The following is a 274,533-nucleotide window of genomic DNA, read 5'->3' as shown; positions in this document are numbered from 1 at the left end:
AAAATAATAGTGAAAAGTAGATAATGTTCTAGCAATTCTGATGCTGAAAATGGGTTATTGACACAAGGCTTGTGTCATATCATTGGTATCTCATCAAAATTGCACACTCTTCCACGCTTTACAGAGTTTGGAGATAAAGTGAAGCAGTGTTAACCAGAATGTGAGGGCTGCGAGGGCAGCGACCAGGTCTATCTTAGTTTCTTCCAGAATTAAAAGAGTACCAGCCATAAGTAGGCACTCAGATAATATTCGCTAAATTCATAAATAAATAAAAAGATTGTGTATGGTCTACCTGTCAAAATAGATGTAAAAAATTTGACGGCTGAAATGCAGGGGAAAATAGGCCTCCATGGCCTCACTGACAGGTTTATGAACTTGTTGTCTGACTGCCCATGCCCTATAGAAGTGGAGGAGTTCTGTTTGTTGGATTGTTTTTTGCTTAAAAAAAAATAATAAAAGTTTGCTTTAAATTCATAGATGCAGAAAGTAAACTAGCGGTTTCCAGGGGCTGGAAGGAACTAGGGGAAAAGAGGAAGGGGGAATTACTGTTCAATAGGTCCAGAGTTTCTGTTTGGGATGTGAAAAAGCTCTGGATATGGATAATGGAAATAGTTGCACAGCATTGTGAATAATTCCACTGAATAGTACACTTAAAAATAATTAAGATGGTGCATTTTATGTTCTGTATATTTTACCACAATTTAAAAGTTTGCTTCAAACTGTGCCTCAAATCTGCCTACCCAGTGTTCTCATGCTGAAAGTTTTCTGCACAAGAGTCACTTGTCAAGTCATTTCTGAAGATAACACCTTGTCATTTCTTGATTGTGGAAATGGATCAAAGATGCTTCATTAAATGCTTATAGCGCCTTTACCAAAATCTGAAATGAGTGAAAACTAATGGCTACATTTATATCCTGAGTTCTAAAGATAAATTGGAGACTCCTTGAAACTTAGAATTGTAATGCCTTCATGTTTTATAAAATTATGTCTTGTTATTCTTAATGACAATTTAGAAAAAAAAATGGTTTTTAAAATTTAACAGATAGTCCAGACCATGGATGTAAATTGGAAAGAGAATTAAAAAAAAAAAAAAAAAAACCCAACACATATTACTAGTACCCTAAAGTAGGCTTAGTATCTTTTTTTGGAGGTAGGTTCTCTTACTGTTGGTTCGTGGTCTTATTAACGAATAAAGTGGTTTGTGTAAGAGTGTTAAAGTCTGGCTGAGTAACTTTAAATTATGACTTGAAAATTTAAATCCATCTTTGACGTTTGTGTTTTGGCAATTGTATTAACAGCATATCCCTTGGAGCCTAGACGTTTCGTCGTACACTTTTTCTGCCACTTGCTCTAGTGTACAATCATGCTTCTTCCTAGCTAATGTGCCCTCTGCTTCTAGGTCTCGGAGACACACAGTCCATCCATATTGGCATAAATGGGGAAACAGAGACAGAATTACTGAAGCACCTAAATGTTCTACTGAAACCAAAAGAACTAGATTGCTCACTGGTCTTGTTACATAACCTCTGTTTGGCATCAAATTAGAATCTGCTATTGTTAGGAATGTAACCGTAGAAAGGCTGCTATATACTTAATTCCCATTTTATTTGCTTCTCTGGGGGTTGTCTTAGTGTTTTCATTTGAAATGTTTTTACAGATGTAGGCTCTTCAGATATGAAGTTGCTGAAGTGGAGACTGAGAAGTTTAGCTTTCAAATTGAAGGGGGGTGGAAATCTGTTTAGGAAGATTAATTTTTAGATTAATAATTTACTGACTGATACATTAATGTACAATAATCCCTAGAGGCTTTTAAAGATGTTATTATATTCTTAAGGTTTCTAAGAATGTTAAACCTGTCATTCGTAATAGGAGAGAACTAAAATAGAGTCCATTTATAATTTCTTCTTGGAAACATTTCACTCACACATTCGTAGACAAATTTCTTTTCTTTTCCAAATAACTTATTTAATAGTTGGACGGCATAGCTCTTTTCTTGATTAACATGTTAACTAGTCAAAAACAGGAAGATGCACTGGATGAATGCAGAATTTTCCCCAATAGTTTAGATTAAAATTTGGCTAAAGCAAATAAAACTTTACTATAAAATCTTGCTTTGACATAATTGTAAATTTTAGTGAATGTCAACCCAATAGTGAGAGTCTGTGTCTAGTAGATTGCAGTATATTGCACAATTCTTCAGCAAGTTCTCATATTAGTGAATAGATTGAGCAGGATTAAAGATATTCAAGCACTAGTTTCATTTCTGTGACTAATTTGCAAAGAAGGATTTAGTTACTAAAATTTCTGTTTTCTTGAAATTTGGAATCTCAAGACTATTATCGCATTACTTGAATTCAGTTCATATTGTGAGCAAAATGTGATGCCCTGCAGATGGTAAGTCAAATCAAGAATCTGAGGTGTTAATATTAGCATACATCTTTAGTCATTCTGTTTAGATCAGAGAAGATAGTATAGCAGTGTGCTTGGTGTATTCATTTAATTGTTGCCTTGAGGAAGGAGATTTCAATTCCTGATTTAGCTTCATTGTTGGCAGATGAGATTAATGGTCTTCTCTTGGTTTCTGGCAGAAGCTATTTAGGTAACTGAAATTTGTAAAATTCGCACAAAGAAAATAAAAGTATCAAATAGGAAATAGATGTGTAAATAGTTTTCAGAAGTAATTTAGCCCACAGACTTTTTTTCTTTTTGCCAATAAAAAATGTATTTGCAAGTTCACATTTAGCCTACCATCTTTTCCTCTATTATCAATCCTCATTTTTTATCTCTTCCATCTCCCTATCAATGTATAAGTATTTGCCAGGAACAATGACACCCCAAATTTGTCTTAAAAAGATTATTCAGAAAACTCAGAGTGAGAGAGAGAGGCTGAGAGAGGGGCAGACAGACATAAAGAAAGAAAAAGAGACGGAGAAGAGAGGCAGAGCTTAGCGCCCAATTTTCATTTGGTCTATGTTTTCTTTTTCCTTCTAAGGTCTATAAAATTGTTATATGGTTCCACTGCTTCTACTATTATTTTTTGCCTCATATTGTCACTTGAACCTCAGTGTCATTGTCACATCTATCTGAGCATGTCTATGATCCCAGCAGTGCAAATATGAAGAGATGCAATTGTCAACCTAGTATGTTTTGGCATGACTCCAGAATTTAAAATTTCCTCTATATGTGCAGTAGGCATTTTAACGCTACCCTCAGTGCATATACACACTTAGTATAATTCCCAATGGTGTGCCCTTCTACTAGATAAAAGAGAATAATCTGCCTATTTTACTGTGATCAAATACATTGAGGAATTCATTCAACCAAAATGTATATATTTAGCAACTATACGGAAGCTATTTATTTAGCCTAAAATTTTACATAGTTATGTATAAAGTATTACTATTGTTCTTCCCATTATGATATCTTGGAAAGAGATTTACACATTTCTTTGTTATTAAGAAATTATGAAAGTGTCAGAGGGCCTCCAATGCCTTCATGTAATCAATAGCAAAGAAAGAATAAGAAATAAAATAGATTTCTTCTTCTTTATCTACACTCACTGCTCTACCTTTCTAATGACAGCTTCAGTTGCTATGATGCGCAGTATACAAAAGTTTCTAATCACAGCATTATTACTAAAAGCTCTAATTATACATGTTAATTATTTTATGTCAAGAGACACTTTCTCAGATTCAGTAAGAGGAGATACTAAATTTTAAACTACAAGTATTACCAAATCTATTTGAACCAGAGAAGCAATTTGTTATAAATTACATTAGATTAGCTGCTAGTCATAAGGGAACTTCAGAGGTAAGCCTATTGAGGAGACTAGAACACCCCAATCTATTTCTAGGTCTGTGCTCCAAGAAAGTTGGCTAGCAAAGGATGAGGGAGTGAGTATATGCAAACTCAGTTGGACTCTAAGGTACCCTTAAAATCCACAGGGTCCAATGCACTCTATGGAACATAACATTTTTGACATTTGGGGTACAAGTGATACTGTGGTCTGAATGCTTGTGTCCCTCAAAGTTCATTTGTTGAAACCTAATTACCAATGTGATGATATTAGGAGGTGGGGCCTTTGGGAGGTGATTAGATCATAAAGGTGGGGTCCCCATGAATGGGATTTGTGACCTTATAAAAGAGGACCCAGAAAGCTGCCTTCATTCTTCTACCATGTGAGGACATGGCTATCAGGGACCATCTATGCACCAGACAGTGGACCTTCACCAGATACCGGGTCTGTCAGCACCTTGATCTTGGATTTCTTAGCCTCTAGAACTATAAGAAATAAATTTCTGTTATTTATAAGCTACTCGGCCTTTTGCATTTTGTTATAACAGGCCAAACGGACTAAGACAAGTGATATTAATGGTCAGTAAGAAAAAGCATTTGACAAATGGATACCAAATGGATATTGGTATCCATTCCTGATAAACAAACAAACAAACAAACAAACTCCCCAGTAAATGTAGAGGAACTTCCTCAATCTGATAAAGGACATCTATGAACAACCTACAGCTAATTCCCACTTAATGGTGAAAGAGAGATGCTTTCCTTCAAAGATCAGGAACAGAAACAAGAACATCTGCTCTATTCAATAGTGTATTGGAAGTTCATAACTATTAAAATAAAGAAGAAAAAAGAAACTAAAGGCATCTAGATTGCAAAGATAGGAGTCAAAACTATCCTTGTTCACAGATGACATGATTGACTATCTCAAAAAATCCAATGGAATCTACAAAGTTTCTAGAACTAATAAGTAGATTTAGCAAGGTTGCAGAATACAAGGTCAATATGAATAATAACCAAAAATCAGTCGTATTTCTCTATATTAGTCTCACACAGTAACAATACCATAAAAATATGCAGTATTTAGGAATAAATATAACAAAAATGTGAAAGACCTATGCACTGAAAACTATAAAACATTATTGAGAGAAATTAAAGAAGACTGAAGTAACTAGAGAGACATGCCATATTTATATGTCAGAACAATCAGTGTTGTTAAGGGTGTCATTTTGTAATCCCTAACAAAATCCCAGCATACTTTTTTGTAAAAATTGAGAAACTGATTCTAAAATTTCTATTGAAACACAAAACACCTAGAATATCTTTATAAGTCTTGAAATCAGGTAGTGTTACTCTTCCCATTTTGTTTTTCTTTCAGAAAGAAGAAGTGGCAAGGCTAATACTACCTGATTTCAAGATTTATAAAGCTACAGTAATCAAGACTACACATACACAGACAGCTGATTTTCAACAAAAGTGCAAAGGCAATTCAGTGGAGAAAGGATGGTCATTTTGACAAATACTTCTGGAAAAATTGGATGTCCATAAGTAAAAAACAAAACTTTGATCCCAACTACACTCTGTATACACAAGTTAATTCAAAATAGTTCATAGGTATAAATGTAAAAGCTAAAGTTATAAAACCTCTAGAAGAAAGCCTTTGTGGCTTTAAGTTAGACAAAGATTTCTTTCATGTGACACCATAAGCACAATCCATAAAGGAACAAACTGATAAATAGAACTTCATCAAAATTAAGAACTCTGCACTTCAAAGACACTGATTAGAGAATGAAAAAACCAGGCATGCTTAGAAGAAAATATTTGCAAATCATATATCTGATACAGGATTTATATCCAGAATACATAAAGAATTTTTGAGCGTCAATAAGAAAACAGCTCAATTTTTAAAAAGATAAATCATTTACATAAATGCTTCACTACAAAACGTATACGGATACCCAGTCAGTACAGGAAAAGAAGCTCAACATCCTTACTGATTAGGAAAATGCAAGTTAAAACCACAACGAGACACTGCTACACAGCTATTAAAATGGCTAAAATTAAATGGACTACATAGACTGACCATGGACTCCTAAGTATTTACTCAGGAAATAAAGCATACATCCACACAAAGAATTGTACATGAATGTTCATAAAAGCTTTGTAGCTAAAAAAGAAATCAAATGTTCTTCAACAGATGAATGGGTGAACTATGACATATCCATACAATTAAATACTACTCTTCAGTAAAAATGAGTTACTGATAACATGCAACAACATAGAGGAATTTCAGGATAATTACACAGAATGAAAGAAGCCCAACAAAAAGTACATTATGTATGCTTCCATTTATAGAAAGTTCTAGAAAGTGAAAATTAATCTATAGTGACAGAAAGCAGATCAGTGGTTGTTTCCCATTGGGATGCTGGGTAAGGAAATGAACAGGATGGAGGAATTATAAAGTGGCATGAGGAAACTTTAGGGGTAATGGATAGGTTTATTATTTTGATTCAGGTGATAGTTTTACAGGTTTATGCATGTCAAAATTTTCAAAATGCATACTTTAAATATGTGCCACTTACTATTTTGTGGCACGTATTTATCTTATGGCAATTAAACCTAAATAAAGATGTTGAATTTTTAAAAAATACCAGTACTAAAATAACAGCTGCCAACCCACCCTTGGTTGTCTTTTTGTTTGTATGTATGTATGTATGTATGTATGTATGTATGTATGTATGTATGCATGTATTTTTTTGAGACAGTCTCACTCTGTTGCCCAGGCTGGAGTGCAGCGGTGTGATCTCGGCTCACTGCAAGCTCCACCTCCCAGGTTCACGCCATTCTCCTGCCTCTGGAGTAGCTGGGACTACAGGCGCCTGCCACCACGCCCAGCATGTACTTTTCCACATAAGTAGATTTTCCAGATAACTGAGGCTTAGTATTTACTCCATTGGAAACTGCTTATTTTAACCATTTTAAAAGTAAACCTTTAAAAAATGTATCACAGCCTCCTTTGAATGTTGAATCAAAGACTACAGAAACTGAGTTACCTTTTCTATATATCACAGACTATCATGACGGGCAGCTGCAGCAGAGGGGAAAAAGTATTATATTTGGAGTTATTTGACATTATGTTCAGGTTTATAGCTTGCTTCCTTTCACAGGGAATTTGAGGCGCTTTGCGAAATTATATTTAATTCAAAAGGAAAAGAACAAATTATTGAAGGAAAGAGAAAATACAGATTAGCAAGTACTAAAGCTAGGGAAAATATTAGTGAACTGGAATATTGTCATAATCAATGCTCTTATTGTAAGTGACAGAAATCCATTTTGAAATCGCTAAGCACCAAATAGAAAATAATTGCCATGTAAAAACGATGGCAGTAATGAAGAGTGGTGGAAATGGTATTGAGATTAATACCATGAGGACCCTCTCTGTATGCTCTTGCTTCTGATTCTCTGTGTTTGCAGGCTTCTTTCCTTCACTGCATTAAGGGAGTGAGAAAAAAATAAGAACATAGAAGACCTAAATATTATTATTATTATTATTATTATTATTATTATTATTTTGAGACAGAGTCTTGCTCTGTCACCCAGGCTGGAGTTCAATGGCACAATCTCAGCTCACTGCAACCTCCGCCTCCTGAGTTCAAATGATTCTCCTGCCTCAGCCTCCCAAGTAGCTGGGATTATGGGCACCCGCCACCATGCCTGGCTAATTTTTGTATTCTTTAGTTGAGATGTGGTTTCACCATGTTGGTCAGGCTGGTCTCGAACTCCTGACCTCAGGTGATCCACCAGTCTCAGCCTCCCAAAGTGCTGGGATTACAGGTGTGAGCCACCACACCCGGCACTAAATATTATTAAAAGGCATAATTTGCAGATATGCATTCTATAATCAGAGAACAGAAAATCAACCTTTACAAGATTACTTGAAATATTCAGAAAAAATGAGCATATATTAGTCCATCGAAAATATTAAATTCTAAAAATATTGAGTAGGGGGTGGCTGGTAAGATGGCCAAATAGAGACAGCTCCGTCTGCAGTTCCCAGTGAGATCAATGCAGAAGGCGGGTGATTTCTGCATTTCCAACTGAGGTACCTGGCTCATCTCATTGGGACTGATTAGACAGTGTCTACAGCCCACAGAGGTTGAGCAGAAGCAGGGTGGGGTGTTGCCTCACCTACGAAGTGCAAGAGGTTGGGGAACTCCCTCCTCTAGCCAAAGGAAGCCATGAGGGACTGTGCTGTGAGGAACAGTGCATTCCAGCCCAGATACTATGCTTTTTCCATGGTCTTCACAACCCTCAGACCAGCAGATTCTCTGTGGTGCCTATGCCACCAGGGCCCTGGGTTTCAAGCACAAAACCGGGCGGCCATTTGGGCAGACACCGCGCTAGCTGCTGGAGTTCCTTTTCATACCCCAGTGGTGTCTGGAATGCCAGCAAGACAGAACTGTTCACTCCCCTGGAAAGGAGGCTAAAGCCAGGGAGCCAAGTGGTCTAGCTCAGTGGATCCCACCCCCACAGAGACCAGCAAGATAAGATCCACTGGTTTGAAATTCTCACTGCCAGCACAGCAGTCTAAAGTTGACCTGAGATGCTCCAGCTTGGTGGGGGGAGAGGTGTCCGCCATTTCTGGGGCTTGAGTAGGTGGTTTTCCCCACACGTTATAAATAAAGCCACCAGGAAGTTTGAACTGGGCAGAGCCCATCACAGCCTGGCAAAGCCGCTGTAGCCAGACTGCCTCTCTAGATTCCTCCTCTCTGGGCAAGGCATCTCTGAAAGAAAGGTAGCAGCCCCACTCAGGTCTTATAGATCAAACTCTCATCTCCCTGGGACAGAGCACCTAGGGGAAGGGGCGGCTGTGGGTGCAGCTTCAGCAGACTTAAATGTTCCTGCCTGACAGCTCTGAAGAGAGCAGCAGAGCTGCCAGCACAGTTCTTGGGCTCTTCTAAGGGACAGACTGCCTCCTCAAGTGGGTCCCTGACCCCCGTGAATCCTGACTGGGAGACACCTCCCAGCAGGGGTTGACAAACACCTCATACAGGAGAGCTCTGGCTGGCATCTGGCAGGTGCCCCTCTGGGACAAAGCTTCCAGAGGAAGGAACAGGCAGCAATCTTTGCTGTTCTGCAGCCTCCACTGGTGATACCCAGGCAAACGGGGTCTGGAGTGGACCTCCAGCAAACTCCAGCAGACCTGCAGCAGAGGGGCCTGACTGGTAGAAGGAAAACTAACAAACAGGAATAGCATCAACATCAACAAAAAGGACATTCACGACAAAACCCAATCCAAAGGTCACCACATCAAAGACTTTGGTATTTGATAAATCTTTGGAGATAAATCCATGAAGATGGGGAGAAACCAGCACAAAAATGCTAAAAATTCCCAAAACCAGAAAGTCTCTTCTCCAAAAGATCATAACTCCTCTCCAGCAAGGGAATAAAACTGGATGGAGAATGAGTTTGATGAAGTGACAGAGTAGGCTTCAGAAGGTGGGTAATAACAAACTCCTTCAAGCTAAAGAAGCATGTTCTAACCAAAAGCAAGAAAGCTAAGAAATTTGAAATAAGGTTAGATGAATTGCTAACTAGGATAACCAGTTTAGAGAAGAATATAAATGACATGATAGAGCTGAAAAACACAGCACGAGGACATCATGAAGCATACACAAGCATCAATAGCCAAATCGATCAAGCAGAAGAAAGGATATCAGAGATTGAGGATCATCTTAATGAAATAAAGCAGGAAGAGAAGGTTAGAAAAAACAGAATGAAAAGGAATGAACCAAAGCCTCCAAGAAATATGTGACTGTGTGAAAAGACCAAACCTATGTTTGATTGGTGTACCTGAAAGTGATGGGGAAAATGGAACAAAGGTGGAAAACACTCTTCAGGATATTATCCAGGAGAACTTTCCCAACCTAGCAAGACAGGCCAACATTCAAATTCAGGAAATACAGAGAACAACACAAAGATACTCCTCGAGAAGAGCAACCCCAAGACACATAAACATCAGATTCACCAAGGTTGAAATGAAGGAAAAAATGTTAAGGGTAGCCAGAGAGAAAAGTCAGGTTATCTACAAAGGGAAGCCTATTAGACTAACAGCAGATCTCTCTGCAGAAACCCTGCAAGCCAGAAGAGAGTGGGGGCCAATATTCAACATTCTTAAGGGAAGAATTTACCCAGAATTTCATATCCAGCCAAACTAAGCTTCACAGGCAAAGGAGAAACAAAATCCTTTACAGACAAGCAAACGCTGAGAGATTTTGTCACCACCAGGCCTGCCTTACAAGAGCTCCTGAAGGAAGCACTAAACATGGAAAGGAACAACTGGTACCAACAACTGCAAAAACATACCAAATTGTAAAGACCATTGACACTATGAAGAAACTGAATCAACTAACAGGCAAAATAACCAGCTAGCATCATGATGACATGATCAAATAATAATATTAACCTTAAATGTACCTGCACTAAATGCCCCCAATTAAAAGAAACAGACTAGCAAATTGGATAAATAGTCAAGTCCCATGGGTGTGCTGTACTCAGGAGACCCATCTCACATGCAAAGACACACATAGGCTCAAAATAAAGGGATGGAGGAAAAGTTACCAAGCAAATGGAAAGAAAAAAAAGGGGGGGATGTTGAAATTCTAGTCTTTGATAAAACAGACTTTAAACCAACAAAGATCAAAAGAGACAAAAAGGGGCATTACAGAATGGTAAAAGGGATCAATGCAACAAGAAGAGCTAACTATCCTAAATATATATGCACCTATTACAGGAGAACCCAGATTCATAAAGCAAGTTCTTAGATACCTACAAAGAGACTTAGACTCCCACACAATAATAATGGGAGACTTTAACACCCCAATATTTCTGTCAATATTAGAAAATTAACAAGGATATACAGGACTTGAACTCAGCTCTGGGCCAAGCAGACCTGATAGACATCTACAGAACTCTCCACCCCATATCAACAGAATATACATTCTTCTCAACACCACATTGCACTTATTCTAAAATTGGCCACATAACTGGAAGTAAAACACTCCTCAGCAAATGCAAAAGAAGAGAAATCATAACAAACAGTGTCTCAGACCACAGTGCAATCAAATTAGAACTCAGTATTAAGAAACTCACTAAAAACTGCACAACTACATGGAAACTGAGCGATCGGCTCCTGAATGACTGCTGGGTAAATAACAAAATGAAGACAGAAATAAAGATGTTCTTTGAAACCAATGAGAACAAAGACACAATATACCAGAATCTCTGGGACACATTTAAAGCAGTGCAGAGGAGGAAATTTATAGCACTAAATATCCACAAGAGAAAGCAGGAAAGATCTAAAGTTGACACCCTAACATCACAATTAAAAGAACTAGACAAGCAAGAGCAAGCAAATTCAAAAGCTAGCAGAAGACAAGAAATAACTAAGATCAGAGCAGAACTGAAGGAGATAGACAAACGAAAAACCATTCAAGAAATCAATAAATACAGGAGCTGGGGTTTTTTTTTTTTAAGATTAACAAAATAGAACCCTAGCCAGACTAATAAAGAAAAGAGAGATGAATCAAATACATGCAAAAAAAATGATAAAGGGAATATCACCACTCATCCCACAGAAATACAAACTACCATCACAGAATGTTATAAACACCTCTATACAAATAAACTAGAAAATCTAGAAGAAATGGATAAATTCCTGGACACATACACCCTCTCAAGACTAAACCAGGAAGAAGCCAAATCTCTGAATAGACCAATAACAAGTTCTGAATTGAGGCAGTAATTAATAGCCTACCAACCAAAAAAGTCCAGGACCAGACAGATTCACAGCCGAATTCTACCAGAGGTACAAAGAAGAGCTGGTACCATTTCTTCTGAAACTATCCCAAACAATATAAAACGAGAGAATCCTCCCTAACTCATTTTACGAGGCCAACATCATCCTGATACCAAAACCTGGCAGAGACATAACAAAAAAAGAAAATTTCAGGCTAATATTCCTGGTGAATATAAATGGAAAAATCCTCAATAAAATACTAGCAAACTGAATCCAGCAGCACATCAAAAAGTTTATCCTGCATGATCAAGTCAGCTTCATCCCTGGGATGCAAGGCTGGTTCCACATACACAAATCAATAAAAGTAATCCATCACATAAACAGAACCAATGACAAAAACCACATGATTATCTCAACAGATGCAGAAAAACCTTTCAACAAAATTCAACACCCCATTCATGCTAAAAACTCTCAATAAGCTAGATATTGATGGAACATATCTCAAAATAATAAGAGCTATTTATGACAAACCCACAACCGATGTCATACTGAATGGGCAAAAACTGGAAGCATTCCCTTTGAAAACCAGCACAACATAAGGATGCCCTCTCTCACCACTCCTATTCAGCATAGTATTGGAAGCTTTGGCCAGGGCAATCAGGCAAGAGAAAGAAATAAAGGGTATTCAATTAGAAAAAGAAGAAGTCAAATTGTCTCTGTTTGCAGATGACATGATTGTATATTTAGAAAACCCAATTGTCTCAGTCCTAAATCTTCTTACATTGATAAGCAACTTCAGCAAAGTCTCAGGATATAAAATCAACGGCAAAAATCACAAACATTCCTATATACCAATAACAGACAAACAGAGAGCCAAATCGTGAGTGAACTCACACTTACAATTGCTAGAAAGTGAATAAAATACCTAAGAATACAACTTACAAGGTGAAGGACCTCTTCAAGGAGAACTACAAACCACTGCTCAAGGAAATAAGAGAGGACACTAACAAATGGAAAAAACTCCATGCTCATGGATAGAAAGAATCAATATCGTGAAAATGGGTATACTGCCCAAAGTAATTTATAGATTCAATGCTATCCCCATCAAGCTACCATTGACTTTCTCCACAGAATTGGAAAAAACTACTTTAAATTTCATATTAAACCAAAAAACAGCCTGCATAGCCTAGACACTCCTAAGGAAAAAAAAAAAAAAAAAAAAAGTAAAGTAAAGCTGGAGGCATCATGCTACCTGACTTCAAACTATACCACAAGGCTACACTAACCAAAACAGCATGGTATTGGTACCAAAACAGATATACAGACCAATGGAACAGAACAGAGGCCTCAGAAATAGCACCACACATCTACAACCATCTGATCTTTGACAAACCTGACAAAAAAAAAAGCAATGGGAAAAGGATTCTCTATTTAATAAGTGGTGTTGGGAAACCTGGCTAGCCATTTGCAGAAAGCTGAAACTGGATTCGTTCCTTATACCTTATACAAAAATTAACTCAAGATGGATTAAAGACTTAAACATAAGACCTAAAACCATAAAAACCCTAGAAGAAAACCTAGGCAATACCATTCAGGACATTGGCATAGGCAAAGACTTCATGACTAAAACACCAAAAGCAATGGCAACAAAAGCCAAAATTGACAAATGAGACCTAATTAAACTAAAGAGCTTCTGCACAGCAAAATAAACAATCATCAGAGTAAACTGGCAACCTACAGAATGGGAGAAAATTTTTGCAATCTATCCATCTGACAGGGGCTAATATCCAGAATCTACAAGGAACTTAAACAAATTTACAAGAAAAAAACAAACAACCCCATCAAAAAGTGGCCAAAAGATATGAACAGACACTTCTCAAAAGAAGACATTTATGCAGCCAACAATCTTATGAAAAAAAAGCTCATCATCATGGTCATTAGAGAAATGCAAATCAAAACCACAATGAGATATCATCTCATGTCAGTTAGAATAGCGATTATTAAAATGTCAGGAAAGAACAGATGCTGGGGAGGATGTGGAGAAATAGGAATGCTTTTACACCACTGGTGGGAATGTAAATTAGTTCAATCATTTTGGAAGACAGTGTGGCAATTCCTCTAGGATCTAGAACTAGAAATACCATTTGACCCAGCAATCTTATTACTGGGTATATACCCAAAGGATTATAAATACTTCTACTATAAAGACACATGCACACATATGTTTATTGCAGCACTGTTCACAATAGCAAATACTTGGAGCCAACCCAAATGCCCATCAATGATAGACCGGATTAAGAAAATGTGGCACATATACACCATGGAATACTATGCAGCCATAAAGAAGGATGAGTTCATGTCCTTCACAGGGACATGGATGAAGCTGGAAACCATCATTTTCAGCAAACTAACACAAGAACTGAAAACCAAACACTGCATGTTCTCACTCATACGTGGGAGCTGATCAATGAGAATACATGGACACAGGGAGAGGAACATCACATACTTGGGCCTGTCAGGGGGTGGGGGGCTAGAGGAGGGATAGCATTAGGAGAAATACCTAATGTAGATGACGAGTTGATGGGTATAGCAATCCACCATGGCATGTGTATACCTATGTAACAAACCTGCATGTTCTGCATATGTACCCCAGAACTTAAAGTATATTAAAAACAGAAGAAGAAAAATAATAATTCAACAAAGCCTCTAAGAAATTTGGGATTATGTTAATCAGCCAAACCTAAGAATAATTGGTGTTCCTGAGGAAGAAGGGAAATCTAAAAGTTCAGAAAACTTATTTGCCAGAATAACCGAGGAAAACTTCCCTGGCATTGCTAGAAATCTAGATATCCAAATACAAGAAGCTCCAAGAACTCCTGTGAAATTCATTTCAAAAATATCATCACCTAGGCCGTAGTCATCAGGTTATCTAAAATAAAGGTGAAGGAAAGAACCTTTAAAAAGCTGTGAGACAAAAGAATCAGGTATCTATAAAGGATAACCTATCAGATTAACAGCAGATTTGTCAGCAGAAACCTTATCAGCCAGGAAGGATTGGGGTCCTATCTATAGCCTTTTTAAACAAAATAATTGTTAATCAAGAATTTTGTATCCAGCAAAACTAAGCTTTATAAATGAAGGAGAGATAGTCTTTTTATGACAAAAAGAAATGTTCAAACAATTTGTCAAAACCAAGCCTGCACTACAAGAAATGCTAAAAAGAGTTCTAAATCTTGAAACAAAACCTTAAAATACACCAAAACAAAACATCATTAAAGCATAAATCTCACAGGGCCTAAGAAACAATAACACAATGAACAAAAACAAGGTATTTAGGCACCAACTAGCATGATGAATAGAACAGCATCTCATATCTCAATACTAACATTGAATATAAATGGCCTAAATGCTCCACTTAAAAAGATACAGAAAGGCAGAATGGATAAAAATCCATCAACCAAGTATCTTCTGTCTCCAAGAGACTCACCTAACACATAAGGACTCGCATAAATTTAAGGTAAAGGAGTGGAAAGAAATATTCCATGCAAATGGAAACCAAAAGTGAGCAGGGGTAGCTATTCTTATCTCAGAAAAAAAAAAAAAAAAAAAAACAGACTCTAAAGCAACAATAGAAAAAAAAAAGAAAGAAAGACAAAGAGGAACATTTTATAATTAGAAAAGGATTAGTCCAACAGGATATTACAATCCTAAATATATATGCACTTAACACCCAAATTCATAAAACAATTACTACTAGACCTAAGAAATGAGATAGACAGCAACACAATAATAGTGGAGGATTTCAATTTTCCACTGACAGCACTAGACAGGTCATCAAGGAAGGAAGTCAACAGAGAAACAATGGACTTAATTTGTTCTATACCCTAAAACAAATGGACTGAACAGATATTTACAGAACATTCTACCAACCGCTGCAGAATATACATTCCATTCATCAGCACATGGAACATTCTCCAAGATAGACCACATGATAGGCCACAAAACAAGTCTTGATAAATTTGAGAAAAATCAAAATTATATCAAATATCCTCTTAGACCACAGTGAAATAAAACTGGAGATTAACTCCAAAAGGATCCCTCAAAACTATACAAATACATGAAAATTAAATAATCTGCCCTTAAATGATCTTTAGGTAAACAGTGGAATCCAGATGAAAATTTAAAAATTCTTTGAACTGAATGATAACAGTGACACAACTTATCAAAGCCTCTGGGATACAGCAAAAGCGGTGTCAAGAGGAAGGTTCATAGCATTAAATGCCTACATCAAAAAGTCTGAAAGAGCACAAATTTACAATCTAAGGTCACACCACAATGAACTAGAGAAACAGGAACAAACCAAACCCAAACCCAGCAGAATAATAATAAAAAAATAACAAAGACCATAGGAGAACTAAATGAAATTGAAACAAAAAAATGGAAAAGATAAATGACACAAAAAGCTGGTTCTTCAAAAAGACAAATAAAATTGATAGACCACTGGTAAAATTAACCAAGAAGAGAGAAGATGCAAATAAGCTCAATTAGAAATAAAACAGGAGATATTGTAACTGATACTACAGAAATACAAAAGATCAGTCAAGGCTACTATCAACACTTTTACACATACAAACAGAAAAGCGAGAGGAGAAGAATACATTCCTGGAAATATACAACCCTTCTCAATTAAATCAGGAAGAAATAGGAAACCTGAACAGACCAAAAACAAGTAATGAGATTGAAACATTAATTTTTAAAAATTGCCAACAAAAAAAGTCCAGGACCAGATGGATTCACAGCTTAATTCTACCAGGCATTTGAAGAAGAATTGGTACCAATCTCACTGAAACTATTTCAAAGGATAGAGCAAGAGAGAATCCTCCCTACATCATTTTATGGAGTCAGTATCACTCTAATATCAAAAACCAGGAAAGGACATAACAAAAAAAGAAAACTTCAGAGCAATATCCACGATAAACACTGATGCAAAAATCCTCAACAAAATACTAGCTAACCAAATCCAACAGCATATCTCAAAAAGATAATACAACATGACCAAGTGAATTTCATTCCAGGGATGGTTTAACATACACAAATCAATAAATGTGATACATTACATAAACAGAATTAAAAACAAAAATCATACAATCATCTCAATAGATGCAGAATAAGCATTTGACAAAATCCAGCATCGCTTTATCATTAAAACACTCAGCAAAATTGGCATAGAAGGGACATACCTCAAAATAAAAAAGGCTATCTATGACAAACCCACAGCCAACATTATACTGAACAGGGAAAAGTTGAAAACATTCCCCCCTGAGAACTAGAACAAGAAAAGCTGCCCACTTTTACCACTTCTATTTAACATAGTACTGAAAGTCCTAGCCAGAGCAATCAGACAAGAGACAGAAATAAAGGACATCCAAATAGGTAAACAGGAAGTCAAACTGTTGCTGTTCACCAATGATATGATGGTATACTGAGAAAATCCTAAAGATTTATTCAAAAAGCTCCTAGATCTGATAAATGAATTTAATTTTATTAAGATACAAAATCAATGTACACAAATCAGCAGCACTGCTATACACCACCACCAACCAACCTGAGAATCAAATCAAGAACTCAATCCCTTTTAAAATAGCTGCAAAAAATAAAATAAAATGCTTAGGAATATACCTAACCAAGGAGGTGAAAGAGCTCTACAAGGAAAACAATACAGACCACTGCTGAAAGAAATCACTGATGACACAAACAAATGGAAACATATCCCATGCTCATATGGATGGGTAGAATCAATATTGTGAAAATGACCATACTGCCAAAAGCAATCAACAGATTCAATGCAATTCCCATAAAAATACCATCATCATTTTTCACAGAACTAGCAAAAACGATTCTAAAATTCATATGGGACCAAAAAAGAGCCTGCATAGCCAAAGCAATACTATGCAAAAAGAACAAATTTGGAGACGTCACATTGCCCAAATCCAAACTATACTACAAGGCTATACTTACCAGAACAGCATGGTACTGGTATAAAAATATGCATGTAGACCAATGGAACAGAATAGAGAGCCCAGAAATAAAGAAATAAATACTTACAGCCAACTGATCTTTGACAAAGCAAACAAAAACAAAAACATAGGGAAGAACATCCTATTAAAAAATGGTGCCGGGATAATTGGCAAGCCACATATAGAAGAATGAAACTGGATCTTCATCTCTCATCTTATACAAAAATCAACCTCATATGGATCTAAGGCTTAAGTCTAAGGCCTGAAACCATAAAAACTCTAGAAGATAAAATTGGAAAAACTCTTCTAGAAATTGGCTTAGGCAAAGACTTCATGACCAAGAACCCAAAAGCAAATGCAACAAAAACAAAAGTAAATAGATGAGACCTAATTAAACTAAAAAGCTTATGCACAGCAAAAGAAAGAATCAGCACATTAAATAGACAACCCACCGAGTGAGAGAAAATATTCACAAACTATGCATCTGACAAAGGAATCTACAAGGAACTCAAACCAGCAAGAAAAAAACAAACAATCCCATCCAAAAGTGGGCTAAGGACATGAATAGACAATTCTCAAAAGAAGATATACAAATAGTCAATAAACATATGAAAAAATGCTCGACACCACTAATTATCAGGGAAATGCAAATTAAAACCACAATGAGATACCACCTTACTTCTGCAAGAATGGCCATAATTTCATAATCAAAGAATAATAGATGTTGGTGTGGATATGGTGAAAAGTGAACACTTTTACACTGCTGGTGGGAATGTAAACTAGTACAATCACTATCGAAAATAGTGTGGGGATTCCTTAAAGAACTAAAAGCAGAACTACCATTTGATCCAGCAATCCCACTACTGGGTATCTACCCAGAAGAAAAGAAGTCATAACATAAGAAAGACTTGCACACGCATTTTTATAACAGTACAATTTGCAATGCAAAAATATAAAACCAGCCTAGATGCCCATCAACCAATGAGTGGATAAAGAAAATGTAGTATATATACACCATGTAACACTACTCAGCCATATAAAGGAATGAAATAATGGCATTTCCAGCAACCTGGATGGAGTTGGAGATCATTATTCTAAGTGAAGTAACTCAGGAATGGACAATCAAATATCATATGTTCTCACTTATAAGTGGGAGCTAAGCTATGAAGACACAAAAGCATAAAAATGATATGATGGACTTTGGGGACTCAGAGGGAAGGGCAGTAGGGGGGTGAAGGATAAAAGACTACAGATTGGGTACAATGTAAATAGTTTGGTTGGTGGGTGCACCAAAATCTCAGACATTACCACTAGAGAACTTATCTATGTAACTAAAAACCACCTGTTCCCCAAAAACTATTGAAATAAAATTTTAAAAAGAGAAAAAAGTAGATTGTTATAACTTTAGGATATATATGTAATCCCTATGGTACAAAAAATACCTGTAGAAGATAAATAAAAAAACAGATGACTTGAACAACGTTATACCACTTGGAACTAACGCACATATAAAGAACACTCCACTCGACAATAGCAATAAACATATTTTTCTTAAGCGCACATGGAACCTTCTCCAGGATAGACCACACGTTAGGCCACAAACTAAATATTCATAATTTTTAGAAGGTTGAAGTCATACAAAGTACTTTTTCCAATAACAATGAAATGAAATTAGAAATCAATAGCAGACTGAAAAATGAAAAATCCACAAGCGTGTAAAAATTAAACAATGAATATGTCAAAGAAGAAATCAAAAGAGAAATTCCAAAATGCCTTGACACAAATGAAAATGAAAACACAATATACCAAAATTATGGGATACAGTGAAAGCAGTGCTAAAAGAAAAATACGTAGTTATAAGTGCTCAAATAAAAACAGAATAATCTCAAATTGACAACATAACTTTACCCCTTAACTAGAAAACAGAACACTCTAAATCCAAGTCTAGCATAAGAAAGGACATAGAAATTAGAACATAGACAAAATAAAGAATAGAAAAACAACAGAGAAAAATAAGTGAAATTAAGTGTTGATTTTTTGAAAAGATTAACAAAATTGTCAAATATTTAGCTAGGTGACTAAGCAAAAGAAACAAGACTTAAATAACTAAAATCAGAAATTAAAGAGAAGACATTACTATGGATTTTACAGAAATAGAAAGCACTGTAAAAGAATATTATAGACAATTGTAAACCAACAAATTGGATGACCTAGATGAAATGGACAAATTCCTAGAAACACACGACCTACCAAGACAATCATAAAAGAATAGAAAATATTTTTAAAAATCTATAACTAGTAAAAAGATTAGATTAGTAGTGAAAAATATCCCAACAAAGAAAAGCCCAGGACCAGATGGCTTCACTGGTGAACTCTTAAGACGTATTTAAAGAATTAAAACCAATCCTCCTCAAGCTCTTCCAAAATATTAAAGAAGAGGGAAAACTTTCATTTGAGGTAGTTTTCATTCTATTGGAAAACTTCCATTCTTTGAGGCAACATTAACCTAATCTCAAAGTCATGAAAAAACAGTACAAGAAACAAAAACTACAAACCAATATCCTTGATGAATACTGATATGAGAATCTTCAACAAAATACTAGCAAACAGAACTTAATAGTACATTGAAAGAATTATACACTCTGACCAAGTGAAATTAATTCTTGGAAAACAAAGATGGTTCAACATACAGAACAAACAAAAATATTAGTTTAATACATCAGATTAATGAAGAAAATCTTCATACTATCTCAATTGATTAGGAAAAACATTTGACAAAATTGAACACCCTTTCATGATTACAACACTTACAGTAGAAAAACTTCAGTAGTTTTTCTCTATTCCTAGTTTGAGTGCTTTAATCATAAAATGCCCAATCTTACCACTCCTATTCAACATAGTACTGGAAGTCCTAGCCAGTGCAATTGGGCAAGAAAAATAAATAAAAGGCATTTATATTAGAAAAGAAGAAGTTAAATTATCTCTGTTCACAGATGATGTAATCTTATAAACAGAAAACCCTAAAGTTTCCAGAAAAAGCAATAAATTAATTTAGCAGGACCAGATGGTTTCACTGAATTCTACCAAATATTTTAAAAAGAATTTTAAAAAAGCCTCCTCAAGCTCTTCCAAAATATTGAAGAGGAGGGAAAACTTCAACTAATAAATGAATTCAGCAAACTTTTGGAATACAAAGTTGACAAGAAAAAAATCAGTTGTGTTTCTATAAAACTAACAATGAATGATCCAAAGGGAAATGAAGAAAACAATTCTATTTACAATAACATCAAGAAAGTACTTAGGAATTAACTTAACCAAGGAGGTTAACTTAATCTCCTTGGTTAAGTTTATTCCTAAGGACTTGTACACCGAAACTACAAAATGATGTTGAAAGAAATTAAAGAAGAAATCAATAAATGGAAAGACATCTCATGTTAATGGATTGAAAGATGTAATATTGTTAAGAGGTCAATACCACCAAAGCATTCTACAAATTCAGTGCAATCCCTATCAAAATCCCAATAACATTTTTTTCCAGAAATAGAAAATCCCATCCTAAAATTCATAGGGAATTTTAAGGAACTCTGTCTTAGTCCCTTTGTGCTGTTATAACAAAATGTTTAAGATGGAATAATTTATAAAGAGTAGAAACTTATTTCTTAGAGTTATGGAGGCTGGGAAGTCCAAGGTCAAGGCAATGGCAGGTTTGGTGTCTAGTGAGGGTTGCTGTTTGCCTCCAAGATGGCACCTTGCTGCTGCATCCTTCAGCAGAGGGGATGAACACTACGTCTTCATATGGTGGAAGGGAAGGATGGGCAACAGAGTACTTCCTTCAACCTTAAGCGTTTCTATAAGGGTACTGATCCCATTCATGAGGGCAGAGCCCCCATGACTTAGTCATGACTTAGTCACCTCCCAAAGGCTACATCTCTCAATACTGTTGCATTAGGGATTCAGTATCAATGTGAACTTTGGAGAGGACACCACCATTCAAACATCAGCAGACTCTGAATAACAAATACAGTCCTGAAAAAAAGAAATGAAGTTGGAGTTTGCACATTTCCTGATTTCAAAACTTTCTACAAAGCTATATAATCAAAATAGTGTGGTATTGGCATAAAGACAGACATATAGACCAACAGTCTAGAATTGAGAGCCCAGAAATAAACCCACACATATATGGTTAGGTGATTTTTATAAAGGTGCCAAGACCACTCAATGGGGAAAGTAGTCTTTTCGACAAATGGTGTTGGAAAAACTGGATATACACATGCATAAGAAAAAAGTTTGACCTTTACCTTAAATCATATATAAAAATTAAATAAAGCTGCATCAAAAACCTAAATTAAAACCTAAAATTAGAAAACTCTTGGAAGACAACATATGAGGAGATCCTTATGACATTGGGTTTGGCAGTAATTTCTTGGATATGACATCAAAACTGCAGTTCACAAAAGAAAAAAATAAATTGGACTATATCAAAATTTAAAACTTCTCTGCCAAGGACATAATCAAGAGTGCAAAGCCAACCCATGAAATGGGAGAAAACATTTGCAAATCATATATCTAATAAGGGGTAAATATCTAGAATATATAAAGAACTCCTACAACTAAAACATGACAACAAAACAACTTGATTTAATAATGGCAAAGGACTTGAATAGGCATCTCTCCAAAGATATGCAAATGGCTAATAGGCCAACACACATGATTAGAAGACTGAGACTTTCAGCCTCACCCTCCCATCCTCTTAAGCTGATCATCAGTGGTCAGCAATTTAATCAATCATGCCTACATAATAAAACTTCTGTAAAAACCCAAAGGGATTAGATTTGGAGAATTTCAAGACAGCTGAACATGTGCCAGCTCCTGGAGAGTGAGGCATCTGGAGAGGGCATGGAAGCTCCATGCCCCTTCTCCCATACATCACACTATGTATCTCTTCCATCTGAGTATTCATCTGTATTCCTTATAATATCCTTTATAATAATGAGTAAATGTAAGTAAAGTGTTGCCCTGGGTTCTGTGAGCCACCCTATCTGATTAATGCAATCCAAAGAGGGGTCGTGAGAACTCTGATTTATACCTGGTTGGTCAGAAGGATAGGTGAGAGCCTAGTACATATGACTGATGTCTAAAGTAGGGGATGTTATTCTCCAGGTAGAATTAAATAAGGAGCCACCTAACTGATATTTGCTGCACAATTGCTTGGTTGGTGTGTAGTTAAAAACAACAACAAGGGGATCTGGCAAGATGGCTGAATAAGAACAGCTCCAGTCTGCAGCTCCCAGTGAGATCAATGCAGAAGGCAGGTGATTTCTGCATTTCCAACTGAGGTACCCAGTTCATCTCATTGAGACTAGTTAGGCAGTGGGTGCAGCCCATAGAGGATGAGCAGAAGCAGGGTGGGGTGTCACCTCACCTGGGAAGTGCAAGGAACTGGGGGACCTCACTGCCCTAGCCAACGGAAGCCAATGAAGGACTGCTACCTGGCCTGGATACTACACTTTTCCCACAATTTTTGCATTCCGCAGACCAGGAGATTCCCTCGGGTGCCTACACCACCAGGGCCCTGGGTTTCAAGCACAAAAGTGGGCAGCTGTTTGGGCAGACACCGAACTAGCTGCAGGAGTTTTTTTTTCATACCCTAGTGGTACCTGGAACCCTAGGGAGACAGAACCATTCACTCCCCTGGAAAAAGGGCTGAAGCCAGGGAGCCAAGTGGTCTCACTCAGCAGGTCCCACTCCTATGGAGCCCAGCAAGCTAAGAACCACTGGCTTGAAATTCTAACTGCCAGCACAGCAGCCTGAAGTTGACCTGGGAAGATGGAGCCTGGCTGGTGGAGGGGTGTCTGCCATTACTGAGGCTTGAGTAGGCGGTTTTCCTATGACAGTGCTAAGGAGGCTGCGAGGTTTGGACTGGGTGGAATTCACAATAGCGTGGCAAAGCAGCTGTGGCCAGGCTGCTGCTCTAGATTTCTCCTCACTGGGCAGGGCATCTCTGAAAGAAAGGGAGCAGCCCCAGTCAGGGACTTGGAGATAAAACTCCCATCTCCCTGGGACAGAGTGCCTGGGGGAAGGGGCGACTGTGGACACAGCTTCAGTGAACTTCTACTTTTTTGCCAGGTGGCTCTGAAAAGAGTCACTGATCCTAACAAGGAGGATTCTCCCAGCACAGTACTTAAGCTCTGCTAAGGGATAAATTGCCTCCTCAGGTGGGTCCCTGACCCCCATGCCTCCTGACTGGGAGAGACCTCCCAACAGGGGTCAACAGACACCTTATATAGGAGAGCTCCAGCTGGCATCAGGCTGGTGCCCCTCTGGGATGAAGCTTCCAGAGGAAGGAGCAGGCAGCAATCTTGCTATTCTCCAGCATTCACTGGTGACACGCAGGTGAACTGAGTCTGGAGTGGACCTCCAGCAAACTGCAGTGGACCTTCAGTAGAGGTACCTAACTGTTGGAAGAAAAACTAACAAACAGAAAGCAGCAACATCAACATCAACAAAAAGGACCCCCACACAAACACTCCATCCAAAGGTCATCAGCCTCAAAGATCAAAGGTAGATAAATCCACGAAGATGAGGAAAAACCAGTGGAAAAACGCTGGAAATTCCAAAAACCGAATGCCTCTTCTCCTCCAAATTATCACAACTCCTCTCCAGCAAGGGCACTAAACCGGACGGAGAATGAGATTGATGAATTGACAGAAGTAGGCTTCAGACGGGGTAATAACAAACTCCTCTGAGCTAAAGTAGCATGTCCTAACTCAAGTAAAGTAGCATGTCCTAACTAAATTCTCAAGGAAGCTAAAAACCTTGATAAAAGGTTACAGGAACTGCTAACCAGAATAATCAGTGTAGACAGGAAAATAAATGACCTGATGGAGCTGAAAAACACAGTGTGAGAACTTCATGAGGCATACACAAGTATCAATAGCTGAATCCATCAAGTGAAAGAAAGTATATCAGAGACTGAAGATCAACTTACTGAAATAAGGCATGAAGACAAGATTAGAGAAAAAAGAATGAAAAGGAATGAACAAAGCCTCCAAGACATATGGGAAGCAAAGCCTCCAAGTGAAAAGATCAAACCTATGATTGATTGGTATACCTGAAAGTGATGGGGAGAATGGAAACAACTTGGAAAACACACCTCAGGATATTATCCAGGAGAACTTCCCAAACTTAGCAAGACAGGCCAATATTTAAATTCAGGAAATACAGAGAACACCACTAAGATACTCCTCAACAAGAGCAACCCCAAGACGCATAATCATCAGATTCTCCAAGGTTGAAACAAAGGAAAAAAATGTTAAGGGCAACCAGAAAGAAAGGTCAGGTTACCTAAAAAGGGAAGCCCATCAGACTAACAGCAGATCTCTCTGCAGAAATCCTACAAGCCAGAAGAGTGTGGTAGCCAATGTTTAACATTCTTAAAGAAAAGAATTTTCAGTGCAGAATTTCTTATCCAGCCAAACTAAGCTTCATAAGCAAAGGAGAAATAAAATCCTTTACAGACAAGCAAATGCTGAGGGATTTTGTCACCACCAGGTCTACCTGACAAGAGCTCCTGGAGGAAGCACTAAATATGGAAAGGAAAAATTGGTACCAGCCACTGCAGAAACACACCAAATTATAAAGACCAATGACACTGTGAAGAAACTGCATCAACTGACAGGCAAAGTAACCACCTAGCATCATGACGACAGAATAAAATTCACACAAAACAATATTAACCTTAAATGCACATGGGTTAAATGCCCCAATTAAAAGACACAGACTGGCAAATTGGATAAAGAGTCAAGACCCATGGATATGCTGCATTTAGGAGACCCATTTCATATGTGAAGATGCACAAAGGATCAAAATTAAGGGATGAAGGAAAATTTACCAAGCAAATGGAAAGCAAAAAAAAGCAGGAGTTGCAATCCTAGTCGCTGATAAAAACAGATTTTAAACCAACAAATATCAAAAAAGACAATAAAGGGCATTATGTAATAGTAAAGGGATCAAAGCAACGAGAAGAGGTAACTATCCTAAATATATATACATCCACTACAGGAGCACCCAGATTCTTAAAACAAGTTCTTAGAGACCTACAAAGAGATTTAGACTCTCACACAATAATAGTGGGAGACTTTAACACCCCACTGTCAATATTAGACAGATCAATGAGATAGAAAATTAACAAGGATATTCAGGGCTTGAACTCAGCTCTGGACCAAGCAGAGTTAATAGACATCTACAGAACTCTCCACCCCAAATCAACAGAATATACATCCTTCTCAACACCACAAAGCATGTATTCTAAATTTGACCACATAATTGGAAGTAATTATGTATTCTAAAATTGACCACATAATTGGAAGTAAAACATTCCTAGCAAAATGCAAAAGAACAGAAATAATAACAAACTGTCTCTCAGACCACAGTGTAATCAAATTAGAACTCAAGATTAAGAAACTCACTCAAAACCACATAACTACATGGAAATTGAACAACCTGCTCCTGAATGACTACTGGGTAAATAATGAAATTAAGGCAGAAATAAAGAAGTTCTTTGAAATCAATGAAAACAAAGAGAGAATGTACCAGAATCTCTGAGACATAGCTAAAGCAGTGTTAAGAGGGAAATTTATAGCCCTAAATGCCCACATCAGAAAGCTGGAAAGATCTGAAATTGACACTCAAGTATCACAATTAAAAGAACTAGAGAAGTAAGAGCAAACAATTTCAAAAGGTAGCAGAAGACAAGAAATAACTAAGAGCAGAGCAGAACTGAAAAAGATAGAGACAAAAAAAAAAACATTCAAAAAATCAATAAATCCAGGAACTGGCTTTTTGAAAAGATGAACAAAATAGACCACCAGCTAGACTAATAAAGATGAAAAGAGAGAAGAATCAAATAGAGACAATAAAAAATGATAAAGGGGATATCACCACTCATCCCACAGAAACAAAAACTACCATCAGAGAATGTTATAAACACCTCTACACAAATAAACTAGAAAATCTAGAAGAAATAGATAAATTTCTGAACACATACACACCCCAAGACTAAACCGGGAAGAAGTCAAATCCCTGAATAGACCTATAACAAGCTCTGAAATTGAGGCAGTAATTAATACCCTACCAACCAAGAAAAGCCCAAGCCCAGACAGTGCGCATCCCTGGGATGCAAGGCTGGTTCCACATACACAAATCAATAAAAGTAATCCATCACATAAACAGAACCAATGACAAAAACCACATGATTATCTCAATAGATGCAGAAAAACCTTTCAACAAAATTCAACACCCCATTCATGCTAAAAACTCTCAATAATCTAGATATTGATGGAACATATCTCAAAATAATAAGAGCTATTTATGACAAACCCACAGCCAATATCATACTGCATGGGCAAAAGCTGGAAGCATTCCCTTTGAAAACCAGCACAAGACAAGGATGCCCTTTCTCACCACTCCTATTCAACATATTATTGGATGTTCTGTCCAGGGAAATCAGGCAAGAGAGAGAAATAAAGGGTATTCAAATAGGAAGAGAGGAAGTCAAATTGTCTCTGTTTGCAGATGACATGATTATATATTTGGAAAACCCCATCGTCTCAGCCCCAAAACTCCTTAAGATGATAAGCAACTTCAGCAAAGTCTCAGGATACAAAATCTGTGTGCAAAAATCACCAGCATTCATATACACCAATAACAGACAGACAGACAGCCAAATCATGAGTGAACTCCCATTCACAATTGCTAGAAAGAAAATAAAATACCTAGGAATACAACTTACAAGGGACTTGAAGGACCTCTTCAAGGAGAACTACAAACCACTGCTCAAGGAAATAAATGAGGACACAAACAAATAGAATAACATTCCACGCTCATGAACAGGAAGAATCAATATTATGAAAATGGCCATACTGCCCTAAGTAATTTATAGATTCAATGCTATTTCCATCAAGCTACCAGTGACTTTCTTTGCAGAATTAGAAAAAAACTATTTTAAATTTCATATTAAATCAAAAAAGAGCCCATATAGCCAAGACGATTCTAAGCAAAAAAGAAAAAACAAAGCTGGAGGCATCATGCTACCTGACTTCAAACTATACTACAGGCTACAGTAACCAAAACAGCATAGTACTGGTACCAAAACAGATATATACACCAATGGAACAGAATAGAGCTCTCAGAAATACCACCACACATCTACAATCATCTGATCTTTGACAAACCTGACAAAATAAGTCATGGGGAAAGGATTCCCTATTTAATAAATGGTGCTGGGAAAACTGGCTAGCCATATGTAGAAAACTGAAACTAGACCCATTCCTTACACCTTATACAAAAATTAATTCAAGTTGGACTAAAGACTTAAATGTAAGACCTAAAACCATAAAAACCCTAGAAGAAAACCTAGGCAATACCATTCAGGACAGAGGCATGGGCAAAGACTTCATGACTAAAACACCAAAAGCAATGGCAACAAAAGCCAAAATTGACAAATGGGATCTAATTAAACTAAAGAGCTTCTGCACCACAAAATAAACTATCATCAGAGTGAACAGGCAACCTACAGAATGGGAGAAAATTTGTGTAATCTATCCATCTGACAAAGGGCTGATATCCAGAATCTACAAGGAACTTAAACAAATTTACAAGAAAAAACAAACAACCTCATCAAAAAGTGGGGAAAGGATATAAACAACAGATACTTCTCAAAAGAAGACATTTATGCGGCCAAAAAACATGTGAAAAAAAGCTCACCATCACTAGTCTTAGAGATAGGTAAATCAAAACCACAATGAGATACCATTTTATGCCAGTTAGAATGGTGATTATTAAAAAGTCAGGAAACAACAGATGCTGGTGAGGCTGTGGAGAAATAGGAATATTTTTACACTGTTAGTGGGAGTGTAAATTATTTCAACCATTGTGGAAGATAGTGTGGCAATTCCTCAAGGATCTAGAACCAGAAATACCATTTGACCCAGCAATCCCATTACTGGGTATATACCCAAAGGATTATAAATCATTCTACCGTAAAGACACATATACACATATGTTTATTGCAGCACTGTTAACAATAGCAAAGACTTGGAACCAACCCAAATGCCCATTAACGATAGACTGGATAAAGAAAATGTGTTAAATATACACCATGGAATACCACACAGCCATAAAAAATGAGTTAATATCCTTTGCAGGGACATGGATGAAGCTGAAAACCATCATTCTCAGCAAACTAACACAGGAGCAGAAAAGCAACCACCACATGTTCTCATTCATAAATGGGAGGTGAACAATTAGAACACATGGATACAGGGAGGGGAACATCACACACCAGGGCCTGTCAGGGTTGGGTGCAAGGGGAGGGAGAGCATTAGGACAAATACCTAACGCATGTGGGGCTTAAAACCTAGATGATGGGTCGATAGGTGCAACAAATCACCATGACACATGTATACCTATGTAACAAACCTGCACATTCTGCACATGTATTCCAGAACTTAAAAAAAATAACTAAAAGACCTATTATATGAGAAAGTGATTTGCATACTGCAATGTGTTACATGCATTAGCAATTATTTTAAAAAATAACAACAAAACCAGACAAAACCAACCCACACATCTGTGTCAGAATGTTGTACTGAGCAACTGAGGAGTAGGAAAAACCCTGTTTTTTTTTCTATCTTTTTAATATTCAAGAGAATTGAAAGCAGTAACTCAAAGAGATATTTGTACACTCATGTTCATAGCAGCATTAATCACAATAGCCAAAAGGTAGAAGCAACTCAAGTGTCCATTGACGTATGAATGGATAAACAAAATGCAGTGTGTATATACAACGGAATAGTACTTAGTCTAAAAACAGAGGGAGGGGTTTGGGCCAAGATGGCCACCTAGAAGCAGCTACAGTGCATGGTTCTCGTGGAGAGGAACAAAAGGGGGTGGAAATACAGAATTTTCAACTGAAACATCCAGTTATTTGACCCATGGAGACAAATCAAGGAAACAACTTGACCCACGGAGAATGAAGAAATGCAAGGCAAAATGATGGCCTACCTGGGAGCAAGATGGAACCAAGGGAATCTCCCCCGCTCAGAGAAGCAGTGAGTGAATGTGTGACCCTGGGAAACCATGCTTCTCCTTTGGACCTTTGCAACCCTTGGGTCAGGAGATCCCCTTGTGAATTCACTGTACTAGGGCCTTCAGTCTGACATACATTTCTGCATGGAGTCTCAGCAGAGCAGCCACTCAGTCATGCACGTTGGCCCCGGAGCTTTACCTACTCCACCTCTGGGTTTCCCAGCAAAAGTGACTGCAACTCCAGCAAGGCAGGAGGTTGGACCTCCATACACGCCCCAAGGAAGGGGTCTGAATCCAGGGTACCGAGCAGCAACACTTGGCGGACCCCACTTCCACAGTGCCTCACAGGATAAGACCTACTGGCTTGGAATTCCAGCCAACCACTGGCAACAATACTGACCCAGCACAGCACAGCTGCACTACCAAAATGTGGCCAGATTGTTTCTTTAAGTGGGTCCCCAATCCATTCTTCCTCACTGGGTGTGACCTCCCAATCAGGGCCTCCAGTCACCCCTGATGATGGTGTCTCACTGACAGAGATTTTAATTCTTCCTGGGATGTAGTTCCCAGAGGGAGGGACGGACCACCATTTTTGCTGTTTGGGCGACTTAGACAATGCAGTCTGTCGGCTTTGGGGAGCCTTTGCTGACCGGGGCAGAAGCAATACTCCAGTGCAGCACGGCTGCTCTATGAAAATGTGGCCAGACTGCTTCTTTAAGCAGGTCCCTAATCCCATTTCTCCTCACTGGGTGAAACCTCTTAACTGGGGCCTCCACGCACCCCTACTGGTGTCCTCCAGCTGAAAGAAATTTGAATTACCCTCAGGACGGAATTCCCAGTTGGAGGGGTGGATCACCATCTTAGCTGTTTGGGCAACAGCCATTCCAGCTTGTGGGCTTTTGAGAGTTCAAACTGACCCCAGGTGGACGGGATCCCCCAGCACAGCACAACTGCTCTACCAAAACACGGCCAGAGCACTTCTTTAAGTAAGTCCCTGATTCATTCCTCGTCACTGGGCCCTCCAGCCACCCCTGCCAGTGTTCTCTGGCCAACAGAGATTTGAAAACTTCCTGGGACAGAGCTTTGAGAGGGAGGGGTGGGCTGCCATCTTTGCTGTTTGGGCAACTTAGCTGTTCCAGCCTCCAGACTTTGGAGAGCCCAAGCCAAGTGGGGGCGGAAGCAGTATCCCAGCACAGCACAACTACTCTATGAAAGCATGGCCAGACTGTGACTTTAAGCAGGTCTCTGATCCCATTCCTCTTGACTGGCTGAGAGCTCCCAACTGGGGTCTCTAGCCACCTCCTTACAGATGTGTTCATGTTGGCAATAGGTCCATACCTCCCTGAGACGGAGCTCACGGAGGAAGGGGCAGGCTGCCATCTGCTGTTTTGCAGCCTTCACTGGTGATACCTCCAGGTACTGGAAAATCTGAGGTAACCAGGGATTGGAGCAGGCCCCCAGCAAACCACAGCAGCCCTATGGAAAAGTGGCCAGACAGTTAAAAGAAAATGAAAATCTCACCCAAAGGTCAGCAACCTCAAATATTGATGGTAGATAGGTCCACAAAGATGAGAAAGATTCAGCGCAAGAATGCTGAAAACTCAAAAACCCAGTGTGCCCTCTTTCCTCTAATGACCACATCACCTCTCCAGCAAGGGTTTAGAACTGGGCTGAGGCTGAGATGGCTAAAATGACAGAAGTATAATTCAGAATATGGATAAAAACGAACTTCACTGAGTTAAAGGAACATGTTGTAACCTAATGCAAGGAAGCTAAAAACCATGATAAAACATTTCAGGAGCTCACAGACAAAATAGGCAGTATAAAGAAGAATGTAACTGAACTTACAGAACTGAAAAACACAATAAAAGAATTTCATTATACAGTTACAAGTATAAATAGCAGAATAAACCAGGCAGAATAAAGAATCTCAGAGCTTGAAAACTGTCTTTCTGAAATAAGACAGGCAGGCAAGGCAGGGTGGCTCACACCTGTAATCCCAGCACTTTGGGAGGCCAAGGTGGGTGGATCACTTGAGGTCAGGAGTTCGAGACCAGCCTGGCCAACATGATGAAACCCCATCTCTACTAAGAACATAAAAATTAGTTGGGCAAGGTGGTGCATGCCCGTAATGACAGCTACTTGGAAAGCTGAGTCAAGAGAATTGCTTGAACCCAGAAGGTGGAGGTTGCAGTGAGTTGAGATCATGCCACTGCACTCCAGCCTGGGCAACAGAGTGAGACTCTGTTGCAAAAAAAAAAAAAAAAAAAAAAGAAGACAGAAAAAAGAATAAAAAAGAATGAACAAAATCTCCAAGAAGAACTATGAGAATATGTAAAGAGACTGAATCTATGACTGATTGGTGACCTGAAAGAGATGGGAAGAATGAAACCAATTTGGAAAACATATTTCAGGGTATCATCCATGAGAACTTCCTGAACCTAGCTAGACAAGCCAACATTCAAATTCAGCAAATGCAGAGAACCCCAGTAAGCTACTCCATGAGAGGATCCCCAAGACACATAATCATCAGATTCTCCAAGGTCGAAATAGAAGAAATAATGTTAAAGGCAGATAGAGAAAAAGGCCAGATCACCTACAAAGGGAAGCTCATCAGACTAACAGCACACCTCTCAGTGGAAACCTTACAAGCCAGAAGAGATTGGTTCCCAAAATTTAACATTCTTTAAAAAAAGACATTCCAACCCAGAATTTTATATCTGGCAAAACTAAGCTTTGTAAATGAAAGAGAAATAAGAACTCTTTCAGACAAGAAAATGCTGAGGAAATTTATTACTACCAGACCTGCCTTGGACACACTTTTACCTGTGTAACAAACCTATATATGTACTCATAAACTTAAAATAATTTTTTTTTTAAAAAGGAAGGGAATTCTGACACATGCTACAACATAGATGAAGCTCCAGGTCATTACGCTAAGTGAAATAAACCAATCATAGAAAGGCAAATACTGAATGATTCCACTTATATGAGGTACCTAGAATAGTCAAATTCATAGAGACAGAAAACAGGATGATGGTTGCCAGGGGCTGTGAAGGGAGAAATGGGGAGTTAGTGTTTATTAGTACAGAGTTTGCAAGTTTAAAAAATGTTTGTGGATGGATAATGGTGACAGTAGCACAACAATATGAATACTTAAGGCTGCTGAATTATACTTAAAAATGGTAAATGTTATGTTACGTGTATTTTACCAGAATTTAAAAATTTTGCACAGATCTGTACATAAACACACACTCCAGAGTACATGTAAAGCTGTGAAATCTAAAGTTTGGAAGATTATATCAATGTCAGTTTCCTGGTGGTGATATTATACTATGGTTATGTAGAATGTTATTATTAGGTGAGATTGGGTGAAGGGTATTCAGAATTTCTCTGTATTCTTTCTTACAGTTGTGTATATAAATATACAGCTATCTCAAAATAGAAAGTAAGTAGGAAAAAAAAGATGAAGAACACACATAAATTTCTATCTTTGTAAGAGGGATAGAGGATTCCAGGAGAGGTGAGTTTCTGTACTTCAGTTTCCTCACTTTTAAAATGAGGCTAATATCACCGTTCTCTGGAAATGTAAGAGAATACTTATTATGAGGACATGCATACAGAAGTAAAAACATTACAGGGGCATTATGTATGCTACTTACTCTAAAAAGGTGCACACGTAAAAATTCTATATATCTGTACATGGAAAAAGGGAATGATAAAGCAAATATGACACAATGTTAACATTCTTGGTAATCCTAATTATTTTCAAATTTTCTACAAATTTGGAATTATTTCAACATGAAAAGTAAAAAAAAGCTGAAAACCAGATAGAAATCTTATGTCAAAATTAATAAAATTATATTTCTTTAAGGATACAAAATATAAATATTAAATTATGCTAAAAATCTTATATTACCAAACTTAAACAATACTCGGAGGAAAAGCCATAATATCGATTGGTATTACCAAAAAAGACATTAGGTAAACATTTTAAAAAGTTAGTACACTCAGATAATATAAGAGCAGAACTAGGGGCCTGGGTGTGGTGGCTCACGCCTGTAATCCCAGCACTTTAGAAGGCCAAGGCAGGAGGATCACCTGAGGTCAGGAGATCGAGACCAGCCTACCCAATGTGGCGAAACCACATCTCTACCAAAAATACAAAAATTATTTGGGTGTGTCGACCGGCACCTGTAGTCCCAGCTACTCAGGAGGCTGCAGCAGAAGAATTGCTTGAACCCAGGAGGCAGAGGTTGCAGTGAGCTGAGATTGCACTACTGCACTCCAGCCTGGGAGACAGAGTGAGACTCCATCTCAAAATAAATAAATAAATAAAATAAAAAATTTAAAAAGCAGAACTAGAGAGTGGAATAAATATGAAAGCACAAAGACATAAAATAACAAATTAGAAAATAAAAGTTATAGAACTAATAAATCTAAGAACTGCTTCTCTAACATTCATAAACTAATGCCTAAATTAAAAAAAGTAAAAACACAGAAAATAAATTATAATAAAGGGGAAAACAGATTCATAGCAAGTATTAAAATCTATTTTGGTCTATTCAATGAAAGTAAATTTTAAAACTTTGATGAAAGGTTTAAGAGACCAATCTTAATGATAGAAATTAAGCAAGTTGTCAAGTATCTAAACTCTAGAAATTGGTCTAAACCCAAGTGGTTTCAGAGGGGATTTCTACCAAACCTTAGGAAATAGATTATTTAAATGTTACTTAAACTATCCTAAAATACAAAAATATAAGAAAACCTTCCCAAAAAACTTTTTGTGAAATAAGCATAATATTTACACCAAAGCTCGGCAAAGTCATGAGAGAAAGAATATGGGCCTGTGAGCGTGCTCTAGAGCGCTAGAGCTTTAGCTCACTTGTTTGCGTATCAATTCAAAATTCTTAAATGTTCCAACTACTAGCTAACAGAATCCAGCAGCACATCCAAATTAGAATGTACCATGACCAAAATTATACTAGGTATGCAAGGATGTTTCACCACTAGAAAACCGGTACTTCACCATATTAATAAATCTAAGGAAAAAATAATTTTACAATCATATAATCATGTTTAGATGCCAGAAAATCGTTAATAAAATTCAACATCCATTATTGGTTTTTGAAAGTGTGTCCAGAGTTGGTTCCTTTAGGTGGGTTCTTGGTCTCACTGACTTCGAGAATGAAGCCGCAGACCTTCACAGTGAGTGCTATAGCTCTTAAAGGCGACACAAACACAAAGAGTAAGCAGCAGCAAGGTTTATCGTGAAGAGCTAAAAAACTAACACTTTAAAGCAGGGAACGGGACTCTACCAGATTGCTGCTGCTGGCTGGGGTGGCCAGCTTTTATTCCCTTATTTGTCCCCGCCCATGTCCTGCTGATTGGTTCATTTTACAGAGCACTGATTGGTCCATTTTACAGAGTGCTGATTGGTGTGTTTTTACAGAGTGCTGATTGGTGCATTTACAATCCTTTAGCTAGACACAGAGCACTGGTTGGTACCTTTACAATCCACTAGCTAGACAGAAAAGTTCTCCAAGTCCCCTGGAAGTCCAGCTGGCTTCACCTCTCAAAAGTATTAGTAAAATAAGAACAGATGGTATGGTAGGCTGAGATGGCTTACCCAAGATGTCCACTTCCTAACTCCTGGACCCTGTGAATATGTTGATTTACATAGCAAAAGAGATTTTGAAGGTGTAATTCAGGATCTTGAGGTAGAGAGATAATCCTATTATAGATTATTTTGATGGGCCTATTGGTGTAACCATGAGTTTCTTTGTAAGACACAGGCAGAGGGAGAGGGTGACAGCACTGAGGAGGAGAGGTAATATGAGGAAGGAAGCAGAGATCAAAGTGCTGCTGCTGTGAACTAAGAAACCCAGAAATTGCAGCAGCCTCCAGATGCTGGAAGAGGCAAGGAATGAACGATTTTTCCCTGGAGACTTCAGAAGGAACCAGCCCTGCTGAAACCTTTAGTCCTTTCAGGTTCATTTGCACTTCTGTCCTCCTGTAATTTCTTTTTTTTTTTTTTTTTTTTGAGACTCCAGCCTGTTGCCCAGGCTGGAGTGCAGTGGCACGATCTCAGCTCACTGCAAGCTCTGCCTCCCAGGTTCACGCCATTCTCCTGCCTTAGCCTCCCGAGTAGCTGGGACTACAGGCGAGTAGCTGGAACTACAGGCGACTGCCACCACGCCTTGCTAATTTTTTGTATTTTTAGTAGAGACAGGGTTTCACCATGTTAGCCAGGATGGTCTCGATCTCCTGACCTCGTGATCTGCCCACCTCGGCCTCCCAAAGTGCTGGGATTATAGGCGTGAGTCACCGTGCCTGGCCTTTTTTTTTTTTTTTTTTTTTTTTTGAGGCAAAGTCTTGCTCTGTCGCCCAGGCTGGAGTGCAGTGGCACGATCTCAGCTCACTGAAACCTCTGCCTCCCGATTTTAAGTGATTCTCTTGCCTCAACCTCTCATGTTCCACTACGCCGGGCTAATTTTTGTATTTTTAGTAAAGGCGGGGTTTCACCCTGTTGGCCAGGCTGGTCTCAAACTCCTGACCTCAGGTGATCAGTCTGCCTTGGCCTCCCAAAATGCTGGGATTACAGGCGTGAGCCACCCAGCCCAGCCCTCCTATAGTATTATCTATGTGTTTCATTTCAATATAGTAAAAGGAGAGTTATAAATATCTGTTATATAAAGGAGGCTTTGTGTCTAATGGAGCTGAGAACCACTGCTTTAAAAAGCTCACCTGTGTGCCTGAGACAAAAACTAAAATCTTTGCTGTCTTGAAATAGGAAATAATGTAAATGTCCATCACAAGTAAACCATGTTTTATACAATGCATGATGAATATCATACAGCAATTAAAATGAAAGAATTAGAGCAGTAATTCGTGTGGCCTCTGAGCAAACAGCAACACTTGGGAAAATAAAATTCTTGAGCCTCAATCCAGATCTACTGAAATCAGGAACTCTGGTGGTGAGGCCCAGTAATACGTGGTTTAACAAGGCCTCCAGGTGATTTGAATTTAAACTTTGAGACCCACTGAACTAGAGCTAGATCTCCCTCTAAGAGTAAATCTTAGAAATATACTAATGATGGCCACTAATGTAAAATAAAAGACAATACAATGTATACAATATGATACTGTATATTACGGTTTCATAATAGAATGTACAACAAGATTCCATAGCAAGAGGCTATATTAGGGTCCTCCTTAGTAACATAACCAGTGGAATCTGTAGCTACATATATAGAGAGATGTATTTTAAGGAACTGACTTACATAATAGCGGGGACTGGCAAGTCCAAAATCTGCAGGGCAAGCTGGCAATCTGGATCCCTAGGGATGGGTTCATGTTGCGGCTTGCGTCTGAAGGCAGCGTGGAGGCAGAATTCCCTCTTCTGCAGAGGACCTCAGTCTTTTTCTTTTAAAGCCTTCAACTGATTGGATGAGGCTCGCCCATATTTTAGAGGGTAATCTGCCTTAGTCAAAGTCTACTGATTTAAATGTTAATGTCACCTAGAAAATACCTTCACAATGACATGTAGGCTGGTGTTTGACCAAATATCTGGCTACCATGGCCTAGCCAAGCTGACACAAAATTAACCATTGCAAAGAGCAAATTTGTTTTTTCTTATTGCTCTCAAATTGAAGACTTGGCCCCAGCTGAATATAGAGATGTTTAATTACCTCCTAAATAGAGGGCTTGCTATTGAAAGTGTGGTCTTTGGAACCACAGTATCAGCATCACTGGGAGCTTGTTAAAAATGCAGAATTTAAAAATATATGACACATAAGAACAAGGATGAATCTTGAGAACATTTTACTACATAAAATAAGGCAGTCACAAAAGGGCAAATACTGTATGATTCCATCAATATAAGGTACCTAGAGCAGTCAGATTCATAGAGATAGAAAGCAGATTCTGGTTGCCAGGGGCGGAGGGTAGGGGGCAATGGGGAGTTAGTGTTTAACGGGTACAGAGTTTCAGTTTTGCAAGATCAAAGAGTTCTGGAAATCGATGGTGGTGATGGTTGCAAAACAATGTGAATGTACATAATACTACTGAACTTGAACTGTGCACTGAAAATGATTATGATGGTAAATTTTGTTATGTGTATTTTACAATTAAATGTTTTTTAAACTATGGAATTTCAGACCCCACCTAGACTTCCTGAATCTGAGTTTAACAAGATCTCCAGGCGTTTTGTATGCATATTAAAATTGGAGAAGCACTGGACTGGAAAGCCATCCTGCATAGGATCTGCTCTCACCTGCACAGGGTTACTCCTCTACACACACACAGTAATACTCTACACCTGGTTGCAGACTCATACCCAGGGATTACTAAGAATGAGCAGATATATCCCTATAACACCTAACTCAGGCATTCTATACAAGAAGATTGGGAAAGTGAGGAGGAAGAAATTGTTACAGCTCTGAGCGATCAACCTAGGGGAGAGTACTGGGGCTTTTCTCTCCTTCTCTCTCCTCTCCTGACTGGGGATCCAATTGTGAAGGGTTTCAAGGGAATTACTCATAGAATTTGATGGTTCCTGAAGAAGGAGAGACTGTCATTTCATTCCCCTATTGAATATCTGCTAAGGCATTGGACTTATGAGTGCAGCTTCCTGAGCAGGGAGGAGGGAATTGGTAAGAGATGGCAGGGTAAGGACATCAGAGGAGCAATCTGCATCACTACCAGATGTGTGAGGAGCTGGTGGGGCCAGGAAGGCTGTGGAAGGTAGTTGGGCCTGAGCCAACTTGCTGCAACCCACAAAGAGGACCATAAATGAGAGGCTACAGGGTATACCCACACCCACAACCCAGGGATTAGAATTGAAGGTTGGAAGAGGTCAAGTGAAATGGATGTTTCACATCAGAGAATGGATCAGAGAGAGGCTCCACAGGTTCTTCAGCCTCCACCCCCACCAAAGCCTCACATATATGACCCAGGAGACAGCTGCCTTGGAACCTGCCACTGAGAGCACATTAGAGAAACCACAACCCCAAAAGAGAAGACCACAATGGCAGCCAGACAGTAAGACTGTCTCCTCTCTCCCACCTCCTCAGGTGGGAAGAAGGAGGTGGGGGTTCCTGTCTACCTGACCCAGCCACACCCTAAGGTCTTCTGGGAGGGTAAGGGCTGGAGTGAAAGCAGAAAGTGCTGCCACAGACTGAATGTGTCTGTCCCCCACACCAATTCATATATTGAAATCTAATCCTTGAGAACTGCAAGTAAAATTATAAGTCCCCCTTACCAACCAAACTGACCCCCTTTTGGCCAACAACTTTGGGATCCCAGTGAAACCTTAACCAGCCAGGATGTCAGACATGCCTCATTACACCCCTCCCATTTGCAGTGTAGACACAACAACTGACCAGCATTAATGTTAAAAGGAGATCATAACACTGACAGAATGAACTCTTTGTAGCAATAAGATACCAAGTTATAAATAGGACTTAAGGCCATGCCAGGCAAGGGTTAAGTCGCACATCCCTACACTTAAAGAATAAATGTTCTAACTACCGCAAGGTTTTTCTTTTTCTCTAGCAGCTAAACAAGCACTGGCCTAAATGAGCAATGTTAAAACAAGCACAGCTCATCCACTGCCAGGTGACAACTGATCCCATGTTCTACAAGCCATAACTATTGCTTTGATTGGAAAAGGGGCTGATTTCAGTAACTTTTTTCTGTTAAGAGACCACTGACCTTGATCTGGTTCTGGCCAGTTTTACAGAGGTTGCACACTTGAGTACCTTTGTGTCTCTCCTTCACCTTTTGACATATATGGCCTGAACTGCAATGCATTTAAATGTTAAGTCTTCACCCCAGAGTGAACACCGGATGCATGTAACACGCATGTTTGCTTATCACAACTCCCTTTGATGAATATCCATAGCTCCTCCTATGTCCTGACGAATGTGCATACTTGGCCAACCTATTCAGCATAAATTCCTGTCTTACCCCTCCCTCCCTCCCTTGAAGTGCCTGCCTTTGGGGATCTGCTGGAGGCTACACTTCCCATCCTGAGGATGGCCAGCCTGCAGGCTGTAATCTTTTACAAGAAATAATGTCTCCTTTCCAAATGTATAGATCTTATGATTTTGAAATTGACACCCCCAATGTGATGGTAGTAGGAGGTGGGGTGTTTGAGAGGTGATTGAGTCGTGAGAGTAAAACCCTCATGAATGACATTAGTACTGTTATAAAGAAACTCCAGAGAGCTCTCTCGTCCCTTCTACCATGTGAGGAAGGTGCCTTCTATGAACCAGAAAGTGAGTCCTCACCAGCTGGTGTCTTGATCTCAGACTTCCCAGCCCCAAGAACTGTGAGAAATAAATTTGTTTATAAGCCACTCACTGAATGGCATTTTGTTATAGCAGCCTGAATGAACTAAGCTAGGTGCCTTCTCCCCACTCAGAATACCCCAACTCATATGCCCTGTCTAAGCTAGGAGCAGGTCGGAGGTTCATGACCCAGTGAGTAATTGAGTGATTTAAAAAATAACTTATTTTGTTTTTTTCAATGAGTAATATAATAACAACGTGGTTCAATAGTCAAAAGTAACTAATGATTGCAGGGTAAAGAGTCTACCTCCATCATCTGTGTCCCAGTCAAATAGGGGCTCACCAAAGGAAAACCAGCATGTTTAGATCCTTGTGCAGCCTTTTAAAGATATTCTGATCATGCCACTGCACTCCAGCCTGGGCGACAGAGCAAGACTCTGTCTCAAAAAAAAAAAAAAAAAAGATATTTCGGGCATGTACAGGCAACAATCACTATTAACCATTTTTAGTTTTTCATTTAAGAGTATAGGAAACAACCACAATATAATACTACTTCCCACCTGGCAGAATGGATAAAATAAGAAAGATTGACTCTGCCAAACATTGACTTGAATGTGGTAATGGAAATTCCCATATATTACTGGTCAAGAGTGTAAAATGTCCTTATAGAACGAGTTTGGAAGTATTCTCTCCTCTTCAGTTTTCTGAAACAGTTTGAGAAAAATTAGCACTAGTTCTTTAAATGTTTGGTAGAATTTAGCAGAAATTCTACCAAATGTTTAAAGTAAATCGATCAGATCCTGGGCTTTTCTTTGATGGGAGAGTCTTTATCACTGCTTCAATCTCATTACTTGTTATTGTTCTCTTCAAGTTTTCTATTTCTTCATGATTCAATTTTGGTAAATTGTATGTGTCCAGAAACCCATCAATTTCTTCTAGATTTTCCAATTTGTTGGCATATAGTTACTCATAATGGTCTCCTGTGATCCTTTATATTTCTGTGGTATCAATTGTAATGTCTCCTTTTCATTTCTGGTTTTATTTATTTCAGTCCTCTCCCTTTTTCTTAGTTTAGCTAAATGTTTGTCAATTTTATCTTTTAAAAAACACAACTATTTGGTTAATTTTTGTATTTTAAAACATCTCTTTCATTTATTTATCTTCTGATCTTTATTAGTTCTTTCCTTCTACTAATTTTGGGCTTTGTGTGTTCTTGTTTTTCTAGTTCCATGAGGTATGAAGTTATGTTATTTATTTAAGATCTTTCTACTTTTTTGATGTAGGCATTTATTGAGATAAACTGCTCTTTTAGAGCTATTTTTGCTGTGTCCCATAGGTTTGGTATGTTGTGTTTTCATTTTCATTTGTCTCAAGAATTTTTAAATTTCCTTTTTAAGTTTTTCATTAACCTATTTGTTGTTCAGAAGCATGATGTTTAATTTCCACATATTTGTATAGTTGCTAATGTTTTTTCTGTTATAAATTTCTAGTTTTATTCCATTGTGGTCAGAAAAGACACTTGATATTATTTCCACTTTTAAAAGGTTGTTAAAACTTATTTAGACCTCACACATGGTCTGTCCTAGAGAATATTCCAAGTGTTGTTGAGAAGAATGTATATTCTGCAGCTGTCGGATGGAATGCTCTGTAAATAAGGTCTAGATTGCAGTTTAACTCCGATGTTTCTCTGTTGATTTTCTGTCTGGATGTTCTGTCTATTGCTAAAAGTGGGGCGCTGAAGTCCCTTACTATTATTTATCGTACTATAGTCTACCTATCCTTTTAGGTCTATTCATATTTGTTTTATATATTTTGGTGCTCCAATGTTGGGTGCATATACATATACACACACCCTCCACCCTCCGATAGGCCCCCGTATGTATTGTTGCCCTCCATGTGTCCACGCATTCTCATCATTTAGCTCCCACTTACAAGTGAGAACATGTAATATTTGGTTCTCTGTTCCTGCATTAGTTTGCTAAGGATAATAGCCCCCAGCTCCATCCATGTCCCTGCAAAGGACATGATTTCATTCTTTTCTATGGCCATGTAGTATTTCATGGTGTATATGTACTACATTTTCTTTATCCAGTCTATCGCTGATGGGCATCTGGGTTGATTCCACGTCTTTGCTATTGTGAATAGTGCTGTAGTGAACATATACGTGCATGTGTCTTTATAATAGAAAGATTTATATTCCTTTGGGTATATACCCAGTAAAGGGATTGCTGGGTTGAGTGGCATTTCTGTCTTTAGGTCTTTGAGGAATCACCACACCATTTTCCACAATGGTTGAACTAATTTACACTCCTACCAGCATACTACTGCATTTTTTCTATGTGTCATCTGGTTGTTTTGAGGATTTTTTTTCTTCTTTTCTTCAGTTACTCTTCCTTTGTGTTCATGTGGTTTTCTTTAGTAGTATGTTTTGGTGTCATACTATTTATTTTTAGTGTATGTATTATAGGTATTTGGTTTGTGGTTACTGTGAGACTTACAAAAAATATTTCATAACAAATTGTTTTAAATTGATAACAACTTAACTTTGAGCACAAAGAAATAAAAAGCCTCTACACTTTAACACCATTCCCCACCCCCACATTTTGAATTTCTGATTGCTTTATTTACATATTTTTACATTGTCTATTTCTTAACCAATTGTTACAGTTATTATTGTATTTAATAGTTTTGTTCTTTAGTCTTCACACTAAAAATAGAAGTGGTTTACATGCCACAACTACAGTGTTATTCTGAATTTGTCTATATACTTTTATGAGTGATTTTTTTATACGTTCAGATGTTTCCTTGCTGCACATTAGTATTCTTTTCTTTCAGAATTCCCTTTAGTATTTCTTGTAAGACAGATCTGGTATTGACGAACTCCCTCAGCTTTTGTTCATCTGGGAAAGTCTGTATCACTCCTTCGTGTTTAAAGGATATCTTTCTGGGGTACAGTATCCTAGGCTGTCAGGTTTTTTTTTTTCTTTTAGCACTTTGAATATATCATCCCACTCTCTCCTGCCCTGCAAGGATTCTGCTGAGAAATCTGTGGAAAGCTGTACTGGGGCTTTGTTGAATGTGATACATTTCTTTTGTCATGATGCTTTCAGTGTTCTTTGTCTTTGATATTTAAAAAACAGTTTGGTTTAGGGACAGGCTTTTACTATGCTGCTCAGGCTGAACTCAAACTTCTGGGCTCGGGGGATGTTTTCCCTTCAGCCTTCTAAGTAGCTGGGACTACAGGCATTCACCACCATGCCTGGCTCATTGTCTTTGATTTTTGATAATTTGATTATTATGTGCCTTGGGTAATTCCTCTTAGGACTGAATTTGATCAGTGATCTCTGAGCTTACTGCACCTATGTCTTATCCTCTTTCTACAGATTTGGGGAATTTTTAGCTGTTATTTTCTTGAATATGCTTTCTATGCATTTTTCTCTCTCATCCCCTTTGAGAATTTCTATTATGCAAATGTTAGTTCACTTGATATTGTCCTCTAATTTTTTTCCCCCTTTAACTGGGAAATTTCATATCCTCTGCCTTTGAGTTCACTGATTCTTTCTCCTGTTTGGTCAAGCCTGCTGCTGAGGTTTTCCAATGAGTTTTTCAGTTCCATTATTATATTCTTTATTTCTAGAATTTCTATTTGGTTTTTAAAAATTGTTTCTATTTCTTTGTCAAATCTCTCATTTTGTTCCTATATTGTTTTCCAAATCTCATTTAATATTCTACCTGTATTTTCTTATGATCCCTGAAATTCCTTGAAAGGATTATTCTGAATTCATTGTCAGACATTTCATAGGTTTTCAAATTTTCTGGTTCAATTACTGGAGCTTTGCTGGTTTCTTTTGGTGATGTCATATTTGCCTGAGTTTTCACTTTCCTTGTGTCTTTACATTGGTACCTGCACATTTGAAGAGATGGCCACCTCTTCCAGCTTCTGCCCAAGTGTTATTTGGTGCAGTTAGACCTTCACTACTTTGTGTTGAAATTTAATCTACAGGCTGCTGTTTCTTCCCATTTTGGGGAGGATTTATAGTGAGTACCAAAACTAAAACAAGGCACTGGAACTCACTGCCCTGCCATTGTTTCCTGGTCTGAGGAAGACTTCTACTGAGTATCAAAACTTAACCTCAGCACCAAAACTTAAACACAGAACTGCATAGTTTCCAAGTCTGGAGAAGACTTAAGCACCAGAACTTAATTCTGTCCTTTTAGTTTTTCTGAGTCATGGGAAAGCTCCACATTAACACCTAGGATGTGTGGAAAATTTGTCCAGGGATTTGATCATGCACCCTACAGTGCTATGGTGCCGGCCAGTCTCCTCAGTGTGGTGTCCCCACTGATGGGAATGCAGAGAAGCTGCCAAGATTCCTGTGCCCGTCACTGCAATGGGCACCTCCATTCTTTATGTATAATTCATTCCAGTAATTTTATATCGTCTCAATTAAACAAGACATATTAAACAAGACATATTAAACAAGAAAAGTTCAAATTATATAATTCATTCACTAAAATATGGATTAGATAAAAGAGCACCTATAGTAGTTCATATTCAATACATGAATAAAGTATCAGCTGGCTGAGATCATTACAGTAATAATTTAGAATACATCATGTTAGTTGCTAAAAAGAGATGGTCAGATAATGTTGGTAACAATAACAAGTCATGAGAGTCTGAGATTTGGATTATACAAATTCCCAAAGGGAAATTCCCCAACCCTGCACTGTGGAACATTAGGGGAAGCATTGATGGCAGAATTAGAAGACGTGGTTTTTAAGTCTCAGCTCTGCTACTTTACCTCTTAGTACCTCCTCTGCTTTCTCATCTATCCAAATGGCAGTGACTCAGACCATGCCTCCTTCAAAGGGTTATGGTTTAAGCATCAACTATGTTGGATCAATGTGCTTTATAAACTACAAATCATTATGAAATATAGTTGTTACTAGTCAGGTATGACTTAAACTATAAGATGTATCCAACCAGGACTTTCCCCCTATTCTTGTTTTCACTAGAGCACTGTATAAATTTTGCTGAGAAAAAGCTGAAAAGTCCTCTTCACAGTAGTAAAGTTTTCTTCCACTCTGCTAAGCCTTTATTTCCTTGCCTGTAAAAGAGAGATAGTAATAGTATTTCCCTTCTAGAGTATTGTGAGAATTAAATAAAATATCACATTTGAGGTGCTTGGCAAAATGCCTTTCATGTGGTAAGTACCCATGAAATGACATGTCTTGTTATTATTATGTTGTTCCTATTATTATGAGCAATGAGCAAGCACTCATTAATATATTATGTAAGTGCTAATTGGAACACCAGTGTTCCACAGTTTGTGAATCTAGTTTGTACAATTCCAAAGAAGCTGCTAAAACAATTAAATGGAAGTCCATTAAACTGAGGTGGCTGTAAGACTCTAACATCCTGTATTCCTATGTAAGCAAACCAAAACTTAGATTCATTTCCTGTAAGTGGCTAATTTAAAAGAAAATAAAACTTAAGCTCAGCCAATCACAGGCAGCCAACAGGGCATTAGTTGTATTGTTTTGAATGACTCACTGGAATAGTCCAAATAAGGCCATTGTGCAAACATTAAACAATCAAATAATTGCTTTGCTTCTGCATTCACCCTATAAAAACTTTCCTTTCAGCCACCTCTGGAACAACTCAAACTGCTTGTGGTTTGGTGCTGCCTGATTCATGAATCACTGTTGCCCAAATAAACTCTTTGAAATTTTAATGTGCCTTAGTTTATCTTTTAACAGAGCTATGAAACAGTGTTTTGAAGTTAAGGGTTATATTTAAATAGCTTTTTCTGGAATTATGCATTTAGATATTTTCCTAAAATGTCTCATTAAAATTTTTAAATTATATGTACTTATTTCTTTTCCTTGAAACAATTCATTTCTTATGTCATCTATCAGTTTTCTGATGGATCGGGCATAGTTTCTTATGCCGAAGTAGGGAATGTTAATAGAAGTACCACTTTCGCTGTTACAAATGGTTTCAAGGAGTAGTCAGATCATTCCTGAGTGACAGAATAACAAAATAAAGAAAAGAAAGGCCTATTGAAGTTTCACCAAGCCACAACTATTCCAAAACAAATAAAGCTGGTTCGCTAAATGTCATACCATAGGCCAAAATAAATCCCACCAGGGTAAAGAGTTAAACAAAACAAAACAATAAAAAACAACCTCAGGGTGCTAAAGGTCTTTTGAAACATAGAGACAAGGGAATAATCCCTTAAGGAAAGGATTGATAGATTTAATTTCTTTAAGTCAAAAAATAACATAAATAAAACTAAAATGAAAACAGCAAACTAGGAAAAATATTTGTAACATATATGACAGATTTATGTTTTTATTATATAAGGAAATAAACATTGTGTGCAATGATGTATGTGAAAGGATTTTATAATAGTGATAAAAGAGACAATTCAGTTTATAAAATAGGGATAGTTTATAGAATGGCCAAAAATTATACATTTATTACAAATTAGGTTGTAAAATAATACTTTAAAAAAATACTTAAAAAATATATATAATCTTACAAATAAAATACTTAAAATACTTAGACAATGTTCACATATAATTAAATGAAAATTGTTATAACACAGTATGTTTAATATGATATGAATTTTAAGAGTATATTTTGACAAAACTGCCAAAATATGATTCTAAGAGATATGATGAGCATATTAAATGTTCTTTTGTTTTTGTTTTCCAAAATTTTGACAATGAATATATATTCTAACCAAACCCCTAATATATGTTATTTTAAAAACATACCATAAACATATTAAGAATAAACAATGAGTAGGAAAAATGTTCCAACATACTTAACAAAAAATTAACATTTTCTTACCTTGATGCTGCCTCTTATTTTCTGAGCTAAATCTTAGTTTTATTCTGTTAATTACATAACTTGAACAGAGTTTCCACAGATCTTATTTTTAAGAATGTATATCACAGAAAAATAAATATAAATGTCCAACCTTATGGTTAAATAAAATTATGCTAATTCATAAGATAGAATGTTGTGCAACTATTAAATATGCATGTTTAAAAGAATAATGCTATGATCAAAGCAAATTGCATAGCAGTCTATTCAAAATAATCCCAATTATGTCTTTGTTCAAATGTCACTTTTTCAATAAAGCTTCTCCTGATTACTGCATTTAAAATTTGAACCCTCTCCCTTCTGTCCCCAAATCTCTGACCTCCTTCCTTAATCTGCACTATTTTCCATGTACTTCATACCTTCTACCATACTAAATTTTACGATGATTGTTTGTTTGTTTCTTCATAGAATGTTGGTAGGCACCTAATGAAAATTTGTTGAATGAATGAATGAATTTTAGTAGAGCCATAGAAAAAATTAGAAAGAAATACAAGAAATATCAGACAAATATCAATTGTAGCTGTTTTTGGTTAGTGTGATTATGGGTAGTGATTATTTTCTTCTTTATTCTTCCCTAGCTGTACAAATTTTCTGCAACAAACATGAATCACTTTTATAATGAGGAAAACGTGTTTGTGTGCATGTGTGTATGTATGTATATGTTTAAAGAATGTTAAACTATGTGTCAAGGTAGATCTTTACCCCTGAATCATTCTAGGTATTCTGTGTTTTCAGAAACCTCCTGGGGAAAGGATTTTACAATCTTTCTCATCATTCTGCATGAGGGTTTAACATCTGGGAGAGTCAAATATTTATTTCTGTCTCACTTAGTTCTGCTTGCCATTGGCAAGGTTAAATGCTGCCTGTGGGTCTACTGTCAGGCACTAAGGCAAGCACTGAAGACATGAAAAAGGGGGCAGGAGAGAGACACATTATTTTACAGTGATGGAGTAATGACAATGAAAAGGTAAGTAGGAGGGAAAGAGAAGAGTTATAAACATTTGTTTATCCTCTTTTATGTGCTAGCATCCTATGCTGGGTGCTGCAGTGTGCATAAAGGAGATTGTAACACAGTTCCTGTCCTCAAGAGTTTATAATGTAGTAGGGGAGCTTACAGTCTAATATTTACTCCTTGTCTCCACCCATAACCGTAGCAGGTGTTTATGGACTTACAGGGATCCTGCTCATTAGTAGCTGTGTTAAGTGGACCCTGATGGGAATGAATGCTAGACAACTGAGTATAATAAAACTGCTTTGATACTGTAAAAAAAAAAAAAGGTTTGACTAGTTTAAATTATCCTTTATCCCCCTTATGCATTATCTGCAGCTTTACTTTGCTGGATCTTGTCTTTCTGCTCAATTTTGATCCTTGACTAGCTCTTCATTAGGACAATCAAGACACACACTTAAAAGTTTTCAAAATAACTTTAAGACTGGCCTAGGTGAAACATAAATAGGTCTGTCTGGAATAGGAAAGATAATCATGTTAAAATTACAGAGGCAAGCATAAATGATCTAAAGTTTTGTTGTTTGAGGTATTTGGTCTTAGGGTCTTTCTTTCTCTCCAAGAAATGGAGAATTGTTTGCAAGGCTGGTGTAAATCCTTCCTACTCTTTACCTTCTGGGAGATGAAAAAGACTCAGCTGATCATTGTCATAGGATGTTCTTGATAAGCAACCTTTGATAGTTTTCTTCGAAAGAACCCAAATTTATATTACTTTCTACCTTGAGTCATTTGCTTCTAACACTATTTATTTTTGCAGAAACATTTTCTAGTTCTTTGCACCATCCTGAAATTGTGGGGCCCTATCCTAACACCAGTGTTTCAGTTGAGGTTTGAACTCTGTCAGTTCTCATGGGGTAGTTATGTCTTGGCTCCGATTTTGAATTCTTCAATTTTTACATCTAGATAAAATATATTTCCTTAGGCACCAGGGTTGCCACAGTTACTGCTGATTTATATGCACCTTTGAGTCACTTGAGCCTTTCTGTCCTGGGACTGCTGAGCCTCTGTGGTTTGGTAGAATGGCCATGGGAACTGAAATTTAGAGACCTGGGTTTGGGTTCCAGCCTTACCCCTTCCTGTCACTGTGGCTTTAGTAAAATTTAATTTACGTCTCTAAGCCTACACTGGGTGTTGTTTGTAAGCATCAACTAGGGGAGCAAATGTGAAAATGCTTTCTAAACTGGAATCAGAAATAAAATCACTGTTCTGTTTCAGTTTTTTGGGGGATGAGCTTCTTGACTCTCCTCTTGCTCCTTCCCATCAAAAGGCTCTCCTTTGCTTTTCCAGGCTACCCTGAGAGGGGTTAATAACCCCAGCACTTTGGGAGACTGAGGCAGGCGGATTACCTGAGGTCAGGAGTTTGAGATTAGCCTGGCCAACATGGTGAAACCCCATCTCTACTAAAAATCTGAAAATTAGCCAAGCATGGTGGTGGGCCCCTGTAATCCTAGTTACTTGGGAGTCTGAGGCAGGAGAATCACTCGAACCTGAGAGGCGGAGGTTGCAGTGAGCTGAGATTGCACCACTGCACTGCAGCCTGGGCGACAGAGTGAGACTGTCTCAAAATAAATAAAATGAAATAAAATAAAATACTCCTCCAGCCCCTTTTCATCTAGTTCATGCCTCCTGTTAAGATGCCATCTTAATAGTCCCTGTCTCAGGAAGCTAGACCTCTTACCATGGTAGTTTCCCCTTCAAATATGCTTAGTAGTACCACGGCCCTCTCCTCCTTAGCTCTTGGAATATGTCTAAGTTTCCAATGATCTATGAGATTTGATTATTGAAATTCATTGTGGCTCAGGAGACAGACCGCCTGGATTCCACTCCTGGCTGACACTCACCAGGTATGTAACTTTGGGCACTGTAATGCATGCCTCTATGCCTCAGTCTTTACACCTGTAAGATATAGATGATTACAGTGCCTACCCCATAGAACTATTGTGAGAATGTGATGAGTCAGGGCATATAAACCATGTAAACTGTGCCAGGCATGTAGTGAGTACTCAGTGGCGGTCACCTGCCGCTGTGTGAAGGCGACTCCTCTGCTGCATTCGCCACCTGTGTGGAAGCTCCATAAGGGACCATGCTTTGTCTTTGAAGAGCAAGGCCTGACTTAGAATAAGTGCTTAATAAAGATTTGTTAACGTAATAATGAATTTATGGATTTAGATTCTAAATTTAAATCTAAGCCAGTACTCTTAAAATGCTGGGATCATGATTTCATTATCCCCGTTACATTAAATCAAGTTAAAAAGCAGAAGAATTAAAGCCAAATCTTTAGAAAAATAATTCCCCTGATGTTGCATCTAAATCACTGGTAACTATTTGTAGATACCATGAACTTCCATTCATGGTACAGCCTAGTCAATTTGGTGTCTAAAATAATAATTAAAATATTTGCCAGAGTACAAAGAACTCTGCTAGACATTTTGGATGAGACAACAAATGACTCTCTCTCCGTTCAAGATGTGGGCTGTGAAGTTAGAACATAGTCTCAAAATAAGTCTCCTTGTGTTAAGTACCAAAAGAGGAGTAGACAAGCCCTCTCTGCTGGTGGTAGATGGTGGAGAACTTTGTCATGGGTCAAGGAACATGGGGAAATTCATAATTACTCAGGTATGCTTCTCCCCCCTCCACCACGTCCAACATTTTGTTAATATATAAATAACTCTGAATGTATTTTTTCTTACCCTTCTGTCCTGTATTTGCTATTTTTCCTTCTAAAGGTTTGTTCTGTAGTTTTATTGATAGAGGCAACTCAAATCATTTTCACAGTCTTAAAAATTTTCTTAGTCTTAACAAAATATCTTAACAATTGTAAATATAAAGAAGAGCTCTCATTGAAACAGTAAATGTTTTAATTAGTTCACATAAAATATATTCTTTTGGAAAAGAAATTAATATCTCCAAGAGATGTTTATACTCCCATGTTTATTACAGCATTATTCACAATAGCTAAGATATGAAATCAACCTAAGTGTCCATAAATAATATTACTATTATTCAGCTTTAAAAAGAAGGAAATCTTGCCGGGCATGGTGGCTCACGCCTGTAATCCCAGCACTTTGGGAGGCCGAGGCGGGCGGATCACGGGGTCAGGAAATGGAGACCATCCTGGCTAACATGGTGAAACCCCATCTCCACTAAAAAATACAAAAAATTAGCAGGGCCTGGTGGCGGGCACCTGTAGTCCCAGCTGCTCAGGAGGCTGAGGCAAGAGAATGGCGTGAACCTGGGAGGCGGATCTTGCAGTGAGCCTAGATCCCGCCACTGCACTCCAGCCTGGGCGATAGGGCAAGACTCTGCCTCAAAAAAAAAAAAAAAAAAAGGAAAAAAAAAAGAAGGATATCTTGTCATTTGTGACAACATGGATGAACCTGGAGAACATTATGTTAAGTGAAATAAGTCAGGCACAGAAAGATAAATACTGCATGATTTCATTTCACTGAAGTGGAATTTTAAAATACTGCATGATTTCATTTGCTTAAGTGAAATCTTAAGTCAAACTTGTAGGAGCAGGGAGTAGAATGGTGGTGGCCAGGGGCTAGAGGAAATGGCAAGGTATTGGATAAAGGGTACATTTCAGTTATTCAGGATGAATAAGTTCTGGAGCCATGACATGGTGACTATAGTTAATAATACCGGATTGTATACTTAAAATTTGCTAAGAGAACAGATCTTAGAAGAAATATTCTCACCACACACACAAACAAAAGGTAACTGGGAGGCTATAGGTATGTTAATTAGCTTATTGTGATAATCATTCCACAATGTACATATATATCATAACATCACATTGTATACCTTAAATATATACAATTTTATTTGTCAACTATACCTTAATAAAGGTAGAAAAAATAAAATATATCCCTTTTGTTTTAAAGTAATTTGGTCTCTGTATTAGTGAGTTACGATCAAGCCATTGCACTCCAGCCTGGGCAGTAGAGTGAGACCCTGTCTCTCACACACACATGCAGTCATCATGCTGCCTACCCAATGGCCTTCAGCCCTCTGTCTTCCTAGTTAGTAGAGCTCATCTCCCTAGAGAGGCCCCAAATGCCAAATAGTTTGATTCCCAGCCTGCCTTACAACACAGGCACAGGATTCAGGGGGGTGTGAGTAGAAGTCTGCTGAGTGGCTTCTGGGAAAGGCTTTTCTCTCTAATTACAAAATGATAATTAATAAACATTATTTTTTCTACCTTGACATTGGTACTGAAGAAAGTGAAGCCTAGAGCCATAGCAGCCTTCTTGGGACTCAAACATTAAAAACCAAATACTGAACATACTATAAAAGAAAGGAGGAAAGAATCTGGGCTTCTGATGACATCTGTAACTGCTACGCTCACCTTCTTGGTGTATGAGAAAATAAATGTGCTTGCTACTATCTACCCTTAATTGACTATTCTGTTACAAGCAGTCAAAACTATATGATGTATGAGGGTCACTTGGCTGTCATACTGCAAGACCAAATAGTATCAACTAAGCAACTTATTTTCAAAATGGGCCTATGTGAACCAGTGAAACATTTAGAACAGGGTAATGGATTGGCCCATGGGAGTTAGGAATTCTGGTTTCTATCATTTCAGCTGTGGCATCAACTAGTTAAGTGATTGGTACTAGATAAGTCATATAACCTCTCTGGTGTGCAGTTTCTTTACCTGTAAAATGAGAGATTTGGATTGAGAAAGCACTTAGGTCCCTCCCTTTCATCTCTAACATTCTCAGATGCTATGTTTAAAGTAGCATCTCAGATAGGGTTCTCGAAGAAACCAACTGAATCTGACATAAGCTTGAAGGAGGTTTATTAGGGAGTGCTCTTGGGATCAGCATCTGTGGAAGAGGTGGAGAAGGTACAAGATTGGCCAGAGGGAGAATATTAGCTGCAATGAAGTCTCAATGGAGGCCTCAGCCATGGGATTGCGGAGACTGGGATACGGGAGCAGGGAGGCTGGACCTTTGTTACTCTCACATCCATCAGTGGAGGAGGCTGCCCCAGGAGGAGGGGTGGGGTGGTTCTCTCTCCAGCAAGACAATCCACATGAGGGGTGGATGGCAGAGGGCTTTCTGCAGGGAGCACTCCCAGCAGCTGCAGAACGTGCTTCATTCCTGAATGGGGATCTGAGTAGTGCACCCACCATGAGTAGGAACCAAAGTTTACCTGTGTTAACAACACAAGGTTGACATCTTTCATTCCATTTTAATTGCTGAGTTTTTTTTCAGTATGGAAAATTTCAAGCCTCCACCAAAGTGGAGAGAAGAGTATAATGAACACTCATCTATTTCTCTCCCATCCTCAATAAAGATCCACATTCTACCATTCTAGTTTCACATATTCCCCACCTCTATATTTTTCCCCTCTGCTGGAATATTTTTAAGCCAACTCAAAATATTCTAATAATCACTTAGGGTTGATGAAATTCAACAGGCCATAGATTGTTTAGGGTGTCCACATGTGTCTCCAGTCGTAAAGGTGTCATTGATTAGAATATTTTAAATCATAACAGATTGCTTTTCCCCCATCCTCTATGAGTTTATTTCAAGGACTTCTCATGAAGCCCTGAAGGGACACTTTCAAGCCTCGGAGTTTTCACCTTCCCTTTCTTTCACCCAGCAGTAGGAAACTACAAAGTGTGGCACTGGGTTTTAAACTGGGAGCAGTATGTCTCATTATGAGCCAAGCCAATTAGGGGCTCCTAGTCAGTAGTATGTTTCACCACAGTATTTAGATGAGCAATGGCAAGCTGCAAAGCATTACTTGGTAAATGATGATTTTTAGGTTCCCAAGGTCAGTAGATCCAGGTTTTAAAATAGTGTTTGTTTTTGCCATGCCCTCACTTTTCAAAAATTCTTCCACATAATGGCCCTGTTCAATCATTTCTATTTCCAAACATTCATGTCCACTGACACTTCTAATAAAATGGAGGGTCTCAGCCCTATTGCCATAAAAGGGATCCCAGACAAAAAGGGATCACTAACAAAGTGAAATGTTTAATTCCTTTCAAAAATCAACTGGGAGGTGTAGAAAGATAGACATTGAAGGAAAGTTCAGATTGAATGCATCTCCCAAGCCATGTGCTCTCAGGAGTTCCTCTGAGCTATCTGCTACTTACTTGCCACTTACATTGTTTTCTAGAGGACGCATCTTTAATTCAGTTTTGTTTTCTTCCTTATGGGAAGCCTGGCTACACAGACAGACAAAAAAGTTTTAATTCTTAAGTGATTGTTCAGAAGCATGAAAGCCAGAGGCAGTCTAGTTCATGTGTATTAATACTATGGAAGGACAGATGAGGACTAAAGACTGCAGTGCCTATCCTAAAAAAGCATATAGTTCAATTGTGAGGAAAAGCCAGGCAAGCATGGAAATCCAATAAGAACAGTTACTTGAAAGCACAAAAATAAATTGAGTGTAACTTATACATAGATACAACCACCTTCGTGCAGTCTAAGAAATTTAGATGTTTCTCATGCTGCTTGAAAAGTTGGTCAAATAATGAATTCAAGGTTTAAAATTCAAAGGATACAGAATATACTTGGGAACTGAAATACCAACCTTACATGGTGCTTCCATGATGCTCATGAAAGAGGTTTTTATTTGGAAGTATATGTTTCAAGGTCACAAAGTGGAATATAATTTTAATAACTCTTCTAAGGCTCAGTATCACTGGGACTAGGCAAACACTACTGAAATTATTTTGCTTCTAAGAAATAAAGACTTGGGGCCGGGTGCGGTGGCTCACGCCTGTAATCCCAGTACTTTGGGAGGCCGAGGCAGGCAGATCATGAGGTCAGGAGATTGAGACAATCCTGGCTAACATGGTGAAACCCCGTCTCTACTAAAAATACAAAAAATTAGCCGGGCGTGGTGGCGGGTGCCTGTAGTCCCGGCTACTCGGGAGGCTGAGGCAGGCGAATGGCGTGAACCCAGGAGGCGGAGCTTGCAGTGAGCTGAGATCGCGCCACTGCACTCCAGCCTGGGCGACAGAGCGAGACTCTGTCTCAAAAAAAAAAAAAAAAAGAAAGAAATAAACACTTGGAATATGAGATAGAATAGTACTAAGAGAAGCAGACAAAATCCAACAAATATAAAATAAAATTGTATATCACAATCAAGTGTTTCCTAGACTACATTAGAAAATCAGTTATAGAAAGTTACCACAGTAATAAACACATATGATTATCTCAATAATGAAAAACTGTTGACAAAATTGAATGTACATTTGTAATAAAATATCTTATCAAGGAAGGCACAGAGCTATACTTACTGAACCTGATAACGTATATCCACAGGAAACATCATAATTAATGGTATTGTTGAGAGCCTTCCTTTTAAAGTCAGAAATGAGACAAGATTGCCTATTATTAATTCTATTCAACCTTGTATTAGTGGTCTTCTCCAATGCAGTTACAGCAAAAATAAATAATAAGTAAAATGTGTAAGAATTGGATAATAACAAAACTATCTTATTCCCAAATAAAATCATTGTGTAGAAGAAAATCTACAGAAAAGATTTACAAGTTGCTGGATATAAAAATCAATGTACAAAAATCAATTACATTTCTATACTCCCAGCACTGAATAGTTAAGAAAATTTTAAATAGATCCCATTAATATATCATTAAAAACATGAAGATTCTATGAATAAATTTTTAAAAATATGTGTAAAACTTCTATGAATAAAATGACAAGGCTTTATTGAAATACAACAGAGAAGGCTTAATCACACCACATACCATGTTCATGGATTGGAAATTTCAATATTTTTAAGGACAGTGTTCCCCAAATTGGTATTTAGATTCAATATGATTTCATTAAAAATACCAGTTTTTTTTTTTTCTGTGAAATGGACAAGCTGATTCTAATATTTATATGGACCAAGAGGAATTTAGTTTAACAGATATCACCACTTATAATCAATAATAATTGATTCAATATCTTATCAGTTTAGGGATGGTCAAATTGATCAAAGGAACAGAATAGAGAATGCAGGAAAAAATATGTATATAATATATTAGTCTGCTTGTGATGCCATAACAAAATATTATAGACTGGGGGGCTTACATAACATTTACTTCTCACAGTTCAAGAAACTGGAAATCCAAAATCAAGATGTGACTAAGTTGGTTTCTGGTAAGGGCCTCTTCCTGGCTTGCAGATGAGTGCCTTCTCATTGTATCCTCACATGGCAGAGAGACAGCAATCTCTCTCTTCCTCTTCTTATAAAGCCCTATCCTTATAACCTCATATAATTCTAATTGCCCCCTAAATGTCCTATCTTGAAACACCACCATACTGGGACTTAAGGCCTCAACACATGAATTTTTGGAAGACACCATTCAGCCTATAGCATATGGATAATTAGTTTATGACAGTAGCTTTTCAATAAATGACGCTGGGATAACTGGATACCCACAGGATAAAAACCAAAAATTGGGTCTATACCTTATGCCACATATGACATCCATTCTAGTGGTTAAATGTGCAAGGTAAATTTATAAAACTCTTAGAAGACAATATAGACTGTCTTTATAACCTAGAATTAGAGAAGTTCTTAAGACACACAAAACCCACAAACCATATAGACAAAGATTAGTAAATTAAACTGACTTAAAACTAAGAACCGCAGTTCATCAAACTTCACCATAAAGATAGTGAAAGGAAAAGCCACAAATCAAGAGATAGTATTTGCAATATACATAACTAACAAACGGAAATAGGCAATGGAAAACAGACCCTTCATAGAAGAGGAAACCCAGATAGCCAACACACACACAGAAAGTTGTGCAACCTCTTTAGTTAACTGGAGAAATACAAGCTAAAATCCATAATGATTTGTTTTGTTACCACTAAATAGGCAAAAAAATCTGGCAATATTAAATATTGGTGAAAGAATGCACAATTTCTATATGTATATTGCTAGTGAGAGAGTGAATCTGCAGATCCCGTAAAGAAAACAATTTGGCATTATCAGTGAAGATGCCCGTACCCATGGCCCAGCAATTCCACTTCCAGCAAGACCTAGAGAAATCCTAGGGTATACATTTGGAGAATTCTTTATAAATATGTTAACAACAGCACTATCTGAATAGAAGATAATGGGAAGTAACCCAAATGTCTATCAGCAATAGAACACATGGATGCAGGAGTGAACATGAATGAACTATAGCCACATGTAGCAAAATGAATGACCCTTAAGAACATAACGTCACTTGGAAAAAAATTAGCCACAAAGAATATATCTAATATATATGTATATAAAGTTCTAAAACATGCAGAAATTTAAAGTCATATAATTTTTCAGATAGAAGCATGATAAAATTACATATTAAGGTAGTAAGGGATGGCTACTGGAAAATTCAGGATGGGAAAGGAGATGGGGATCAAGAAGGAATTCAAGGATATTAAAACGAAGTGGTTATATTCTTTCCTTATGCTATCTATTCATTGCATCATTATTATTTATACCTCACATATATTTTAAATATTCTTTTGTATCAACTTAATAATCGATAAGTTTTTAAAAAGAGAAATACTGACCTGCAGCAATCTTTACATTGATTACATCTAATTTGTGGTTTTTAAGAGAATACTTTTCTATAGATATCATTTCCTGACAATATTGGAATAGAAGCGAAAAATAAATCCTCGTTATCCCAATAAACACGACAGAAAATCTTCAAAGACGAACTTCAGGCAGAGGGAGAGAGACAGAATAAAATCACCACCCGCCTACACGAAGCCAAAAGTCTCCCTTGAAAAAAGAGTCTTCGAGACGCACATCCCCCAGCCGACATCGCTTTCAATTCCAGTGATAAGGCTGTAAATTCCCTTCCCGGGCCTGGAGTTTAGTGTAAACACTCCAAGAGCCTGCAGGACCACAGAGAGAGAGAAATGGCTTGGCTCTGGCTGTTTTTCCTCTTGGGGGAATGCTCACTATCAACTGTTGAATCACAAAACCCAAACTCCCGGCATCTACCAAGGGTGGTGCGTCCCTGGCGTGGGGGAAGAGGGAGAGGGAGTCGGGGTAGAGGGAGTGGGGGGAGGGGCGTAAGGGGGGAAGGGGAAGGGGAAGGGAAAGGGGTGGGTGGAGGGCAGGAGGGGCTGACAGCGCTGGGGCCCCGGGCAGTGGGTTCCTGAGCCTCAGGCCCTGGGATCCCGCTGCAGCGGCTAGGTTCTAGCTCCACAGAACTGCCCACAACACACCCCACGCCGAGACCTTTCCAGCTTGCAGACTGCACATCATTTTAGGAGCTGGAACTGACCACGCGCACCTTTCTGCTCCGGGTCTAACTGGCCTCGGGGAATGGAAACATGGATAACAGTTCGGAACTGCCACTTGGGGAATGAAGCAAAAAAAAAAAAAAAAAAAAAACGCGCCGCGCACAAGGTTAATAGATCCTTATTTCCATGTTCATGTGGGAGATTAAAGCACATCTTGCAATTAATTTGGTTGCCCTGTGATCCATTACCGAGAATGCACACAGAGCAAGGCCAACTATGTGCAGCTCCGGGAGAGCGTGCGTCTCCGCCGGCAGAGCCTGCCTGAAACGTCTGCTCAGATAGCAGTTGCCAACAACAGCTCAGCCTGTCGGCTGCAGCACTTAAAGCTGATGGATATATATTATTTTTGTATGGAAAAAAAATCCATTCTACTGTTAATGACTCCTGGAGTATTAGCTCAACTATTTTATGTTAAAATAAAGGATGATTTAGAGAAGTTTCCCATGGCCCCTCAGTAACTTATGTCAGTATATTTTTAAAAATCAACTTTATTGAAGTACAATTTACATACAATAAAATGCAGTCATTTTAAGTGTACGGGTTGATGAGTTTGGTTTGTGCAACTAAGTACGATTAAGATGTAGAACATTTCCAACAGCCAGAAGTTCCTGTGCTTCTTTTCTGTCCATCGTCCTCATCCCCTGCACTCCCGGCCCCAGACAATCACTGATCTGCTTTCTGTCACTATACATAACGTTTTGCTGTTTCTAGAATTTCAAATAAATGGAGTCAGCTAATATATTTTAAATTCAGGGTCTCCCCCATTCTGAGAAACTTCAATTTTCTGAGGTGTTTTCTCTTGATTCTCATTGCTCAAAAGTGCAAGACTTCATTTTATTTCCCCTTACCCAATCTAAATTTAAACTTAAGAACCAGAAAAGTTGAAGATTTCTAAATTGAAGGGAAAATACATGCAACTCACACAGAACTTTAAAAAAAATGCTTTTATTTTACCTGTTTCATGTGAATTAACTGGACATGAGTTTCCCAACCTCATGGCTGACTGCAAGTGTCAGCTTCTGCGGGAATATGACAAAATCCATTTACGATAGCCACAAATAGAATAACAAAGAAAACTCTGAGAAGCCAGCCAATTATAAAATAGTAAAATAAATAAATAAATAAAATAAAAAATAAAAATAAAAATAAAGCTGTCTCAGAATTACCTATGGAAATTTCTTCTGTGTCCAGTCACTGACTGGGGCCACGGAGTAAGGTGGTAACTCTCTTCACATTTCTGAAAAGCCTCTGAGAGGTCAGGGAGCTTTGGGTGATGTAATGATATTCCACTGATTAACACCTGTGCCCAGTTCCAATAGAGCAGAAAGCTCTTCACGGTGAGCAACCCCGAGGTTCCCACTGTTCACAATCTTCCTAGGCACAAGGCTTCTTAGGAACTCAAGAATAGACTTGTCCCGAGGCACAATTTTAACTTATTCCCTACATCTTCTAGGCCATCACCTTTAGAGAGTTTTCAAGAGGCTGCAAGTCACAGGATTACAGAACTTCCATCTACCACGGCGGAAAATGAGAATACAGACTGTTTTCCTGCCTTCTGTTTTTGTTACTCAACATATCTATTTTAATGGCAATTAAACTCTGGTACCCTCCCTTATCTCTGTTGGCTAATGTATTTAATTCCACCACTCCCATAGGGAATAATCCCAAATCTACAGCCTGTACTATATTAAAGACTCATGAATGCTTAATCAGAGCAAACAGAGGATTTGGTTTGTATAAACTGCAAAAGCTTGTGTCTTTTATGTCCAAAGAGCAGGACTGAAAGAAGAAAATGACAATAAATCATTTCAAGAAACAGCCTAACGTAAATGTTGTATGTTTATTTAAAACTTCATACAATCATTTGTCTAGAGCTACAGCCCAGTTTCAGAAAGTGACTTGCCATAATGAGATTCAGAGGAAAGCAGTATTCAAGAGCCAAAAAGACATATTACCTCCTTCCCAAACTGGCTTATGGAGAAAATAATAAGCTCTTAAATAGAAAGAACCACAGCATCCAAGAGAGTAATGCAACACTAACACAAACCTTTGATAATTTTAAAATAATTCTTAGTTAAGGGATTGGGATACACAAAATTAACATAGTTTTAAAGAGAGTGGAAGGAGGCGACTTCTTTTTTGTCTGAGTTGAAGTGAAAAAAATCCAAGTTGATATCATCCTTAAGTTTGCTTCCAATAAAAAGAAACAAGAAGAATAGTGGCATGAGTCAGAGGTGGGGTGGGGATTTGGTTGTTTGTTAGGTATTTATTAAGTAAGAGGACGTGTTGTGCAGGGATTTAGAGCTTGAGCAGGCTCTGGCTTCAGGGTGCCTCGGTTTGAATCTTGACTTTACCACTTCTCAGCTGAATAGCTTGGGCACAACCTTTCTTTTTCTCAGTCTCTTCATCTTTCACATTGGATGATGATAAAAACACCAGCCTCAGAGAATTGTTGTAAAGATTAAACATATATGGAGTGCTTTAATAGTGCCTGGCACCTAGTGAGTAAGTGTTGGGTTTTTGGAGAGATCTTCCATGTGTTTTAAATATAGCACGAGGGAAACTTTGGCAGTGGTTTCACTAGAAAGTGGAGATGGGTAGAGGTTGACAAAAAGTTACTTGCTCTGTGACCCAAAGACTAGATTTTTTGGAAAGAGTGAGCAAAATTATTCTCAAATTATTTTTGAGGTAAAGCGCAAATATAATTCTGTTCCTACATTGCCTCAAAACCAAGATATGTAAAGCCAGCGTCAATCCTTGTTTCATAGGTTTGCACTGTCTTTTAAAGTATGCATTGTTCTCTCTTTTATTGAGAACAGCATGGAATCAGCTGGCCATTATGTGCTTTCTCAATGCACTATGGGCTTTCATAACTGGGTACACAGGATCACATAAATCCTGACTTCTCTAAGAGACAGTGCTGCCAACAAGTGCAACAAGACTGACAAGTGCAAAGTCTGGCCCACAGCAATATCCTAAAATCTGGATTAATCTGTTTGTAATATCCTGCTGGCAGCTGATGTGGTGGTAGATTTTCTATTTTTTCTCATTGATTTGTTTGATTGGGAAGAAGGGAGGGGGAGCCCTGATGAACTTTCAACTCTATAATAACCAAATAGAGAAGGTGGTAGGTAGTGGGGAGTTAATTTTATTATGTAGATGCTGATGTATAGCAATGCTTTCTGTCCTCAAGCTTCAAAGAGATACAAAAAATTTCTAAGGAATCAACCATAGAAATAGAAGACAGTTTATTTGTAGTTATATGAACTGATCCTGGGGAAGAAAACGGATATGAAGAATATATAATGCAACCTTACAAAAAAAAAAACTTAAAATTTTGCAGTTTGTAAGGGTGTTAATAAAAATTTCAACATAACCATAAGGAAAAGTGCTACGTTTCGTCAGTTTTACTGCCATCAAACACAGCTCTTCTAAATCAGAAAAAGTGAAGCTATTGTAATGCTAGGCTGCTGGCACTTATAGCTATGGATTTTCTTTTAATTTCCCCAAGAAAAGTCATAGCATATATGTGTGTGATTGTGCGTTGCTTGTCCAGATAAATAAGGACTATCCTGGTTTAAAAAAATCAATTATGTAATTCAGTTGAGATTAGTGTGCTATGAATGATGAAACCGATTTAATCCAGCATTTTCAAATCCCGTTTTTGAGACACACTGAAAGAGTAAGATAATGTACTTGGGGTCTTGATTTTTCCCTTCCCATTTAGTCTGCTTGAACATAAAAGTGAGAGTTTCTTATAAAATCCAATCAATATTTATATTTGTATGAAAAGCATTGAAGAAGCAAAGTTGTCAAGCCTCTACCTTTGTGACATTTATAATCCAGATGGGGAGATAAGATATAAACATATGGAACATTTTATGACAAAAGACAATATAACTAGCTTTTCAAAAAAAACTTTCAAAGAGATTTCACTGTCTGTATATGATTAATTCTTCACAAAATTCCCTGTAGGAATTATATTGCTGGAGAATTTCAGAGGAGAAATTTACTTCCACTGGAGAGAACTGGTGGGAGAGAGAAGGTAGAAGGCTTGAGGGAGGAATGGGGATGCCAGAAAAGGGGGAGGTAAGAGCCTGGGGCATGCTCAGGAGCCTGCATTAATCCACCTAAGAAATACTGAGCTTTTACTACATGCCAGGGCACTGTGCTCATGTATGAGTTGCAGGGGATACAAACAGGTTTAGTCCTTGCCTTCCTAGAACTTACAAAAATTTTTAAAAATATTTTTGTTATTGGACCCATTTGAACTTCTACTTTACATGTGCCAAATAGAAGGATATCTGCTGCTATTTACAATAGCAAAGAGTTGGAACCAACCCAAATGTCCATCAATGATAGACTGGATAAAGAAAATGTAGCACATATATACCATGGAATACTACACAGCCATAAAAAAGAATGAGTTCATGTCCTTTGCAGGGACATGGATGACACTGGAAACCATCATTCTCAGCAAACTAACACAAGAACAGAGAACCAAACACTGCATGTTCTCACTCTTAAGTGGGAGTTGAACAGTGACAACACATGAACACAGGGAGGGGAACATCACACACCAGGGCCTGTCGGGGGGTTGGGGGCAAGGGGAGGGATAGCATTAGGAGAAATACCTAATGTAGATGATGGGTTGCTGGGTGCAGCAAACCACCACGGGACATGTATACCTATGTAACAAAACTGCACGTTCTGCACATGTACCCCAGAACATAAATTATAATAATAATTAAAAAAAAGAAGTACACCTGCTGGTTCACTTGCCTTCTCCCTCCTTTATAATCCCTGTCCTCACTCAGGAATGCAGGTCCTTATGGACTCCCTAATCATCTCCCTATTTTAAAAAAATGTTTTTTGAACACTTGGATATGTTCACATAGAAGCCTGAAGAGACTGAAGGGCTGTCTCTTTCAGAAAATGTATTTTAAAGGGACATAGTTCATGGTGTAACTCCAGGTGCCAGCAAGATGGCCCAGGAGGCAATTTTAGTGTTGGGAGAAGGGGGACAGTTCTGAGAACCTTGACACCCCAATCCCCATATAAAATCACCTCTCCAGGCTAAAATACCTAGAATACTGATTTATCAAAGAGCTAATGTTTACTGAAAATAGCTTGAGTTTTTTCAACATGTCAACTAAGTTGTCCATCTTAAAGTATTTCTCAAAAGTCACTTAAGTAAAAAAAAATATATATATATAATGATTTTAACAATAAAGTAAGAAACAAACTCTTTGGAGCAGATTTACTCTGGGCATATACCTTGTTTACCTTTTCTTTGTTTTCTTATTTGTGTTTCTTTGAACATTTTGAAGTACTATCCTTTTATTTGGGGAAATTTTTCACATGAAAAAGATCAGTGGAAAATAACTTTAAATATTTTCCAAAAACAAGGGCAGTGCTGGAGTTATCTTTGCTAGAGACTCAGAGGAGGAGGGCCAGGAAGGTAATAGAATCTCAACGTGCAGCATAGCGTGGTGAGCCACGCAGGGCCTGTGGTTCGATTGCCCTAGATTGTATTTAGGTCTCACCACTGAATAACTTGAATCACTTTGGGTAAGTTCTTTAACTTCTCTCGGCCTCAGCTTTCTCGTTTGAAAAATGTGGATAATTCATCTCATTAGATTGGTATAAGAATTTGATGAACAAATTTATATCAAATTCTGAGCATAAATGAAGGGCTTTATAATTATTAGCTAGGATTCATTTATCTACGATGTGCCAGTTAGTGTTTTAGGTATTGGGGATATTGCTGTGATCAAAAGTTTTTTCTCTCATGAAGATTGTGTTCTACAGGGAGTTCACAGACAATAAATGCATAAATATATAATATATAATATGTAAAATGTCAGGGGTGATAAGTGCTATGAAGAAAACTAAAGCAGAAGAAGGGGACAGAGAATGGCTGTTGGGAAGAGGAATTACGGCAGATAGGAAGCTAGAGTAGGTCTTTCTGACATTTAGGCAGGGACCTGACTGAGGGGATGGAAGGAGCCATATGCACATCTGGAAGAAAACAAAGAGAGGCTGAAGTCACTGTTACAAGATTTTGCTTTCTTTTTGCCAGATCCGCTTTTGAGCTGTTCTGTGGCTTTTGGCATGTCTGTGGACACTTTTACATGTTTCCTTGGAATTACTGGGAGTGCTGAAGAGACAGAATCTGGGAGGAGCTTTCAGGAATGAGCCCCAAAGTAACACCACAGCGCTACAGCCTGTGCTAGGAGGAGGAAGCAACCATGGGAACTAGGAGGCTTCCGCTAGTTGCTGGCTCCAGAACCATCCATGTCTGTAGAAATCTGCACCAGCAAAATGACTGTGCTGTTTCACATGCCTTGCTAACGTTGGGATACACCTCTCCATGACAGTAATCTTCCCCAGACCCTGAACCAGGAAACCCCTTGGCCATTTGGAATCTCAGTTAGCCTGAGTAAAAACAGGTGCTAGTAATAGCTTCCAAGAAAATTCGTTACCTAGCTGAATCCCAAATATGTTAAAACTAGTGTCAGTATCCAGCTTTGGGCCAAATATAAGCAATTTTTAAGCAACAGGGTAAAGTTTCTCTTAGCCAGAGCATGATTCAATCCAGCTACCATTTATTATGTTTTTCTTATGCACCACTATGACTGTTGTAGAAGCTGGGGCTTAGGGGGACTTCACTAAGAGACCTTCCAAACACTCAGCGTGGTTAGTGGAAAGTACCTGATGCTTCGGGCAGGGATATCTGAGTATCAGGAAAAAGGTATAATTATTTTATACATGCTGCTCCTGCCTATTAGTGTCTATGACCTAGTTGACACCCTGCAAGCTGTCCAGATTAATAGTTCCTCCTTCTGGGAAGAAATGAACCGGGAGATGGGAAGGGAAAAGGCGCGCAAGGTGTTGCAGAGTAGAGGAAGAGGGCTCTCTGTCCTGCTGCAACCGCAGTGTGGCAAGCCCTGGTTATAAGGCACGTATTGCATATGTCACAGCCCTCATGGAGTTATCCAAGTCCCTCAAAAGCCAAACTTGTGCAAGATGAGAGATGAGTCATTGTCACATTGTGTGCCAGGGCCTACAAGTGCGCCATAGCTTCCCACCTGCTGTTTTATCTTTACTCACAATGGTGTTCCCTGACTCCCCACCTGACAGGTGAGTTTCAAGGCTGCTCAGAATGTTTCCTCTTTCTGGGCCCCTACCCTGAACTCCCCAAGTCAGGGGGCCCCCCTGAACCACCTGCTTTCCCAGTTGGTCTTCTGAGGACTTAGGTCACATTTCTCTTAGAATGATCTTTCTGATCATTCCTGTAATTACTACTAATTGCTCCTGTAATTACTAGTCCACATGCCTGCCTTCCCAACTGGATTTGGATGTCCCAGAAGGGGGTGCCTATTCTAGAGTGAGGAGTCTCTGGTGTCAGGTGACTCACTTTATAATTTTCAGTCTTCACTTCAGTCTCTGAGGTAGGCCTTATAGCTACTAGCTTGTAGTGATAAGATTCACCCCCAAGTCCACTCGGCTCCACCAGGAGCCTTATGTCATGACACTATGCTTATAGTGTCATAACACTTAGGATATTCTGTATTAATTCTTTAACCCAAAGGAATGAATGAGGAATTTGATCAGCTAGTAGGGCAAAAAATTGCAGGAAGGTTTCCAAGTCCCACCGTCAAGATGTTCGCATAGTTGGGAAGGGGATAGGATGGGCTGAGGTATTAGAATAAAGGGCCACCCAAGGAGCTCAGGACCTCTAGGGTGACCTGGGGCTGTGGTACTTAAACACAGAGTGATTCTGGAAGCATCTCCTTCAGTGACTACATGTCTTTGTCACCCTGATGGAAGAGGTTTGGGCCCAGATAAATTAAATCTGTGCTATTTTGAAATCCACCTGTCGTAATTTCCCCTTTGCTTGACATGATTTGTGCTTACTGGTAGGTCCTTTCTATAGAGATTACCTCTGCTGTTAAGCTTTCCCACAGGTTGGAAGTTTGAGGCTGTGGCTTAATAAAAGCACACAGTGACATTTTCAGATTTGTAAACATAGTTTTTCTTGACCACTTTATCAAGTGTCACAATTAGGGCTTTGAATTTTCTTTAATGGTTTTTACACACAGTGTAATGGAAAAAAAAAACCACACAATAAGAGGTCCCGCTGGCAGGTGTTTTAACAACCCTAAAATTATAAAGCCAAGAGTTCATTCTCATATCTTTAAAAATGACCAGGTCCTTGTGGGCCCCTATTAATGTTTTCTCAATTCTATTAATAGACTTCCTTTGCTAGTGCCTTGCAATGTATAACACATGGCATGTTTTATGGAAACACTACCAGACTCTGTTTTGGAAGTTTCTTTTTCTTTCTTTCAGGCTTGACATTACATGTTTGATCAGAAGTAATCATAATTTATACTTTTTTTTTTGGTACAAGCTACTTGTTTTAGTTTCTCAAAGTGGGGAATGTCGCTCCAGAGAAAGGTCTATTTGAGAGTTAAAATCCTTTGAAACACAGAACACATTTGATTCTTGAAAATGGTTCCAAAGTCTGGTTTCCCTCTTCAGAGTGGTCAAATGCAAGCTGAAAAGTGTTTCAAATGAAAATCCCTCTGCTATCTGACATCTCCCTTGCTTGATAAACACAGGCAAGAACTGAAAACTACTGGCTCAGCACTGTAGTGTTGCTGACAACCATTCAGTCCATGCCAATTTCCAAGGCATTAGTTAATTCAATTAGTTAATTTTTTTAAAAAGTAATTACATAGCTAAAATACATATACATAGATAAAATTTCCAATGGTGAGAGAGGGTCTACAAGGAAAACACAAATTATTCTCTATACCAGACGTTGGTTCTCCAATTTTCCTAGTTTCTTAAGAATTCTTAAAATATTCCATGCATACAATAAACATTTTATTATACACAGACAGCCTACTCTATATGCAGTCTCTACACACTATTACTTGACAATGGCATATTAGCACACGTAACTTTACAGAAATATTTTTAAAGGATTTTAGAATTCGATGACACTTAATGAGTCCCCTTCTGATGGGCATAGAGATCATTTCCAGTCTTCTGCTATTATAAACAGTGATTCAATAAAGCGTCAATTTACAGCGAGGGCAGACCTTTGGTAGCATGGGGGTGGAAGCCCTAATATAGCAGAGAAGCAGCTGCTTTTAACAGCTCATGGCAAGAGAAAGCCCTCAAAGGGTCAAGTATGGTTTCCTGGGCACACTTTTGTTTGAAGGCTGTGTAGCTGCCACACTAACATGATTTTAAAACAATACAATACAATAATTTGACCCCTTTTGACCTCAAAGGTATATGGCAGTGATTCCTGAAGTCAGGACATACCATTTTGGAACAGATTTTTAGTGAAAATGGTGACCTTTGCATATTCTTTATTTCTTTCATCTTGTTTTCTTTAGTCTATTTGAGTATTTGATATGCAAAATCAGATTGTCTCTACTAATTACCCAGGACAATTTTCCTGTGTTGTTTAGTTCACTTTAAAGGGAAAATAAATTGTTGGCTATTTCAGCATTTTAAAATTCAAACCTCAGTGAAATATTCTTGCCTAAAATATTGAATCTGAATCTAAACAAGCCCTCTAAATCTAATAACCAAATTACAGAAAATATGAGACAGAGAGAGAGAGAGACAGAGAGACAGAGAGAGAGAAATTAACCTATATCATGAAGAAACAATCAGCCACGTCAGAACATAAGGTGTTCTATGGGACAAACAATCAAGTTTTTCTATAAATACAAACCACAAAAAAGGGGCAGGAACTGAGCTTTGTTCTAGAATAAGAGAGGCTTAAAGAAGTAATAACCAAAAACAAATTGGGTTTGGATTCAAACTATCTGTAAATGAATCACACCATCTGTGAGACAATTGGGGAAATTTGAATAAGGCTTGGGTGACATTAGGAAATTATTTTTAGTTTTGTTAGGCAAGAAAATGACTTGATGAATATGTTTTTAAAAAGTCCTTAAACAGACATGCATACTTCAATATTTATCAGTGAAATGATATGACACCTGGGATTTGTTTTAGAATATTCCAGAAGAGAACTGGAGACAATACATGAAACATAATTAGCAAATTCTTGATAGTTGCTGAAGTTAAGTGATAGGTAAATGGGATTCACTATATAATTCTTTGATTTGGGGGTACCGTGTTGGTTTTCTAGAAATTTCATAACAAAGTCCCATAGACTGGGTTTCCTCTGGGCATGTCTGTGTCCTAATCTCCCCCTTTAAATATGGCTAATACTAATCATATTGGATTAGCGCCTACCCCAGTGGCCTCATTTAACCCTAATTACCTCCTTAAACCAAATCTCCAAATACAGTCACATTCTGAGGTTCTAGGGGTTAGGACTTCAACATGTGAATTTTGGGAGGTTATGATTAAGCCCATAACAGGTACCAATGAACTTTTCATAACAAACAAGTTTTATAAGTAAAAGCAATGTTAATTTGTGTAGGAGACAGTTTATCATGGGCAGCTTGTTTGCTAATACACACAACAATGTCAGGTGATCAGAGATCTCATGATCTCTTCTTCCCTGCTCTCCTCCCAGACAGAATAAAAAAGCCACTGATCACAACTGAAATAAGCTGATTTATTTGGTTCAGTTATTTGATAAGCACACAGACCTCAAACCCTAAAAACTCACTGTGGGAGGATTATGAATTTCATGATGTGAAAAGATCACTCCAACCTTGGAAAGCACTTATATCTAAGAGGAGGGCAGCTAAGCTGTCCCCATTGAGACTGGGTATGTAGGGGTATGGGGCCGACTGGTTAAAGCAGATTGGGTATACCTGTTTAGCACCTGTTTTTCTTAAGTAAACTTTAATAGACTCCTTTAACCACACCACTCACTCTCCTTTTTCCTCCCAGTGTTTTTTCCCCTCCCCATCTTACAAAGTAAACCAAGGACTCTGGATAAATTTTATAATGAGAATGATGTCAGACCTCTGGGTGTCAGTCTTTCAGAAACACAGAAAGGCAGTTTTCTTGGTATTCTCACAATTTGCTGGTGAATTTTCTTTTCGAGAAATTATTCTGACACTGTTTCAAGAACCATAATCCAGTAGTCCCATTTTGAAAATACATTCTTACCCAAAATATGGGGGAAAATTACATGTACACAGTTGTTCATCACAGTAGTATTTATATTACCTGAAAATTGGAAGCAACAGATACATGTTTAATGTTAAAATAGTTTAACTATAGCACATCTAATTGCTAGAAAATTCTATGACCCTTAAGGGAGAATCCTATTAAGAAAAGTCCATGAAATATTTATTTAAATAAATATTTTAAATTCTGGAAAAGAGGGAAAGGATAAACAAAGTCACAATACAGACAAATCTGTACAAAATTTTTGTGACACACAAAGAATTAACTTTCTTAATTTACAGCAAACTCTTACAAATCAACAATAACAGTAAAACACCGGTAACTCAATAAAGAAAGAAACAATGAGGATGAGCAATTTACAGAAAATGAAATATAAACAGCCAATCATATGAAACAATGTCAAATGCACTCAACTAAAAATTGAAGAAATCCCTATTGCAATTACAATGAGATATTCTGTCTCACCCACCTGGTGGCAAAAATCTGATGATCGAGGAAATGGTTTGAAGAAAGAGGAATTTTTGGTAGAAGCCTAAATGGGTGTGACCCTTTATGGAGCAGAGTTTGACAATATCTATCAATTTTTAAATGCACATTCCCTTTCTCTTAGAGGTTCCACTGCTAGTAATTCCAGAGAAACCTCTTTATGGTGCATAATGATATGTGTGTGTGCATTATTACCACAGCATTTTTATGTAAATAGCAATCATTGGGGTATGGTTGGACAAATTATGCCATGTCTACATAGTGGAATGCTATGCAGCTGTTAATGGAAATGAGATAGCTTTGTGTTTACTGGCATAAATTCTGTGGGGCAGTAAGTATATATATATATATATATAGTTATAACACATAAATATATATATATAAAACACATAAACATATATATATATATATGTGTGTGTGTTCATCTGTCCCTGCAAATGCTCAGCAGTATGTGAAAAGATGCACGCTGGGCTGCAGGCATTGGCTGTCTGGGAAATGAAATGTGGTGGAGGAGAGTCAGATGGAGATAACCTTTTCCTTTCTATAATTTTATGCCCTGATAGATTCAGGCAAGTATGTAGCACTTTTATAATACAAAAACTCAAAGTGACAGTTAAAAAGAATTTTTAGAGGATCATGGGAAATACTCAGAATGCTAAGTGATAAACAGGAGACAAAACTGAATTTGCAATGTATTAATAGTAAAAATTCACATGACAATTAAAAGGAATAGAACACTCCCAAATTATAATAGCTTATGATCCGGTAGTTGAATTATTGGGAAAGTTTTTTTCTCTATTACCTAAATTTTTGGCAACCTGTTTTCATGACTTTTACTATTTCAAAATAATTGAAACAAAATAAAGCATACACAGTTTCTCGATTGACTTTAATTTCAAAAACTCACATGTGCACCTAGCAATGGGTCAGTGAAGAGCATATCAGAATGAGAGGAAGCCCACAGGTAACCAAGAAACCAAACTCTGCATCCAGAACCATCCTGAAATCAAGAAAAGGTTCTCAGAGGATTCTTGCATCCAGGCCATCCAGACTCACTGAGTGGTCTCAATTGAACATCCAAAGAAACCAGCATTTTTATCTTGAGAATTCTGAAAATTATCTAACTTTTCCTTGTCTCAAATCCATGGTGTCCTCGGCAATTTCTCAGGTTAGCCCCATAAACCATAGCCCCACTTATTTCCCATAGTCCTATTGTAATTCTCTCTTGCCCTTAAATCAGTTCCTACCTTTCTCAGTATCCCACAAATCTCTTTCCATGTGCCATCTACAACTGTCCCATTTTGACCTCCAACACTCTGTCTTCAAAATCTTCTCTCGCTTCTTTGCCAGACATATTCATCAGGGTTCTCACAAGGAGGCTACTTATTTTCTCAGGTCCCACTCATCAGAACTTGGAGACAGGCCTACTTGTTTCTCTCCTGACGCTGCCACTTCCAAACCACCAAAACTCCCATATATATTTGTCTTCCAACCCAGTCTTCTCTTCTGAGCTCCAGATCCACATATCCTACAGCTCCCTTAACAGATCTGCTACTGGCAGATCTCATAGGCACCTAAATGGAAGAAATGCCTATTGCGTTTAAAAAACATGCACAAAATATCTTAAATGTGATCCTTCATCTTCTTTCCGCAAACCTACTTCTCCCTCTCTAGTGCTTTCCATCGTGGTAAATGGATCTGTTCATGCCAGAAAGCTGGGCTTCCTTGACACTTCCTTCTCTCTCACTTCTATATCTAACCATCATCAAATCTTACGGACTCCTAGATATTTCATAAGTCCAACCACTTTGCGCATCTTTACTCCATTATCCTGGTCCAAGCCCCGTCATGTCTCAAGGAGACTATTGTAATTGTCTCTACTTGGTCTTCCCGTGTTTTCTCAGTCCTCTTTCTCATCTGGTCTCCACACAGTGGTTCTACATGTGTAACATGGAGATACAATCACATCCTCCTTGAGCCCCTTCAAATGCATGCCTTTGCTCACAGAATGAGACCCAAGCTCCTTAGCTGGCTCTGTAAGGCATTCCATAATCTGCCTCTACTCTAGCGTCCTCATATCCCAAATATTTAATGAAGAAACCCAGACTAATATGGGACCTGGCCTAGGAGAATAAATAAGTAAACAAAATAACTATGATCATGACAAGTGCTACGAACAGGCTCTGAGCTAGAGACTATCAGGGTGAGAAGAGCTGACCTCTTTGAGATGGGGTGATTAGAAAAGGCCTTGGGAAGAGACAACAGTTAAGTTCATCCCAGAAGTATGAGGAGGTATCAGGCATTGTGAGGACAGAGGGAAGTGTTTCAGCACCTGCAAATTCAGAAAGCTAAAATAGGTGACAGTATAGAGAAAAAGATAGAAGCCCATTGTGGATGGAGAAAAGTGAGGTGGGAATTTAGGCAAGGTCTCCTAGCCATGATCAGGGAAGAGTTGGGATTTTATTCTAAGGACAATGGAAAACCACATCTCCTTCACTGATCATACTCTGTCCCACTGGGGCTCTTTCATTTCTTTAAATGGTTCAATATCTTTCCTGACCCACAGCCATCCAAACATAGTGTTCTGTCTGGAACCCCATTTTTTCTTCTGTCATCCATTTGGTGCCAACACATCTTTTGGGTCTCAGCTGAAATGCCACTTTGTCCCAAAGCCCATCCCTGGCCTCCCAGTTGAGGTCAGGCCCTATCACATACTCTCATATGTCCCTCTGTTTTTCCTTCGTGGCTCTTCTCACAACAGAAACGACTTGATATAACATGTCTGTTTGCCAGCCACTCTATCCCTAGGACTGGGCACAGCCCAGATTCTTTAAAAGCATTCTTAAATAAATGAACAAATGCCTAAGTTAATGAAAATTGGGCAAGCTTAGAGTGTGTTTGACGGAGGCTGACAATGACAATCGAAACTTTTAAAGTTGGAAGTGATCTGGAATCCCTTTAAGCTAAGCCACTCATTTATTGATAAATGATGGATCCAGAAAGGAGAAGTCATCTGTCCAAGGTCACTGAGCTGCTCACTGGCAGATCCTGCTTCTGGATCCAGAGACAGACCCTCCCATTTTTCTCATAGAACTCTGTGGCACTTGAAAAAGGTCCTCGGGGAAGTAAATTCTTTGAGACAAACTGTTTCTGGCTGCTAATAACTGACTAGGAAAGAAAAAATAACGTAGGCAGCATTAGTATTTTCCTGATGGATTTAGTTACAGAGATTAAAGTGTCAGCTTGGTAAAGTTCCAGCATGTCTCGGGTTTGACACTAGTTTTAGAGTGAAGGTAAAGACGTCCAGAGCAGGCTTTTTGACATGTTGGGGAGCAGCGTCCCAGGGGTCTCTCCCTCAGAACCTAGGCTCAGTTTGTACGGTGGGTCTGGTTGGCTCTGGGAGGCCCACAGCTAGAAAGAATAACAGGGGTGTGCCGTCCAGGCCTGAGACCTGTTGGCACTGAAGTGTGGGAAAAGTTCTCACAAGGCCTGCCCACGGTCAGCCCTGTCCAGACCGAGGTTATTAATCTTTCATGTCCCCAAACACTCAAGTCACAGCATTTTGAAAGGGAAAAATAAAGTGGGATGTCATGGGGGCAGTGTGGTAGAGTAGAAAGAACAGCAGAAGGTGACTTGGGAGCCTGGACTTAAGTTCCTTGAAAGAAATCAAGAGTATTGGACCAGGTGATGTACAAGCTGTCTACTGGCTTTATGATTGGGCTTGAAGCTTTTAAATCCTGTCCAAATCCAATATATCTAAACACGTTTTCAGGAAGTGGGAATAGGGCTTAGGATCATGGAGTCAGACTGCCTAGAGTCCAGTGTTGGCTTTACCATATATTAGCTGTATGCTTTTGACCTCTTAGTGCCTCAATTTCCTCTTCTGTAAAATGGGCTTCATAGGGTTGTTTTGAAAATTACAAGAGAACTCTATTAAGGTGGTTAACATATACTAAGTGTTTGATGAATGTTATCTATAACTAGTATTATCTTCTGACACAGGAAAAGCATGCCCAGAAAAGACGAGGGACTACAGCAAGCCCAACCAAGGCTTACGGTCACTTACACGGAAGAAAGATAGTTCCTCAGCTGTCATCTGTATCCAAATCGTGTAAAAAAAAAATGGTATTCAGGACATAACAAATAGATAAGCACAGTCCAAAACTGTTCATACAGCCTGATCTCATTTTTGAAAAATTCAATATGAAACCCAATTCTGTGTATATAGGTAAGGAGGCACAAAAAAGAATGTTAGCAGCAATTACCTCTGGGAGGAGATGATGGGGCAATCTGTGGCCTATATTTTCTTTTTTATTTCTTATTTGCTTATTTATGCTTTCTAAATTTGCTCAGCAAACACTTTGTGAAAACAAGGATTTTTTTTAATGCTAACATCAGAGGAATTGGAGAAAATAAATCAAATTTTTGTCAATAGCTTTATTATACTTATAGATTACTCATCATCTGGGACCCTGAATCATTCTCATTTTGTAACTTTTCATTTGGAAGTTATTCCTACAACTGCTTCTGGGCTTTTAGTTGCAAAACAAAACAATGCAAAAATTGAAGGAGTCAAGTGTCAGTGGGAAACTGAAACATGTGGAGAGGGAACACGACAATAATTATTCGTTAAATGGCCAGGCGCGGTGGCTCACGCCTGTAATCCCAGCACTTTAGGAGGCCGAGGCGGGCAGATCACAAGGTCAGGAGATCGAGACCATCCTGGCTAACACAGTGAAAACCCAACTCTACTGAAAAAAAAAAAAAAAAGAAAGAAAAGAAAAAAATTATCTGGGCATGGTGGCAGGTGCTTGTAGTCCCAGCTACTCGGGAGGCTGAGGCAGGAGAATCGCTTGAACCCGGGAGGCAGAGGTTGCAGTGAGCGGAGATTGCACCACTGCACTCTAGCCTGGGTGACAGAGTGAGACTTTGTCTCAAAAACAAAATAATTATCATTTGTTAGATGAATGCAAGAATTAGCGAGATTCACTCAAAATCTCCATGGCATGGAAACTGATTGCACATGGGGTAATATCCATGCTCCTTAATATGAATCACAGTGTGACTCCAATCTTGCAGATACACACACACCCTGAGTTTCTTCAGGCCTGTAGGTACACACAGAGTTACATTAAAGGTAATAATTCAAATTCCACTGGCATTTGTCCCTACCTGCTTAACACAAATCCCCTGAAAGCAATGAAGTCAATGGATAATGAGAAAGTAGAGACTAAATAAAAAGAGAATTATAGTCTGCTATCTTTAAAATGATTTTCTCAGTTGTTTTCTAACACATCAAATTTTAAAAATGTATTTCAAAATGTACTCTTTGGAAGGACGATTACATATTTGTTTCTTTGAAATATGAGGGTTGCATGAATTTGGACGTGCATGTATTTCCTTTCCTATAGTTTGTGTACTTCAGGCAGTCTCTTCCTGGAAAAGGATGGATGGTCTTAAATGTGTTCTATCTCCCACGGCCCTAAGGCGATGCTGGGCAAATGATATCCCAGAATAATCACTTTTTTTTTTTTTTTTCTTGAGGCAGGGTCTTCCTCTCTCACTCAGTCTGGAGTGCAGTGGTGTGATCATGGCTCACTGCAGCCTCAGCCTCCTGGGTTCAATCAATCCTCCTACCTTGGCCTCCCTAGTAGCTGGGACCACAGGCAGACGCCACTATTCCCAGTTAAAACCACATTTTAAAGCTGGCAAAAAAAAAAAAAAAAAGCTTCATGCTTCAAAATCTCTCCTGCCCTTTGACCTAGTGAGGTTACCTGGAATCTCCAAAAGCCAGATGGTCCCTTCATGGCAAGGCTGGGCTCTTTGTGCTCATACTGGCCGTTTTCTTTTTTTCTGCACTAAATACTTATTACAATTAATACTGAATTGAAATAGGAGCCCAAAGCAGTAGCTGGGAATGTCCCAAATCATTTCTCTCACGAAACCTCAATTCTTCTTCCTCCCAGTAATCCAAGGAGTAGAGTGGATCAGATTGAACTTAAAGGTATAATGAGTAAAAAAAGAAAAATTCAAAAGCACTTCTGCCTTTCAACACCTCATCCCTTCTGAAATATTTTAAATAGTGTTTTGGGGAAAAGCAAAGTTGAAGATGGCTAAATAAAGTGTTGAATTAAATTATTCTTTTCCTAGTCATCTGAAGTATTTTATTAGATTACTGCATATCTAGAAAGACCTAGAAACCTACAGGGCCCTTTGTTCTGTGAGGGCCTCCCCTTTGCATTCCTTCTGACCCACCAGTGCCCACTCCCCACCACTTATCCCTAACAGAGGCCTGTCTTAGTGCATTAATGAAATCACTAATGTCCAGCAATAGACACCCTAATACCACTGTTCCTAGAATGACATATATATTACGCTCTGCCTCCGTATCTTTCATGAGGGAGTTTTTATGTGTCACTAAAAAATACTGTATAACACTCTTTATTAGCCCCATGATACCCCAGCCCATCAATACTTGTCCAGGCCTGATGAGATCATGCTATGCTTCTTAATCAGAGTGAAAGACAGCAAGAAATAACTTTATTAAAAAATCAATTAAAAACCAGTTGCCCAGGTGAACAAAACACATCTTTGGGGCATGAGAAGAGTAGTAATAAGGAAATGAAGTGGCAGGAGGCACTGCTGAGAAAAAGGCCTAGTGATTACTGGTCATCTTGGTGTATGTCACTTTTCTTTTTGTTTTGTTTACATAAAACCCTTTCATTCAAACACAAAAAACAGTCACTATTCTCAGGTGCTCTGAATGAGGTTTTTAGGAACAGCAATGGGTTTTTGCAGAACCATCTATAGACTCACCTGGTCCACAACACACCCAGCCACAGGCAAGAAGTCAAACTGATAGCAAGGTAGTGCAGACCTTGGATTTCTGCTTCAGAAATGATGCAGCAATGATGGCTTAGTATACGTGCTGCTGAAGCAAGCACAGAAATGATGGCTTAAAGTGCAGACTTCAGGGTCTATTCCTAGAGAATCTTTTTTAGTCATGTTGAGAAGAACACAGACATCTGAATTTTAAGTAAACATTCCAGGTGAGTTGCATGCAAAAATAAAGGCTGAGCACCACTCTTGTAAGAGGCATGACCCATAAGCCTGCAGTCTTCTTAGTGCAGAAAGTTCACCAGATGGCCACCAGATGGTTAGGTCTCCCAATGTATCCACCCATGTAACCACGCACCCCAACCAAGATATGGAACATTTTCCTCCCTAGAAAGTTCCCACAAACCCCATTACAGTTCTGCCTCATCCCCCGCCCAGACAACCAATGATCTGACTTTCATCTCCCTAGGTTAGTTTTGCCTGTTGCAGAACTTTGTGCAAGTAGAACCATACTCTGTTGTGTCTTGCTTCTTCTGCACAGTCATATCTATGAGATGTCATGATATAATGAATGGATAGCACTTAGCACAGTGTAAGGCCATTGTGCATGAATGCCAGCTGCTATCATCATAATTATTAATATCATTGTATCCTCTGAAGATTTATTATGGTTTTCTTTACTATTCAAAAATAATGGGAGTAATTATGGTGGCTGCACAGCCTGGGAAAATACTTTTATTATGGGTTGTTAGGCTTCTTGCTAAAAGGTCAAACTTCTTTAGGAACACCCTGAGACAGCAGACGTAAGTTGGCCAGGTAGCTTGGTTGCAATACAGCTACCACATAGTGATCACCAGAGCTCTGAGACACTACTCATAGCAGTTTTATCATGGGTTCCTAGAGAGCCAAGCCACAATTGTTACATAAATATTCCTGCTTAAGAAATACTGGCTCATGGAGCTCATGAGTAATGAAACCAGATTCCTTCAGAGGTAGGAAGAGGCCTTTAAGGAGAGAACAGCCCTACCTATACCTCGGCTTCTAGAAAGCTGACAGTGGAGTTGTATGTGTTCCTTTTAATTGTTTTCCATCTATAATTATGACACTTAGAATATAATTATTTAGAAAAACAGGAAGAATGTGACAGGACACAACTATTACTCTTGTGTTCATTTCTGGTTCAACTGGGGTTCTATGGGAATGTAGATAGCAGAGAAACTAGATTAGGCTTACTCATTTTATTATTTATGTATTTGTTTGTGTCAAGAAGGCTTTCAACCCAGAGCAGATTAGAAACTCTTTCCAGGAAAATTAAATCTGGGCTTAAAAAAATATATGGCACTAAGCTCTATTTAGCAAGGTGAATTCCCCTGGTAGAAAGCCCAGTATTAGACATTATGCCCTGCTTGGAAAAAATAACATTCATATTAAATAGTTTGCATTTGTTGGGGGAAGAGGGATAGCATAAAACTAACAAAAAAGCAGAAATAAGTAAGGGCAACATTTTGCTGGCATGCTAATGGTAACACAACAAACTAGCTCATGGAGATGGCATATTTTATCCCATGGCAGCCAATGTATTAGACAGTGATGGACCATAAGGGAGAGAAAGTGAGGAGTCTGAAACTCTCTCATGACACTTGGAACAAGCACTCTGTGGCCCTAGCAGTCCTGTTCACTGGTGGCTGCATTGGAAAAATCCCTTTGGTCTGCTTTTATTACATGATTTTGTGGGCATTCCTATTCAGTAATCTTTTTGATAAATATTTATTCAGTGCCATTTTTTTTTTGCCAGGTACTGTGCAAACTTCAAACTTCTTTTGGCTCTAACTGAAAAGCAAAAAAGAATATCATTTTAATATGGACTCTTATTTCCATGTAGCATTCCAATGTCCAATATAAACATGCTAATTCCATGGAAACTTTGTCTTGGGTGTATTTTTAGATTTGTAGAACTATTATTTCTTTCAAACAGATAAAACTGTAGAGTTTGATTTGTGTCTCGTTCCTTCATGGCCTCATCACATTGTGTTCTGCATATTTTACTCTGTCATCTCCCTTGGGATTTGATCTGCTTGAAGGCAGTGACGAGGTCTTATTCTAATCTCCCCACTTAGCACAGGGCCTGGAATGCAGGAATTACTCAAAAACTTATTGACTGGATGAATGAACAAGAACAGAGAAGCTTTTCTAATTTGCCTCATAAAAATACTTGCAGAAATAAACACGTAGTAGTAGGTGGTTAAGAATCACCTGGATTTTAAATGTGTATCCTCCAGAAATTAGAAATCCTAATTAGGTCTGGGGAGGGTCTCAGGAATGCCAGTGTTTAACAAGCTCCCAAGTAGTTCTTATCATCAGGCACATTTGAGAAACTCTGCTCTAAAGTAAAATATTATTGACAGAAGATACTTTGGAAAATCAAGAATGATACTTCACCTGGAGCCATATTTGTATGGACAATAAGCATTCGTACCTAAAGCACACATAAAGATTAAGCTAATGCCAGTATTCAAGTAGAAGCTCTGTTTTAGGGCCAGCCTTCCTCTCCATAGTAGCATATCACTAAGTGATTTTGACTCTGACTCAGTGCACAGAGGCCTGAAGCCCCACCTTCTCAGGGTGCTGGACTATAGTAATCCCATTTCTACTACTTCCATTTCCTTGTTTCAATTTCTGATGTAAATGAGGGCCATTCTGAGGTTGTCTGAGAGGTAAATTTACGCCCATTGATTTTCACAAATCCTGTGGGTCCAGTGAAATCCTCTTAAATGAGTATGAGATACAGGAACAAAACTGAGAAATTGAATAGGAAATGCCATAGTTCAGAGTGAAAGGCGAATGTTCATCTGTTCTGCTGAAAAACATAGGCCCAGTGTGATCTGGCATAAGCCCAGGCTGATGTTGGTAAACACATATTTTAAGGAAAAGCCTCAGATATGCCCCAATTATTGTACAGATGTCCAGGTTAGAGCACGACAAATGGGGCAGTGACTCTAATTGGCTCCTTGGACAAATTCAAATTTTGAATAAGCCAGGGAAAGGGTGAGATCGTGGCATCATATAGCGGTAACTTCTTGCAAAAGTATTACTTAACTGACATCCTAAAACAATATGGCTTCTCCTAGAATCAGTCACCAAAGGCCACTTGCATGGTTAAAAAGCCACAGTGATATGCAATGATACCTCTGCCAGTGAATGGTTGGCAACTTGAGTTAGTCATCTTTCCCCCACCCCAGCCCCCAATGCAATAGGCTTTCATGCAAAATTGCCCATTTGCATTTCAGTGTAATTGAACACATTGAGTATAGCTACTCTGTTAGCATTTCCTCTGCTAGGTGCTAGAAGTATAAAACAAAATGAGCCATGATGTGTGACCATGCAGGGTTTATAATTTGATAGAATAGTTGCCTAAAATAAACATCATAAGGATAGAATGTGTTAAATCCCCAATTGTGACATAGACCAGTGCTTCTCAAACTTTAATGTGCATATGAATCTGGGGATCTTGTTATAATGCAGATTCTGATTCAGCCGGTGTAAGATAGAGCCCAAGGTTCTGCATTTCTATTATAACAAGCTGTCAGGCAATACGACGCTGATCTGAGGATCACACTTTAAGTAATAAGGCATTCAACATTCAAGTGGGAGTATCAGGAAGGTAGCCAGAAATATGCATGTGGAATTCAGCAGAAAGGTGAAGACACAATCTGGGGAGTTACAGATATCAAGATGACACTTAAAGTCATTAGATTGGCTGAAGTGACCAAGAGAGTGAGTGTGGAGAAAGAAGATGAAGGAGTGGAACATTGATGCTGCATTTTAAGCAAGCAAATTTGGCTGCGTCCAAAGGTTCTTTTTGACAGTAGTGAAAAACAGGAGAGCAAGTCTGGAGTTCAGTTGTAAAGAGACTCAAATGCCACTTTAAGAAGTTTGGACTTGAAGGAACAATTCTTGTTCTTGACAGTCTTGGGGGAAACTAACTCATGGCAAGATGACATCAGCCTCATGTAGTAACACCACCCGGTCCTTACACAAACAGAGTCGTATAAAACAACTTAGGCTAATATGCTACTCTGGGGCTCTGATAATTCCACAAAACATTTAAACGAGCAATTTTGAGTGACTTTCTCCATGTGGCAAACAAGTTATTCCTGTAACTGAGGGCAGACTATAAATATGACAAATCTCTCTTTGGTAATTGCTTTATTTCGGATTAAGACTAGCAATTTTCTTGTCAGAGACAGGCATGCAGTAAAGGGAGTGGGGAAATTTGGACAGCTCAGGCAGTTTTTGCAACTTCAAAAGCCATCTGCAGTTATTTTCTTTTAATGTGGCAGATTTGGCATTAGCATCAACTTTCTTTTCTCTTGTGGTCTTTTTTGTTTTGTTTTTTTTTTTTGGTTTGATACTCGGTAGAGCTCAAAACTTTATTAACTCTGTTAAGCACAGACTCGTTGTGTCTTGTTATTCCTCTCTAAACTGGACTCTATTCCAAGAGTTCTTGGTGGAAGTGGTTGAGAAACTTGGGAAAACCTGGATGCTGGTAAGGGGCACTCAGGTTTTAATAACCTTATTCACCTTAGTCATTAAACCAAATGTGCAAATCCCCAGAAGTGCACTGAGCTCTGTGTAACCAGCTAGTCACCATGTGTTTAGGTGTCTTTTAGATCTTAACATGTGTGTGTTAATCCAGCCTTCCCACAGACACCTACTGCAGACATCCATACCCAGTGATGACGTGATCAACATGACTAACTCACTTCATTTACTGAAAAGAGCAGTCATCATTTTCCCAGAATTCTTGGCCTACTCTATTCTTTTTCAAAGCCATTTTTGGAGGTAGTAGAATGTACCAAGAGAAGAGAAGACAGGAGGTTTCCCTTTACCTACAACATTCTACATTATTTACATATAAAAATATGATGCAAAATGATACAATATTAATATTTGTTAGTCCTGGGCAGTGACTAGTCTCCTGTTTGTTATATTCATCTTCCCTCCTTTTTAATATTGTGACTTTTTTTTTTTTTTCAAAATAATAGCAATGAAAGCTCTGCTGATAACTCAGGGTAAACAGACCTGGAGGCACAGAGCAGTTTCCCTTTGACTTGTCTTTCTTGCCTCCACTTGCCTTCAATCAGAAATCATGTCAAGAGATGAAACAAGTACTCATTAACTTTTGCACCTTAATTTAAAACTACTTTTGGATATGATTTTTAACACTTTTTTAAAATTAATTTCCATGCAATAAAATTCACTCTTTTTGATGTTCAGTTCAATGCATTTTGGTGAATGCAGTCTGTAGCCACCACGATCAAGTTACAAGATGGCTCCATCACCTTTTGTACTCAACTCCCTCTCTCACCTTGACTATTGGCAACCACTGAACTGTCTCTGCTCATATAGTTTGCTTTTCCCAGAATTAAAAAAAAATGTACAGTCAATTCCTCTACTTTTTATTTTCAGGTGACTTCAATTTCCTGTATTCTAATTATGAGAGGATTCGGTAAGCACACTATCACTCTAAATTTTCCAAACCCATCATTGAGAGTAAAAGTCATTTGGCTTCTTATCATAAAGCACACACTTGATCATTCAGGCCCAAAATATCAAATCCGTATCTTCTGATATTTGCATTTAATTCACTTATCTTTTGTGTAAGTGGATTTCACATGGATCTCCCATAGAGAGCTAATTGCAGCTCGCATTTAGCCATTAGATTCTCACATGTAATTTCTGTCAACATCCCTGGGAAGGGTGCAGAATGAACTAAAGGCAAAATTTATTTCACCCTCAAAGGTTAACCAGCACTTCCTTTCCAGTTTCCATTTTGTGTCAGAGCCCCCAGTAAGCTGATCTGACACAAAGGTGACAGCATTTCTTTTATTCCTTTGTTCCATTTAATTATTTTTAAAAGAGACATAAAAAAGTTTTAAGATTGCTTTCAGCACCTCCTTTTCAAATGCTATGTTCCAAGTTTAAGCCCGAACTTAAGTGTAATGAGATTGTTATCAACACCTGACAGAAAAAAAAGCATCATGAATGAATATATTCAACCTCCCTCTTGACAAGACCACTTATATCTTCTCTTATGAAAGCGCAATATAGATCGTTTCTGTCTGCTTTTTATGCATATCGTTTTCATAACCTGCCTAGGTGTCTAAACCATTCTAGGGATTTCTGAGAAAACTGACTTCATTCTACAAATGCTGTGGAGGGAAAAAAATAGAAATGAGGAGTGGAAAGAATCACTCCACCTTTGTGCTCCCTTAGAAGTAACTTTGAGTTTTTGCCAGAAGCAATTAGAAGACACATTTCTGTTTGGGAAATACATATGCTCTATCAATGGAAGTCAGGAAGCAAGCATGATTATTTTCTTTAGTAATTTAGAAAAGACAGTTTTACATCATGCTTTAGGAATTAAAAAAGCCCCAAACAGTCCAGAAATTCAGAAATCATAAGAGGTAGCATACAAACAGACAGACAAATGACTTTGTAAGGACTTTCATCATTTTAGCACACATTATTTTAAAGTGCTTAATGTACATATCACATGATAGTTTTAATTTACCATAATGTTTTTATGATATCAAATGAACAGAAACTCATCTTTTTCTATAAGGAACAAATCTAACACATACGCACAAAAATTAATTTTATAGCATAAAATGCAAAAAAGAAAAACCCAGTAAACAGCTGTGTGGTCTTTCATGTTTTAATTTAATAGTAATGCATTGTTTAACTATAGAGATACGTTCTAAGAAATGCGTTACTGTTGTCACTGTGCAAACATCATAGAGTGTATTTACACAAACCTAGATGATACAACCTACTACACACCTAGGCTAGATGTATAGCACATTGTTTCTAGGCTACAAACCAGTACAGCATGTGACTGCACTGAATACTGTAAGCAACTGTAACACAATAGTAAGTATTTGTATATCTAAGGTAAGTTTTTGTTCAGCAAACATATTGTTAAAAGATATAAAATGGTACACCTGTATAGGGCACTTAATGGAGCTTACAGGACTGGAAGTTGCTCTGGGTGAGTCAGTGAATGAGTGGTGAGTGAATGTGAAGGCCTAGGATAATACTGCTACCGTGGACTTTATGAACACTCTACACTTAGTCTACACTAAATTTATTTTTAAAACCTTCTTTCTTCATTAAATTAACTTCATCTAACTGTAACATTTTTTACTTCATAAACTTTTTAATTTTTTAAAACTTTTTGGAGTGGTCAGGCAAGATGGCCGAATAGGAACAGCTCTAGTCTGCAACTGCCTGTGAGATCCATGCAGAAGGCAGGTGATTTCTGCATTTCCAACTGAGGTACCTGGTTCATCTCACTGGGGCAGGTTGGACAGTGGGTGCAGCCCATGGAGGGTGAGCTGAAGCAGGGCAGGGAGTCGCCTCACCTGGGAAGTGCAAGGGGTTGGGGGATTTCCCTTTCCTAGCCAAGGGAAGCTGTGAGAGACTGTTCTGGGAGGAACGGTACACTCTTGCCCAGATACTGCGCTTTTCCCATGGTCTTCACAACTGGCAAACCAGGAGATTCCCTCCGCTGCCTGGCTCAGTGGGTCCCATGCCCATGGAGCCCAGCAAGCTAAGATCCATTGGCTTGAAATTCTCACTGCTGACGCAGCAGTCTGAGATCAACCTGGGACACTCGAGCTTGGTTGGGGGAGGGGTGTCCACCATTGCTGGGGCTTCAGTAGATGGTTTTATGCTCACAGTGTAAACAAAACTTCTGGGGAAGTCTGAACTGGGTGGAGCCCACCATAGCTAAGCAAGGCTAACTGCCTGTCTAGATTCCACCTCTGTGGGCAGGGCATCTCTGAACAGAAGGCATCAGCCCCAGTCAGGGACTTATAGATAAAATTCCCATCTCCCTGGGACAGATCACCTGGGGGAAGGGGCGGCTGCGGGCACAACTTCAGTAGACTTAAATGTCCCTGCCTGATAGCTCTGAAGAGAGCAGTCATTCCCCCAGCACAGCATTAAGAGCTCGGATAATGAACAGACTGCCTCCTCAAGTGGGTCCCTGACCCCTGTGTAGCCTGACTGGGAGATACCTCCCAGTAGGGGCCAACAGACACCTCACACAGGAGAGCTCTGGCTGGCATCTGGTGGGTGCCCCTCTGGGACAAAGCTTCCAGAGGAAGGATCAGGCAGCAATATTTGTTGTTCTGCAGCCTCTGCTAGTGATACCTAGGCAAACAGGGTCTGGAGGGGACCTCCAGCAAACTCCAACAGAACTGCAGTGGAGGGGTCTGACTGTTAGAAGGAAAACTAACCAACAGAAAGGAATAGCATCAACATCAACAGAAAGGATGTCCGCAACAAAACCCCATCTGTAGGTCACCAACATCAAAGACCAAAGGTAGATAAAACCACAAAAATGGGGAGAAACCAGCTCAGAAAGGATGAAAATTCTAAAAACCAGAATGCCTTTTCTCCTCCAAAGGATAACAACTCCTCTCCAGCAAGGGAACAAAACTGGATGAAGAATGAGTTTGACAAATTGACAGAAGTACGCTTCAGAAGGTGGGTAATAACAAACAACTCCGAGCTAAAGGAGCATGTTCTAACCCAATTCAAGGAAGCTAAGAACCTTGACAAAAGATTAGACGAATTACTAACTATAATAACCAGTGCAGAGAAGAACATAAACGACCTGATGGAGCTGAAAAACACAGCACCAGAACTTCGAGAAGCATACACAAGTTTCAATAGCCAAATCGATCAAGCGGAAGGAAGGATATCAGAGATTGAAGAGCAACTCAATGAAATAAAGTGTGACGTCAAGATTAAAGAAAAAAGAGTGAAAAGAAATCAACAAAGCCTCCAAGAAATATGGGACTATGTGAAAAGACCAAATCTACATTTGATTGATGTACCTGAAAGTGACAAGGAGAATGGAACCAAGTTGCAAAACACTCTTCAGGATATTATCCAGGAGAACTTCCCCAATCTAGCAAGGCAGGCCAACATTCAAATTCAGAAAATACAGAGAACACCACAAAGATATTCCTCAAAAAGAGCAACTCCAAGACACATTAATTGTCAGATTCACCAAGGTTGAAATGAAGGAAAAAATGTTAAGGGTAGACAGAGAGAAAGGTCAGGTTACCAACAAAGGGAAGCCCATCAGACTAACAGCGAATCTTTCTGCAGAAACCCTACAAGCCAGAAGAGAGTCGGGGCCAATATTCAACATTCTTAAGGGAAGAATTTTCAACCCAGAATTTCATATCCAGCCAAACTAAGCTTCATAAGTGAAAGAGTAATAAAGTCCTTTACAGACAAGCAAATGCTGACAGATTATGTGACCACCAGGCCTGCCTTACAAGAGCTCCTGAAGGAAGCAGTAAATATGGAAAGGAACAACCAGTACCAGCCACTGCAAAAACATGCCAAATTGTAAAGACCATCCATGCTATGAAGAAACTGCATCAACTAATGAGCAAAATAACCAGCTAGCATTATAATGGCAGAATCAAATTCACACATAACAATATGAAACTTAAATGTAAATGGGCTAAATGCCCCAATTAAAAGACACAGACTGGCAAATCCGATAAAGAGTCAAGACCAGAGGAGCCAAGATGGCTGAATAGGAACCGCTCCAGTCTACAGCTTCCAGCGTGAGCGACACAGAAGACAGGTGATTTCTGCATTTCCAACTGAGGTACCGGGTTCATCTCACTGGGGAGTGTCAGACAGTGGGTGCAGGACAGTGGGTGCAGCACACCGAGCATGAGCCGAAGCAGGGCGAGGCATTGCCTCACCTGGGAAGCGCAAGGGGTCAGGGAATTCTCTTTCCTAGTCAAAGAAAGGGGTGACAGACGGCACCTGGAAAACCGGGTCACTGCCACCCTAATACTGTGCTTCTCCAACGGTCTTAGCAAACAGCACACCAGGAGATTATATCTTGCGCATGGCTGAGAGGGTCCTACGCCCACAGAGCCTTGCTCATTGCTAGCACAGCAGTCTGAGATCAAACTGCAAGGTGGCAGCAAAGCTGGGGGAGGGGTGCCCGCCATTGCCAAGGCTTGAGTAGGTAAACAAAGTGGCCAGGAAGCTCAAACTGGGTGGATCCCACTGCAGCTCAAAGAGACATGGCTGCTCTCTGTAGACTCCTACTCTGGGGGCAGGGCATAGCCAAACAAAAGGCAGCAGAAACCTCTGCAGACTTAAATGTCCCTGTCTGACAGCTTTGAAGAGAGTAGTGGTTCCCCCAGCATGCAGCTGGAGATCTGAGGATGGACAGACTGCCTCCTCAAGTGGGTCCCTGACCCCTGAGGAGCCTAACTGGGAGGCATCCCCCAGTAGGGGCAGACTGACACCTCACATGGCCGGTACTCCTCTGAGACAAAACTTCCAGAGGACCGATCAGGCAGCAACATTTGCTGTTCACCAATATCTGCTGTTCTGCAGCCTCTGCTGCTGATACCCAGGCAAATGGTCTGGAGTGGACCTCCAGCAAACTCCAACAGACCTGCAGCTGAGGGTCCTGACTGTTAGAAGGAAAACTAACAAACAGAAAGGACATCCACACCAAAACCCCATCTGTACGTCACCATCATCAAAGACCAAAGGTAGATAAAACCACAAAGATGGGGGAAAAACAGAGCAGAAAAACTGGAAACTCTAAAAATCAGAACACCTGTCTGTCTCCAAAGGAACTCAGCTTCTCACCAGCAATGGAACAAAGCTGGATGGAGAATGACTTTGACAAGTTGAGAGAAGAAGGCTTCAGATGATCAAACTACTCCGAGTTAAGGAGGAAGTTCAAACCCATGGCAAAGAAGTTAAAAACCTTGAAAAAAAATTAGATAAATGACTAACTAGAGTAATCAATGCAGAGAAGTCTTTAAAAGACCTTATGGAGCTGAAAACCATGGCACGAGAGCTACGTGACAAATGCACAAGCCTCAGTAGCCAATTCAATCAACTGGAAGAAAGGGTATCAGTGACGGAAGATCAAATGAATGAAATGAAGTAAGAAGAGAAGTTTAGAGAAAAAAGAATAAAAAGAAACGAACAAAGCCTCCAAGAAATATGGGACTATGTGAAAAGACCAAATCTATGTCTGATTGGTGTACCTGAAAGTGACGGGGAGAATGGAACCAAGTTGGAAAACACTCTGCAGGATATTATCCAGGAGAACTTCCCCAATCTAGCAAGGCAGGCCAACATTCAAATTCGGGAAATGCAGAGAATAATGCCACAAAGATACTCCTCGAGAAGAGCAACTCCAAGACACATAATTGACAGATTCACCAAAGCTGAAATGAAGGAAAAAAATGTTAAGGACAGCCAGAGAGAAAGGTCGGGTTACCCACAAAGGGAAGTCCATCAGACTAACAGCTGATCTCTCGGCAGAGACTCTACAAGCCAGAAGAGAGCGGGGGCCAATATTCAACATTCTTAAAGTAAAGAATTTTCAACCCAGAATTTCATATCCAGCCAAACTAAGCTTCATAAGTGAAGGAGAAATAAAATACTTTACAGACAAGCAAATGCTGAGAGATTTTATCACCACCAGGCCTGCCCTAAAAGAACTCCTGAAGGAAGCACTAAACGTGGAAAGGAACAACTGGTACCAGCCACTGCAAAAACATGCCAAATTGTAAAGACCATCGAGGCTAGGAAGGAACTGCATCAACTAACGAGCAAAATAAACAGCTAACATCATAATGACAGGATTAAATTCACACATAACAATATTAACCTTAAATGTAAATGGGCTAAATGCTCCAATTAAAAGACACAGACTGGCAAATTGGATAAAGAGTCAAGACCTGTCAGTGCGCTGTATTCAGAAAACCCATATCACGTGCAGAGACACACATGGGCTCAAAACAAAGGGATGGAAGAAGATCTACCAAGCAAATGGAAAACAAAAAAAGGCAGGAATTGCAATCCTAGTCTCTGATAAAACCGACTTTAAACCAATAAAGACCAAAAGAGGCAAAGAAGGCCATTACATAATGGTAAAGGGATCATCAATTCAACAAGAAGAGCTAACTATCCTAAATATTATATGCACCCAATACAGGAGCACCCAGATTCATAAAGCAAGTCCTTAGAGACTTACAAGGAGACTTAGACTCCCACACAATAATAATGGGAGACTTTAACACCCCACTGTCAACATTAGACAGATCAACAAGACAGAAAGTTAAAAATGATATCCAGGAATTGAACTTAGCTCTGCACCAAGTGGACCTAATAGACATCTACAGAACTCTCCACCCCAAATCAACAGAATATACATTCTTCTCAGCACCACATCACACTTATTCCAAAACTGACCACATAGTTGGAAGTAAAGCATTCTTCAGCATATGCTAAAGAACAGAAATTATAACAAACTGTCTCTCAGACCACAGTGCAATCAAACTAGAACTCAGGATTAAGAAACTCACTCAAAACCACTCAACTACATGGAAACTGAACACCCTGCTCCTGAATGACTACTGGGTACATAATGAAATGAAGGCAGAAATAAAGATGTTCTTTGAAACCAACAAGAACAAAGACACAACATACCAGAATCTCTGGGACACATTTAAAGCAGTGTGTAGAGGGAAATTAATAGCACTAAATGCCCACAAGAGAAAGCAGGAAAGATCTAAAATTAACACCCTAACATCACAATTAAAAGAACTAGAGAATCAAGAGCAAACACATTCAAAAGCTAGCAGAAGACAAGAAATAACTAAGATCAGAGCAGAACTGAAGGAGATAGAGACACAAAATACCCTTCAAAAAATCAATGAATCCAGGAGCTGATTTTTTGAAAAGATCAACAAAATTGATAGACCGCTAGCAAGATTAATAAAGAAGAAAAGAGAGAAGAATCAAATAGATGCAATAAAAAATGATAAAGGGGATATCACCACCGATCCCACAGAAATACAAACTACCATCAGAGAATTCTATAAACACCTCTATGCAAATAAACTAGAAAATCTAGTAGAAATGGATAAATTCCTGGAAACATGCACCCTCCCAAGACTAAACCAGGAAGAAGCTGAATCCCTGAATAGACCAATAACAGGCTCTGAAATTGAGGCAATAATTAATAGTCTACCAACAAAAAAAAGTCCAGGAACAGACGGATTCACTGCCAAATTCTACCAGAGGTATAAGGAGGAGCTGGTACCATTCCTTCTGAAACTATTCCAATCAATAGAAAAAGAGGAAATCCTCCCTAACTCATTTTATGAGGCCAGCATCATCCTGATACCAAAGCCTGACAGAGACACAACAAGAAAAGAGAATTTTAGACCAATATCCCTGATGAACATTGATGCAAAAATCCTCAATAAAATACTGGCAAACCGAATCCAGCAGCACATCAAAAAGCTTATCCACCATGATCAAGTGGGCTTCATCCCTGGGATGCAAGACTGGTTCAACACATGCAAATCAATAAACGTAATCCAGCATATAGATAGAACCAAAGACAAAAACCACATGATTATCTCAATAGATGCAGAAAAGGCCTTTGACAAAATTCAACAGCCCTTCATGCTAAAACCTCTCAATAAATTAGGTATTGATGGGATGTATCTCAAAATAATAAGAGCTATTTATGACAAACCCACAGCCAATATCATACTGAATGGGCAAAAACTGGAAGCATTCCCTTTCAAAACTGGCACAAGACAGGGATGCCCTCTCTCACCACTCCTATTCAACATAGTGTTGGAAGTTCTGGCCAGGGCAATCAGGCAGGAGAAAGAAATAAAGGGTATTCAATTAGGAAAAGAGGAAGTCAAATTGTCCCTGTTTGCAGATGACATGATTGTATATTTAGAAAACCCCATCATCTCAGCCCAAAATCTCCTTAAGCTGATAAGCAACTTCAGCAAAGTCTCAGGATACAAAATCAATGTGCTAAACTCACAAGCATTCTTATACACCAATAACAGACAAACAGAGAGCCAAATCATGAGTGAACTCCCATTCACAATTGCTTCAAAGAGAATAAAATACCTAGGAATCCAACTTACAAGGGATGTGAAGGACCTCTTCAAGGAGAACTACAAACCAATGCTCAAAGAAATAAAAGAGGACACAAACAAATGGAAAAACATTCCATGCTCATGGATAGGAAGAATCAATATCGTGAAAATGGCCATACTGCCCAAGGTAATTTATAGATTCAATGCCATCCCCATCAAGCTACCAATGACTTTCTTCACAGAATTGGAAAAAACTACTTTGAGATTCATATGGAACCAAAAAAGAGCCCACATTGCCAAGACAATACTAAGCCAAAAGAACAAAGCTAGAGACATCACGCTACCTAACTTCAAACTATACTACAAGGCTACAGTAACCAAAACAGCATGGTACTGGTACCAGAGATGTAGACCAATGGAACAGAACAGAGCCCTCAGAAATAATACCACACATCTACAACCATCTGATCTTTGACAAACCTGACAAAACCAAGAAATGGGGAAAGGATTCCCTATTTAACAAATAGTGCTGAGAAAACTGGCTAGCCATATGTAGAAAGCTGAAACTGGATCCCTTCTTTACACCTTATACAAAAGTTAATTCAAGATGGATTAAAGACTTAAACATTAGACCTAAAACCATAAAAACCCTAGAAGAAAACCTAGGCAATACCATTCAGGACATAGGCATGGGCAAAGACTTCATGTCTAAAATACCAAAAGCAAGGGCAACAAAAGCCAAAATTGACAAATGGGATCTAATTAAACTAAAGAGCTTCTGCACAGCAAAAGAAACTACCATCAGAGTGAACAGGCAACCTACAGAATGGGAGAAAATTTTTGCAATCTACTCATCTGACAAAGGGCTAATATCCAGAATCTACAAAAAACTCAAACAAATTTACAAGAAAAAAACAAACGACCTCATCAACAATTGGGTGAAGGATATGAACAGACACTTCTCAAAAGAAGGCATTTATGCAGCCAAAAGACACATGAAAAAAATGCTCATCATCACTGGCCATCATAGAAATGCAAATCGAAACCACAGTGAGATACTATCTCACACCAGTTAGAATGGCGATCATTAAATAGTCAGGAAACAACAGGTGCTGGAGAGGATATGGAGAAATAGGAACACTTTTACACTGTTGGTGGGACTGTAAACTAGTTCAACCATTGTGGAAGACAGTGTGGTGATTCCTCAGGGATCTAGAACAAGAAATACCATTTGACCCAGCCATCCCATAACTGGGTATATACCCAAAGGAATATAAATCATGCTGCCTTAAAGACACATGCACACGTATGTTTATTGCGGCACTATTCACAAGAGCAAAGACTTGGAACCAACCCAAATGTACATCAATGATAGACTGGATTAAGAAAATGTGGCACATATACACCATGGAATACTACGCAGCCATAAAAAAGGATGAGTTCATATCCTTTTTAGGGACATGGATGAAGCTGGAAACCATCATTCTCAGCAAACTATTGCAAGGACAAAAAACCAAACACCGCATGTTCTCACTCATAGGTGGAAATTGAACAATGATAACACTTGGACACAAGAAGGGGAACATCACACACTGGGGCCTGTCATGGGGTGGGGGGAGAGGGGAGGGATAGCATTAGGAGATATACTTAATGTAAATGACGAGTTAATGAGTGCAGCACACCAATATGGCACATGTATACATATGTAACAAACCTGCACGTTGTGCACATGTACCCTGGAACTTAAAGTGTAACATACAAAAAAATAAAAAAAAGAAAATGTGGCACATAGACACCATGGAATACTATGCAGCCATAAGAAAGAATGAGTTAATGTCCTTTGGAGGGACATGGATGTATCTGGAAACCATCATTCTCAGCAAAGTAACACAAGAAGAGAAAAAACCAAACACTGCATGTTCTCACTCATAAGTGGGAGCTGAACAATGAGAACACATGGACACAAGGAGGGGAACATCACACACTGGGGCCTGTCAGGGGGTAGGGGGCTGGAGGAGGGATAACATTGGGAGAAATACCTAATGTAAATGACGAGTTAATGGGTGCAGCACACCAACATGGCACATGTATACATATGTAACAAACCTGCACATTGTGCACGTGTACCCCAGAACTTAAAGTATAATAATACAAAAAAACTTTTTGACTCTTGCAATACTTACTATAAAGTTATTTTAAAAATACAAATATATTGTACAGCTATTAAAAAAAAGTTTTTTTCTTTATGTCCTTATTCGATAAACTTTTTCTTCTAATTTTTTTTGTTTTACTTTTTAAAATTTTTGTTTAAAACTAAAACACACCATTAGCCTAGGCCTACACAGGGTCAGGATCATCAATATCACTGTCATTCCACCTCTACATCTTGTCCCATTGGAAAGTCTTCAGGGGCAATAGCAGTTCCATTATAATCTCATAGTATCACCATCATAGATGTGGTTCATCATGGGCCAAAACATTGTTATGTAGCATATGACTCAGTCATGCCACTTATCATAGAGTGTGCTTACACAGACCTAGATGGAATAGATATTTTTATTTATATATTTTTAATATGGAAAACCAAATGTCTCAGGACCATTGCTGAATATCAATTTCCCCTACTTTTTCTGCAATGCCAGTATCAACTGTGACATATCAGGTTTCTATATATGTTTTACTATAATCTTATGGGACCACCGTCATACATGTGATCCATTGTTGACGGAAATACCACTACGTAGCACATGATTGTACGTATAGCTTTACATGATTTTTAAATCTTTAATATGAAAATTCTATTTGTATGCATTCTTTAGATAAAGCAAGAAGCAGTTTAATGTATTTTTTAAAACTGGAAGCCAAAATAATCAGCTCCTTATCTACATTCCCATTATAACACTTTGGACTTTTAAAATTTACACATATGGTCTACTTGAATATGCAAGCAAATACATCCCTGCAAAGAAAAGACAAATATTTATGTACAAATAAATAGTGTTTTAGCGAACAGGCACTCAGATGTGAGAGCTGATGTTTTATGGCTTGACTCTTAGCCTCAATAAAACATGCTCAAGAGGCAGCATTTTTCTTTAGGGATAAGTCATAACTTTGCCATAGAGGGCTATTAGGAGACCATTTACTGACATGGGACTGAACCTACAATTCCCACAGAGAAATGTTATTTTAAAAGGAAGGCTAATATAGGAGATTTTCGGGAAAATCCCCCCTGGAGACCTGAAGTTCCCCTGGTGCCAGGCATGTAATGCCAATTTTCCTTATTGAAATAAAGAATATCATGTTGCAGCAATTGTTCTTAAGTGAGATGTGGCATAAGCACATCACTTCTGCATGTACAGTATCTGCAGGTCTCTACTTTGGAAGACTAGTAACATGAAATTGCAGGCTGTTTTTAGAGCTCTTCTGGCTTGCATGAGAGAATGTTTATTTCTTTATCTGTATATGGAGAGACATGTCGTTTAGTTTAAGGTCAAATAATATCTCCTAGGGGGAAGACCTGATTAACTGTCTAATGGGATTGAGTCCTTGGGGGTAGTAAATCAATTTCATCATAAAACTGCAACTTCTGCCCTCTAATGCTCCAGAGTGGTTTTAAAAAGTGGCCATGGCCCTCTCCCCTCCATCAGTAGCTGGACCTGTGATAAGAACTTCAGGGCATAGATTCATCTGGCAGCTCCCTTCTCCTGTCTTCATCCAAACATGGAATCAGGCCCTAGGGAAGTGTATCATTTTTTTTGTCAAGGGACTAAAAGCAATATGGGTAATAACCATTAATTGGACATTGTATTTAATATAGAATAAAGCTGGTAAAACCCTTTGTCTAGTTCCTCTATATCACTTGATCTGCTGAAATTTCTTTTCCGTGCTTTGAAAACAGCCAAAACACAGACTAGCTAGAGGGAAGCAACCTTGATTTGGCCCAGCCTTCTAGCTCATCGGAAACCATGTAAACATGGTAGGCAGGATCTCCAACACTGGGCAGAGCAAATCATCAGTCAGTGTTTACTGAAGAGTGAGCAAGAGGAAATGAGCTAAAGTCACAGTATGAAACTTTGGGTTTCATGTAAGATATAATTGGAAAATATCTTACATTTACATATGGGACTCCGTTTTCCAAATCATTATCTTGTTTGATCCATCCAGCAACCCATCATGGGAAGAAGGGGGCTTATGATGACTGTTAAGTTTACCATAAGGGCACTAAAGAGATTCTTCACTTTCTTCTCAATAGACAAACTCCTTGCAGAGTTCATCTACTCCTATGACTAACATTCCAATAACAACAGCTAACGTTTTTTGAGTGTTCACTATGTGCAAGTTATTCTGCTTAGTGCTTTACATGCATTTATGTAACTTACTCCTCTCAACACCTGTGAGATATACATAGGATGGCATAGAAGTGATAGATAAGACAAATGATGTCCTTTAACTGAAACATCTCTGGGCTCAGAGTCTGATTAAAAGTGCAGGTGCACAGGTAGTATGGCTTACAGTTAACCTAAAGGAAACCTGGAGGCAGCCTGCTTGCCCTTGAAGCCCATCTTCACCTCCCAGTTCTCTGATCTTTGGCAAGTTACTCAATCATTCTTACCTTCCCTTTCCTCATTTGTTTAAATGTGGATTAAGCCTCACTGAGTTTTGAGTGGATTGAAGGAGTTTATACAAATAACCCGCTTGGAGCAGTGCTTAGCACATAATTAGTGCCCCATTAAGTGTCAGTAACATTATTTTTACTTCTTGCTGGATGCCATTGGACACACCACTTTACCTCTCTGAACCTCAAGGTTCTTACCTAAGAAAATACTTATATTAATACTTGTTTACCTCATAGGCTTAATAGGCATAATATATATGACAATGAAAATAGTATTTTAATTATATAATTTTAGAGTGATTTGGTATCATTTTATGACTTCCGAGTTTGTCTCTAGCCCTGACCAGTCTCCTAAGATATACTCCTGAATTTTCTACTGACCATTTTCATGTGGAATGAAAAGGCATTAATTCCTTGATTTATTCTCTAAATAAATACTAAGCAGTTGCTCTGGGCCAAAAGGTGGGACATAGAGAAAAACATGCGGTATGTGTTCTCAAAGAGTTTGCAATCCTGGAGTAGACACACACAAGAAACCAATGTTAACAACACAGTATCCTAAATGTTATGAATGACGAGACTACAGGAAGAAGACTCAGCTTGCAGGGGACAGAGGGACCACAAAATGCCCCACAGGTGGTAGCATTTCAACATCACTATGGCCCAAAACAACCTTGCGGTCGATATAATCATCCTTCCTTTCTCTATATGTCTTTTTTAAAAAATGTGAATTTATATCTGTCTCAAATGCCTTATGATGGCTTGCTATATACAACAGGAACAATGGCTAAGGCCCTTTCAAATAATTTCTTCACGTTGTAACTCTATTAGGGTTGGGCTTAAAGGATATGAAGAATCAAGCAACTCATCGTAAACCTTCAACCATAATTTGTTTGGCAGAGAAAAATCTAGATTCTCTCAAACAGGTTTCAGAAAATGGAGTCTATGGCCATTCTTTCATTAGGTATCTTAATAACTTGATAATTAGCCAGAAAGAGTCATGGAATGATTATTTTTAACACACCTGATATCTCATTCCACCATTTCAGGACTTACCCCAGTGTTTCTCAGTTTCTTTCTTGGAAGTGTCACTAACGGCAGCCAACAGGAGCCAGGTATCCTTACAGGGCCTGGGCGGAGCTTGGGACCATCCACAAGCACAATATTTTTTGAAGTTTCAAGATTACTGTGGATTTTGTAGCCTAAGCCATAAGCTACACATACTTATGTAAATATCCTATTATTTTACATCTTATACTATTTAACAATATAAGATTATTTTCTCTCCAAATCTGGTTTTATTTCTTAGTACTTTTTTTCAGTCATAAAAGCTATGTCATTGTAGGAAATTAGAAAACTATATCAAATTACAAATTTAAAATTAAGTGTTTCTGGCTGGGCATGGTGGCTCATGCCTGTAATCTCAGCACTTTGGGATGCTGAGGTGGGCAGATCACCTGAGGTCAACAGTTCGAGACCAGCCTGGCCAACATGGTGAAACCCCATCTCTACTAAAAATACAAAAATTAGCTGGGTGTCGTGGCGCATGACTGTAATCGCAGCTACTTGGGATGCTGAGGCAGGAGAATCACTTGAACCCGGGAGGTGGAGGTTGCAGTGAGCCGAGATCGTCCCATTGCACTCCAGCCTGGGCGACAGAGTGAGACTCTGTCTCAAACAAACAAACAAAAATTAAATAAAGCTTTTCTATAATATAATTCCCAAACTACTAACCATTGTTGGTGCTTTTCCTTCTAAGTATTGTAATATACAGATATAGATATAAATATATAATTATGTAAATACATACATACAATTTGAAGTCACCTCTGTATCTTTCAGGGTCATATCCTGCTGTTTTTTTTTTTTAACTTAACAGTAATTATTTGATGATTTGGTGCACATTTTGATTTAATGGTGTGATGAGTGTAAAAGTTTAAAGTACAGGATCTATAGCTTGGATTTGAATCCAAACTTAGCTCATTTACTAGCCTTGGGCTCCTCATCTATAAATGGAAGTTAATAATATTGCCTTCTGCAGACAGTTGTAAGAATGAAACGATTTAATGTATGTGAAGTGCTTAGACACAGCCTGGCACAGAGTGAAGGCCTAGATAAGGGTTAGTGCAATTTCTTCTCAATGATTTCAGAAGCTACTTTTGTCATATACTGAATTCCCTTATGTATTTTGGTCTGCTTCCAGATGTTCTGTTTTCTTCCATTGACAGCAATCTATTTAAGTAGCCAAACTACCTTGTTTTACATGTTCTTTATACAAAGAGGCCAAACTGGTGTAGCTAATTCTCTTGATTACTCTTCTTTTTCAGGATTTTTCTGACTATTTTTGTGGTCCATTTTCCACATGAACTTTAGAATAACTTGCTTAATTAAAATACTTTTAATATTTGCCTTTAAATTGCATTTGTGGAGTATCTGAATATATGAGCCTTTACAATGCTCTTATAACTTATTGCTCTTCATTTTCATTATATATGCCTTTATTTTTATCTTAGTCTACTCTATTATAGGGGCTTTTTTCTACCATAGTGGCTCGCAGCTCAGATACCTAGTTATTTCTTAAAAATTTGCTCTCAAACTTGACATTAAAAAAGAGGGAGAAAAAGAGAAACAACATTCTGGCATTTAGAAAACAGCATCTATGCAGCTATGCACCAGGTAGCATTCCCAAGTATGCCCCTTGGAACTGGTGTTGTAGGATGTTAACAGGTTGTATTTTGCAGAAAAAATAAGGGGTTGTGTGATTAAATACATTTAGAAATTCTAAGTTAAACACAACTAAATACATTTTTTACTCTGTAAGAACATCCAGAAACTTTAATATTGGTAATTTTTTTTCTGATTCTCTAAAAGGAGACATATTTTGCATAAGGGCCCAAATTTTGGCTATGTGAGCTTTTCTAGAAGAAACAACTCTTCATAATTAAGCTCCTGGATATACTGGTTTGGGAAACTCTGCCAAAAGGGGCTGCCTCCAAGATTTTGGTACCGAAGGTGACTTCTTTTTCCTCTTTCTATAAGCACTGTTCAAAGAGGTGGACTAATGGTTTTAAAATCTAGGATAATTGATCTTAAATCTAAATGAAATTCCTCTCAGATTTGGTCTGTGGGTTGACTGAGTTCCCCTTTCTGATGATGATGCACATTTTCGTTTCTTTCAATGTCTTTGTGTGTGTTTCAGTGGGAAGTCGGGAGAGAATAAACTGGTCAAATGCTGACCTAAATGAGAAACCTGGTCTCATATTCCATCAGTTACACACTCAACTAACTTAACACTAAGTCTGAATTGTTGACTAACACAGAGCAAATGGTTCCTAAAATTTACAGCGAATGTATTTTTAAAACTCAACATTTGATAGCGATTACTTTTTCTCCTTCAGGGAATTTTTATTATTTAAACAAAACAACAGCCTGCACAAGTATTAGGCAATGTACCAAAATAAAGGGTTTCTTTTTTTCTTTTCTTTTTTCTTTTTGGCAGGAGAGAAATTATTTTCATGTAGTCATTTGTTGGACCTTGGGGTAAAATTATATTTCATAGTTCCCTTGTTCCCAGGCTGTGGTTAAAAAAAAAAGAGATTGATGTCTGAAATTTCAAGTGTATTTGTCTTACAAATTTGTTTGATTCTCTTGAGAATAATTATCTCATATCATTTGAAGGTTAGTAATTCCTTAGGAATGACCCTTCTGTTATAATTAGTAACTTACATGCAGCTAAGAAAAGTGAAAGTTAATGGAATTAGTTTCTTGCATTGCTGTTTTATTAAACTGTTAATCTTTGAAACAAATAACAGTCCTAGAGACACTGCTCAGTGGAGTAATCATGTTTCCTTTCATTTGCTGAGAATAGGTAATGTGGACATAGATGGTAACATAACAATGGTCAGTAAGAAAAACCTCATTATATAATACTAAATCTATATATACAAGGGAAAGGTGTGTCCAATGGCTGTTGGGAGGAACTTCCAATGATTTCTTCTTTCCCAATTTCCCAGACATTAGATTCAAGACTTCAGTGGAACAGGAAAGAAGGAAAAACAAGGGTAGAAAGGAAGGGAGAGGAAATACAAAAAAAGAAAGAAAAAAATGATCTTATAAATGGTGAATCCAGAAAGTCACAATCTTTTAATAAGAAACCAAAAATAGAAAGAAGGAAAAGAAAAGAAAAATTTAAAAAAGACTTAGCTTCATGTAACCCACTCACAATGTTGGTCAATGTATAAGCTAGAAAAAATGGTATGGGAATTTGAAAGAGTCTTCAACTTCCCAACAGAGGATGGGAACAACCTAACTTTGGGACTTTGAATGAAGTGGTTCTTTTCTGAGTCTTAGGTGAAGATTACAGTTTAACGTTAGATCTTTGCATACACTGAGATTTCCCCATAGTCACAGGCTGTTGGTCATATACCCTCAGGACACCAAGAAAACTCTTTAACCCAGCCACAAGATAAATGGATTATTTTTCTTTTTTTACAATTTTTACAAATATTGTTTAATAAAGCAGGTACAGACAACATCCATTTAAAACCCATAGCCCAGGCCAAAAATTACGAATAAAATAAAGAAGAACAGTATTCTGTTGTATTCATTTCTACATGAAAACTTTTTAAATTGCTAATGAGAATTAGAACTTTTCTGGGATCTTCTGACAAGATTTTTTGAGATGGGGTCTCGTTCTGTCACCCAGGCTGGAGTGCAGTGGCATGATCTTGGCTCACTGCAAACTTTGCCTCCCAGGTTCAAGCGATTCTCCTGCCTCAGCCTCCAAAGTAGCTGAGACTACAGGTGTGCACCACCACACCCAGATAATTTTTTTTTTTGTATTTTTAGTAGACATGGGGTTTTGCCATGTTGGCCAGGTTTGTCTCGAACTCCTGAGCCCGAGCAATCCACCTGCCTCGACCTCTCAAAATGCTGAGACTACAGGCATGAACCACCGTGCCCGGCCCTAACAAGATTTTTAAAAAAATCTTAAAATGTCTTTTCTTCAATGAAGCCATCTTTGGAGTTAGCCATTACTCTCACTTTATCTGTCATCTTGACTTCAACCTGATATTCCTCTTCTTTTGGTCCAGACCCTCAAATTTTTGAAGTAGCTTCAAGTTAAGCAAAGGTCATTTTTCCTCAGTCCAGTTCTCTGAAAAATTTCTACCTCCCACTGAAAGTCATAATCCAGGAGTGAAGCCATCACATGCTAGAACTTCAGGGCAAACTGGAAAGTTCTTATGAACCCTTGGATTGGTCAATCTCATTTATCACCAAAAGCCCAAAAACGCATGTTTCTGAGAAAGCTGGTCTCTCTGTGCACATGTGTACTATTTTAAAAGAGGGGGCAATACAAAAGGGATGCGGCTTGATCACCAAAAGTCAGCACAATGAAAACAAACAATAATGGATAATGAGCACTAGAATTCAAATTAGCAGCTGTTTTAAAAAGATGGGTTTCCAAGAGCCAAGATGGCCGAATAGGAACAGCTCCGGTCTACAGCTGCCAGCGTGAGCGACGCAGAAGACGGGTGATTTCTGCATTTCCATCTGAGGTACCGGGTTCATCTCACTAGGGAGTGCCAGACAGTGGGCGCAGGTCAGTGGGTGCGCACACCGTGCGCGAGCCGAAGCAGGGCGAGGCATTGCCTCACTCGGGAAGCGCAAGGAGTCAGGGAGTTCCCTTTCAGAGTCAAAGAAAGGGGTGAAGGACGGCACCTGGAAAATCGGGTCACTCCCACCCGAATACTGCGCTCTTCCAACAGGCTTAAAAAACGGCGCACCAGGAGATTATATCCCGCACCTGGCTCGGAGGGTCCTACGCCCACGGAGTCTCGCTGATTGCTAGCACAGCAGTCTGAGATCAAACTGCAAGGCGACAGCAAGGCTGGGGGAGGGGCGCCCGCCATTGCCCAGGCTTGATTAGGTAAACAAAGCAGCCTGGAAGCTCCAACTGGGCGGAGCCCACCACAGATCAAGGAGGCCTGCCTGCCTCTGTAGGCTCCACCTCTGAGGGCAGGGCACAGACAAACAAAAAGACAGCAGTAACCTCTGCAGACTTAAATGTCCCTGTCTGACAGTTTTGAAGAGAGCAGTGGTTCTCCCAGCACGCAGCTGGAGATCTGAGAACAGGCAGACTGCCTCCTCAAGTGGGTCCCTGACCCCTGACCCCTGAGCAGCCTAACTGGGAGGCACCCCCCTAGCAGGGGCACACTGACACCTCACACAACAGGGTATTCCAACAGACCTGCAGCTGAGGGTCCTGTCTGTTAGAAGGAAAACTAACAAACAGAAAGGACATCCACACCAAAAACCCATCTGTACATCACCATCATCAAAGACCAAAAGTAGATAAAACCACAAAGATGGGGAAAAAACAGAACAGAAAAACTGGAAACTCTAAAAAGCAGAGCGCCTCTCTTCCTCCAAAGGAACGCAGTTCCTCACCAGCAACGGAACAAAGCTGGATGGAGAATGACTTTGACGAGCTGAGAGAAGAAGGCTTCAGATGATCAAATTACTCTGAGCTATGGGAGGACATTCAAACCAAAGGCAAAGAAGTTGAAAACTTTGAAAAAACTTTAGAAGAATGGGTAACTAGAATAACCAATACAGAGAAGTGCTTAAAGGAGCTGATGGAGCTGAAAACCAAGGCTCGAGAACTACGTGAAGAATGCAGAAGCCTCAGGAGCCGATGAGATCAACTGGAAGAAAGGGTATCAGCAATGGAAGATGAAATGAATGAAATGAAGCGAGAAGGGAAGTTTAGAGAAAAAAGAATAAAAAGATATGAGCAAAGCCTCCAAGAAATATGGGACTATGTGAAAAGACCAAATCTACGTCTGATTGGTGTACCTGAAAGTGATGGGGAGAATGGAACCAAGTTGGAAAACACTCTGCAGGATATTATCCAGGAGAACTTCCCCAATCTAGAAAGGCAGGGCAACGTTCAGCTTCCGGAAATACAGAGAACGCCACAAAGATACTCCTCGAGAAGAGCAACTCCAAGACACATAATTGTCAGATTCACCAAAGTTGAAATGAAGGAAAAAATGTTAAGGGCAGCCAGAGAGAAAAGTCGGGTTACTCTCAAAGGAAAGCCCATCATACTAACAGCGGATCTCTCGGCAGAAACCCTACAAGCCAGAAGAGACTGGGGGCCAATATTCAACATTCTTAAAGACAAGAATTGTCAACCCAGAATTTCATATCCAGCCAAACTAAGCTTCACAAGCGAAGGAGAAATAAAATACTTCACAGATAAGCAAATGCTGAGAGATTTTGTCACCACCAGGCCTGCCCTAAAAGAGCTCCTGAAGGAAGTGCTAAACATGGAAAGGAACAACCGGTACCAGCTGCTGCAAAATCATGCCAAAATGTAAAGACCATCAAGACTAGGAAGAAACTGCATCAACTAACGAGCAAAATAACCAGCTAACATCATAATGACCGGATCAAATTCACACATAACAATATTAACTTTAAATGTAAATGGACTAAATGCTCCAATTAAAAGACACAGACTGGCAAATTGGATAAAGAGTCAAGACCCGTCAGTGTGCTGTATTCAGGAAACCCATCTCATGTGCAGAGACACACATAGGCTCAAAATAAAAGGATGGAGGAAGATCTACCAAGCAAATGGAAAACAAAAAAAGGCAGGGGTTGCAATCCTAGTCTCTGATAAAACAGACTTTAAACCAACAAAGATCAAAAGAGACAAAGAAGGCCATTACATAATGGTAAAGGGATCAATTCAACAAGAAGAGCTAACTATCCTAAATATATATGCACCCAATAGAGGAGCACCAAGATTCATAAAGCAAGTCCTGAGTGACCTACAAAGAGACTGAGACTCCCACACATTAATAATGGGAGACTTTAACACCCCACTGTCAACATTAGACAGATCAATGAGACAGAAAGTCAACAAGGATACCCAGGAATTGAACTCAGCTCTGCACCAAGCGGACCTAATAAACATCTACAGAACTCTCCACCCCAAATCAACAGAATATACATTTTTTTCAGCACCACACCACACCTATTCCAAAATTGACTACATACTTGGAAGTAAAGCTCTCCTCAGCAAATGTAAAAGAACAGAAATTATAACAAACTATCTCTCAGACCACAGTGCAATCAAACTAGAACTCAGGATTAAGAATCTCACTCAAAACCACTCAACTACATGGAAACTGAACAACCTGCTCCTGAATGACTACTGGGTACATAACAAAATGAAGGCAGAAATAAAGATGCTCTTTGAAACCAACGAGAACAAAGACACAACATACCAGAATCTCTGGGACGCATTCAAAGCAGTGTGTAGAGGGAAATTTATAGCACTAAATGCCCACAAGAGAAAGTAGGAAAGATCCAAAATTGACACCCTAACATCACAATTAAAAGAACTAGAAAAGCAAGACCAAACACATTCAAAAGCTAGCAGAAGGCAAGAAATAACTAAAATCAGAGCAGAACTGAAGGAAATAGAGACACAAAAAACCCTTCAAAAAATCAATGAATCCAGGAGCTGGTTTTTTTGAAAGGATCAACAAAATTGATAGACCACTAGCAAGACTAATAAAGAAAAAAAGAGAGAAGAATCTAATAAACACAATAAAAAATGATAAAGGGGATATCACCACCGATCCCACAGAAATACAAACTACCATCAGAGAATACTACAAACACCTCTACGCAAATAAACTAGAAAATCTAGAAGAAATGGATAAATTCCTGGACACATACACTCTCCAAGACTAAACCAGGAAGAAGTTGAATCTCTGAATAGACCAATAACAGGAGCTGAAATTGTGGCAATCATCAATAGCTTACCAACCAAAAAGAGTCCAGGACCAGATGGATTCACAGCTGAATTCTACCAGAGGTACAAGGAGGAACTGGTACCATTCCTTCTGAAACTATTCCAATCAATAGAAAAAGAGGGAATCCTCCCTAACTCATTTTATGAGGCCAGCATCATTCTGACACCAAAGCCAGGCAGAGACACAACAAAAAAAGAGAATTTTAGACCAATATCCTTGATGAACATTGATGCAAAAATCCTCAATAAAATACTGGCAAACCGAATCCAGCAGCACATCAAAAAGCTTATCCGCCATGATTAAGTGGGCTTCATCCCTGGGATGCAAGGCTGGTTCAATATACGCAAATCAATAAATGTAATCCAGCATATAAACAGAGCCAAAGACAAAAACCACATGATTATCTCAATAGATGCAGAAAAAGCCTTTGACAAAATTCAACAACCCTTCATGCTAAAAACTCTCAAAAAATTAGGTATTGATGGGACGTATTTCAAAATAATAAGAGCTATCTATGACAAACCCACAGCCAACATCATACTGAATGGGCAAAAACTGGAAGCATTCCCTTTGAAAACTGGCACAAGACAGGGATGCCCTCTCTCACCACTCCTATTCAACATAGTGTTGGAAGTTCTGGCCAGGGCAATGAGGCAGGAGAAGGAAATAAAGGGTATTCAATTAGGAAAAGAGGAAGTCAAATTGTCCCTGTTTGCAGATGACACGATTGTATATCTAGAAAACCCCATTGTCTCAGCCCAAAATCTCCTTAAGCTGATAAGCAACTTCAGCAAAGTCTCAGCATACAAAATCAATGTACAAAAATCACAAGCATTCTTATACACCAGCAACAGACAAACAGAGAGGCAAATCATGAGTGAACTCCCATTCACAATTGCTTCAAAGAGAATAAAATACCTAGGAATCCAACTTACAAGGGATGTGAAGGACCTCTTCAAGGAGAACTACAAACCACTGCTCAAGGAAATAACAGAGGATACAAACAAATGGAAGAACATTCCATGCTCATGGGTAGGAAGAATCAATATCGTGAAAATGGCCATACTTCCCAAGGTAATTTACAGATTCAATGCCATCCCCATCAAGCTACCAATGCCTTTCTTCACAGAATTGGAAAAAACTACTTTAAAGTTCATATGCAACCAAAAAAGAGCCCGCATCGCCAAGTCAATCCTAAGCCAAAAGAACAAAGCTGGAGGCATCACGCTACCTGACTTCAAACTATACTACAAGGCTACAGTAACCAAAACAGCATGGTACTGGTACCAAAACAGAGATATAGATCAATGGAACAGAACAGAGCCCTCAGAAATAACGCCGCGTATCTACAACTATCTGGTCTTTGACAAACCTGAGAAAAACAAGCAATGGGGAAAGGATTCCCTATTTAACAAATGGTGCTGGGAGAATTGGCTAGCCATATGTAGAAAGCTGAAACTGGATCCCTTCCTTACACCTTATACAAAAATCAATTCAAGATGGATTAAAGACTTAAATGTTAGACCTAAAACCATAAAAATCCTAGAAGAAAACCTAGGCATTACCATTCAGGACATAGGCATGGGCAAGGACTTCATGTCTAAAATACCAAAAGCAATGTCAACAAAAGACAAAATTGACAAATGGGATCTAATTCAACTAAAGAGCTTCTGCACAGCAAAAGAAACTACCATCAGAGTGAACAGGCAACCTACAAAATGGGAGAAAATTTTCGCAACCTACTCATCTGACAAAGGGCTAATATCCAGAATCTACAATGAACTCAAACAAATTTACAAGAAAAAAACAAACAACCCCACCAAAAAGTGGGCGAAGGACATGAACAGACATTTCTCAAAAGAAGACATTCATGCAGACAAAAAACACATGAAAAAATGCTCACCATCACTGGCCATCAGAGAAATGCAAATCGAAACCACAATGAGATACCATCTCACACCAGTTAGAATGGCAATCATTAAAAAGTCAGGAAACAACAGGTGCTGGAGAGGATGTGGAGAAATAGGAACACTTTTACACTGTTGGTGGGACTGTAAACTAGTTCAACCATTGTGGAAGTCAGTGTGGCGATTCCTCGGGGATCTAGAACTGGAAATACCATTTGACCCAGCCATCCCATTACTGGGTATATACCCAAAGGACTATAAATCATGCTGCTATAAAGACACATGCACACGTATGTTTATTGTGGCATTATTCACAATAGCAAAGACTTGGAACCAACCCAAATGTCCAACAATGATAGACTGGATTAAGAAAATGTGGCACATATACACCATGGAATACTATGCAGCCATAAAAAATGATGAGTTCATGTCCTTTGTAGGGACATGGATGAAATTGGAAAACATCATTCTCAGTAAACTATCGCAAGAACAAAAAACCAAACACTGCATATTCTCACTCATAGGTGGGAATTGAACAATGAGATCACATGGACACAGGAAGGGGAATATCACACTCTGGGGACTGTTGTGGGGTGGGGGGAGGGGGGAGGGATAGCATTGGGAGATATACCTAATGCTAGATGACGAGTTAGTGGGTGCAGTGCACCAGCGTGGCACATGTATACATATGTAACTAACCTGCACAATGTGCACATGTACCCTAAAACTTAAAGTATAATAATAAAAAAAAAATGAAATAACCATGAAAATAGCTAACTAGCAGCCCTCAGGGCTGCTCTGCCTATGGGGTTGCCATTCTTTTGTTTCTCCACTTCTCTAATAAACTTGCCTTCATTTAAAAAAAAAAAAAAAGATGGGTTTCCAGTTTTCAATTTCATTTTTAACACATTACAAAAACATTTTTAAAGATTGAGGGGAGAAGAAGAATAATAAAAAGAATATCTAAACTGTTGAATGACCCCATTGGTTCCTGATAAATTTCAATCACGTATTCTTCCTCCATTCCCATTTCTTTTGAAATATGATTATCAGCACTTCTCTGACTTTCAAAGAGAAACCCGAGTAAATTCATTGGACCGCTCTTTGACAGTATAATTCTTTGAGTTTCTTGATATGTGTTGTCATTTTCTCTTTGAAGTGAATCTCACTGTTATGCCATCTAATGACTTTGAGTTTAATGTATTTTGTTTCCTTCTTATTCCCCAGGTCCTCAGTTTAAGGTTTTGCCTCCTGGTCAATGGCGACAATGGTTTCACCCAGGGGATCTCCACAAGGCAGCAGCCTCGGATAGGCAGAACCTCACTCCGGGGTTGACAAATCCATCTTCCTTCCCCATGGCACAACACCACAGCAGCCATAAATGAATTCTTTTCCTATGTGTCCTTAAGTTCAAATAAAAATCTCAACTATGGAATGCATTATTCACTGTCGTTTATCTTATGGGTTTCAACAATTTAATGTAGGATCCATAAATAGTTCTAATCATCAGATAAAAAACTAAGACTTAGTAGAAACATCGAATGGATGGCATCTACTTTCATCTCCTACTTCATAAGGGGATGTCCTTTCATGCCAGGTAGGTACTAGCCTGTTGTGCTTAAGCTGATACAGTATTTCTCCAGGTCACGATGGTATCTGGCTGTAGACCCTATCTATTAGGATGAGCTTTTAAAGACCATACATGGGACCTGCATCAGTTGAAGAGTAGTTAGTGAGAACTTTTCATAAAGGACTGGTCCTCCATTTAAAACAAAAGCTCTTTCCCAGGGCAAAATGAATCAGTAAGAAAACTCCAATGTCTTCTAAGAAAAAATCCAGAAACCTGAAGCCTAGATCACTTGCAAATGTTGAATCTGAATTTATATCACCATGTGTTGTGGGAGTCTCATTCTGAAAATTTAAACACTGGTCTTGGGCCTATGAACTTCTAAGGGTACCCAACAGAAGCAAACTGTATGGGAGAATACTCCCATAATCTAGGATGTACTGAACTGCTTTTTAAAAAAAAATCCCTATTAAAGTGGGCTTATTTTATAGTTCTTTTAACATTATTGAACTCCGATTATCCTATTAGTTAAGTCTGATGACTCTCGGTTATTGTGGATTTTTTCCTTATTGCTTTATGGTTTTCTTAGAAGGTACTCATTATTAGTAGGGATCCCTACTAATAATAATAATCCCTACTAATAATGAGTACCTTCTAAGAAAACCATAAAGCAATAAGGAAAAAATCCACAATAACCGAGAGTCATCAGACTTAACTAATAGGATAATCGGAGTTCAATAATGTTAAAAGAACTATAAAATAAGCCCACTTTAACATGGTTAAAAAAACAAAGAAAAAAGTAGAAACCGTAATGAAGTAATAGAATACAATGAAATTAACTAAAACATTTTGAACAGAACCAAATAAAACTTCTACGAATAAAAATGTAGGCACTGAATTAAAAACTCAATGGCTGCATTAAAAGCAAACCAGCCACTCCTAAAGAGAGAATTAATTAGGAGATGGATTTGGGGAAATTATCTAGATAATGGCAGAGAGAGATTCAGAAAATAAAGATGGAACACACAAGAGTTTAAGCAGCACACAGAATAGAAAGCAAAAGTCCAGCATGCAGACAATTTCTAGAAATAGAGAATAGGAAGAATGGTGGTGTGGAACTAAATTATCATAATCCCTGAATAATTTTCATGGACATTTGTTACAACTGTCGTTGAAAAGTAGAGGACATGTGTTTCATGAACAGTTAATGAAAATCATCAGAAGAATGAGAAGACAGCTCCAGTAGAGCTTTCAAGGATACAGAGTACTAGGTTAGCCATTCATCTTTTAGTTTACTAACAAGAGTGAAAAACTTTTCTGTAATACACAATAGTTTCTTCTTTTCATGTTTCCAAGGACTGCTGACTTATGAACTTGAAACCATGAATATTTGTTTTAGGGAACTGCATGTGGTACATTGTTTGTTATTGCAGAGAATCATATTTGTTTACTTCAAATTGTGACTACAGCTTGTGATTTTGATATTTCCCATTTTCTTATTAAGAAAACAACACATTTTCCAACTAAAATAAAAAAGATTCAGTTATTTTAAAGACATTTTTTAGTTATAGGAAAAATATCTTATTCTTCCACAACTGACATGAGTGAAAAGCTGGAGAATATTCTACAATTGACGAAAGACACGAATCCTTATGTTAGGAAGCAAATGAGTCCAGCAGCAGAAATAAGAATTAATGCACACCTAGATGTACCATAGGACATAGTAAAACACCCAGGATACAAAGAAAGCCTTCAAAATGACCAGGATGAAAAATCCAATTACCTACCAAGGAGCAACAATTACAGTGGCATAAAACTTATTATTCATTTATTCATGCATTCTACATGGTCCCCAAATATTTCTCAAACCCCTACTTTATGCCAGACACTATTCTAGGTAGCTTGGGTAAATCCGTAAACGGGAAAGGGGAAGGGGAAAGAGAAAGGGGGAAAGGAGAGAAAGGGAGTAAAGGAAGGAAGAAAAATAGAAAAGAAAGAAAGAAAAATAAAGAGAAAGAAGGAAGGAAAGAGGGATGGAGGCAAGAAGGAAGAAAAGAGGGAGGGAGGGAAGAAGGAAGGAAAAACAAGGGGAAAAAAAGGAAAAGGTCAGAAGTTGAGAGAATAATATCTTTAAATTGAAATAACCTTGTGATAATTAACTTACTAATTGTAGCCTCTGTGATCTGGTTACATTGAACTCAATCTGCCTAGTTTCCTTTTTACTAATATACAGTCCTTACTGGTTGTAATAATTTTCTAGTGCTGCTGTAACAAATTATCACACAATAGTGGCTTAATACAACACAAATTATTACCTTACCTTTCTGGAGGTCAGAAGTCCAAAACCAGTCTCACTCAGCTAAAATCAAGGAGTCATTTTTGTAGGCTGTCTCCTACAGAGGTTCTAGAGGTAAATCTGTTTTCTTGCCTTTTCCAGCATTTAAAGGCTTCCTGTATTCCTTGGCTCAGGGCCCCTTCCTCCATCTTCAAAGCCAGCAGTGTAGAATCTTTCAATCTCTCTCTCTCTCTCTCTCTCCCTGCCCCCCTTTCACTCTCCATCTGTACTTCTCTTCCTTCCTTTTCTCTCCCTCACATGCGCATAACTCTCCTTCCCCCATCACATCTACTCCCCTACCTCTGACTTCCCTGCCTTCTTCTTATAAGGACCCTTGCGATTACATTCAGCACACCTGGATAATCCAGGCTACCCTCCCCCTCTCAATATCCTTAATTTGATACATCTGCAAAGATCCTTTGCTATATAATGTGATATTCACAGGTTCCAGGGATTAGGATGTGGATGTAGACATCTTTTGGCGGGCGGGAGGGGCACTATTTTGTCTTCTAGAGTAGTTGTTTCACTGTCACTTTTGAATAATAGTCATTCTAAAACTCTGTATCCAGCTAAAGTAAACCATTCAAAGAGTGAAGGTAAACCAATATTTCGGACAAAGACAGTTTGACAGTTACAGACCATTGCTGAAAGAATCACTAAGGGCTTTTCTGCAGTAAGAAGAAAATTGAATGCAGAAGGAAGGATTGAGAAGGAAGATGCAAAAATAAAATAAAATAAATATATGCATTATATTAAAACAAACTGGTGTAAAAATACTGGAAGGCAATAATATGGAAGATGAGGAGGAGGCACGGTAGTGATAGGAGTCACAGCACTCCGCGTTTCTTATGCGGCGTGGAGGGAAGGGAGCAAGGTTGATAAACTGCAGAGGTCAATGTTAACATCTGAATAACCTCCAAAAGAAAAAATAGCACTTAAAGAACACAGCAACCCTCAGACTCAAAACATAGCACATGCACCTAACAACATAGCCTCAAAATATAGAAAGCCAAAATAGAATTGCAAGAAGAAATTAATAAAAGTACACTTCTAGTAGGAAGTGTGCATGTATCACACTTCTAGTAGGAAGTTTTTTTAACATACCTCTCTTAGAATCTGATAGACGAAGAAGGCAAAAAAATTAGTAAGGCCATAGGATAGATGAGTAATCCAATTAACAGGCTTAATCTAATGAACATGTATACAGCTCTTTACCCACCAATGCGGTCTGAATTTCTTTGCAAGTACACAAGAATATTTACAAACATTGACTACACAGTGAGGCGAAAGCAAGTGTTAAAAATACAAAATAATCGATATCATTGCTGTCCAATGGACATATAATGTGAGTCATATATATAATTTTATAGTTTCTAGAATCCACATTAAAAATATTTTAGAAAGCAGGTAAAATTAACTTTATTATAAATTATTGTATTGATTATTTTAATAATATGGTGATTATATTACCGGACATTATTTTTATTAATAATATACTTTATTTTACCAATATATCCAGATATTACTGCTTTTTCATATTAAGTCTTAGAGATACAGCACATCTCAGTTTGGATAGCCCCATGTGACGTGCTCACTAGCCACATGTTGCTAATGACTATTATAATGGACAGAGCCGCACTATGTCTTACAGACCACACTCTCCCACCTCAGTGTAATACCTAGAAATCAAATGATAGTTTAAACAATAATGAATTCTGATGCTTGGAAATTTCAATAATAAATTTAAACAAATTGTAAATCTAGACATTTGGAAAATTTAAAAACTTCCTTCAAAATAATTCAAGGACAAAGAGGAAATCAAATGAAAATTATGAAATATTTATAACTGAACAACAATAAAAACCTAGAAGACAAAATGTGGGGGACAAAATGTAAATATCTAGAGACAGGTGTATGACTCATATGGGAACTTGGTATACGACTGAGGCAGCATTTAAAGTTAGGGAAAAAATGGGTTATTCATTAAATGGTGCTTTTCACATGGGAAAAACATATATGATTGGAATCTTGTCTCACACCATACACAGAAAATTATTATTATTTTTTTTTGGAGGCAGAGTCTTGGTCTGTTGCCCAGCCTGGAGTGCAGTGGCTCAGTCTTGACTCACTGCAGCTTCTGCCTGCTGGGTTCAAGCGGTTCTCCTGCCTCAGCCTCCCAAGTAGCTGGGATCACAGGTGCGTGCCACCACGCCGGCTAATATTTGTATTTTTAGTAGAGATGGGGTTTTGCCATGTTGGCCAGGCTGGTCTTGAGCTGGCCTCAAGCAATCTGCCTGCCTCAGCCTCCCAAAGTGCTGGGATTACAGGCGTGAGCCACCATGCCCAGCCAGAAGATGAATTTTTTGTTGAATGGAAGAAAATCTTTCTACTTGGAAAATGTAACAGTCCTATGAACCTGCTTAAATCATGAGTCAAGAATATTAAACGAGGCAAAAGATACTCGCTCTAGCCCCAAACCTTCAATGATTACATTATTCTTTCCCACATTATTGTGTGACATCAGCAGACAGACAAAATGGCCATAACTTATAGCTCCTCATAGGGACCTAGGATTTGTGGACAGGCAACAGGAGACAAAAGTGCTTAGGCTTGGAATTATCTGGAATTGGGTGTGACCTTGGGCAAGAAATAACCTCATTTGTTTAGTCTTGGTTTTCTCAGCTGTAAAACAGTGATAATGATGACTACCTTTCAAGGCACTCATAGGAATTTAAATAGATTAAATGCATCAAGGGCTTAGAAAATATTAATTCACTTTCCCTAAATTGGAAGGTCCAGAGTGTATTGGGGGCATTTGTCCTAGTGCCCTGCATCCTCCTGCAACACTGCAAGGCCTGAGGGGTTCTGTAGTGATATGGAATATCGCAGGGGTGCTCTGAGGTGGACAAGAAGGGCAAGGGCTCTGAAATTAGGCAGACTTGGCTTTGAATCCAAGGTCTGTCTTTCGCCAGCTCTTAGACCTTAGGCAAGTTACTTAACACCTCTCGCCTCAGTATTTACATCTGTAAGCAGAGTTGAAAATAGTTCCTGTGCTGATGGTGGGAATGTAAGTTAGTTCAACCACTGTGGAAGACAGTTTGGTGATTCCTCAAAGACTAGAACCAGAAATAGCATTTGACCCAGCAATCCCACCACTGGGTATATACCCAAAGGAATAGAAATCATTTTATTATAAAGATACATACACACATGTTTATTGCAGCATTGTTCACAATAGCAAAGACATGGAATCAACCCAAATGCTCATCAGCGATAGACTGGATAAAGAAAATGTGGCACATATACACCATGGAATACGATGCAGCCATAAAAAGGAACAAGATCATGTCCTTTGCAGGGACATGGATAGATCTGGAAGCCATTATCCTCAGCAAACTAACGCAGGAACAGAAAACCAAACACCACATGTTCTCACTTCTAAGTGAGAGCTGAACGATGAGAACACATGGACACAGGGAGGGGAACAACACACACTGGAGCCTGTTGGGGGGTGTAGGGGGAGGGAGAGCATCAGTAAAAATAGCTAATGCATGTGGAGCTTAATACCTAGGTGACGGGTTGACAGGTGCAGCAAACCACCATGGCACATGTTTACCTATGTAGCAACATGCTGCACATGCACCCCAGAACTTAAAATGAAAAATTTAAAAAATATTTCCTGTGTCTTGGTCAAGATTCTTAGTTGCAGCAACAGACACCAACTCTGGCTATCCTTCAGCAGCAGAAAGAAGCTGTGTTAAGAATACTGAGTAGTCATGGGTTCCCCAGGCTTCACAGCTGGGTACTAGGTCCAAAGTCATGTCTCAGATTGGCCCCATGAAGATGCCATGTTGACTCCAGTGTTCACTGGCTGCTGACACTAGAATCATTTCTGCTATTGGAAACTGGCTGTGTCTCTGTGGGCCAGAGCAGGCTCCAGGCCGTCTCTGCTTTTTGTGTCATTGGCTCTCTGATCCAGGTCTGACTGATGGAGCCTGTCACTTGTCCAAATCCTAGCTGTAGGGGAGGCTGAGAAAGTAAGTTTCCCACTTTTCTGTGGGAATAAGCCTCCTCCTGCAGAGACTCCCTGCCTCCACTGAGACCTAAGCCTGGGTAGCTCTCCAAGAGAAAGGGAGTTCGGATGCTGGTTGGCCACAGAGAATACCCACTACACCTGTCTCAAGGATTCCTGGGAGGATAAAATGACCTGGTGAATGTGAAGCACGTAGCACAGTATAGGGTTTCAGGGCTCAGCGGGGAGACTTTCAATACAGAGGACAGAAGAGCAGTTTTGGAAGAACAACAGAGCATGTTCTGACCAGGAACTGGGGTGGATATGTTAAAAAGCTCTCCTAATGTTCCTATCTGCCAACCTAATCGATGTTTCCAGAGATTCTGACTCCTAAATTCACATGGGAAACATGAAGGACCTTGAACAATGTTGAAGGTTAGGGAAGATGGAAAAAAAAAAACTGTGTGTGACTTGTTTTTGGAGTGGACTCACCTGTGACTGAGCCAACAGAGAGCAGTCTTGTTTCCACTACTCCCAGATCGTCAGCTTTACTGCGTGTGGCTTTTCTGAGCACAAGAAATAAACAAGTAAACCCTCCTTTATTCCTGTGAGTTTTCTTTTTAAAACAGGACTTTGAAGAGTTTTATGGAGATACTTTTAGCAGAAACATAGAAAGTCTTATCATTGCTTTTTAGGTGAAAGAATTGAATTCACAGAAAAAGATACTTCCTTCCAGATGCTTTTCTTCCTACAGAGAAGCTTAATCACACACACATTAGAAAGTGATGCTTTTCTTCCTACCAAGAATCTTCACCACACACTCACTTTCCATTGTCAGTTCTTCACATGCTTTCCTGCATCAGAATGAAGCAGCAAAATATGAGTACTTTGAAGGCAGTGACCGATTGTGTGGATTTTCATAATTTTTATTAAAGTCATTTCTGCCTAGATCTGTTTGTTCAGCTCTGCCCTCATTTTCTGCAAACTCTGGGTCTAAGATTTATATTAGATCGTAAGCAGCTTTGAGGGAGAATAATCGTTGAGTTCTGTGTTCTTATTACTTCCCACAAAAGTTGGTGCAGGATCTCACTGCCCAAAAGGAGAGTTCAGCAAATATTATTTACTGTGAGCAGTCTGTGTGCTGTGTCTGGTGGGCCAGGCCCGGCACATGGCTCCCAGGGGCACGCTGAGAGCCCCACACTCCCATGCTGGGAGAGCAATCATCATTAAACAATATTTATTAAATAGCCCCATGCATGTGGCACTGGGCTATTTAAGTAAGGAGAGCAGTCGCAGTCCACACCCTTTGGGAGCTTACAATATCAAACAGGACATTTTTTAGAGCCTGAAGGTACACCGGTGAGGTACGGCACTGAAAGAGTTCATTCACACCAGAGGGCTGGGCTTTTCTCTCAGCCTGCGGTTCACTCTGTCTGCCTTCCCAGGCTCTAGCCTGTAGGTCAGTTCACTTAAAAGGTCCATTATTGGGAGAATTCACTGAAAATCTCTGTGCTAAAATAGCCCTTATACCAGAACTTCCACAAACCTAGCATTTCCTTTCCACAAGATCCATTGAGCCCCACGTGCAGGTTACAGAGGTAAATGTCACATTGTTTCTTCTATCCAGAAGCTGACTGGGGACCCAGTGGGAGTGGGGAATGCTCAGTTACCCTGGAGTATGGGAGAGGCCAGTAGGTATAACACAGCCTCGATAACACATGTCCTACACAGTGCAGAACATGTGAATGAGCACATGAAAAAGAAAACTGCTCATTCTGACTTGTGGGGATCAGAAAAGGCTGCAAGGAGAAGAGAGCACCTGAATTAGCTCTTGAAGTTAGGTGAGACTTCAATGGGCAAAGACCATGGCCAAGCATTCCAAACTTTTGCATGGGTCCTGGAAGAGTTGGGGGAAATGATGAATTTATCTAACTGGCTTTCAAATAGTTCCTCTCACATGGGGCCTATTTCATCTATTTCCAAAATTCTTGGATCTATAGGTTGGAAGCAGAATTGGGACATATTCCACTTGGGGCTAGAAGCCAACTCCTTTCCCTGCTGCTACTGCTCACTCCCTCTGTCTCATCGAGGAGAATGCTCCACCCAGGAGCACAGAATGAAACGTAAAGGAATGGCTGTAGCCCAGACTTCAGCTGTGCCAGATGAACAACAACTTTTGGGATCATTCAGAAATATAAAATAATCCAGCCCTCCCCGCCATTCTAGGTTACAGCCAGATGACTGAAAACAAGGCATTCTCATACGCTGTTAAACAGATGTGATCATTTTCTCCACATCCTGGGAGTTAACAAAGAGACCTCTAGGGATGTTTTGTCTGCCAGGTGTTTGGCAGTGGCATTGACAGGAAAAGAAGGCTCGTAATGTTTAGAGGTCAAGCGGACCTCAGTGAGCCCTTTAGTCCAGCCCTTGCCTTTAGTCTGGAGAGCACACAAGCCATGAAGCTGGGATAGTTGTGCCTTACTTACAGAGTGTCTCAAGAAGACGCAGTTTAGAAATTGGGGTGTCTAGCCTGATACTCGATGCTGCTCTCTCTTGAGCCTCCCTATACCCCATGCAACCCCTTTATTTTTCATGTTGATTTGAGGCCACACATTCAAGATGCACCTGCCTGTTCTTCCACTCCACTTTGCCATAGTTATCATGGAAAAGGGGGGTCTTAACCAAGTGTCACCCTCTTGGGACAAGAATCTTCTGCTTTGCCCCAATTCCCATGTAGTTTCATCCTACAACTTCCTCTGTACATGGTGATCTCAAATGACAGCACACAATCATACATAAGTCTTTCTATCAAAAGTAAGCTATTCTTACCTCTCTTTTTTTTTTCTAAAGCCAAAGTCAAATGATGCCTTAGTTCAAAGGATTTCACATCTTCACGTGCAAAACCAGCCAAGTTTTAATGAAAACATTTCAGCTACATAAAATGAGACCTTTAACATGTGTAGAGCCAAGTTTGGAAAGGACTCCTTCTTTGTGTGGAAATTCTTGAAATTCTTCCTGACTTTGCTGGAAGCTTGCAGCCTTTCCATGTGTCTCTACATCTTAATCAGTCCAACTCACAACTTTTTTTTTAATGTGGTCACTTACTAAAACCAAGTATGTTCTGCTTCTATAATGTAGTAACAACACATGTTTGCATGCTATTTAGAAAAAATTGGATAGTGTTATTACAAATGGAGTTCCTCTGGAAGCCTGACGACTTGTACACTGTGATGCCATCTTTCCACCTATAAAATGGAAACAATCCTATAGACTTGATGGTATTAAGTGAGCAGTTGTATAGAAATTATTTGAAAATTATCTGGCAAATAACAAGTAGAATTTGGGGTTTTTTGATGTTATTGTTGTGATCTTTAAGTCTTTATTATAATCATGCTGGCTGAACTTGTTTCTTTTATCTGTAAGACAGATAAAAGTCAAGTAAAACAGATAGAAAGTTCTCCATCAGTAAATGTACAATTCAGGTCCAGCACTCCAGATTGAAGCTACCACTAAGATTTCTTTTCTTTTGAAAAATAAATGGCTATTATTTAAGCAGGGTAGCATGAATAGAAGAAATAAATATTTTATTATTTTTATATTGTTAATTTTTTGCTCTTTAACTTTTGAAATAACAATTTTTGGCAGATGAGTGGTCAAAATCATTAATCTAACAGTCAAGTATCTCCAATAGATGAGTGAAGAAAAGATTAGGTTAAAGACCATTCTCTGTTAAAAAATAAAGATTTTCCCCTTCACTGTAAACATTAAAAATGTATACATTTGTAATATTTACTATACATTATAATGTATAGGAAAGTAGAGGCAAAAATTATGCATAATTCAAACATCCCCAAAGCAACACAGTTTCAATGTTGGCCAATTTGTCTCTGCTCTTTTCTGTATTCATGGTTATTGGTTTATGAATGTTTCTGATCACACTGTATTTAAAACTTTACATTTTAATTTAACATTACAACATGACAACTCTCCAAGCCTTTATTAATTCTTTGTAAACCTTACTTTAAATGGCTGCATAATATTGCATTAAGCAAATGATTTACTTAAAGGCATCAGATTGTTTGGTCTTTTAAAGTTAATTATATTGGACTCTGTGCATAAAGCTATTTCCTTCTTTTTTTTATTTTTTTCTGAGACAGAGTCTCACTCTATTGCCCAAGCTGGAGTGCAGTGGCACGATCTTGGCTTACTGCAACCTCCGCCTCCCAGGTTCAAAACATTCTCCTGCCTCAGCCTCCCAAGTAGCTGGAATTACAGGGGCGCACCACCATGCCTGGCTAATTTTTGTATTTTTAGTGGAGACGGGGATTCACCATGTTGGCCAGGCTGGTCTCAAACTCCTGACCTCAAGTGATCCACTCGCCTCGTCCTCCAAAATTCTGGGATTATGGGGAGCTTTTTCCTTCTTTAGAATTAATTTTTATTATATAAATTCTCAGAAGTGAGAGTAAAATGCTGGTGCATTTTTCATATTTATTTACAAGACTATTTAAAGTCCATAATTATTTTATTTAAGTAGAATTTTTGTCCCTACCATAGTGAGCACTCATGAATCTGCCATATGAGAAGAAATGATCTCAAGGCTGCAATGTATAATTTTATAATTTTCAGAGGATTCCCTCTCCCAGTGTCCCCGTTTTTAGGGAAATCACATCATAACATGATTGCACTGTTCTTTTTCAAATTCAGCATTTCCATGTTCAGTTTTGAAAATATCTAGGGCTTGACCCAGTGTTTAGTGTAGAAAAGGAACTCATTAAAGATCTGAAGGGGAAAAAAAGAGAGAGAGACAACGTCTCTTGGCAGTACTAAAGCATTATTTATGCAGTGGGACCAGAGTAATTTTATTTTGTTTTTGCACCATTATGTTATATATTTCCCGGGAAGAGTGTGACACCAGGGTATGGGAATGTCCTTGTGCACACATTTCACATCTGCTTGTCCATGTGAACATAACTGTGCCAGGAGCCCTGGATGTTAGTTTTTAGCATAGAAATCATGACGTTCAGCTTTAGTTCCTGAGCAACTGTAAGGGAGATTCCAGCGGGACAAGTTCAAGAATGACTTAGAAATTATAGACCAGATCATACAACTGTCATAAAGCTATCATCAGTTAATAAAACAGCGTTTTCTTTTCATTTAAAAAAAGTTGGCTTTTTTTCCTCCTTTAAAAAAATATTGATGTTGGACTCTTTGAAACTTTGTCTGACCTTCTTTCTGCTGATTTTTCATTTCCTGTTTCTTTTCTTTCATTTCTTTTCTTTTTTTCATATGTTGGGGAGGTGGGGTTCTAAAGCAATCTTCCAATGTGCTAAAAACAAATATACATCCCCTAAAAGTAGTATAGCTGCGATGTCCTTGCTCCCAGAGCCCTGTGCTGCCAGGGCCCATTTCTGCTGTGAATCAGGTTTCTCAAAAATGTGGTTTCTCACCCCTGTCCCTCTTCCCTTTGGCTCCCACAGAAACTAGGATGTGCAGACATTTGCAGGAAGAAGTCCAAGAATAAATACGAGAATATTCTGAATGAAAAGCAAATCTGTAGTAAGGATGATGATAATGGTATCTATAGAATGTTTCATAGATGAGCTTGGTTTAAATGCAAGTTTAAACCAAGCTCCATAGGAGGAAAATAAGGGCACAGATAAGCTAGAATAGAAACACACACACACACACACACACACACACACGTGCCCACTCCAGCCCTTCTGTGCACCAAATTGCCCAATAGTAAGATGCACCGAGACAGTGCTCCTGGAGCAGCCTAGACCCCACACTAATGGCTGGAATAGAGCAGTAATAAGACAGACGCCATCACCACCGTACAGAACCTGCAGACACTGAATAGCTCACAGCAAGTAGTTTGTAGCATGAAGTCCAGGGAAGGAGAAGTACAGGTGCTGTGTGAGGTCACAGAACAGGAGATCAGACCTTGTTGGGGCCATATTGAAATCATTCCTGGAACTTAGATAGCAGTTGGGCAAGGAGTGGGTGAGGGAAGAGCAATCCAGGCCTAGAAACAAGGTATTTGAAGAACCCAATGTGGTTCAGTGTGCAAGGAGCAGAGGGGGGTGGGCAGAGGAGCTGCAGAGGTGGGCAGGGATAACATCATGCGGTGGCCCAAAGACCATGAGAGATGCCAAGGGCAATAGGAAGCAAGGAAGTGGTGAGTGATGGCAGATTTACACCTGGGGCCTGACAGGCTTTTGGAACAGTTTAAGTGGTTTTTTCTTCTTTCCCGCATTTTCTTTATCTTTTTCCCTTCCAAATAGATATTTGACTGCACTTTCCATTACTTTAGGAGAGGTATGTGGGAGAGCAGTAAGATATACCATGTAAGAGTTTCTGGTTTTTATTTTCAAAAGCCTAAGCACTTAAGAGTGAACTTGGAGATTTGCAAAGGAATTAGAAAGAATTGTGGGAAGAAGGGCAGAGACAGGGGCTCCCCTCCAGATCAGAAAAATAAGTTCCTCTAGAGTGACAGAAGATGGGGGAGTGGTCTGTGGGTCCTAGAATGGGGGTCTACGGGACTACCTCTCAGCAGCAGCCTGAGAAGGGAGCACCCCGAGACTCTGCATCACTCCTAAAATAGAAATGCACACAGGGCAATGGATGTCCAGAGGCCTCCCCAGCTGACCCCCAAGCCTGACCACACGAGACCTTGGAAGCCACAATTCCAGGGAGCCAGGAAAACCCTAAGAATATCTGATGATCAAGTTTCCATCAGCCTGGAGAAATGAGGCTTCAAAATCTAGAGAAAAGTGATACATGAAAAATAAAGAGCTGGGATATTTCCTGCACTGCGGACATTGTGACTATAATTCATATCACGTATGCAGATTGAAAGGCTTATTCTGGCTCCCATGTGAAAAATGGATGAGAGAGAAGCATGAGATGATGCCGATGAAAAATCACAGTAGCCTCTACCGGGGTGATAGAAGTGAGAATGAAAAGAAGGGGATGGATTTGGAGAATATTTAGAAAATAGAAGAGCAAGTACTTTGTGATTGGTCAGATGTGACAGTGAATAAGTCAGAGGATTCAAGGATACCTCCCAGGTTTCAAGACGGAACAATTGGGTGGGCAGTAGTATAATAGATGAGTCCATTTCCTGCAGTAACTAACTTCACAGTGGGGTTTAAGGAAGCTCACTTGGAGATTTTACTGGGGTAGCATATGAACATAGAGTTAGTAAATACTCCCAAAGGCAAAAACTGTAGTTATTAACTGAGGGGAGATAGTCTCAGAGGTCAACACATTGCTGCAGATTATCACCAGTCAAAGGGTCGTTTCTCTCCACCATTTCATACGGAAAATGAAATATTAATATTCAAAGAGACCTAAGGAATCCTATGGTGTTCTCTCAGGCAGGAATCTTCCTTCTAAGATATGTGATGGCAGCCTCTGCCTTTGTGCTCCCAGTGACCCAGCACTTCCTATCTTTAAAGCAACACTGTATGTGGGATTCGTTCCTAATTATAAAAAAGTTCAATGGAAAACTGCCTCATTCACTGGCTCTTCCCAGTCTTGTCCTCTGGAGCTGCACAGAATAAGTCCAATTCCTCTTTTACATTACATTTAGAAGTTTCTGTCACGTTTTTGCTAAGTCCTCTTTATTGCAGCCTAGAACTATACATCACTTCCTTCATCTATTATTTCCAATGGACGTTCAGTAACAAGAACACCAAGTGTATTTATTGAGTGTTGTGAGCAAAGTGTGTTACACATGTGGCTGGGGCTGCTATGAGTTCATCAAAACCCATTTCCTTTCCTTCCTGGGCACACAATTAGACTATACCTCATGACTGCGTTCTCGCCAACAGAAAGCAAGTGGAAGCAGTGAGGAAGTAGAATTGTCTTCCTCAGGTAGCAGCATGGCTTTGCCACCTGCCAGCTGAGGATCAAGAGGTGGGTGGAGACAAAAAAGATAGGGGGAGCCTGGGCCCCTTTACATAGAAGGCCACCCCACTTAGACATCTGCATTAGACTCTCATGTGAGTAAGAAATAAAATTTCCATGTTAAACCACTGAGAATTTAAAGTTTCTGTACACCAACTGGTGTTGCCTTAACTAATACAGAAATTGGTAGTGGAAGTCAGATGCTGCCATTACAAAAACCTGAAATGTGTGGCAATGGCTTGGCAGCTAGTCCCAGAAGCTCTGGAATTAGTAGAAAGGGTCAGAGTGATGTTGCGTATTAGCTACTGGCTGGCTTTAGCACAGTATTACAAGAAAGAGATGAGCTCAGAAAAGAATTGGCCAATTTTCAAGCAAGGTTGGGCAGGAATAAAGAACGAATCTTACAAACTTGAAAGGGTCAATTTTTTCTGGGCCTCCAAAGAGTAAGAGATGCTTTGTAATCCAAGAGTGCAAAGAATGCTTTGGTGATAATGGCCCAGTAAGATTTGTCAGTTAAACAAAGTGATGCTGCTCTAGAGTAAAAACCAGATTAAAGGTCACATTCTGTGACCTCAACTAAGCTGCCATTTAATTAATAGGGAGGTATGGAGACAACAAGGCAAAGGAATATGAAGGCTTGAGAATAATATCTAAGAAAAACCTTGTGTGTGGTTGTGAGCACAAGGAACTGACTGAAGCAAACAAATGAGAAGCCTCCTAAGTTTAAGATAACATTCTATTGTCAAAGAAACTCTGAACCTGGACCAAAAAACAAAACCCAAAACCCCTCTGACTATTTAAACCTTAAAACAACTTTCAGGCCCCCAGACTTACACCATTAAGAAGCTGAACAGCCTGTAAAGGAGGCATACTCAACTCCCAAGTCAGGTGTATTCGTGGAGGCTAACGAATAGACCAGGACGATTCCCCAGAGGGTGGTGCCAGTAGCCATGGAGAACCATAGGCAGAGTTTCTCATCACGAGCAAGGCCATTGTTTCCATCTTCTATACCTGATGGAAAGAATTCGGGTTTACCTAGAGATCCTGGACTTCGAGCCAGATGCAGTTACTGGATGGAACTTGGCATTGTCTCCTTCGGGAAAGAGGTGAGTGTGGAGGAAGAAGGAAATGGGTAGCCAGTAACCAGAATGCTGGACTGTGATACAGATTTCTACGTGCTCACTAAAACTCATTTTCTTTCCTCCTAGGCACACAGAGTATAGTTTCCAGAATCCCCGCATTTCAGTGTTCCCACAGGGCTGAATTCTTGTCAATAGAATGTAAGTGGAAATGGGCTATGTCACTTTCCTGCTGAAGAGGTTAAAAAGAAGGTGAACTCTCTTCATCTGCAGTTCATAAGATAGAAGGATCCTGGGTCCCTGAATGACCTCATGGAAGGCCATCTAACAGGAACACCCACATTGGACTGTGATATGGGCAAGAAATAAACTTTAATTGCATTGGGTCAGTGAGAAGTTTTATCTGTTACGGCAGTTACTTCTACTTTAATAAATACAATGCATTATCTTATTTAACATCCATTTAATAGATGAAAGAATTGGAGAAGTTAGATGATTTGTTCAGGATGACTTATTTAATTAGAGGCGCATCCAATGCTAGAACCCAAGTCTATCTGGCTCTGAAGCCATGCTTTTAAAACGTGCGATACTGTTTCACAGAAGAGCAGGCGTCCAGATGTTGTAGCCCTTGGGTCTCCCTCTTCTGGATGTTCTTAGTCTGTCCACATTTTTTTTTCAGAACTGAACACAATAATTTATGTTGTAATTTGGGGAATATGTGACATAAATTATTTCTCTTTTCTGGAATCATCGTCTGTGAATGCAGTCCAGGAGATCTCATTATATTAGAGGCCAAATCTCTAATCAATCAACTATTGACTTTAATCAATCAACAACTCCTAGACCTTCTCACCACTTCCAAGCCCCCACTCCCCATTAGAATGAGTAATTATTTTAAATCTGCATGTAGATTTTTACAAGCAATCCTGTTTAATTTCTTCTTAATAATTTCAGCCTAGCATTCTAGCCTGTCAATATCTTTGCTTAGATCATCCAGATGACAATCCAAGTCTGGGACTATCCCACACTGGGACTGAATTATCCCAGTATGAAGAGTAGTATCTGAATTCTTGCTACCACCTGTGACTGTGGTAAGAACTTTACATGCTTACCTCATCCCACCTTTACAGATGAGGAAACTACAAAGGTTAAGATCACATGACTTGTAAGTGGAGCCCATCCTCAGCCCTAACTGCTGGAGGACCGCGATTTTTGTCCTAATACAATAGTACTATTTTTTCCTCTTAAAGTGGAAGAGAACTAGCATTTGCTGAGCACACATGGTATGTAAGGTGCTTTACTCACTCTACCACACTTAATCCTCACGATCATCCATCCTCAGAAGCACACTGAGAGATATTTTTTTAAAGATTTTAAACATGGAAATAGAATTATTCTGAGAGTGTCTCTATATAGTAAATGAGTCTATATAAATAAATAATGAAAGCAGAGAGAAGCAACCAATGAGATATCTTGAGCCCAAACTCACTAGACTGTGAGTCTGTGGAGACAGATCTTTTCCACCCTCTATGAACACTGTCTGGCACAAAGAAAGTGCTCGGTAGTGTTTGTTAAAATGAATAAATAAATGTATGTAGACCTCAGTGAGTAGATAAAAAACTCTACATGAGATAAAACTTCATTCATATAACAAGGATTTATCAGGCAGCTAATACATAGGACACAGGTTTTGGGGACTGTGGCTTCTTGCAGAAGGAGGAACACAAAGGGAAAGGAGAAATAATACAAATAAAACACATGTGCATGTGCGCGCGCACGCACACACACACACACACACACACACTAACAAGACATAGATATTGACATTCCGTAACCGAGTTTCTTGAGTGTTGTGGAGCTGAACTATATCCAGGCCAGCAGAATCATGGAGTAGATGTGCAGATTACAGTTCTAGAATCTCTGCATTTAAGCCCAATACAAACACCCAGACTTTAGCACAGTGTCAGGTGTTGACCCTCTTAAATCAACATTAGCAGATAGTTCACGGGATTGGAATGATTTAAGTCTACCCAAACTTTCTCAATGCCACAGAAAATGTGGGCTCCCCGAAGTTTCCTCTGAAACAGACATTAGATAATGGATGCCATGTAAACCAGATGGTGAGCCTCATTTGACCTTCTTGAGTGGTGGCCCTTATCCTTAGGAGCTTTCCCCATTGTTGCTCCCACCTGTGTCCTTTCCCGTACACCTTCCAGTCTCTTCCTCCTGCCTCTTTCTACCATTGTATTTCCTTCTGAGTCTCTATCTCCCATTAACTGTTTCCATCCCTCCATCCCTCCATTCTTTCCTTCCTGCCTTCCTTCTTTCCATCCCTCCCCTCCTCTCTTTCTCCCTCCCTCTTCTTCCTTCCTTCTTTCCTTCCTTCCTTCCTTCCTTTTCTTTAGTCTCTATTCTCTTTTCTATCTCATCATTCTTTATAGGTCTCTCTCTAGAAGACAGCGGAACTTAGAAGCTCCAAAGAAGAGTTAAGCACCTCCTTGTCCTTGCTTTAGAGGCTGGGATTAGAGCTGGCAGGAAACAATTAGAATGTGATTTTAGGAGCAGCCATTCGTGCTACATCATATTTCCTGCTCACAAATCTACCAGCTGAGCTATTCACATGCTGTCATTTTAGGCAAAATTGTTTATACATCACATAATGCTAGTCTATGTTGTGTCTGTTAGAGCCCTGGCGAGGAGTCTGCCCTGGATTGGACAGTTGGACTCAGGCGCATGGTCAACACAAAACATGAGCAATCCATATTTGGGCATGAGTATGCCTTAAACAGTAATGGGGTTTGGCACAACTGTGACTCTGGAAATCTAGCCCACAGATCAGCTCACACATCAGGGAAAATCAAAACAGAATTAAGTTGGCCACTTTTTCTCTGCAGAGACATGAGAAGCATTTCGAGTAAAGTCTGTGAAACCTTGTTTTTCATATTTAAGTCAGTATTTGGGAATGGCCAAATGTTATCAGTGCCCTATTTTTTACAACTTTTTCTCACAAATGAAGAAGGCCCAGATACAGACCCAAAGCATGGACTCACAGGCAGCACATGATCAGATGGTACTTTCTTCCCTAAGGAGCTTTGAGATCACTGGGTAAACACCCATCTGCCTGTGAAAGTTTGCATATGTGCCTGCTCAGTGGATGGGGAAGGAATAGGATTGGACCCAAGAGCCTCAGAAGTAGAAGAACAAAGCAAAATGTTTCGGAATCAATAGAACCTAGATCGCTGGCTCCATCATGCCTGGCCTGGCCCTTCATGGATCCTGAAATTTAGAACCTTTTCCTACATATCTCCCAAGATTCCTCCTTATGAGCTCAAATGTCAATCACATTGGTCAACTTTTGTTTGCCTGATTCTCTTTCCTTCCAGGTCTTAGCTAGTGTGTTTGTTTCTCTTTCTATTTTCACATTTCCAGGCTACAATCATCTTCCAAGTCTTAGGTCATCTGCTACTTCCAAATGGAAACAATGCCTCCTCTCTCTAACCACGTAGTGCCTTAAACTTCTTTAAAGATGCTTATCATGTGCTACTTTGTGTTCCAATTGTAACCTGAGGGAATTCTGGTGTCACTAGAGGGAGTGCTAAACAAACAAACAAACAAACAAATAGGAAGTCTGACTCCAGAGATAGATGTTTGTATTTCTTGGTGCTTCCAATGCTTCCACCCCACACCATGACCCATTCTGCACCACTTCCCTGAAAACATACACTTTTTCCCTCTTAGTATTTTGGAAGGAGGAGAGATTCTCAGCTGAACTAGAGTAAGAAAAATATCAGCAGTTCACAAATGAAGCTAAGGGAATTTTCTCTCCACTATATGTGCAGACTAAGGGTTTGCCTAGTGGTCTATTTAGGAAATTAAATGATCAGGGTCATCAGTGAGGGACAGAAAACTACAGATCTTAGATGAGATCAACACCAAAGCTTTAGACATTCCAGGCAATCTTGGGAATTGGGAGCTTGGTTATCCAAACACTAGCCGTGTGGACAATGACTCAAGCAATCATGCCTACACAATGAAACTAACAAACAAACAAAACTCTGGACATTAAAGCTTGGGCATGCTTCCCTGATGGCATTATGCTGCCTATTGTCACACATTGATGTGCTAGGAGAATGACATATCCTTGAGGACACAAAACTTTGCATTTGGGACCCTCTCAGACCTCTCCTTGGGCAGGTCTTCTTTTGGCTTTTGGCTGGTTCTGATTTGTATCCTTTGCTATATAATACTGTAATCCTAAGTATAGCACTTTGCTGAGTTCTTCAAGTCATTCTAGCAAATTTTCTAATCTGAGAAGGTAATGGGAACTCTCAGATTTGTAGCCAGCTGGTCATAAGTGCAGGTGGTCTGGTGACCCTGAACTTGCAGCTTGTGTCTAAAGTGAGGGCAGTCTTGTGGAGGACTGTGCTCTCAATCTGTGAAGCCTAATTCTAGATTGTTGGTGTCAGAAGTCATTGCAGCAGGATAGTAGACATCTACAGGACAAAATTTGTGTCAGAAAGGTATCATTCCTGAATCCAGAGATCTGGGCTTCCCATAAACAAATCAGAATCCAAATAAGAGCTCTATGTTTACATATATCAGAGAAAGGCTATGTCTTAAACAGCTCTGCAGTTCCCTATAACCAGTACAACATTTTAGTCTGTTTGTAGAATGAAGTAAAAAAGCCTCGCAACTAATTCTACTCTTACTGATTTTAATGCAATCGGAAGTTTTATAAAATGTCATATGCTTGTCGTGCGCAGTGGCTCATGCCTATAATCCTTGCACTTTGAGAGGCTGAGGTGGGCAGATTGCTTAGGCCCAGGAGTTTGAGACCAGCCTGGACAATAAGGCAAAACTCTGCCTCTACAAAAAATACAAAAACTAGCCAGGCGTGGTGGCATGTGCCTATAGTCCCAGCTACTTAGAAGGCTGAGGTGGAAGGATCATCTGAGCCTAGGCAGGTCGAGCCTGCAGCCACTGTACTCCAGCCTGGGCAACAGAATGAGACTCTGTCTAAAAAAAGAAAAACACACATACAACAACAACCAGAAATCGTATGCCCTTTATGCCTAAGTTAAAAAGAGTGAAAGTATATGCATCAAAAATTAACAGCAGTTATGAGTAGAATAGTCGAGAGCTTCCAAAATATATATTGCTTTTGCTTACTGATGTGCTTGTTTACATTATGTTTTGCTTTTATAACCTATTAAATAAGGTGAGGTAGAAGGGGAAATATGACAAGCTTCTAGTAATGAGGAATGCTTTCCAATGGCTGAATGAGCCAGTGGGCTCTTTCTAGTCCTACTTATGCATAACTTATATAATAACAATTTTCTCTTCTTGTCGTCATTTTGGCTCTGTGATCTTGGACAAGTCATTTCATCTCACTTTTGCCTTACGTTAAATCAGGGTTTGTACAAGATGACTGCTAATATCTCTTCCTGCTCTAAAATTCTAAGTGCACATCTAAAGACTTAAGTTTATGTGCCTATAGCTCAAAAACATCCACAGCTGTGGGAGGTGAAGGAGAGGGGTTCTTGAGTAGGTGCGCCCCTCTAGGGGAAGATTTGCATAAAGATGATGTAGCAAGTGAAAAATGGACTGTGACAGATTAATGCTGGGAGGCTTGATCTGCTCAGTATCTGGCCCACACAGCCTGGTCTGATCAGATCTTCAAAGTCATATGGTCCTTATTTGGTTTTACAATAAATAACTCAGACTTATGAGTTAGAAACCAATTAATGAAATCATCTAGCCCAGAGGAGAGCAATCCTCCTGGGCAGTCACTTTGGAAACATAGGCTGTCCATTAGGTTTGCCAAGCCTGGGGCTTTTGTTCCTGCTAGTGATAGAAATTAGAGGATTCCTCCCAATTCCAGATGACCTTTGCTCTGAAATACAACAATTGTTGCTGTGGAGGTCAGAGAGGGCTTGGCTCCCACAGACATCGCTAATTCTAATTCTACTTATAGATTGGGCTCAATACTGAGAAGTAGTTGAGGACCATTGGGAAAAGACAAGAAACTTCTGATCAAACCACATTTACTTATTTGTTGTTGTTGTTGTTGTTTATAACCATTCTGAAAGGATATAGGAATGACTCCAGGTAGAAATGTTTTGGAAAGTACTTAAGGCAGCATGCTGAGGCATCATATCTCTGGTTGGGAAAGAAAACTATTGATGTGTTCGTATATATTGAGAACCAAACCCACCATGGGTGCTCAATAAATATCAAGCAATCAATCAATTCTCCAGTCACAGAGAAGCTTCCTGTTCCAAACATGTAGTCATGGAAGAGAGCTTGGCCCAAGACCCATTTCCCTCTTCCAAATGATGTGACTCCAAACTCCAAGAAAAGTTCTGGGTAATTTTTTTTTTCTTCATCCCACAGCAACTGATGGCACAATCCTTGGCAGCACTGGAAACAGTGATTTCCAGATCAAGACACCAAAGCAATGAGATCTTGCCATACATTGGTCAAGTTTCTACAACGTAATGGAAACTTAATGGAAAGAGAATCTTAAATTATAGCCAGGCAGCTGATTGGAAGTGGCGGCACCTGTTTTCAGAAATGCTCTAAGTAAAAATTGATGTGATTTTGAAAATGGAAATCTATTGTATGGAACTCTTTAGCATCGAAAGCACTTGCTGGAAGATAGCCACAAACTGCATTTATTTAAGTCAATTTTGCATCAATCAGTATGCTTCAAAGATGACATTCTGCATTTTTATTTAGTGATCTATATATTATAAATTTCACCTCTAAGTGTTGGGAAAAACAACATTAAAAGTCCACTGTAAGGTTAACAAGACACTAACAATTTCTAAACCAGGCTATTGCAAAAATGATTACCACTGAAGTTTAAACATATGAAGTTACCCGCTTTTCAACTTATAACATTGAGGTTTCACCAAATGTGAATTTCACTTTGGAGGGTTCCAGTTCTACTTCTCTTTAAAATGATGCATGTTTTAATGGTTCCTTGGGCACATATGATTTGCAGGACTGTTTCAGCTGTAACTTTATAGACTTTTTGATGGACCATTTGTCTTTGGCTTTTAGAGAAGGGAGCTACAGTTATATGATCGTATATGTTTTCTATTTAATAGGCATGTATCAAATCTCTACATACTTCTTAGTGTGGTGGGATAATAATTTGATATATTAGTTATGTGGGGTTTTTTCTTTTGCAGTTTTTTAAGCCTTGCGACTCTGTGAGACTCTCCCATTAGGACTGTTGGACATATGGCCTCCACTGAAGGCCAATTTCTGAGGGGATGGGTGAACAAAGGGACACATTATGCATTTTTAAATCCAAAAGCCCCTTATCCTGGAGTATGACAGAGAAGTGGTGAGAATCAAACTGAATCAGTCTCTCTGGAGTTCCATTTCTCACCTCCACTCACAATAGCGATCCTTAGAGCTGGCAAGGGGAAGAGATTGCTGAGACAGCCATGGGTGGCCCTGAGATGGGGGTAGATGCCTTGCCCAGGAAGGCGGCTAGTAATCAGATGTAGAGAAATGGGCCTGTTTTCCATCATGGGTACTGAGAGATGACCAACCCCCACAGAATTCCTTTTGTCACCACACCCCTGGAAAACAACTAAAAACTTGTGAATTGTTTATTTATGGAATATTTCATTTATTTTTTTTTAGACTGGTTGACCAGAGGTAACTGAGGCCTTGGAAAGCAAAACCTTGGATAAAGGAGTTCTACTGTAATTCTTCTTAACTGAAATATTAGTGTAACAGTTGCTAGTGTATCTTTTAGCACTATGATTTTAGTCACATGTAAATCCAGTAAGTGTGGAAGGGAAGACACACCTCACCCCATCTTCAACCAAAATGTTGGGAAGGAAACAATTAGAAATTGGTATTAGCCTATTTGCATTTGGCCCAGTGTGTTCCCCTTTATTTTACAAGGCTGATTTCTGACTCATTATAAAACTAGTTCTTCATACCAGAAGAGTGTATTGAATAGATGACAACTCATCTAAATTTTAAAATGTCAATCCTCTTAAGTATCATCTCAAGGAAAGTAAATCAGAGGCCAAGAAACTACAAGATACTGCAAAGAAATGGGACCATAAAAACAGAACTGGATGACAGATAAACAAACTCTGGGAGTGAAGGCATGTGAATACAGAGGAATTATTTAGCCTTGGCCCCAGCGCCTGTGTGGCCCACACAGACACATGTCTGCGAGAAGAGGCCGTACATGCATACATTTAACTTAAAACAGCTCAGCCGCATAAAATCAGACAGAGTCTACTTGGCTTTTGTGCATTTAAAAATATTACAATTATTAATTGCATATGTAATCTTTATTACATACTGTGTTTTACTATATAATTAAACTTTTATACATACATATGACTATACTTTATATGCATTATAAGGGTTTGTCAAGGATGATTGGACTACGTACATTTTTTGCCTTAAATACTGACATTGGAATCAAATCTCCATACAAAATAGGACTTCATTACATATCTTAATAATCTCTTCTCACTAAGTTGAACAGAGTTTTAAATATGGAGGAATCATTCAACTCTCTAAGGTAGAGCCATCTCATCTATATTTACCTACCTTTGGGCATTGACACCAAAAATCAATTTGATTCTGAATTGATTTAGAAGTGAATATCCATACTTGATGTACAGAGGTTTAGATAAGATTTGTACCTTTTTTGCTAACCTGTTTATTTCATTTACAGTTAACCCAATACCAAGAGTAATACTGTATTTTCAAAAGCTATAGGAATTTGGCTTCAAGAGGTATTGGCTTCACATGTGGAACAGAAGGTAAGGTGAGTCACCCATTACTTGCGCAACCAAAGCCTGACATGGGGCAGAGGTATCTGATTTGAATATCAATTCATTTATAAGCACATCCCAAATTATTAAGATAGATATTCAATCCTCAGGAAGGGGTAAGAAGGAAGTCAGAAAATAAATGCCCTCTTTAGCTTTTGCTAACAGTTTCTGGAGACCCAAATGAATTTTTTGTGAGAATAATTCTACAGGTGCAGTGATTAAAAAAATATGTTACTGACATTTTCAATAGCCAAAAATTGTGATAAAATCTGTTTTTCTGATACCTTTCAGATTTCTAAACACCAGCAAATCTAGGAATTAGAGAGTGATTATAACAGGTATCCCAGCACCAGAGAGACCCTGTGTGAATTGATAATCCACATTCAATCACACCTTTGGGATGTTGGTACATAAAGTAACTGCCATGTTACAAGGCGATTGGAAAGTGATAGGAGCCAGTAGCATGATGTTTCTAACATCATCATTCACGGCAAATCAAGCCTAGAAACTTCATCTCTGGAAATGCTGAGGCTATAACGTTCATCAGCTATGGCTCCTTGGGAAAAGGATTATTGAAAATACCTGGTCTAATGCTTCCACAGTGACTAGTTTTTAAAATAATTACCTATAACACACATTTCATCACTGTTTTATGAAGCCAAAAGTGCTTCAAGTGGAAAAGAGGAGGTTAGTAGTTCCCCCCCAAATACATTTCCACTTTTATCTGTTTCACATACCGTGATTTCATTCTTCATTTTTTAAAAGTTCCACTTATTTTAAAAAGTTGAAAAATTGTTGACCTAACCTGTACTTCCAATCATTAATGTTTTTCTTCTTATCTTGGACCTAAATACTACTCCCAGGCAATGAGTATTATAGGTTAATGATTCATAGACTTAAAGAGTATATCCTTGAATCGATTTTCAGTGGAAGCCTTTGGATTTAATTGAATACTGTCTGGGCCTTGAATTATAAGAGAACAAATCAGAAACATCTGTGTGACTGTGCATTACTTAAATGTCTGTTATTTCTCCCTGACACATCTTATTGGCTAAATACTATAAACTGTTGTCTTCTAATTGGTCTTCTTTATTATTTTCATATCTTTATACTTTAGTTTCCTTCTAATAATAAGAAAAGCCTTGGTAAAATGAAAACTTGACCTCTTTGTTCCCATCAACCCAGGAACCTTGTAGACTTCTTTTTCTTGCTGATCAGTCTTGATGGTTGGAAACTTCATTTTCAGCCCATCCTGGAAGATGAATTAGAGCTATGAGAACAATCTTCACAATTTGTCTTGCAGAGAGTAAAACTCAAATGTCTCTCCAAAGTCAGAGCAAAGTCCCATAGTTGTGCGCTTTTCCTGGCAGCAGGGAAAGATAGGTCTGTGCATACATCACTCTGATTCTTGGAGATTGGAGCCAACCAATGGCTGGCCAGTTTTCACACCACTTTCAGCCTTTAGTTCCTAACACATAGCTCTCTGCACATAATGAGTCATGTTCAATGTTAAGCCTCCTTGTTCTGCTGAGTCATCCCATAAGAGACAGAAAGCTTGACACTTGTTTTGAGGGGAGAGCTTCATACAGGGGACACCAGCTCTCATTAAAGAAATGTTCTTTGTCTTTAGTGAGGGACATTTGGAATCCCCTTGAAGCCAAGTCACTTAAAAGATCTACCTACTAGTCCTGTGCAAGAGTGTCCATGCCAACTACCATGCACCTGGGAAAAGAGGCATAGGTAATAACTTCAGCAGCAGGTCATCCTGAAGAGGAAAATGTGCAGGCAGGAAAGGAGGGGCACCTTCTTATCACAAAGGCTGCATTGATGGAATCAAGCACGCTTGCCTGGCTGATGAACCCCAGGCCTCCCAGGGCCAAACTCAGCAGAAACCAGTGCTGATTCCTACTCTCTGAGCTTTCCTGCACTCTGAGGAGTGGCTGTCTGAGACAGCGTCATGAAACTGGAGCTAGTAATGTCCCAACGGAGATTCCATGAAGGCTCTGCCAGCTATAACATTGCTTAGGGTCCTTGGCTCTGCAAGGGCCACAAAAGACTGGACTCTAATATAGCAAAGCCCCAAAGGAAAACTTTTTAAAAGCCCATAACACTCCCCAAGACCCAGGCTTCTGACCTTGTCAGAGATGGAGCTGATCAAGCTGTTTCCACCCACCAGGCCAAATCCAGAAAAAGTCTTTGGCTGGACATGGTGTTGAGTTTTTCTGTTGGCTTCTCAGGTTGACCCACTGACCAAATATGATACCCACCACTGCTTAGGATTTTGCAAGTTTATAATCCATATAGAAGAAACATTGTTATATAAACCTTGCCAAGACTATAGGCCTTTTAAATTCCCAACTAAGAAGCCGAAGAAATTTATGGCAGTGTTGCTAGACGGGGAGGCCAAGTAAACTCACAATGTTGATCTTAGGTCTGTTTAAATTTCTCTTGCCTTCTGGCACTTTAAGTAGTAGTGGAAAGAAATCATTTACTCATAGGAGCATTAAGCATTTAGAAACACAGGGGTAACAGGGAAGAGCATTAGGGACATAATGGATGTGACACATGTGGTTTGGGCCTGTGGTGGGCAGGATTTCACTCTAAAACTAGACATTTGCATCATAGTGGCACAATAACCTAAAAGTACCTTCATGCAATAAATAGAGGGAATTATATGGAGGCTCAGTTTTCCTCCCAGTGAAGTCTTGGTCATTACCCAGCACTCGGTCATAGCCCCACTCCCCCATAAAAGGACACACTGCTTGGAAATGGAGCTAGTCATCATATAAGGAGGATCCAGTTGGCCTCAAAGTCTACAAATGTAGCTTCTTTATGCAGGTTTCCTCTGCTCCTTTGTAATTAGTTCTGGGTCTCTCTTCTGCTTTTTCTGCCTGTAATGATTGCAGGATTAGCAACAGGGATCACACAGTCTCGGGTCCTCTTAGGACTGTAGTTGGAGGAGAAGGAATTGAACCCTAAAGAGAAAAACCAGCATTTAGCACATGATTAGGCCTTCATCTGTCAATTGCATGTTTCTGTGGGAGAATCTGATATTCAATCAATGATGAATACTTTCAGCAAAAGGTCGTGATTCTGCAGACCTTGTGGAGGAGTGTGAGGCAAAATGCTGCGGGAATCTCCAGTCTTGCTGAGAGCTGGAAGTGAATTGAGGGAGCTATTTTTACATGCCAGATTACCTTGATTTAATACAAGATGAAATGCAATCTGATCTGTGAACTGGTAATGGACTAACAAATGACTCAAGTAAAAAGTCATTTTAATGTAAAGTCCTGGACATGATGTATAACCTTCCTGAGAGGGCTGCTAATTGTGTGCCCCTACGTTTGTGGCTACAGGAATTTTCTAGATGTGACGCCTAACGCTTATCTATCCTCCTCCCGCCGTCTCCACTTTAGTGCTCACTTGTGTGTAATCTGAGTATTTTATACAAGGAAAACTTGCTGGAGTTGAAACTGGAGAAAAATATGCCTTAATAGAATTTATAATTTAACAACCCAATAGGTCAGAGTAGTACTTATTGGAATAACATCTCCTAAGAACCTTTGATATCCCAATAATCAGTGACTTGGCTCTTTAAAAGAAAAAGGAAAAAGTGCCATAGTATTTTTTCAAGCTGAAAAAAGTTGAATTTATTTAAAGTCTATAGGGTTCTTTATAGACATAGGGAACGATGAAAAACAGAAAGAGAAAGGAAGAAACAGAAAGACAAAGAAAGAGAGAAAGTGAAGGCAAACGAGTGAGGGTGTTGGTTTTTAATATCCCTGTAGCAGGAATGACTTTCTTCTGTTTTCATTCCCTCTAGTCTCCACCCTACTCCCATTAAATTCTGGGATTTGTGTATCTTTAGATGCAGACACTCGAATGCTTTCTCTACTCAGGAAGTTATTCTCCTCACGCTTTGTGAGGTCTTGGAATAAAAATTAGTTGAGAAAAAAAAAATTGCTGCTCCTCTATGCAGAAAAAAAAATCATATTGCATCATGTAGCTCAAAAAATGTTTGGGTGTTTTGAGGGTGTAGGGGTGGGCGGGGGTGGGGAGGAAGGAGGAAGGGGAGGAGAATCTCATTTCCCACATGTGTAATTTTTTCTCCTTAGGGGAATACATGAGCCAACAGTCACCGTCTGCAAATGCAGTTTGTAGGGGAAAAAAACAGACATGAATAGATAGCATTTGACTGGGTACAACCTTCTAAATCAGAATGTTTTAGGTGTTTGTGCCCTTAAGTATTTTAAGTCTCCCTTTGTTGTTTAATTTCTGCATGTTATTCCTGGCTGTCACTCTCACTACCCTCGCCCCTACCCCAAATGCTGAGGCTTTCCTCAATAACAAACAAAAATATTTTATGAAAAGTAGGTTTTACACTAAGAAAGTTGATTGCCCACTCCCTAGCAAGGAGGGGTAAAGTGGTTTGGAAAGGATCTGTTTATTGATCTATAAATCATGATCACCATGTCTGACCCAGCTGCTGGGGTGCCCGGGGTCAAGGAACCCTTTCAGAGCTCAGAAGGTCTAAAGCTTCTCTCTTTGTAGGGCTCTTAATCAACCCTCCCAAGGCAGAAAGAACATCAAATAGTCAAAACCTCAGAGAAGGACTGGGGGTTTAAATGCCTCAACTTCTGCTTGGGAGAATTTCTTAGATTCTGCCCCACTGAAAGTGATTTTTCTGATTATGTGGAGGCAATTGAGGGCCTAACAGAAGAAAGAAGAGTTCTTTCCAAATAATACAAAGGATTTAAAACCAAGAGCAAAGACAGTAAATATCACTCCTCTGACCCAGTTCCCTCCTCTTTAAGATAGAGGTAATACTAATTGCCTCCCAGAGGTTCCGAGGGGCTCAGGGCAGCAGCCCAGCATGCTGTGATGCGGTCTCACTAGTCTGTCTGCCTCCGTCAGACCCTGGCTCTTTGTGCCTTAGTTTTTCTCATCTGTAAAGGAGAAATAATTATAGTCCCCACCTTATAGGGTTGTTACGAGAATTCAATGAGAAAAAACATGCAAAGTGCTTAAAACAATCTGGTAAGTGCTCAAAGTAAGCTATTATAACATAAGCCCCTGGGACAATATCTAGGCCCTCAATGAAAGCTAATTTCCCCACTCCTGATTATGAATTATCTGTGAATATGCAAAATTAAGCAGCATAAAATAATGACAAGATCATAACTTTTTATGTCAATTAGACCTGGGTTCAGTCCTGACTTTTCCACTTACTAGCTGTGTAACCTTGGACTATGAACCTTGGCTTTTTAAAAAATCTCTAAACTAGATCACAATGCCTATCTCACAGGGTAGCTAGGAAGAGAAAATCAGACTCTACATAAAAAAAAAGTTTCATTTGATGGTGATGTCTGGCTTAGAAGCTGTCAGAAACCAAAGATGAATGCTCAGTGTTTGTTGGTCTGATAAAATAAGCATTTTCCGAACTCTCACTCTGGGCAAGCACTTCAGTGCTAGCCCCTGAAGATACAAAGGTGAATACCACACAATCCTGTCCTTAAGAAACTTCAAATCTAAGGAGGGAGACGTATAAGGAAACATACAATTTTAATTCTATGTGGCTCTTAATATTGTCAAAGCATATTCAGAGGACCAGAGAAGACTCAATATACACTGTTCCCTTGCATGAAACTCATTCCTCCAACTCTTCACCAAACTAACTCCTGTTGATCCTTGAGCTTTCAGAATGGACTTCATTTGGTCGAGAAAGTTTCCTTAAACTCCAGGCTGTTATATACCTCAAAGACACCCATTTTTCCCGCTTTCTCACACTCATCACGTACACAATGGCTTGTTCATTACGCTCCCTCCTACATCAGCCCACTAGCATTTTCAGAGCTGTGTTACTCATTTGCTCAGACAACATAGTATAATTCTTTTATACAGAAAGAACTGGGCTGAGCGCGGTGGCTCATGCCTGTGATCCCAGCACTTTGGGAGGCCAAGGTGGGCGGATCACCTGAGGTCAGGAGTTCAAGACCAGCCTGGCCAACATGGCAAGATTGAATCTCTACTAAAAATACAAAAAATTAGTCGCTGTGGTGGTGGGCACCAGTAATCCCAGCTACTGGGGAGGCTGAGGCAGGAGAATCACTTGAACCCAGGAGGCGGACACACCTTTGCACTGATGGATGAATAGAGAAACAAAATATAGTGCATACATAGAGTGGAATATTATAAGCCAAAGAGAAAGGAAATTCTCACACATGCTACAACATGGATGAAATCTGAAGACATTACACTAAGTGAAATAAGCCAGTCACAAATGGAAAAATATTGGATGACTGCATTTAATGAGGCACTGAGAACAGTAAAATCATAGAGACAGAAAGTAGAATGGTGGATGCCAAGGGTTAGCAGGAGGGGGAATGGTGAGTTACTGTTTAATGGGTACAGACTTGTAGTTGGAGAAGACAAAATAGCTCTAAAGATGGATGGTGGTGATGGTTGAACAACAATGTGAATGTATTTAATACCACTGAACTGTGCACTTAAAAATGGTTAAAGTGGTAAGTTTTATGTTATGCATATTTTCCACAACTAAAAAAAATCAAAGTTAAATAAGAGATTACTTTGAACTGAAAGCATTTTGGTAACCAAAGAAGTCTAAGAATCCCAGTCCAGGTTTGAAGTCTGAGGTTATTTTCCATATGGGCTAAGTCCGGTTTCTTTGAAAAGCTGAAGGGCAATGGCAGTTCAAGCAGACAGAAGAGAGAAGGCAGGATGCAGCTTGGTGGTGTTTGGAGTGAGGCTGGAGTTCGGAAAACCAAAAGACAGTGGTCTGCATGAGCTTTACTTCCTGCTTCTTTAGACACTCAGCTTTTTCATGGAAATAGACTCCATCTGGTCTGAGTCATTAGCACTTTTTGAAATGTTGCTTTGAAGAGCTTGTTGATGTCAAGAAAACCTTAGCCTCTTCTTGACTCCTTTGTTTTTAATCAAAGGGGCTTCATGATTGGCCAGAAGACCACAAAGCAGTAAGACTCAAATTCACATCCAAAACACAGGCCTGTGGAGTTTGAGTACTTTCAAAACCTGACCCAGAGGAAAAGGGCTGCAAGGAAATGCTGCAGAATGACAGCTACAGAACTCTGGGTACCGGTGAGCTTAGGTGAATTCTAACTCCTTAAGGCTTCTCCTGTCCAAAGCAGGAGAGCAGGCTGGGATCCAGGTCTTGCCTCGTGGCCGCCATGTTCATGAAGACGCAGCCTGCCGAAGAGCAGTGTTGCCTTAGCAGGCTGGTGCTCAGGGCACACATGAAAACAAGGCATTCCAGGAAAGCCATCTTACATGGAAAAGGAAGCTGGAAAGTAGGAAGAAGAGCAGGATGCAGGAGGATGCTCTTAACTGTAGGAGATGGTGTTTTAAAATATGAGCCAAATCTATTCATGGTTCTTCTAACCTGACTTTGTGAGACTCAAAGAATTTCCACAATGAATCCAGCTTATTTGCTTCATCTGGGGGTACTAGTGGCCCTCTTTTTTTATTTGGTCCAACGCATATTCATCAAAGTTGCCCCCAGTCAGTAGCAATGGGAGATATCAAATATATTTGTCCCATGGACAATGTCAACTTTTAGAAAGCAAACTATTTCCAAACCTGAAAACAGATCTCATCCAGCTGTGGATATTGGCCTATTTCCACGTGGATTCATTGAAGAACAATTTATATTAGAGCACTTGCTTTGGCCTGTTCTATGTAGGCGGTGCCCTCATATTGAGGACTCAATGGATCAGATCTCTTACTGCTCCTAAGAAAGGGGGGTCCAGTCAAGAGGTACTTGAAGACTCAAAGTCAGGGAAACTGAGGAATGGGCAGTGCGTGCAGGAGAACTAAAACAGAATATGGTATGAAGAGGTATTTTTTTTTCCAGAGTTATGTACAAGATTTACTTGGAGAAGTAACAGGCCCAAGAAACAGCGATTCATTTCCCAAGTCTAAGGAAAGGCTGAGTTGATCTGAGGCAGTCCCTAAGGGGAGCTGTTTAAATGACTTGTGGTTGCAGGACTAGTGAGACTTCCAAGCATCAAGGAGATGAACTTTTTACTACCGATGGCTTTCAATAAATTTCACTGGATTCTCCTCACTCTTTCGAAGTTTTACCTGATTTCTGAGTTTTCCTTGCCCTGGCCCTGGGATATTTCTATTATAAAAGACTCAGAATAAACCTCTGTGAATGGCTCACATGGTAAAACATTAGACCTTTACGACAAATTTAAAGAAACTAGAATTGAATAGCCTAGATATACACATCCCAGAGGAATGTTTCTACAGATCTGTAGTAGTTACTGGAATTCTATTAAGTGTTCTGTGACAATTTAAAAACATGGCCCCAGAATTCTTGGACATTTCTCCCACTAAGAGGTGGGGTCAATGGTCCCTCCCTTGAATCTGGGCAGGCTTCAACCAATAGAATATGGCAGAAGTGATGTTATGTGACTTCCAAGGCTGGTCCTCCTGGGATCCTTACCCTGGGGGAGCCAGCCACTATGTGACATGTCAAACTCCCCTAAGACTGCCACGCTAGCAAGGCCATGTCTAAGCACTTTGTTCAGTAGTCCCAGCTAATCTCCCAGCTGATATCCAGCATCAACTGCAAGCCACACTAGAATATCTTGGACATCCAGCCCAGTCAAACCTTCAGATGATCCAGCACCATCCAAATGCTGGTTGCCATTGCTTGACGATTCCAAACAAGAACTGCCCAGCAGAACCCTTCTCAAATTCCTTATCCACAAGATTGTAGGCAAAATATAAAGATTGTTTTAAGCTGCTAAAATTTAGGGGAATTGGTTATGCAGCAACAGTAACCTGAATGTGGTCTGCCAGTAGTAGAGGAAAAGGTAAGAGGCAATTTTGTTTATATACAGGTCACAAATTTGCAATGTAAGGTTCGTTATAGGTTTTTAAAAAATTTCATTCTGGCCAGGCGTGGTGGCTCAGGCCTATGATCCCAGCACTCTGGGAGGCCAAGGCAGGCGGATCACCTGAGGTCAGGAGTTCGAGACCAGCCTGGCCAACATGGCGAAACCACATCTCTACTAAAAATACAAAAAATAGCCAGATGTGGTGGCATGCATCTGTAATTCCAGCTACTTGGGAGGCTGGGGCAGCAAAATCACTTGAACCTGGGAGGCGGAGGTTGCAGTGAGCTGAGATTGCACCACTGCACTCCAGCCTGGGCAACAGAGCGAGACTCCATCTCAAAAAAAAAAAATCTCATTCTGTCCTCAATAACTATTATGTTCCTAAAAGTTATACGAACACTATTAGGATTCCATGTTGTCATTTTGTCACGGCTAACTTTCAGTCAACAGGGTACAGTTCTTCATTATATTTATGTATTATTATTTACAACTGTTACATTTTCATTTTTGTTATCCATACATGTTTCATTTGTTAGATGGCAAGTATTTACAAAGCACTTACTATATGCCACATACATATACACCAGATATACTTGTTTCAAGTGAACACATTTAATTTTCAAAATCAATACCTACCTCTCATTAGGTAGGTATTATTATTATTATTATCTCCATTTTATAGATGAGAAAACTGTGTCAGGGAGAGATCAACTGCTGAATTTGGAATTTGACTCCAGGCAATCTGGCTTAAATCCATAAACTTTAACTCTCTGCTGCCTCTCAATTTTGTGTTATTTTATTCCCAATTCAAACACACACACACACACACACACACACCAAGGGAGTATACTGAAATGCAAAAAAGTAATAAAATAGTAGTAAAAACATACCACTCAGGGTAATGTAAATGCAAATGATCACCAAAACTCAAGTATAAATATTTTACCTCTCTCCATATATATTTAGATAGATGAGAGATAGGTAGATAGATAGATAGATAGATAGATAGATAGATAGATAGATAGATAGACAGACAGATAGACTGGGACAAGTAAATCCAATAGATTTTATAAGATTATTCATGCATTCACCCCTTGTCTCCAGTGCATTTTCTGTTATGAAACTTTGTCATATAGGGTCATGAAGTAACTCAAGCTTTCCCCTTATTTTTAAACACAGCATAACAACCTTCCTGATAAACCAACAGAGTTTTTCTGAAACAAGTGCAAAATAATACTTTCCAGTAAAAAGTTTACAAATTGTGCTGCCAAGGCATAGGTGAGACCAAAAGTGCAGAGCTGTCATTTAAAGTGTCCTTCTCTACAGCAAAACAAGTCACATCATTGCCAATAAGCCTCTAGAGCCAGCTAAATACTTATTGATGGATATTGTGTTTGGCAAGAAAGCAGAACAAGCTACTGGAGAAGCTCCCTTTTCAAATGGTATCATGGGTTTCACGTCATAACAACGACATGAAGTGTGGAGGAGCAATTACTATCGCGTGTAGTGATGGAAAACACGAACTGTGGAGTGGACTTCAGAGTGCCTAAATCCACATCCCAACTCTACCACTTGCTAGCAATATGAACTTGGGCAAGATACTTAATGTCTCTATGCCTCAGTTTCCCCATGTGTAAAATAGGGATAATAATAGTACCTACCTAGAGCTGCTAAGAGGACTAAGTAAATCGATACTGTAAAGCACTTAGGACAGTGCCTGGCACAAGGTACCGGCTATATAAATGTTTGTCAAGTAAGTAAACAAAACATGTGTGAAGATATTTCACCTTGCAGTTGGACAAAACCACTGCTCTACAGTATACAAATTCAACATATATGTAATACAGATTGGGGAGAAATGTGATGACTTTTTCTTCTAATCAATAGTGAGAGCAGGCCAGGCACAGTGGCTCATGCCTGTAATCCCAGCACTTTGGGAGGCCAAGGTGGGTGGATCACTTGAGGTCAGGAGTTTGAGACCAGCCTGGTCAACATGGTGAAATCCGGTCTCCACTAAAATCCAAAAATTAGCCAGGCATGGTGGCATGCACCTGTAATCCCAGCTACTCAGGAGGCTGAAGCAAAAGAATTGCTTGAACCTGGGAGGCAGAGGTTGCAGTGAGCCGAGATTGTGCCACTGCACTCCAGCCTGGACAACGGAGCAAGATTCAGTCTCAAAAACAAACAAACAAACAAACAAAAACAGTGAGAGAACATACTACAGAAGAGATTTTGTTAATAATCATTTTATGAGCTATGATATAGATGGAAAGATGAGTTAGTTTGAGTATTGAAGGGGCACTAGCTACGCATGCAGCAAGAATAAGAGTAAGATAATTGTCCTTAAGTATCAATCCATATCTAGCTTCATTCACAAAGAACAGTAGGTGGCCAAAAATATGCCTCCAAAACTTAATTAAATGCTGAAGGAAACAATGAAAACTGTAAACATAATCAACTCACAGCCACTGATTGTCTTTTGCATGAGCCGTATAAAAAGGCAATGGCAAATACAAGCATGCTGGTTCTCCACGCCAAGCTCTGTTGGCTATGGTATTGATGATCTATTGCCATAGTTATTCCAGGCAACAAAGGATCACAAAAACTCTGTGGCAAGCACAATTTACATATCGCTCATGTAGCTAGAATCATTTGGGGATTAGTTTGGTAGCACTGTTGAATTTGGCTGGGCTCATATACATTTAGGCGTTGGCTGGTGATCAGCTGGGGCTACTGGGGCAACTTGGCTCAGTTCCAAGTGTCTCTCCTCCTCCAGCTGCCTACCCAAGGCATATTCTCATGGCAATGAAAGAGGTGCAAAAGAGCAAGCAGAAACATGCAAAACCTCAAGGCCTAGGCTCAAAACCAGCACATTGTCACTGCCGCCACATTCTATTGGCCAAACAAGCCAAAATTGGCCCATATTTGAGGTGTGGGAAAATAGACTCCACCTCTTTAGTGACCCAAACTACAAGCTTACATGGCAAAGGGAATTGACTACAAAGAGGGACAAAATAGAAGGACATGTCCATGATTCAAAACATTGCACCCTCATCCCAAGATTTAATATCCCAGTGATGCATTTTTTTAAGTGTACCTAACATTAGTGGGCTGTATTTATATGGACTGCTCACAATGAGCTCTGTGGTTGTCAAACAGTTGAGAACACTCTGATTCTATAATCAATGCTAAGATATTGTAATTTTTAAGTTGAAACCATAATTCCTTAATCAGCCCAAACTGGAATGCAAATGTCTAACTGCCAAACTTTTCTGGTACTTGATCATTTTTATCGTTTGTTGGAGGGAAAAAGACACAATGCTGTATTATTGGACACATGTTAAAACAATAAACAAATGCTACAACAGAATAGGAAGAAGTACCTTCTGTAGCCATATACAACTAGAGTAGATTAGGAAATCACTTGCTTTTAACTCTCAAATTGAAATGAGAGTTCTTCAGGTTAGAGTCCAACAGAGTGCTGACAGTAATTTTCAGTGCAAAAATTCTCCTTAATTCTTGGGTTCGTGTTTAACCTGAACGTCAACAACTCTCACAGAGCGATTAATAGCTGCTGCCATTGCCAATAACTTACAATTGGGGATTAAGGGTTTTGAATGAAAGGAAATAAAGAAAAAGAAAAGAAACTGACAAGATGAAGAAACAGAACTACAGCTCAAGCTATCTATCATGAAGCCGGATGACCAAATGCCTTTTCAGGAAGATAATTTGGGGAAAGTTTACAGACACTATCATTCCTATAGTTTACATGAAAAAAATTATGACTAATTTTTAAATGTTTTTTATTTTAAAATGTATAACTCTTTCAAATATATGTCTAAAATCGGTGTGCTACATGTATGCTCTGCAAAGAGTAAAACTTTAAAAATCAAGTAATCGTCAGTGTTATGGACTGAATGTTTTGTGCCCCCAAAATTTGTATGTTGAAGCCCCAGTTTACAGGTGGGGTGAGAAAGTGGTCATCTGCAACTTAGAAAGCATGATGTCACCAGGAACCGACTGCCAACACCTTGATCTTGGACTTTCCAGCCTCCAGAACTGTGAGACATAAATGTCCACTGTTTAAGCCACATAGTCCATGACATTTTGTTATAGCAGCCTGAACTGATTAAAAAAGTAATGAATGGCCAGCCGCCATGGCTCATGCCTGTAATCCCAGCACTTTGGGAGGCTGAGGTGGGCGGATCACTTGAGGTCAGGAGTTTGAGACCAGCCTGGCCAACATGGCGAAACTCCATCTCTACTAAAAATACAAAAATTTGCTGGACATCATGGCCCATGCCTGTAATCCCAGGTACTTTGGAGGCTGAGGCAGGAAAATCACTTGAACCTGGGAGGTAGAGGTTACAGTGAGCTGAGATCTGCCACTGCGCTTCCCGCCTGGGCAACAGAGTGAGACACTGTCGCAAAAATAAAATAAAATAAAATAAAAGTTATCAAGTGAATGAAAATCAGTTTGCAAAAAGAGCTTTGCCCTGAGGTCAGTGGTACACAGATTCCATAAAATCCAAGTACTTGCAGTCATATTTAAGAACAGTTGTCATTAGAGAGTGTTATCATTCTGTGTTGCAAAAGCAACATGGCAAGCCTTATTGACCAATAAGAGTAAGACGAAATGAAATTATCCTGATGAAGAGAATTTCCTGAAAGTGAATTTGATCAAAATTTAACTATTACCCATTTCTTATTTGCAAGATGTTGGGTTATGAACTATAATGGTGTGTTAGTTTTCTAGGGCTGTCATGACAAATAACCGAAATGACAGAAATTTATTATCTCACAGTTCAGGAGGCTTCAGGGTTCTGAAATCAAGGCATCAGCAAGGCAATCCTCCCTCCAAAGGGTCTAGGGAATAATCTTTTCTTCCCTTTCAGTTTCTGGTGGCTCCAGACATTCCTTGGCTTGTGGATACATAGCTCCAATCTCTGCCTCCATCCGTGGACTTCCCCTTGGTATGCCTTCTCTTCTTCTGTGTCTTCTAAAGACCCGCTGTCATTGGATTTAGGACCCACTTGGATAATCCAAGATGAGTTCAAAATCCTTAATTTAATTACATCTGCAAGAACCCTTTTTCAAAATAAGGTCAAATTCACAGTTCTGTGAATTATCTTGTGGGCATAGGGCACCATTCAACCCACTGCAAATGGCAAAGATGGTAAAAACTCACAAGAGCGTATAAGTAATGGAAGCTTGAAATTCTCTTATTACAGATGTTAAAAATAAAACAGATTATTATTAATATTTCTTGTATGTGTGTGTGTGTTGTGTGTGTGTGTGTGTGCTACCTGAGAGCAGGGAAAACTGGAAGAAAGACCCTGTAAGATTACTCTTTATTGCATGACAAGTTTGGGATTAAATGTTCTGTTTTACCTGATATTTGTCAAATAACTAATTTTGGTTATAACTGGGATTCCAAATAATTAGTATCTCCTTACAATTGGGCACATGTCATGCATAATTTCTATATACACATTTGTTTTTAACTTGAGGATAGGAAAAGGGAATAATCTCGGATGATAACAAGCGGGGAAAATCTCTGCCTGGCCATGAGCTACCCTTATAAATGATAACAAGGTGATCTCACTAATAGGTTGATTAGGCTGGTTTTCTTTCTGGGTGTCTATGGGACTCATACTAAACCATAAACAGGGAGAGAAGCTTCTGCTTCCTAAGTCCCTTGCCTCCCTAGCTTTGAGAGTGAGCCAATCAACTCTCTGTTCTTCCTTGTTATTTAGAGTCATCAAGAAATACATCTGTTTTTACTATCTACTAGGGGTCCTTTATTTTCAACTCTGCTCAGTCTTTTGAAGCTATAATTGACTATTGAAAAGCACCATTCCGAATACAAGATCTTAGATTTAGGGGTCTTGGAGTGCAGCCACCCCTCCTTGAAATTCAATATAAAGTTTGGCGTGTTTCTGAAACTTTTCTGTGGAGCAGTCTATTTTAAAATCACATTCCCGAAGAAGTCCATTACCTCAAAAAGGTAAGAATATCCACAAGTTGGCTCAATGCCATGAACCATGTTTGCTGTTGACCTTTGGAAGATTCTTTAGTTTCCATGTGCAATAGTATTATTCACACAATAACAACAATTATATATATGTGTGTGTGTGTGTGTGTGTGTATATACAATAACAGAAAAACCTTTGATTCACATGTGAGACAAATGTCCCAGGGAAGGGCACACTGGATAGACATCAACATAGTTGGCAGATCTTCCAAATGAGCCCACATGAACCGTACCTTATGGTTGCTGTTTAGTAGGGGATTCAAACACTTGTCTCTGTTCATTTCAACTCTCATCTCAGAAAGCAACTCCTTGGATTTACCAGACCTCCTCCCTCCAGGGAGAACTGACTACTCACTCAATTCTGTCCCCACTGGTTCCTGTATAGCTACTTACAACCTCTATAGTTTACTTGATTACATGTCTTTCTCTCCCATCCAGATTTTGTAACCCACCAAGTCCTATTCATTTTTGTATATAAGCACTTTAGCACATAGATTTTTGAAACTCTTTGTCAAGAGGATGTATGAATGGATGGATGAATGGCAAACATTAGTTGTGTATAGACAAGATGTCTCATTAAAGGTGATCAGAATCGTCCCATCCAAGAGGCTGAAAACCACCAGTCACCCCTGTGATTGGTACTGCCTTCCACACTGAGCCTACAGCGTAAGCAAAGAAATAAGCTAGACACGGTAAAGAGTCCATGTATATTCCCAGAGTACCCTGTCCTTAAAAAATTTCCAGAATGAGGCTCAGGTGCCCCATGGATGGAGAGTGCCACTATTTCAAAAGTATATCTTCACTTCTGATGTAATATTTTTTCTCAAGAAAACACAGGCATGCCATTCTTGGGCAATGGAATAACCCTGTGCTACAGCAGAAACAGCAAGATGAAATTCAACTTTTTGCTCCAGGTGGGGCTGGGTGCTAAGCTTGGCTACTCTGGGACAGTCAACAGTTTTGTAAGATAGCTGCCTGGTATGCACTATCATTTGCACATTTATTATACTGGAATAGTCCTGGTACTTATGGAAAAGGAAGAGTAATGCAAAATGGAGTGTAAACTCCCAAATCTAAAAACTCCACCTTTTCAGTTGCTTAGACCAAAAAGTCTCAGAGTGATCCTTGATTTCTCTCTTTATCTAATATCCAGCATCCAACCCATCAGCAAATACTGTTCAATTTTCAAATTATATCCAGAATTTAACTACTTCCTGCCACCTTCACCATTACTGCACTAGAGGAAGGTACCATCATCTATCTCTCAGCTGCGTTGAAATCTCTTAACCATCTCCTGTCTTCAGTCTGTGTTCTCCCACAATCTATTCTCAACAGAGAAGCAAAAATTATCACTTTGGGTCAGATAACATCCTGCCTCCGCTCAAAATGAGATTTTCCCACCTCACGCAGAGGAAATGCCAAGTTCTCACAATAGTATTCAAGGCTCTATATGGTCCAGCCCACTTTGACTCTTTGACCTTACCTCCTGCAATTTCCACCTCTTTCAATCCACTCCAGCATCAGTGTCCTTCTTGCTATTCCTAGATGCTCACATATTTTTTCTAAGTGAAATTTTATTTTCCAACAGAACAAGAGACAAACAGCTGACTTTGGCTTTCTTTCTGAGAGCCCCCTAATCACATACATTCAGAAGAGTCACAGCCCCAGGCCACTCTCCGGGCAAGTGCTTTCTGCTGTGCTCCAAGGCTTATGGGGTTAGAGGTCAAATATCAAGTCCAGCCTGCCACAGATTTGTGGCTGGGTCTCTGCGCACAGTTTCCTTAAGAAGCTGTGCACCTGACTTGGTCGGGCAAATGAGCATGTGAGCACATGAATAAGGAAAACAGTAATCTCAAATGCATCCGAATAAACCTCAGGGCTGAATTTTAACAACCTTCCTGCTTGCTAGGTGTATTTTCTAGCTTATAGTTCCCCAACAAGAGTTTGTTGACTGCCTACTGCCTAAGCTGCACACTAGAATCAAACAGATGGTGCTTGAAAAATGACTGTGGGACTGGAAAAGACAGAATCCAAGGGAAGATCGCGTCATCATAAAAATGTTTTATTAATCAAATATATTTACATTTCTTGGTCAATGTTCTCTAAATGTGTACCTGTTTTTTCATTTAAATACAACTTAATCCTGGTAGATTCTATCACAAGAATACAGCAGCATGCATGATCTCATTGGTCCTTTGCAGCTATTTTTTCATTAAATAATGTGAGTTTAATAAAGTTAGAAAACTTTATTAAGTTTTACCCATTCTTACTGTGGGATAATCATTCTTGTCATATCAGTGGCCCTTACAGCAAACTACACACTCCTTATGACCCACAGTGAGATTCTTCTCGTTCTCTTAACTGACTTGTTTAAGCTTTCCAAACTCCAAAAGGCAGATGTGAAACTGGGCATTCACTCTAACCATTTTATTTGGTGGAAAGTTGGAGAGAGACATATTTCTATTCCAGTAGGGAACATTTACAGTCCTAAACTTAAAATAACCACATTAAAGAAATTTATACAATGTCCTAATAGCATCTAAATATCACACTTCTTTTAGCATCCTACGGAACTGGATGTCTTCCCCTTGATATAAAAAAAATAATTAACTTGGGACATTAAGTTTCCAAAATAATTTTGCTGATCTGAGCCAAAGTTTTCCTTAATTCGTTAGTCATCACCTTAGCCTCTGCATTTAAACTGGGGGAAGGCTTTTTCATGAAATACTTACAACTGCTAAGGAGAATAATTTTGCCTCTGGCTTTTGCTATACATTTTCTCCAGGTTGGGAGAAACTAGAGAAGTGTACTAGATTGTTCAGAGAAAGTAAGTCTACAAGTGCTGATTTTGTTAACATTAGACAATGCCCACATGTGGATCAACAGGGACTGTGGGTTGGCAGACTTTTGCTCTAAGATGGCTGCTTTCCCCAACATGTGGCAATCACCTGATATGGCATAATTGCTTTTAAACATGAAAGAGTTGTGCTGTAGAAATAGATCTCCAACTTGTTAAAGTTTATATCTAGACTGCTTTCAGTTGGGAGTGATGTGCCAAAGTGGGAGAAAGACACCAACAAGGATGTTTTTCAAGGCAGGAAACAGGAAATATCAACCAGGACCCACCATGTTTGACAAGGAAAATATATTTATCATTTCAACAAACAAATGTGCCCATTAGAATCAGAATCTGGAGGAAAGTAGTATACATTGTGGTTTCAATAAACCACGGTAAAGAGTTGCCTTGTAATAAAGCCAGTTCATGATGAAATTTTGTACACTTACTTTTTGAACAAACCTCACAGTTTCATCTAGATTGTGCCCCAGAACTTGAACTGGTTCCTTGAGTACCTCATGCATGTAACTACACTATCTGTGCCTTTGACAAACCAAACCTATAATGACTCCAGTCTTTCTACTTCACTGCTTTAAACCAACAGGCTAACCACATAAGCCCATATCCTTAATGCACACAACTGCATAATGACTCCATTGATGCCTGAAAAGTAACTCACTTAGCATTCAGTCAGAACAAAGAAAGAAAACGAGATTTCACTTAGCCCCGTTGAGGATGTGTTTTTACCTGTCAATAGTGTTCGAACCTTATTCTCTTCTGGCCACTCTCCAACACAACCTGCCCTTCCTGCCTGTTGCCATTTGTCCTAATGTATATCACACTTGAGAGGGTTATTTTTTTTTCTTTCAATGTGGAATTTTAGTTTCCTGCTTAGAAAAACAAAAACAATGCCTGACAGCAATGGAATAGTTGAAATTCTGTCCAGCAATGAGATTTGGGCATGACAAAATCAGCATCTATAATGATACGTGTTTTAATAGCATTTCAGTATTGTTTCCACAAACACATTTTATAAATAAATTATACTTGTGTTTATTAATTTTTAAAAGCTCTTGTTCTCAAAAAAAAGCTTTACATAGAGAAGTATTTTCCTCTTTTAACAATTGCCTGTTTATGGCTTTGAAGGAGGAAAAAAACTAAAGAAGCTACAAAGCTAAAACTGTTAAGCATATATGAGAAGGGGATAATGATAGTATCTTTGTTATAGAGTTACTAAGGATTAAAAGAGATAATCCACATTAAGCATTAGAACAAGGCATGGCAGTAATTGCACAATATAATTTATAATCATCATCATTCCCATCAACATCTGTGGGAATAAGCGCAGAATGTCCTTATTTTTCCATTAAAATTTCCTCCATAGATTTTCTAAGTGCAGTGGTGGCATATTCAGTCTATAGGAAAGACAATTCAAATGTTTCATGACTTGGACCTGTTTCTGACATATTTTTTGTTATCGTTTTACATATTGATCTGATGAAACATCTGGCATTTATTATTTAAAGGAAGAAACTAAATAAATATTTTAAAAGTCAAACACAGCCAGGGACTACAGGTTAAACATCTGTGGCAAGGTTTCCACAGATAAAGCAATATTCTTTTCAGTTTGGCTCTGTCTGGCCAGTTGTACCTGACAGCTGATCTTTGGGTTTGTAGAATGCAATCTTGGGGAGGGCTGAAATAGGTGCCTTCCTAGTAACCTGTGTTGTTGTTTTGTGGTAGTTCAGATAAATGCTAGTGAGGGGAGAACTTTAAACTTTGGGTTGATGATCACCCAGGTATCTAGTTAGCGCATAAAATTTTCCAAAGCTCTTCACCTTAAAAGGATCCTGACAAGCGAATAACATTTCTGGAACTTACAGTCATCATTTAAAGAAGCATATATCTCAGTATCTTTTAAAATCTGATGTCAGGATCTAGTAAAGGCTCTGGGAAATAAAAATTAAATTCATGTCAGGGAAGAAACAGATAAACATTTCAGGAAATGTGATTATTTATTTCTTATTCCTGGCCTGGTTTCTGTAGGCATGCATAGCCTTAATATGAGAGCAATGAATTTGCTCCTAAACGCAGGCTGCTGGGTACACTCAGAGGGACCCGTTAACCCTGCTGTTCTGGAAATGCCCTCTTTGTGAGACGTGCCATGATTCCCATTTTAAACAACTCAATAGATACTTGCATTTTATATTTTAAATTAGTGCAAAACAAATAATGTTACTTCTGCACACCGGGGAAAGGGACTACACTGCCAACGCTTATCACTAATGAGGCAACTCTGACCCATTCAGGGTCGCAGATCTCCTTCCCTGAGCAACTCCAGCCTTGTACCCCACTTGTTGCCTTATCATTGAAAGGGGGGTCATAAAAACCCAAGACCCAGGCCCTAATCCTGGTCTCTTGATACTGCTGCTAACAACCAATAGCCCAGTGAGTTAAGCAAAGACAACCAAGTTGTGCATCTTAACTTGTTTTGCAATATGCTATTTTCTGGTCCCCAGATGAATTTACCTCTCTCAGATTTTCCCAGTTGGAACAAAATCTTTAACTTCACTGAGACAATGGTCTAAAGGACTAAAATACCCATTTTACTAGCAGCCACTTAGGAGGAGAATATTATTTTATCATGAATAGTCACTTAAATAATGCTGCTTATGGTGAACACATAAAATGGGGTCTTTATATAAAATAAGAGTTCAATAAATACTTGTTGAATAAATGAATGAAACAATGAACATTTGATTTAAAAATTGATGAACTGCTAAATGTTCGTATAAATCTTTGCATACCCGAACCAGAATGAAATTTTTACAAGGTAAAATTCAATTATGAGCCCTATGAGGACACAATGATGTCATGATCTTTTCCTGTTATACATAGTTTCCCAAGAAGGCTACATTTAAATGAACACAATAAAAAATGTATCAACTGAATCAAATTATATAAATTATACGAGATTAAGTTTCATAGCTTTAGCCACACAATAACTTTTTAGAAGTATATCTCCTCCAAAAAAGTCATTTTTAAAGATAAAAACAAAACAAAAATGAAAAGCTTATCTATGAAAAATGTATGCACATATCCTGGGGAAAATACAACTTTGCCTTGGGATATTGAGATTTTTCCAGAAATGCAAAGGTATGCAGCTCCATCTCTCATCCTATTGCACCCTGACTTTTCCCTGGCATTACCTTTCGTCTTAGACTCTTTGCTAAATAAAGGAACATACACTAGGATGAAAAGTCTTATTCTGAAAAAATTATTATTATTCTGTCCCCATTGAAAGAAAAGAGTAAAGAAGGATTGCTTCAAGAGCCAAACCCTGATTCAGCTCTGACAGACTACCTTTCTTATCTTAAATATCCTTTCCCCAGTGATTCAGAGCATTTACTCTCTTTATAGCACTACTAATTAGGAAGTTACTAATAAGAAAAACTGGCAAATTTTACGACTGCAATTTCTACCACCCATTTGCTGTATCCCAGGGGACTGTGTGTCCACTTTAAATAGAAAAGGCTAAAGCAATTGTTAGGAAGTTTCAAAGAGAAACCTCCTCCCCAGCATACACTTAGATTAAAATCATTTTGGACCCAAATGATCTCAGTACCTGCTTCAGGGTTCCAAGTCAATGTCCAGGTGTAAGCCTGTCTTTGTGGACAGACAGCCTAGGCTGGTCTGCTAGAAGCTGGCAATAGGACAGCAATGTAAAAATTGTGAATGTGCCCACATGCCTGGAAAATTAGAGTATCCAATTTTCTATTAGGCAGAAAATATTTTCTGACCAAATTTGGTGGAATATATATGCCAACAATTTCTCTTAATAATAGAGGATAAAAATAGATTTAAATGGAGCAGAACACTAGAAGAGTGTTTTGGAGTACAGGTTACTGCCACATTCAGTGGAAGTTTGGGATCAGCTAGGAAAGCCATCAGGGTGGCAGAGAGATCATTGTTAAGGAAAACCTTCCCATGCCAGACATCAAGGGAGGAGGGAAGCCTTCTCATTCTCCCACATTCTGAAGCTCATGAGAACTGAGTAAGTAGTACACGGTGTTCCACTGTGAAATGTGGCAAATGGCTGAGCTGATTTTTCAAATGAAAAAAAAAAATTAGAAACATACAGGTGATTCCCTACTGTTGTTTTCAAAAAGTTTGAGTAAATCTTTCAACCTTAACAAATGGAACAGCTTACTCATCTGTGAAGCTGATCTGTCCTTTTCTTGCAGGTTTCAGGTTAATATGGCTACATTTCATTCACCCTTCCCAGTGACGCACATTGTTTGCAAACGTATCCATCACTTAGGGCAGGGAATTGTAAAATCAGAACACATTCCTAACTACCAGAGAGAATAGTTTCAATCAGCTACTGTTATACAGCAGCATAGATTCCTTACTACTTTCATGACCAGGAGACAGTAAGAACTGGAGGAAAATTCTAGGTGAATGGCTTGAGATTGGGCAACAGAGGTCAGAATTAGCCATATTTTTCATTATGGCCCAGGGTTCTAGAGATTATTATTATGTGTATATATGTATATATACATATATAAATAATAACTATAAACACTTATTAATTAGATCCTGTTGAATTCCATTTAAAATGTGGTAGCTGGGGTGCTAAGGAATAGAGAAGCAAAATTAAAAGGGAAGAGAGATTTTCTGAGAGCCAGATACATAATAATAGATTAAACTAAACCACACAGTATCCTTGCCTTTTAGTAGTGAGTTCAGTTATGTGTCTCATTTTTATTGAGGGAAGACAATGGGAAAGCTCAAAGACAAGGAGTTCCTTAAAAGACTGTGTCCTGATATCAGGTGATGATGAAATTTACAAACAGAAACTGTTGTTATTAAACACTCTAGATAAAACTGAACAGTTTTTATCTAAACTGGCCATCGAGGTAGACAGTCGCTGAGATGCTGCTGGGAGCTATCAGTTCTTCCCAAAACTAGATCATTTCATTAAATGTGACCCAATTTCATTGAGCACCACTGTTGAACCACCAACAGGCTAGCTGAAATTAAACTCACATTCTAAGCACTCAAAGAATAGTGAAATTGTGTGGAGAATTCCTTCTCTTTCAATTAATCAATCTCGAGAAAAGAAAAAGTAATTCTATTGATAAAATTAGCTGCTCCTGGGCTATCTGTTCTAACCACAACCTTCTCCATGGTTCCTCCTCTCAAAGTCTCCTTGTCTGGGCTATTTTCACTTGTGTTTGTAGACATGCTCCTCCCACACTCAGGAGAGAGGAAAGGGGGCTCCTGGGGTTCATCTGCAAGAGGAAGAAAGATAAAATTGCTAAAAGGGCCTTGCCGATGGGGTTTGGCACTATTTTTGTTCACATGTTCAACACTTTCACAGAAACAACTAAAAAAATTACAATGAAGCCTAACACCTTATCTCCAGCCTTAGACCAAAGAACTTTATTTTCATTTTCTTTTTTTTTTTTTAAGCTAAAATGTTATTGAAAACAAACGTTTCTCAACGAGCTGCTTCGGAACAATATAACGTATTATGAAGCTCCGTACATTTTACATGTTCTTGCAATCTTGACAGGACAAAATAAGTCCTCAACTTTTTCCTTTGAATTTTGAAACTGAAACCATTTTCTTCCTTTTCCAGACTCTCCTGCATCAAGACCAGGCTGTTTGGAAGAAACCGTGTAGAAAGTGCATGAGCAGTGAGCATGGAAGACATGGAAATGGGATGCGTCTGGGGCTGAAGGTAGCATTGACTCAGCGAAGGTTCTCGGTCTGCTTCTGTGGTCCCCGCTGGGGCAGCCAGTGTCAGGCCAGGCCAAACCGACACAGCAGAATGAAGGGCTGTACAATGGGTCCCCATGAAACATGTTACTAAAAAAAGATGCAACGAGAACCAAGTCCCTGTGCATTCTTAGTCACAACGGTGGGCAGAAGAACCCATACGATTCCTCCCTTTGGTATTAAATAACAGTTTTTAAAAAGCTTTTTAGAAACAAAGCAAAATACACGGTGGGACTGGAAATGTTAACCATCCCAGGTTAGTTGTCCACTGAAATAAGTCTCATCCCTAAGTCATAAATAAATAATCTCTTTCCTGGTCTGACTTCCATGCCAGGATCAATATCTCTTAACATCTTACTTATTTTATTACTGCTTTTGGTTTTCTGGGACTGATTGAAAGTTGCTCAGAGGAAATCTTTGGTTTTGCTTAAGTGTCCGTGACATTTAATCATGACTTTCCTTGCAGTTTAATTCCAACCAGTCAATCAGTTAATCCACTTCGATTGATTCTGGGCTCTCAGTTATTGGCTTGCACTCATTGGGCATCCGCTGGTGTCGGCTCAGCTGGGTGGCCTGCGTGAAGCTCCTCTCACACCTCTCGCACCTGGTGGAGGCAAGAGAGAAAATTGAGACCAGGGAGCGGGGCCTGCAGGGTGATGGGCTTCCTCTCATCCTGCCTAATCAGAACAGACACTCCAAAGTGGCTTCAGATTTTACCAGCTCAAGAGGTTTAATGGGTGGCTCCTTCCAAGGCCTGGATGCCTGTGATGGGACAAAGCCCGTCTGATGCAGAACAGAGGGATCTGTCAATAGGCAGGGGGAAGGTGATTTCTCCAGAGAGCCCTGTCCTGCTGCAGCTCTGATCACTGTCAGTTCAAATAGATAAAGAACAAAAAGAGATTTTTAGGAGTGAGCCATCAAAGAAGCAGCTTGCCTGCAGTTTTCTACTCTGTAACCCCAAAGAGAAATTGATGACAAATAGAATTTCACCTACTGCTAATTTACAATTGGGAATTCTACTCCCTTCAGAACAGCAGCCAAAGAGTGTACATCTTGGAATTTGGAAACTAGAGGAAGCAATACGTTAGACTGCAGTGACTGTGAGGGGCAGTAGGCATGGTCGCTGCTTTTTTGCAAAAGCTGGTTACAGTGTCACAGCCTAACCAAACTTAGGGTTAAAATAATTTATAAAACTAGAATTTGCAGTGGCACAGTGGAAAGGATGTACATATGGGCTAGAATTAAGGGCAGTGTGTCTGATGAGGAGAAAATGTCACACTTCAAGATTTATCTCTTCTTTTTAACTTAAATGAGAAACAACAACAACAAAAGACTGTAATCTAGAGACTTTGAGTTCCTCCCTATCTCCCATGTCCATATCTTCCAAACAACCTTCACTTACTAGCTTGGTGGCTACTCAATCTACAAAAAGCAGAACACACACTCAAAATCTAGTGGGAGCCTGTTGTTTTTCTGTGGATGTTGTCCCTGGTTGATTGTGACTGTGTGTGTAAATACACACACCCACAGATGAACTGTGGCAGCTGGCTGGGCACAGACAGCGACTTCTCCATCACCACCTTACTTACCTGGGCTGCCTAGAGCACTGGCCCAGCATCTAATACAGCTCAGAGGCCACCTCAGCCACCCCTAATGCCCTTTCCTCAAACCTTTGAAGAAAAAGATATTCAAGAAGAGCTACAGACAATTGTCCCACTTTTAAATAATGCAACCTCCAGTTTGTGAGCCCCTGCACTATGAAAGCTGTGGCAAAAGCCACCATGACATAGTCTCCCTGCCTTATCACAGACAAGAAAGCCACAAGCCCTGTTATCTGTTAGGCATTCCACTCTTTCTCCTCTTCAGTAAATTATATTAAGTACCCTGTCTTGGACATAAGTACCTATAAAATAGAACACATCCATCCACTCTGGGAATTCTTGCATGTTTTTGAACATTGGCAGGCAGGAGCTTCACTTCGCATTTGGATTTTTCAGGGCTCCTGCACCAGCGGAGTGTGTCAGGGGGAAGAACTTGTGTTTCTTTGATTGTCTTTCGGGGAATATTTTTAGCAGCCTGTTCCACTGTTAAAAACTGCACTGTGATCTTGACAAATGTATAATGTCAGCTTTAATGTATCAGACCTATCAGCTCAATGAAAATAACTCAGAAGTATTGATCACCTAATGATTTTTGGTGTATTCATTAACGTCCGTGGGCAGCTCATCCCCTCTCCAGAGCTCCTGGAGTGCTGATGACACGTTAGCGAACTGCTGATTGTTTATTAGAAAACTGATTAGTTACTGGATTAGTGTGTCAAAATATACTACCTTTCACTGCTTGACAAACTTTCAAATTATTATATTCCTTTTTTTTATCTTGAAGCTCTAGAATCAATTTCGAAGAGAGTAGAATAGCTTGAACAATTGTGAGGAATGAAAATGTGCCTGGGTCATGGTTTTGCATTTTTAATCTTGTGTATTAGAATATGAGGAATACACGAGTTGGCAGTTTAGTGCTTCATATAAGGCAAAAGTGTATGTCTATATGTAATATTTTAACATCCAGATTGGATGGAGACATTAAGAGAAAAACACATTTTTCTCAAGTGTTTGCCTAAATGCACTGCAGATATTTACACAAATGGAAAAATTTGTTGTAATAGTCAGAAAATTTGTCCAATATATAGGGTGCATAAGAAGAGTATTCCAGGAAAATCATTTCTAGAGCCATCTGCACACCAAGTGTGAGTAAAAATACAAGCAGACGTGTAGAAATTACCTTAATTTAGAATCTTTTCTCAGGGAGTTCTCCTTCTTGAGGAAAGAAGGCTACTAGAAATAATATCTATGTTGTTTGGGAATGACAAGAATGCAATTTATATATTTGAGGAAGTAAGAGCTAGATATAAAAATATTTTTTAAAAATAAGGACTTCAGTTTTATGTTCATTATCTTACATTTTAGAGAAATCTCTTCCACAAAATATTTTCATACTTTAATGAAACTCATCTCAACAGAACTGACTCAACAGAAGTCAGAGCCAGACTTCACTTGGTGGGCATCTAAACTAACCCTGAATTACAGTCCCTGATGACTGACTGGCAGGGGCATCTCTAAGCCTGGACTTCGTGCAGTGTAACAGAGTAAGAAGGAAGAAAAGATGCAGGTAATGTGTCAGGAGGGAAAAGCACCCTTGCACTCAGGGGCTTCGTTGTGCCTTCCCTTAGCATAGGTGCTGATGCCACAGCCTTGACGGGAGTATCTCAGGAACAATGAAGTGGAAAGTCTACTAAGTATTTCAGCAAAAAGAAACTCCTCATTGTGAGGAGTTTCTTTCTATTATACCATTGTGAGCATCTTAATTAGACTTAATTACCTCTAAATTTTGAGATCATTCTTTACTTACTATGATGGTTGACTGGATTATATGTACGAGGAGCTTAACAAAGCGATGTCAAGTTCTGTTACCACAGAAAACCTGCAACAAGCTTTCTGTGCCTCTATGATATGCCACAAAAAACTTTTTGAATTGAACCAAATTGCACAGGGCTTTGTATGTATGATGTGTTTAATGCATATTTACTGATTTGCTTCTTGGATTTGCTTTAATTTTGCCTAGATCTTGTTCAAATATTAGATGTCCTTTGGAATTTCCTTTGATTTTTTTCATCATGAGCCAAACTCCATTTTCTTGATGCAAGAACATAGCGATGAATGATTCTCCTTGCTTCTAACAATAATGAAGAACCCCTCCTAAGGAAAATTCTAGCCTGTTCTCAGTTTCCCAGGTTCAGAAAGCCAGGCTTCGGGCAGCTCACACAGATCCTCTCAGGCAGAGCAGGGCAGCCCACTGAAATATCAAGACACTGTTTAGTAAGAAGGAGGAAGGAGTCCTTGCTGCATAGAATAATTTTTAGACTGCCAACTAACTTCCTTATTTCCTTCCTTCCTGCCTGCCTGCAATAAAATGCTTGGCCATTGCTGTTAAATGATATCTTGCGTTTGCTCCTTGTTTTCCATGACTTCCAGTATCATAGAGCAAATTGAAAGCCGAGACCTTCAATGTGATCCTCCAATTTTTATTTTTCGTACATGCTCCTTTATCTTAGAAATCCTAAGTCTACGGCCTAGGGTAGCTGCTGACAGGCCCATCATCTACCTAGAACATGGGAGATGGATTCTTTCAGTGGAATTTCAGCCAATCAGATATGAGGCAAAGCCTGGATTGAAACTCTGACCTCTTCATGCCAAATCTTCCGCAGCCTTCTTTGGATGGCAGTAATCTTGATATGCCTTCAAAAACCACTTCTCAGCAGAAGATTTTAGAAGTTGGAAAGGGCTTTCTCTGACATGGCAAGCTTAATCTCAGCTCAACCCTGAGAATTCTGTAAAGGCCTCCTGAGCCCTGGGTGGGTGGGACAATTTGGGGACTGAGCCATCTGGGGCATCTATTTGGAAACTCCCCAAGACATACAGTTGAGGGTTATGTGCCTTTACAAGATTCTTCTCCTTCTTTGTAACATTGTGTAAGCCAATACCCATTACTTGAAGTAGTAAAATTAACTGTTGTAGAGAAACCCATTTTATTGACTAATCTGCAAAAAAAAGGTTTTAAAAAATGTTTGTTTTATAAGCTTGTAAAAGGATATCTTCATAATATTTACAAATGTCCATGGGATGAATATCCATGAGCTATGGTTGGAAGATTCCCAAAATTCCCTTGGGATAGATCAATTCTGAAAGACCTGGTTGTATACACTAAAGGATTTAACTTTCCATTTCCTAGAAGATGTTTAAATCTTGCACTTTCAAAATAAGCATACACTCAGCTCTCCCCTGGGAATATCTATTTGATATATTAAAAAAAAAAAAAACAACTACAGCATGTGGCTGTCTAGATAAAAGTAGGAACAGAAAGAACTAAAACATATACACAGAATTTAAGCCAACAACCTTAGTTGTTTCCTTTTTTTTCCAGATGAAAGTAGGTATGATCAAAACATATATTTTTGGAAAAGGAAAAATACAATCAGCAAAGCCCTTCAAATATTAATCTGATGAATTGAAATTAAGTTAAAATGGCAACTCTATTGGAAACATGACAAAAACAGATGTTAAAGGAAAAAAATTGAGTGGAGTCAACAAGGTTACACATAAGTAACACCTTAACATTAATAGAAATCTACTTCCCATTTTGACCCTGAAACCGCTTCAATTAATTACTAAAATCTATTTACACAGCAACAAGATAAAAATCAATCTGACTCCTGGCACTGTATTGGTCTGGCTGCCCTTTCTAATATAAGGGGCCAGAAGGATCCTGAACCCTCCTGTATCTCTGCTTTTGAAAAGCTCTCTTGCTCAAAGGCACAGGCAACGTGCCACTCATTGTCAACGCCCTCCTCCAGAGCAGTGAAGCCAGAACCTAGGAACCCTACGGGGCTCAGGCCTGAGGGCAATGACAAAGTCCACTAGGCAGGATACAAGCACTGGTGATAGGGAACTCCTAGGACTGTGGTAGCCCATGCAGCTCCTTAGGGTGGATTAGAAAAATATGCCCTCTTTGGGCTATTGCAGCCTCAGGCGGCACAGCATGGGTGGCATAGTGCAGACTTGATTTTAGGCCCCATCCTGCCCCCTTAGCCAGATGCTCTTATGCAGTGAACAAGCTGCACCTATGTACCGCAACAAAAATTATCACTATTTTGATTATTAACACCATAAATTAAACTATGTTGGAGAAAAGTTAAGAATGCTGAATAAAGTAACTAATTATTGAGGAGAACAGGGACAATGACCATCTTTTATGAACTTCTCCCTTCACTGGCAGACAGAGAGGAAGGCAGGACCCAGACCACAGGACTCTGTTTCCCAAGCTGAGCCTGGCCTCAGGCTGAGCACAAAGTGCGCCACGACAGCAGGTCTGGATGGAAAATCCTGGGTAATGAGGCTCTGGGAAGACTTCTTGGCTGAGACTGAGCAGGGGGATTAGTCTCCTACTGCCTGAATCATTTCCTCTCTTGCTTGATCATGTCCTACAGAAGGTACATAAGGGGGTAACTCTATGCTCTTTTAATTCTCCTTCTCAAACAGAAAAAGCCAGTAGAGCAAATGAGTGAAGAGAGCTGTGAGAGGGTTGAACTGAAAAGAGTTCATCACACAGACCATAAAAACTGCTCTGAGAACACCAATCAACCATGCATGCTGACTCACACTCTCAGGCCTTTCCACCTGCTGTTTGGATGGCCAGAAATACCTTCCCCTATGCCCCGTATGTCTAGAAATCTCCTACTCATCCTTCAAAACATATCTGAAACATCATTTCCACCAGATAGCATTGATTACTCCATTTCTGTGCTACTGTGAAACATCATACATACATGTCTTACTGTTGTACTTTTCACCCTGTAATACATTTACTAATTGGGCTTCCCCTTAGACTATGAGGTTTTCAAAGATGGAGAAAAGGAGGAACAGCTAAATGTCATTCACCTTTGTATCTCTTGTACCTACCAGGGTGCCTAGCAAAAAAGTACATACTTGGTAAATACCAGCTGAATGAATGAACACATACATAACTGAATGAGTAAATGAATGAATGAGTGAATAAGTGAATGAATAGACCATCTTGCACAGATTCAGATGTCCACCATTTGGATAAGTGTGCCATGTGTAGAAACACACTCTCTTGCTCAGATGCCATTATCTTGCCAAAGCCCTTAGAATTCAATTCCATCTCTTTCCACATTCCCTGAATCCTCAAAAAGTCAATGTACTCTGGGTTTGGTTTTGTTTTTCTTTTTTCACCAACATGGTAATTCTAAAGTCCAAAGTATACACTGAAAAGTCACAAGTTGGCTGCTATAATAGGTTCAAACTCTTTAACACATAGGAAAGAGGAGGATATATTTCATCAGAATCCTGAAGGGTTCAAGTTCTCCAAAAGGGGATTATTGGGATGTTCTAAACTTGTGGTCACCTTTCTGATGATCATAAGGCTTGCTGATGGCCACAGGAGCTCTGTGTGGCTCCTAGATAAAATTCCAGAAGCACAGATCATCAAGGACTGAAAAAAATATTAAAATTATTTACTCCTACCTCTTTATTTTAATGATGAGAAAACAGACCCAGAAGATTTGTCTCACGACCAAGGTTGGCAACTTGAGCTAGGACCAGTGCATAGGTTTCCTGACTTCATTTTTCAAATGTCAGCCACTAAACAAGAAGAGATTCGTTTGCAGCCTGGACACTGGCCTTCCAAGTAGCCTGTGCCAGCTGGCTAAGCCAGGCAGCACTGTGCTGATGCATCAGCTGGCTCTTGGGAAAGGCTAAGAGAAAGAGAGGGTGGAGGGCTAGCCACTACTTACTTGAAGGGCTTTTCTCCAGTGTGGGTTCGGATGTGGTTGTTGAGGGTGGTGGCCCCGGCAAAGGCACGACCACAGTAGCCGCACTTGAAAGGCCGGTCACTAGAGTGAGTGACCACGTGGTTCCTCAGTTCTGAAGGTTGGGAAAAGGACTGGGAGCAGTGGCCGCATTGGTAGGGTCTGAAACAAATAAACAGACTGTCTGGTCATTGTTTTCTGTGTTGATCAGTGGAAGTCAGAATCATATGACAAGGGGCCAAAACTTATTGATGACATTTTCTCAGTTTCTAAGACAGGGCATAGAGCTTTGGCCACTGGATTCCCACTACTTTACTTGTTGCCACAGGAACAAAATTCACAGAGCTGCTGAGACACATCAATTCCCGAATGAATACCCCTTTCCAGTACTAATCATACCATTTTGGAAACCCCTACTTTCTTATTTTTATCTTTCCCCAGGCAAATGTTAGGGTACTTTTGTAAGTAGGGAAAGTATAGACTTCATTAAGCAGACTGTTACAAGAGAAAATATATAATTGTCTCTTATGCTTCCATAGCACTTTCATCTTTTTAAAGTGCTTTAAAATCAGTTATCCAGTTTAATCTTTATGACAATCCCCTGGGACAGAGAAGGCAGTTGCTATTATCTCTGTTAATTCAGAAAACTGAGGATAAACTGTCCTCCCGGGACACAAGCTCTTGATACTAAGGCCGTTCTAGGATGTTTGGACCTCATCCTAAGTACCAGGTAAACACACAGGCAAGTCAGCAAGTTACATGTGTGTTTTAACGGATATTAAACTGTGGTGGACTTATAGCATAATCACTGGTATTGCACAGATGAACACAGATGTACACCCAGATGTGTCTCTTTGTCAAAGATATCCTGACTTCTACCTACTATTCCCTCCTCCAAATATTTATCCATTAGATCTTTCTCTTGAACATCACCTCCCCAGTTGAATCTGGCAGCAAGGCATGATTTATAGCAGCACAGAAATGATAGGATGTCATTGTGCTTGCAGAAGGATGATTCTGATGCAAAAGCAAATGGAAGGAAGTGGTGACAAATACCTGATAATTAGCAAGATTATCAGAGCACATTCTTCCCAGCTCACGAGAAGTAAATCAATTTTTGGTTTTCATAAAATAGATTAAAATTCTGTCTTCTCTACAGAAGTTCTTCTGCTTACTTAAGCAGAATCTGGTGAGTGATATAAAACCCAGGGAGTTTTCCCTATTCAAAGCTATTTCATATCATTCCTTGACAGGATTCTAATTTGTTTATCAAAATTTTTGTTCAGATAATTAATAATCTGTCGTGAGGGATATTAACAGCATTCACTAAGCCCTGGCTTATGAGCCAGACGTTTCTGGCTGCACTCAGAAACCAATGGTGAAAGCAGACTTAATTGCTCAACTTTTAACAAATGCATAAGCTCCAATGACCAGAAACCAAAATGAAGGGCCAGGAGACAATGGTGACTGAGCATGTACAACAATTCAATTAAGTGCAAAATAAAGTGTACCCTCTCATTTGTCAAGTGAACTGCTTAATTGTGGCTACTTGCCTCACTGAACACAAATACTATTATTTTACCAGGCTTCAGCACACTGAGCCCTGATTGTAGAATTTTTTAGCTTGATTAATAGCCAAGGATTGGTCAATAACTCAATACTATACAATTTTAATTACTTACATTTAGAAATCTATCTAACTGCTCTCAAACAAGTTTCAAAGAAATATATAAAAAGTCTTTGGTAAGGAGTTTATCAATCTTGCCAAATTACACATGCATTTTATTATAATTATAAAATAATCCTTTGAAAACCATTAAAATTATATGTAGAGGAAAATGTCCTCCTGTCGAATCTGTTCTTTGTGGTAAACATTAAACTTAAAAGGGTTCCTGAAAAAATAATTCTCTCAGGGTTGAATTTTCTAAACTGTTATTGAAGATTATAAACAAAATAATATATTAATATATGCTATATTCACTGACAATTGATTTTTCTAATAGTGAAGGGACCATTAACATTTATTAGCCTCTGGTTATCTATTTTTAATGGCTATCACAATAAACAATAAGCCACTAAATAAAACCAATTAATCTTTTCTTTTTTTTCTAACTCTGCTGTCAAAAGTTGGGGTGATTTATTTCTCACAGTCAGAAGTCAATCCATCCTTTTTATGTTAATAGTTCACGGTGGTAAAGGTTTACACACAGGAGAGCAGAAATGACCACAGAGAGGCTTATGTTGAATTCTTATATCAAAGTAACGCCAATGGAAGGCAAATTGGATTCTAAAACATCACCTTTGCCTGGCACTGGCTTGAGAGGCATATGCTAGGGAAGCAGTGACCTATGGCACAGTTTTTAAAACTTCGCAGAACTCAGATTGACTGAATGGAAGGGGCTAGAACGGGAGAGATAGGACCCCTGACTCTGATCAGCTGTGGCATTTGGACAAGCCACTCAACTTCCCTGACCTGTTTTCTCATCTGCCTGGTAAGGGGAATGGACTGAAGATGATGATCTATCTCTTGCATCTCATGCTTGTTCTTGTTTTCAGGTAATTGACAAATGTGCATGACCCAGGAAATCTGTACAATACACTGCCTCCCAAGATACAGCATCACCAATATGATCTCTATTCTCCATCATGTCTACAAGTCAGCTCCCTATACGTGGAGCTTTCTATGGTTGTGTGTGTGTGTACATGCTCATTGGAATATGGAAAATTTAAATGCATTGGTAAAAAGTTGAGAATTCAGAGTAAGAAAATCTAGTACCAAAATATAGGACCAAAACTGTTTTAGTTAATCTCTAAAAGCAAAGCAGTATTCCTTCATTCTTAGGTACATTGAAAAATAAGATTTTAGAATACTTGGTCACATACACCTTTGCAGAGGCTGATTCTGTATAGAATTTAGAACTGAAGGATGTACCTCACCTGCCACTATAATAACAGTGTCTCTTTCAGCCTAGAAATTTATAGAAAGTTAGCCCTTAGAAAGTACAGAAGTTACACTGTAAGTAGACAAGATTCCTTTAAACCCCCTTTTCTTGTATTTTCAATATTTCCTTAAAATATGAATAAAAGAAAATGATCAAAAAGTAATTTTAAAATTGATTATGTGCCTAGGGTTTCATCCAGGGAAACAGGAATACATTCAAAAATTAAATCTTCAGGCCCAACAGCAGAGCTTAGGAAACATTATCATCACTTTGGAATCTCAGGCATCACAACTTCTTTTGGGACAACTGGCCACAGGAGTTAAGACTATGTTTGCCCATTTCAATTAGCACATCCTAACTCCATGTCTTTCAATATACAGCCAAAGGGCCTTTGGAGCGCACAATTAATTGTCATTACTCAGCTTTTTATTCTGACAACCAACATTCCCATTAATTTTCCAAGGTCTGACCAAAAGGTAAGACTTATTAAACTTTTGGATATAATCAATTCTGAAGTTCTGCCTCCCTTGATGTGTCATACTCGGAGACACTCTTAAGAACTGACATTCTTGAGTGCTGAGTTTAGCTTTACTCTTTCCAGGATCTCATGACATTGCACAACTAAATGGAAATCTTCTTTAATTTTTTTAATTTTTTGAGACAGGGTCTCGCTCTGTTGCCCAGGCTGGAGTACAGTGGCGTGATCGTGGCTCACTGCAGCCTCAAACTCCTGTGCTCAAGTGATCCTTCCACCTCTCAGCCTCCTGAGTAGCTGGGACTACAGGCACGTGCCACCATGCCCAGCTAATTTTTATATTTTTTGTAGAGATGGGGTTTCACCAGGTTGCCCAGGCTGGTCTCAAACTCCTGGGCTCAAGTGATCTGCCTGACTTGGCCTCCCAAAGTGCTGGGATTACAGGTGGGAGCCACTGTGCCCAGTCCCAAAATCTCCTTTTTAAAGCACTTTATTCTCTCTAAATCATCATAGACATACAGCACTTCACTCTTCTCAAAGCAAAGGCAAACAGTATGCCTCACAAAAGGACAGTATCTCACAACCACAAGTAACTTATGTTTTGTTGTTTTTTTTTTTTTACCATTTGAGATCTTTAGTAGTGTTGTCTAATGACGGAGCTGTTCTGTATCTGAGCTAGCCAATACTGGAGCCACGAGCCACATGCAACTGCTGCACACTTCATGTGTGGCTAGTGCGCCTGAGAAACTGAAGTACTATTTTACTTAATTTGGATTAATTTAAATGTAAATCGCTTTGTGTGGCTAGTTCTGACATAGAAATACCCAGCTTGATGAAAAAACAGAAAGGTGCTCCTTAAGAAAGACAGAACTGAAGAACAGAAAACACCTGGGTAGATTTAGTTGGTATATATCAATGCTGGTAAATGTTTAAGCAGAAAGAAGGCAGAGAGACAATCTTGCACATCTCCTGGCACTCCTGGTCACTGGCACCTCCTTTGCCAAAGATAACTCCGGTAAAATGTGCAATTCATTTGCTTTTAATCTGTAATTGGTTTGGTGTATACATGGGAAAAGGATGAAACATTTAACAAAATTAAGTATGGTTTGGCTTAAAAATATTAATCCTGCTTTGATTTTTTCTTCCATGGCCTCCAGGACAAAACTTGTTCAGTTGGGGCCACAATCTCTCCTTGCTCAACATCAGCCAGCCCAAGTGCAAATCTCTCAAGACTTCAAAGGGAGATTACTTAGGTCACTGCTGGCTGGGTGGAGTGAGAAAAGAACTCAGTTCTACGTAAGGAGAAAAATATTTCAGGACAGTGACAGAAGTGCAAGACCAAACAGCCTGAAGAACATCAAAGCTAGAAAGAAGATAACCTTCACACTTGGGGGATAGGGAAGAAGTGGGACACAAGAATACTGATACATTCTAAGAAACTATGATGATGATGAATTCTCTCCAGGCCCTCCTATCAGAGAGCCCCTTCTAATGTCATTTTACCCTCTGATCCCACCACATCTCTTACAAACAATGATACTTAAAACACAAATGTGAATAGGTGATGGTGTGCCCAGGAGGCTGAAGGCAGACTTGCCCCATGTGGCACAAAGAGCCAAAAAGGAGAAAGGAAAAGAAAAGGGATGCAAAATAAAAATAAGCATTATAAAGACACTTTCTGCAGGAAATAAAAGAGAACATACTTGTCAGAAAACAATCCATTGTGATTGAAGGCTTTGCTTACCCCTTTCTGGAGCATACCCCCCACCACCATACTGCCCCCAATGGGAGTGCTGAGAGTTTCTGCAGCAGAAAAAGCAGAAGAGAAAAGGGATTTCTAACTTTTGGTTCGAGCAAAAGCAAGAAAAGCTACTTTGGCCTAGGCAATAAGCTTATGCAAAACCCCAAATGTTTATAAAGTCCCTGAACAAAATGTTGGTTGATTTAGATTCCAACAGCTTCTTCTCTTCGAATTTCTTCAGGAAAAGAAAAAGTCAGTAGCCTGGGAAAAAGGAGGAAGAGATTTTTGATTTTGCTTAACAGAACAAAATCAAGAAATAATAATTCCATGGTTCCCGGACCCTCATGGGTGTGTTTTTTGTCTTTAGTGCTGATTTCTACTTTGCCAGGTCAGACAGATTTTTTTTTTCTGTGTTAAATGTGAATAACACAGTGGTAAAAAAAAAAAAAAATAGTGAGGCTGGGATCCCTGAGGATCTACGGATTTCTTTCCTTTATATCAAGGCATAGACTTTTGATGGTACCTCACATGAAAAAGCTCATGAATACAGACACAAAGTCTCTTGGATGGAGGTTCGAATATCTGGGGTTTCATGGCCAAATATTCAGTCCATTGAATAAAAAATCATTTGGACCTCAGATTCAAGGGCCTGTTTCAAATTTGGACTTGTTTGAAACTCTAACCTGTTTTACCTTCTGACTTTCTCTCCTGTGTCCCCCTTTCTTGCCTTTCTTGTACCTGGTTCTAGCAAGATTTTCCTATCAAAATAAAAGCTTTTGAGTTTTTTGAGCAAGGGAAATGCATTCTAACTATCCAGCCTTTTCACTGTAAGTGGCTGAATGGGCATATATTGCTAAAGACTAAAGGCCAGCTGATCTATGGAATCAATCACTAAAGAATATATGTATACAGGTTGAGCATCCCAAATATGAAAATCCAAAATGCTCCAAAATCCAAAATTTTATGAACAGCAACATGATGCTCAAAGGAAATGCTCATTGGTGCATTTCAGATTTCAGATTTTCAGATTTGGCATGCTAACCCAGTGAGTATAATGCAAACATCCCAAATCCAAAACAACCCAAAATCAAAAACTCTTCTGGTCCCAAGAATTTTGGACAAGGGATACTCAACCTGTATTCAGCAGTTGTAATCCACGTGGATAATAACCATGAAAAGGTTCCAAACGTAGCTACTGTCATGAACAAATTTGATGTTCCATTATAGTTCTGTACATTTTTTCCATTTAGCAATTCACCCATGTGGTTAAGAAATTACGGAGAGTATCTCTTACCTCCAAACTTTCTGGTACAAACAGAGCATACTGGGTTCCGGAACAGAAATGAGCCATTCCAGCCCTTTATACTAAAAGCAAATTATGTAACTAGAATGAAATTAGGGGGTCCAAGTGACTGGATATCTCCCTCTATTTCCCCTTATCTTCAACAATCAACTCAGATGTGATGATGTAAGTCAAGCATTTCCTCATCATTACTAAGAAACATTGTATTTTATTACTTTGCTTATAAAGGAACTGATCTTTTGAAGTAATTTTTTATTTTAACTTATTCAAGAATGATGGTGAACACCTCTCAAGTCTTTACCAACAAACTGCAGGGAAGGAACCCACTGCTTCAGTAATTTAATCCCACTCTGGCACCTTCCCAGATAACAAGCCCATTACTTCACCTCATCTGGAAAGGCTGGCAATTCCACACTTGGACATCTGAATCAAATAAGCCCATCAGGGTCCATGATAAGACAGAAGTCTCATGCCGCCTAGATTTTTGCCAGTAACTCTAAATTAGCTTGGAATCAGTATAGACCTAACAATCTCCCACTGAAATGTATTTTGAATACATAAGCTTTCTAGTTTTTCAGGTATTTTTTCTGATAATATACATAAGTATATTACGAATTATGACATTATTATTTTACAGGACAGACATCATAACACATACATATGATTTTTTTTTTTTTTTTGAGATGGAGTCTCACTCTGTCGCCCAGGCTGGAGTGCAGTGGCGCGATCTCGGCTCACTGCAAGCTCCGCCTCCTGGGTTCACACCATTCTCCTGCCTCAGCGTCCCAAGTAGCTGGGACTACAGGCGCCCGCCACCATGCCTGGCTAATTTTTTGTGTTTTTAGTAGAGACAGGGTTTCACCGTGTTAGCCAGGATGGTCTGGATCTCCTGACCTCGTGATCTGCCTGCCTCGGCCTCCCAAAGTGCTGGGTTTACAGGCGTGAGCCACTGCGCCCGGCCCCACACATATGATTTTCTAAGCGTAACTGAGATCAGACAAAACAGTCTGTTTCAGTATCTACTTACCATGAAATAGTTTCATTGCTTTATATGGCATTCAGCATAAACTCATCTCATCTCATCTTCAAAGCTAAACTTTGAAAGTTCTACTATCCAGAAATTTTTCAACTATTATTTTATTTTACCTGGTATAATTAGTTATTATGACTATAATGAACCTTTGCAAATAATAGATCCAACTATCTGAATTCACTCTATTTAAAAAGCAAGTTTATAATCAGATTTTAATGCATCTTTTGTATTTTAAAGACTACTAAAATGCTTTGCAAACTTAAAAGAGACATATCTTGAGGTTCTACGTATACTTGCAAGGAAGGCAAATTTTGAAAAAAGAAATCTTTTCTGAATGAGGAAAACATTTTTAACTTTTGTATCACCTCTACACCAATAGTACTAAGATGTGCAGAAGTCTGTTGATACTCTCACCGGGGGCTCGCCCATTGAAAATAAAGATTGTGAAGACATAGCTGCCTTAACAACCCTAATTAATGTTTCAACATTAATTAGGTACAGCAATGTTGATGCTAAGCAAGTAGTTTTTCCAACAGCACAAATAAAAATGTATGCATGTGTAATGTGCACATGTATCCTGTAATTGATTATTATTATTTTACAAAATATCCACTCCCTCTCCCCGCCACCTCCATCCTCCCTGCCTCTGCTTGGGTTTTCTAGGCACACTGTGTACCCTCCAGAGCTGGGAGGGAAGAGCTGGGTGTACATTATTAGGCGAGGAGAGCCAAGTGGCTTGCTTAAATTAGTGGCAAAATTAAGAAAATAACCCAAGAGCCCTGCTTCCAAGTCTCCTACCCCAGCTTCAAAAATTATCTTCTGCTTTTATATTCAAAGTGCATTTTGAATGCTATTCTTAGATACTTGGGTTTTCATCAAGTTTTCATAGAACATGAAGGAGAGATAAAAACACAAGCAATCCTTTCTTATTGAATTAATTTGATTTTTGTCTTTTGCGCTCCCAGCTATCAAAACTGTCAAATGAACCGGTTTTGATTCATAAATAATAGTTCCATTATATCTACTGTGCCATTCGTCAGAGTACCTGAAATTTTAATTCACTTGTTCAGCTAAATTTCATCCTCAGTTCATGGCCATAAAATTCTTTATTGACAAACTTTCAAACCAACTTTGACTCTGAGGTATCTAGTCAACATTTTTCTTCTGTGTGGATATTAGTTTATTGAATAAGTGGCATCTGTTTTCCTCCACATCACTAGCAGAGTAGGTATTTCCTTTTGACAGCTTTGCAGGATTTATGGGTTTGCATGCTCTGAAGAAAAATAGTACTAAGCAAAAAATTCCAATTCATTACCTCTTAGTACTTAATTAAGTTCATACCCACGGCACACTGGAGGTGAACCCTGAAATGACTGTGACAGCAGCAGAGCAGCCAGCTATATTATCTTTGGAAGACAGAGAAGATTCTAATTATCCTTACCTCATTTTTCCACCTATGATATTCATAAACGTTCCTTCTATTTCTCTCCCTTTTAGGCTTGGGCAGAACTGTTTGGAAGGCAAGTGCAGATTCCTCTCTGCAGCCACCAACCTGTCTGTGCAGCCCTTATATGCAAGAAAGTCAAGCAGTGGTCTCGCATTTCTCTCTGACCTTCCAGAATGCAGACACCACTTATCACAGGGCTTCCCCTGTGGAGGTGCTCAGAAGTTGGCGGGAAGGCAAGCAGTGGGTCTCACTAAGCAAACACACTATCAGCAGTGAGAGTCAGGGTTACCTGTCGGGGTTCTGCGTGCACACGTGCATCTGTAAGAGGATCCGCTGGGTGAAAGTCTTAAAGCACTGCCCACATTTCCAAAGATGCCAGTCACTGAACTCCGAGTGGAGCTGGCTTGTGGAAGTTGGGCTCGCCAGGACTCGCTGGTTTTTCACGTTGATTTGATTAAATCCTGATTCAATGGGCCCAGACTTATCCAGAAGAGAGAAGTTCCTGCTGCACGGAGTCTGGGGGAAAACAACAGAGCGCTGCTGGGTAGTAGGGGCGAGTTTGCTGCTTTTGTTGAAGGGCTGCAGGGCGTCTTGTCTGCACATGGCTTCCATTACCGTTGAAGGGACATTTACTAGGAGAATAGCAACAGTTTAGAAGAACAGTTTTATTAGCCTTTAAAATAAGCACAATAACACATACTTTTAAAAAATCAAATAAATCAACATTTTAAGAATTTGTGTTTCTGGACTCAGAATTAACATAACAAACCATCTGATTTGAGGGGAAAAAACTATTATCACAGATTAATAACTCATCTGATGCCTATTTATTAAGCAACTATATGCTCAGGATTGTTTTACATGGTCTTTGCCCTCATGGAGTTCACTTATGACTTCAGACATACAGGAGTCCATAGTGAGCACCACACTGCACCTATGCCTGGAGGGAGTTTAGATGGGAGGCACAGCAAGAGAGAGGGAGTGAGCAGGGGATGTTGCCCAGAGAGGGTAGCCCTGAGCAGTGCAGAGAAAACGGATTCAGCTTGACTGATGGAGAATTTCAGGCTTTCCTCCAGATCTTGGCAGCACAGGATAGGTATCCAGGAAAAGCTATTTGAAGAGATGAAGGGAACAAGATGAAAGACACCTGGAGGCAGGAGAAGTCTAGCATGCAGGTGGGAGGAGGCAGGAGGAGTGTCGCATGCAGTAAGGGAGACAGGCTGACTGAGCAGGGCATGGGATCTGGTCACTCTAGGAATAAGGATTGGGGGTCAGAAGGAGACCTCAGAGGGCCTTAAAAGTCCAAATAAATAAATAAGATATTTCAGACCTAGGAAGTAGACACAGACCATTCCTGAGCAGAGGGATAGCAAGAAAAATAGAACCAGTGTTCAGGAAGGGCTTGAGAGAGACCTGATTTATAGATGGCATACAAGTGGATAAGGAAAGAGTAGGAGGCAACCAAGTGTGGTGCTTGTGACTCGGGCTTTGGAATCTGAAAGACCTAGGTTCAAATCCTGCCTCTTCCTCTTATTAGCTAAGTGGTCTTAGGCAAAGTATTCAATAGCTCTGGGCCGCAGTTATTCCATCTATAAAATGAGGACAGTGGTACTAATGCTTCTAAAAATAATAGCAGCATGGTGTGGTGGCTGAGATGGCTGAGGTTTTAACTCCACTATTTACTAGCCTTGGGCAAGTATGGAACCTCTAAATCCGTGATTTGGTCCCTGGTATAATGTAAAATAGTCACTCTCAGGACTGAATGACATAACATAGAGACAGCATTTAGTAAAGAGCTTGACCTATGGTTGACACTAAATAGATGTTCGGCCCTATGAGCCTTAGCATCCTCATCTTTAAAGTCCCCTTTTACAAGGTTTAAATACACCAATGAAAGTACTTATTACAGGGCCTATCATGAACAGCAACTACCATTTTTATTATAGAAGGAGAAGCGACGGGTGTGAGGGAGATGGCCCTAAACTGGGGTGGTGGCAGTGGAAGTGGGGAGAGAACTAGAAGAAATACTTCCGAGGAGATAAATCTAATAATATATCTAGAATTTGCTGTTCTTTTTATTAAGACATTAGTGAGTTAATAATATTTATAAACTATTTGCTGGTCATTTCATAGGTCCAGAAGTGATTAGAACCTAATAGGCTTAAAAATTCTTCTTTTTTTATTTTAACTACTATATCTATGGGTCATTTCAAGGCTGAGAGATTAAAGTTACCAGGTGGTCAAGAGAATGAAATTAGAGACCAAAAATTTTGAAAAGGATATTGGCAAAAAGACTGTGAGAGCAAGTAACAAAATAATGCAGACTATGGCCACTGGCCACCAGTTCAAGGCCGCGTGGCAGGAAACACATGACCTGGGAGCACTCCTCATGCTGTGCCACAGATCATCGCTGAGAATGCTACATGGCACGAAGATGCAGGCATCCTCAACGGTGGGGGACCATGACTGCCACGAAGCTCTGTGCTCAAGTGGACAGGGAGATGCCATGTGTGGGCACAGAAAGGGGTAGGTGTGCTGCCTAAGCACTCTTCAACTGAGAACATTCTGCAGCATCACATGTGTTAAGCAAATCCAACCAGAGGACTAGCTCTGTCTGCAGGGCTTTGTCGGCATAGCCCATACTGTCTTAGGAAAGAAAAGTAAAGCAAGAGACTTGCAGACCTAGAAAGAGCCTAGCGTTTGTCTAGTTGGCAGTTCTTAACCTTGGGTACTGCACATTAGACTCACACAGGAGAATCTTTAAAAACTACATTATAATCTCTCCATAGGGCCTGGGCATCTACATTTTTAAAAGTTTCCCAACTGCTTCTAAAGTGAAATCGGGGCTGAGAATCACTGATCTAATCCTACCTTCTCCTGTTACAAATGACAAAAGCTGAGTCCTAAGAAGGTCCAGTAACTTACCGTGGGTCACACATTCACTTAAGGACATATCTAGGTGGCAAGTTTTAGCTTTCAGACTTATAAGACAGAATTTTTTTTTTTCTGACCATACATTCATAGCATCTCTGCTCAATAGCTGTGTTTCGAAATTTAAAGGATGTTTTTACAGCTAGTACATTGTTTTGTGTGTATTATATACATAAATATACATGTTATATATACTTACGTTATACATATACTTATATACACCTACGTACGTATGTTTTATGTATGTCTTTATTCTATATACAAATATTTATGTATATTTCAATTCTGGGGCAAAAGAATATAATCAATATAGAATTTGTGGACAGTTTTTACACTTAAAAAATATTTTATGGCACACAGATTGTTACTTTTTAAATAGGCACTGAACGACAAGAAGGAATGTTTTGCCATGCTCTGGCATTTTTTTAAATAAAACATAAAAACAGCAGCATTGTCAGAGATTGGGGTAGAACCACCTTGTTTGGCCCTTTCATTACTAATCCAGGAGAGGCAAAGCACAGGGAAGCCCACGAGGTTTTAGGCAACATTAAGCTTTTACAGGCCAGGCAATTTCAGACTAACAGGAAGTAATGCATGGTGAGAAAAACCATAGAATGAAGATGTCATCAACATGCAAGAGAGTGGGAAACACTGGCCAGCTGCCTCACTGTAGGAAAAGGAATAAAATGCTTCTGGGGGTAAATAATACAAGTAATACTCTAAGTGTAGATGATAGATTCTGAGCTCTGACTTACACTCCTAGAAAGTAACCTAACTGAGCCGGATGTGGTGGCTCACGCCTGTAATCCCAGCACTTTGGGAGGCTGACGCGAGCAGATCACCTGAGGTCGGGAGTTCAAGACCAGCCTGACCAACATGGAGAAACCCTGTCTCTACTAAAAATACAAAATTAGCCAGGCGTGGTGGCACATGCCTGTAATCCCAGCTACTTGGGAGGCTGGGGCGGAAGAATCACTTGAACCTGGGAGGCAGAGGTTGCGGTGAGCCGAGACCGTGCCATTGCACTCCAGCCTGGGTAACAAGAGTGAAACTCCGTCTCAAAAAAAAAAAAGTAACCTAATTGATTAATTCTAAAAAATTGTTAAGGTCACATAACCTTTTATATTAAAACAAAAGAATGTGTGGGTGACAGGGGAGTAGGGATGAAGAGAGATTGATTAATGGGTAGAAATTTACAGTTTGGTAGAAGAAATAAGATCTAGTGTTTGATAGATCAGTAGGGTGACGATAGTTTACAATGCTCTATTGTATATGATCATGCCACTGCACTCCAGCCTGGGTGACAGAGTAAGACTCTATCTCCTAAAAAAAATTTAAAGCAGGACTTTTAGGAGACACACAAGATTATTCTTCCTAAATATCAGCCTCACTGACTATGTCCATTAAAGGTATAAACTAAACACAAGAAATTTTCAGAAAAAGGACAGGAAATTTCATCCCAACACAAGAAAGACAACATAGACAACGGCAAAAGGTACAGAGATGGGTTATTAAAATGATCAAAAAGATGAAGTGGTTTCTGCAAGAAGCGATATTGAGCTAGTCAATCTCTTCAGTCTGGAAACGCAAAGATTAAGGGGAAGAGGGCAAACTCTCAAAGCCTTAAAGGATACAGTCAAGGAGGAACATGAACACATGAAATTTGGACAGTTAAAATATTGAGAGAGGCAAATTCAGGATCTATAAAACAAAGTTCAGTTTACCCCTTCCTCGTTCATTCATTCAGTCCACAAATAGTTGCTGAGCATCTATTACATGCCTGACCCTGTGCTAGGCACCATGGATATAGGGGGATCAGGAAAACCAAAGTCACTGCCCTCTGGCACATAAACTCTAGTGGGAAAGACAGTTATTAAGCTGATGTTTTTACAGATAAATATTTACTCAGTTTCATAAAATGTAACATTCCATTAATTTCACCATTATAATCGTAAGTCACCATTAATTGCAAGACACTTGCCAGTTTCAGAAAGATTAAAATGTAAAAAAAAAAAAACCCATAAATTTTAGAATTGACAAAATACAGTTAAGACAAGTGTGGTAAGTGCTGTTAGAGAAAAGAAAGGATATCAGGAAATGATAAATCAGAGAATCTGAGTTCCTGAGGGGTACACGGGCATCATACAAGTGCAAAGGGAGGAAAAGGCAATGCAAAAAGATGGAATATCGGCAGCTTTGCCATAGAGTCTTGTGCCATGCTGAGGTAGGAAGGAGCTCAGGGCACTAAAGGAATGGAAAAAAAGGCAATGTGGCCAGAGAGAGAAGAGGAGACGGGCTGCAGCCGAGGCTTGAGAGGAAGGCAGCACAATTGCCAATGCCTGTGGGAGATGGACAGGCCACGGAAATATCTGATGGGGTGATGGGAGGCAGGTTAACACAACAGAGGATGGTGGGGGCGGTCACATTCTGAACAGGGCACGGCCAGTCTAGAGATGTTTGGAATCTAATCTTGTAAAATGCTATATGGGCCATAGAAAATGTTTCTGGAGACTCTATGTGACCCATAGGCTACCATATTAAGGAACTGGGGATTTAGCAAAGAGTAATGGCAAGCCAAAAAAGATTTTAGGCTTGGGTGTGAGATGATCAGATTTACGCTTTAAAGGCATCATCACTCTGTATCGGTAAATAAAGAAACAAAGTACAGAACAGTGTATACAGTGTGCTACATATACATGTGGGAGAATGACAGCCAGAGAATAAAAGGGGGAATATGATTAGATGCTTGAATAGGCAAAAATTATCTCTGAAAGAATACCTGAGAATCTGCCAACATTACTGATGGCATCTTGGAAGGAGACTAGACTTATATGTCCACAGTACTTTCTGCATTTTGATCTATGGGACAGAGCTACCTATTAACAAAACAAGTGAATAAACTGAAACAATAAAATAAGCAAGTGGTTGAAACTTCACTCTGGCCACCATGAACTAAAGAAAGAAAGTGTGAAGTCATGCAGAAGGCTACTGCAGGAGTCCAAGCCAGAGTGGATGGTGACACTAGTCAGGTGGCAGCAGAAATGAAGTGAAGAAATGCATTAAGAATATGCAATCAACAGGACTTGGTGGCTGATTGGATAGAAGGGTGAGCAAGAGTGAGGTGTCAAGGTTTCTCGACACAGCAATTGGATGATTGGGAGTGAGAGCTGCTGAAAGATGGGAGAGGCAGTTAGTGGGAGTGAATAGAGTGGTTTTAGTTTTACGCAGGTTTAGTTGGAGATGCATGTGAGACATGGAAGTGAAGATGTTGCCAAGACAGCTGGAGAGGAGTCTGGCGCTCAGTAAGGAGGTCTGGATTGAAAATGGAAATCTGGGAGTACCTGTCTCAAATTAGGTCGCCCACGAAACAGATTCTGAAATGGGGATTTGGGGTTTGGGGATTGCTCTCAGGATCAACACCTGTTGGGAAGTGAGGCAAGCAGCACTGAGCTGAGGGAGGAGTTTAACAGCTCTGGAGCTGGATGGAATGAATGTCCTTTAGGGTTGTCCTGGTTTGAGGCAAGGGAACAGTCCTTTATACACCCCACATTGACCAGTCATTGGACATGGGCTACTGTGGGAGGAAGTATGACCAAGGGCGAGGTGGTTCAAGTGGGCTAAAGGTAATTCCTGGAAACAACTCATCCGAGATGTCAGCCCCCTACACTCCCACAAACAGTCGGAATGAGCGCCTCCATCCAGTAGCAAAGCTGGGCTTGAGGCAGCACACCACAATATCCTACAGCACGCAAAAAGTCAAATCTCTCATAACAGTGACTTTCCCTGAGACCTTTGTCATTTGTCTCTGTCAACACCTTTTTTAGTGGGTGCTGCCTTCTTGTTGGAGTCTTGCAGAAGAGTCAGAAGCATCCCTGGGGAGTGACTTCTTTCTTCTTCTAGGAACCTACAGGTTTCAACAGCTCTAGACCAATTTTTATATTAGTTTCTTGGCTCAGGGTTTCCATAGCTGGCAAGTAGTGCAAAATCAAGCCTCATAACATCCTACGACTAGGGCTAGGTTTTAGAGTGTGACTTTGTTTTCACCAGTGCCCCAAGATGGACAGTTCCTTAGCTTACTGGCTTGAGGGCAGCATTTTTCTATTCCCCATTCAGGGACAGGAAAGTATCTTTTGGTTCCTGGTTCTAAGCCAACCCCAGCTTTGCACTGTACACAAGAGGCCTGGAACCTTGACTCCTCCCAGCTGAATAACTTAGACAGCCTGACAGCCCCGAGCTCAAGCTCTCTGCTGTGGCCACCTCACACAGCATCTGCACAGTGTTTGATATTGTGGTTATGTGCTTATGTGTTCTCTTGTAGACTGAGCTCCTCCAGGACAGGGCCTGGGTTTTTGCACCCATCACAATGCTTCCCCTGGGGCCCTGCACAGATGGTCTTGTGGACTGAACTATACATTATCTTCTAAAGGTCACCACTAAGGGCTTGAGTAGGGCCTTCCTGACTCTGACCTAGTTTCTCGCTGTTGGTGGAATGGTGGGGGTGAGGGGCACGGTGCAGAGGTCTCACTTTTTATTTTCTGCCCTTTAAAATCAAAAGAAAAAGGCAGGGCTCCTCCAGGCAGGGTTTACTCCAGTGCAGCAACTCCCCTGTTGCCATCAAGGTTCACATTCTGCCACCTCAGCTTCATATGCTGAGACAGAAAAAGCAGCAGGAAGACTTGTTTAACATTTATTCCCAGGATTTTTTTTAATTTCCTCTGAAACGAATATGAATACACTAAGGTCTTTACACTCTGCAGGAGCTAATCCCCCACTGGAAGCTTTGGGGAACCTCATTCCTTCTTGCGGATGCGATCTGTCGACACAGGCGTTCCTTCAGGCTCTTTTGAAAGGCCCACAGTGGATGGAAAGGCACTCTCTTTGGAGCTCTATTACATTTATAATACGACTTTTTTAAAAAGAAAATAACATAGGAATTGCTTCCAGAACCCAAATGCCTGTGTGAACTGCTGTCTTCTCTGAGTCAAGGCAGCTTTCAATGAGCTGTCCGGGCAGTGAGTGTACCCACGGCCGCCCTGCTTTGGGGCCGCCAGTGGAGGGGGCACGTCCTGAACCCAAACCCACTGCACACTCTCGATAGGAAATGTGTACTTTCAATGTTGAAAGAACCATGGGAAAAAAGTTATATTTTTATAAGTGAAAGTGCTTAATATTACTCACTAAGTAAAATCATATTTTCCTTGAATGCCTTGGTCCAGGTATCAATTTCATTAACAACAACAAAAAATCTGCCTGAAATATTTAATCCCTTCTAATAATGGTAATAGAAATCCTCAGTATTTATTCAGTGCACATTTCTTCATTGTTCACTGTGCGCAGAGCCCTATAAAGAGGCTCTGTGGAGGTATTTTATTGAAAAAGTCTTTGATCTCAAGAAGCTTCTTTTTAGGTACCTAATTTATTTTGTGGCTAGCTCAGTGGGATAAAAATGTCTTGGAATTGCTAATCCAGTGGAGATGATTTAAATTACTCAGGGCTGTGGAAGGCTATCTGTTAAATTATCTGCCCATGCCCTTTTACACATTTGTGCTTTTAAATCACAGAGTATTTTCTTAGCACAGAAGAAGGAATCCTCATTTAGGTGTTTCCAGGTCTCCCAGTGAATCACATGGAATGAGAATTCATCTTAGAGGCAGTCAAAGTCATATATCTCCCCCACACTACCTGATGAAGCCTTCTGCTGGTTTCTTGGGTGGCCAATCACATGACAGATATATGACTCTGAGACAGGAACTGAAATAAAATTCCTATAATACCCTTGGGGGAAAGGGGATTGTCACTGTTGAGCACTTTAGTCAATGGCTTAATTCCTTTTAAACTTCCCTCAACCCTTACTTAGAGCTCTGAACGGAACCCAAAAGAACTACTTAGTTTTCCTACTGGGTCTACAATACTTCAAGCTGTTGTAGCTTTGCAAATTTTCTTTCAAGGACTTCAGGTGCTAAATGATATATCATATATCCTGGTAGAGTTTATTCGATACTCTAATCATCAATCTCAAGAATGCTTCACTCAGGTTAGACACTAGCAGAAAGAAGAACTGAAAAGCAAACTGGTATGTTTTTTCCAGAAAGTACATTTTTGGCACGGTGGCACCAAATCTGAAGGCCAGTGGTATGCTCTTAGACACCCATTGTCAGGTGGCTGTGAATGGCACACAGACCCAAAAATGCTCTACTCCAACCCCTCAATCCCTCCTGTCCATGTGACAGCATTGTCAGGTGGAAGCACCATGTGGATATGAGTCTCGAACTCCAGAGATCCAGATCGAGGGTAAGAAATGCATTTCCTAAGTGGTCACTCCACAGTTTCCATTTCTGGCTCAGAGCTTAGTAAGTGGTCATGCCATCCTTCTAGCTCCTCAGGCCAAAGGCCTCAAAGTTATCCCTGACTCCTCTTTCTCACTCAGCATCTAATGTGTCAGAAAATGCTGTTGGATTTACTTTTAAAACATATCCAGAATCCAACTACTTCTCACCACCTCCACCACTTCCATGCTAGTCCAAACCACCATCATCTCTCCCCTGGATTCCTGCAAGAGCCTCTAGCTGGATTCCCTGCTCTTCCCCCTGTCCAGTCTACTGTCCAGTCTCCACTCAGGGATTATTCCTGAAAAAAATTCAGTCAAATAGTTCTTTTTCTCAAAACCCTACAACAGCTCCCTTTGCCCAGCTCACACAGAGTTAGAGCCAGGGTCCTGACAATGGCCTCCAGGGCCCTACAAGGTCTTCCCTGCCCTAGCATGCACCCACATCTAAGTTAACCCCTCTTCACCTCACTCACTCAGCCGCACCCATGCTGACCTCTGTGATGCTCTTCCAACATGCCAGGAACATTCCCATCTTGGGACTTATAACTGTCTGGCTGCCAGGAATGCTCTTCTACCTACTAACACATGGCTTGTTCCTTCACCATCTTAAGTCTTTGCCCAAAGGCCACCTTCCCAGTGAAGCTTACCCCGTTCACTCTCTGAAACTGTAACTCCCAACTCCTGGCACCTCTTTACCCCTTTTCTGCTTTATTAGCCCACAACACTTATCATCATCTGACCAACTATTTATTCACTTATATATCTGTTGATAATCTGTCTCCCCCCATTAAAATGTAAGCTCCATGAGGGCAGGGATTCTTTCCATTTTGTTCACTGCTGTATTTATATCACCCAGCAAAGACACTGGCTCATGGTAGGTGTTCCTTACACATCTGAACAATGAATGAATAAATGTTTGGCCTTGATATGTTGTTTACTCTAGACATCCCTCAACACACACACCACAACAACAGCTTCAGAGTCTGTAGCAGGTTGTAGTAAAAGAAGAAACAGAGGATCTCGTGAGATTTCTAGAATCCTTTTGGATCAAACACTCTAGATGGTTACATCAAGGTTCCAACCTACAGACAAGTACATGTTAGTAGATGGGGAGGCTGGCTGATGCTGACGCCTTTCTGTGCATAGATAAAGATCTAGTTTTGGGGGCATGGGGCATGGAGCCATTCTGTTTGAGGCAGAGCACAGTGGCTTCTATGTCTACATTTGCCTCTCACTGCATACTCATGGCCAACACTGAGATTTTCTCCTATGAAAACAGGAACTCCCTCAAACAGGAATATGGCTGCAGAAAAGAAACTTTCCAGTGGAAGCTTGCAAAATCAGAGGAATGTACTATATGTCCAAAGATTTATTTTTTGATTTGAGATTGGTTTTGGGGTTAGGGTAAAATAGAAAAGGAAAGTTGATAGTAATAGGCTTTTTGACGATTTTTCTTTTTACAAAGAAATTAAAGACAAAATGGGAAAGAAATATCTGACGATCAGCATTTTGATCAGTCATAATATGAGCGTTTTTAAATTGCAGTTTTTGTGTATGTGAGTGCATGTGTTAGAAAGTGGAGAAGAAAATTTTAAAAACCCACTTTTTTCAAAATGAAGTTTCTTATCCATTATCAAAAGATATGTTATCTTTGTTTCTTTTTGTAGCATAACATCAAACTATCAGCTCACAAATTAGTCAATTTGGTGACAAGAAAACACAATATCACTGAAACCAGTGTTTCTCACTGAAGCATATCAGAATAACCTAATTCTGTTCCAAATACGAAATCACTTTAAAATACTTTTCAAATAACTGATAGAGCAGAAATATAAAGTTTACATGAAAGTTGCTGCAAGTTCACATTTGCCTAGATGTTAATTCTTTTAAAGATAATGGTTGGCACGGTAATAAAGATAGGCGAAAATTACATGTTTCCAGACATGGTTTTAGACAAAAAATTTAGAAAGACACAAATTCCTCAGTCACATATCTACCATTTTAAATATTATTTCTCATGCAAATGACTATGTAGGAGGAAGCACACCCAATCAACTAAAGGGGTGTTACCCCTGATTAAATGTCATTGCTTTCTTATTACTTCATTTTTGCATACAGTGTGGCTCCCACAGGACTGTACATCCCTTCAGAGCAGAAGGTGAATCTTACACTGCTCTTGTAATCCCTAAGGTGGCAAGCATAGAACCAGACACATAGTAGGTACTCAGTGAATACCAGCTGACTTAACTTGCTTCAACTATTATTTAAAATTCTGGCAAAGGCTTTGAAGTTGTTAATAAGTGAAGGACTGGCCCATACAGGTTAAGATGCCCTAGAGAAAGCAGATGACATGCAGGGAAAAGAAAACGATGGAATAGACTTGTATATGTTTGTGTTACTTATTATAGTGAACCACGTTTCATGAGTTTCAAAAAAAGCTCTTAAAAAGTTAGCTTTGAAATAGGTATATTTAAATGTGAATTCAGAGCTAAAATAAATTCTTACAGTTTTCATCCTGGGCAATGCATTGTAAGGGGATCCCAAAGAAAGACGTATAGCTGTCATTGTACCACACCAGAAGCTCGGTGCCCCTAGGGATATCTATACAGGCTCGGTAGAATATATTCGACCTATTCAAAACAAAAGAAAACCCAGCTTAGTAATACATAGGACTCATGTGCCCCCATCCATATTTTTATTGCCCTGAAAAAGTTCTACGCAGCTCCATCTAAACAGTTTCTGTTTGTAATAAATTTACATCCAACTGATTGTCCCCAGCAACCAATTAGAGTCTGTAACTCAGTGTGATAAACAGCATTCAATTTATTTCCACAATGACCCTCCCTAGAATGAACTGGCTGAAGAGACAGATATTTAGCCCAGGAGACATCAGAAAGGAAGAATTAATTTTAAAAAAATTTCATCTCACACTAATGAGAAAATTCCCTCCTGGAAAATTGCAAAGACACTGGTGCCCCAACCTCATATATAAATACTATTGACTTCTTATTTGAAGGAAAAGCATTAAATGTATTATTGCAACTTGGCATTGGGAATTCCAAAATTTGTAATAAAATTAAGCAGCTTTGTGATATAAGGACTCAGAGAAATAAAAATCTTCTCCACTGCTCTTCTAAAGTTTGATACAGGAGAAGAGAAAAACCCTCTGATGTGAAATGGATGGAAATTCAATAAATACAAGAGGAGCACTTTACTCTGGCTGAAAGATTACACTCTGAAACGATACAGTGAAGGTACCGAAAAATGAACATTTTTTATAATAGCTTTGGTACTGTAAAAAAAAAAAACCTACAGATTAAAAAAATGAGGAGACTGAGACTGGTTTTCTCAATGAAGAATTGCTATTACAAATATGAACCTCAAGTTCAAGATAAAAGTGTGTAGGGTTGGTGGGCCTTAAATTTCTCCTTTCTGTAAGGAATTGGCTGTAGCAGGGCAATTTGTTCCTTGTATAACACTGCAGACATAAGGCGAATGCTTCTCCACATTTTTCATGGCAGTGAGATATGCACTTGTCAACATATTTTGTCACCACAAAGTGGCTCTTGGCAATAGGATCATAAAGATCAATAAAAAAGTGCAGATTCTCAATATTTTACTTGCAGCTGCAAAAATTTCATTTATCTTGTTATTTTCCTTACTTGCTGCCATTCTGTCTCATGAGGGCACTGCTAGCTAAGCAGAATGTTTTTCCCAACATTCTATGAATATCTGACAAAAACTCCAGCCAGTTGCCTAGTTCTTGCTACCCTTCCTCCCTCTGCATCTCCAAGAGCTCTGCATTTTATTAATTCTTTCCACTGCTACATAAAAAAATCAAAATTGGAGCTGAGCTATAAATCACTGGCATCTTCTAACTTGAGAAAAATTGAGTCTACTTTGTACTTCACCCTTGCAACATTTCATCTCTCGGTTTGGCTTCCCTTAATATAAACACTGCGCCCAGCAAATGAATGTGCTAAAACCAAATGACACACTTTGCTGCTGAAAGAGCAGAACTGTTTTCGAGCAATGGGTGGTCTTCTGAGGCACTGAATAGGCCGAAAGGGGGAAAAAAATGTGTAAGCGTACACCATTCCTTACAAGTGGGCAGAGCTTCCAAAACTCGCAGAAATCTCTGCATGTTGAAGCACATCAAAGGGATTTTTCCCTTTTCAGATAATATTTCCTTTGCTGACATGTATTTAGTATTGTGGTTGGATGACTCATAAAGATAGCTTCATGGCGTCCCAACGCAGTTGAAGTGGAACACATGCCAACAAACATTATTGTCAGCCTCAAAATAAAAACAAAACGTTCAGCTAAGGGTCAATCAATCAAGGGCGCTTTGAAGAAAATTCCATTTAGATATTACAAATCATAACAGAATGAATTTAAACCAGCTGACTTTTTGTGAAGAGGACATTCATGTACAATAAAAATTAGCCTGGCTCTTCAGGGTCCAACTTTTCTATTTTCTTACTCTTGGACGTGGTCACTGGTGATGAATGCCAGTTTTTAAAATTGTGTTTTTGTATTTCATTTTGTAAAGATCTGAAGTAATCGAAAACAGATCGGCAGAGAGAGCTCATAGTGTAAGCGCCGTCATGAAAGGGGGAGTTGTAAAAAACCCACTTAATATTGACAGATAGGCAATGACTTACCCGTGCCCACCTTCCTCTTAGGGGGTTCTTGTTTTCCCAAATTCAGAATTTGCCTCAATAGCTCCCTGGGTACCCATTACAGAACCAAACTATCTCTTACTAAGTGGACAAGTACAATCTTCACTAATTTTCTAGCTCAGAGTTTTATAAAAAACCTCACAACAGAAATGCAGCTGTAATAAAGGTGAATAAAGCCCACATACAGCAGTGTAATGAAATACTGTCTTGTGCTACTTCATTTAAACTGTTATTTAATGAAATAAAACTGCACTGAAAACCAAGGCGGTGAGTCACATACTGCCCAAATTTTTTTTAATTGAAGACCTCAGAGAGCAAGCCAAATTTGTGCAGCCTTTAACCAACAAGGGGAAGAAAGTTAAAAAGAAAAAACTTAAGCTTCGTTTAAAAATTAAAAAAAAAAGGAAAGGAAAATAAATAGCCATAGGCAGGACTCCAAGTTGCTGAGCACAGAGCCCTCTGCTTTGATGTGTCTGTGGTGCCTAATAAAGCTAAACAGTTGCTTCTGATTCTAAAGGGAACACGGCTGTTTATAACTGAGGTCATATATTTATATAGCACACGTTTTCGAGGGATTTTGAGAGAAGAAGGCTTAGTGGTGGGGCTTTTTTCCTATTTGATTTGTTTTTGCCCTCTCATCTCCACTCCAGCCTTCCTTAGCACTAAGTGGAAAGGCTTCACCAGCAGGTGCACTGAGAAGAACTGGCTGAGTGTCCGGGGAATCCACCCTGCTTCTCAGCTCCCCAGAGGCCTCCCTATGTGGACCCCCTACGGGAAATGGGGATGGCTCCACCCTGCCTTTGTTATCCTCTGTGTTTTGCCCATACCTTACAGGAAACCAGGGGCTTCTCTATGCCCGGAAACTGCCTCATCAACTGAAACAAATCCTGAATCATCAAAGGGCCAAACCCACTGCCACCTTTAGACGGAGCAGGAGAGTTACCCTGGCTCTGTCACTGCCACTAAGTCTAACGGTTTTGGAAAGGTATCCTTGGGAAGGTAGCGAGTTCTTGGTTTCCCATGCTGTTGTGCAAATAAAGCTATTCCTCAAAGGAGACAGCATGAAGGAGACTGAAAGCAAGAGACCTGAGGCTGAATCTCTGACCTTCTACTTATCTGTGTGAATACGTCTGCTTGGGAAAAGCACCCCAAGTCAGTGGGTTTGCTGGGCTCATTCAGACCATTCTGGAAGTTCTAATGATGTGGGAGTAACTTCACCATGTGCACGGAGTGAAGGAGGCCATCTACGAACACTTTTAATCCTAAATGTTCATGAATGCTCTTACTGTCATAGGAACTAAGGAGGTTTCAGAAACCTAGCAAAAAAAAAAAAAAAAAATGTCTGCCAGTCCTTGCAGAGTTCTGCAGGATTTTTTTTTACCCACCAGCGGCAAGCCTGAATTTGTATATGCAAGCCAAATGGCTTCAGCTCTGTAGGTGGTAAATCAAGATATACTTTACCTGTACTGAACTACTGTTAGATTCTGTTCTCCGCAGTGCCTTGCACATCGGATATACCTCATCCAGCTCGACTTACTAGGTTCCCCACCATCAATAAAGTGCTGTAGTGTCCCATCCTGGTCATATATCTGGAGAAGAGGTCAGAAGGTCAAGTAGTTAGAACGAATCATCAGCAATCATTTTCCCTACTTCCCTTGGTGTCTTTATGTGTCAGCTGCAGAAATTTATTGCCCTTAGGTTTGCTAGTGCTTATTGATGCTTGCGGACACTCAACCGGAATAACAGGAAAATATGTTTTGATGATGCAAGTCGATCATGTTTTTCTTATCAAGCCAATCTTCTCTGTATTAAACATATTTGTGGTATCTCACGGATGTGACCATATTTCCCAAAGAATATTTAACTGATTTTGACAGGCTAGTCTTAAGTAATGAGCTGCTGGATAAACAAAGCAAGCTGAAAGGAGAGGCCGCACTGACATTGTTGGAACATCCACATTCGAGGCCCCCCAGTCTCAAACACACAACTGCCCAGAGGCATTCGGGAGGCAGTAACTGTCTGTTCAACAGGCTGGGCGACACCCAGCAGAAGGCAGTTGGAGAGTTATGGAGCCGTAAAGAACTGGCAAAACAGACTCTGATTTGGGTGAAATAAATGGACTCTCACCTCAAAGAAGATGTAGGGCTTCAGTTTTCAGGACCTGAAACTAGTAGGAGAGGAGTCATTAAAAAAAAAAAAAAAAAAAAAAAAGAGAGACCCTCAAAAAAGGAAAGAAAAAAAATGGCTGTCTCCTATGAATCCTACATTTCTTAACTGAGTTGTCTAATTGTTACTGCCTCACATCAATTCAAGCAGATTTCCTTTCAAGATAGCATTTGAGAAAACGAAATCTGCTTCAAACCACTCAATAAGCATGGGACAAAAAGTCTTGTGAAAGCAACTAGGGAGCCAAGCAAACACAGAGTCAGCGCCAACAGCAGAGGCAACAGCTTGCCTTTCCAGAAACGACTTCAGATTCAGGGCACTTAGGGAGACATGGTATCTAGAGGAGTGGGAGATGAGGCGGTCATGTATCCACAGCAATTCTAGAAAGTCACTCCCAGTCCTGGGGCCATCCAGGAAGCAGGGACAGTTAAAGAATTTCCTAAGGGTATGGTTCTCAGAAGGACCATCATACACTGCACCTTTTCAGATAAAATCAGCAGTGGGATCCTTCTTCTGGTAGCTACTTCTCAGAGCATCCTGACAAATCGTGTCTCTCACTCTTGCTAGTCGGCCCTTCCACTTTTCCTTTTCAAATAAGCATGGAAAATAAGTGTTAGAGAGAGCCTCACTGGTTACATTTAGGCTCCAAAATTAGTATGGTCATTCATATTAGTTTAGCTCAGCAGTTCTATTCCGGGGGAGGGGGTGCAAACGGGCTTAGTGATGACAGTTTCTTTTTACTAGTCATTTAAAAACAGCTGAGGTTTTTTTTACTTTATTTATTTTATTTTATTTTATTTTTTGCTTTTCTTGAACTCATTCCTCTCCAACCCCAACCTTTCCACTAACCCCACAATGAAATTCAAACATTAATCTGTTAAAAACAATTGAGAAGTTATGACTGGGTAAACACACCAGAGTGATCACAGCTGATAATCAATTTAGCTTGAGCAGAGTGAAGAGATTCTTGGATTATATTTATTTAAGGCTAATGACTTCTTTAAATTTCTAGGTTTTGGATAATGGCAAAAAATGGAAACATTGCATGGGGTGGCTACATCTGCTACATGAACAATCTAATGATAGACAACATATTTAGGATTGATTACACTGTAGTTGTTTCTGTTTTTGTTGTTGTGGGGTTTTGTTTCTGTTTCTGTTTTTCTAAAAAAACTAGTTAAGATTCAAAATTTCAACTCTGAAACTGTTGTTGACAGCCTCAGAGTTGAAATTTTTAATCTTAACCAGTTTCTTCAAAATTGCAACATTGACCAAAGCCATTTGGTTCCCTTAATGCCACTGTTAATCTTTGATGGAGTAAGAAATGTTGATGACCCAGCCCCCTACCCTCCCTTCCCTCAAGAATAAACCTTCCATAGGGACTGCTGGTGAAAATTATTATGAAGCATTTTGAGAAGTGCACACAACAATCCTCCTTTGTGCATCAAGCCACTATCTTCAACAGCAAGTAAAATCCTCTAACATGTCTAACTAGTGGGGGCTGTCTTAACTGTTGGCTCATTTGATCACCAGCCACTAACCAGTCCACCTTGAAAATTAGTATGAAAAGTGTTTCCCCCTACACTCTTGTTTCAGCAGTAATCTTAACTAAGTATATTGTGACTACAAGGAAATCTACAATTTTTGCCTGCCTGATATAAACTGCTACTTGCCTTGAGGAAAAGTAAAAGGCTATTTGTCAGGCTTTTCCCAAATATCACACAATGTAGCACATGGCATGAGGTTTGGCTTTCCTGGCTTTAGCTAATACTAACATTATAATATTTCACATGAAACTGTGACGCAAATCCCATGCACCTACTTAAACCCCATGACTACATACCCAGAGTTGAACAAACTCATTCAACCTTGATACTGCTTTCTCCCTCAGCCCCCAGAGCCTAGCCATCATCAAATCCAGTTGAATTTGTCTTCTACGTACTTTTCAAGTGCATTTATGTCATTCTCTCCACTGTTAACCATTTTAGCCTAAATAAGATGTTTTTTCTCACCTATAGTATAGCAAGAGCCTCTTAACTGATTTCAAAAAACATCAGAGAAAAAAATAAATGAAAAGAAAACCTAGCCCTTTTTTTTTTTTTTTTTTTTTGTAGTTCAGTTTTTGCATGCATTGTTAAAACAGAGAAGCTATGTTACCTAACGTTAAAAACTCTCTGTTATCCTCTTGGGAAAATATTTGTAATACATATCACTATACTATCAGCCTCTGATTCCTTTTGTGATTGTTCTTGCTGCTATTTTCAAACCATTGCTTTTGGTCTGTTCTTTCTCTTTTATCAATAGGAGTAGAAATATAAGAAAAAGGGAGACCTAATTCTTACCTTTCTAAGCAGATTTTAACAGTATTGAATCTAATTCTATTTATTGGGACACCACACATATGGTTGAAATAATGATCACACAATTTCTCACTCATTACAAATCATGCATGGCATTAACCGAAAGCTACCACAAGAAAGGAGTTGTATTGTGATCCTGGATATTAGGAAGTGCCACTCTCTCCCATGCTCTTATTTTCCTTGCACAAAATCTAGCTTTAAATGAGAGCAACAGGAGTAAAATATGCACCAGGGTTGCACGTTACAACAACTGTCTGTGAGTGGCTTGTCCACTGCTTTGTCATTTACCAAGGCTGCCAGCTTACGATAACAACAATAATCATAGAAATGGTGTAAGCCAGTGACTGATCTAAGCTCGTTTTAACATAAGCATAATACCATCTTCCAAATGATAGGAATTGTGTGTATTGGTGGCTCTGAGCAAAGTGTTTCTCCTTTGCAAACTAGTGGCTCTCAGGCTAAATTCAAGCAATAGACCAACCTTGTTTTTCCTGCACAATGTTTAAAATTTTTTTTAATTTTATCTACTTGAGATTTCTAACTTCTGAAAAATCAAAAGATGGGTCCTCGATCTCTGGCAGTGATCCCCTTAAGATAAGAAAAGATGGCTCCCTTTAGACTGGGCTTGAGCTTTTCCAGTTCTGCAGTCTCTACCTCTCTACTGTCTTACATGCTACTTACTTCACTAATTTACTTACCTGCTTGGCCTCATTAGACATTTACATTTGTAAGCCCAGCTGTAAGGGAATTCCTGCCACCACTGAAAATCAGTCCATTACAGCTGGGGGCACTTTCAAAGAAAACTGTTTGAAGTGACAGCCTAGAAACACTGCAAACATTCATCACTCCTGTGCTTCCCAGATGCCATCATCTGACCCAAGATCCAAGCTTTCTGTCCTGTAGTTTTCCAGTGAAGGGGAGTGCAGAGTATTGTGTTTTTTGTTTTTGTTTTTAATTTCCCTTCATTTTTACCAGCACAGGCTTTCAAAGATCTTTTTAAGTGAAGGATCCCCTTTAATTCAAGGAAGTCTTAAATGTAATTCCACTATAAAAACAGATGAAAGTTGCCCTGGTTAAAAAATGAGGGGTTGATGGGAGCACCTTACCAGCACAACTAACCCCACCATGACTCTCCGAGACAGTTCCCAGGACACCTCTAGGGGCCCAAGGTGAGCTGGGGGACCCTGTGTGAAAAAGCACAGGCAGCACATTTCCTCCAGTAGATAAGGCCTCCATGAAGAACTCAGTCACCAACTCTTCTGCTAGAATGCCGAGCACTGTGGCTAAATTTAGAGCCCAGGAAAATCAGATTTGGAAGGGACCTCAGAGACCATCTGTTCCAACCCCATCCATTTATACAGAAGGAAATGGCATCTACAAAAGTTAGTAGTCTAAGCAAAGTGAGACAACTAGTCCATGACAGAACCAGACCTCATCACCAGGCATTCTCACCTTCTCTCCACTTCTCTGCCTCCCCATCTGGGAGTGTGCTGAGGCCTTCCTCACCTCATTCAGTCCTGTAAATATCCTGAAGAGAGCTAATGACCTCAGACAAAAGGAACTTGAATTACAACTTAATCATGAATCTGCTCCTCCCCGAACGGGTTCCCTGGATTTCAGCATGGGGAGGGGGAAGTGGGATCCGAAGGTTTCATATAAAAGGGATTAGCCAGTTTTCAGGGAGTGAGGAGACATTTCAGACGCCCTCTCCCATGTTCCCAACCCTGGCATATCCCTGTGCCAAGGCTCCAGATACTGGCATTTGGTTGTGTGTTGAAGTGCCAGCCTCCTTCAGTTTTTGCCAAGCAGCTGAGGTGAGGAAGCATATTTCATGCCCATACATCTAACACAGGGCCCAGCACATAGAAGGAACCCAATGCATGCCGAAGTAATTGAATTCTCACAATAATTCTGTATCTTCTTAAAGATCTTGGATTTTACTCAAAGCTTAAGAAGAAATTACCACTAAACGCAATTAAACCTTGATTCTAAGTATTAACAACTAGGATTAAAAAATATTACATTCTTTTTGAAGCCAATCTCTTTCAACTCTATGAAATACAAAGGTGAATTTCATATGATGATTTAAAATGGAATAAACAATTACCACAGAAAGGGCCCAGAAAAGGTCATTGGAGATTTCCAGTTTAGACCTGTGAACCCAGCGCTGTTTAAAATCCTTTCACAGCTCACGGAGTATCCTGGGAAGACCAGATAAAAAGACACCGTTTCTCAGATATCCTCTACCTATTTACACAGTGCCTTTACACAGCCCCATCTTTCTGTAAAATTCAGAAAATTGGGGTTCCAATAGTCAAGTGTATTAGAAATTTAAGAAAGCATACTGTTTGCCAACATAGATAAATATGTTTTACTACACAATTCCTCTGTGTGTCAGGAGGTAGAGGCCCAGTATTTTGTAGTCCATAAGACAGCTCTACAACCATTTACTCAAAAAAATGATTCTTGGCTGTTTTGACTATGAAAAATTAGTAACCAGAATACTTTTATTGCTAAATAAAAGATTTTTAAAAGGTGAACAGTGGTTGTTAAAGGAGACCTTCTTAAGTATTCTCAGTGAAAACACACGATATAAACCACTATGGTTAAGGGCGACCGTAGGGTGTAGAGTACAGAGGTTAAGAGCTTGCATGTGGGTGTCAGTTTCAATGCATGTGAGTTACAATTGTGGTGATGTGATTTTGGTCAGTTATTTAACCTCTTAAGGAAACTGAGACTTTCTTTTTCTGAGAAAAAAAAATGGTGCTAATAATAATCCCTACCTCAAAGAGCTGATATAAAAACCAAACAAGTGAGTATATGTAAAGGACTGAAAACAATGCTGTACATCTAGTAAGAGCTCAAAGAACATAGCCAGCCTTAGACCAACACTATTATTAGATGAGAAATGTCAGCCTAGACATAATCTACTAACTTGCTCATGGACACTGGCCATAATATATTATGCGCAGCATATGCAAATAAACTATTTCTAAGGTTACCAGAGCATAAACTCATTGAGGGCAGGAGTGCATTTTAATCATTTTGTAATTTACTGATAGGTACCTTACACAGGGTTTTGTACACACCAGGAAATCAACTTTTGTTGAAAAAGAAAAGAGAAAGAAGAAAAAGATTTGGAATGACATCAAGGGAATACAGGAGTAAAACAGTTGACATGTTAATAGTTTATATTTTATCTCCCAGATGAATCTATTTTTAAAATAAAGCAAACTATGTCAAAATAAGAAATGGTATATGAATGTAAATACTGTTCAGAAAACGGTAAGGAAGCATTTCTTCAACTCCACACTTTCCTAAAGTTAATCAGTTTTTAGTTCATTGCAGTGTCGCTTGTCATGCAAAAGACATAGGCACCCACTACACCTTTGAGAACATTTCTGGAGCATGCTTGAAATTAACAAGTATTTACTACAAATGTTTTAATTAGCTGTGGCTTCAGATCCCCAATATCCCAATATCTCTCACTGAACATCACCTACCATATAGGATTGCTTGACCTCTGAAGTCACTGACATTTTTGACCAGAGGGAGCCCCAACTTACAGTGCCATATTCCTGCATGAACACTCAATATGTTCAAGGTAGGTGAGCTGTCTGTGCAGTCACATGTACCTGGATGCAAAGCCCGGGACATTTGTGGATTTCAGCCTGGAGCCTCAGATCCACAGAGATCCAGCACTGCTCCCCAGTCTAGAGAGGAAAACAGCAAATACCACAACAGTGTGGCCTACTAACCTTTCTGGTTTTAAACTTTCAAATAAAGCTAAATCAAGGCTTGAGAAGAAAGATCACAAAATGAAACTTTCAAAATAAGTGAAAGCATCTGCCTCCACCTTCACACAAGCAAAGAACATCAGTTAATGACCAAGTCATACATATTCGTGTGGCATTTGAGTTTATAAAATACTTTTACAGACTTATTTATCTGTATAACTGACCTGCAAGAGAAGCTGAGAATATTATTCTGTTTTACAGGTAATAAGCCTTGGGCTGAGAAAGATGAAATGATTTGCTCGTAGTTATATAGCTGGGAAATGTGAATCATAGGCCACCATGTTATTGCTTTTTTCATCACATCCTATTTGCCCTATCAGAGAGAAATGTAGAGCTCTTCCTTTAAAACTAACTGAAATTCTCCAAATGAGGGTCATAAAAACATTCATAATGATTAATAAAGTTCTTTATCAATCAAATTTCTATTTTTAGAACAAATGTCAATTTAGTGAGAATTAATGTTATTAAAATGTAAACAACTAGCAATCATGCAATGGATAAAGACACAAATCCCCATTTCTGCTTATCGCAATGTGTCATAATGACCAGCAACATTAAAAAAAAAAAAAAGGACAATGCATAAGACCGTGAATATGCATATTTTACAATAAAGCTTCTTCATTAAACACCGACTAGTGTGCCCATATTATGTGTGTTCAGCTTTTTATTTTTCCTCAAATATATATTATACATTTTTTCATTTTAATAGTTTCTCGCTCCTCCACCCATTATAATTAACTTACTTTGTTGTTGTTTCTAATAAGGAAATCCTTTCCTTTCACTTTGGTTTGGAATATTTTGGAATGTCTCGAATGCCAAGATTCTAAAATGTGGCTTCAAAGGTCAAGTAATAAATACCCCATAAAATAAGCGAGTAATGGTTATATACACCATTGCTGTATTTTCAGTAATGCTGATATAAAGCTATATACTGTACTTTGTCAATTCACATTCATCAAGTTCCAGAAATATTAGAAAATCATTAGAGGTTTATGTTGAGTGTGCAGATAATACTAACATATAAGTCAAGACTGAAATATGGTAATCAGAAAAACAGTTGAAAAGTGTCAATAAACTGTAAAACACCCATGGTGGTGTTTGCAAAGACTTCATCAGAGAGCCGGCCATGTGAAGAAATGGAAATGGGTATTTTGGTCACACTGTGGGTCAGCTACTGCTAAGTGTCAAGTTAGCAGAGGAGAGTCGGTGACTCTGAGGATTATGACATGGGGACTCAGGCACTCCTGAGAACTGTTGAGCATTTGGTGAATTCCACTTATCTCTGAAGACGGCGGCAGCCGTCGATATGAAGCCTGCCATCCATCAATCTGAAGTCTTCTTCAGGCATCCTCTGTCTGTTGATCAGAGGAAGACTTTGGGGAATCAGGCTTCCATTATCAGGATTTTGTCTGTGATCTGAACAAGCCACTGAACCTTTAACTTTTCACTTGGCAAAAGCATATATGCTGGAAAAGTCCTGACAGTTCATTCATTTTGCTCCATCCTGGAGCCAGCTGATGTCTGACTGGTGAGACCCGCCCTCTTTGATGTTGTACTCTTTTGAGAGTGCCCTGCTGTGAAAAAAATTTTATCCATCCAAATTAAAGAGAAATATTTCTGCATCCAGCTGTTAGCTGTGACATGTTTGCCATTTTTCACGGCACTGGCTTGGTGCCATCCACAGGCCCTGCTACAAACCTATCTTTTTCCCTCTTCTCCGTTGCAGCAATAATATCCACAGTGCACAACTGTCTCCAGTGTCCACACAACATCAACACTAAAAAGGAAAAAAATGGTAACCTTACATTGCTAAGAACAACCTTGGAAATATTTGCATGGAGCAGTTTCTTGTTCGTTTTTTCTCTCTCTCTCTCTCTCTCTCTTTTTAGTATCAGTGTTAATGTATTTCACAGACTGCAAAATTCTTTGACACAATCTACCCATTTAAAAATTGCTTAAATCCAGTCTTTAAAAATCTATCTTTAATTAAAGCAGTCAACAAGAATTCTTGACATCTATTAAATAATTTACAAATGAAATGAATTTGGATCCTGCGAAAACTTATTTTGTATATAGTGAGTTCACATTAAAAAAACAGACATCCGTTCACGCGTTCATTTGAGCAGAGAGAGCTCTGTAAAAATAAAGAAAACTCTCATGAAAGCTTGAGTAAACATTTATATCTAACTAATCAAGAAAACCTGTATCTTCTTTTATTTATTAAGCGCCATTTGGGGGCTTATAAAGATTGCTGCCACAAACTGTGTGTATTGTAAACAAAGGGCAGCTTTCATTATTACCACGTTTGTCTCCATATCCTGAGATGAATGAGTAAGCACCACAGTTTCCAGCTTCCCTCCTATTCTGGCTTTTCTCTCTCTTCTCTCTCATATACACTTTTGCTGAGATGGAAGGGGATCAGTAAACTAGACCTCAGCCCTTGGCATCAGAGAACCCTGCCTTGCAAATAATCTCAGACTGTGGCTAGCAAATGTGAAGAGCTACTCAGCATCCCTTGTCGTGTCAGTGAAAGATGGATTTTGGAAACAACAACAACAACAACATGCTACATATGAGAAAGTATCAATTTTGGAAAATAAACCACAGAGAAATTTGTATTAACATCTTCCTCCACTTTTAAAAATAAAGCCTTAGTTTTATACCAAACAGGAAATGGAACTATTATTTTGTTAAAATAATCCTACAAATAATAGTAGTGTGAACTGATGGGATTTGCACGTTACATACAATCGTGCACCAAATAGTTCTGCACTAGAGAACTATAAAATGACACATTTAAGTTAATGCTCACACTGCGATGCACACTTGAAATCTCCATATGCCTCGTGCAACACGTCTTATGGAGTACTATTTAACTCTTTATTGTAGCGGAAATTTTGGTTTATATAGTCTAGTGGGTACAATACCGAATAGACCTTGCTGAAACCTGACTATACCTCAGTTACTGACTACACCTCAGCCTAGTAGCTACTGAAAAATATGATTTCCAAGAAGCAGCTTGGACCAAAGCCTAGGTGCAAACTGCTATGTTAGACAGCAATCGTATTAAATACTTACAAAGTATTAAGTGGGAAATGTTTGTAAAGGGAACATCTCTAAAAAATAGACAGACTACTTCTATATATGCGCAGACACACACTATGCCCTAGAGCTCACCCGCTTTTTTTTAGTGAGAACTTTCTAAAGACACAGAATGTTTGTCCCAATGAAGTAATGGTTTCCTATGGTTTTACTTCTTTTCAGAGCAGGCAACAGCTTTATTTCTTTGCTGAAATGTGTCACTCTTTAAATTATTATGTTTTCCTAAGTCTACGACATTCTTTTCCTAACCACACCAACAAAGTGTGATTGTCAGACATGCTTTATTAAGGGAAAAGTGGCCATCTGTCAAGGACAGAAAACATATTTTTAGATCTTAAATAATTGAGAAGACATTCCTTATGTCACGTTGGGACAGTGCTGAGCATGCACTCAGTTCCCGGTTTACACTGTCCTGCCCTGGATCAGACAACTATGGAAGAGATGAAGCCACCCGTCAGACTCAGGGTGCTCAAGAAAGGGAGCATGTAAGAGCCACTACTGGCCTACATCAAAGACATTTACTTGCCATACGTTTTCTCCCCATCAAGATCCAAGAGATGAGGCACCAAGGATAGAGGGTGATGACAGTAATGATGAGTCTTGAATTTAGACCTCTGACTTCCCAGACAGCATTCTTTCAACAAAAATTTAGTAAGCAGCTACTGTGTGCCAGCCACTGTGCTTGGTGCAGAGCATTAAAAACCTAAGACCCACTCCCTGCCCTCAAGTAATTTACAGTGCCATAGGTGAGAGACATGTAAAACAAATCATAAGACATCTTATCTGGTACCAAATCTGTAGATTTTCCCATCCAACCTTTGGATATTTGTTGTCTAGAATGGGATTCCTACGTGTGGAAAAGGTAATCCATTACAATTTTGCAAAAAGGACCTCAGGACTTAAAGAGAGGCAAAGCTAATCATTTAAACCAATGCTGGATTTAAAAGGCAGCATTAAATAAGCATGCAAGGATATAACCTCAATGAGGGCAAGGATAAAATCTGTCTTGTTTGCCATGGTATCCCTAGGCATTAGCATAGTGCTTGGCATATAGTGCCTTGTGTTGGGAATGTCTGTCAGTTGGTTGGTTGTTTGGATGGATGGCTGCTTGGATGGGTAGCTGGATGAAGAGATGGACAGTCAGGTGGATATAGATAAAAGGATACGATGCCTGCCAGGTACCCAAGCATTAAGGGCTGGGCCATGTCTCTCTGCTCTGTGAGTGAGCCAAAACAGCTAAGGCAGAGTTGAGTATGCCCTGGGAGAATTTTATGGGATACAATGTTGCTTTCAAAAGTATGCCTTGCCTCAATGGTTAAAATGAACATTTCCTTTAAAAATGTCCAAAAGTGTCTGCAGAGTTGAGGCTGCTACAAAGCAGCAGGATAAAGACTTCACCCAATGGAGAGGCCTAGCATGTACCTCTCTCTCTCCAAGTGTTGGTTCTCCTCCCATTCCAATCCCTAAAACTGTCCCACGTTGAGGACTACTGTTACCATCCCTAGTCTTCCCTTTCACAGACTCCTCAAACCATCCCCCCACCCCATTCATGCCTCAGTGCTTCTCTTCAGGCCCCAGTTCTCCTCTCATAAGGATCCTGGTAGCTGTAATTTATACCTAGTTGTGAAGGTGGGTCAAGGAGCTACTCTTGAAAAGAATATTTGCACTTTGAGCTTTATCCTTAAGTGAAGTTTGAAAGGAGGCAATGACCTTTTAAAGGAATTTGAAAATGTGTAGTAAGGGCTGAAGTCATCCACTATGGGGGAGAGCAGATGGCCATTCCCAGGATCCTTCCCATTGCATAGATGGCTGTGTTAGTCCTCATAGAGCTCTAGGGGAAGCTGCCCATCATGCTGCTGCAGTCCTAGTACAGGAGCACAGGCTCCCTGAGGAGGGTGAGACTCAAAGGAGAAGGCAAGGGATTCTGGTGACAAGGGCAACCCCAGCTCCTCCTCAGAAGAGCTTTCTGCAAGTCCTCTCCAGGGGGTGCTAGCAGGGCCACTCAGCTCCACTTTCATAAAGAGCCTCAAATTTAGACCTTTGAAGCCATTTCCAGATGAGGTTATGCATACAATCACAGAGATAGACTGACAGGATTGGAAGAAGGAGGCCTTCTTTGCACAACTCTAAATTGGATCCCCTGACTGGACCACACTGCCTGTAGCAAACCATAAATTAACATTTTTATAAATCCTGTAATTAACTTATGAATAGCACAGTTCTATGTTTCTGGTATTAAAAGCATTAAGTTGTTAAAGGTAAACATTTAAAGTATACCACTGTTTTTGTAACCCTATTTTGGCATTTTTTTCATTTTTCAATATATCAAGAGCCTCAGAAAATGGAAGTGGCCCAGGACTCCAAACAGGCCTGGTTTGGGCTGGCTAATAAAGCTCCTTTCACACAGCTGGGTGGGAGGCTGGCAAGTGTGCAGCCAGCACTGGGACACCATGCTGTCTCCCAGAGAGACGCCCTGTGTTTCTGGATGGGCATTTGCGTCGTAAGGTTTGGTTCCCAGGAAATCTAACCAAGAGATCCCGTCAACCTGAATGTCTGGGACACAAGGTTTGCCGATCCTTTGTTTTGCAGAGGTTATGGCTCACATCAGACCCCAAAGAAAAGAAGGCACCTAGTTACACATTGTTATAACCTGTAGGCTTCCTAAATTCTAGACAGGGCGTGGGATTGATTCCCTTCTTTCCACAGGAAGCATCTGTGGGCTGAAAGGAAATAATGGATGAAATCTCTTACGTCGGGGTCTGTAGAGAAGCTTCAGGCAGGGCTACAAACACCTTGAAACCACAAGAAAATGGTGTGTGTGCATATGAGTAACCTTCTGGGAAGAAGGTTCATAGTTTTTATTAGATTCTCAAAGGAGGTGTGTATACACACACCCACATACACACACACACACACACACACACACTTTAAAAACTACTGCCAAATTCCATACTTTCAGATAAAAGGATAGTACTGACTGGAGAAATGGAAATGAGAACATCCGTGACTGAGTTAGAGTCCTTGGGATGTTTAATGTACTTTCGAGGAGGTTCTCTTCAAAGGTTGATGGGTTTCTTCGGTCTCTGAAGTACTTGATCTCACTCTCATTTCCTCCTTTCCTGAGCTAGAAATCCTGAGTTTTTTTTGTTTTGTTTTGCTTTGGTTTGTTTTTGTTTTTTTCTTTTTTTTGGTCTTCACTGTGCTTTCATTTTGAATTTGATTGCAATTGTGTTGTGATATACTGGTTTTACCTAAATCCCTGACCACATTTTCAGGACCGCTAGAAAAGCAAACTGAAATAGAATCCTTTGGTTGGTTTATTTCATAAGACAGATATTTTTAGGTTAGAAATCATGTGTGTGGGCCAGATTACACTGGGCTGCTCAATATTTCAGCTTTGTGAACATTTAGCACTGCCTATTGCTGGATTTAGTGAGTCAATGGTCATTAAGACACCAAAGCATTCCCTGTCAGCTTTGATCAAATCCTATGATGCCACCATTTTTCCTACTTTTTAAAAAGAAAACATACAATCACATTAAATTAGCTCATTCAATAGAATCATTTCCTTTGTGAGCTGTTAATTTTGTATAAATTAGGCATTGTTAATCTTCCTCTGGCTTACCCCCTCATATTCCCTAGTTAATTAGTTGCTAGATGAGCTACAGATGAAGAATCCTGTGTTCTACTTCTTACTCTGGCAGTATTAACTGTATGACCTACTAAGTCACTGAACTTGAATCTCCATGTGCTCCATTGTGAAGCACGGGCTTTAAATAAGATGATCTTTGGGATTCTCCAGCCCATTTCCATGACCCTATGAATTGATGACTGTAAATATGTCTTAATATAAGTACTTGACTGTTGGAACCCAGAAGGATAAGAGTCATAATGCAACCATTTCAAGTATATAAAAAAATTTCAATACCCAGTAAGAGGGAGATGGGATAACCTAAGTCGCAATCTTTTATTAGACCTAGGCAAATTTAATCATAGTTTATGCCTTCCGAGCCGTTGAGTCAAGAATAAACTGTTAAAAAGACGTATTTTCTAAAAGTCCACATAATTAAAAGTGAATTCAGTTATACAAATGTTTAAGCTGTGCATTTAGATTTAAATGAAAAGGAGGCATGGTCATGGAGTGAATCAGCCTGGTTCTGAATCTGAGATTCAGCAAAACACTTAAGTCATTTGTAAGATGACATATTACAGAGTTTCTGTGAGGATAAAATGAGATTGTCCATGTGAAGAGCCTGACACACACTAAGTGCTCAAACAGTACCATTATCATTATTTTCTATTGGTGGGTTTTAATTTCCCTTTCCAAAACAAATTTCCTTCTACTTCAATATTTCTGAAAAACTAGGCATAGCTAAATACAGAAGAAATGACAGAATTTTGGGCCCTTGGGTATTGTGTATTAAGTGGAACTGGGCAGAGCAGGAATCAAGTCTCAGCTGGGTGACTTCAGATAAGTTACTTAATTTCTCCAAGCTCATTCTTGTGTGTAAGAAGAGAATAATAACTCTATAGAGTAAGCAAGGATTAAGAGAAATATGACATATCAAGGGCTGCAAATAGTGCCTGACATACAATTACAAAAGGGAATTTCTAGAAAAATAAAAATCTTTTTTTTCTGTAGCTCAGTGATCCCCTTTCACAAATCATAAAAAATTCTGAAAAATTCCTATACAATTGCTTTAATTATATAATGAATTAATTACATAAATGCCAAGATATTAAATAATGTTTAATATGTTAATTCAGGCAAATTCAAACTTGAAAATTTTCTTCAAACTTTCTAAATCATTTCAGATCTATCTCATTGCATCACATCATATTTCTTTTTAAGTTAAAATAATATTTTAAAGGGAGGAAATAATATTACTCCCATATACTCAAAACAATCAGAATTTGATATATTTATTTTATAAAATAATGTTGAGTTGGGATATAATTTCTCAAAACTGGGTTTATAAAACCAAGGAAGTATAATCATGATAAATTGCACATGGTTTATATTTTTTCTCTATTTAATTTCTATAATCACCCTTGTAAAAATGATCAGAATTAACTCTAAAAAATAATTGACTTTATATAAAAAATTTTAACTTAGAATCTGAGGTTCAATTTAAAAGGGGGACACACCTGATGAAAGAATAGCCTGTAAACAACTTTAAAAATAACAATACCTATAATTAAAATTTAAGAATTAACAACTTGCCTTCTGTTTATTAGTAAGCCATTTACAAGCCTAAGTCTCAGCAAGAGTAAACACATAAAACAATCCTATGCACCAGAAGAAAGACTGAATGTAAAGATTCTGTCTTATTCATGAAACCTGTTTTTCAGACATTTACTTTGTAACAATTTCATTGGAAAGCAAAAATTCATAGCCTATCAAGATATGTGCCATTTTTTATTAGGTAAGAATTTTTTTTTCTGTAAGTCATCTTTGCATTTCTTTTGCAATAAATTTAATACATGTCAACATCTAAATGGTATAATTAAAATCCAACAAATATCTTTTTTTCCCTTTAAAGTGAATAATTTTGCCCTGCTGAGAAGCTGCATAAATCTTGGCTAGTTTGTACATTTTTGCTTTCAAAGATGTAATGTAACCATCAGAGCTGTTACATCATGTAAATAAATTTCAAAGATGGTATTAATATAAAAACTATATCACATAACCCTAAAAATTTAATATAGCTGCCATGGCAATAACCAGATCATTTTTCCAAACAAATATATATTCCATCATGTCATTTTGAACTTTTTCTGACCTTTTTTTTTTCTGAAAGAAAGAAAACTACAATTGGGACCAAATGTTTTGTGAAAGAAAATACAGGAAAGCTGATTTGGCCAAGCGCAGATAATTTCAGATTAAAGATGTTACTACATCTTAGAACTTAACCCATTTTTTTTCATAAGCCGCAGTAATTATGATATTATTATGATATCACTTGGGAAGTCTACAAGCTTGCAATAGTGCTTAGAAAATTTTTCAATGGTTTGATATAAACTATTACCAATTACACAGTTCATTTACACAGAAAAATCAAGTGCAAGATTTGCTGCCCTTTGAAATAAGGGTTACAAGTGTGTCAGCATCTTTTCTACAAACAAATCATAAAAACATTTATATCAAACAGAAGCCCTTCCTGCAGCATCCTTTTTACCACCCATCCTTCCTCCTTCCAGGTCGTACTCCCACATCACCCACCCCATCCCTCATGCTCCTCTCCAACCACATCTTGGTTCCAGAATCTCTGATATCTTTCAATTCAATTCTGTACCTGTAATAAACCCAAGGTCCCCAAATCTTCACATTTTAAAAATTGGTTGGATAAGTCAAAGGAATCAAAACAGTAGATGCAGTGACCCTATAGAAAGAAAGTCACCAGGGTCCAGCACAGGCCACACACAGTGAGTGACACCTGTATCCCTGAGGACTGGTTCAGCATATACCAGTAATGATTCTCTAAAGACCCTTTCAAGAACAACAAAGAATCTATGGACCACACCATCCATATGCTAAAATACACACACACACACACACACACACACACACACCTCCCAAAAAAATAGATGCAAAATCTAATTTTCACTGAATATCATCTATAAACTATTAGGTGCATCTCTTCTGAATGTTTCCATGAGAAGATCATTTCACAGACTACCTAAACAAGAACATATGCCTAATACGGAATCCACCAAGAGATTCTATAGTATACTTTAAAGCTCACTTCAGCCAGTTTAGACCTCTACTTTAAGAAATAATAAATTCTTTTTCTTGTCAAAGAACTGCTAATTTAATATTAGAATTTTCATTCATTTAAAAACTGAACTAGTGTACTATATTAGTCTGTTTTCACACTGCTATAAAGAAATAGGAAAGACTGGGTAATTTATAAAGGAAAGAGGTTTGATTGACTCACAGTTCCGCATGGTAGGAGAAGCCTCAGGAAACTTAGAATCATGGCAGAAGGCAAAGGGGAAGCAAGTACTTTTTTCACAAGGAGGCAGGAGAGAAAAGTGCCAGCAGGGGAAATGCCAGACGCTTATAAAACCATTAGATCTCATGAGAACTCACTATCAGGAGAACAGCATGGGGGAACCACCCCCCATGATTCAATCATCTCACTCCCTCGACACGTGAGGATTACAGTTCAAGATGAGATTTGGGCGAGGACACAGAGCCAAACCATATCATGTACTTTAAACGGAAGGCGCAGGAAGCATGGTGCTTAACAAGGCTAAGGAAGGGCCCTGCTGCTTCTCCCCTTAGACCAGCTGACATTTCCAATAGCTTCTTTCCATGCCTTCAAAAAGAAATAACAAACAACTGAAACAAAACCAAACACTTGTCATCTAATGTGTCCAAATATTGAAAATTCTATGATTATGTTTGCTTTGCTTTTTACAGATGTGATATATAAAAATCCAAATTTACCAAAGAGATAAAGGAATAATTTTGTTTGACAAAAAACTTTACTAGTTTTCCTGAAAACATTCAACTTTCCCAAATCCCTAAAGTATGACTTGAATAAAGCAAATTCAAATTATAATGTTTCAAAAATATAGTTGCTGTGTGAAATAGGTTTTACCTTTGTGTACACACTGATAAAGAGCAGAGATTATATAGGTGCTTAATAATGTCTGCTGAAAGCAAATGAGTAAATGCTCATATGCATGTGATAAGATAACCTGCTATCAGAACCATTCCTGACATTTTGGTTTTCATATCTGTCTTTTCCCTCTAAAGTATGTTTCACACTTCTCTTAGCTTGGTACAATTGCCAACAACTACTGCTTCCTTTTGCATTTAGGATTCCAGAACATGGATTCCTATGTTTTAGTATCATAAGTCATATTATTTACCAATATTCACTCATGTGCTTGTTTTTTAAAGTCATTAGAACAGGGAAAACTCCCCAGGCCTAAGTTTCTTTTCTTTGGGCAAGAAATCATGAGTGAAACAGAAAAATTCTTACATCATGGAAAACCATGTGGGCTGTCATATAATCCTGGCCTATATCAGTATTTGAAAGGTGGTGGGGTGAACCCAGAGTAGGCAGGATTTCCCATACTTCAGCATCAGCATTCGTGGTTTTTGCTGTATCTTTATACCACCCATACCATCACATACTTAATATTCTTAAAATGACTTGAAATCAGTTTGTTCCTCGTACTTAGCCTCATCATAAGCAATATTATTTGTAAAACTGTGGGTTTGATGTGCCAGGCATATTAAGAACACTTTTCTGTATATCACCTAAAATTATTTTTTTCTATTTTTTATTATACTTTAAATTCTGAGATACATGTGCAGAACGTGCAGGTCTGTTACATAGGTATACACATGCCATGCGGGTTTGCTGCACCCATCAACCCATGATCTACATCAGGTATTTCTCCTAATGCTATCCTTCCCTTAGCCCCCCACCCCCTGACAGGCCCGGGTGTGTGATGTTCCCCTCCCTGTGTCCATGTGTTCTCATTGTTCAACTCCCACTTACGAGTGAGAACATGCAGTGTTGGTTTTCTGTTCTTGTGTTAGTTTGCTCAGAAGGATGGTTTTAAATACAACAACATACCACACTTTGGGAAACACTGGCTTAAGAAGCAAGACACTGCACTGGCTTCCAAGGCCGGCTCTGCCCTAGCAATGTGTGCTAGAGGGTGAGTAATTTTAAGCTCTAAGGACTTCCTGACTTGCTCATCCATAAGTAAAATGCCAGGGTAATATGAAAATTTTTAAATCCTAAAATTTGATGATCCCAAGACACCAATAGTGATTTGCAGTCACCTTGCACACTGACTCACAGCAGAATCAGATTCAGGTCTTGGAATTCTCAACTCCCAATTTCATGTTCCAGTTTACTCTTCCACATCCCACTGTCCACACATATGTGCAAGTAACTTAGAAATGGGTATATTGTGAAATGACAGCAAACACATATCTGGTGCTTACCTCATGTCAGGGACAGTTTGGAGGATGCACGATATATTATCTCACTTCATCCTCACAACCATCCATTAACCTATTTCACATATAGGAAACTGAGGCATGAAGAGAAGAAGTGTCTTGCACAAGATTATACAGTTAGAAAGAGATGTAGCTGGGAATTAAAGCCCCAAGAGCTTGGTTGCAGAGTGTGGGTTGTTGCCACCAAACCACAATGCAAACTTGGGGTGCCCCTCAGCTGCTAAGGTTCCCATGCACACATTGCCAGCCAGACTCTGGGAAGTGAGGAGAGCAGTGGGTGAGACAGAGAGAGAACGCTGAAAGTAATATGGAAAGTAAAGACGGAAAATGAGAAAGAAATGGAGAGGAAATACACTGAAACATGTAGTCTTTTGCCTAAATTCAGCACACATAAAATCACCTCTATTAAACCTTTTTCTACCACCATCGGCAAATTAAAAAAGCAATTCAAATAACATCTCCAGCCCCTTATTCTCAAATAAGAGAATTAAAATTCAGAAGAAAAATTTGGTCAAAAGGCTCCAAAATAGAGTCAAATGTGCTAAAATATATGTGTAATCTCTTAGATGTACTGGCTACTTAGTTTCTAATTAAGTTATTTTTTCTTTTTATATTTTCATTCTTTCTACAAAATAAAAGAAAATAATAACAGTGAAAAACACTTTAGCCTCTCGGGTGTCTACTTTGCAAAACAGTCTACTCTGTTCCGTGAATAACGTCCCATATCTCACAGCAGTTCTCGGCCAACATGAACCCTATAAACATATTAAAACGACCAGGACAGAAATAAAATAGAAGTGGAGGGTCACCATGTAACATGCTAAAGAATATATTCAAATTGTAGTCATATGATCATAGTCTTAAAACTCGTAAATGGAATGATTTCCAAAAGGAGATAAAGGTCTGACTTCAGAGACGGATGGGGTTGAAATATAACCTTGTAATTGAAATCTTCCCTGAAACTCACAAGAAATCTGGTCACTCTCAATTCAAAGAGGCCTCTGCAAAACCCATGCACGTCTAGCAGAACAGTGAGAGTTGGCCCAACAAGTTTCATTTCTACCGTAAGATCTTAGACCGTCTGCAAATAAAATGTTCATACTTTAATTTCCTTTACTTTAGTGCGAGTGAAAAAGTAATAAAAAATTATTTTAAAATATCCCAAGGCAGTATGACAGTTAACAAAACAATCTAACAAAACTTTAAAGTAATTATGTTGATCTCCACTGTCCAAGTGGATTGGTCTGATTATTTTAATATTTGTGTATCATGGATAAATATGGGGAGGGGAGAATAAATGTGTATGAATACATTCTTAGGAATTTAGAAATTCATCCAAAATTCAGCAGTTTGAGATGACTTAATGAGTTTGATAATAGGATACAGAAACTTTAATTCTTAAATCATTTGTTTTATTTAGAAGCAGTCAGGGTTGATTAATCAGCTTTAGTAATAGTTTAATGGCTTAGAGGGCTCTAGGCTAGGGAGTTGCAGGGGGTGGAGGGAGGGTGGTTGTTGTAATGTTGTGTTACTAACTTCCCATCTATAGCAACCATAAATTGGTTCACCCTAAAGTTTTATTAAATCCACAGGTCTTTAATACAAAGCTGAGCTCAGCCCTTGGACATGCACAAGCCACCTGAGTGGAGAAATGTCTGCATTCACTCTTACAGTTAATGATGGCTTTCTGTTCTGTTTCATTTTTGTTTTGGGCAACAACCTCAGCTTTTTCAGCATGGTGAATTTCAGAAGTCTTAATGTTGCCTTAAAGATTTTCCACTACTTGTGTCTGAGTTGCTGATTTCTAAACCTTCATCTGATAGAATAAATAAAATGTTTTAAATGCACACAGGCAAAGGTAGCTTCATTCATGTTAATATGATAACACTTCCCACTTGTGTAGCACTTAATTGTTTTCATAATACTTTGATATATGTTTACCTCACCACAGTTTCCGGCCTATGTAAACCATCTAATAATTGCTAATTCTGAGGTGATCATGAACCTGTAAGTCAAGAAAACCACAGAGATAATTTGCTTTCAGCAAAAGTTTTTAATTATTTAAGGCATACAGGGATCAGTGACTTGGGTTTTTTTTTTTTTTAAGAATACTTTTGCTCTTTTTAATGCATTATTTTGATAAGATCTGGTTGTCCTTATTGCCTGTGGAGGCTGAATGTGTCAACCACTGCAGGTTAAATGTCCCTGCATTGCGATGTGATTAGCTTCTTAAAACACTGATGTCTTAGGTAACATTCTATTGCAGATCTCTGCCTTCGGAGCAGTAACTTGAGATGATCCAATTTATTTAAATGTACTCAAAGAATTAATTCCTGGGAGCTAAACCACATACTGTTTAGCAGAAATCCTATATTGAAAATGATTGGTAGAGATATGAGATTAATAATTTTTATGTCTGTTTACAGTTATTCTGGCTTAATTTCATTTAATTAAACCATTTTATGACAGACATATTAAAAAGCTCAGTTCCTTTTAACATTAAATTCAAAAATGCCCATAAAATTAGCTTTCTGTGTGTGCTAAAATTTAAAACACATAAAAATTTAAATGTTTTCTAAATAGATGGAGGGATCTAACATCCAAATCTATCTTCTTATATCAATTCATATTTGGTTAACATACTGTACCAATTCCTTTCATTAAAATAAACTTAATTTATTACTTTGAAATTAACATATACAGTTTTTACTCAGTTTTTTTCTAGATGCTAGTTTGAAACACTAAAATAAGGATCTATACTGAAAAATTTAACAGACTTAAAGACTTCACATTCTTTTCGGTGTTACATTTTTGAGCTAACATCTCTAATAACTAAGGCCGTTACCATTGTTAAGAAAAAGAGAACAAGGAACTCAAATGTAGTAATAAAATCATGCTGGGAAAAGTATTACTTAAATCCCACATTTATTTTTCAGATAAATTTCGAGTTTTTATGAGAGAAAAAGAAGTACAACTTGGCTAACAATTAGAGAAGATTATTTAGTAAAAGGACAAAGTGACTTGAGTTGTTGGAACTATTTACACAGAAGTAACCCAAAAGTTTGTAAACTGATCTTTAACTGGCTTGATTAAAAGAGGGTAATTAATAAATGACAAGACAGAATGAAAAGTTCGTGTGGCATTTGATAAACCACCCAAGAAGTTAAATCAATGCTTTTCTTTCTGTTTAACTTCACTATTTGTTTTTCCATTTGAGCTGCCAACTTTCTAACATGCTACAGAAGGAAGAAGAGACTTTCCTTTTTTTTTTTTGATTGATAAACATCACAGATTTTTGTTTCAAATCAACTGAACTTTTTCAAGATGATCCTTGCATTTGCTGTCACACTTGTGGTAAAGCCATTATTCCATCAAAACTCTTTAAATAGCCACCACCCCACTTTTTTTTAGCTACTTTGACAAGAACACCATAACAGTTCACATCACCCTTGACCTTCAGGGTGTATATCATCTTGTCAACATATAAACAAACACACTATTGGTTGTATTTTAATAGATTTTGTAAATATCAGGATCCAATTTATCAAAAGGTTCATGCTAAGTGACAGCTCTGAAGTTCTGGATTGTATTTGCAATGCTAATTCTGACTTTTAATAAAAAAGGATATTTAGGTTGTGTTTTGGTCTTTTGTCTTTTTTTTTCAGGAATGTGTAATAAGCTACTAGAAGTTTTCTTCCTTCCTATGATGGAAGCTTTCACTAACTCAATTTCAAAAGGAAAAGATTACTAGTACTATCAAAGGTAGTTATTTCTTTCAGTTGTAGGAGAAACACACGTGTTTGCATAGGAAGGATTTATATAAGATTCCTGCTTCTATCCCCTTTGCTTGGCAAAATGCATTACCTATAATAGTAAGAATACTTTCTTTTAAATGGAAAAGGAGATTATGACAGAGATAACTAACAGTATTTCTGCAATCAAGTAATTATTTCCTTTTTACTTTCATATTCACAGGCCTCTCACACTGTATGTCACTGACTTTATATCTTCTTTCCAAAACAAAATGTGTTATCAATATCAAGGTGCCCTCTCTCCTGACATAGCCTTTACTAGGGAGATAACTATTAGAATACTGTACATTTTGCAAGCTAGGAGAATTAAATGGACAAAATATACTTTTTGTCAGAGAATAGTCTTCATGATAATATTTGTTAAAGATAACATGTAAGAGTTAATCAAATTTCAACAACTGTAAAGATATAATTTCTACATCCTGGCAAAATAGGAAAAAAACATCAAAAAGCTAATATATCTGGGACATAATTTTTTAAATAATTAAAACAATAATTTTTAATTTAAATGAACTAAAAACTTCCAAAACAATGATGTTAATAAAAAAGGAAGGGGCCTATAAGCGATATTGACCTGCATATACACATATGTGTGTACAACTACAATTCTATCATGTTAGAAATCATACTTGGAAATTATCTTGTGTAGGCACACTTTTTTGAGTCTGCGCCAACCACTCAGCAGAAAACACAGATGCATTTAGCAACATTCAAGACTTCCTGAAATGTCAACACACTTGGAGAGTGCTTCACCAGAGATATGGGGATGATATACCTGCTCTTGTGAAAAACTAAACAAGGAAACCCATTAGAAAGTGCTTATAGAAAATCCAAGATTTCAGAACTTCTCTTTGATAAGTTAGAAAGAGGAAACACACACACACACACAACCACCCACATAACTTGCTGTTACTTCAACAGAGGAATTTGTTTATCCTACTTATGTGAAAATTGATAACTTTAATTACAACTAGGAATAATTCTAATTTTGAAAGGCCTAAGATGTTTCTCTACATTTATACACCCCACGTGGTAATGCATGGGATTCTTAGCACTGAAAATACTACAATATAGAAGTTTGGCTCAAGTAATAGACAAAGGAAGTTTGGAACTCTCTAAATAAAAATTTTTAAGTATGACAAAGTAGGATAGGTGTTATGAAAAGGGCACATACGTCAGAAGGGGATATGTCTAGGCTGGAAATAATAATGATAGTTAATATGCACAAGCTGCCTGCTCTGTGCCAGGCACTGTTCTAAGTGCTTTATATGTTAACTCACGTCATTCTCAAACTGCTTTATGGAACAGATACTATTACTATTTCCATTTTGTCTTTGAGGCACCCGGGGTACAGAAAGGCTAAACAACTAACCCAAGAACTCACTTCTAGTAAGGAACAGAGCTGATATGCAATCCTAGGTAGTCCTAGAAACAAAACATTTGGCACTGTACCAGACATATAATAAGCATTCAATATCAATAAGTAACTCTTATCATCATTGTTCATTCAGAAAATATGAATCAAAACTTGAGAATATACATTTGAGTCAGACATGACCTTTGGCCTCAAGTTACTTTTATCCAATCTGCTGAGAAAGATAGATATTAAAATTTATGACTCCGATGCACCATGGTGTTGTGATAGACACAGCCACTCGAGGCTTCGGTTTCTGACATAGTAAATGGAAATAATTACACCACCCTCAAAAGGATGATTCAAGGATTAAGGTGGATAGTATGTGCAAAGTGCACAGAACAATGCCAGGCATATGGTAAATGCTGTCAACATTAATAATAGTTTCTTTAACTTTTCTTTTTTATATAATACTGCTACATATTTATAGAATATATATGAAATTTTGATGCAAGCATACAACAGATAATAATCAAACATGGGTAACTGAGCTAGCCATCACCTCAAATATTTATTATTTCTTTGTGTGGGAAACATTCCAAACCTACTCTTCTGGCTATTTTGAAATACACAATAAATTCTCGTTAACTATGGCTGCCCTATTGTGCTAGTGACCACTAGATCTTATTCCTCCTAACAGTATTTTTGTGTCCATTTACCAAACCCTCCTTATCTCCCCTCCCTACTAGCCTTCCTAGCTTCTAGTAACCACCATCTTATTCACTGCTTCCATTAGATCAATTTTTTAGCTCCCACATATGAGTGAGAACACGTGCATCACCATAATTTTTAATATAATGAAAAAAGTAGCAGACAATACTGTGTGCTATTAAGAATAAAGAAATGTAAGCAGGATTGCAGTGGCACTGAATTCCCAGACCATCTCTTGAGAGAACTAGTAACTGTTTATTGGCTATCATTTGGCTCAAAAGCAATTTTTAATCACTTAATGCCATAAACACTTTAATGGAACACATGGGCTTTATCATTTTAAAAATATTCCTAGGCTGGACGTGGTGGCTCACGCCTGTAATCCCAGCACTTTGGGAGGCCGAGGCAGGCGGATCACCTGAGGTCAGGAGTTCGAGACCAGCCTGACAAACATGGAGAAACCCTGTCTCTATTAAAAATACAAAACAATTAGCCGGGCATGGTGATGCATGCCTGTAATCTTAGCTACTGAGGAGGCTGAGGCAGAAGAATCATTTGAACCCAGGAGGCGGAGGTTGCAGTGAGCCAAGATTGCACCATTGCACTCCAGCCTGAGAAACAAGAAAGAAACTCTGTCTCAAAAAAAAAAAAAATCCTAAATAAATGACAGAATTTAAATAAAGTCACTACAAAAAGATTCTGTGTGCCTGATTCTAACCAAAAAACATATGTGTACTGCTAAATGCATTAAGAAAATAGTTATTCCTCATGCTTGAAAATTTCTTAATTCTTTAAGATAACCTTGCAGGGCTAACTGCTGTTGAGAAAGAGATAAAGAGAGAAAAAAGGAGGAGAGAAGAAAAAAAGGAGGGAGAGAAAAAGGGAAGGAGGGAGGGAGAGAAGGAAGGGAAGGGGATGGGAGGGGAGGGAAGGGAAGGGGAGAGGAAAGGAAGGGGAGGGACGGGAAGGGGAGAGGAAGGGAAGGGGAGGGGAGAGGAAGGGAAGGGAAAAGGGAAGGGGAGAGGAAGGGAAGGGAAGGGAAGAGAAGGGAAGGGGAGAGGAGGGGAGGGGAGGGAAGGGAAGGGAAAGGGGAGAGAAAGGGGAGTGGAGGGAAGGGAAGGGGAAGGGGAGAGGAAGGGGAAGGGAGGGAAGAGGAGAGGAAGGAGAGGGGAGGGAAGGGGAGGGAAGGGGAAGGTGAGAGGAGGGGAGAGGAGGGGAGGGGAGGGAATAGAAAGGAAAGGAAGGGAAGGAAAGGAAAGAGAAGGGAAGGAAAGGACAGGGAAGGGAAGGGAAGGGAAAGGGAAAAGGAAAGGGAAATGGGAAGGGAAAGTAAAGGGGAAGGGGAAGGGGAAGGGAGGGAAGGAGGAAGGAAGGTGGACAGGCAGGCAGGCAAGCTGCCAATCAGTGCAGATGCTATTTTTATAAACAGGAATTGCTTAGGTTTGAAATATTAAATTTTCTGATTCTCCCTGTCTTAGATCCTAAGTGGAACAGATCTTAATACTCCAGATATTTTTAAATGAAATAAAGGAAAGGAAATATTTATAGACACATGATGATATGATAAGCAGTATACCTTTATTTAATGTCCTCAAATTTTGTGCTTGTTTACAACACAAGGTGTTTCTCACACACCTAAATTCAGTGAATTTAGGATAGACCTACAGGTTTAATAAATACCCCAGGAGATTTTTGCCATACTTAGAATTTGAAGATGTTATTTGTTAATGATAATTATAGTTGATGATAATGATATACCAAGTCCTGAATTTGGTATGTTTTATATGGTTTCATGGTAAAATATCACTCCTTCCTTTTCTTCTTACCCTACTCTATAAGAAATCCCTCAGAGGATGTAAAGGAGAACTACAAATCACTGCTCAACAAAATACAAGATGATGCAAACAAATGGAAGAACATTCCATGCTCATGGATAGGAAGAATCAATATTGTGAAAATGGCCATACTGCCCAAGGTAATTTATAGATTCAATGCTATCCCCATCAGGCTACCAATGACTTTCTTCACAGAATTGGAAAACTACTTTAAAGTTCATATGGAAGCAAAAAAGAGCCCACATTGCCAAGACAATCCTAAGCCAAAAGAACAAAGCTGGAGGCATCATGCTACCTGACTTCAAACTATACTACAAGGCTACAGTAACCAAATCAGCATGGTACTGGTACCAAAACAGAGACATAGACCAACGGAACAGAACAGAGCCCTCAGAAATAACACTACACATCTACAACCATCTGATCTTTGACAAACCTGACAAAAATAAGAAATGGGGAAACGATTCCCTATTTAATAAATGGTGCTGAGAAAACTGGCTAGCCTTATGTAGAAAGCTGAAACTGGATCGCTTCCTTATACCTTATACAAAAATTAATTCAAGATGGATTAAAGACTTACATGTTAGACCTAAAACCATAAAAACCCTACAAGAAAACCTAGTCAATACCATTCAGGACATAGGCATCATAGGCATGGGCAAGGACTTCATGACTAAAACACCAAAAGCAATGGCAACAAAAGCCAAAATAGACAAATGGGATCTAATTAAACTAAACAGCTTCTGCACAGCAAAAGAAACTAACAGAATGAACAGGAAATCTACAGAATGGGAGAAAATTTTTGCAATCTACTTATCTGACAAAGGGCTAATATCCAGAAACTACAAAGAACTCAAACAAATTTATAAGAAAAAAACAAACAATCCCATCAACAAGTGGGCAAAGGATATGAACAGACACTTCTCAAAAGAAGACATTTATGCAGCCAAAAGACACATGAAAAAATGTTCATCATCACTGGTCATCAGAGAAATGCAAATCAAAACCATAATGAGATACCATCTCACGCCAGTTACAATGGTGATCATTAAAAAGTCAGGAGACAACAGGTGCTGGAGAGGATGTGGAGAAATAGGAACGCTTTTACACTGTTGGTGGGAGTGTAAATTAGTTCAACCATTGTGGAAGACAGTGAGGCGATTCCTCAAGGATCTAGAACTAGAAATACCATTTGACCCAGCCATCCCATTACTGGGTATATACCCAAAGGATTATAAATCATGCTACTATAAAGACACATGCACACGTATGTTTACTGTGGCACTATTCACATTAGCAAAGACTTGGAACCAACCCAAATGTCCATCAATGATAGACTGGATTAAGAAAATGTGGCATGTATACACCATGGAATACTGTGCAGCCATTAAAAAGGATGAGTTCATGTCCTTTGCAGGGACATGGATGAAGCTGGGAACCATCATTCTCAGCAAACTATCACGAGGACGGAAAACCAAACACCGCATGTTCTCACTCATAGGTGGGAATTGAACAATGAGAACACTTGAACACGGGGTGGGGAACATCACACACCAGGGTCTGTCAGGGGGTCGGGGGCTGGGGGAAGGATAGCATTAGGAGAAATACCCAATGTAAATGATGAGTTGATGGGTCCAGCAAACCAACATGGCACATGTATACCTATGTATCAAACCTGCACGTTATGCACATGTACCCTAGAACTTAAAGTACAATAAGAAACAAAGAAAGAAAGAAAAGAAAGAAAGGAAAGAAAGGAAAGAAGGAAAGAAAGAAAGAAAGAAAGAAAGAAAGAAAGAAAGAAAGAAAGAAAGAAAAGAAAGAAAGAAAGAAGAAATCCCTTAGAATAGCATTTCTCTAAAAGCACTGTTTTCGGATCAAAAGCCTTTGCTTTATTTCATCCATAGATGTTCCAGGCATAGATTTAAAAGTTAATAAAACTTGAATGGGATTAAGTCTCACAACTAACAATGCTTAAATTTTTTCAACCCCAAAAAAGTAGTCAATTCTCCACTTACTTCTCTCAACGATGCTACACACAGAGACTGAATTTACAGTTCCAGAGATTAGAAATGAGAACTTCCCGACCTCTTGTTGTGTTTTCCTTCCTCCCCAACTGTTATATTTTCCCAATGCTTCCAGTAAATAGGAGTAAAACAAAGTAAGTGTTGGGGCCAGGCACGGTGGCTCATGCCTGTAATCCCAGCACTTTGGGAGGCCATGGTGGGTGGATCACCTGAGGTCAAGAGTTCGACACCAGCCTGGCCAACATGTTGAAAACCTGTCTCTACTAAACATACAAAAATTAGCCAGGCATGGTGGTGTGTGCCTGTAATCCCAGCTGCTCTGGAGGCTGAGGCAGGAGAATCACTTGAACCTAAGAGGTGGAGGTTGCAGAAAGCAAAGATCACACCACTGCACTCCAGCCTGGGCAACAGAGCAAGACTCCATCTCAAAAAAAAAAAAAGTTAAGTGTTGGGAGTGGGGTAGGGTCAGTCTAAGTTCTGGGAGCCAGGGTTTTCCCGGAAATTTACTGGTAGGTCATTTGCACCAGGGCAACAACAATCAACATTCATTGAACAGTCCTCACCCCAAAAGAAGACTACTTTGTGTCACATTATAAAACATAAAAGGTTTATTAATAACTATATAGACAGAGATTATGATAGTAACTCCTGGGGGGCTAGGATTAGGTGAATAGCTAGAAGGCTTTTCTTGGAAACGAAGGTAGAAACAGGTGTAAAACTTCTGGAAATTCTTGTTATTGGCTAGGAATAGCCTCTCTAAAATTAAATCCTATTTCCTACATTCTAAGAAAATGTAGAAATATGTGTCATCTCTTGTCCAGCAGATATATCTTGCTTAAACAGACAAAATTTGGTCAACATGGAATCCAAGAATCTATTGGCATCTTAAAAAGCACCAGGCTGGTTCTGAGAGCATGTCAGAACCCAGGTATGTATGGTGGTGGCTGGCATGAGGCCAATTCCATAACTAATTAGCTGAGCCCAGAGAAAAGACTCATCCCAAATAGTACTGATCCACTGCTCACTGCTGGAGTCCTGGCCCTCTGTTATTAAGGAGATGCTATATTAATTTCAACAGAAAAAAAAACACTTGGTGCATCAGAGCCCAGACTTTTAAGCAGTCACTCACCTCCTTTGACATTTCATGCTAAGCAAAAGAGATATAGTGATTGCCATCAGTGTGACATAACTTATGGAACCCTGGAGGCAGCCTCTGTCCCCTCTTTCTGCCCTCATTGATACTACCCCTCAGATTAATGAGGAAGATTGGGCCTACTTATGCATGTACAAAAGTGGGAAGCTGAAATGAATTTGTGAGGGATGACTCATCATTCCCAGAACTTGTCTGTTATGCCAACGTGGTCCCTATGCACTAGCTATTAAAATGTAAGTAATTGAGTTCTTAAAGCAGTAACTGTTCATCCATGAATGAACTACTACATCTTCTATTCCTGCTCCCCTCCCCCCAACCCACCCACACACACATATAAGCACAACAAAGTAAACACATACAGGGAAAAAGACCCTATAAAGTTTTGATAAGATCCTGAAAATTAGCATACATATGTTGTTCTCCAAGATCTCTGAGAAAGAATATTCTACAGTTTCTCCCCAGAACCTGCATGTTAGAGGACAGTGTCTTCCAGTGCATGAAACTCCCTGTCTTCAATGAGACTCTTTTGGAGAACTACCCCTTCTTCAGATATTTAGAACCAAAAATAATTTCTTTTCCAACTTTTCAAGTCTCTCCTATTGGAAGTCCCCCAAAAAGTCAAAGAAATGGAGAAGAAAGTGTTCCATTCTGAATACAAGGTAACTTCTTCCTTAATCCTAATTCCAATTTCCCCCAGCCAAGAGTATCCTTGCTTACATTCTGCCTTGAACCTATCAAGCACATAGGAGGAGTAAGATTGGAGGATGGGCCATGTTGAGTAGACTTTGAATTTCTGGCAAATGGCTCACTGTATATTTCATTTCAAAGGGCTAATTATGTCTGCATAAATAAACTGTGCTACGCAGCTTGATGCATGGCCATTTGTCATATTAAAACAATGGGATCCAAAGTAAACCTCCATTAACATTGTTTAACTTCAATGCTTTGGGGTGTTTGCTACTCAAATGATTAAAAAATGAAATGATTTACGATGCCACAATTTAAATGAGGCAACACAACAAACAGACTATGAGTCACCAAGACTTAAAATGTACTATAAGCCCAGCTGAGTTAGGAACACAAAGGGAACCCACAGCTGAAGTCCCTGGGATCTATGCACTGTGGCTTTTTTGCCACTCGTGTGTGTGTGGCGGGGTGGGGGGGGGGTGCGGTATGCAATTATACAAATTGAGCAAGGTACTAGGAGGGTTTTCAGAAAAATGCAACACAAGATTCCAAAAAAAAAATGTTGTAAGTTGCCTGCAGTCAGTCTCCAGGGTAATGATGAAATTCTGGCATCGAACCTTCAGAATACACAAAACGTGAATAGAGAAAAAGGAAAAGTTTTTCACAGATCTGGATGCAATATCATGGACCTTTTTTCCCACTTTGTTTTACTTTTTCTTTTAGAAAATTGTATGTAGAATATCTTTATTTTACACGTAGAAAAAAATACAGAGTTTGAAAACATATCCTTTCAGAGGTCGTAGATCAGTCTTCTAAAATAAAAACATCTTACATAGGCCAATAAATTAATAAATGACAGAGCTGTCCAACTTCCCAGACTTCTCCAGTCTTAACCATAAATTTTCCGGATGCAGCAATGTCTTCGGTTTTCAGTGCTGTCAAACTTGTCTACTTTCCTCTTGGGAAGAGCCACTTTAATCCCTGATCCCTGTCCCACCTAAATCAAGGCAGTGTGATTGCCAAAAACAGCAAAGTTTCTAAATTAGACACTGTATCAGTAAAAGAACAGAATTATTCCATTTAATGCCAGTGCTAAGTTGGGCTATTGTCTGAAATAACAGATTTGGGTAAATACATTTACCAATGGAGCAATAATATTTTTGTCTTAGCCCTTTAGAACCAAACTTCCCGTGTCTGTCTGTTCCATAAAAACACTTCGAGGTCTTTTAAAGCACTGTATGAAGTGTGTCTGATCAGCACAAAAGTAAACTGAAATTTGGCAACATTCATTCTACCAATGCGAGTGGCTAAAGTGGACTTAGGGCGTCTGAATTATCCTGCTGGACATCTACAATGAAATAAATATTTAGAATACCACCAGATTGGCTCTTCCTGTTGTGCTACATAAACAGTCATATATGCAGAGAATTATGGTATGATTGCTGTGATGCAGGACAACGGCAGCACAAAATAAGGATGCCCAACCCAACTTGCCTTCAACACAGAAGGAGCAGCCATTCAGTCTAGCAAGTCAGTCTCTAAGGTTGGCCTGACCTGGACCAGGTCAAAGTTTGGCAGGAACCCTGTCTTCCCTGCCCTTGCTCATGTCACTCTAATGAGTATCGTTTAAGGAATGTCACCTACTCTAAACCATGGATTCTCCAGTTTTTCAGAATATTCAAATACCCCAGCTCTCCCTTTCTCCACCCATACCTCAGCTTTCTCCTTTTCTTCTCCATGTTATTTCTCTTTCAGTTGCCCTCTAACGAGAGCCCATAGAACTCTTCATCTGATACAAGAGACAGGACTGAGGCAGCCAGAAAAGCCAGATAAGAAATCAGAAGTACATCTAAGGTTTGTATCAAATGGGCCTAAAGTTTCCAATGTTATCAGAGTGGCATTAAGAGTTTGCATGGGAGGAACGAGAAATCATGCCTATTTAAAGCATCAGTATAAATGTGGGAAGAGAACGAAAGGCAATAGAAATGAAAATAAAACAACCAATTGTAAAATATTTTTTCTGCAAACGTGGATTCCAAGGATCCCAAAGACAATTGAGAAAGTTTATTTGTTTTGGATTTATTTTAAAGCCTACCAATGAAATGCAGCCACTTCCAGAACCAGGGCATTTCATGATCTCTGTGGCAATGCAGTATGTAAAAGTAACCGACTAAATGAAAAATCTCAATAGCCAGCCACATGGTTCTACACATCCTTAGTCTCTGGAATGAGAGCCAAAAGCTTTGAACTGACTACAGGTGGCTTCCCAGACCTCCAAAAGGTGTTTTCCAAACACTCAAGAGTCAAAAGGGCCAAATACTGGATCCTTAGGTGTGATGTGCCTGGAAAGCATATAATCAGGTCATCTGTTAAAAGCCACTAATATGAAAGAGGAAAAGATATATAAATGGTTTATAATAGAAAAAGTACCGAATATAGACAAGGAATCAGAGAAGCAAATACTCTCACCCTATCAGGGGAGTGTAAACTGATACAACCTTTCTGAGGGTAAATTAGGCAAAATTAAAAGCTTTTAAAATATATAAGTATTTTAACTCAGAAACATAAAAAATTTATACCAATAAAATAGTCATAGATATGCCAAAACAATCTATAAGAATCTATAAGGATTCAAATAAGGATTTCCATTCCAGGGGAAAAATATAAGCAAGTCAAATATCCAAAATTAGGCCATATCCATATGCTGGGATACTAGGCAATCATTAAACTCGTAGTAAAGAATGTTTCATAATTTAAAACATTTTACAATATACTATGTTTTAAACATTACCAAAATTCTTGTAGTCGGATTTTAAACTTTTTTTTAAAGGTTTATTGCCACAAGAAAAAAACTAGAATTAAATACAGTGAAAATACCAAGTTATTACCTCCAACTAGAGACATTATAGGTAATTTTTATTTTCTTCTTACTGCTTAACCTCTTCCCAGTTTTCTATAGCAATTATCCTATGTAATAAAAAAATTGCAATGAAAAGATCGATAACTACAAATATGATGCAAACACATTGAGGGATTTAAGTAGAGAGTACTCAAGAGAAAGCAGAAAAACACCTATAACGAGAAATGATCACCAGGAACAAAAGAAGCAATCAGAGAAAGAAGCCATAAATCATCTCAGTCATCACCCATAGAAGAAGTTAGTCCCGCTTCAGAGAAATCCAATAAATAAAATGTTTACATTCACAAGATAAATAAACTAGGGAACTAGATGGTAATTATATTTCAAAAGGTTGACTACTTTACTAAAACACTCATTTTAAAGGTGTCTTAAATTTACTCCTTTGTACTGAGGTTCTCAAGGCTGTTTGTCTATCAGAATCCCCACTAGAACATTTATAAAATGTCTGCCATCAGACTACACCCCTGATGATTCTGATTCAGTAGGTTACAGGTGAGACTCAGGAATTTTTTTTTTTTTTTTTTTTGTGAGATGGAGTCTCGCACTGTCGCCCAGGCTGGAGTGCAATGGTGGGATCTCGGCTCACTGCAAACTCTGCCTCCCAGGTTCACACGATTCTTCTGCCTCAGCCTCCCGAGTAGCTGGGATTACAGGCGCCCGCCACCACGCCCAGCTAATGTTTTCTATTTTTAGTAGAGACGGGGTTTCCCTGTGTTGGCCAGGCTGGTCTCGAACTCCTGACCTCGCGATCCGCCAGCCTTGGCCTCCCATAGTGCTAGGATTATAGGCATGAGCCACCGCACCCAGCCTCAGGAATTCTTAAAAAAAAAAACTAAAAAACTAAAAAACTCCCCAACTAAACTGTTACATATTAAAAGAGATGCAAGAGGTTTTTCAACAATGTGAAGACTTTGTTTTTATTGTTATTGAAACAAACTAACTATAAAAAATATTTGGGGGGGAAGGAAGAGACATGGAACTTAGACAACATTAAGAAGTTATTGTTAATATTATCAGGTGTGAGGATGGGATTGTGGTTATGTGGTGGTTTTTTAATCTGTGTCTTTTAAAGACAGATATTAAAATATTTATAGGTGAAATGTTAAGGTGACTGGGATTTACATTAACATAGTCCAACAGGCTTGGTGTGTGGCTCACACCTGTAATCCCAACATTTGGGGAGGCCAAGGTGGGAGGATCACTTGAGCCCAGGAGTTTGAGGCTGCAGTGAGCTATGATTGCACCACTGCACTCCTGTCTGGGTGACGGAGTGAGACCCTGTCTCAAAAAAGCAAAACAAAACAAAAAGAAAAAACAACACAAAAAATGAAGCAAAAAAAGAAAAGTTGGAGCAAACAGAGAAAACAAGAATAGAAAGAAAAAAATATTTAAAATAAGTTGCTGGTGCAAGAGGACTTATTCACTATTTATTTCTCTGTACTTTGGGGCATGTTTGAAATTTCTATAAAAACATAGGTAAAAAAAGCTTCTTGGTGGCTTGGGAGCCAAGTGGTTTAAAGATACTCTGTTTTAAGTCTGCAAAACTGGACCTAAAGCAACTTTTCAGGACCCTGCTCTTTTGCACAAAGTAAGAAATTTTACATTTTTGTAATTTTCATTTTAAAAACATCAGTGAGTTAACATTTATAAACATCAACTCACAGATCTTTAAAACAACAATATTAAGCCCAAACATAAGGAAAAAGGTCCCACATTTAATAAGTACCCACTATTTATCATTTATTACCTTATTCATTTCTGCCAATAACTCTGTAAGAGAGATAATTCCCAATATACAGAAGCCAAATCTACGGCTCCAAAAGATTAACTAACATGTCCAAATATGCTCACTAAAATAATGAAAATCTATTAACCTAGATGCTAAGGGTTTAACAGTAAGGAAACAGTTAAGCAAATTCTGACTTGTCCATTTAATGGACAATATTTTAAATATAATGGTAACAAAGAATACAAATTACACTAGGGCATGTTTAGATAATAATTTAAAGTTAAAAGTCTATTCAGCATACTACATGCCCATAGGCATATGTAAAAATTTCTAAGGAAAAATACATTTAAAATTTTACAGTTTGCCTCTGGATGGTGAGCTGTGAGAATTTAAAATTTTTTCCTGTAATTTTTGAATTTTTGGTAATGAACATCATTTACTTGTTTAATAAAGGAAAAGCCCTTAATTTTATATCAAAAAATAAAATCCCAGCTACCCCCACCACCCCACTGAACTGCTCAACTCCACACCTCTCACCCTGTCCACTGTGTGACGCTGCCTCCAGAGGATAGGACAAACATCACATCATGATCACATCATTTCCACTCAACAACCAAACAGCAGAATTCCTAGAGGAGAATGATACCAGGTAACTGCATCAAAACAACACTGTTTGGACATAACACAGGACGGCTTCAAAACAGCATCTAGAATATTTTTAAATTATGCACATTTGTTCCTCTTTAAAATTTTCCATATTCATCTTCTCAAAACATTTATCCATCTCTAAACTTCAGCTTTCTAAGACCCACTTTAAATCTTTTTGGAAAGAAGTTAACTGAGGAAAAATAAATACCCTTAACAGAATAAAAAATATTCAAAATCAACCAATAACTCTTTGTAAGATACCTAATGTATATTAAGCATTCTAGGAGAGAGGATGAGGGAAAAACCTTAAACTTTTTTTAATGGAATGAAAAAATTTTAAGTTAAAAAATGCAAATAAATTAAAATATAATTTTTTAACCTTGTTTAAAGCTCTGGAATAAAACTGACTTAACTTGGTAGTATAACCACGCATGTATTTTCATTTAAAAAATGTGTCTACTTAGCTTGACTGTTTGAATTCCTTTCTGTTGCTTAATTTCCAAACAAAAGATATTACTGCTGGTTTTAAATGGCTGAATCATCTGAGAAGGGTCTCTCTGACACCGCTGACAATGTAGTTCTAAAAACAGAAAATTATAGATTATCAGAGAAGGAAGTTTAGATGTATCAGCTTAGGGTCTGAAGCATGTCTTGTGAGGCCACCCAAAAAGACAGCTTTCCTCATAGTCCCCGACCCTGGGCTCTAATCTCCAGCCCACAAACAGATGCATTCCTCTAATTCCAAGAGGGGGCAGGGCCAGGCATCACCGGCAGAAGTTTCTGGTCACTGTAGCAGGAGTGTAGATGTTGCAGCTGAGGAAGCCACAGAGCCGCCCTGAAGGTGGCAGGACTGTAAGCCCTTCCTGCAATGGGCGCCTGAGCACCAGCGGCTTTCAGGACCTGTCTCTCCCTTCACTTCTTTCCTCACCTTCTCAGAAACTGTCATCATTTTGCCCACGTCCTCTTCTCAAGTCCTAACCCTTATCACTCATTTTGTTCTTGTTTCATTTTTTAAAATCTCTCATCTTGTTTTTTCCCTACTCTAATCTCTACTCATTTAAACATTTGCATTCCTTAGTTTTCTTATTAGTTTGGATGTCGGTTTAGGCTGGTTTTTTTCTTGTTTGTTTATTTGTGGGTAGGAGATAGTAACAGTTAATGCTACCTACTACACATCAGTCACTCCAGTGCATTATTCAACTTTTTCTGCTACTATCATATGAGCACCATCACCCCTATCTTTGAACTCCAAGCCCCTACACAGGTGGGGTCTTCTTTGTTTTTTGTTTGTTTCCTCCATTTTTGAGCACAACTCAGTGCCATTTGTGGAAGGATGCATAAGAGCCAAGACACTTAGCTCCCGAATCTTGCTAGATTCATTTGTCTCAAAACCTAAGACACTCCACTTTTGTTCCAACAGAAGGTCATATACCTGTGCCTGTGCGTGATGTTACCACAATCACCATCAGAAAAGGAAAGAAAAGAAAAAAAAATTCTAGGGCAGAAAATTGCTGCCTTAGACTCCTCTTCCCCATTCCAGCACCATTCTACCCATACTTGTTTGCTCTCTACTTCTTGTCCTTCTACTTAGAATGCTACCAAATGTAAGACATTACAACACTCAAGTGCCCTAAAAGTGCTGTGCACCCTGACTGACAGCTCATGTGTAAGACAGTCTGGGCTTTGGTCACTGAAATTCACAAGGGTTCAGGGATGTCCCCAGATTTATCGTAATCTTTATCAGCCCAAATGAAGGGGAGAGCTTGGATGGTGGTGAAACTTGCAAAACCTAGTTTCACCTTACTTGTTGAGTCAAACCCATGTTCTCTTCATCTGCAACCTGCCCTCCTCAAGTTTTCCTCCTAAAGATTATGTTGTAGTTTCCTATTTGCATCTCAAACCTCAACTCTCTACCTAGTTTTCAAGAAGTTCACTGATGCGACTGCAATTTATCAGCCTTATTTCTTAATATCAGCCTATTGAGAGACAGCCACACTCCAAGTCAACCTTCTAAACAAAACAACTTGCTTATTCCTCCTCTGGGCTTTTGCATTTGCCATTTGTCCCATCTTGAATTCCATCTCTCTTCATGATTACTATTCCACATACACTAATCCTGAAAAACCTGATTGCAAACTAACATCCAGAGGAGGCTTGAGTTGACTCACCTCCCCAACTGGCTCTTCATTCATCTCCTCAGTTATCCCTCTGGATTTTCAAAATCAGGTGCCCAGGTTCACTTAAACATCTTCCTCAGGTATCCAATGTCTCCCTCATAGACTGTAAGCTCCATCTAGTCATGGACTGTGTCTTTCTAAGACAATGCTATCTCCAGACAACCCTCTAAAGTGCCTGGCACATTGAGAAGCTTATCAAATATATGTTGAATAATTGAATGAATGGCTCACCCCTATCACATTGTAAGCTCCTCCAAAATCGGAACTGCACCCATTAGCCCTTTACATAATCCACAATTTCTGGTCCAGCTCTTGGTATGATAGTCACTGCACATGCAAAGCAAATGAGCAAATGCTGTTCAGGCCTTCACATTCATCCCAATGTGACACACTCCATGGTTGCTCTTTGCTCTGGCAACTTCGGCAAGATTAAACAGAACTTTAGCTTTAGAGTTCTTACACCAGCAGGACGAATCTGAGGAAAATCCATCAGTGACTCTAACCAAACAGGAAAGGTGATGGGGACACCAAAAAGAAACCCATCTTCCTTCCTGCTGGTTATCTAGTCCTTTCTCATGTGTCCCCATTTTTAAACTTTTCAGACACAAACTTGCTGTGATCGAGTCAAGATTATGAAAATTTCCATCATGCCAGGCCACTAAACAGAGTTTTCAGAAGTAGAAGCCACTGCCTTGGCCAGAGGAAAAAAAGTGCCAAAAACCAAAGGTACCTCAAATGACCCACTGCCTTCTAGGGCAGGACAATCCGAGTTGTGACTACTTTAGCCATAAGCTCCCTAGTAGAGATAACCTGGGTATGGGTATGTTTATTGCCTTTTTCCCCAGGCCCCACCCCTACCCCCTTACTAGGAGCTCTAAAACTGTTAAAATTACATAACCCTAGAGTTACTCTGGACTTGGGTCCAAATTTAAATGAACTGTTGGGTTGCCGGGCAGTCCTGGAGGACCCCTGGGAAAAGTCATCAGAAAGCTTAAAGCTATTTGGGGGCTCCAGAGCTCCCTGGCAGGGACCAGTTATGTGCATAAAAGCAGGAGGCAAGACAAAATCTCACAATAGAACTTAGTGGCTGCAGAGCCAGCTTATTAGGGTACAAAACACAGGAATTTTCCAGCTACAGAGAAGTGAAGTAAATTAGGGAGAACAAGGAAATTACTGGCTGGGAGACAGAGTTATTATGGAAAGCTGATTTCACTGTCCAAAAATTTAGCCTGCACTTTTTCTTGAAATTATCCAAATATTTCAGCAATTATCTATTTATATGGTTGTTTTCTGGGCATTTCCTTACTATTTCTCCCCAGTCTATTATACAGTGTTAAAATTATTTGCTTTTGAAGTCATTTTTTCACTTCCATCACAACTTACAAAGCCTAGCCTGACCATCCCTCTAGGTCCCAACAGGTCTGGACTTGGAAAAGGTTTTCAACTGGCCTAAAGCAAAATGTCTTGTAACAGAAAAAAAAAATTTTTTTTCACTTATGCTACATAATTGAGTTTGATTTCCATACATATCCCCTCCAATAACTACTGTATACAGTGATCCAAAGGTGTTCTTAAAAGATATGACGGTTTTCTTTGATAACTCTGGATCTGGAATACAAGATGTGCAATGACAGGAAACCACTTTCTTAGTTTGAAACTAGTTTAATATTACCTTGGTGATGCCGAGTTTGCAAACTAGCTCCTCTCTGTTTTGTACATTTTAGAATGCAAAGCTCCTAATAATGAGTGCATGAGTCATTCACATGGAGGTGACTTATAATTCAAATTGAATTAACTGTAAATGCAAGCAATTTGAAAAAAATTAAGGCCTTATGTTCAGTGTTGTCACTACATTTGTTAGGGGTTTCATCACTGTGTGGAGGCGTTTAGTTCCAGGCTAACATTTGGACAGATGGAAAGCTCCCCTGGAGCATGTGGGTCAAAAGAGCCAGCTCCACCCGACCTTCAGAGGAACTGAGCAAGCAGCCTCCGGGATCCACAGCTTCCCTATCTCACTCACACCAGGCAGCACGGAGCACTCCCTGCATTTGAGAGGGCACAGCAACAAAACAGTCAGCCAGTTGTGATGAAATCTCTTGTAAATTAAAAAGTGATCAACAAAAATGATCACTGTTATTCCCACTATTATTGTTGTTAGTATAGAGGGAGTTCCTCTGTGTCTTTTCCTGCAGGTATTTTGGCAAGCATGATCCAATATGCTCAGGATAACAAATGATTAGTAATATTTTCAAAATGAGGAGAGAGGGATCAGGGAAAGGAGGAGAGAAGAAAGAAAGGGAGAAAGGGAAGAGAAGAGGGAGGAGGAAAGAACCAACACAAATGTTGAGCAATTGGATTCAATCATATTAAGAGTATGGAGTCAATAGAAATTATGTTCACAAAGATTTTCAATATGGGGAAATCTTATCATGGTTTTATGATGAGGACAAGCAGCATGCTTTCATCTATGAATTTAAAGAAAATACTAACTGCAATAAGAATTACACCAAATTTGTTTTTCTTGTTTTTTTCTTTTTAAAATATTTTTCTACACTTTCAAAATTCCATTTTATAAATATTTTCAGCCCTTGTAATGATAAAACATAATTAAAGTGAGGAAAAATACTGCAAAAATTTTGATACCAGTGTGTGCGTGTGAACGTGTGCCCATGTGTATCTGCACCCATGTGTGGCTAGCATGGCTCACTATGAGTAGAGGAGGTAAAAGAGATTTTCAGTACAACATTTAGGTATGTAAGATTAGGCATCCCTTTCCTTGGAGAAGGATTCTGGTATGGCCTCAGTTGGGAAGTATAAAGGCTCCACGGTTCACAGATGCAACACATTTAGGAGTGGCAGCATCATTCCAACGTCACTACACTACTGAGTCACAGCAACCATGAAGGCAAACGTAAGGCTCTTCCCTTTATTGTCAGGGGAGGGGAATGAGATGAGGCATCCACAACTACACCTGCTACATGGTAATTAGCCCACATTTGACTTGCAGATCTGATTCACACAGGTTTACAGAACTACAGATGTCTTAGACCTCCTCTAGTCAAAGCTCTGCATACCCTCACCCAAGCAGACCTCAAGCAGTCTTCTGGATGTAAACAACAGCTATGCACTTACAACTCCTAATTTATTTCTCCAGCCACGTCCTGTCCTCTGAGTGTCTCCTAACAACATCCACCCCTGTTCCACTACAGACTGTTCTCCACCAAGCATCCAGAGTGGTCCTTTGAAAACATAAGTCAGCTCATGCTACTACTGCCACTCAAAATCTATTTCACTTGGAATAAAATGAAGTCTTTCCCACAGTCTAATTTATCTGACCCCAACTACCATAACCTTATTTCCCACCATGCTCCTCTGAAAACACCAGGCTTTCAGCACCCTGGCCTCCCCAGTCACAAGAGTCATTCATTTTTCTATCAGGTGTCTGTCCTCAACTGTCACCTTAATCTTAAACCTGAATGATCAAATTTAGCATACAAAAATGAAGGACCTCCAGTCAATGTTGAATTCTACATTTAAAAAAATTAATTTTTTAGCAGAACTATTTCCCAAATAAGCTTACCAAACTGACTGAGGCTACAAGTAATATCGGGAGAGAAAGCAAAACCTCAACAAGTCTCAAGGGGATGCTGGAAGGAAAGTGAGTGTGGAAAGGGTGATGAAGACCTGGGATTAGCCTGGAAGGAATTCTTGGGAGATGTGACTCTAAAATAGTAAAAGAGATGGGTTGACCAGAATAAGAAGAGAGTCTTCTGGGTAAATAAATAGCACAGGCAAAATCACAGGAGTGAAAATTAGCGAGACATTGGTAAAGAAACAGAAGTGCTTCTATTAGTTTGCATGAAGGAGCTGACAGAGGAAGCAGACCTGGGCTTGGAAAGACAGTGGAGCCCCACCAATGAAAGGCTGACCCTCTCCCAGGGGCATCTTTCCTTCAGATCCTTGACTCCATGAATTAGCCATCTATGTTCTCCAGGTCAAACTCTCCCTCCTTCCCTAATCTTTCTGGCGGGAAGTCACCTCTGCCTCTTCTGTGCACCTCAAAAGCACTTTTTGCACACTGCTCCCAACTGGAGTTACTCATGATCCTCTACTACTTTACTATCTTTGAAAGCCAGAGTTGGTATTTTCCATCCTTGTGACCTGTACAATGCCTCATGCATGGTAGGTTCTCCATAAATGTGTTTCTCTGAATGCTGAGTTTAAACTTTCTAGGATAATAAATATGAAGCCCATGGCCCTGGAACACAAGGTAGGCTAACCATGTCAAGGGCCTGAGCCATGGGGTCTCTGTGAAGCTATAACTGCTCTGTCTGAAAAACCAGTGCAGTGTCCACCTAGAAAAGAAAGCTCACCTCCAGGTCCAGAGGCCAGGGTCAGCTGAATAAAGAGGCCTGTGGCAGAGACTGAGGCCCTGTAATTTAATGGGAGTACAGGCCAGATAGTGAGAAGGGGCAGAAAGCAAAGAGCAGACCGGTGAAGAGCAAGAACTCTACAGTCCACAACACCTACATGGAAATCCTGCCTTTACTACATACGGCCTTGGGCAAGTTACTTACCTGCCTTCATCTAAAAAAGGCTCTCAGTGCCTACATCTAAAAAGGCTCTTCATCTGAAAAATGAGTATAGTAGTCTTTACCTTATTGTGTCATTGTGAGAATAAATTAAAATAACCCCTGCAAAGCTCTTAGCAGAGTGCCTGGCAGATAGTCTCAGCTTAAGTATGTTAGCTCTCATTATTGCAATCAGATAAACAGAATTTTTAAATGCTCTATGTATGCTAGGCATTCTTAGCTGCTGGGAATATAAACATTTAAAAAAAGCTTTTACATGGTGATAAATGACATTATGAGTTTGTCAAAATCCATAGACTGTACAACACCAGGGTGAACCATAATGTAAACGCTGAACTTTACTTCATAGCAATGCATCAGTATTGGTTCAGTCATTGTAACAAATGTACCACACCAATGGAAGATGTGATTAAAAGAAAAAAAACTAGTGGGGAAGGGATATGAGAACTTTCTGTACTAACGTCCTTCAATTTTTATGTTAATTCAAAAGTGTACAACATAATGTCTATTAATATTTTAAAACCTGGCAACACTGTTTCAGGAAAAGATCCATTTTAGCTAATGTTTAACAATCAGCTAAATGTCTAAACATTAGATTGAGATGTTGTTTACTATAAAAGTGAACCAAATTTTAAATTGTCAGGCTATAGTTGTGGCACTAATGATTGACTTCATAAATTTAAATTTGCACACATGAAATAAAAGAAGAATGCAGCATAGCAAAAAAAAAAAAAAAAAAAAAAAAAAAAAAAGAGCCATTAGAGTAACTCTAAAATGTTGGGTTCACAGGTTAAAAAGGACTAAGAGAGCACCATAAATTAAAGATAAGGATAAAGATTAGGGGAGATGTGAGTGCCAGCAGTTAGTGAACTCAGTTTGAAACAATGTCAGGACTTTCAGATGGAGATGTTCACAACTAAGGATATAAGATTTAAGACAGATCAGTGCGGGATACTGAATCTGAGAGCATCGCTTTTGGGGAGCAATCGAAACAAGAAGAACAGGTGAGCTCTCCGGGTGTGAGAAAGAACAGAAAACAGGCTACATGCTCAGATGACTTCCATCAACAGCAGCAATGGGAAGCCGAGGAGGGAAAAAGATCAGCAAATTAGCAGATAAAGCTGGCATATGTAAAATTAACAGACTGCAAATCACAAATGTCATGCAAGGAACATATGGGTTCTCCACATGATATAGGACTGCACTGAAGGGGCTGGCAGGAGAAGTGGAAAGGCCAGTGTCGCTGGATGCAGCACTGCTAAGAGCTTAGGGACTTAAGGTGTGCTGCAGGTGGTCACATAGCTCACTCCCAGTGAGAGCTAGAACCCACGCCCTTTGTACCCTGCCAAACACCTTCCAGTGGGCCACTTCCTCTGGAAGTACACCCTGATTACTTAGGAGGTAATTACACACAGCAGTTTACACGCAGTGTTTTCTGCCCTTTTGGCTGCCTCCTTATGCTTAGCCAGGTGGAGTTCTGAAATACAGAAAGATGGAAGTCATGGGAGTTCATTTTGCTGTCTGTTAGTAGTTCTTTAATATGTACATCTATCATCTATCTATATCTGGGGAGGTGGGAGAGGTGATAAGGGAGGAGATTGGAAATGTCCACAGATTAGCCAAGATGTAGCAGGGGCGAAGGCAAGGTAGAGACTGGAATTAACACAGGATTATTAACAGAACTAAACCAACTGTGGACCTGAAGCAGAAGAGAGGCCAGGTGAGCTCAAGAGTAACAAAGACAAGGGAAGAGGCAGGAAGGGGGGCAAACAACCACAAGGAGCAAGGAAGAGAAAGGACGAGACTGGCATTTTGTTTTTGTTTTTTGTTTTTTTTTTGAGAGGGAGTCTCGCTCTGTCGCCCCTGCTGGAGCGCAGCGGTGCAATCTTGACTCACTGCAAGCTCCGCCCCCCGGGTTCACGCCATTCTCCTGCCTCAGGCTCCCGAGTAGCTGGGACTACAGGCGCCCGCCACCACACCCGGATAATTTTTTGTATTTTTAGTAAAGACGGGGTTTCACCGTGTTAGCTAGGATGGTCTCGATCTCCTGACCTCGTGATCCGCCCGCCTCGGCCTCCCAAAGTGCTGGGATTACAGGCGTGAGCCACCGCGCCCGGCCGGCGTTTTGTTTCTTAAGGATAGTTTCAGGACTGCCTGGGACATTTGTTAACAAAGTAGATTCCTGACCCCCAATCCAGGACCACTGAGTCCAAATCATTTAGGGGCAGGTCCCCAGACTGCACTATGCTTGACTCCCTGCTAGAGGTTGAGACCTACTGAGCTGCAGGAAAGTCATTGAAAACATAGATTTTTTTAAATTATGGCAAAATAAATATACCTAACACAAAACTTACCATTGTAACTATTTTTAAATGTACAGTTTAGTACTGTTAAGTCTATTCACATTGTTATGCAACCAATCTCCAGAATGTTTTCATCTTGCATATCTGAAACCCTACACATAATATATATTATTATTATTACTGTTAATTTGTTGAATAGCTTTGCTGAAGTTCAGCCAGCTATCCTAGATTCAGAGCTGATATGCAGATCATGGGGCACAGATATTACTGTGGGAATCTAGGATTATGTGAGGCTCAGGGACTAACCTGGATTGGTCGTGACATAGTTTGAGTATCACCCCTGCTTAGGTTGCCATAAAAGTAAAAACTGCCGGACGTGGTGGCTCACGCCTGAAATCCCAGCACTTTGGGAAGCCGAGGCGGGCAGATCACTGAGGTCGGGAGTTCGAGACCAGCCTGACCAACATGGAGAAACCCCGTCTCTACTAAAAATACAGAATAAACTGGGCCTAGTAGCGCATGCCTGTAATCCCACCTACTCAGGAGCTGAGGCAGGAGAATACCTTGAACCCGGGAGGCGGAGGCTGTGGTGAGCCAAGACTGTGCCATTACATTCCAGCCTGGGCAAAAAGAGTGAAACTCCATCTCAAAAAAAAAAAAAAAAAAAAAGTAGGCCGGGTGCAGTGGCTCACGCCTGTAATCCCACACTTTGGGAGGCTCGTGGATCACTAAAGGCCGCCTGGCCCACATGGTGAAACCCCATCTCTACTAAATATACAAAAATTAACCAGGCGTGGTGGCAGATGCCTGTAATCCCAGCTACTCGGGAGGCTGAGGAAGGAGAATCACTTGAACCTGGGAGGCGGACGTTGCAGTGAGCCGGGATTGTGCCACTGCACTCCAGCAAGACTCCATCTCAAAAAAAAAAAAAAAAAAAAAAGGAAATGATTAATATGAAATAAATATATATCAGGAAAAATATTAATTTTAGTCAAAATTTTTGTTCTTTATGACGTTTTGGCAATTATGTTTATCTTTTCATCTAAGATTTCTAACTGCAGAGTGTCACTTGGAATTCTTGCTTTTCACAGGGTCAACAGTGACATATATTCAGAATTTGCATGATATACTGTTATGTCTGTATTCACAAGTACACATATGGCTGCACACACATTTTTACAGACAGTGCCAAATATGCCACTATGTTGATTTGTTGTCATTTAATATTTATGGACAGGTCACAATACGCTGGACACTGAGATGATCTTCTATTCAGAATTCAATATCCAGTGTCAAACCTACCTAATGAATTGCTCCTGATTTGAGGTCTGTGGTCAAAAAGCCTTCACATGTTAGGGCTTCCTTATGATTTTTCTGGATGTTACTAAGTAATTCTCGCATTTTCATCTTGCAAGTCGGTTCTTTGTTGTGAGGATTTTCAGCTAGCATTTTGCTTACTGAAATCAGGTACATTTAGGAAATATAAATGTGCCAACATTTGTAGTCATCCGTGTTGCCCTCCAATAAAAATACAGTTTTAAAAATGAGAGCCATCCAGTGGGGTTTTTTTTAACATCCATGTTGCATGGTATCCCTTTAGTACATAATTGTTTTTTATTTGTAAGCATTGCTAAGTAAATTTACATTGAAATATTACTTAAACTTGATTTTTTAGTAAGTAATTAAATCCAAACGATGTATCATGGTCTACCATTAATACATACAATCTTTTGTTTTATCAAATAATGATACTCTTTATATCTATATGCAGAGTCCACTAGAGACAAAATTTACCATTAAAATTGAACTGAAAATGGGGGAAAATCTCAATTACTACACAAAAGTCATCAATATTTTCTCTGTAATTTACATAGCCATCAATATTACTCTCCTTCACATGTGGGGAAAAAAGAGGTATAAAGAAATTAAGTTGTTTCACTAATGTCTCACCACAACTGGATAAATTAATGTCTCCCTACTTTAAAAAGCATTTCAAAGATACTTGATCCTTTTTTTGTTAACACTTTCATGTACATAAAGGAAACAGAAATTTTCTCCTTCCTTTCCTGGGGACCATTATAATCTCCTCATAGACCCCAGAAATGCTTTGTTTTTATTAAAGACACGTGCTATAAAATATATGAAGATAATGGTAGAAGTGTTTTTATAATATCAGAAGGGTCTGCAGGCTGTTAATAAAATTTTCCACCAGGAGAATACAGAGTGGAGAGGATAAGACTAGACAAAATGAAAATCTATTCATGGGTGAGCCAAATTTAAACATTTACTGGAACCCTGTGAAAACAGTGCCATTGGTTGCAATTTCCAAGATGTTTTGCAGTATCAAAGAGATAGTGCAAATATCTTTTACCAAAACTGTGACTCAATGAAATAAATCTATATTATATTATATAATCATGTCTCAAAAACCCATTATGAAAACCATCAACAATGGTTACCACTGCTTTATACCCTTACATAGTTCGAATTTCCAATGAGCACATTATTTGTAATATAAAAATTAATTTCCACTTTTTAAGCTTAATTTTGAGATTTTCCACTTTGTGGATTATCTGGGTCAAATTTTACTCTGCAATTAATTGCAACAAATTGAAATTAAGTGCTTTCCTTAGTAGCCCAATATTTTTCAGGACTCTTACCCCCAGAAACTATTTGTGTATTTTAATATCATAAATAAATTTTAATATTAGTTTGGGACAAACACAACAGGTTCCAAAAGCATTGTATTCTAACCTTGAATTTGTTTAGGAGCTATCTACCATTTTGAAGTATACATGGATATCTCATAATTTAATGCTGTTCTTTCGTGATAAACATTAATATTTCCAGGTGTGCTAACAATATTTAGCTCTTGGTGCTTTACAAGACATTGAAAACATGACTTGACTACATTTAATTTGATTCCAATTAAAAAGCACTTAAGACGTTTCTACTGAATTAGATTACACTGGATGTTTCTATAGAAGACACTTCATTATCTGAGGCAGCTTTAATTTAAAATGACCACAGAGAGTGAAAAACACTGCTCATTTTAATAAAATGGGCCAAATCCCATATCATTATTTCACAATTGCATGCTGTAGATTTTGGTTTATTAAATAAATGTACAGAGGCACTGGGAAAAGCATGTGTTATACTGAGTGCCTCATCACAGTTCACCCAAGTCAGAGCTAACCACGCAGCTTTTAAGTCTTAACAGAAACCAGAAATGCTGTGAAAAAAAATTAATTAAAAATGAGGAGATAGTATCAAGACACTGACTGAAAATATTACGTTTTTACTAAATTTCTAAGTAGTCAGTTTTACAACTAACTAAAAACGAAAATGAACTTCTGACTTAGGCAACATTAGCAAATAAAGGCAAGGTGCCACCAAACCACTGGACTTCCTGAAACACAACATTTCCCCTTTTAAACAAAGAACTACCTTGAGATCAAATTACTATGTATTCACAAACAGGACAAAAATCAGAACAAAAATTGTTTGTATTCCCAACACTGTGTTAAACAATTTTCTAAAGTGTTATTATTTTACAAGTCCCAGTTTGTGTTAAAGTTTTAAAGGGAGAAAAGGATGACTGAAAACAAAAGGATGATTAAAAACAAATGTCTCAAAGTCAGTTATTTTGTACTAAGCATAAACCACATGGCTAGCTTTCATTGGAAAGAGCCCTGCAGATTCATGTGGCATGCCCATTTCTGATATTTCAGGAATAAAAGCAACTCTGTGGTTTGTGGCTAGTGATAAAGCACCAAGTGAACTTGATGTGTGTATGTTCTTGTATAGGAAAACCTGCAGCATTTTGCGCATTTCACACTTGAAACAATGTATTAGGCCTTCTAAAATTAATTGACCTAAAATCCAGTGATTCCACAATATATCTGTTGGATAATTAGAATTCTAAATACCAACAAATAAAATACATTATTGAATTTTAGATCTGCAATCAAACAAATATTTACAGGTGAAATTTGCAAAAATTATTTCCTTTTAAATTGGCATCATATCAAAATCTGTGCTACTGATTTGAAGCATATACGTATGATCAAAACCCTCCCCCAAAAGTACAATTCAACTCCAAAAACAATGATGTAAACTTTAAAACAATCTGCACCTGCTCTCACAGCCTAGGTGGGTCTCCTCTGAAGACAAATGAAATTTCATAATTGTAAGATTCCTTGAAAAGTCCACCTGACCTTGAGACCAAGAACAGCAGGGTGGGGGGAAGAGTAACCTGGTTTAGTGACCAGCAGCTATAGATATCAGGGAATGTGCTTGTTGTCAATGATCATTGCTGAAATCTGTCTATACCACACTGGAATGATCAATTTTGTAAATGATTGCAATAATCAAGGAAATTGCCTAATTTATAAATCCTTGCATACAGCATTTTAATGGATTCCTCTGTTTTCATGCTGATGCCTTCAAAGCTAAATGAATTGTTGTCCAGGCTGTCATTACGCAAAATGATAAAAACATTCCGTCTGGTGGGGAAACCACATCTCATGGATATTCAGACCCTCAACCCATAATCACTCATTAGTGACTTCCATGAAAGTTTCACACTGCTGAGCCTTTGGAAGAGCAAAAGAGCAAGCTTATTTGTGTCTGTATCTTTGTGGAAATCCCTGTTACAGTTTTGGAATTTGAACAAATTACCTGTCATTGAACTGTAATGCACTGGATGTGTCCCCCAGTTCTGACAGCCTCGTACTGTAGTAGTTTTCCTCTCTCTCTCTTTTTTGTCTAATGCTGCGCCATTTTTTTACCACCAAGCCTCAGAGTCAGGAGGCCCGGCCACACTGAACTCCCGGATTGTGCATCACATCAACATGGATGATGCTGGATGCGCTGAAGCAAATGTGTGTGATGTCCCAACCCTTATGCTCCCACTAACCAGTAAATCTATGGAGTCTACCTGGAAACCCAGGCTGCACACTATGCTCTTTCCCTAAGCCCGCCACACATAGATTGCTCTTCTCAGTTAAACCTTGGCCAATTGATTCCAGCCAATAGTGTGCTGTCAGTACTTTACTTACTGCTCAATCTCACTAACCTGACATTTATGGTGCACTGATTGGCCTCTGTCAGTGGTGCTGGTTGTAAATTCACTTTGAAAAGCTTTGTGTTAACAGCCTTCAACCAGGCTCCAAGAAGAGTACGAACAGGCAGCCTGACAATTGCTCGACCTCCTGCCCTTATTACAGTGAGTAAATCAGGGTTTGAGCCATTAGGCTGGAGCCTGGGGCCTACACAAAAAGGATTGACATGACGAAAGGTCAACCTCTGTCACACATGTGCAACAATTTGGATAATGGAATTCTGTAACTTATTTGAGTGAGGTGGCAAATGCTTACAAGGAAAAGTATATTCTGCTCTGGCTTCTCTGACTTTTATGCTAAGTACTTATACCGAAGTCTGTATTTCTTGTGTAAATATACAAGGAATGTCTGAACTAATGAAATCTTGGGGTATATACGATCCTAAAAAAGAATGAAAGAAAAAGAACGAAGGAGGCAGGCTCATAGTTGTTCTACATATAGGGTTCTTTAGAATAGCAAATGGTTTTTCCCATACTACCAGTGTATTAAATCCATCTTCTGAGACAAGAGGACTTTGATATTGTAGGCATATTCCCCAGCTGAGTAACGTGTAGTTTTTCATATTCAATCACAACAATTTTTAATCCATATTATACTACAACTGTAAGTGATTTCTGGGTAACACAATAGGTATTCTCAAATTAAAACTGCTTTAATTTACACAGTGAAATAAGAAGATTCCCCTGCAGGCTTCTTGGGACCAGTGTTACGGTATGACATTTCCATCAGATCACTTGCTGCCAGGCAGTGACTGGGGAGGGCAGGTTTCATTTACCCACTAACCTCTGAGATACTGATTTCTCTTTTTATACCTTACTTTTAAGTCAGTGTGGGAAAAGAAAAAAAATTACATGGTGTAAGAAAATATGCAGTTATGGACCAGTAAATATTTGTGAATTATTTTCTTCATATTGAGAAAATGCTATTGATAAAAGAAGCAATTTGTAAAAATAGATAAACTGAACTAATGAGAAAAATAATCCAGTGGATACAGAACTCATCAGTCTTTATAAAGTATCTGCAGCTAAAGCACTGTAGTGTCACATGCATGTTGGGATTAAACCTCACTGATGTGAGAATGTCCAAATGGCTGTTATAATTTTTTTTAAAGCAGAATTATTCTCGGACTTAGAAAACCAAGGGTGGCACTGTGCAGCATGATACATAAACCAAAAGGACCAGAACTTTAAATGGACATTTTCAAAGCAACTTAAAGTACTAAGTTTTGACTTTTAACACAATGCTGGAAACCATTCCAAGTGGTGGCAGATGGTTTTACAGTTTATGTAAAACTACAAAATGCTCACACTCTATCAAATAGGCACCACTATAAAAGACATCTTCAAATCAAATGAGGCAAAGCCAGAGAGATACACCAGCTGTTACTCTGCATAATTTAAAACATAATAGTAGCATTACTATGGTTTATTTTTAAGGAGAAATTATTTGAATTTCACAAATTTGACATATTCAAAACCAAACTGACAGGCAGACTATTATATTAAATGATAAATTGCTGAAAAACATGATTTTTACTTCAATATAACTGCGACAGCTACATAATTCTATCCCCTAGTGTCTTGGTGAATCACGCCAAAATGAGCCAAAGTCTATAAAGCAGAACATGGAATATATAATTACAGTACTATCACTGCGACAACTTTTAAGTTATTCTAATTTAATTGAAAATGATTAATTTAAAATAATTTTTTCAACATCTAAATACATATAAGTGGGTATAGTACTGTATATATGAAATTGAGTCATTTATAGAAACATACATAATATATTTAAAATATGAAATCAATTCATTTTCTTCTAGAACCAATTACCTATGATGGTTTTGAAATATAAACATTTAGCAATGTGTAATATATTTTTAATATTGGTTTTCATTAATATAGTTTGACTTAAGCTAAGCAGTAATGATGAAAAATAGACCATTTGCTTAACAGCAAAACTCTTATTAAATCTAAAATATTATGGCACAAAACCAAATCACAAAAAGGCTCACATTATGTTATCCCCCTTGATTTTCTGAAGAAAAATAATGAAGGTTTCCACATAGTGCAAATGAAAACGAGACACTCAAATTTACTCAGGCAAAGAGAAGACAGGTTCTGTAAAATTAAAGCCCTTTCTAGTATCTTAACTGTATTACTAACAAGTCACTACATTATTTCAATTAGCAGGATAATTTTTCTAGGGTGAAAATAAGTGCAATTTATTTTGTCATTCTTGCTAAAATTTCTTGTCAAGTCAGACACTGAGTTGAAAGGCCTGAGTAATTCTAGCCTATCTTAAACTGTAACCTTATTTTAAACTTCCGTATTTTATTCCAGTAGAATTTTAAGTATACACTGGGTACATTCCTCAGGTCCAGTCATATTAAATTCTGATGTTAAGCAGAAAGAGGAAACCGTGTGCAACTAGATTAATTTATCTCAAGAGAAAGGGGGCACATTAATAATTGAGATAATGTTTTCATAAATGTTGGAATCAAATGTGCCTTTTCACTTCTTTATTGGAAAACACATTAGGATAAAATTATCTCATTCTCATCAATAAGACCTAATTGCTGAGAAAGATTGTTTTCTTTGGAAAACATTGAGAAAGATTTTATTTCATATGATGTCCAAATAGCTAGAAATGTATCATGCATCCAAGTCTTGGAATAAATATATATAACCAAGGCAAGTCATTGTCTGATGCACCCTGTAATGTTTTGTTTTAAAGTATCTGAATTTATTATTGTTTAAAAAACACATTAAAATTCTGATTCTAAAAGAAACTGGCAAAAATAAATGACTAATTATTTGGCTTTTAGCTTGTAATCTTCTTAAACTATAAAAAATAAAAAATTACCTTGGCTTATTGCAAAAAAAGAAAAAACAACTCTCTTGGAATTTCCCATAAATACCCAGAAGAGTCAAAATGTACTGAATATAATGAAATGATATTTAACTTCCTTTAAATTGCTGTATTTTGAAGAACTATGATTATACACAAAGAAAATATTAACTAAAACAATGATTGCCTGCTTACAAACCAAACAAGCTCTCCATGGCTGATGTATGTTAAATAACAAAAAGTCATTTTTCTACAAAGAAAATAGAGCTTCTAATGATTAAATAAAAGGAGTAACTAAGGTGAACCTGATTGTTTCTGTAATAAGCCTTCATGTGTATAATAAAGTACAACCATACTAAAAACAATGAACTGTAAACTGAAACAAAAATCCATCATCTACTTGGAAATAGTGACGGGAAAAGATTAGCAATCCATTTATTGTACTGAAATAAAGATAAGTAACCCTGGTAAGCTCCATCAGGACCTGAGTATTGAACTTGAAATAAAAAGACATTTCTTCATCAGCAAATGACTTGAAAAAATGTGAGGAAGAGAAATGATTACAGTTGCCTTTTAAAATAAAATAATCATGATTCAACTGCTTTTAATTTTTTGAATACATTTTGTTGACTTGCTATTCTGGAAGACACCTAAAAGAATAAGTTTTTGAAATGGATAATTATTACACGAGTCATTAAACAATTATTGCCAAACATTTCCGATAGACCTACAATGTATTCTACTTACTGATTCTAATGTGAATAATATGGTGATTTTTTAAATTTCAGAAGAAAATTTAGCTTTGAAAGAAAGAACTAAAATTTAAGGAACAATCTAACATTTGGAATATTGTATTATAAATGTAACAATTCAAACAGTCATTTCATAAAAATAAATCATAATGCTTAAAAATTTTAAACTCATATTCTGTATCTTAAAAATCATTATGCTAATAAAAATCTGAAACCTATTTTATAAAGTAAGTATTTTATTTTACAAATGGATATTGGCACTAAGTTACCTGGCCCCAGTTAGTCGCATTTCACGTGATCTCCCAGGAGACTGACACATTTTGTATGGCTAAAGTTTTAAAATCCCTTCAATTCCCAAATGTACCTTATTCTAACTGTTGTTACAGATAATAAAAAAAATAGATTATGTCCTGAATTTAGGAGTTGGATCCTGTAGATCATCCAAGCATACACCCAGCAAGTCTTTTTTCTAACAGAGAACCAACTCTAAGAACCATCCCAGCACACTCAACTCACATGCCCTGAACAATAGATAAAATTCACTTTGTATCTACTGAAGTATCAAGAAAAAGAAAAACACTGACTAAATTCCCCAGTCTCTTTACTACAACAAAATTTTAACTTCATCAAGTACAAGTAAAGGTAGAAAAGAAAGGTTTCATAGTTTTCAGTGTTAATATGCATTGTTATAGTCTATATGTGTAGTGGCCTCCTGCCAACATCCCAATCATTCAAAGCCTTCTGGGGGGGAAAAAACCCACAATGAACTATGAGATTTTTGTTCATGTTTATGTCTTTGTCCCCTGGCACTCTAAAAATAGATAGGCATCAAAGGGCAATATAATAGTGTTCAGTTTTAACATCTTCAGGTAGAGTAAATTTGTACTATTGAACAATTGCTGTGCGATTTTCTTAGAAAAATATTGGCAGACCTTTAACTATATGATATTAGAGTTCCTAATAACACCACTGGAACATGAGAAGTACCTAAAAGTGTTTTATAAACTTTAAACCACATTGGAGGTTACAATCAATTAGTCAGAAACAAAAACCAAAATGTTTCCAAACCAGATGCTTTGAGCCGGGGCACTCCAGCAGATAACTATAGGGTAGGTAGTTCGTTGGCTTCCACGTCCTCATTTTGGGCTGCTGGGCTGTAGACTCATACACTCAGCTCCTCCTCCATCAAAAGACGCTTTGCAGACACAGGCCTCAGGACCCCATCCCCAACAGTCACGGGAGGGTTCCGGATACCAGGTCTGTTTTTCATACTGTATCTCCATGGCCTAACATAGTGCTGGCCAGAGGGAGCACTCATCAAAAATTTGAGTGGATTAATGAGTCCCATGAGCTTTATTTAGTGAATATAAGGCAGCTCACAGTGAAAAAGATCATTTTGACAGGCCAGCAAGCCAAGTATGAGAGGCAATCTCTTGCAGAAACGATGCATTAATGGAGCCCAGGGGTTCCTGTCAACTTGACCCCTGGCATTTAAGAAACTTTATTTTCTAGCTATTCCTACTTTATTATACCACTTGCCCAGTTAGTCAGATTTACATATTGTTTAAGGGTATGACTTCTGGCATCTTGTATTACATAAGCAACTTTCCATGGATGGAGGTGGCTAAGATTGGTAGGGGGATGACCTAATGATAGGCATCTATCTCTGCAGAAGTGAACCTCAATAATCCACCATGATGTTTTGGGAGAAACCTCAGGCTGACATTTTTCAAATAGGTTATTTTTAAATAATTGCTTCAGGTAAGATTGTGCCATTAAAGTATTATCCTCAATTGGGTTACACCAAAGTGCTCACAGTGTTCCCATGTTTTGATTTTCCATATTGATGAAGATTACATAATTTCCGTTCGTCAGAGAAGCAGCAGAATTTGCGATTTCTGATTCCCAATATAATTTGCTTATTTTGGGCCCTTTGATTCCCAATATAATTTGCTTACTTTGGGCCCTTTGAAAGTTGTGAAACATGTGATCTCTCACGTTCAACATTGACAAAATTGTTTTTATCTGAGAAAAGGGGCCAGCCTCTCCTTCCTCCCCTCTATGCTTCTGTTCCTTTCTGCTCACTACACAGAAACACACTGGAAGTGCTTGGAATGGGACATAAAGGTCACCCAGCTCAAACATTCTAATGCCCACCCTCCGCTGCTCCATCTCCTCAGCTGTTTTCTCTTTTTCTCAAAATTCACAGAGACCAACGGTCAAATCCATTCCAGCTGGAATGGAGGCAGGTTAAGGTGACTCTGTCTTCAGACACCTGTAGGCTGTTTCCCTGGCTGGGTTGCTATTGTGTCAGTCCCAGATCTGTCAGCCTCCTTACTGCAGGTGCTTCAGACACCAGGCATCTACAGGACCAGAGAAATCTATTCTCCACTACCCTCTGGGGGCCAAGGGAGGCTCTCTTCGCAGTTGCCACCGCCAAAGGCCAGGCTCCCTGCCGGCCAAGGCTCCCTGCTGGCCAAGGCTCCTGCTCGGTGGGGAGGCGCTGTGCAGCCGGCCACTTACCTCCCAGAGATGCTGCGTGTTCCTCACGGCGCCTGCCTGCACCTTCTCTGGGGGCAGAAGCACGCCTTGGAAAGGTCCAATCCAGGTGCCTTGCTGGATCCTCTGCGCCGCGCAGATGCCGTAGGCCAGGCCGGGCACAGTACTGGTGCAGAGGCACACCTCGCGAGGCAGGTCCCGCAGCCACTCCGGCAGCTCCGGCGGGGGCGCGGCGGCCGCAGCGCTGCTGGTGCCCACAAGCCGGCGCAGCGAGTGCAGTGGCCCATGCATAGGGCACTCGCCGTTGCGGTTGTCCGCGCACATGTCGCAACCTGCGGGAGACAAGAAGGAGGAAGGGAAGGGAGCGGGTTAATCCGGCCGCCCCGAGCGGCCCATCTTTGAGTAAACTCCCGAGACAACAGCATCACCGCCCGCCTGGGTAAGCCACCTTCGAGGAAGGTGATGCCTTGGGGGCACCGAAGCAACTCAGAGGAGGAGGAGAAGAGAACCCGCGCCGCTCCCTTGGAATTCGCCGCACCCAGATCTGCCTGGTACCGGGCCAGGACTCCAGGCTCCCCAAAAAGCCTTCGGATCTGGGCGCAGATAGCATGTCCGCTCTCCACGGAAGCGACAGTTCCAGGCTTCTTCCTCCCGTTTCAGTCTCTCTGCATCTCTCCCTCTGTCTCTGTCTCTCTCTCTCTCTTCCCTACTGTCTCTCGTTCCTTCTGACCCTCTCGCCCATTCCTGAGGTTTCTATCTGGAGTTTCAGGATGTGTTTATCCTTGTATTGCGAAAAAAAAGCCCGTCTCTTGCCCAATCTGCTATCTCGAAGAGATTCTATACTGGTCGTCTGGGTATTCAGCTTTCCTCATTTTACAATTACACAGGAGACGATTTAAAATCACCAGACGGGGCGGGGTGGGGGAGACGACCAGTCTATCGCGGGTGCCATTCGCACTTCCTTCGACCCAGAGACTCGGAGGCTTCCTCGACTGCCTCCCAAACGCCACGGGACAGGGCAGAGCAAGCCTGCAGCCCGGTAGAGCAGGAGCCGCAGCCCCAGGACTCCAAGGGCGCGCCCGAAATGGGGTCCCTCAAGCGACCAGTCAGTTCTCCCTCCAGGCACTGAAGCAGGGCGGGGACAGGTGGGGCGGGGTGGGGGACGGGGGTGCTGTTCTGGAGGGTTTGGTGTGCACGCTCTCCCTAGACGCCGGAAAGAAATGAATAGCAAATTTAACGATCAGCGTAATTGTTAGAGAAGGCACCAACTCCTGCCCCGACGGCTGTTCTCCAGGCTAAATGCGATTCTGTTGTGCTATACAATGGGTGAAGCTGTAGATAAAGCTGTCTCTCTCCGACACTCTCCAAAGCAGCCTGCGCGAGAGGGACCCCCACCCTCCGGGCCGGGCGGTAGTGGGCGCCCAGTATCCCTCCACTCGAACTGGGCTGGAAGGAGGCAGGCGGCCACGGGAAATACAGCCTGTGGCGACTGCGCTGTCGGATCGCAGCGCCCTCCGGGTTATTAATGGGCCTGGAGGAGCCGCCGTGTCTGCGCCTCAGCGCGGATGGCCTGCCCCGAGAAGGTGGCCTCGGCGCCCGCCGGCGCGACCCAGCCTCCTTGGCCCAGCTTCCCTGAGGAGCCACGGCGACCCCGCGCAAGTGTCAGGCTTATGGCACTGAGCCTGACACCTGGCGAGTCCCGCCTGGCAGACACGGTGAAAGCTGGCCACCGATGGATGCGCCAGAGCGCGGCGGCGGGTGGCCTTGGCTGCAGCCAGGCCTGGTGGATCACCCTGGATGTGCCCTATCTGCTGAAATGACCGAAATGCCCAAGAAACTTATGAATCTGTATGAAACGTTTGTGTCAGGAACAGCTAATCGCAACCCAGCATGGTAAGGGAGCCCTCGATTTGCCATTTGCTTCACAGCAAAGGAGGGCTGACTATGTAAGCCTCCTGTCTCACTGGAGGGGGCTCTAGCCAGCCAAACCTTCGCCTCAGTCAGCAGCTACTCCTCTACTCCTCCCAAGAGAGCTGGAAGAATGAGGGCTGCAAGCTTCTCAGAAATGTCCCCAGACCTCTGAAGTGAAAAGCAACAACTTGTTTCGGAAAGCAGAGAAGCGTCCATGCCGCTGGGCCTCCCTTGCACAAAGGCCCTCTTCTGTCCCTCCTCTGCCAGCAACACAAACTATTGTTAAAATTCTTCCAGACTCTGCTTTTGACCCCAGGGCCTGGATGGGAGTATTCTCACACTTATCCATATGTCAACTCCTCTGAAACACACACACTTCACACACCCTCTCAAGCTTATTGATTGTGAAAATAAAAACTTCAAGACATTTTGGGAATTACATGAAAGACAATAAACACAATTACAGTGCATACCACGTGTCAGACACCTGTCTAGAACCAACAACCAGCATATTATCTAACTATCATGATTCCCATTCTGCAGATAAAGCAATTCCCAAGCACTACTACTCCACCAAGAACCAGAAGCTAGAAAGTGGCAGAGAAAGGATTCACAGTCAAGGCTGCCTGACTGCAAGGCCTCTAAACCCAGAGATTTTTAAAAGACTAATGAAAGCTGGGGGAATTTAACATTCAAACTCATGACTCAATTGAACTGAAATATTTCACTGAAGTAACTTTGTGGGCCATGAAAATTGCTGTAGCATGATTGAGTTATGGAGGTTTCTCTCTTTCCCACACTCTTGTGTTTTCGGACATTAAAGTAAGAGATTGGATAGGAAAATATATAGATAATGTCTATAATTTTGAATGTTACTGTCTGACTTCAGAGACAGCCTTTCAGCACCTTTGCAAAAATAGCTAAAAGCAAATGACAATAAGCAAAGGCAATATGCCCATGGAAATAGAAATAAGTCACTCCAGGGAGTTGCTTAACTGATTTTTTTTTTCTGCTTGACTCAATGATGCAAATGGTGAGAAGAGTGTTTAGTTTTCATTCCCTAGCAGCCTGTGCCAGAGACAGTCAACTTCCAACATGCTTCTCCACACGTGTCATCCCATCAACGACATCAGCATAGGTACCAACTCCAGCCACTACCTCCATAGACAAAAAGCACACTTCTAATATTTGTAATGCATGATAATAAAACTGTGGCTAAGGCCTTTCTCCAAGAAGTCCTCTAAAGCCGTCTTCAACTTATTGTTTCATTTGTCTCCATAAAGAGTTGAAAAACTTAATAGTAGCATTATGCTACTATTAAAAGTGAAAAACTGAGGCTCTCCCAATATCTAGAAGACTATCTGTGTGTTAGGTCCACAGCAGGCTAGACAAAGTCAATCAACTTTAATTAGTCCACCCAACAGGGGTCTTCTTAATTTGTGAACCACTCCATGCTATATCAAAATATTCTGCCAGAAAAGTTGACCAACTGCCATCAAGATACATGTTATATTCCAATGTTATTTTTTAATACACAAAATCCCCCGGCTGAAACATTTGGGTTCTAACTTATGTCTGAGTCTCAGGGTAGCTTGAGGATATTAAAAACAAGTAACATTTCTTGGGATTGACAAATATGCTTAAGAAGACAAACATTCTAGCAGAGTATAAACACCTACATGAAAAGGTTTGAAAGAGAAGCAGGCTATATGAGACGGCCAAACTATGTATAAATGTATATAATATATGTCATTATATTATATATACACACACAGAGCATTCCAAGCCAAGCAATACATAATACAACTACTTAGGTTCCTAACAAGGAAGCAGGTAAATGTTCATACTTTCTCTTAAAATCAGGGGAAGAGTTTTTGTACAAGTTCATAATTGTTATTCATAAATAATTTTTTACGTTTGTGGGAGATACTTTCATATGCTCTAAGCAACACACTTTGAAATGCCATTTTAGCATTAGGTAATATAAGAGACCATGGTTCCTCTTCTATCTTGAGTAAATCCGTCAATGCTCCTGTCTAAGCGTCTCTGAGTAAAGGAAGGTGCTGTCATTAGGTTACAGACTTGTTCGCCTCCTGGCATCAGAAGGCCAGGCCAAGTGCAGTTAAGAGGAGACTTTCACTCTTCATTTCCTATCCTTCTGTGTTGTTTCAATGTCTTTAAAGTGCAATAGATCTTTACAATATATCTATTTTAAGGTAAAGGCGGCAAAGCAGGCCATGGTTTTCTTTTCTGGAATTTCATTTCTCGTTCTAGGAAAGGTGAAATATAAAACGCTTCCGGGCTTTTGGTGTGTGGAGAGGCCAACAGTCATGTGTAGGCGCGTGGGGAGTGACAGCTACACCACATCTTCACTCCCCAGTACCTGCCCGACGCCTTCGTTGGCTCTCACCCGCCCTGTATATAGGAAAGCAAGGAGTAAGTGAAAAGCCTGCTTCCCCGCCTGGGCGCCACTACCCACCCCGGCTGTAAATCCTCCCCTACCGCCGCCAAGGTCGCGGCCCTCAGTCTCGCAGGCCGAGACCTGAGGGGCCGGCGCCCATCGATCCCAGTCCGGCGACTAGGACCCGGGAGTGCCGCCTGCTGGCAGTGCCGCGTGCGCCCTAGGCGGGGAGGGGCGTGGGGGCTGGGGAGCCGGGCAGAGGGCGGGCAGGCAGAGCATCCGGGCCCGAATTTCTCGCGTGGGGTTCACGCCCCCGGGGCTCCAGCCTGCGGTCCCCCCACTGCCTTCTCGAGCTATAGGCTAGATGGGATGGCTGAAAGGGAGCGATGGGCGGGGTGGGGCGCCCAGGCCTCAGCGCCGATGCCTGAGTTTTGAAGGTCCCACCCCGCTCCTGCCCACGAAAGGCTCTCTTCTGACATGAGGCGTGGCCGCCGACACCACCCACGATCCGACATCCCCACTGCACTCCGCCACCCACCCGGCCCTCCTCCTCTACCCGGCAGGGGTCTTCCAAGCCCCGGGAGCGGGTCTAGAAGCAGATCCAGAGGCGAGGCAGGTTTGCCTGGCCGCCGGAAGGGGAGCCAATTGATTTCAGTCTCGACCCTGCGGGGCGGCCCAGCTCCTGGGAATTCTCTCAGGAACTCTCCCTCTACGCGAGTTTAAAGCTCCCCGCGAATCGCAAAAGCTCTGGGCGTTCTCTGCCCTGCCTGGCTGCGGGCTTGACCCTGGGACCAAGAGGGAGAGACAAAAAGAAGAGAGCAAGAAGGTGGGAGGGAGAAAATGTGGGTCTTATTTGTCTTCCGATGACTGTATTAATAAATTAAATTGGGAGCGCCAGTTTGTGAGGGTGAGAGAATATTGCGCAGAGATAAACCTCGCCGGCCCCTGCCCCTGCGAGGCTGCCATATACCAATGCGGAGATGATGAATAGGAGCCGCGAGAGGAGATCGAAGCGGGTCTGGGCTGGCTCCACTCTCTCCTACAAAACTATAGGGCAATTAATTGTGGCTTGTCCCCTCATCCTTCATCTCCTAGTGGCACATATCGATGGAGATTACTGCTGATGGACCATTTTATCACCTTGAATAAACAGTCGCCACCTCTTCTAACCTCAATCTAATATATGGCTGTATGTTCGGTTTCAGGGCGCTAGATAACGAAAGATGTAAAATAGCTAAATCATGTGTGTTACGGGATGAGGCTGGGCTTGCACACACGCGAGAGAGAGAGAGAGAGAGAGAGAGAGAAACACAAAAGCCCACGCACTGAAGCCAAAGCTCCCTCCCACCCGGACCAGGTCTGCAATCTAAGGCGCTCGCTGGTCTTTGACAGAGGAGGCGCAGGGCAGAAGGGGCGCAGTGGATGTTCCTCGGTTGCACAAAAAGCCTGCTGGTGTGCCACTGGGCTCGAAGTTGCCCAAACAGGACCTGCGTTTTCCACCTGGGTGGGAAGGGATTAGGGAAGGTCAGAAAACACTCGCCCTCCTTTATCTCTTTCCTTGACCCCTTAGCAAGCAACCGGACAAACCAGTGTTAGGCCCAGACTCCCTTTTCTCTCCCCAGCCCCTCCCCCTAAACCCTTGGAAAGCCTGGTGTTCCCAACAAGGAAGCCTCAAGCCCCGCTCCCACACCCATGCACACACCGGCGCTGTTTCCAGCCTGTTCCCTGCGCAGGAGGGTTCCAGTAAATCGGGAGGGGACAGAGACCCCTCCCCCAACTAGGGAATTTGCAAAGTGGTCCAACTCTCCCCCGAGACACCCAAAGTGGCTCAGTTCCCGCCTCCCTCCCAGGTCCTAGGGAAGCACATCTTTACAAAAAAGGCCTGAAAAACTAATGGGCTGTGCTGAGAGTACAGCCGGGATGCTACTCAGAAACGCCAGGCGCGCCCTGTGACTGTCTCTCTCCACTTTTCAAGAGCAGGCAACGCACCAGCTCCCAGAACCCGGGAAGAGGCCACTCCGATGGAGCCTGACTAAATCAATGGCTTCAGGCAGCCCAGCAGCAAATGAGGGCAGTAATATTAGACGGGGAAGGAAGGGCCCCATCCCCCATTTATATCGCAGGAGGCACCACTTGATTTTTAAGAGAAGGCGGCAGCAGCAGCAACAGCAGAGCATTCAGAGCTTCGGTGGAAACTGTACTTCAGTCACAGGGTAAACTGATACGGAGTTAGGAACATACTGGAAAAGCTCACCCGGGTAGCTTGCAGTTTCTGCTGTTTTAATATCTTTTAGAACGAAAGAGAGCTACAAGCCCCATCACTGTGACATTTGCCATAGATGCCAATAAAGTTTCAAGGTGAAACTAGTGTTCCTAAGTTCTTTTCTTACAGAGCAATGATATGTATTGCTGATCCTAGGCAAAAAGTTACTTTGCTAAAGGGAAGGGAGAAGTAAGGAGGCACCCCCGCATCCCGCCCTTTTTATTTCGCCTTGTGAGAAAAAGAGAAAACAACTCAATACCTATCCTTTTAAGTACGAAGTGACAAAATGAAGCAATGCTAAGTGGTCACTTCACAGAATTCTTTTAGAGGGAGATGGTAAAAAAACTAAAAGAAAAACTAGGGAAATCTATACATGATAAATTAATAGGAGCTTCCCTCTGCCTCCACCCTTCCTTTCACTCCACCTCCACTCACATACAACTCGAGAATGAGGAGAAGCTTCTGTTTTTCACAGCCTTTCAATAACCATTATGCCAACTTCCCCTGCCAAAGGAAACGAGTTTCCCACTATTTGCATTTCTGACTTGTTTTAAGCCCCTACTTAGATTAAACTCAATCACGTTTCATCTTTGTAAAAGTACATCCCATGGCTTCAAATGAGTGCCTAAGCTTGCTTGTCCAGAGAAGTTCCTGGAAGAATGGGAGATCTCGTCTCCCAGCATTACACAGCGCTATCTCAGCTTTCTATTTTCTTTCTCAATTGCCCTTTAATTAGTGAGCAACGTGGGGTGTAACTCTAATAGGACAATCTAATTTTCTTTCCCTTCTGTCTTTTCCCCTGCACTTCAAACACTGAAACAATCCAGTTGGCTCAAAAGGAGATACCAGAAGATTAACACAATATAAATTATTTAAATAAAATTGTAATTTATTTTCTCCAACCAGAGAAAAAAGTTACCCAGGCAATAAACTGGTTCAATACCCATATATTAATTAGGAATCTATCCTAATTCTTTCTCGAATTAGTCTGTTTTCTCTGGTGAAAACGTATTAATTTTCCAGACTGCATTGTAAACAGTACAGGAGCTCAGCACACAGCCAGGGATTTGGGGTGTACTGCTGGTGACTTCTCTAGCATATATTTAATTCAGAAGTGAAATTGCAAGATTGATGAAGCATTCTCAGCCTGCAATGGCTATATTTCACTTAGCAGTAAGACATACCTTTTCCAAGGCAGTTTAAAAATCTTTTTATTTCATAATTTAAAATACTTGCTTCAAAAACACACATTCAAGAAATTCAGTAGGAGATAAGTATTTTTTGAAATCTGTTGGGAGAGTATAATGTTGTAAAACTTTCTGAAACTCTGAAATACAAGTCTTCTCAACTGCACAGCAAAATTAGAGTTGAAACCACTATTTTAAGCCAGTGCTTTACTCTCAAACTTTATAAAGAAAAAAGTAAATACGATTGCTCTTTCTGTTGGTAATTATTATCTCCATCACAGCTATGTCCAACATAATGAAAATATTCATAGACCTCAACCACGAGGCAGTTGCCCAGTGTTTTTTTTTTTTCATCAAATCAACGACTTAGGGAATCCTTTAAAGAGCTATAACTGAACTTATTTTGCTTTTACAACGAATTAAGAAGTTCACAGAGCGGTAGACATTTTGCAAGAAGCAACTTATTCAAAATTGAATAAAAATAAATGTTTTAAATTAACTTTACTCATACAGAAGCCAGACGAAGGAATGAGATGAAGAAAATAGCTGAATGAATGCTGATCTTTCAAATCCTGTATTGCTTTCAATCTGACGCTCTTAACACACTTTAATGTTATCTCCAGAAGTCTCTGGGAGCACGTTTAACACTCCCAACACAGTATAGGTGTAAACACAGTATAACTTCTGAAATTATCAAAAAGAAGCAGGTATAAAGAAGTACATATTGCTTGATCTTCATTTAGAGTTTTGCTTCAAAACCGCCAAATGGAACTGTACTTGTGATAAGCGTTTCAAATTGTGAATATAGAAACCGAAGCTACAGGAATTCTGATGTTTAGTTAGGCATTTGCTATTAACTTGGAGGAAGAGGGGAGTAAGCGTCTTTTACTAAATTACAGTCACCCTAATTTCTAAAAATAAATACATAAACCAACATGGGTTATGAATGTTTGCGGGGTCAAAGGTGCGCGGATAAAGCGGGATCAGCGGAATCGGAGGAGAACAGAAATTTTCTTCTCAGTAAGTAGCAGTCATTTTTTTTCTTTTCCTTCTTTTTAAATGAATAGTAGATCTAAGAATACTGCCTGCCTTCAAGGAGAAACGGACTCAGTTTCATCTAAAATTCCTACTCCAGTGAGGCCTGGCCAGCGAACAGCTCCCGCCGGTTCCCCCACAACCCCGCGGCCCGAAAATGACCCCTCCAGAGGTGGGGTGGAGAGTAGCAAAAACAAGCCCTGGTCTGCGTGCTCCCCAGAGACGCTGAGGGTCCCTCCCTCGTCCCGGCTAAGGCCAGGCAGGGCCTGACCCAGACACCCCCTGTCACACGCTGCCAGTACCCGCCTGGCCCCGGGCACTGTCCGGCGGGAGGGCAGAGGTCTGTTAGGCCGGGTCCACGGTAGACTCCGGCCCCAAACACTTGGGACTGTGAAGCAGGTGAGGAGAGGGAGGGAGAGGGAACCCCAAAGTGCCACCGGCCGTCCCATCCGTTCTCTTTCCTTCTCCAACGCCAGAAAACTTTTGTCACAGAGATCGGGGAGGCGCGGGCCAGCGGCCAGGACCAGCTGCTCCCCACCCACCCGGCCCCGTGTCACTCCTATCCGACCCGCCTCCCTGACAGGCACCCGCGCCCGCCGGCGCCGGCGCCCCGGGAGAGAGCGCGCGGGCTGCGGCTACGTACGGTTGTTGGGGTCGCTGGTGTGCTGGTTGAGCGGGATGATCTCCATGCGCTGCTGACCATACAGGTAATAGTCCAGCTCCTCTGCGCTGCAGCGGAAGCGCGGGGCGCCGCGACCCTCCCCGCCGCCGCCGCCACCGCACTTGACGGGCCCGGGGCCGGAGGTGGCGCCGAGGCACAGTTCCTTGGGGGGCAGCGGCTCGGCGGCGACGGCAGCGGCGGCTAGAGGCGCGAACACCGGCAGCTGCGACACCGGCAGGGCCGAGAGACCAGCCAGCGCGGCGGCAGCGGCTGCAGCAGCGCAGGAGGAGGCAGAGGAGGCGGAGGTGGAAGAGGAAGCCGGGGTGGACGAGGCGGAGGAGAGAGAGGCGGGCCGCGGGCGCAGGCTGTCCGGCGGAGGCTCAGCCCGCTCCGGGGGCGGCGGCGGCGGCGGCGGCGGCTGAAGAGGCTGCGGCGCGCTCAGGGGACCCGCGGCGCCGCTGCCCTTGAGCGGGCCTGCGCCGCCGTGAGGGAAGAGTTGCTGCCAGTGCTGCAGGTAGGCTGGGTCCACTTTGAGGAAGGCCGAACCGCCGGGGTCTCCGGGCTTCAGCATGTCCGGCGCCTCGAACTGGGGGCAGAGGGCAGGGAAGAGGGGGCGCGTGAGCTGGACGAAAGGGGCCGGGAAGAGGGCCACTGGGACCCTGGAGAAGGTGCCCGAGCCGGTGGTTCAGCCGGCGGCCGCCCGGTTCCGCGGCTCCCTCTTCCCAACTCCGCTTGGGCGCAAAGTTTACTCCGAAGCTGCGGCGCCGCACGGAGGGAGCTGTGTGCACCCTGCTCTGCCTCCCCGATCGCAGCGTCCAGCTCCCATCCAGCAATGCTGGGGCCCGACAGGAGGGCGCTGCCCGGTAGAACTCGGCTGCAGGACGCAGCCCCCGCCCTCAGCCAGCGCCCGGAGCCGACCCGAGCCGGCGTGGCGCAGCGCCCGAGCCGCGTTGGCCTCAGGCGCCAGGAGGCAGAACAGTCTCGCCGCCCGCCCCCAACCTAGGACCACCAACCTTCCTATCTACCAAGCCCTAGACTCTTTAAGTCCCAGACGAGCCTCACCTTACCTGAAAACTCGGTGCTGCCGGTGGGTGCGTGCGGGTGTCTCGGTGAGCGTGCGGGTGCGCGAGAGTGTGCGCCCTGGGTGCGCTACATGCCCCTAAGCAGCGCGGGAGGAGAGTCCTAGAGATTGTGCCGCCCGGAAACCTCCCGACCTGCAAGGGAGAAAATTGGGAGGCCCGCGGAGGGCGCGAGAGTGCGGACGGACCTGGGCGCCCGACTCAACCGCCGTGGGCTGCTGCGCTTGGCCGCTGCCGCGTCCTGGCTCCTTGGTTCCACGCTCTGGCAGCCTCCCGGCTGGACACGTGGGTTTTACGACAGCACAAAATAGAGTGAGTGAGTGTGTGTGTGTGTGAGAGAGAGGGGGGGGAGAGAGAGAGAGAGAGAGAGAGAGAGAGAGAGAGAGAGAGAGAGAGAGAGAGAACGGAGGGGGGAGGGGAGGCAGGCCAGAAGAAGGGGAGGGGAGAGGGAAGAAGGAAGTTCTAATTCGGCCCGACCCACACCGCCAGAGCACCGCCAGAGCGCCTTTCCCGCACAAACTCCTCCGCCCTCCCATCCCCTGTTTTTTTGGCGTGACGTCTGCCGCTAGCCTGTTGTCTCTTTCTGCCCATGATATGTCTTTTCTGGGTCCCAGCTCAGTGCCCTGATCTTGAAAGCAGTGGAAATGCGGCAACCGGAATGCATCTCCGCACACGCTGTGGTGTCCGCGCTGGAGCAAGCCCGCGCCGCCAGGACCGGGTTTGCGCTTTTGCCCGGCTCAGTTTTTCCTGAAGTGCTTCTGGGTGCCAGAGTCCACTCGCCCGCCACGCAACCTCTAACATAAATCCTCCGGGGAGAAAAGTTGGGGGCGGAGCGGGACGGGTTGCGCGCTGCAGTGAAACCCTCTGTCTGCAGCCCAGGAGGGAGGCTTGTCGGTGCAGGGAGGCGTAGGACCGAGGGTCCTGGGACCGAGAGCAGCTGGTCCTGGAGGGACTCAAGCTTGGCCGTGGGGCTGGGAGGCGGCTGCAATGGAGTCTGCACTCCACCCAGCGCTCTGCTGACCCCCTCTCGGGTTGTCTTCTGGAGGGCTCTTTCCCTCTCCTTCTTGGGGCCCGGAGACAAGTATCCAGTGTTACGTCTGGTGGCACAACTGTTCCGGGACACGGGCGAGGCTGTTTGCAGTCAGCTGCCTGCGGCTGCCCCAGGAGGTCACGCATAGGTTTCTCTACCCAAAACCTGGTGTTAGAGGGGCAGGGTGGGAGTGCAGCCCCACCTCCACCATGTCCTCTCCCCAGACTTTGTGCCAGGGCAGCCCTTCGATGCAGTCTCGCACCCACGAATGAGGCACTTGCCCCCCAGCTCTTCCTGGCATTTTCGGTAGTAGATGGTAGAGGGCACAGGCAGGGTGTGTGAAATTGACCGACTCAGGAGGTACTTTCCCATCGCCGGGGTTCTAGCCATACCGCAAAGAGAAGAAACGGCATTTATCTTTTTCCAAACAACCTAACTTATTTAGCACTTGCCAGTCTGAGCAATTAATAGCCATTCTTTCCTGATTTCTCCTTGTTTCTTTTTCTCTTCCCACCACTCAAGTTTTCTGAACCTGGGAAACGTGCTGTTCAGACTTCATCCGGGTCTCATTCAGGATGCTTCGATGTTGGTTGGAAGAGAGTTAGACCGAAAATGTTTTGACTGGCGTCGTTATGACAAGGTCATCCGTCATTGTTGGATAGATTGATAGCACCCAAGTTTAAGGCAGACACCACGAGGGAAAGCCCACGGCGCTGTGGTCCCGGAGGCTAACCAGGCAGTGTCCGCAGACCTCCAGCAACTCCATCGGGAGGAGAGGATGAAGTTCCAGGCCCGTTTCAATTAATCTGCTCGCAGAACTGCCGAAGAGTGGCTTGTCGGGCCACGGGAGAAGAAACAAATGCTCTTTCTCACACTCTCCTGGTTCATTGCTGAGAAACCAGGACACTCCTCTGTTCCCTGGGAGAGACAGTGAACTCCAGGGATGGAAGTCCGGACTCCGGCGGCGGTCCCGTCATTTGCCTTCTTGTTTCTGCCCAAACCCAGCTAGTTCCAAGCGCTTGGTCCCCAAGACTGGAAGTCCCAAAGAACCTACCTCTACCTGTCCCAACCCCGCCTCCCCCCTACCCCTTCACCCCCTGCCACCATTAGAAAGTCTCTGGATTTTGAAATGCTAGTTGCAGCAGCTGCTTCCGTGGCCTCATGCCGCCCACACTCTGGGAAGCGGAGGAGGGAGGGTTCCTCTCGTAATAAGATTAGCTGACCTGTTAATGAGAGTTTTGGACGTGCCGGGCGGGGGTAGGCGCTTTATGTCCATTTAATCCACCTACATGCGGAGAAGGCATTATCATTAACCCCCATATTGTAGATGGGGACCGCTGAGGTTCGGAAAGTTTAGATGGGTTGCCTAAGGTCACGCCATTAATGAGTAATGGAGACGGATTCAAATACCGTTCGGTAAGTTGCCAAGTGCATCTTCTGCCTACCCTAGTCCAACCTGTAGCCACTCGGTCCAGACTGACGCCAGAGGGGCTATCATGGGAGAGATTTGGTTCCCCTCGCTGCGGGGGCCAGGGAAGAAGCTGAGAAGGTAGCAAAGTCCCCCTCGCCCACTAAGTCTACAGGTGGCGTACCTGGGTAATCCGATTCAAGCTTCCGCCACACCCACCCCGGGCACAAGTCGATCCCGAGGCTTACGGGACCCTAAGGCCCAGAGGCTACAGGAACCTCCCGTGAAGGGGGCAGGAGAAAGTTTGAGGGAGAGCCCTGAAGGTCTGGGAGCGAACGAAAAAGTCTGGAAGGGAATAGACCAGGAGTCAGGACTTCCCCTGCACCTCCCCAGCAGGCCCACTGCGCCGGGCGGGGCCCCTGCCTCCACCGCGGCTTCCGGGATGCCCGCAGAGCTCGGCTGAGGCGGGGTCGGCGTCATCCTCACCCGGTGCGCACAAGGGCGCGCAGCGGCCTAAGCTGGACCCCCGACGCTGCGCGCGCTCTGAGGGGCGCTTCCCCCTCACACAGTTGACCCTGGGCCCGCTTGGTCACGGCCACCCTGGCGCATCTCCGTAGTTTTTAGAAAGTGAGCCCACCGACGGCAAGGACATGCACCCCCTCAAATCCGCTTCCGCCACCCCCTTCAATACTGAGAAGACCACGGAAACAAATCACTTCGACCACTTAGAAAGCGATCAAACCTTTATAAAAATCCATCGCTCCCAAATCGATGGGTGAATATTTGCTGGGAATTTGTTCCAGAGGAATAAATAAGGAGCCTTGAGTGTATTAAATGCAAACGGGGGGACACGGTGGTGTTTTTCTTCATTGATTAATGACCTCTAAAATAAAACAAGTGGGAAGAGGAGCCAGGATCGATAAATTACCCAAATTCATCATTTTCTCGAGCATTTTCGCCCCGAAAATTATCCTTGGGAAGCCCATTGTACCCTGAGCTGGGAGGGGAAGGATGGAGCTGGAGGCCAGGGTAGGGAGGGAGCAGCAGAAGGGGTAGGAGGAGAGAAGGGGGTTCTGTCCAGGAGACCCTCTATCTGATTCCGTTTGACATACAATTCAAAACTTTGCCTTTCATATTATTTTTTCTTGATGGGGGAGTGGAACAAATGGTCGGTTGCCTTTGACAGGACTCCAATAAAGGATTCAGCAGCTCTCCGCTCTGCCCTGGGTGCTCCTGCTTCTAGGTTTAAGGTCACGGGTGGCTGAGTTAATAATTCATTAATATAGACATTTATTCAGAAGGGTTCGCTGAGATCCACTCTTCCTGCCTCCTCCCAGAGATTTATTTTCCTAGGAAATGGATGGGGGTGGGGGGTGGGCTGCAGGTGAAAGGAGGGGGGCGGGAGGAGAAAGAAAGGCTGGCTATAGCTAGGAGGAATCTTTGCTGAGCCATATTAGCAGACAGGTCCCTTGAGCCTGCCAGCAAAAACTTGGTTGAAAATGTGGTATCTAAACAGCACAGAGACTCTGGCCTGCGGTTTCCCTTTTTCCTTCCATACCTGTTCATTCGCTTGTTTAGAAAGCTCCTTTCCTCCATGGTTTGGGACCAGGGAGGAGCCTTCTCACTGAGGATCTTGGATTGCAGGCAAAAGGGAAAGCTCTGAGAAAAAAACAGGACCCCACCCCCATCCCTATGAGGTTCCCAAGGGAGGAGCTTTGAAACTTGCCCAGACTTGGAATCTAAGGGAACCTCCTCTCCTGAGGGCACAGGCAACTTTTGGAGGACACTCCACCCCTCAGAAATGGGATCATGGAGAAGGGGGTTGGAGGCGGAGACTGAAAGTAAATAGTAAGTAATAAATTAGTAATGGTTAGATGGAAATAAGTGCTATGGAAAGCAATTAAGGATAGAGGGAAAGGGAGTGCATGTAGGTGGAAGGAGTTACTGTTTTACATATAGTGGCCAGGGAAAGCTTCTGTTAGAAAGTGAAATTTAAATAGAGACTTGAAGCAAGAAGATGCCAGTTTTCTGTCCAGAGCGGGATATTCCCTGCCCTAACCTATAGCCAGTGGCTAAAGCAGTAAAAGGGGCCTCTCCTGAAGAACTGTTAAGGATTTGCCTCCTCGCTACTGGCCACACTTGCTTCCCTTAAGCTGCTGTGTACTACTCGATATTCTTTCAGTACCTCCATTGACTGTTCTCATCAATTGGAGTCGCCTAACTTGCTGGTAACTTAGACCCTGACACGGTGACCGACCTCCAACTATCTGGACCTCAATTTCTTCAACAGTCCAAAGAAGAGGCAGGACAAATGCAGTGTTCTGTCCTAAGCTTTTATGAAGCAGCTACCGAATTCTGACCCCCCCACCCTATTACATATTTTATACCCCACTCCTGCATGCTGTGAGTCTAAGATGAGCAGGGTGTAAAATGTATTGCCCAACTAAAAACTAGAAAACCCTCACCATTAAATTTTAATCACTGCAGTCTGCCCGTTGATCCCTTTGCATCTTCACTTGTTCATCCTTACTTAGTGACAGAAGACAGCGCCAGCCACCATTGGAAAGAAAGGGTGCGAGGAGTGAGGCAGAGGAGGTAGACGGCAGTGAAATGCTTAGCACACAGAAGCCAGCTCTGGCCTCAGGTGATGCAGCAGGTGCCTCGCCATTCATCTGACATACCCTCCTCTTCTGAGGCCTTGGCAATTTAGACATGTCCTTCCCTCAGCTTTCCTCCTCTCACAAAAGTACTTGGAAGTTCAGCTCCTCACTTTGCCAGGTCAAAAATGGCCTCTGGGTCCGGGAGACCAAGCCCAGGAGATTTGTGACCACTCTCTTTCATCCTCCGCCAGGACCCTGGCAGACAGCACCTATTCACGTTACTTGAAATGCAGCCGAAGCCTCCAGCTCCTTTCACCCTGGTCACCCAACAGCTGCCAGTCAAACGATGCCTCTCAGCCACCTCAGGCCTGATTTGGATTTGACCTACTGACCTTGAGGTGAAAGGCTCTACAGTCCATTATGAATCCCTGGGGCCAGTTCATTCTCCCAGGAAAGCCTCTAAATATATCCTTTCCGTTTGCAGGGAAATCAGCTATTATAATTTGCAAAGGTCTCGTGAGTTTAAAACATATTGGTGGCAGTTCAGTCCCTTAAAGATTTAATGAATAGCCACTGGGTGAAAAACAACTCCTTTTTTTTTTTTTTTTTTTTTTTGTCTTGACAAGTCAAGGAAAAGGGAAATGATTAGACAAGAATAGCTATCCCTTCAGAAATTCACAAATTCCCTTCACTATCTCCTTCCCATCCCACCCTTTCCCCAGGAATTTAATCTTATATTTTTCCAAGTATCTGTAAGAATAGACAAACCCAATTATAGTTACCTACAATTTAACAGCTGTACAGAATATCTAATGAACACATACTGTGTGCACGAGACTATTGGTAGGGATCTCTGGGACAATCTTCTTTGAAGCTCTTCTAGCAAATGCTACCTGGTTCAGACACAGTCTTCTGTTGGTCACCAGATTGTTGCTTAAATTAGTTGAAGCTTATAGGACTTCAGTCATAACCAGGATGAGGTAAACATGTTACAGTACATCTGTTCGAATTAGAAACATATGCTATGGTTGATTCACCTTCTGAGGGTTGGCAGTTCCTAGTGCATGGTAGGTTCCCCTGAGTGCCCAGCAACAGTCTCTAGGAGCAGCTTCCAGCTACCCTCTAAATGAGGGGGTTCCTGAGCCTTCCCCCTTCCCAGGGCGGGTTGAGGAAAGAGAATGCATATTCTCACAGCGGCTCTTACATATACCTAGAGGAACCTGAGGAAGCCTGTCTGCCTCCCTCATCATACACTTTCCTGTCTGGCTGCATGCCTTTACCCTCCTCTGAGCTGGGGTGTCAGAGGGTGACACTAAGGTTTGTTTTTATTGGATTGTTTCCGGTGAGTCTATGTTCTCTATGTAACAGCCTCTCAAAGAAAAAAATAACCTATTCTCAGTTTCCTTTTGAAACTGGAAAACTTGTCTTTAAACCAAAATAAAGACACTGTGCAGGTCACTGTGAGGAAAACCAAAAGTGTGTAAATTGTGGTACCCCTGCCTTCCATAATCTTATACTGTGGAAATCTTTCAGAGACCTAGTTTCTCTCTCTAATGCTCGGGTTCAAGAGCCGACAAGTGGCATAAGAGTTCAGAAGAGAAAGCCATCCCTTTAGGAGACAATCAGGCAAAGCTTCACAAACGAGATGGGCCATAAAGATTGTGTGCATTCAGGTGGGTAGGGAGGAACTGAGGAAAAGTGTTCCAGGACGGGGGCTGCCTGAGCAAAAACCCAAAGACTGGTCCCTACACAGTCTGAGAGGCCCAGGTGACTTTTCTTCCTCCATTCACGAGAAAAATTGGATGGCTGGCTGCCCTCCTTAAGAACCAGGACCTCATCTCCCTGGGGGTCCTGAAGTCATATTCCATAGATTCTGAAAGATGCTTTTATGAGAATGTTGTGACCTAAAATATGCTCAGGCTTAAGTCTGAGAATCAACTCACAATTAGGGAAACTGAAAAACAGTTGAGGGCTCCAGGATAAAGCCATCAGTACAGCACATATTCTCCTGGACTGTGATTTGGTGAGCTTGGCAATGCCATTTCCCAGCTCTGGATGGCACAAAAACTATGATTTTCTGAGCTGCTCTTTTTAAACTATAAAGAACTACAACAAAAAAAAGGAATGAAATGAAGTTTAAAAGACTAGTGATCCAGATACATCTGAGGTAAAGACCATGTAGGAAAATGTTTTAGAATAAACAAATACACTTCCCAAAGATCCTTACAGATTAACCGTAGTTATATAGCTAGACTGCATCAGCCCTGCTTCTTTTTAACATGCCTCTCTCTCAGACTTTGGGGACAAATGACCACGGTCTACTAACCTCACATACACACAGATGCACATGCATACACAGTCCCTCACAGACTTACACCAACTTGGTCTTCTTTCTGTAAGGGAGAAGGGAGTGGAGGGGCTCCTACTCTGTATTCTGGAATGAAACAACAAAGACAAAGAGTGCCAATCTGTAAGGTTAATCTGTAAGGAAAGGATCTTTGGGAAGACTCCAAGTTATATAGTTAACCTCCCTTCAAAAAAGAAGAAGAAGAAGAAGAAGAAGAAGAAGAAGAAGAAGAAGAAGAAGAAGAAGAAGAGGAAGAGGAAGAGGAAGAGGAAGAGGAAGAGGAAGAGGAAGAAGAAAAAGAAATTGCAAAAAAGCAACTTAGGATTCCTGACTCTCAAAGAAAAAAAACTATTTTTGCATTGATAAGACTGCCAGATTCTTAAATAGAATGTTTTAAAAGATGAATAATCATAAAATACATTCTTAGTCTATTTTTATAATACAATAATTGACAAGTGATACTGGAACATTGATTGGAAAATTACCATCTTGACAATTCAGTGGTTAACAACTTGATTTTTAAAATATTGCTAAGTTTGACCATATTTTGGGCATTTCCTTCTGCTCTGTCTACAATGGCAAGCATTTTTCATTGAAACATATGTTTGGGTGGACAAGTGTTTTATTTGGCAGAAACCTAATAGTTTAAGTATAGATTTTTAAATCAACTGTTTGCTCCGTAAGCTAATGTTTTCAAACAGAAGCATTTTTCACAATTGTTTCCTCAAAACAAATGTTTGTCTTGGAGCCAGTAGAGAAGGTCAAACATTCCAGTAAGCTCCTCGCTTAGGACTGTCACTACTATTCTGTCACCTTCAAGATCTTCTGTTGGTCTCATTCTCTTACAGATTTCCATGAGTTGCTTTACAGGGCTAGTCCCCCAAAAAATGATTTTTTAAGATGAGTGCAAGCATTTCTTAAATGACTTTTTTCTTGGTAAAAATGAATTGGAAGTACATTCACATTTAGCAGTGTTGCATTTCATTTGTGTAGATGCCATTTTACTTGTGACATGATTATTGGCACTCTTTGTCTTTTCATTGCCAGATACAGAATGGGTGGTATGAGTCCTCCGCTCCCTTCTCCTTGATGAAAAAGGAGAGGATCAAGTTGGTGTGAGTCTGTGAGTGACTGTGTGTGTGTGTGTGCGCACGTGCGTGAAGACAGAGGACCACTGTGATTTATCCCCAAAGTTTGAGAAGGGTGTTAAAAAGAAGCAGGGCTGATGTAGTTCAGCTATATTACTGAGGACTCGTTCAACTGCAGGTGGCAGAAATTAAATTGAACTGATCTCGACTGGGAAAAAAAGGATTCGATGGCTCAAATATTTAAAAAAAAAAACAGGTTATGGGTTTCAGGTATAGATGCATTCAGAGGTTCAAACAACATCATGAAGTCTCAGTCTCTTAGTCTCTTCATTCTGCCTTCCTCTGTTCTGAATTTAATGTCAGGCAGAATCTTTCATGTGGTTGCCTCCACCTTATTCTTCTAGAATAAGATAGCAATCCCAGAAGAAAAACTTCCAACAGAAATTCTGGAATTGAGTCTTAGACTAATATGGTCACCCTGTTATCCCTGAACTAGCCATTACAGCCAAGGAAATAGAGTACATTGACTGGCCAGGTCTGGACCTGAGCCCTAACCAAGCCACACAGATTGAAACAGCCTTCAGGACATGGCACAAGGAGGAGGAAACCAGGTGGAGACCAGCAACTTCTTGAGTCTAGGAGATGGAGCCAAGATTCTGGGGAGGCCAAGGTGGCTAGAGTGCAGAACAGAGGACTCAAGAGGATAGTCCAGATAGTTGCAGAGTCCTGGAGAGTGTTCAGCAGCATGCTGATCAGGTATGTGGCTGAGTCACCCATTTCTCCTCTCCTGAGGAAATAAATGATTCTAGTACCTTAAATATCCTTCCAGAGATATTCTGTACATATATAGTTATACCTTTTCCTCAAATGTTGTATGATACACTGCTCTGCATCTTAGTTGTTTCCATTTAAAAATATAGCTTAGAGATTGTTATATACTTGTAAATAAAGATGATTTTCAATTTGTTTTTATAATGTTATGCTCCAATTAATTTCAGCAGTTGTCTACTTTGTTTCTCTGCCATCTGTATTTTAATAAGCAGTTCTTCATTGATAGCCATTTAGATTGTTTCACATCTCTTACTATTACACATAATTTTGCAATTTGGCACATATATCCTTTTGCATTTCCTGATGAATATTCAATGGTGTGCTAAGATGGGTTTGTGATAGCGATTTGTGAAAAGTTCAGGAATTCTGATATCAGTTGATGTTAGGACAGTAGCTTGAAATTGGTGCAGTGGAACTACTTACACCACTAAAATTGGCAAAGTCTACAAATAAAAGGCTTCCATTACCCTTTTTTGTGGGGAGAATTGATTGTTAAGTATTTACAGTTCCCACTGAATACCTTCCCAGTAGTAGAATTGCTGGGTCAAAGGGTATGTGAATGTGCAATGTTTATATATATATATATATAATCTCCAAATTGCCCCTCATTTATTTTATTTAGTTACATAAAAAGCTTTGAATAATCTGCATTGCAAAAGCCATAACAAATTTAAATAGAAAACAAAATTCTGGAGAAAAAAAATTATAGGCAAAAACTTTTATAAAGTTTTTCCTGAATCCTCACCAGCACAGTGTTATCAAAATTGTTGATTTGTGCTAATCTGATGGTTGAAATTGGTTTCTCTGTGAGGTTGTAATACTTATGTCACTTATTATTGGAAATTAGCAACTTTTTATATGTTGAGTTTTCTTTTTATTAAAAAACTCAATTTATATCCTTTGCCTATTTTTCCCTTTAGATTGTGTGTGGTTTTGTTTTTTGTTTTTGTTTTGTAAAAGCTCCTTTTATGTTAAGACAGTTAGCCTTCTTTGGGTTCTGGGTTATGAGTAGCCCATTTTTTTTCTCTCCAGAATTTTGTTTGCTATTTAAATTTGTTATAACTACCTTTATCAATATTTTCTCTCATGCTTTTTAAAAATAACAGCTTTATTGAAATATAAGTTACATATTATAAAATTTTCCTTTTAACTGTGTGCAATTCAATGATTTGTAGTATATTTGCAGAGTAATGCAACAATTAGCACTATCCAGTTACAGAAGATTTTCATCACCTCAAAAAGAAACCCATTCTTTTTGATACGGGTTTCTCATTGTGATTTTTATTTGTATTTCTCTGATAGCTAATTATGTTAAGCATCTTTTTGTGTGTCCTTTTTTCTTTTTCTTTTCTTTTGTTTTTGTTTTTGTTTTTGAGACAGGGTTTTGCTCTGTCACCCAGGCTGGAGTGCAGTGGCATGAACACAGCTCACTGCAGCCTTGACCTCCTGGGCTCAAGTGATCCTCCTGCCTCAGCCTCCCCAGTAGCTAGGACCATGGGTGCACATCACCTCATCTGGCTAATTTTTAAAATTTTTTGTCAGTAGGGACAGGGTCTCCCTGTGTTGCCTAGGCTGATCTTGAACACCTGGGCTGAAGGGACCCTCCCGCCTTGACCTCCCAAAATGCTGGGATTACAGGTGTGGGTCAGCGTGCCTGGCCCTTTTTGTGTCTCATGGGCACTTGTAAATTTTCTTTGGAGAAATGTCTATTTAATTCCTTTCCCCATGTTTAAATTAGGTTATTTGTGTTTTTGTTGTTCTAAGAATTCTTTGTGTATTCTGGATATGTTTCCTCTCAGATATATAATGTGCAAATATTTTCTCCCAAACTGTGCGTTGTCTTTTCATTTCCTTGATGGTGTTCTTTGAAGCACAAAAGTTTTAAATTTTCATGCAGTCCAATTTACCTATTTTTTCTTTCCCCACTGGTCTTTTAGGGTCATATTATGACTAAGGTCATTAAGATTTACTCCTGTATTTTATTCTAAGAGTTTTATAGCTTTAACTCTTATAGTAAGGTCTATGATGCAGTTTGAGTTAATTTTTGTAGATAATATGAGGTTGGGGGTCCAACTTCACCCTTTTGCATATTCAGTTGTCATGGTACCATTTCTTGAGATGACTATTATTTCACCATTAAGTAGTTTTGGTATCCTTTTGAAAAATCAATTAACTATAAATGTAAGGGCTTATTTCTGCACTCTCAATTTTATTCCACTGACATATATCTCTTCTTGTACTAGCACCACACCGCCTTGATTATTGCAACTGTGTAGTTAGTTTTGAAATCATGAAGTGGGAGTTCTCCAGTTTTGCTCTTCTTTTTCAATATTTTTTCTTTGCTATTCTGAACTTCTTTACTTTCCATATGAGTTTTAGGAACAGCTTGTCAAATTCTGCAAAAAAAGCTAGCTGAGATTTTTATAGGGATGTGTTGAATCTGTAGATCGATTCAAGGAGTATTATATTCTTAGCAATATTAAGTCATCTGATGCATTAACATGAGATGTGTTTTCATTTATTTGTCTTCTTTAATTTCTTTTGACAACGTTTTGTAGTTTTCAGTTACGAGTCTTGCATTTTTTGTTAAATTTATTCCTAAGTATTGTATTATTTTGATACTATTATATATGAAGTTGTTTTCTTAATTTCATTTTTGCATTGTTCACTGTTGTATATGTAAATACAATTGATTTTTGTGTGTTGATCTTGTATCCTGCAACCTTGCTGAACTTTATCATTTAAAATTTGTTATTTTGTGGATTCATTAGCATTTTCCATAAAAGATCATGTCATTTGTGAATAAAAGTAATTTTACTTTTTGTTTGCTGATCTGGATGTCTTTTGTTTCTTTTTATTGCCTAATTTCCCTGGCTAGAGCCAGTACAATATTGAAGAGAAGTAGCAAGAGGAGACATTCTTGTCCTTCTTCTTAACCTTAGGGAAAAACGCAATCAGTCTTCTACACAGTTAGCTGTGAATTTTTCAAACATAGCTTTTATCAGTTTGATGCAGTTTTGTTTTTTTCCCAGTTATTTTATTTTATTTTATTTTATTTTGTTTACCATGAAAGGATGCTGGATTTTGTCAAATGTATATTCTGGTCTATTGGAATGATCATGTGATTTTGTCCTTTATTCTGCAATACATTGTGTTGTGTTGCTCAAGTCTCAAATGTTAAGCCACCCTTGCATTCCCAGGATAAATCCATTTGGTCTTGATGAATAGCCCTGAATTATTTATCAAATAATTCATCCTGAATTTGGTTTGAAGTATTTTGAGAAATTTTTTCATCTATACTCTTGAGGGATGTTAATTTGTAATTTTCTTGAGACATCTGTCAAGTTTTACTATCAGTAGAAGTATAGTGGTTAAGAGGATGAACTCTGGAGTCTGAATGACTGGGTTTGAATCCAAGTTGTACAACTTATTAGATGTATAAAATTCTCCCTCCTACAGTTTGGATGTTTGTCCTCAAAAACCTTGTGTTGAAATCTGATCCCCAATGTTGGAGGTAGGGCCTAATAGGAGGTGTTTGGGTCATGGAGGTAGACTGCTCATGGATAGATTAATGCCCTCTCTGGAGGGCAGGTGTTCCTGAGAGAGCTGGTTGTTAAAAAGAGCCTGGCATCTCCCTCCCACCCCTTTGCCTCCTCTCTGGCCATGTGATCTCTACACAGCCAGCTCCCCTTCACCTTCTGCCCTGAGTGGAAACAGCTTGAGGCCTCTACCAATAGCTGAGCAAATGTTGCCACCATGCTTCTTGTACAGCCTGCGGAACTGAGAGCCAAATAAACCTATTTTCTTCATAAATTGCCCAGCTTCAGTATTCCCTTATTGCAACACAAAATGTATTAAGACATTCTGGGCCTTTTTCTCATTTTTAAAAATTGTGAATACTAGTACCTATCTGATAAGGTTATTGTGAGGATTATATGAATAACATAATGTGCTTATGAGAGTGCCCAGCATATAGTACTATGTAAATGTTATTATTGCATTATTATATCTATTGTAGTTTGTTCTTTTCTAAAATCATCTATGGGAATTTGGACATGTAAGTGGTGCTAAATATTTAAGGATTATGTAATATGTTAAATATGTGAGTTATGTGAACCTTAGTCAAAGAACAAGAAAAAGTGATTGTCGTCAACTTTATATGAAATTACTGAAGTTGTGCATTAAATCCTCCCTCTTGCCCTGAGCTATGTGAGCCAATACATTCCCCTTTTTAAATAAGCCACTGCACAAAAGGATCTCTCTCACTGGCAATTCCTGTTTGATTCAAATTTACACATGCAAACCTATGTCAGAAAGTTGGCCGGGCACAGTGGCTCACACCTGTAATTAATCCCAGCACTCTGGGAGGCCAAGATGGGTAGGTCACTTAAGGCCAGAAGCTGAAGACCAGCCTGCTCAATATGGCAAAACCCTGTCTCTACTAAAAACAAACAAACAAAGAAAGAAACAAAAACAGCCGAATGTGGTGGTACACACCTGTAATCCCAGCTACTTGGGAGACTGAGGCACGAGAATCCCTTGAACCCGGAAGGTGGAGGTTGCAGTGAGCCGAGGTGGTGCCACTGCACTGCAGCCTGGGCAACAGGATGAGACTGTCTCAAAAAAAAAAAGAAAAAAGAAAAAGAAAGCCCTTTAACATTTCACATAGGGTTAGAAAAATCACATTATCCTCCCTTTTGATCCATTTCCCCTTCCTCTTCTCACTACTTACTAGGGGGTTGCCTGTGTCAAAGCTCCCCTCCCTACTGTACTTCCAGGAACACCATCTGATTATTTGGGTAATGGTGGAACTCCTGAGCTACTGTAAGCTCTTTGCAACAGCATCACATTTGTACTCAAGACATGTGCTAAAGGTTCTCAAAACCTATATCAAATAAAGTCAAAACACGTTGTTTCTCTCATTCAAATTCCTTCACTATCTGGCCCTCATCTAATTTGACATTTATCCTTTATTACTCCAAATATGGTACCTTTCCTCTTGCCAGAATAATCTCCTCACTCTCTTCTATAAACGGTATTATCATGTATGACTTTCTGCCTTTGCTTATTCTGTGTTTTTTTTTGTTTCAAGGTCCCTTCTCTCTGTTCCATTCCTGCTAAAAGCCCCTATCTTTCAGAATCCTGCTCAAGTCCCATTTTCTCCTGGTAACCTCCTCTGCTTATGTTCACCTTCCTGGGAATTCCCATAGTTCATACTATCTGGGTCACTTTTTTGGCACTGACATTCTAAACTGTCGTGTATTATACTAAACTCTAAAATATGTGCTAGGTTTGTCTCTTAAATAAAACCATAAAGGGCCAGGTGCAGTGGTTCACACCTGTAATCCCAGCACTTTGGGAGGCTGAGGTGGGCAGATCACTTGAGGTCAGGAGTTTGAGACCAGCCTGGCCAACATGGCAAAACCCTGTCTCTACTAAAAATACAAAAATTAGCTCAGCATGGTGGTGCACGCCTGTAATACTAGCTACTTGGGAGGCTGAGGCTGAGGCTACACGGGAGGTGGAGGTTGCAGTGAGCCAAGATGGTGCCACTGCACTCCAGCCTGGGCAACACAGCGAGACTCTGTCTCAAAAACAAAAACAAAAACCCATAAAGTTCTGGAGAACAGGGATACAGGAATTGTGACTTACCCTTATTTTCATATACCCCTCATACACCACTCAGTTCCTGACATGCCACTAGGCACATGGAGGCTCTCATCAAATACTTGTTAAATCATCAATAAATGAATGATTGAGTGCATTAGTGAATGAATTAATGAACAAGGGTACACATAAATAAATGAACAAATGAATGAATGCATTTACCCCAAATTCCTACCACATGGAGGTTTGTCACAGACAAAACCCAGAGAGTCAAAGCCAACAGGAGGCTTGTAGTTCAGAGACTATGACAGGGCTAGAGGGTGGAGCTGGCAACCTAGAGAGTTTGAGTCCACCTGCCCTCTGTGTTTTAAGAGAGTGCATTCTTGCACCCTGCCTATGTATACAGGGCTCACTGTCTTTCATGATGCCAGTCATAAATAGCTACACATTGAATTATTTCTGCATTAGTGTCTGTTTATACTCCTAAGTCCTTTCTGAAGCTAAGGGTTTCTGCCCGTGAGACCCCCATGGAGCCCTCACACAGCTCTTTGGAGTCGTTGAACTATACGTTCATAAACAGTTCTTCCAATGAAGGAAGGAAAATTAAGAGATTCTTCCTCTCAGATGGAATGAACTGATAAAATTACTACATTACCATTATCTCTTGCAAGTCTTCCCTATGGTCTAATAATTTCCATTCAGACCTTGTAAGCACAAGCCAGAAGTGTGTGGTCCATTTTCTCTTTAATAAGAAATGCCAGCACACGTCTGTGGACTCGCAGAATGCACTCATATCTCACACAGGAGCAACGCCAGGACATTCTAAATGAGCTCCATGGTGTGTAATCATGGGGCCAAGAAATGAAAGTATAAAACATTATGTGATCTGATCGACACAAATGAAAGAAATGGGAACTTGGCTGGTCCTAGCAAAGCCCCAGATAACCTGAGAGAGTAATCAAATTAATTTTGAACTACATGGCTTTCATGAATTCTACATGGAATACAGAGTTTGGAAATAACGTAAGCTACATCAGCTCCTGGAAGAATGGAGGAAACTTTTATTTATTTAATACACTCAATTTCCAGATTTCTGAGTCAAACATGAACAAATATACACACTCAGAAGGGAAAGCTTCACCACTGGATGTTATGGGATTGGAGTGGAGTGGGGAATATGGTAGACCAGGGCAGATGGAAGTTTAATGAAGAAAGAAATGGGTGGTGACAAAAATCAAAGAACTCCTCTCACTTATCCAAAGGAACAGAATGCCAGGGGCTGGGAAACTTCAGTGTGCCGACCATTCCCATGGCCTCCCTTGTGAGGAGTTTGTTACCAGCAGGTGTAACATTTAAGTGTATCATTTAAAACCAGTACACTGGCCACAGCTAAGTTGACCAAGAATGGGAGGTTAACCCAATCACAACTATCTACACATGACTAGGTGACCTTGTCTAAGATCTCTGCCTAGAGGCAAACTCTGTGCTGGCGGGGATTGACTGACCAATCAGATTTTTTCTCTTGGGTAATGTGATTTGGGGATAGAGTCTCTGGGTCCATAAGAGCAAGTTCTTTGGAAGAAGAAAGCAAGAAGTTGACGCACCTCATAGTAGCACAGTAGAAAAGTGAGGAATAGAAAGATGCCAGCTCTTGAAGAAACAATAAGGTGTCCCATTCTCTAGAGTTGTTTCTTAAAAGACATTTTAGCCTCGGTGGGGCAGGGCTGTTTAAGGCATCCTAAATGAGTGTCCTTCTTTTCCATCTGAAGTACCAACAAACATGCTACATAACTGTTCCCCTTCTAGGGTCTTTGAGACAGATAGAGGCTATTCAAGCATCTATGAGCTTGACAGAAAGAAAGTCTTTAACGGTCCTTCTGACATTTTCTTGTTTTTATTTTAGCCTCAGATTTAAAAAAAAATGAGCTGAAATTCTTCATCCTCACCTCTTTGTCTGAATTGAAATGCAATACATATTATATAATATTCAGGGTAGACTTCTACCATCAAAATTAAATTAATGGTGGGCAAAATGAGAGAGATTTGAGAAAGGAGAATGTGTGTCTTTAGAATTCCATATGGTAGCCTAGAGAGAAGAGGGAAGCATTCTAAAGTAGGTTAGCACATCCAATTACCTAGCAAAGTTAAGAGGGAGTTTTCTATAAACAATTCCCCTGAAAAACTAGGATTAGAAATGCTTAAAGCTTGCTTGCTCAAAAATGATAACGATTCAATATTTGTGATTCCAAAGTTCTAAGTATTGAAAGCTCAGATTGAGGCATGCTGGTTTTAATGATCCATATTTTATCCTAGACTTGGGTCATGAATTACTCACAATTTCTCTTCGTAGAGCACACTTATACTCTTCATGGATCAAGAGCTTCATTAGACTATTTTCTTACTATGAAAACTAGCACAGTTTCACCAGATAGCAGGGCAGTGTGTCGATCCTGCATGGAATCTGAGCTGTAATCTCATCTGACATGTGTTAAGGCATTTCCATCCATGTTTAGGAGGTGCTTCTATAGCTGAATATGTACATGGAATCTAGAAGCTTCGTATCACATTTAATGTGAAGTTCACACTCTCTTTGTTATAAGGTCCACAGAGTAGCCACAGCTTTAGATAGAAGGATGAGCCACATGCTAACATATTAGAACAGGTACCAGCAGAGGTTACCAAGGCAATAATAGGAAAAAATATGTAATTCCATGTGGCAATCTAGAGAGAAAAAGGAAACATTCTAAAGTAGATTAGCACATCCAATTAGTAAAGGAGGTGAAATTTGTCTCTTTCTCACATATGGTGTTCCCTCATTCAACAAACATGTGGTTGAGTACCATCCCTGTGCCTGGCACTCTGAGATACAGGGGCACCAAGATGAATAGGAGCAGCACTTGCTCAAAGATATGCACAGTCTAGTGACTATCAAGGGTAGACTGCACAACAGTATCTGGACGGGTCCTTCACCAAGTCAGGAAAATTAAGTAATGTACAAGGTATCTGGCTCATGCTAGATGTGGGGTTTCCCCCCTAGTTTTATTGAGGTATAATTGACAAATAAAACTTGTATATATTTAAGGTATACAATGTGATGATCAGATATATGTATATCTCATCAAGTGATTACCACAATCAAGCTAATTAACACTTTCATTGTCTCACAAGTAACCTTTCTTGTGTGTGGTGAAAACAAAACATGGCTTTTTTAAATGACAAGAATATATTGCATTTTAGAAAATGTAAAATTTTTTAAAGTTAGGGAAAAGGAAAGAGAAGACTTCACAGTTTAGGATCTGGCAAAAACAAGGTGAGAGCAAAATGCATAAAGACATATTAATCTTCCAAATTCCTTAACATCCCACTTTGCCCTAGACAATTCCAGTTTCAGCTATTATACCAAGGTAATTATTAATTAATCAATAATTATTAATTTTTAGAGACAGGGTCTCATTCTGTCGCCCAGGCTAGAATACAGTGGCACGACCATAGCGTACCATAACCTCATAACGTGGGCTCAAGCCATCCTCCCACCTCAGCCTCCCCGGTAGCTAGGACAACAAGCATATGTCACCACATCTGGCTAAGTATTTTTATTTTTTTTATATTTTAGAGATGCAGTCTTGCTATGGTGCCCAGGCTGGAGTGAAATGGTTATTCACAGGCACAATCCCACTACTGATCAGCGCGGGAGTTTTGGCCTGTTCTGTTTCCCAACTGGGCTGCTTCTCCCCTCCTTAGACAACTTGGGAGTCCCCTGCTCCTTGGAGGTCACCATATTGTTGCCGAACTTAGCGTGGATACCCGATCAACAAAGCGCACTATAGCCCAGAACTCCTGGACTCAAGCGATACTCCCACCTCAGCCTCCCGAGTAGCTGGGACTACAGGCACACACTACCACACCCGGTGAGTTTTTTTGTTTTCTTTTGTTTCTTTCTTGTAGAGACAAGAGTCTTGCTATGTTGCTCAGGCTGGTCTCAAACTTCTGGCCTCAAGCTATCCTATCCTCTCACCTCAGCCTCCCAAGTGCTAGGATTATAGAGGTGAGCCACTGTACTCGGCCGCAATGTAATTACTAACAGCTCTCCTTTCACTCACAAAAACTGTGCCAACTTGACCGTGAATTATATGGTCACCCAAGTTTGAAGGAATTCTCATGGGCACAACAGAGAAAAAGTTTATGTTTCACACAGGAGCCTAAGCTAGAGGAAGTAGAAAACATCATAGTTGTAGCTCAGCCATTCTCCCTAGAGAACTGCATTTTGTTTGTGTTATTTGCATTTGTTGTATATCTTTAACATACATGCATGTTGTTAGTCTGCATTACAATTCTCTACAGTGTAGAAGAAAAATTTAATTGGTATTAATACTATATAGTACAATACCCACAAAATACTCACTGATGTATTTAATAATTAGATGATGGGTGTTCTGAATACTTTAATATGATGTGGAAATCCTTGGTGGATTGTTACATAGATGTTTAAGATGTTTGGTGGTGGCTGGGCACGATAGCTCACGCCTGTAATCCCAGCACTTCGGGAGGCTGAGGCGGGCGGATCATTTGAGGTCAGGAGTTAAGACCAGCCTGACGAACATGGTGAAACCCCGTCTCTACTAAAATACAAAAAAATTAGCCAGGCATGGTGGTGAGCACCTGTAATCCCAGCTACTCGGGAGGCTGAGACAGGAGAATCACTTGAACCCAGGAGGCGGAGGCTGCAGTGAGCCAAGATGATGCCACTGCACTCCAGCCTGGGCAACAGAGTGAGACTCCATCAAAAAAAAAAAAAAAGAAAAAAGAGACGTTTGGTGATAATTGGACCAAATTGATTGCAATTTATTTTTGAATAAGCCCATTCCAATAATGCTCTATCTGGCACATTTTCAGGAATAAATTAAATTGATAATGGGGATATGACCTCATTGGGTTGTGAAGATGAACTAGAACAAGCATGTATAAAGCATGTGGCCCACAGTGGATGCCCTCCCCTGAAGCAGAGGTGAAAACATTGGTGTGTAGAGAGTAGGAATTTCAGCCCCCAAGCCCAGAGTGCAAGAACGATTACTTCCTTTATGGGTCCTATGGGCTAAAATTAAGGTGTCAGCAGAGCTGGTTCCTTCTGGAAGCTCTAGAGGAGAATCCGTTTAACTTGCTTTTCCCACCCTCTAGAGGCCACCTGCACTCCTTGGCTGGAACCCCTCAAGCCAGCAGCGCAGCATCATCACGACTCCTTCACTGATTCTGCTCTCCAGCCTCCCTCCTATAAGGGGCGTTGGAATCACATCAGGTCCATCTGGGTATTCCAGGATACTTCCCCACCTCAAGATCTTTCACGTAATCACATCTGTAAAGTCTCTTTTTGCCACATAAGGTAACATAGTTCTGAGAATTAGAACGTGAACGTTTTGGGGGGACCATTTGTCCTTGCACCTCCCACACACCCGTTTACTCCCTGGGGCCTCACTGCATCCAGGATCTACTGGAAAGCATGGTGAAGGCCCCTTTTGGACCTCCACTTCTGTCTGCATTCACACCCATGTACCTCCTTAATTCTACCCCACCGTGACCCAGGAAAATCTTTTTCACGTTTAGAGGAAAGCTCCTCCCTCTCCCAAACATTCTGTTCAAACCCAGAATCTATTGTGTCCCTAAAGATTTAGGCATTTAGAGCACAAAACAAGTAACTTACCATCTGCTTTTGCTTTTTGGCCAGTTTGCTGTCTTCTCCTGAGATTATGGATGACTGCCAACTATCTGATTGAAAGGAAGGAGGCAAAGAGGGGAAATATGGGAAGAGAAAAGTCTGTAAATTACCGTCTCAAAGTATTGTCCAGTCACATTTGCAAAAGAACATCCAACCATCTGAGGGCCAAACATAAAGGATGTCAGGGAGGGTCCCAGAGGAAATCTCTTCCTTCCTCTGGTGTCTTCTCATCCTTATTTCCACTGTAGCCACCCCCTCACTTGGCTCTGGGAGCATCCTGCCTCCCC

The 274,533-nt window shown here is 39.8% G+C and overlaps 1 protein-coding gene and 1 pseudogene across 1 annotated transcript; both read right to left on the bottom strand.

Annotated features, from left to right (window-relative positions):
- Positions 1-106,316: 106,316 nt before the first annotated feature.
- LOC129397891 (small ubiquitin-related modifier 1-like) lies at positions 106,317-107,331 on the bottom strand (annotated as a pseudogene).
- Positions 107,332-148,657: 41,326 nt separating this feature from the next.
- PRDM6 (PR/SET domain 6) lies at positions 148,658-254,220 on the bottom strand. Its single transcript, XM_034960414.4, has 8 exons — positions 253,614-254,220; positions 252,529-253,132; positions 243,113-243,420; positions 186,964-187,091; positions 183,326-183,450; positions 171,851-172,193; positions 162,606-162,782; positions 148,658-155,840 (listed from the first exon to the last, which is right to left on the bottom strand). The coding sequence occupies exons 2-8, from the start codon at positions 253,115-253,117 to the stop codon at positions 155,726-155,728; spliced, it is 1,785 nt and encodes a 594-aa protein (XP_034816305.2). The 5' UTR covers positions 253,118-253,132; positions 253,614-254,220; the 3' UTR covers positions 148,658-155,725.
- Between the last annotated feature and the right edge of the window lie 20,313 nt (positions 254,221-274,533).

The sequence above is a fragment of the Pan paniscus genome, chromosome 4, assembly GCF_029289425.2.
Source record: "Pan paniscus chromosome 4, NHGRI_mPanPan1-v2.0_pri, whole genome shotgun sequence".
In the NCBI taxonomy this organism is placed as follows: domain Eukaryota; kingdom Metazoa; phylum Chordata; class Mammalia; order Primates; family Hominidae; genus Pan; species Pan paniscus.
The sequence above is the reverse complement of the archived record's forward strand: the minus strand, read 5'-3'. Positions and strand labels throughout refer to the sequence as shown.

What these genes read in the sequence shown, in the direction of transcription:
- PRDM6 (XM_034960414.4), bottom strand. Translation starts at nt 253,117, where the DNA reads ATGCTGAAGCCCGGAGACCCCGGCGGTTCGGCCTTCCTCAAAGTGGAC. An exon ending in CATTGCCCAGGATGAAAACT is followed by an intron (nt 172,194 to 183,325) that starts GTAAGAATTTAT and finishes CTATTCTCCTAG; the next exon opens with TAAATGTCCCTTCAACGGTA. An exon ending in TGCACGCAGAACCCCGACAG is followed by an intron (nt 162,783 to 171,850) that starts GTAACCCTGACT and finishes TATTTGTTTCAG; the next exon opens with ACCCTACCAATGCGGCCACT.